The sequence below is a fragment of the Prionailurus viverrinus genome, chromosome B4 (genome assembly GCF_022837055.1).
Source record: "Prionailurus viverrinus isolate Anna chromosome B4, UM_Priviv_1.0, whole genome shotgun sequence".
Classification (NCBI taxonomy): Eukaryota; Metazoa; Chordata; class Mammalia; order Carnivora; family Felidae; genus Prionailurus; species Prionailurus viverrinus.
In genome coordinates, this window is record NC_062567.1 from 112,415,022 (window position 1) to 112,703,379 (window position 288,358).

General features: G+C 41.7%; 1 protein-coding gene and 1 pseudogene across 2 annotated transcripts; one reads left to right on the top strand and one right to left on the bottom strand.

The window, feature by feature from the left end:
* Positions 1–13,264: 13,264 nt before the first annotated feature.
* Positions 13,265–14,738, bottom strand: LOC125170510 (60S ribosomal protein L4-like; annotated as a pseudogene).
* Positions 14,739–58,057: 43,319 nt separating this feature from the next.
* CRADD (CASP2 and RIPK1 domain containing adaptor with death domain) lies at positions 58,058–233,713 on the top strand. 2 transcript variants are annotated; one of them, XM_047868295.1, is made up of 3 exons: positions 58,058–58,189; positions 59,519–59,822; positions 231,512–233,713. In XM_047868295.1, exons 1-3 carry the CDS (start codon positions 58,058–58,060, stop codon positions 231,811–231,813), a joined length of 738 nt encoding a protein of 245 aa, XP_047724251.1. In that variant the 3' UTR covers positions 231,814–233,713. The 2 variants fall into 2 exon arrangements, with proteins under 2 accessions (XP_047724251.1, XP_047724252.1); XM_047868296.1 differs by lacking the exon at positions 58,058–58,189 and adding an exon at positions 59,042–59,416.
* Positions 233,714–288,358: the final 54,645 nt, after the last annotated feature.

Sequence of the window (288,358 nt, forward strand, 5' to 3'; positions counted from 1 at the left end):
AATGTTAAAAAGGTGAAATCTTTGTGTGGTTCAGGACCAGCATCAGGATTAGGGTGAGACAAGCATGGCATTCACTTCTGGCAGCAAAACTCCCTTCTGGCAAGTGTCAAAAAACTTAGTAATCAAGACAAATAATATTTTAATGGAAGTTTTAAATGTAAAAACAAATGAAAAAAATCATGTTGAACACATATCAAAATTTTAAATGAAGATAGGCTGTTGTTCGGGTTACCATGGTGCGTTGTTGTGGGATGGGAACAGTCATTTCCAATTAGCCCCACATTCCTGGCCCCAAAGTCCTCAGGTGCCACCAGGAGGGTTTACGAGGGTTGACAATGTGTGAGAACAGGTTGGGCAATGAATGCGGGGCTTTATACATGGTCATAATTTTTTATTATAGAGCTTTTACTAATTTTTCTCACTAGGCTCAAAATATTTTGGGGATATTTTGATGAGTGTATATAGGAGTGTACATTTTCCCTTTGTCTCAGGTTCCAATATGGCTCCACAGTGCGGTGTTCGGGATTTCTGGGAACCCAACTTTTCATGCTAAGTGAGCTGTTGCTACAGGAGCTCTAAACTCTTGAGAGACCTAACTGGTTCTTTCTCTGAGACCATTTGGCTAAACACACGACTGCTGTCCCTTTAATCATCATGCCACTTAGCCTTTTACATTTACACTGGATGGAAGTCTCTGCTTTGTTTGTCTGTCTAAATATGCGTTAATATCATCTAACCTATGCTGGAAATCCCCCGATCCCTATCTCCTCAATTTTTCCCTTGATAAATTAGGTTCCTCTTTTTTTCTCTCCTGTTTTAATCCTGATTCCCATTTATAAGTGTGTGTGTGTGTGTGTGTGTGTGTGTGTGTGTGTGTCTGTTTATTTCACATCTATCTCTCCTGCTACATTGCAGGCTCCTTGAGGGCAGGGAGCATATCTATTTGGCTAATTACTCAGCCCTCAGGACCTAGCATAGTGTGTACGTATTGTAGGGATTCATACAGAGTTTTTAAAAAATGTTTATTTATTTATTTATTTTTGAGAGAGAGAGAGAGAGAGAGAGAGAGAGAGAGAGCGAGCTGGGAAGGGGCAGAGAGAAAGGGAGAGAGAGAATCCCAAGAAGGCTCTGTACTGTCAGTGCAGAGCCCGAGGCAGGGCTTGAACTCACGAACTGTGAGATCATGACCTGAACCCAAATCAAGAGTCAGACGCTTAATTGATTGAGCCACCCAGGCCCCCCTCATACAGACTTCTTAATAGATAAAAATTGTAAGTAAAGCTTCAGGTGCTTAATAAATGTTATCGGTAATCATGCTACAGGATTATTTTTTTAACTTGGAAAAATTTTTTATTTTTCAAAGTTTATTTATTTTGAGAGAGAGAGTGAGTGAGAGAGGGAGAGAGAAAGAACATAAGTGGGGGAGGGACAGAGAGAGAGGGAGAGAGAGAAGACGCCAAGCAGGCTCCACTCTGTCAGTACAGAGTTCAATGTGGGGCTCAAATTCACGAACCATGAGATCATGACAGCAGCTGAAATAGAGAGTGGGATGCTTAACCGACTGAGCCACCCAGGCGCCCCAGATGCTACAGGATTTTTTAAAAAAATCAAGAATGCCTTTAAATGTCAATGAAATAAATCCCTTTTTCCTGTTTTGAGTTAGGTCTTGAATAAGCCGTGTTTCTCCTACCTGACAACTACTCTTACCTTTCAAGTGATGTTTCGCAATGTCTGGAAGGGCGGTATTGCAAAGGCAGTTTGACCCTGTGGAAAGAGCATTGGGTCGGGAACCAGGAGGCCCGGTAACTCTAAAAGAGAACGGGATGCCTTTGGTATAATGGGCTGGGTTTCACCCCAAAAAGTCTAGCAGGCCTCATCCTTATTCTCGTGTAGGTCCTTGATCATGAGTATGTTCCTGAAACCCAAAGTTCCCCTGGTTTCTTTAGGTCTGCCCTGCCCACTGGTTAAATCTGACCATGAACCCTTATAGCAAAGACCTCTTCACACCAGAGCCCAGCCCCATCCACTACACCATTGTGCAGCCAGCAAAGCCTCCATGCCCCAGTTCACTGTCTTCTCTGAGTGTCTTCTCTTTGGAGCTTCTGAATAGTATCAGAGGAATCTAGAAGCTACCTCCTTGAGGAGGCCAGTGGTTCAAAATGTTTAGCCCACTCAAGTCATGCTTTTGCAGTAGGCACCAGACCAGGCAAGGAGTCCCTGTCTTCTAGGACTGTCTTCTCAGGTTGGAAGAGGAAGGATAGTGAAGGAAAGAGCCCTGGCATTGGCATCTGACAGATTGGGCTCTAGTCCCAGAATGACATTCACTAGCCTGGTAGTTTCAGTTTGAAATTGAGAATGTGGAAAGACAATAATAGTAATACTCTGTCGCTCAGAATTCTTGGATACACATGACAGACACCTAACTCAAATGAACTTAAATAGGTGTAAATAACTTAAATGGCCTAAATGGGAACTGACCAGTGGTGCTTATCTGGTTTATTTCTTATAAGCCCCCAAAAGGTGGGGTATAGCTAGATTTTGGCGACAGATGGAACCAGGATCTGCAACATTGTTAGGACACTCTTTTCTGTCTCTGTTCTCTGCTTGTCCCTACGTGCAAAAATTGCAGTTCCTAGGGAGTGGTGGTTCTTCTAGTGGTGGGAAACATGACCTCCTATTTCACAGCTTCTCTCCCAGAGGGAGATTGGTTTTCTTCCCTGCGATCTCACTTGAAAAATCCTGGGAAGGACCTGATTGGCCTAAGTTGGATCACATGCTGACCATTGGAGCAGTCAGCTTTGGCAAGGGTGGGTGGTTTCCTGTGATTGGCAACCTTCTGTAGAAGCACATGTGGGAGTCGGTGGAGGGGTTTTCCTCAAGGAAGGGAGTTCCTTTTCCCAGCAAATGCAGAGATACCAGGCCGACTGAATAATGTCCACCACACAACCTCTTAGGGTTGTTTATGAGGGTTAGAGATAACGCATAGAAAGCATGAGTAGTAGAAATGATGATGATGATGGTGGTGATGACGGTGAGGAGGATGAGAAGAAGTAGTGTCTCAACATCTCTAGATACTCAGGCTCCACATGGGAGCCATTATATCTCACAGAAGGAAGCACACTTTCTTCTTTGTTATTCTTTTGACCCTCGTACAATCATCATAATAGACTCTTACGTACCCCCTTAGTCACAGGTGAAGAGATAAGACCTAAAAAGGTTATGTCTGCTCAAGGACATAGAGTGAGTGGTACAGCAAGGCCCAGAACCAACCCTCAAGGCTCCCAATCTACTCTACTTTTTGTATACCATGTGGTGATTAAGAGTGCTGGCCCTGAAGCTGGCCTGCCTGGCTTTAAAGCTCAGCCCCTCCTACTGTGTGACATTGAATAAGTTCCTTAACCTACCTCTCGGAGCCTTAGAGAGTCCCCTTTGCAAGGTCATTATGGGGAATTAAGTGCATTAATATGGGCATATTGGCTATGATGATGATTCCATTCTCAGATACTACCACCGGGGTCTCCTGCCCTGGAGCTGGTCACCTCCCCCTAGTGTGTCCGGGGACATGCCAGGCATTGCAGTGGGGCTGCAGTCTGGTTCCAGTGGGCACTGGGATTGGAGGGGGAACAGCCATTCAAACCACCTAAGGCTCTGAATAACAAATGAAGCCATCACCTCTCTCTCTCTCCATCCCAGTGGTTTTCTAAATAAACATTTCCCCAACAGAACAGTGCTTTGTGAACCACTGATGCTGCAAGGCTCTCCCTGATCTCACACGGGATGCTCGGCAAAACACCGAAACTCCCTGTGTCTTTTCCTCCTTTGAAAGAGCGCTGTAGCAGTGCCTGTGATTTCACGAATAGCACAGGCTTTGGAATCAGATAGGCCTGGGTTCGAATCCCTCTGCGGCCACTGGTTAGCTATGGGACTTAGGCAAGGTGCTGGACCCTCTTTCGTGCCTAAAATGAGAACAGTATCAATATCCACCTTGTAGAGCTGTTGAGAGGAGTCTCTGGAGGGCAAGTCAAGTGCTTAATACAGAGTGTGCTTGGTGCATGATGGCTGTCGTCAGAATTAAGTGTCCTATGATACATATGCGTTTGAGAATGCACAAAATCACTGAGTGAATATAAAGCCTTATTTTTTATAAAATAAAGACGTCTGCAAGTGTTTTCTCATAATTATGCTACCTCTTAGTTCTGCAGAAGCCTTAACTGGATAGAACTTTGGGTAAGAGATTTCCACGTGATTTAAAAGACAATAACAGGGGCGCCTGGGTGGCGCAGTCGGTTAAGCGTCCGACTTCAGCCAGGTCACGATCTCGCGGTCCGTGGGTTCGAGCCCCGCGTCGGGCTCTGGGCTGATGGCTCAGAGCCTGGAGCCTGTTTCTGATTCTGTGTCTCCCTCTCTCTCGCCCCTCCCCCGTTCATGCTCTGTCTCTCTCTGTCCCAAAAATAAATAAACGTTGAAAAAAAAAAAGTAAAAAACAATAACAAGGAAATGTACTCTCACAAATGGGAGAAACGTCTTCTTCTTCTTCTTCCTATGTGAAAGGCAGCAGGATTAATTCTGGCAACAGAAACAAAAAGAAACCCTCCCAGAGCAGCAAATGATTCCTGACCCTGGTTTCAGAGGAGGATAAGAATTCCCACATTGATCTACCAGAGTCATGCTGAGCGCTTCTATCAACCACGGACTTGGAGGTGGGCTGGCTCTGGGGGAGGGATGGTTTCTCAGAAATAGAATTGGAAGGATTCTCTCCTTCTGTTTGTGTCCTCCACATCCCTCATCAGCCGCACCCAATCCTGCCAGGGGTCCCATTGCACACTTGCTGAAGTCCTAGGTCCTACAGTTTCAAGTAATCCCTGTTTGTAAAATCCTCTTGAACATTTAAAATTTTTTTTTCAACGTTTTTTATTTATTTTTGGGACAGAGAGAGACAGAGCATGAACGGGGGAGGGGCAGAGAGAGAGGGAGACACAGAATCGGAAACAGGCTCCAGGCTCTGAGCCATCAGCCCAGAGCCTGACGCGGGGCTCGAACCCACGGACCGCGAGATCGTGACCTGGCTGAAGTCGGACGCTTAACCGACTGCGCCACCCAGGCGCCCCCCTCTTGAACATTTTAGATAGTTCCTTTATACTCTCAGTAGTGGAAAGTGCTTTCTAAGGTAATGAACAATATGACCAGATGTACTTGTATTGGTCAGGATAGGCTAGGTTAAGGCAAACCAACCCCGGAAATCTCAGGGGAGCACAAAAAAGCTCTTTTTTTTGCCCTCCGGCTCTGGACCCACTGCAGGCCTGATGGATCTCTAGGGTAGCTTCTGTCTGAGTGGGAGCCCAGGGACAGAATCTACTTGCATCCGGTGACCCCAGCATGGAGTTCCCAGGTCACTGGGACAGAGGAAGGATGCATGGGGAATGCACTCTCCCTTGTAAATGCCACACGGCACTTGCATTCATGAGTCAGTGCGGAACCAGGTCTCGTAGACCCACGTAAGTTTAAGGAGAGGGAGATGCGTGGTTCTTCCAAGTACCCAGAAAAGAGAGACAACGGAGTATGAAGGATCAGAAGTCCCTGCTCCTCCTCTATCTTCCTTTTCAAATGCAGAGATCCTAGTCTTGGATCAGGGCTGCTGGCGAGAAAAATCTGAAGGAGCCTTGAAAGTCTAACAAAAGGAAATGTGGAGAGCCTCCCATGAAAAGGGAAAGTATTTTCTTAAGAATGCTGAGTACTTAAATGCACAGAACAAACTGAGTGAGGGTTGCTTGTGGGAAGGCAGCGGGGATGGGCTAGATGGGGGATGGGCGTTAAGGAGGGCACTTGATGGGATGAGCACTGGGTGTTATATGCAAGTGATGAATCACCAAATTCTACTCCTGAAACCGTTATTACACCATATGTTAACTAACTTGGACTAAAAAAAAAAAAAAAAAAAAAAAAGAATGCTGGGTACCTCCCTTTCCTTGGTTCAGCTTTCCTTAACATAACAAGGGAATTTAGGGAACCAAAACAGCTTGAGGATTGAGACAGTGGGAGCATGTGTGGAAATGCAGGACCTCCCCAAATTCAGCTACCCCAGTCACCCCCCTTACCGCCCTCTTCCCTCATCCTGGGAACACACTACCACGTTCCACCTTCTTAATTCTCTCAGTGTGATTATTACTGACTTAGGTTTTTTTCTTTCAATAACTTACTTTTCCTAAAGGAAAAGGAACTTTGTATTTCTGTCTTAGTGAAAATCCAGTATCATTCACCATAGATAGAAGATATCCATAAGAACACATACAATGTCAATAAAACAGTGAGTTCTGAACCTGAGGTTTGCTCTCCCAGTTACAAAGGGAGACTAACAAATCCCGGAATGGTGAAAAAGACAAGCCAGCTCTAAACCGGAACTACTTTTCATGGAATCAGACAGATTGAAAGAGGAGTGTCAAGGAGGAGGCAAACAGCTCAGATGTGGACGCTGTGTCCCGATGCCTGTGTTCTAATTCCAGGGCCACATCACTTACTAGCCGTGTGACCTTTGTGCCTCCTTCTCCTCATCTGGAGATCTGAGGATAATAATATTACCTACTTCATACACATGAGACTCCTGTAACAGTGCCTGGCAGATAAGAAGGGCTATAAAATAAGCATTACCAATTTATTTTTTATTTTTTATTATTATTTTTAACGTTTATTTATTTTTGAGACAGAGAGAGACAGAGCATGAATGGGGGAGGGTCAGAAAGAGGAAGACACAGAATCCGAAACAGGCTCCAGGCTCTGAGCTGTCAGCACAGAGCCCGACGCAGGGCTCGAACTCATGGACTGCGAAATCATGACCTGAGCTGAAGTCAGCCGCTTAACCGACTGAGCCACCCAGGCACCCCAGCATTACCAATTTTTAGTATTATTTCTTACAGTGTGATGTCTTGTTTAATTCTGTCTCCTCTACCTGCTAAAATCTCCTGTACCTCATTAAATTATCTCTCATTCCTGGTGAGACGCATCCCAATCCTGGAGAAACATCCATCGAATGGAACCAGCAGAGGCTCTGCAAACTGTCAACTCTGAACCACAAGCCCTTTGGCTTCATTGGTGACCCTGTAGCAGATTACAAACTTCTTTAAATCTAAGTTTCCTAGGTAAGGATAAAAATACCTACCTCCTAGAAGATGCGATAAGGTCAAACAGGTAAAACAGAATCTATCCAAATGTCAGACCTAACAAGGAGATTGACTAAATACTGGTTTACCTTAAACCAGTAATTCCTAACTGTCTCCGAGGGATTTGTGGATCGCTCCGGTAGAATCTTCAAACGTGTTGCCCACTATATTATAGTAATTTGAAAATACACCTACGTACGTTAGAGCACTGGGTCTCAGAATCAAGCAGAACTAAGAATCACATGGAGAGAATCATCTCAGATTGCACCGGACTTTCTGATTTTAGCCCCTCATCCTGAGATGCTCCTCAGTCCTGGGCAAACCTGTATGGTTAGGCACTCTACCTGGAGAATCGTTTAAACTTGGATTCCTGGACTCCAGAGATTCTGATGCAGCAGGCCTGGGTGGGATGGGGCCTGAAGATTTGTACTGCTAACCAAGCTCCCAGGTTTTCTGCTGTGAGTGTAAGGACCACACTTAGAGAAGCTGTGGCTTAGAGCCCTTTATCCTATTAATGCCTATACTTGGTGTTCTGTTTCTAAAAGTTGAGAGTTGCTCAACTTTTATAGCTTCCCAGATGTCTTCACAGCTCTCTGAGGTTGGTGTTTCTTCCCCATTTAATAGGCAAGAAACCTAAGGCTTAGCAATGGTTTAGTGATTTGCTTGACGTCATATAACTTGGAAGCCACTCAAACTCAGATCTGACACGGAAACAGGTTTTCTCAATCCTACCCCCTTAAGCCGCAGACGTCTGTGCTCAGCTCCCTTACTTTGGAATGAATTCTCTCTACGAGAGTATGCTAGTGCCCTAGAGAAGTGGGTTTCTGGCCAATCGTTACCAGAGTTCTGCAGTGGACACAGCAGGTAAATATGTACACACACACACACACACACACACACACACACACACACACACACATACTTTTTTAAAAAGTTTATTTATTTTGAGAGAGAGAGAAAGCACAAGCAGGGGAAGGGTAGAGGCAGAGGGAGGGAGAGAGAGAGAGAGAGAGAGACACACAGAGAGAGAATCTCAAGCAGGCTCTGCACGGTCGGCACAGAGCCAAATGCGGTGCTTGAACTCATGAGCTCATGATCATGGATCCATGACCCCGTAGGATCTCAGCATATGTTTGTGGAATGAATGCCAATAACATCATTAATAATTTCTGTTTTATGCTCCGCCGCGTCTCCTTTCTTCAAAGGGAACCTAACTTTTCTTGAGTTGCTATCCAGGGATCTCTTTTGCTCCTTCTCCTTCCTCTTCCTTTCTCTTTCCAGTCCCCTTTCCTCCCACCCCTCCCTTCCTAGTGACGCTCTTAGTTGTCACTGAGGAGGGAGGAGAAAACCTTGGGAAAGCAGCTGAGAGATGGTGATGGGAAAGAGCTAAATCAGTTTAGAGGCCAAGTTAGTAACTCCAGCTTTTCTATCAGGAGCCTGTGCGGAGCCTGGAAAGCCTGGGCAGCGAGGCTTTATTTTCCGCCCCCTGGTCTTTGGTTTCGTTTTCTTTTCGGCTTTTTCCACCCCTCCTGGAAAACCACCCAGCCCTGCTGCGGTGGTCGCTGTGCGGTGGCCGTGGCCTGCGTCCCTTGTCTGCAAGGTGGACGTTTGCTAGGGAGCTCACAGAACTGGGCCTTGAGGAGCCCAGGCGAGACAACGGATACGAACGAGATGTGAAGGTGGGACGACTCTAAGGAGCAACTGTCATTGTCACTGTCATTTAAGCTGGAGGGAACAGAGCTTGTGAGTTGAAGCTAGTACCAAGAACGTGCACTTCACAGCCAAATATACAAGTTTTTAAGGAAGTCTGCTCGCCCCGTGGTTGGCCCACGTGATTCCGAATGGACTGGCCTTACGGTGCATTGAGAGCATCATCCTTCTGTGTAAACCGGCGCTTTTTTCAGTTATTCGTCATTTCATGACAGAATTGGGAAGCCGCCTGTTCTCTAGACCAGGGTTTTGGGTTGGTCAGGTACATGGTATTTTCACAGATCAGTTAGTACTTTTCCTTATTTCTCTCCTGTCCGGGGAGGCGCTGCTGTTCAGGCGTGTCTTTGCTTTTCCTCCAGATACATATGCTCTGAGGATTTATGCCACCAGGAATAATCTCCTACCCTCAAGCCTAGGCAGGCAGGGACCCATGATTACCTTTGTGTAGAGCAACTTTCTGTAGAAAATTGGACCTTCTCCCTTCGACAGAAGGCAGACCAACGAGGTTCTTTGAGCAGCCAGCAGAGGGTCCCAGGTCTGCCCCGTAAATGCTGATGGATTATGAAATCCTTATAATATCTGCGGCTTGCAGAGATCTCGAGGTATTCTGCAATCAGATGTGAGATCTGGGGAGTGGAGTGTGGTCAAATTTTCAGCAGAGATTTGTAGATCACCTATGACCATTTTTGGAATGGGAATGGGAATGGGCTTTTTAAGTCTTTGTTTCAGGTGCAGGAATTTTTCTGAAGGGCTTTATGTTCTATGTGGAAAGGTGAAATGTGAATAAACAGACATACACAACATGGAAATTACGAAGCAAGTGGACAGATACTGCACAGGAAGTCCCTTTACCATCGGAATGGCGTGATCATAGACTTCTTAAAAACTGGAATCTGGCCTTCCGTCTCTCTGATCCACATCATACTGGTAGATCCTTTGTAAATATGATATTGTGTTACATGCAAATATGTACATCATGTGCAAATATGATGTTGTATCCTGCTGACATCTTCAGTGGTTCCCAGGTGCCTCCGTGATAACACTCAGTCTCCTTGGTTTGGTCCTTCATTTCCCCCCCAGTCAGGCCCAGCCTCCCCTCTTGCCATTGCCCGGATTAAACTCCACATGGCAGTCACTGAGAACAAACTGCAGTGCCCCGAGCATGCCTGACTAGGTACATTTGAGGATGCTCTTTCTCTGCTTTTCCCATCACGCCAACTTCTTCTCTCTTTCCAGACCCTGTTCAGGATCCTCATCTTAGGGATGACGTCTCTGACTATCCCCTCATCTTTTAATGCCCTAAACCCTGTCTTCCACTCGTTAGGTGCCCATCTGAGCTGCCTTATCATCCTGCCATAGCCCTTGATGTTCTAGATGATTAATCAGTGGCTTACATGTCTATGCCTAGCTCAAGACTGTTGTCTTAGAGACAGGGGCTGTATCTTGTTCACTGTGCATTCCCAGAGCCTTGTACAGTGCTTGGGGTCTAGGATGCGCGTAATAATTATTGGTCGATTTAATCATTTAATGAGTGGCTAGTTCCGATGCGGTCCCCCTCCCTCTCCAGTGGCACTAGCCTCTTGCTTCCTTCTTTAAGGGTCACTGGGCAGGGATCCTGCAGAGTGGATGGGGAAGACATGCATATATGGTGGGATTTGCCCTTCTTAACAGGCTTATTATATACACAGTTATGTCTTTATTGTTCCCCCTTTTAATTGGATTAAGGGAGTTATTCTCTGAGAGATGAAAACACGATATTGAATTCTTATGAGAAATTAGGTAGAATAATAGAATGTTGAAGTAGAAGGGACCTTAGAGGTTATAGGGATCATCTTTCTCATTTTTCAGGTGAGAAACCAGGCCCAAGGGTAGAAAGATTTGTTAAGCTTTCACGATCAATTAATAGCTAAAGACATCTGTTGCTTTTGCCTAACTCAGTCCCTTTGGGGGAACCAGCCCTTCCCACTCTCAGTCATAGCATTTTGAGTGGTGCTGGGTTTACTCCCAAATCCAGGATGAGCATATGAACTGGGTCTGGCCAATCAGAGCATCAAAACATGTGTTCCCAGGAGGCCAGTCAAAGGTGATGAGACTTGATTCCAGAACATTGGAAAAGAAAAGTTCATATGCCCCATTGGGGTTGCTGAGAAGATAGGACCAACCATTGGCAGCCATCTTGTCACCATGAGTGGAGAGCCAAGGAAAACAGTGCCAAGAGATGAAGAGAGTGAGTCTGTTCTAATGGCATCATTGGAGACCCTGATACAGATGTGTCTGATCCCTGATTCCTGTAGGAACTCATTAATTATTGTGTATGTGTGGCTTTTTTGCTCAAGTTCAATTCTGTCCCTTTCTACCAGTTAATCTAATATAATGTTAGAACTAGAACCAGGCCTCTTTACCCCCAAATGCAGTGCTCTTTCCACTGAACCACACTGGGCATTCCTCCAATTAACCCTATGCCAACCATCATCACATAAGAGAAAGTAGAATTGGGAGGGAATGGGAGACAACAGCGCTACATTTTGATGAGTAGGGGATGTGTCTCCAGTGAGGGACTCTGGGGACTAGTGGGAGGTCACTGGGGTAACAGGAGGCGTTAGAACTGGAGCGAAAAAGAGAGTAGCTAAAAACCAAATTTTGCTTGTTTTCCTGTTTTGACATGCGGTGGAGGTGGGGGGCTACGGGGGGTGGTTAGAGGTGGGGGCATATATGTGACTAGAAGCAGATTCAGCCAGGCTTTTCTTCTAGATTAATGAAAAGACCCTTTGGTCTGGACATGGGAAGTTGCTGGGGTGCAGATTGGAAAGGCAAGGACAAAAGTCACGACATCACTATTTTACCCTTAACATCTCATGACTCCCCTAAGTGTGGGAAACTCTGTGCCACAGACTGGCCGCAGCCACGACAAGTGAACCTTCTCTATGTCCCGGCACCACTGATATGACTGTGCTGGGCCATGCCTGTTGTTGCAGGCAAGATATGCTAATGAGATGGCTTCCCACCTTGGTGATAATTTGGTTTCTAGTCTCTGAGGTCAAATCTTCATCACAATGCCCAGGATGCATGAACTAAAATGGAAGGTCTGTCCCTGGTGGGAACCCCACCCATACTGCCCACACACACCAGGACGGAGTTTTTAGAGGTCGGATTCATCCTGCTAATGTAACTCTCTTCTCTGTATTCATATAAAGTTCAAAAATAGGGGGCGCCTGGGTGGCTCAGTCGGTTAAACGTCCGACTTCGGCTCAGGTCATGATTTCACGGTCCATGAGTTCCAGCCCCGAGTCGGGCTCTGTGCCGACAGCTCAGAGCCCAGAGCCCGTTTCAGATTCTGTGTCTCCCTCTCTCTCTGCCCCTCCCCTGTTCATGCTCTGTCTCTCTCTGTCTCAAAAATAAATAAACGTTAAAAAAATTAAAAAAAAATAAGCAAAAGTAAGTTATGGCGTTAGAAAGCAGGATGATGGCTACCTTTGGGAGGTGGGCCGGGAGGGTCTTGGAGAGGGTGCGAGAGAGTTTTCTGGAGCGTTGTGTTCTTCGACTGTGTGCTGTTTACCCGCAAAAGTTCTGTTTGTGAAAATCTCTTGAGCTATGTACTTATGGGTGATATACTTTTCTCTGTGTGTTGTATTTCAATAAAAACATTACAGTGTGTTAAATGCTGGTCATTGTAGTCAGTCAAATGAGGCCACTGAAATTATGTGATGATACTCTTCTCTTGTAAGGTGGGCACACAAATGATCCAGAATATGTTCGTATTAATTTGAAAGTATATAATAAAAATGAAAATATAAAAGAAAAAATCTCGTAGCATGCTCACTGTCTTCCAGGGGTCCAGGACGCTGGATGGAAAAAACTGGAATATTAAGATACCTCAGAATCAGTGTAAACAAACCTCAGACCCGTTCACCTCTCTCCACGTTGATTGCCGTCACTCTTTTTTTTTCTTTTTTAAGTTTATTTATTTATTTTGAGAGAGAGCAAGAGCAGAGAGGGGCAGAGAGAGAGAGAGAATCCCAAGCAGACTCTGCAATGTGAGCACAGAGCCCACTGCGGGACTCAAACTCAAGAACCGTGAGATCATGATCTGAGCCCAAATCCAGAGTCAGACGCTTAACCGACTGAGCCACCCAGGTGCCCCGATTGCCACCACTCTTGTTCAAAGCACCAACAACTCTAGGCTGGACAGTGGCAATAACCTCTCGCTGATGTATAATCCACTGTCCACACAGGAGAAGACTGTAGACTTAAAAAACAGCTCAAATAACTTCCTTACTGGAAGACCTTCAAAGAATTCCTAAAAGTCTTTTTTTTTTTTCTTCCTGCCTTTGATCAGGTCTTTATTCAAAATTAGCTGTCCGAAATGATTTGATTCTTATGGAATAAACAAATGTAACTTTTTATGCAGCAGCCTTCTTTTCTTCCGAGGTGGGTTTCTCTTGTGCAGGCTTCTTCTCAGTTGCTTGGAAGCTGCAGCCTTCCCCCCTACCCTGCCAAAGTTTCTTCTGCTTTTTCACACCAGCAGGCTTCTTTCCTTTCTTCTCTACCACAGACCTCTTGCCTGGAACCGTCTTCTCTGATTTGGCTTCTAAGGCTGCGGCTGCTCTGTCCATCCAGAGTTTGTGATTCTTGGCCTGGCGATGAACGCTGTTCTGGGGCATAGTCTTGACATACAGGGTTAAGCTTCAAACGTGATTCTTCAGGGCTCTGCGATGAGTCTTCTTCCGTGGTGCTCAGAGGGCTCTTTGGATCCCTGGGATTTTCAAGATTCCGCTAAGGTCTGTGTTAAGCATCTTGTGCACGGGAAGCTTATAGTTACTCTTGAGGGAGGCAGCCTTCTGCCAAGTGCCATACAGATCGTCTAACTTGCGGGGAGCACTTTCAGTCCAAATGCAGAAACGTCCACATACCCACCAGAAGCAAGCTGCGAAATGTTCGCTTGGCTTACATTAAGTGAAGTAAATCCAGGGATGTTTCTGGGGACAACGTTGTCCTCATTAGAGATAACGCAGGGTCCCCTGCACTGGATATGGCAACGGTTTCTCATTTTGCCCCTTGCCAGCTCTCATTTGCTGAGAGGCATAGAACTCTTTGATATCATTCCAGGCTTTAAGTCTCTTAGGAAGCAAAACAGCCACCTTGGACTTCTTGTAACCTTCAACTTTATCTTCAACCATCAAAGGAAGTTCAGGAACTTCCTCAATACGATGACCTTTATTTTTATTTACTTCGTTTTTTTAAAGTTTGTTTATTTTGAGGGAGGGAGAGGGAGAGACAGAATCCCAACCAGGCCCCGGCGCTGTCAGTGCGGAGCCCAAGGGGGGCTCGAACTCATGAACCACCGTGAGATCATGACCTGAGCTGAGATCAAGAGTCAGACACTGAACCGACTGAGCCACCCAGGGGCCCAATACGATGACCTTCAGACATGACCGGCACTGGTAAGGCGGAGGCAGCCAGGCAGAGCAGATGACGCACTGCCTCTGTGTTGTGCTCATTCTGCAGTGCTAACGACGCCAGGTTTCGGCTGGTGCGAACATGCGGCCCCCACAACACACGTTTCCAGAGGCACCTGGCCAGAATGGTGAGTCCCATTGCCTTGAACTCTGGGAATTGGAGCCGCGGCTCTGCCAGCACCCCAAGACTCAGCGCTGCTTCGATGACCTGCTAACTCACTGACAACACGGGACTGTCTGTCGTTCTTGCCGAGTGGGTGTGAACAAAGTTCACAACATCAGGTCGAATTGGAGGCTTGAACACGGCAGGCAAAGTAGCATTTCTGCCAGATGATTCCCCCTTTTCGGAGTATAAGGATATCAATGAATAAATACATGCCATCGTGGGGAGAGGAGACAGCCACCCTCCTCTCATCCCTGTGGCTCCTACAGGAAATGTAAGAATTGCCAATAGTCTTAAAGCCCAGATCCCAGCACGCCCAGCAGTGACTGGTGCCTTCTGTCTCCCTGACCATTGTCCTACCACTCTCTCCCACCTCACCAATTTCCAGCCCCCCTGGCCTCTTGTCATCCTCCCAGCACGCCATGCTTGTTCTAGCCCCAAAACTTTGACATAGACAGGCACGTGTGCCTGAAGAGGGGTCTCCCAGGCCCTGGGGTTGCTGGCTCCCCTTCGGACCTTCTGTCTCAGCTCAGATGTCTCCCCCTCAGGTAGCCTCTCTCGGCCATTCTTCAGTCGCATCACCTTTTATTTTCTTCACGGTACCCGTGGCTATCTCGTTTATGTAGTTGTTACCAGAATGTGCGCGTCAGGAGGGCAAGGACCCATCCACCTTCTTCATCGTTCATATCAGTCAGTGAGTGTCCCGGAGGGCAGCGGATGGCATACTCAAAAGAGTATAACCAAGAAGAATTTAACAAAGGGACCTTGTACAGAAATGTGGCCAGGGCTAAGGGAACCAGCTCCCAGGGAAAGCCACCCCCGCCCCTAGGCCTGAAGGGGCAGGGCGAGGGCGGTCTCTTTTCCTTACTTTCTTTGTCTGTTAAAATATCTCTATGAGGTGCTTGCAAGACGTGGTTACATACGAGGACTGGGTCGGTAAAGCAAGCAGAATAACGCCTGGGCCGTATTAAGTGCTATGTGAGTGTTTGCCATTATTATTACCGATCTTATTTTAAACTCATTTAATTTAGTTCCTACAACTCTCTGAGGTGGAGCAGGGGTTGAAAACTGCCCGCCTATGGGCCGAACTTGGCTTCCAAACGTGTTTTGTTTGGCTTGCACACGTTTCTTTCAAATGAGCCAATATTTAAAAATCTGGACTTTTCTATAAAAATCTGGATTCCTGGCTCTTCTTTAAAAATCCTCATCTGGCAGCAACCAGCAGGGGCTCCATGCTGCCGGCTTCTTCAGAGGAGGCATGCCCTTAGCCCCGCCACCATACAATGGGTTGATTTCAGTGGTGACACAGTTGCTTCAGGCGAGGATTTATAACCTCAGTTAAGCCCGAGATGGGGGTAGTTCCAAGGTTAATACAGTGGCACAAAAACACTGTTAAGGACTGCTCCTCCCCCAGTGCTGAGGTCTTCTGCCTTTCCTCTCTGATATCTTCAAGCATGTCAGCAATGATGTTCCTCCTCATTTCTTCCAACGCTCCAAAGGCTCATAGGACGCATGCAAAAACACACGTGTCCAGAAAAGGAGAGCATGCCCTTGCATTGGTTTCTTTTTCTTATGAAGGAAAGTCTTAAACAACAACAACAACAAAACAGAACCCTAGCTGACTTCCCCCTGAACTCACAGTGGCCAGGACTGGATCATATTACCAATTCCCCGGGGGGGGGGGGGGGGGGGGGGGGAAGGGGGCAAGGGGGCCGGGAAGCATGTCCCACACTTCCTGCTGTTCTAAGTGGGAAGGCAGGATCTGCCTACAGGAAGGAAACAAGGTTGGTGAGTAGGCTCTCAAGAATGCCAGGTACAGCTCACCTGGTAACAGCTCAAGTGCATACATCCAGCTCCCGCTACTTACTTAGCTACCCGGGGGCAGCCGAATTTATGATTCTTGAGGAGGACTGTTTGCCCCATTTTACAGACAAACTGAAGCTCATAGAGAATACAGAATTTGCCCAAAGTGATACAACTAATGCATGCTTTGAAGACTGCTTGCCACGTGATAAGCATTCAACAAGTAATAGCTACTAATTTTCTGGCTTCTGAGAGGTTTGAGGTATGATTACTTTAAGCAAGTTTTTTTGTTTTGTTTTGTTTTAATAATCACTTTGAGTTCTTTAGGAAGAAGGCCTACAGAGGTTGCAAATGCCACGATGACTTTACTTTTCAGAGTTTGAAATTCAATTAAGATACTTACTCCTGCCTGGATAATCAACAGCACCAAGCCATATTTATTGGATCTCCAGGTACACGAATAAGGTGCCACTGAAGATACTATGGGGGAGTGGGTGGCACCTGGGTGTCTCAGTCAGTTAAGTGTCTGACTTTGGCTCAGGTCATGATCTCTCAGTTCGTGAGCTCAAGCCCTATGTCTCATCTCAGAACCTGGAGCCTGCTTCGGATTCTGTGTCTCCCTCTCTCTCTGCCCCTCCCCAACTCACTTCCATGTCTCTCTCCTTCAAAGATGAATAAACGTTAAAAAATTTTTTAAAGAAAGATACTATACAGGGATGTGTGCCCTCCCAAACAACTTTGCGGGGCATTGTTTTATTATTTTAATGAATGAATTAGTTAATTTATTTATTTATTTTGAGAGAGAAAGAGGCAGATGGAAGAGAGAGAGAATCTTAAGCAGGCTCCATGCCCGGTGTGGAGCTCAATGCAGGACTCGATCTCACAACCCATGAGATCATAACCTAAGCTGAAATCAGGAGTCACACACTTAACCAATTCAGCCACCCATGTGCCCCACAGAGGGTGTTATTTTATAAGAGCAGAGCATGTGAATGTTGCAGGCATTGGAGATTGCCTAGATTGTTAGAATTTCTTAATTCTAAGAACTTGCATGCCATTTCATAAACTAAGGGGGAGGGGAAGCTATAGAAGCTTCTGTAGAAGCTATGTAGATAAAGTTGTTTCTGATGCCATGCTAATGATAGAACCCCAAAACAAGACCCGGCAAGATGTTCCTTGGTGGAAAGAATCTTGTTGGGTTAGCAATGAAAGTGACTGATGCAACTTACTGTTCTTTTCCAATTGTATCTTATAAGCTACCATTGAAACAAGCAGATTAGGGCCCAGCCCTTCACTAATCCCTTAAGCTCATCCTTTTAAAATTCTCAGCAGCAAGGGAAGGTCTCACTTCTCCCCACCTCTGATGTTGCTTTCAGATCCCTTCACTGTTGGCATTTGCTCTTACTGGTTATTTGGCATTTGCTCTTACTGGTTATTTCCCATGCTGAATCAGGCACCAGCTTTCCGGCCATCTCCTGGGGGAGCCAAATAGTTTAAAACATCCTCATGTATCCTTACTAGTTCTCTTATTTATTTTTGTTGATGGGTCACACGCACATGCAAAGTAAGACTCTCAAAAAGAGTTTCAGTCATCTAATAACCAAATCTCTGCTTTCTCGGTGCACGTCTTCACTGGTATTGTAGTTTTCTGGTTCATACGGATGAAATAAAAATTTGATTATTTAATCTTTAACCAAGTCCCAGCTTTAGCCAAGAGTATTAAATTCAGGATTCGGCTTCAAGAAGCTTAAGAATTCCTTGATGAAAAAGAAGGGCACATCATCATTCTTTTGCCCATTGGATCCCTTGTTTTGCTACCTTCCACTCTTCTGGCATCCAAACCCCGTGTCTGAAATTATTCAGTAATGAGACTAGCAGAGTCAGTGGTGCAATCCTGTTTTATGATTTTCAAAAAGCCCTGAAAATATAGGATGCTCAGTAACTAAGAGGGAAAGGCCTGATGAAAGTGATAAGAGATGTGAGAGGCACCCAGGGTGGACACTACAGCGAATACTTAGCCCCGCTGTTAAACTGTTCTGCCAGACTTGGCTCTTTACAGCTTGAGATCATCGCTTAAGTCTTCCTAGGGAGTATTTAAAGTAAAATGAGCCTCTTTTTGTTTATCCCACAGCTGCCATTTTGTCTTAACAACGTATTCCTTGAAGGCTTCTTAAAGGCTCGGCTGAGTGCGGACATACCTTTGCAGACTATGCTGAGTCCTGATTCCTTAGCATGGCCCACCTCTCCAGCTTTATGTTGCTAGACTTTTTTCCAAAGGGGTGACACCGGCTTAGATTCCCACCAGCAATGTACCAGGGTTCCAAATTCTCCACATCCTTACCCACACTTATTATTATTTGCCTTTTTGATTATAACTGTCTTGGCAGGTCTTAAGTGGTATCTCATCGTGGGTTTGATTTGCGTTTCCTCCTTGATGGCTCAGGAAGTAGAATATTTTTTTCATGTGTTTACTGACCATTCATATATCTTCTTTGGAGAAATGCCCATTCAGATCCTTAGCCTATTTGTAACTGGTTTATTTATTTATTTTTATTATCTAGTTGTCAAAATTCTTTATATATTTCAAGTCCAATTTCTTTTTTAGATATAGAAATTGCAAACATTTTCTCCCATTCTGTGAGTTGTCTTTCCGCTTTCCTGATAGTGTCCTTTGAAGCATGAAAGTTTTAAATTTTGAAGCCCAATTTATCTAGTTTTCGTTTTGTTGTTGTGTTTTTGGTGTCATATCTAAGAAATCATTGCTTAATCCAGGATACTGAAGATTTTCACCTATAGTTTCTTCCAGGAGGTTGGTAGTTTAAGCTCTTATATTTAAGAGGTTTTTGATCCATTTTTAGTTAATATTTGTAAATGGTGTGAGATAGAGGTCCTACTTTCTTTATGTGAATATCTATTGTTCCAGTACATCTGTTGAGGAAATTATTCTTCCTCTATCCAATTGCTTGGGCAACTTTGTTGAAAATCAACTGACTGTAGATGTAAGGGTTTATTTCTGGAGGCTCCTGGGTGGCTCAGTTGGTTAAACGCCCTGCTGTTGATATTGGCTCAGGTCCTGATCTTGCCGTGGAGATCAGTTGTGAGATGGAGTTCTGCGTTGGGCTTCTGGTGGAGGGTGGAGCCTGCTTGGGATTCTCTCTTTCCCTCTCTCTCTCTCTCTCTCTCTCTCTGCCCCTCCCCCACCTTCTCTCTCTCTCTTAAAATAAATAAATAAACTTTAAAAAGGATTTATGTCTCATTCTCAATTCTATTCTGTTGATCTATATATATGTCCTAGTGCCAATAACCACACTACCTTGCTTACTGTAGCTTGTACTATTTTGTAATTGATAAGTGTGAATTTTACAACTTCATTCTACTATTTCAGGATTATTTTGGCTATTCTGGGTCACTTGAATTTTCATATGAATTTTAGGATCAGCTTGTCAATTTTTGCAAATAGGTCAGCTAGAATCTCAAAAGGGGTTGCATTGGATTTGTGGATCAGTTGGATGAGACTTGCCCTATCCAACAATGTTGTCGTTTGATCAATGAACATGAGATGTCTTTCCATTTAATGGGTCTTCTTTAGTTTCTTTCAGCAGTATTTTATAACTTTCAGGGTATATACTTTGAACTTCCTTTGTTAATTTTTATTTCTAAGTATTTTATTCCTTTTGATGCTATTACAAATGGAATAATTTTCTTTTTTTAAAGTTTATTTATTTTTAGAGAGAGAGAGAGAGCATGTGAGCAGGAAAGGGGCAGAGAGAGGGTGAAAGAGAGAGAGAGAGGGGGAGAGAGGGCTCTGCCCTGTCAGCACAAAGCATGACACAGGGCTCAAATTGAGCTGTGAGATCACGACCTGAGCAGAAACCAAAAGTTGGACGCTTAACTGACTGAGCCACCCAGGCGCCCCGATGGAATCACTTTCTTAATTTCATTTTCGGATTGCTCATTGCAAGTGTATAGAAATACAATTGACTTTTATATAGTGATATTCTATCTTATAACCTTGCTGAACTCATTTTTTAGTTTGAATAGTTTTTTGGCGGATTCCTTAGGATTTTCTATGTATAAGATTGTGTCATCTGCAAATACAGTTTTACTTCTTCCTTTCCTATCTGAATGCCTTTATTTCTTTTCTTGTCTATTTGCCTAATTCACTGCAGTACAATGTTTAATACAAGTGGTGAGAATGGGCATCGTCTTGTTCCTAGTCTTAGGGAGAAAGCATTCAGTCTTTTACCATTAAGTCTGATGTTAGCTGTGGGTTTTTCATAGATGCCCTTTAACAGCTTGAGAAAGTTTCTATTCTTAGTTTGTGGAGTGTTTTTTAATTAATGAAATGGTGTTGGATTTTGTCAAATGCTTTTCTGTATCTTTGCATCTATATTTCTGTTTTTAATTTTTTTTAATTTTGTTTAATGTTTATTTATTTTTGAGAGAGAGACAGACAGACAGAGCATGAGCAGGGGAAGGGCAGAGAAAGAGGGAGACACAGAACCCGAAGCAGGCTCCAGGCTCTGAGTTTTCAGCACAGAGCCCGATGTGGGGCTCAGTCTCACGAACCATGATATCAGGACCTGAGCCAAAATCAAGAGTAGGAGGCTTAACCGACTGAGCCACCCAGGCACCCCTTGATTCTTCTTTTAATTATCTGTAGAATTCACCAGGGAAGCCACCTGTACCTGAGATTTTTCTGTGGATAGTTTCAAAATTACTAATTGTTTTAAAACAATTATTTTTTATTTTATTATCACTCAAGTGTGGTAAAGCTATTAGATGAGGAGATAATTGCTGTTGAGAAGATAGTTTGTTACTCGAAGTTCCCAAGGTCTTACACACATGAGGAAACAACATCGTCAGTGAGGAGGCAAGGAGATCAAGGGGAAGCAACACATTGGCAAGGACTTTTTTTATGGTTTTCATGGAAAACAGTGTCATCAGGTTTAGGATGGTTAATTTAATGGTTTCAGCAGGCTCTAGGGCATAGTGATTTTTCCTGGTTGCCTGGCACTTGGAGCTGGGATGATTAGGGCAGTGGAATAGTGGCCCAGAGTATAAGAGCCCATTAACAGAGATGGTGGGGGCTGGGGTGGAGGGTGGGCTTTGGCTGTGTTAGTTTACATATGAAAGGTATACTCACAGGTGAGTAGGTTACTATCTATGGGAATTGGCTAATCTGGAAGGGGCAGTCTCTCAGGTTCCACAAGACTTCAGATATCAACGCATCAGAAATACAGAAAATAAAAATGCATGATTAATACACAAATTCAATCTCTTTATTCATTATAGGACTCTTTAGATTTTCCATTTCCCATTGAGTCACTTTGGGTAGTTTTTGTTTGTAGAAATGTGTTTGTTTCATCTGTGTTATTTAATTTGTTGGCATTCAGTTGTGCATAGTATTTTCTTACAGTCCTTTTTGTTTCTCTAATGTTGGTAACAATGTCCCTTTTCTCGCTTCTAATTTTAGTAATTCAAGCCTTCTCTCTTTTTTTTCCGTGGTTAGTCTAGCTAAATATTGGTCAATGTGGTTTATCTTTTCAAAGAATCAACTTTTGGTTTTGTTGATTTTTCTCTGCTGTTTTTCTATTCTCTATCTCATTAATTTCCACTATAATTGTAATTATTTCCCTCCTTCTACTTGGTTTGGGTTTAGTTTGCTTTTCTTTTTCCAATGTCTTAAGGTGTAAGTTTGGGTTACAGCTTTGAGATGCTTTCTCCCCTTTCCAGTATGGGTGTTTACAGCTATCAGTTCCCTTGAAAACACTGCTTTAGCTGCATCCCATAAATGTTGGCATGTAAGACTTTCATCTTCATTCTTCTGAAAATATTTTTAAATTTCCCTTGTGATTTCTTCTTTGTTATTTAGAAATATGTTGTTCAAGGGGCGCCTGGGTGGCGCAGTCGGTTAAGCGTCCGACTTCAGCCAGGTCACGATCTCGCGGTCCGTGAGTTCGAGCCCCGCGTCAGGCTCTGGGCTGATGGCTCGGAGCCTGGAGCCTGTTTCCGATTCTGTGTCTCCCTCTCTCTCTGCCCCTCCCCCGTTCATGCTCTGTCTCTCTCTGTCCCAAAAATAAATAAACTTTGAAAAAAAAAAAAAATTAAAAAAAAAAAAAAAGAAATATGTTGTTCAATTTCCACATATTTGTGAATTTTCCTAAAATTCTGTTATTCTTTCTGTTATGGATTTCTATTTTTATCCCACTGTGGTCAGAGAACATATTTTGTATGATTCCAATCCTCTTTACATTTATTTAGACTAATATATACCCTGGAGAATGTTTCATAGTGCACTTGGAAAGAATGTGTGTTCTACTGTTGTTGAATGGAGTGTTCTATAGATGTTAGGTATAGTCGGTTTACAGTCCTGTTCAAGCCTTCCATTTCCTTGTTGATCCTCTGCCTAGTTCTATCAATTATTGAAAGAAGGGTATTGACGTCTCCAGCCATTAGTATTGAATTGTCTATTTCTTCCTTCAATTCTGTCAGTTTTTGTCTCGTGTGTTTTGGGGCTCTGTTGTTAAGCGTACAGATATATTTATAATTATTGTATTTTCCTGCTGAACTGACTTTATAATCATTATAATACATCCATCTTTATCTCTAGTAATACTTATTTTGGTTTTAAAATTGATTTTGTCTGATATTAGTATAGCCACTCCAGCTTTTTTATGGTTGCCATTTGCCTGATGCAACTTTTTTTATCCTTTTACTTTCAGCCTATTTGTATCTTTGAATCTAAATTGTGTCTCTTATATACAGCATGTATTTTGTTCTTATTTTTTTGATTCTGTCTGACAATCTCTTCCTTTTGATTGGATTGTTTGATCTATTCACATTTACCATTATTATTGAAATAGTTGGATTTATGTCTGCCATTTTCCTTCCCCCCACCCCAACTCATGTCTTTTTTGTTCCTTTAGTCTCCTTTGCTGTTTCTTTTGCATTAAGTGGTTATTTTTTAGTATAACATTTTAATTCCTCAAATGATTTTTCTCACTACATTTTTTGCGTTATTTTCTTAGTTGTTGCTCTAGGTCTTACCATATCCTCTTTAGCTTATTGGAATCGACTTAAGATTTATACAAATTTAATTACAATGACATATAGAAAATTTTCTCCTACATAGTTTTATTCCCTCTTCCCCCTTCTTGTGCTGTTATATATATCCTTTCTTCTCACAATTTCTTTAAAAGACATAAAATTATATAAAATAATAGTAATAATGACGGATTGTTGGGTATATACCATATATAGGTATCATATATGTATATACATATGTATAATATATACATATACATATTGTGTAGTATACATTTATACTACAAGTATGTATTAGTTTGTTTATATTTGTTTGTTATATTAGCCTTCTTATTTATTCTGTCTAGTTCTCTCCATTGTTACTGTGTATGTGCATTACCATCTAGTGTCATTTCCTTACTCCAGTACAGCTTTGTTCCTTCTATGTGCTGTTACTCTCAAATATATTATGTTCCTATATGTTGTGGGCCCAAGGATTATATATAAACTGTTTTATATAATTGCTATTAAAATAAGTTAAGAAAAGAAATATACATTTTATGCATTTAGCCTTTCTCTTATAATTACCTACATAATTACCTTCCCGGGTTTTCTATGTGTTTTGTGTCTGGAGTCAAACTACTCTCCAGACTTACTTGCTTTCAGCTTGAACAACTTTCTTTGGTGTTTCCTGAAAGGTGAGTCTGTATCTTTTGCATTGAATCTTTGTTGTTGTCGCTGCTGTTGTTTTCACTTGATAATGTACCATGACATTTCCTGTCAACTCTTCCTCAGAAAACATGACTTATTATGCCTACATGATATTTCATGGCTAACATGTATCTAACTATTCTTCTAAGGGGTTTATTTTCAACTTTTCACTGTTACAAATCATGCTATCATTAACATCTTTGCATGTATGTTAATGTATGTATGTATGCATGTATGTGTCCTAAAGGACACCTTCATTTTTAAAGTAGGCAATTCATCTGAGAATATGCTTATACCTGAAACCATTCAGTAACACGAAGTCCCCTTCATAGGGCATCCACATCTCCTTCTAGACATAAGCACTCTTATCAGCTTAGTGTGTACACTTTTTAATGTATTTGTCTATGCATTTTCACACACACACTCAGACACACACACGCACACACACACACACACACACACATGTTTTTTGTTTATTTTGATGCTGGTTTTAGTTTTACATCGGGGGGATCATCCTGTATGTCCTATTGTTCATCTTGTTTTCTTTACCATGTAACATATGTCTAAGGGATATTTCCATTTAATAATTTGAATTCATTCTTTTTTTTTTTTTTAACTGTCACATAGAATTTCAGAGTCATTTAACAAACATTTGTTGAGTCCCTGCTGTGTGGCAGGCCCTGGGGATTCAGAGACTATGTTCTCATGGAGCTTCACTGTGACAGTATGAATGTACCAAAATTAGTATTCCATTTTGATGAATGTGTAGATATTCTCCTAAAGACAGATGCTTAGAAGAGGAATTACTTAGTCAAAATATATGAAAATTTAAAAGTCTCTTGACATGCAGTGTGAAATTGCTTTCCAGGAAGTGGGACCAGTTTATATTCTCAAGGGGAGTGTATGAGCATAGTAGCTTGCTTATTTAGTAGATGGAAAATTTCTGTTTTAATTTGCATTTTTTATATTGCTACTGAGATAGAATATTTTTCATGTTTATTAACCAATTGTATATTCTTTGTGGATTAAGAATTTTTTTGCCCAACTCTTAGTAAGGCTTATTTTCCTGTTTATATAACCATTTAATACACTGTGGATATTTTTCTTTTGTACTTTTTGTTGCAAATATTCTTTCCCACTTGTTTTTGGTATCTAATTTTTCTTTTCTTTTTCTTTTTCTTATTTATTTTGAGAGAGAGATAGAGAACAAGCAGGGGAAGGGCAGAGAAGGAGGGAGGCAGAATCCCAAGCATGCTCCGCATCATCAGCACACAGCCCAGTGTGGGGCTGGAACCCATGAACTGCGAGATCGTGACCTGATTGGAACTCAGGAGGTGGACGCTTAACTGACTGAGCCACCCAGGCGCCCCAGTACCTAATTTTTCTAATGTCTCTTTGTTGGACAAAATGATTTTATTTTTTAAAGCTTTTATTTTAATGAAGTCAACGCATTCATTTTTTCCTCTTTTGATATTTCTTTTACTGCATTTATACTTACCGTAAATTAAAGATAAGATAGATAGGATAAATGAAGGTAAATAATCAGACATTTATTTAGCTATTTGGTTTCGTTTTTAACATTAAACTTTTTAATCCACCTGAAGAAAATACTGTAGGGAGTGAAGAAGGATTTAACTTTATTATTTATCCCCCAAATTATTCTCCTACAAGTTACCAAATGGCTTTCTTTGCTCATCGTATCCAATGTCACAGAACTCTGTTCGCATTCATCCATGTGAGACCCATCTCTTGATTTATGTTTTTACTTCCATCACTGATCCTACTCTCATTTCTTATGCATCGACATTCACCTTAGTATGGTTGATGTAGGTCTTCAAATAACATACGCACCCTTGTAAGATATGTATTGTTTGTTGTGTGTGCTTAAAATGCATACTCAGTGTAAAATCCCACAGATCGTTCTGCCTATTTTGTTCATCTTTTCAAGTAATCTGTTGTTGGTTATTAGTCTTCTCTATTTTCTTTCTATCCTTACCTTCATCACTTCTTTCCCTCTTATTTCACTGAGCTTATTCATTTTTTTTTCTAAATTCACAGATTAAGAAGAGTTTAGCTCATTTTCTTTCAATTTCTCATTTTCTAATAAATGTATGCAAAGCTCTAAATTCTCTTCTTGGTACTTTCTTGATATTTCTTTCCTGTAGCATTTCTGATGTTTTCAATTCTAAGCATTTTTTAAATTAATTTTTTAAATATTTTAGTTAGTTAACATATAGTACAATATTGGTTTCAGAAGTAGAATTCAGTGATTCATCACTCACATACAAGGCCCAGTGCTCATCACAAGTGCCCTCCTTAATACACATCACCCATATAGCCCATCCCCCAACCACCTCCCCTCCATCAGCCCTCAGTTTGTTCTCTGTCATTAAGAGTCTCTTGTGGCCTATTTCCCTTTCTTCTCTTTTTTGTCTCCCCTTCCCATATGTTCATCTATTTTGTTTCTTAAATTCCACGTATGTGAAATCATATATTTGACTTTCTCTGATTGACTTATTGTTGCTTAGCATAATGCATTCTGTCTCCATCCACATTGTTGCTAATGACAAGATTTCATTCTTTTTGATGGCTGAGTAATATTCCATTATATATACATACAACATCTTCTTCATCCATTCATCAGTTGATGGATATTTGGGCTCTCTCCATAGTTTGGCTGTTGTTGATAATGTTGCTATAAACATTGGGGTACATGTATCCCTTTGAATCTGTAATTTTGTATCTTTTGGGTAAATGCCTAATTGTGCAGTTGCTGGATTGCAAGGTAGTTCTATTTTTAGTTTTTGAGGACACTCCATACTGTTTTCCAGAGTGGCTGCATCAGTTTGCATTCCCACCAACAGCGCAAGAGGGTTTCCCTTTCTCTGCATCCTCACCAACATCTGTTGTTGCCTGAGTTGTTAATTTTAGCCATTCTGACAGGTGTGAAGTGGTATCTCAGTGTGGTTTTGATTTGTACTTCCCAGATGATGAGTGATGTGGAACATCTTTTCATATGTCTGTTAGCCATCTGGATGTCTTCTTTGGAAAAGTGTCTATTCATATCTTCTGCCCTTTTCTTAACTGAGCTGTTTGTTTTTTTGGGTGTTGAGTTTGATAAGTTCTTTATAGATTTTGGATACTAACCCTTTATCTGATATGTCATTTGCAGATATCTTCTCCCATTCCGTAGGCTGCCTTTCAGTTTTGTTGATTGTTTCCTTCACTGTGCAAAACCTTTTTATCTTGATGAGGTCCTAATAGTTCATGTTTGCTTTTGTTTCCCTTGTCTTGTGTCTAGATGTGTCTAGAAAGAAGTTGCTCTGGCCAAGGTCAAAGAAGTTGCTACTTGTTTTCTCCTCTAGGATTTTGATGGCTTCCTGTCTTACATTTAGGTCTTTCATCCATTTTGTATTTATTTTTGTGTACGGTGTAAGAAAGTGGTCCAGGTTCATTCTTCTGCATGTCGCTGTCCAGTTTTCCCAGCACCATTTGTTGAAGAAACTGTCTTTTTTCCATTGGGTATTCTTTCCTGCTTTTTCAAGGATGGGTTGACCATATGGTTGTGGGTCCATTTCTCAGTTTTCTATTCTGTTCCCTTGATCTATTTTTTGTGTCTGTTTTTGTGCCAGCACCATACTGTCTTGATGACTACAGCTTTGTAATATAGCTTGAAATCAAGAATCGTGATGCCTCCAGCTTGGTTTTTCTTTTTCAGGATTGCTTTGGTTATTCAGGTCTTTTGAGGTTCAATACAGAGAGAGAGGTAGAGAGAGAAAATCCCAAGCAGGCTCCATGCTGTGCAGAGCCCAGTGCAGGACTCAAACCCATGAACAATTAGATCATGACTTGAGCCAAAATCAAGAGTTGGATACTTAACCAACTGAGCCACACAGGTGACCCTAAGCATTTTTAAATGCTCCTTACAATTTCTGCTTTAACCTAAGAATTAGTTTAGTAGAATATATTTTAGTTTTCAGACATAAAGAATAACTTTAAATATCCTTTTGTTATTATTTATTAGAACATGATTGGTAAGACATCAACTGTACTTTATTAAGGTGGCCTTTGTGATTACTTTTTGTGAGTGTTCTATGTCTGCTTGGAAAGAATGTATATTCTCTGCTCGGTGCATGTTTGTTTATTAGTTGGTTTTTCAAACAATCCATATATTTGTGTATGTGTGTGCCTGTTGGGTTTTGTGGAGGGAGGTGGTGTTTGCTTGATCACAGAGCTTCTGACAAGCATATATTAAATATACCAACAACATTCATAGCTCTGTTTCTCCCCATAGTTCTGCCAGCTGTTGTTTTATTTAGTGAAGAGAGGTCCACAGTCATCTTGTTGTTGTTCTTTTAACTTTTTTGGGGGGGATGGGGAATGATTGTTTAAAAGATTTTTGGTTTTTAAGTAATCTTTACACCCAGTGGGGGGCTCAAACTCACAACCCCAAGATCAAGAGTTGCATGCTCTACTGACTGAGCCATCCAGTTGCCCCCTTAGCCATTATCTTGTATTGAACTCTGTTCCCTCTCTCATGCATAATGTCCCTCTTTATCCCTTGTGCTTTTGGTCTTGAACTCCATCTTGTTTGGCAATGAATATTTCTAAGTTATTTATTTTCCTTTATCATGGTAGCAGCCTTCTGTATTTCTCTTTCAAGAGTTGTTTTTTGGGGGCGCCTGGGTGGCGCAGTCGTTTGAGCGTCCGACTTCAGCCAGGTCACGATCTCGCGGTCTGTGAGTTCGAGCCCCGCGTCGGGCTCTGGGCTGATGGCTCAGAGCCTGGAGCCTGTTTCTGATTCTGCGTCTCCCTCTCTCTCTGCCCCTCCCCCGTTCATGCTCTGTCTCTCTCTGTCCCAAAAATAAATAAACGTTGAAAAAAAAAAAAGAGTTGTTTTTTGTTTTTGTTTTTGTTTTTGTTTTTCAAAAAGAGCCACAGGATGGTAAACTTTCTGGGTCTTTTTTTCTTTTTTATTGTATGCTCACATAGAAAAGAAACTTTAGCTGGGTTATAAGTTTCAGCATAATACATCCAGGTGTTGTCTTTCCCTTAATTTTGTTTGGCTTTCTGTAAGGTCTTTTGATCTAAAACAGCTTTCCTCTCTCTGGTAAATTCTGTTACCCTTTCAAACACTTCCTCCCCTCTGTTTGTTTTTTCTCCTTCTGGGATTCCCATTATAACACATGTTGACATTTCTATGTCTATTCTCCTATCTCTTAATTTTTCTTATACATTTTTCATCATCCTATCCCTTCTGTGTATCTATATGGTAGAGTTCCTCCAACTTGGTCTCCCAGCTCAGCAACTTGTTCTTTGGGTGTAGTTCTCAAGTTATTAATCTTATTTATTGAGTTATTTCAACAAAGCAAATTAGGTATTCAACCTGGTGCTTTATTCTGTTAGTTCTGATGTCATGTTACCAATATTGTCTCTTATGTGTTTGAAAATTTTGATGCTCATTTAGCATTATTTAACTACTCCATTAATTGTTTCTTCTCTTTTTGTTGTCTTTTTTTTTTTTTAATAGTAATGTTCCTCTCTTTGGGTTTCTGTTCCCCTGGGAAATCAGCTTCAGTATTTGACAATATGCACTTGTACTGGGGAACTGTCAGGTCTTGGGGTGTGGTGGGGTCAGGTCCTGGGAGGCAGAGGGTCTCCTGCCCCAGGATGGAGAGTTCCTTGCCTCCCACTCTCAGCCCCATAGTATGGGCTTGAGCCATCTTTGCTGTCTCCTGTTCATCACACATAGGGCAAGTCACCTGTCCCTTAGGGAACCTCCATCACTTCTGCCCTACATATGAGCTTTTTCCAAGAGTTTTTCTCTCTTAAGGGTGGGCATGAGAGCAGGATGAAGTACCTTGTGCTGGCCAGTCCACCTGCACCTGTTGTTTTCTTCTCACCCACCCAGCTCCAGGGCCGCCTGCCAATGTGTTACCCTGCCTACGCTGGCACTGTGGGGCTGGTGCCACTGTTTTTCTGCTTCTCTAGAGGCAGGTGAAAATCAACCCCACAGTATTGTGAGAGAGGAAGAAAGAACACAGCTCCCAAAGAATCCTCTCTTCTTCCAACTGTCCTCATTCCCCAAAAGTTTCTCGCAGGGTTCACACAGGTCTCATAGAGCTGCATGCTCTCCTCGTGTTCTGGGTGTTCCAAACTCATCTCCTGCTGCTCACCAGACCCTGTTCCCCAGGCCCTTCTGGTTCCTTGAGGCCTCAGACACACTCCCTCCAAGAGTCTTTGTGCTTTTGCATTTTGCTCCTCTGCTTGGAGGAGTCGTCTGCCTTCAGGGCTTTCTTCCTTGCCTCCTTCATTCTCTGCTCGGTGAGAGCATCTCTGGGCATGCCCCACGAACACTGTTCTGGTAGTTTGCCATCTTGCTAGGATCCAGTTAGCTCCAGACAACACAAAGTGTCAACTTGTTAAATTGTCCCCTCCACTAATCCCACTGAGATTTTGATTAGGATGGAGGGACTTAGGTATTGTTTGGAGTTGCAGCAAACATGAATTTGAACAGAATTAGCCATTTTACATTAGACAAGACTCTCACTGATGGAATGTGCTAAGTGTGTTAGTTTTCCAGGGCTGCTGAACCCAAGTACTACAAGTAGGATGACTTAAAACAACAGAATCTTATTCTCTCACAGTTCTGGAGGCCAGACATCTGCAATCAAAGTACTGGCAGGGCCATGGTCCCTCTAAAAGGCTCGAGGGAAGATTGTCTCTTTCCAGCTTCTAGTGGTTGCCTATAATCCTTGGTGTTCCTTGGCTTGTAGCTGTTTTACTCCAAACTCTGTCTCCATCACGGCCATCTTCCCTCTGTATGTGTTTGTGTTTAAATTTCCTTCTTATAATGACCACAGGCATTGGATCAAGGCCCACCTAATCAGGTATGATCTCATTTTATCAAAGACTTATCTTCAAATAAGGTTACATTTACAGGTTTCTGGTGGGCATGCATTTGGGAGTACAGACTAGAGGCACTGTTCAACCCAGCATAACAAGTCTTTCAGTTTTCATGTCTTTGTGCCTGCTGGGAACAGGATACCTGCATATATTTTTTAGCCATTGTAGTTTTGAACTGGTAATTACTACAAAAGGAATGCTTTTTGGATAGTGGAAGTAGAAAACCCCACCAGATTTCTGCTGAGCAATCCTGTTAGTGGACTTGAAATTCCTCCCAGTGGAATCTGTAATCGGTTGCTAATAAAGACAGGTCCAGTATCTCTACCCTGTAGGGGATTTGTTCTTTTGTCCTCCTCTGTTAGATTATTTGTATTATCTGACCAGGTAAATGCTCTTCTAACTTGGTGCACCAAAGTGATTTTCTGTGCTTACCAGAAAGGAAAAGTAAATTAACTTTGATGTGAGCTAATAAGAGGGTTCAGCATTAGGTGGGGCAGACACTGGAGTGTGAAACTGACACTGTGGAGGACAAAGGGGGCAACAGTAGGAGGAGGGATTCTGAGAGAGTAGCTGGATGTGGACAGTAGTGGCGAAAACACGTGCTTGACTCTGACACTTAGCTATTGACCGCTGGGCAAGCATCTCATTGTCACTGAGCCTCAGAGTTCTTGTCTGAAAAGTGGGGCCATGATACCTCAGAATGTTGTTGTTAGAAGTTGATGAGATAACATACATAAAGAGGGTTTCAAGCACCATGCCTGGTCCATAATAGGTGTTTAATAAATGTTAGTTCCTTCCCCAAAACCCTTCTTGATCACTTCTGTTTCCATTGGAAAGTTAAAAACACGGGACAAGGGAATGATTGTTATAATTTTCAGGGAATGTGAATGTCTTGACATTCCATTTACAATTCTTTTCCTACTTATAAAGCACTCAACATTTCTTTAAGTTATTGCAAGCTAGGAACACAACCTTGAATTAAGCTGAGGCATGGGTATCCAAAATTCATGGAAAACCAGTCAAGGAAAAGATACCTTACTCTTTTACCCTGCTCCTCTGCACTGCACCCCAAGCCTTTGCCTTTCCCAACCTGTCTCATTTTGTCATATGCCCTGGTCCTATAATGCAAGCAGGGGGCAGGTAGAGGTAGTCCCCTTCATGTAGAAACACTTGTGGCTTCTATTCCAAGCATTTTCCTCTTGTTCTTTTACCTGTGTTTTGCACGTTTGTAAAACAGCTGCTGTTGTCAGTGCTTCCCAGTCTCCTTGTGAACACTGGGGACTATTTTGCTATCAAAGTCTTTGCAGCTGGCTCCTTGGTAGTATTTTGTAATTCATTCTGCAAAATGGAATAGCCTCTGGTTTTTCATGTGCATAACATTTCTTGTCTTAGAGATAATTATGAGTAATAGTTGAGACTGGTTGGGCCATCTAAACCCTTTTTCACATGTCTTGAAGGGGCACCCAGAATTCTGAAATTTTTTTAAGTTTACTTATTTATTTGGGAGGGAGAGAGGGAGAGAGAGGGAGAGAGAAAGAGAGAATCTCAAGCAGATTCCATGCTGTCAGCGTGGAGCCCAACGTGGAGCTTGTTGTCACGACCGTGGGATCATGACCTGAGCCAAAATCGAGAGTGGGACACTTAAGTGACTGAGCCACCGAGGCACCCCCAGAATTCTGATTTTTGAGGCTGATAGAAGCTAACTATTTAATTCATTTCTGTTTGGAGTTATGACTTTTCTCAAAGGTCTATTATTTATCCTACTTATAAGTACTGATGTACCCTTGAAGTTTGTGTGATTTAACCTTCTGATTCGTAAGGGTGTTTGCCAAGTTTTCTCCTTTTTACAATTTCTTTGTGAATAATGCCTAAAGAGTTTTGGACTTTTGAATGGGTACCAGACTTATCAATTTCATGGACCAACAAAAGAGAAAAAAGTTGAGAACTGAAATCTTCTGCCAACATTTTATTTTGCCGGGAGTACACCTTTTTAAAAATACCATTTTCTATTATTATCACTTCATAAAAGGACATTTTAACATCAAAGCAAGCAAGGGAGTAATCTTGCAATAAAGGACGGTCCTTTAAATGGAATGCATTTAAAAAGAAATACTTGCTACATTGTCCTTTTCCTCTTTTTGCCTGGGACCAGTGAAAATCTCTACAAAGACACATGAGAACGGCTACCTTAAGAGCCCTATCCATTCCCTCTTACCAATTTGCTTTGAGCACTTTCTGTTATCCTTATTTTGTCAAGGTTGTTCCCACCTGGCACTTTCCCCTCTCACTCAGCGGCAGTTCAAACGCCTTTCCCCCTGGCAGAGGCTTCGCTGCCACACCGGAGAGCCTTGATCATCAATTCTGTTAGGCTGGATGTCAAAGGAGCTGGTGGCGGAGAAAGCCCAGCAGAGGCGGCAGCTGTTAGCTCGGAGGAAACCAGGCAGCTGTTCGCTGTCGTTCCAGAGCTATCTCATCATTCATTGTGCACCAAGACGGATTTATAGCTCTCCCGCATCCTTGTTCTTCTCACCCAGGCTGGGGGAACGGATGCCTTTCATCTTGGTGCCACGACTCAAGGACTTTGCATTTGTCTTGCTTTCCTTCAGGGCTTTCTTTAAGTGTTTCTTCAGGGTCATGGTCTGGACTATGTTCCGGCACCGAACGCAAAATGTGGGTCTCCATACGGCAACGGCTCCTACCCTTTCGGCTCTGATCAGATTTTCTTTCTGAATTCCCAGCACAGCCTCTGCAAAATTGGAAAGAAAGTGGAGTGCCTGCTCTTCCTGGACTTTCTACAGGAAAGTCCTTCTGTTTCATCCTTATCTACCCTTCCCCCTGAGATCTGGTGGCTTTGTACCATCTTTCACTCTCCCTCCGGAGTTCTTGTCAGCGTTCTCACTAGTCTCATAAAAACCACTCACAGTAAGGAGTCAGGAGTGTAATTCTCATCCTCCTAGAGGTTCTTCCTCACAATGAAGTGAAGAGAGAGCTCGGCTTTGGAGTCTGAAGGCTTTAATTCCAGTCCTGACGGGACATGTTGGTATGGGACTTGGGCAATTGACACAATTTCTCTGAGACTCTGTTTCTTCGTCAAGAAAATGAGAATGGTAATAATATTTATCCCACAGGCTTGATGTGAGATTTAATTGAGATTGTGAGTGGTTGAACTGCTTTATGATCTGAAAAGTGTTTTGATTATTCGTTAGTGTTTTCCTTGGGTTGTAAATAGTAGAAGTCAACTGAGTGAGCATCAGTAAGATACTGGATTTGACTAATGAAGCCTCGTATATGAGGCAAGATTGAGGGGCTACGGGAAACCAAGAGGTTCTCTTTCTCTCCATATGCAGCAGATCCTTCCAGTGCTGACCAATATCTGGTTCCGCTCTCGTTCATAGACACAAAGTGAAGTTCTATTTCCTTGCCCTCCTCGTGTCTAGATGGAGCTACACGACTGAGTTCTGGCCAATAGATTGTGGGAAGAAGTGATATATGCCTCTTCGAGACCTGCTTACAAAATATCCCGTGTGATTTTTCATGTTCTCTCTCTTCAGTACTGGATGGGAGGGGATGATGCTGGGGGGATCTTGAAACCACCAGATTGTGGAGATGGAATGAAAGAGCCTGAGTCCCTGAATCACCTCTTGGAGAGAGCTGCACCAGAGAACTGCCCAGCCAACAACATTAACATTGGACTTTGTGTGAGCAAGAAATAAACTTGCATTGTGTTAAGCCACGGAGACTTGGGGTTGTTTCTTATAGTGGTCTACCCAAATGCACCATACCTTGAGTCTGCTTCTGCCTGCCCCCTTCATCGTCTGTCTGTCTGCTGCATACCAGCTTCCTCTGCCTTCTTATTCAGCATGAGGGAAAGTGGCCACCAACCATAGCAACCAAGGTGACCTCTCTTCCATTCAAGAGAACAGCTTGATTGCAACTAAAAACATTTATTTCAGGGGTGCCTGTGTGGCTCAGTTGGTTAGGCATCCGACTTCAGCTCAGGTCATGCGTGATCTTGCACTTCATGAATTCAAGCCCTGCGTCAGGCTCTGTGCCGACAGCTCAGAGCCTGGAGCCTGCTTCGGATTCTGTGTCTCCCTCTCTCTCTGCCCCTCCCCTGCTTGCGTGCTCTCTCTCTCAAAAATAAATAAAAACATTTTAAAAAATTAAAAAAAATTGTATTTCTTATTTCACATTCCTTTGAGAGAACTGGGTTAATTCCAGCTCATAATAGGTGTCAGTCTCTGAACCATCACTCTATGACATCTGTGGGATAAGGAAGAGGGGGACATTCCAGAAAGGTGGTGCTGGCCGCCAGCTCAAAACATATTTACCCGGTACCCCATACTCGCTGCTGACGTTTTTTGAAAAGGAACGTGGGCAGAGTGCAGACACGCTTTTCTTTCTTCTATACCTCTGGAGAATGAATCTCTAAGGATGGCTTTGGCTTCTTAGTCATCAGGTAATTATTTACTTCTTGGGTTTGGGTAGCCTTTCCCAACTGCCCTTAAATGGCACGATGCAACAATACTGCCCTTCCAGGGTTGTGAGGCACTGGTGTAGGAGTTGCAGGTTCTGGCCTGTGGGCCACGCTGGACATGGTGATCACACCGACGTCTGCAATAGGTGATGGGTGGGGATTATTATCTTGTGCGTCGGACTTCAAGTGTGATGCAGGAAAGTCCAGAAAGGGACCTCAGAATGGTGCTGCATCGGATGGTAGATAGATAGGAGTTTGACTCCCCCAAAAGCACGGAGGAAATATCACAAAACAAAAAAGTGGCCACGCAAATGTCTGCTTTTCCACGTAAGTAATTTTCTGTGTCTTTGTCACATCCCACTGCCTGAAAGATAAGTTAAGATTCAGAGCATGTTTTGCAAGGGCCTTTGTGAGAGCCACTCCCCAGTGTGATCTGCCACGAGGTCCTATCACACACTCTATCTACCAGCCTCTAACCAGGTTAAAGCCCTTTCCCTGAAAGGGCTATGTTCCCCAAAGGCTCAGTTTTCAAGGTGTACTTTCCCCCCTGCCTGAAATATCCCTTCCTCCTTATGAGCAAATAATCCTGGCTAATTTCAAAACTCAGCTCCAGCACACTTACAGTTAGGGTTAGGCCGTGTCTCCTTTATGCTCTGTCACAACACCTACCCATGATGCTTTGGTTTTGTAAACAGCATTTTTCCCCTCTAATTGCAGTAACCAAAAAATGTGAATGCTACAAACTTTGGAAGTCCAAATAGGCACAAAAAAGAAAATGGGGGCGCCTGGGTGGCTCAGTCGGTTTAGCGTCCTACTCTTGATTTTGGCTCAGGTCATGATCTCATCATTGTGAGATTGAGCCCTGCAGTGGGTTCTGTGCTGAGTGTGGAGCCTGCTTAAGATTCTCTCTCCCTCCCTCTTGCTCTGCCCTCTTCTGCTCCTACTCTCTCTCTCTCTGTCTCAAAACAAACAAACAAAAAAAGAGAGAAAATAAAAATCTCCCATCATCGCACCCTCCAGGAGGTATATATGTACAACATATATACACGTACACATCATGTACATATACAGATAATTTCCCAAAAATTTTCATTTTGTACTTATTCTCTTGACAATATGTCACAAGGAATTTCTTATACATCTACAATACAATTAAAAAATTTTTAATGTTTTATTATTTTTGAAAGAAAGAGAGAGAGAGAGACAGAGTATGAGCGGGGAGGGGCAGAAAGAGAGAGAGAGACACAGAATCCAAATCAGGCTCCAGGCTCTGAGCTGTCATCACAGAGCCCGAGGCAGGGCTCTAACTTGTGAACTGAGAGATCATGACCTGAGCCGAGGTTGGACGCTTAACCAACGGAGCCACCCAGGCACCCCTACCTATAATACAATTTTAATGTTTATTTTATTTTTGAGAGAGACAGAGATGGAATGCAAGTGGGTTAGGGGCAGAGAGAGAGGGAGACAAATAATTGGAAGCAGGCTCCAGGCTCTGAGCTGTCAGCACAGAGCCCGATGCAGGGCTCGAACTCACGAACCATGAGGTCATGACCTGAGCCGAAGTCAGATGCTCAACCGACTGAGCCACCCAGGCGCCCCTATAATACAATTAAAAAAAAATATGTAATACCTTATGGATGGACGTCCCATACTTTATTTAACAAAATGGATTGTCAGATGTTTATGACTATTTCTTCTCCACCCCCCCCCCCAATTTTAAACATTCTTTATTCAGAGCAATGTAATATTAGCAGTTCTTTCCCAACCAATTGACCCTCAATGGGGTAATCCTTGGAGAAAATAGAGCACCATGTATATTATGCCAGTTTTCTACTGTTTATGACCGTTTCTAATTCTCATTGTAGTAAATAATTCTGGGATGAGTGGCCTTGGATGTCAATCATTGCATACTTCTGATTGTTTTTTTTTTTTTTTTAATTTTTTTTTCAACGTTTATTTATTTTTGGGACAGAGAGAGACAGAGCATGAACGGGGGAGGGGCAGAGAGAGAGAGGGAGACACAGAATCGGAAACAGGCTCCAGGCTCTGAGCCATCAGCCCAGAGCCCGACGCGGGGCTCGAACTCCCAGACCGCGAGATCGTGACCTGGCTGAAGTCGGACGCTTAACCGACTGCGCCACCCAGGCGCCCCTCTGATTGTTTCTTAAGGATGAAGACCTAGAAATACAATTGCTGAGTTCAGGGGTGTGCAAACAAGATCCAAAGGAAAGAAAGCAACAAATGTTACTGTCTTGGGTCCCTTTCACAGAAAGAGGAAAACCTTGGGGCGCCTGGATGGCTTAGTCAGTTTAGTGACCAACTCTTGGTTTCAGCTCAGGTCATGATCCCACAGTTCCTGGGATCAAGCCCAGAGTCAGACTCTGTGCTGATAGCATGGAACCTGCTTGGGATTCTCTCTCTCCCTCTCTCTCTGCCCCACGCCCTGCTCATACTTGCTCTTTCTCTCTCTCTCTCTCAAACTAAATGAATAAACTTAAAAAAAAAAAAAAAGAAAGAAAGAAAGGGGAAGAGGAAAACCTTCCCAGGAACCTCCTCTTCCCAGAAAATTTCCCCTTAGGTCTGACAGACAGAATTGCATCATATGCAGATGCAGAAACCAGGTGCTTGTAAGGGCAGCAAGACTCTGTGATTGGCTTAGATGTATCCTATCACATCCAATACCTAAAAAAAAAAAATGTTTTTTTGTTATTAAGGAAGATTTGAGAGTAACTGTTTTATAGGAGCCAAGTTCCTTCCCTACTTGGTACAGGAAATTAAAATGTTTAAAAGCCTTTTCTAATTTGATAGGTGACAAATAGTTCCCTATTGTCATGTAATATTCTTTGATTACCAGTGGGAGTGAACATTTTTTCAAGTATTTATTGGTCATTGTATTTCTATTGTGATTTGCTGAATCACATTATTTCGTACACTGCACATAAGTACATCGTTCCGAGCGAACTGTGTTTTATTTTCTGAATGCTGGAGAGCCTGAGGCTGTGTCTGCATATAGTTGGCCCAAAATAAAGGCTTGTCAGATGAATGAATGCCCACATATACACGCGCCTACGCACAGTTTGGTGTGTGTATTGTAGTAATAAGTAAGAATAGGTGGGAGAATAGTTCTCAGTGCACTTGACCTCCAGAGACTGGAAAGTTATGGGTTAGAGACCTAAGGCAGCCTGGGAACGGAATAAGAGACTTTCCCGGGATAAGTCAGGCAGTCATGTCTGAAGCTCAGCTTACTTCCTGTTAGTTCAGTGTATTTTCCATTGGCTAGCTTTTGAGCCAGTTTTACAATGACCATTACAATGTCATCATTACTTCAGCTGAAAGTACTTTGATGGGCTATGGAGAAAAAATTTCATCACCTGGAGAAAAAAAGCAACCCACATATTAATTATAGAACTGCTCACCTCGATAGTGATTCTTATAATGACTCCTCATAGAATTCTCATCCAGTTTTATGAGAATGAATTTGCAGTTGGGAGAGATTATCATGGTCTCTTAAGGCTAGACATGCAGAACTCAGGAGAGCAATAACAAGAAATCGCAGTCTATTGCTGAGAAACTAATATGGTGAGTCATTGGTTTGAATTCTAGGTTTATAGGAAATGAATAAGAGGGGGTGGGGGGATCTCCTGGAACCTCGTTTTAGCAAAGGGAGGCTTGGAAGTTTATCTTTCAAACCCAGGAGCTTCAAGTTCTAAACGAGGAAAGTGCACAGTTTTTTATTTCATGATTAAAAATAAAGAAAAGAACCTTTTTAATTTTGTGACAAAAATTAACACTTGACTTTTATGGAGCCTTAGATAAATGAACCAGATTTCCTTTTCTGATGCGGTTAATGTTGCCCATCAGCAGAGTGATGAATCAGCATTATCTCCAAGACAATGAATAATTACGCACCCTTTTGTCCATCAATAAACAACTACTTGGTTATGTTAACATAACCAACCTTCATGTAGAAACCATTCTTTAGATTTGTAATTATTGATAATTCTATTAAATTGATTTTTACAATAATTTATCTAAATCTAATGCTAACAATTTATGCTTATGGTAGGTCTTTTTTTTTAAACCACAGGAAATGGATGCATCAAATCATTTTTTCTTTGCTTTCCTTGGATTTTTCAACAATTTAACATTGAGATGACTTTTGCATGAAGGAGATGTGGACCATTCAAGGGCTGTGTAATTGATTATGAAATTCTATAATTGAATGCAAAATTCTATAATCCTCCATCATCTAGACATGAAGGCAATCAATGACAAGCTGATGAGCATTACGAAGCCAATTACGAAGTGTTAAGTGTTAAAATTCATTGGCACTCAGGTGTGGAAGAGATTTTAGAAATGTGTGACCGGGAGAAAAGCCATACAATTCTGCCACCATTCTCCTCTCCCTGCCTCACACAGACATGAGACTCTGAGCATGGGTAGTAGCCCCCAGTGCCCACACCCTGCCTGCTCACTTTGTGATAATGTTCACAGGTGGAGTGTTACATCTGGATGGATGTTATGGACTGAATGTTTGTATCCACCCCCCACCCCCTGCTTATCCCCAGATTTGTATGTTGAAGCCCTAAACTTCATTGTGATGGTATTTGGAGACGCAGGCTTAAGGAGATTATTGGAATGTAAATTCCATAAGTAATTATGTCTTGAATGTTGGCCTTCATGATGAGATTAGTGCTGCTACGGGCAGAACAAGAGACACAAGAACTCTGTCTCTGTCATATGAGGACACAGTGAAAAGGTGGCCAGGAAGAGGGCTCTTACCAGGAATCAAATTGGCCAGCACCTTGACCTTGGACTTCTCAATCTTCAGAAAGGTGAGAAATAAATGTCTGTTGTTCAAGGCACCTAGTGTATGGTACTTTGTTATGGTAGCCTGAGCTAAGACAGAGATTTAGGCTTCTGAGGATTTGATGAATAAATTGGATTTCTCAGGTGTATTGTCTCATGACTATACCTTTTTTTTTGGTATTAACTTCTTTCCTCATTTTTGTAAGCATCCACATCATACTTCATCAGCAATTATGGAATATGTAATTTAACCTCATTATTTTATTGTATGTTTATTAAAAATATGCTAACATAGCCAATTTGGCCTTAAGCTTTGGATAGGATACAAAGGTGAAGAAGTGCCAGTCACTGAAAATGAGAATCTAACAGTTTACCCTTGAGTTTTAAAAAAAATAAGGAACTGACCATAGGGGGCTAAAATAGATGCTGTGAGAGTCCAGAAAGAGAAACTTCCAGAGGATTCTGAGGAGGCTTTCAAGAGGGGTGCTTATGAGTTTTACTGAGTAATGAAAATGCATGTGAAAATTAATATTAACACTCTAATGTTATAGGCTGTAAACTATGAAGCATATTACACATACACAAAACACAGAAAATACTGTAGCAGACTTCTGCATACCCATGACCCAAGTGTAATACAGTGAGCTTTGTTTTAGATATCTCTCCTAACATTTGTTTTAATTTTAGGAAATAAAATGCAATAGTTACAGCGTAAGTTCTATCCTTCATCCGTTGATTTTTTCCTTATCCAGAAGTACTATATAGCATGAGATTGCTGGGTATCACCATACAAATGTTGCGATGCTTCCTGCATAGGTAAGTAAGTATGTATACATAGAATTATTCCATGTATTTTCAAAGTGCACATCACAGTATTCTTCTATAATTTGCCATCTTCAGGTAAGCATATACATTTGAGATTTATTCACACCTAGATAGGTTGATCTGCCACTTTTTCAGGAGGGGCAGTATCAGTAATAGAATAAACTTTCATATACATATCTCATGTGCACTAAAGAGTATCCTCTAGATGCCTAGAAATGGAGCTGAGACTACAGTATGGTCATTTCAAGAAAGTGTTGCTCTAATCTAGGAAATTGTTTCACTATTTGAACACAAATTGCTATATGAACCTTGCCAGTAACAACATAAAATAACAGTCGTTATTTACTGGGACTTGCTGTGTGTCAGGCACTGTAGTGTGTGGTTTACGTGAATTACTTCTTTAAGCATATTTAGTTTCACCTGTTCTATTTGCTATTTTTTTTTTTTTGGTCTTTCCAACTTTATTTGTATAACAAAATCTTCGTCCCTACAGGATTTTTAATTTTAATAAAGTCTAAGGTCCAGTTTGCTTTCATGGATGTTTTTAAAAATGACTATTGTAAAAAATGTATAACATAAAATTGACTATCGTAACCATCTTTAATTGTACAGCACAGAGGTGTTAACTATATTCACCATGTGGTACAACAGATCTCTGGAACTTTTCATCTTGCAAAACTGAAATTCTAGGCGTGTTGAACAACTCCCCATTTCCTCTCTTGGTAACCACATTCTACTTTCTATTTCTATGCATTTGGCTACTTTACACCTCACGTGAGTGGAGTCATACAGAGATCCTATTCCCAATTCTTCTGGATAATCCCAGAAGTGGGATTGCTGGATCATATAGTAATTGTATTTTTAATTTTTTTTTTTCAACGTTTATTTATTTATTTTTGGGACAGAGAGAGACAGAGCATGAATGGGGGAGGGACAGAGAGAGAGGGAGACACAGAATCGGAAACAGGCTCCAGGCCCTGAGCCATCAGCCCAGAGCCCGACGCGGGGCTCGAACTCACGGACCGCGAGATCGTGACCTGGCTGAAGTCGGACGCTTAACCGACTGCGCCACCCAGGCGCCCCATATTTTTAATTTTTAAAAGAACTTCTAAGGGCACCTGGGTGGCTCAGCTGGTTAAACCTCTGACTCTTAGATCATACCATGCATATTTTCAGATCACACAACACTATGAAACTTGAACTCAACCACAAGAAAACATTTGGAGAGCCCCCAAATACATGGAGGTTAAAGAACATCCTATTAAAGAATGAATGAGTCAACCAGGAAATTAAAGAAGAAGTTTAAAAATATATGGAAGCAGGGGCGCCTGGGTGGCACAGTCGGTTAAGCGTCCGACTTCAGCCAGGTCATGATCTCGCGGTCCGTGGGTTCGAGCCCCGCGTCGGGCTCTGGGCTGATGGCTCAGAGCCTGGAGCCTGTTTCCGATTCTGTGTCTCCCTCTCTCTCTGTCCCTCCCCCGTTCATGCTCTGTCTCTCTCTGTCCCAAAAATAAATAAACGTTGAAAAAAAATAAAAATATATGGAAGCAAATGAAAACACGACAGTCCAAACCCTTTGGGATGCAGCAAATGTAGTCCTAAGAGGAAAATACATTGCAATCCAGGCCTATCTCAAGAAGCAAGAAAAATCCCACAGAACCTGATTTCACACCTAAAGGAACTAGAAAGATAGCAACAAAGAAAGCCCAAAACCAGCAGAAGAGAAATAATAAAGATTAGAGCAGAAATAAACAATATAGAATAAAAAAAAAAAAACCCAGAAGAACAGATCAATGAATCTAAGAGTTAGTTTTTTGGAAGAAAAACAAAATTGATAAACCCCTATCCAGACTTCTCATGAAGAAAAAAGAGAGGGCCCAAATAGATAAAGTCACAAATGAAAAAGGAGAGCTCACAACCAACACAACAGAAATACAACAATTATTAATAGTATAAAAAATTGTATGTCAACAAACTGGACAATTGGAAGAGATGGACAAATTCTCAGACACCCACACACTACCAAATTCATAACTATTGGGGCCTCATCAAGATAAAAAGCTTCTATGCAGAGAAGGAGACAATCAGCAAAACTAAAAGGCAGCTGAGGGAATGGGAAAAGATATTTGCAAATGACATATCAGATAAAGGGTTAGTATCCCAAATCTGGAAAGAACTTATCAAACTCAACACCCAGAAAACAAATAATCCACTGAAGAAATGGGCAAAAGACACGAATACACACTTTTCCAAAGAAGATATCCAGATGGTAACAGACCCATGAAAAAATGCTCAACATCACTCATCATCAGGGAAATACAAATCAAAACCACAATGAGATACCACCTCACACCTGTGAGAATAGCAAACATTAACAACTCAGGAAACAACAGATGTTGGTGAGGATATGGAGATAAGGGGAAACCTCTTGCAGTGTTGGTGAGAATGCAAACTGGTGCAGCCACTCTGGAAAACAGTGTGGAGATTCCTCAGAAAAGGAAAAGTAGAATTACCTTATGACCCAGCAATAATACTACCAGGAATCTATCCAATGGATACAGGAGTGCTGATTTGTAGGGGCACACGTACCCCAGTGTTTATAACAGCCCTATCGACTGTAGCCAAAGTATGGAAAGGGCCCAAATGTCCATCGACTAATGAATGGATAAAGAAGATGTGGTATAGATATACAATGGAATGCTATTTGGTGATGAAAAAGAATGAAATCTTGCCATTTGCAACAATGTGGATAAAACTGGAGGGTATTATGCTAAGTGAAATAAGTCAGAGAAAGACAGATATCATATGATTTCACTCATATATAGAATTTGAGAGGCTTAATAGAAGACTATAGGGTAAGGGACTGAAAAATAAGATACAAACAGAGAGGGAGGCAAACCATAAGGGAATCTAGAATACAGAGAGCAAATTGAGGGTTGATGGGGGTGGGAGATGGGGGTGGAGAAAATGGGTGATGGGCATTGAGAAAGGCACTTGTTAGGATGAGCACTGGGTGTTGTATGTAAGTGATGAATCACAGGAATCTACTCCTGAAGCCAAGACTATGCTGTATGTTAGCTAACTACAATAAATTAAAAAAAAAAAAGTGTCCGACTCTTGATTTTGACTCAGGGCATGATTTTGCAGTTCGTGAGATCAAGCCCCACATTGGGGCTGTCAGCACAGAGCCTGCTTGGGATTCTCTCTCTGCCTCACTCTCTGCCCCTTCCCCATGTGCACGTGTGAATTCTCTTCTCTCTCAAAATAAATAAATAAACCTTAAAAAATTACCTCTCTACTGTTTTCTAAGCAGCTGAACTATTTTACATTTTCACTAATAGTGCACAATGGTTCCAATTTCTCCACATCCTTAGTAGTACTAGTTATTTTCTTTCTCTTTCTTTCTTTCTTTCTTCTTTCCTTTCCTTTCCTTTCCTTTTATTACCTTTTCTTTTCTGATGTTTGCTATCCTAATGAGTGTGAGGTTTGATATCTCATTTGGTTTTGATTTGCATTTTCCTCATCATTAGTGACCTTGAGCATTTTTTTGTATGCTTGTTGGCCATTTGTATATATCCTCTTTGGAGAAATGTCTGTTCAAGTCTCTTGCCCATTTTTAAATCGAACTGTTTGTTTATTTTGTTCTTGAGTTTTAGGGGTTCTTTATCTATTCTGGATATTAACTCTTTGTAAAATATATGGCTTGTGAATATTTTCTCCCATTCCATAGGCTGTCTTTTCACCCTGTTGATTGTTTCCTTGTCCATAGAAGAAACTCTTTGGATTATGAGAGTTCTCATTTCTTTGTATCCTAGACAGGGTTGAGTAGTGTCAGATTTTTTTCATTCTTGTCCTTCACGCTTTATAAACTCTGGAAGTCTCAGAACTTGGGCAAAAATAGTTCTGGAACTCAGGATTCTTTATTCTCAACCCAGGGCTCAGTAGTGGTTTAAATATTAACCATTTATGCCCTTGTATCTCTACTTTCTACAAATTTTAAGATAATTGACATAGTTGTGGGCCTGGAATTTGGATTTGCCTTATAACTCCCCTCAACCTGTCTAGCAGTAGGGAAATGCATCCATCCTTACCTTTCATTTCAAAAGCCTCATGGAAAACATGACCACTTACCTTGCTGTGTTTTTCTAAGTGTACATGGGAAATAGGGGCAGAGCATTGGGGATGGTATGATATGCCATCATTTGGAGAGTTGGGGCCCTTTTAAGACACAGCTAGAGATAAAATTCAAGGAATAGTTGAATTGAAAAAGTTCATCAGAATAGGTCTAGGTTATTGTTAATGCAATAAAAAAGAAAGGTCGTTTGGACAGAGATGTCGAACAGTTCAAATCTGGAAGGCTGTTGTAATTCTGCTGTTACAAAAATATGGGGCAGGCATTTATAGGTCAACGTACTTAATTCCATGCAAATCACACATTACTTTATAGAACTCATTGTTCAAAGATAATATAGAAAGAAATCCTTCTTCCTTTACCTTTGTCCCAGAAGACCTTCTATTGGCTGAAAGGTATTCACAGTGGTTTATAGGCATGAATTAGAGCATAGGTCTTTTCCCTGAGGAAGTAGGAATTAGGCCCTGCATTTATGAATAATACAGAGTGATGCCAGGGAAAAGGGCAGTATGATGGGTGAGTCTCTCTCTGTCTAGATACATTCCACCAAGCTCTCCTTTACTTAACCCAGACCTGGGTTTGTTTACTTGCAAGCTAATTAACCTTAGTGTCCTCATCTGAAAATGAGGATAATAATAATTCTGACTTCGCAGGACTGCTGTGACCATTAAAAGAGATAATGCATTTGAAGTGCCTAGCATATAGGAAGCACTGGATAAATGCTAGCTCGTTTATACCCTTTCTGAATCCTTAAAAGGCTTTTGGTGGAGTGCCTCATAATTTAGTAGCTAATTGCGTACTGTCTTATATAGTTTGCTCTATTTCTTCGAAGTTAATCATATCTTTCCTATGCATCATAAATTTCATGAAGGAGACACTGTCTTAATAGTATCTAGACCGGCTCCCTTACATTGTACAGAACGTGTCCACAGGTATTCTTTTGCACATCTTTTGAACCTTGCACTTGCTCAGCTCACAGCTGAACATGGACAAGGCACTCTACAACATATATGAACTGATTGATGGCTCTTTGTCAGAAAGATGAATCCCTCCAGAAGTTACTTCAGTGATTGTGAATCATAAAGCTTCACTTTGAAGAAAGAGCAAAGTGTATTTAAACATCCTAAAAGAAAGCTTCTCAACTTGAGAATTTTTAGTCTGCTAGATTAAATACAAAATGATTATTAATCCTTTTTCATGGGAGCACTCTGGTAAAGTTAAAAAGTTCCTGTGGCACACTGTCCCTTTGTGAAGAGGAAAACACAATACTGTAGCGGTACGTGAAGCCAATTGCTAAGCAACAGAACCAGGTCTGGACTGCCCAGGACTGAAAATTCTTCTTTGTTCAGGATGATGAAGAATTATTAAATGGAAAGTGCTTAATAGAATCTTACCTGCAACAGTAACACCCGTTATTTTTCAGAGCACTAATCAGCAGTTGATAACTAATTTTCACAGGAGACTCTTTGACAGTAGCTTACATTTTCTGTTCTCTGAGTGAAGGAGTTCAACCAGGTTTTGGACATTCATTTTTTGTGGAAGGTATGGATCTGCGGCCTAGGTTTAATCCAGGACTATAAGAATCCATCTCAAGTAATTTCAATTCCAGTTAATCCTGATGCAAAAGTGTTTGTTGGCATAATTTAACAATGGTCTCCAGACAGCATCATGTTGGGAACTCGTTAGAAATGCAAATTCCCCCGCCCCATTCTGGGCCCTCTGAATCAGAAACCCTGGGGTTTCAGCACCCCATTTTCAGTAGCCCACCTGGTGATTCTAATGACCCTTAAAGTTTGATACCAGGGACATAGAGAGTTAGGATCACTGTGTGAGACATGTCAAAGTAGATAGCAAAGGGCTAAGTTCAGTTTCGTACTAGTGGATCATCTTGAATAACTGTGGAACTGTTGAACCATGTTGAACTGGGGAAGAAATTAATTCAGGAAATAACCATAGAGGGAGACAAGCGTATGTAATGAAAGAGATTTTTCAAGGCAGACCACACTTATGCCCTGCTGTAATTGGAGCCGTTTGTAAACACCTTTCACCAGGTACATCTACAGGCAGTCAGTTACCGAAGAGATCATTTACTGAGAATATATAGCAATTTCTTTGTTTTCTCTCCCCAGAGACATTAAGGTGAAACGATGTCCATTGCTTATAACAATGGAGATTGGCAACCTGAAAGGTTTTAAATGAAACAAAATAGAAGTCTAGAAAAAAAAAATATGTGCACATCAATATCATGAAACTCGGCATCATTTTGAAAGTTTGAAATAATGGGTACTAACTCAGGCAGAATGACTGAAAAGGTCATTGCTCAGCTACATATGGAGAATTAAATTTGGTAAATGGTGTAATTTCATTCCATCAGCTACTAGCTCTGCGAAAAGTCACTTCACCTCTCCTGTGCCTCCTGTACTACTTTTGTAACATAAGGGGCCATTTCTCAATTCCTTTCCGTGTCCAGAATTCTGTGAGTGGATGATACTGCACATTCTGTGAAAGATCTCATTTCTTTTCAGAGAGATATCGTATGTACTAGCTCACTTGACTTTTATGAGAACACAATCCTTCTGTACTGGAGACCTGAATCTTAGAAAGCATGTAATAATCATTGTATAAGGTTCAGCAGAAGGTTCACACATTTAATAATCAACTGACTCTGGACATGCTGTTTTGGGTAATGTCTTGCTGAGCTTGCAGGATGTGCATCATAAGAAGCATATTTTTGGGTGGCCATGCCTTGATTTCTATGTGTTCTCAAAGTGAACCACGACATTCCAGGAAAGATCCGTGAGCTCTAAATTGAGGCTAAGCTGCCATGACCATACTCTCTGGGGCTCATATTTCCAGAGAACTTGATTGGTTTTGAAGGGAATAGGGTATCAGGAGGGCAGTAATTAGGATTTAGGATTTTGGGATAAGACTGACTTATATTTGAATCCTAGCTTTGCCACTTAGCTAGTGGTACCTACTTCCTAAGGCTGTACAAGGATTGAAAAGAGTTAAACGACATGATATGTGTAAAGAATGCCCACAGTTCCTGGGAGGAAGTAAGTGTTCAATAATTATTAGCTTAAAAAATTAAGGTTAGAATTGTTGAGGGATATTGGATCATCCAAAGCGGGTCTCAGTAAATATGTTATTTTACATACAAACCTGTGTTGTTTTGCATTCTGCTTATTCTCCATATACAGTTGTGTCTTAGGTTTACTGACTAATTGACTATTTATTTATTTATTTATTTAGTGTGTGAGAGAGAGAGCAGGGGAGGGGCAGAGGAGGAGGAGGAGGAGGAGGAGGAGGAGAGAGAGAGAGAGAGTCCCAAGCAGGTTTTGCACCATCAGCACAGAGCCTGACGTGGGACTTGATCTCATGAACCATGAGATTATGACCTGAGCTGAAATCAATAGTCAGACGCTTAATCAACTGAGCCACCCAGATGCCCTGATTCATTGACTTCTTAATTCAAGAACCATTTAGGGGTGCCTGGCTGGCTCAGTTGGTAAAGCATGTGACTCTTGATCTTAGGGCTTGTGAGTTTGAGCCCCACATTGGGTGTGGAGCCTACTTAAAAAAAAAGAAAAAGAGGGGACACTGGGTGGTTCAGTCAGTTGACTTGACTTCTTGACTTTGGCTCAGGTCAGGATCTTGTGGTTCTTGGGGTTCATGAGTTCAAGCCCCACATTGGGTTCTGCGCTAACAGCATGGAGCCTGCTTGGGATTCTGTCTCCCTCTCTCTCTGCTCCTCCCACACTTGCTCTCTCTCTCTCTCTCTCTCTCTCTCAAAATGAATAGAAATAAACCTGAAAATTTTTTAAAAATACGATAAAAAAAGGAAGAAAATGAACTATTTATTGAGCACCTATTATGTGTCAGACTTTCTTGTAGACATTGGAAACACAGCAGCAAACAAGATAGCAAAGGTCCTTGCTCTTATGGACCCACATGTTAATGGGGAGAGACAGAAAGAAAGAAACAAATAAGTAAGAATAAACAAGCAACAAACAAGAAAATTAACTGATAGTGATAAATGCTGAGAAAAAAATGAAACAAGGTGATGTGATAGAGTCTGGGGAGCAGTTTTAGATCAGGTGTTCAGGGAAGGCCTCTTTGAAGAGGTGACATTTAAAATGTCATGTGAATGACAAGATGGAGCAAAGTTCTAAAGTCTGAGAAAGATAAGATAGCGGTAGTAGTGGTGAGGGTGGAGAGAGACATGACCAAGTTAGGAGATGTGACGATAGAATCAACAGGATTTATTGATGGGTTGGATGGAAGGTGTGAGGGCAAGAGAGGAATCAGAGATGACTCATGGTCTCTGGCTTGATGAGTTAGTGGTACATCTATAGAAGCGAGCAGGTTGGGGAGGAATAGGCTGGGGTAAGAAGAATCAGAAGTCTGGATTTGGAAAGATTGAGTTGCCTGTTGAACTCTGAGTGGAGTTTTCAAGTGGACAACTGGGTACATGAGACCAGAATTAAATGTTTGGGAGTTCTTTTTTTTTTTCTTTTCGCCTTTAGATAATACTTAATGGACTGAGCTGGATGAGAGTACTTAGGGAAATGAGTACAGTTAGAAAAGAGAAGAGGTTGTAGGAGTATTCTTAAAATCTCAGGTACTTATGACTCATAACAAAACTTCAGAGTAATAACACTCTTGTAGAATTAAAATGAATTGAAAGGAATTTTTGACTTTCTTACATTCTTTGATATATTTTGGGGGCCAAAAAGAAGTCTGGTTTTAATACACCTGTCTTATATTTGCATTCATTTGACCCATGTTTTTGAGTGTCTACTGCCAGGTGCCTTGTTAGGGACTATGTACAAAAGGAGATCAAAAGAAACCAATCATGTTATTGGTGAAACATATTTGCTGAACACATGCTGTGTGCATTGTACTAGATGATTTGAGTATAGACCACAAAAATGAAAAATCAATTCTCTGTTCCCAGGAGAAGACAGTCTACCACGGCCACTCAAGAGGAGAACAAACCCCTCAAAAGTCGCAAGGAAAGGGTGTTTCTTTTTTCTTCTACATATGGATGGCCTTTGGTCATTGGCCATTAGGAGGTCTATGTGGGCCAAATGAACTTGGTGAAGTAGGCCACAGTCTAAAACCCATTTTGGTTTCCATGCAACACCCAGTGTTCATCCCAACAGGTGCCCTTTGACAATAAATTTCATATTAGAAATACATAAATAAATAAGTCAATAAATAAATAATAAAATAAACAAAACCCATTTTGTTTTTTCCCCTCCTTTCTACTTCTTGTCTGTGGCAGGGCTTCCATGAGTGGAAAGAAGCTTATTTCAGCCCATCTCATACTTGTGGTTGACTCGTGCTCCAAGCACCCCAGCATTCACATCCTTATTATCTGGGGACAAGAGACATAGAGAATCCATCAGCACTTTTAATGGCTGATTTCTTTTCCCCATTAAATCAAGCACAGTCTCTCTGAAGAACAGTTCTAATGCTTTCAATATTGATATCCACTGTTTGTTCAGAATTCTATACTTCCTCCATTGCTAGTGGATGGATTGGATCTGTGCCCACTTATCAGTGAAAATGGAAAGGAAAGGAAGCACCTCTTCTGGGCTAATGGTTGTATTTGCTTTATGAAGATGCAGCTGAATGTTTTGGTGGATTGTTGTCAGAAAGAACAGCCTAGCATCAATTATGCGGAAACAAAAATCATTATATTTAGTAGTCATTGTCTAATTTTTAAATGGACTTTATTAAATAAACCCAGATAAAAGCTTAGTTCACTCAAATACCTGGTACATTTTCTGATAAATCATCCTGGCAGACCCATTGTGATGATGAAGTTCTGCTTGGAAAGAAAGACTCAGTGAGTTCCATGTGAAGTTTTTTGTGGTCAGTGTGGTCAATTGGTAATGGAAATACTTACATTTTTGGGGGGAGATAGGGTCAAAATAATTTTTTGGTGCCTTATGATGTCAGATTTTGTCATCTCAGCCAAATGCTTGGCCATACGCTTAAACAATTTCACATTTGTGCTGTTGCTGTTCATTGAGAAACGTCTTAACCCTTGTCCCCTGATATCCATATAGTTTGCTTCTTTGTCACTTTCCTTGAACAAGAATAGAAGGTTAGTTACTAAGTTGTTCATCACAAACGTTAATTCCGTTAATTCCTTATGTCTGCTATTGGAAGTGTATGGATTTCTCCTCAAATAATGATACATGATCTGAGCTGAGCCCAGTAGATATTCAGCAGATAATTTAGCTATTAAATTTTGCCATTCAGAACACTTCGGTTTGGTTGTTAGCTAGTACTTGAGAATCTAAATGACACTCATTTACTACTTTTTTTTTCAGTCACTGCATTTAGTTATATCACCAGAAAGTCATTCTGATATTGTATTATTTTGTGCTTTAAGTTGGGTTAATACCGGGAAGGTACATTTGAAGAACATTTTGGTATCTTATACAAAATAACACAGAGAAATCATAGTATTAATTTATCTAGTGTTCTTTACATAAAGAATCACAGGAAAAATTCCTGCTTGAAACCAGCATCAGAGAAATGTTGGTCTTTTTAGATGACTCAGTGTATTTTCTGAGATGGGAACCACAGTACAAATGGTTTTCTCTTTCTATCATGAATGCCAGGAAACTAAGAACTTATTTTAGCATGTCCTAATATCTTTAGGTATCCTAATATCTTAAACTTTTAACTGGCTTCTTATCCATCTTTTAAATGTGTGTAGTACAGGTTTATAATAATTGCAAGTTTTTTGAAGAAAAATAGGAGGCTTTCCCCTCCCCTGGCCCCCTGACCGGGTTTTCTTATCAAAGCACTCTTCCTTCATTGAACTTGTAATATTTTGTAAATATTAATTATTATTTGTCCTTGTTTATGTTTGTCTCCTTCTCTAGACTCTAAGCTCCATAAGACAGAGACCATATCTCTCTTTCAGTATGTTAGCCCTACCTGATCCTAGCACGTAGTAAATGCTCAATAAAAACTTGTAGTCAAATTATGAATGAATTGTAGTAATCCTAGTACTATCAATCACTTAGACTATCAAGTCTTAACATACTTCGAACATCTAGAAATGTTGTTGGGATATTACATAAGTACATGATAATTTGCATGATAATGTATTCAGCTCTTTTAAAAGGTTTGCAATTTAGGTTTTTATAAACTGTCCCAGAATTTTTACAATAAGCAATAATTGACCTAAGATCAAAACAAAATATTAGAGAATTTAAGGAATCATTAGAATCCATAACTTAGTAAAAGAGGTATCAATTAGTACACACGATTCATGTAATATCTACAGCATTTTACCAAGAGTTATACAGAAAAGGGGAGAGCATGGCTGCAGATTCCAAGTATAGTTTTAAGATTTACAGTTAGAGAGATAGATGCTTATATTTCCTTTGACAAATTCTGTTTTTAAATCTTTTTTGGGGGGGATGGGAGGGTATGGGGAAGAGTAGCTACATGAGATTCCTGTTGCGTGTTCAGAAAATAGCAAACATGAAATGAGAAATAAGAATTCAGGTTCAGAAGTCTTCATACTTACCTGATGATGGGAAAACCTTTCACCATCTTCCTTTTCTACTTCTTTCCTCTTCTCTTATGTACTTTGTTCTTCTCTTTCTTTAGTTGTCCTATCTCCTTAGTCTTCTCTGATCTGTGACAGTTTCATGACTGTGACACTCTGACTAGTGATTGTCAGATGTTTTGTGGAAGGTCTCTCAGTCTGGGTTTGCCTGATGTTTCCTCATGAAAAGACTGAGATTTTGAACTTTGGGGAAGGACCGCAGAGGTGGTATGTCCTTCTTGTCACATCATGTTGGGACACGTGATGTCAATGTGATTGGTTTCTCGTGAGGTTTAACCTTGATCATTGGGTTCATGTGGTGCCTGCCAGGTTTCTCTGCTATGAAGTTTTCTTTTTCTATATTGGTTAGAAGTGCTGTTGTACCCAGATTTACTGAGATATAATTGACAAATAAAAATTGTTTACATTTATGGAGCACATGTGATAGTTTGATATATGTATACGTTGTAGTTGTTTACCACAATCAAGCTTATCGATACATCCATCATGTCACATAGTTATTTTTTTTAATGTATGGTGAAAACATATAAGATCTACTCTGATAGCAAATTTCAAGTATGCAATATAGTACTAATGATAGCTACCAAACTCTACGTTAGATCCCCAGAACTTACTCATCCTTCATTATTCAAACTTTGTAGCATTTGACCAACATCTCCTCATTTTCCCCTCTCCCAACCCCTGGCAACCACCATCATACTCTCTGTATGTATGAGTTTGACTTTTTCAGATTTTGCATGTAAGTGAGATCATGCAGCATTTGTCTATGTCTGGCTTATTTCACTTAGCATAATATCCTCCATGTTCATCATGTTGTAGTATCGACAAGATTTCCTTCTCTCTCTCTCTCTCTCTCTCTCTCTCTCTTTCTTTCTGTTAAGGATATTTTTTAGATCAGTTTAAGATTCACAGCAGAACTGAGGAAAAGGTATAGAGATTTGCCATATACCCTGTACCCCATGCATATAGAGACTTCACCATTACCAACATCTTCTTGCAGACTGGTATATTTGTAACAAGTGATGACCCTACATTGACACATCATCATCACCCAAAGTTTATAATTTACCTTTGGGCTCACTATTTATTTTTTTTAATGTTTTTTTTGAGAGAGAGACAGAGACACACAGAGAGAGACAGAGAGAGAAGGAGATACAGAATCCAAAGCAGGCTCCAGGCTCTGAGCAGTCAGCACAGAGCCCAATGTGGGACTTGAACCCACAAACTGTGAGATAATGACCTGAGCTGAAGTCAGATGCTTAACTGACCGAGCCACCCAGGTGCCCCCACTCTTGGTGTTGTACATTCTATGGGTTTGGACAAATGTATAATGACATGGATCCATCATTATGGCATTGCATAGAGTATTTTTGCTGCCCTAAAAATCCTCTGTGATTGCCCTATTCATATTCCCCTCTCAATCTCCTGGCAACCAGTGATCTTTTTACTGTCTCCATAGTGTTGTCTTTCCTAGAATGTCATAGAGTTGGGACGTACAGTAGGTAGCCATTTCTGATTGGCTTCTTTCACTTAGTGATATGCATTTAAGGTTCCTCCATGTCTTTTCGTACTTGATAGCTCATTTCTTTTTTTAGGGATGAATCATATTCCACTGTCCAGAAGTATGATGGTATAATCAGCCATTTACCTGCTGAAGGACATCTTGGTTGCCTCCAAATCTGGCAATTATGAATAAAGTTCCTATAAACATTTGTGTCAGGTTTTTGTGGGAACGTGTTTTCAACTCCTCTGAGTAAACACCAGGGAGGACAATTGCTGGACCATATGATAAGAGTATATTTGGTTTTGTAAAAAACAGCCAAACTGTCTCCCAAAGTAGCTCTACCATTGGGCATTCCCACTAGCCATGAATGAGAGTTCCTGTTGATCAAAATCTTCAGCATTCGGTATTGTCAGCGTTCTGGATTTTGGTCATTCTAACAGGTGTGATTTTCTTCTGCTTTAAGGCAAAATATGTGCATATTTAGAATTATACGTACACACACATACACATAATCTCACATTTTCCGTATCCAGTCATCTGCCAATGGACACTTAGGTTGATTCCGTGATGTGGTTATTGTGTATGATGCTGCAATGAACACGGATCTATACTCAGAAGCAGGATTGCTGGATCATATGATAGTTCTACTTTTGATCTTTTTAAGGAATCTCCATTCTGTTTTCCATCTTGATGTACTAACAGACTTTTTTTTTTTTAAATCAAGAGTTTAAGAGTTATTTTATTTAGTTTCTAAGCTTATGGGATCGATGGAAGCTATCTTGTTGTTAAAATTTCTAATTTTATTGTAAAATGGTAGAGTACATAGTAAGCTATTGATTTTTTTTGGAATTTATTAAAGTTTCTTTGTGACTTAATTCATGATCTATTTTTGTGACTGTTTCAAGTGTGCTTGAAGAGAATCTATTTTTCTCCATGACTTGATTTCCACATCCATTAAACAGTAAGAAGCAAAAGTGTCCAACTCCTTTGATTTTTGTTTTGAAAGTTGCAGAACCAAAGACCAAATTGAAAGACAGAAAAATAATACATTTGTTCTTTTTGACTCTTTGGTTTGCAAACTAACAATGGGTTTGACACAAGTAAACATGGTAGGAGAAAGAGAAAAAAGAAAATATCTGTCCTTCCTGAAAATAGATTTGTTACCACTGAGTAACAGGTGCTTAATCCTCTGTGGGGGCACATTTCCAGCCTACAGAGAGGGAATAAACAGAGTGGAGGAGGAATCATCCGTGATAGAGATTCTGGTCTGTTTGATTTTTTCGGGTCTGCTGGTCTTAGATATTTATATGAGTGAAACTGAATCTTTGGCGTGCTGCTCAGAAGTATCACTGTATGCTGATGTGGGGTGGTGATCCGTCAATAGGCTAACTGATGGCAGTTGGCTAGTAATCAGAAAGCCAGCCTAGTTGCTTAGGGGGCAGCATGAATGCTCATCTAAATTTGCCATAGGAAGAGGAATTTAATGGTCAAGGGGTTCACCTTCGGGATTTAAGTCAAATTCTTAATAGCCAACCTCTTACATTGTTCACCATCTGGACTCCACAGCCCTCATCTCCTGCACTAACTCATCTCATGCTGTCTCTTACTCTCTTTTCTTCTCTTCTGTGAACTCTTCATGGAACTCACTATTGGCTCCCCACCTCCCCTGGACATCATCATCACTGTCTCCTTCTAGATCCCAGAAGATCTCAAGTCTTTCCAAGTAGACCAAGTCATTAGGAAGTGTTTTAAACTAGGTAGTTTTATGTGGGTGTGCTTTGTGCCATGTGTTTCAACTTTACTACATGTTCGAAAATGATCAAAGTTTATAGTTGGAAAAACTACACCCAAAAGTCTGTAACCTCAGCTATTGCTAGTATCACGAGAGGTCTGCACTTTATCTGGCTGAAGGCAGAGGATGTTTCTAATACTTGTCCACATACAAAAGATAAATCTTGCCCAAGAAAGGAAAGCAATTCCAGAGGGGAAAAAAAGGAAAAAAAGAGGAAGAGAGTGAAGAGAGTACTAGGAACTCAGGACTATCAAGAGTAAGAGGTGGCACCAGAATGATCCGCCAAAGTTTTGGCTGTCATTAGAATAACAGACTCTTCACCACGCATACTGTGTACTGAAAGGGCATGAAGTTGGAAGGACCTGGTTAGAATTCAGGTTTTTCTACATATAGCTGTGAAATTTTGGCGAGGACATTCGGGCATTTTGATTCTACAGTATTCACATATGTAAAATGCTAGTAATAATACTTGTCACCTATGTAAAAAAATTGTCACTGCTGGTATAATAAAATGGTATATTAGTATAATAACACTTTAAACTGGTTACAAAAATTAGAAGGTTTTGAGGTGGGAGGTTTAGAATTGCTTTCCGCTGACTTGCTTACAAAGATATTTTCATCTTCATCTTGGTTGAGAAAACCTTTATAGAAATAGTGATATTTGAGGTTTTTTTTCCTGTTACTATCAACGAATTTTTAGCAGGCATATGACTTTCTGCATATATCACCCAACTGATTTAAAAGTGAATCAATGAATGTATTTATTGATTGCCTCATTTCATAAAAGAATTCAGGAAGGACCCTGATATTGATATTCTGCCATCTTTCTATATTTGGATCATGCATTTGTCTTGCCTTCCAAATGAAAAATGTGGTGAACTCAGAAGATCACCCCCCCCAGTATCAGCTGCTGTCTTTTTAGAATGTCTTTGCATTTCAGAAGTTGGAAAACTCCAAACTTCATGCCCCAGACACCTTTGCTGCTAATGTTCTGCATGCAAAGTAGGTTTCACCAATTGCATGCATCAGAATAAGATTTGCAGGTGCTGTTTTGATGCTGTTGGCAATTACGGCTGTGGAGACCTTGGTTTTTCTGCAGCAGTGTTTCAATGTCCAGTTACTTGCTCTGTCAGTGATGAGAAGAGGTGGGGACCGTGGAGTGGTGGCTTCCTGACGACACCTTCCAAATTGTGGCCATGAGTCAGTTAGGCAATGTTGTTGAGGGAGTCATTTTTGGACGGCCAGGACTTTTCCAGCCTTTCTTGTGAATGTCCCCAATTTTCTGTGGCAAATTCCTTACTGTCTAGAGTAGCAGATTGCTACAACTGAATCATGACTGACTGACTTGTAATCTCTTTGCAGGCAGGAACTCTGATATAAAATGATATAAACAGTCCTACATTTTTAGAGGAGGGAAAAAGATGACAATTAAGTGAAAGTTTTAATAAGATAGTAATACGTGCTACAGATAAAAACAAAGTTGGAATAGAGATGGGGAGTGCAGGAGATGAATGTTGCAATTTTAAATGTTTGTTTATTTTGAGAGAAAAGAATGTGAGCCCGGTAGGGGCAGAGAGAGAGGAAGAGAGAATTCCAAGCAGGCTTCGTGTTGTTAATGCAGGCACCCATGAAGGGCTGGATCCTACCAACCCTGAGATCTTGATCTGAGCTCAAATCAACAGTCTGCTGCTTAACCACTAAACCACCCGGGGGGCCCCAATGTTGCAATTTAAAATAGAATGGTCATGGAAGCCATCGCTGACAAGGTACGCGAATTGTGTACAAGGCCCTGGTGGAGTTCTAGGACTAAAATGCAATTATCCAATTACTCCTTTCCTTAGATAACCCGCTAAATGATGCTACTATTTTTCCATCTCAAGAGGCTATGTTGTTTACCCACAGTAAACATGGCGAAAAAGGCTTCACTCTGACGCTTGGGTCCCCCAATAAAAATGCTCACAGCGCTTCCTGTGTTTGCCCTCAACAAAGATGGCGATACCACTTCCTGTTCAGGGCTTTCGCCTGCAACAAAGATGGTGCTTATGGTACAGGTTCCCTAACAGTCTGGATTCCGGTTGCGTTTTTTTTTTTTTTTTTCTTTCAATATACGTGTTTGCAGACGTAAGTAACAGGAAACCAGAAACCCGTATCCATTTTTTTCTCGAAGGCCCCGCACTGTGGTGTCTGCGGCCTGGGCACTGCTTGGCTCCCCCGCCCACGTAACTTGTTGGCGGCGTTTCCGAGCCCGACCGGGTTGGGGTGGCGGTGGGGGGTGCCGGGGCCGCTCCCGCTTCTGTCCGCTGTGAAGTTCATTCCCAGCACCCTCGTTTTAGCTTGTCAGGTTGCCCCGAGAATCTCTCATAGTTCTTCCCGTTCGTAATACAACAGGATTTCAGCTGGCGAGGCAGGGAATAAAAGTTCCAAATAGGCTCTGGCAGCCAAAAGTGCACACCCTCCCCCTCACCTGCCACCTCTCAGACTTCACCGAGGGCTACTCGACGGGGTGGGGTCGGGTCCCCGGGCCGGTGGTACTTTCTGTGGGTGCCTGGAAGCCCCATGTGCCGCGTCCTCCCCTTCCCCATCCCCGCCGCTTCTTTACATCCACGGCTTCCGCACCGGCGCCCTGGAGTTCACGGGCAGTGGCCTTTAAATCGTGCATGGCTACTGACCAGGAGTGGCGTGTGGACATTTTTTTCTTGCAGAGAAAAAGAAGATCCCCATTAAATGTCCCATGCGTGTGTGGTCCTGGCAGTGTAATCATAGGGAGTCGGAATTCTTAGAGGGAAGGGGTGGAGTCTGTGACCATATGTAAGGTTTATCATAGACTGGGCATACACAATATTTTTCTTGAAGGTGATGGTGTATAGGGCTTTTTTTTTTTTTTTTTTTTTTTTTTAGGGGAAAAGAACCTTAGACTCACTGGTACCTACTGGGCTCTGGTGCTCACTCCCATTGTGGTACAAGTTCAGCAAATGCCCATGGTCAGAAGGGCACCTTGCATGCGTATTGGCAGTTAACTCTGGTATTGGGCATCTCTGATGAAGGCAGTGTTAAAATAAAGCCACTGTTTCTTTTTAAGTATGTTAAAATGAAATGCTGCTCTGTAATTCTCCGATCAAAGTTGCTTTTTTTTTTTTTTAAAGCAGGGTCTCTGACCCACGTTTTTCCAAATCTCTTTATCAAGCAAGGAATCGAGCTAGGACCCCACTGTGAGGAAAGTAGAAACAGAAAAGATGATTCATGTTCAGGGTTGTTCGTTATGTTCGGAAACGTTCAAGATTAATTTGCCTTGACTTAACAGCCAGGGACTATACACCGTGGTCTGGCACTCAGCTAAGATTCAAAGAGGTACCTGACCTTAAGGAGTTTGCCTTGCATGCAGGACACTGTCTTTAGGGGTTGGTCAGCGGTCTTGTTTGTAATCTGAGCTGTTATTCTGTCTTTTCCCAGGGAGAGATGGAAGCTAGAGACAAGCAGGTGCTTCGCTCCCTTCGCCTGGAGCTGGGTGCCGAGGTACTGGTGGAGGGACTGGTTCTTCAATATCTTTACCAGGAAGGAGTCTTGACGGAAAACCATGTTCAGGAAATCAAAGCTCAAGCCACAGGCCTCCGGAAAACAATGCTGCTGCTGGATATCCTACCTTCCAGAGGTCCTAAAGCATTTGATGCATTCCTTGAGTCCCTGCAGGAATTTCCCTGGGTTAGGGAGAAGCTGGAGAAGGCAAGGGAAGAAGCCATAACTGAGCTGCCTGCAGGTAGGCCTCAAAAAGATCATTTGATTTCAGTTGCAAAATTGTTGAAACTGCCCTTTGGATGTGAAGTTGGGGTTTTAGGCTGGGAGTGGGTAAGGAGTTTGGACTGAAAGCACATGGTATTGGAGGCACAGGATGAGGAAGTGGAATTAGGAAGTGCAGGGAAGGAAGGAAGAATGAACCATGATTGCGAGGGTGGGAAGGGAGGTCAGAGAATACATTTAGAAATGCTTCCAGGGAAGCTTGGCAAGTCACTTGGGAGGCATGTTCTCATCTGAGAGCCAGGTCATATCTCAGCCCTTGGCATTGGGAGCCATTTGGAAAGTGCAGATGGGAAAGCAGGCATTAGGCCCACTGATAACTGATTCGTGGGGTGCCAGAGCTGCTGGCTGGAAAAGGTCAGCTTCGGGAAGGAGGAGACAGCCTCTAGGAAGGCACGCCTTGCACCTGTTCCCTAAGCTGTCCTACATGGCCAAAGGGGATTATTTGGAAAGCTGGTTAAGTAAGTTTTTAAAGGTTACGATTTAAAGTCGTTCTTTTTTGTTTGGCTTTGTTCAGACACCCGGAGTATTTAATGTTAGAGGGTCAGTAGTTTGGAGAGGGTCTCATTTCGATTTTAGGGTAAGTTGGAAGCTATGGAGAAGAGAAACAGTCCTGGTGCTATTAGCATGGCTTGTAGCAGGAAGATGTGCTATGAAACACTTTCCCTCTAACACTTCCATGACGTTTACTGTTTTACAAAGAAGGAGGAGCAGAGAATTGAACTGGCAAAAAAATAAAAATAAAAAATAAAAATAAAAATAAATCTATACATAAATAAAATAAAAACAAATCAATTAAAAAAGAAAGAAAATAAATAAAAAGTTTCAAGTTGACTTGCAAATTTTTAACAGGAAGTCAACCTTCTCTTTAGTTTTTAAAAGCAGTGATAGAACTCCTCTGAGACGGTAGTCCTCAGACTTTGTTGTTACAGTTTTAAACATACCAACCTAACTGGTTAAAAAACAAATAAGGAATAAAAGACCGATCTTATTATTTTTGCCCCATGGACCTCATATTTTATTTTTGTTTTTTGTTCATGGACCTCATATTTTGAATGATTTTTCAGACCACGCATACTAAGTAATCATGATTAACTCTTCTATTTTTATTAATGGCATATGTCTGAATATCTGCTCTGCATGAGATAACCGCTTAATGTAAGAGGGCTTGGTTAAATCCTAGTGGAAACAGCAAACATATTTTCATTTTCTAGCATGACCAAATTATAGGTAAATGTATGTTTTAGGCATTCTGAAATACTGAAAATAGCTGTCCTTTGAGGACCACAGGAATTCTCAAATTCGACTGTCCTTACAAAATTAAATACTCCAGGTATGTGAACAAATTGAAGCTGAAGTGTCAAAGACGTATCTACCACCTTACTGAAAACAGAATAAATAACATAGAACTGGGGACACGTGAAGAAAAATAGGGTATCCAGTGTCTTTTCCTGGTATTTGACATTGAGATTCCTCTTTGCACTAAACAGTTGGAAACCACAAAAGAGGCAAACTGAGAGCCTGTTGCTACCAAAATATTTAATTTAATTTTATAATCATTTGAGGTGATGTAAGTGATGTGCGGTGATGTAAATTGTCCTGTTGTATGTTGTTCATAGAGGTGTGACCCTATTTTCATTTCTTCAGATTTATTCAGAGAACAAGAGAAAAAACTATGATTTATTTTTACCAAATGGTGAAAGTTACACAGAAGCCGAGAGCAAGATAGTTTTTTTTTTAAAGTAAGCAGAATGAAACAGTTTAACGTGAGAAAAAATTGAATGTGTCTGTGTGAAAAATAATATCGATATGTTAATTCTGTGGAAGTGTTCAAATGAATGATAGGTTGGCTACTGTAGACATTGAATACTCTTAACTGTCCTACTTTTTGTTGAGCAACATAGCTATTGAAAAATGTTTTGAAGGGAGAGCTTGATTTACATGTATTTCTCTATATCTTCTACAATGATAATCACATAAGCTCACTTTTAAAATAACTTTTGTTAATTATTGAGTATTTTAAGCAAGATATAAAATATAAGTAAGGTGTAGAGAAAAACGGCACAGAGAACACCTGCTCAGTTTTTTAAAAAAATATCACAAGGGTGCCCGGGTGGCTCAGTTAAGCGTCCGACTTTGGCTCAGGTCGTGATCTTGCGGTTAGTGAGTTCGAGCCTGTGCGTTGGGCTCTGTGCCGACAGCTTGGAGCCTGGAGCCTGGAGCCTGCTTGGGATTCTGTGTTTCCCGCTCTCTCTGCCCCTCCCCCACTCACGCTGTCTCTCTCTCTCTCTCTCTCTCTCTCTCTCAAAAATAAATAAACATTAAAAAAAAAATAAAAAAAAAATCACCATTGCCTTTGAGGACCCTGGATGCTCCTCCTAGTCCTAGCTCGGCCCCAAAGCCCACTTACTGATAAATCCTAGATTTGGAATTTATCACTCCCTTCTTTACTTTGTAGTTTTCCCTCTCATAAAAATCACTTTTAATATCCACACGTTATGGAAAGTCCACTATACCAAAAGTTTTAGCAAGATATATAAAGACATAAATTTAAAAAATATATAAAATGTGTGTGGGAGGGTAAAAGATGGAAGAGATGATATATTTTAAAGGAGCTGTTAGTTAATAGCCTTCTCTTATTTGGGAGCTTAAACTTTCAGTGTTTAATTAAGTTGATGGCAATATTTTAATTCTATAGTTAATTGGGACTTAATTAATTGAAAACCTATACACACACACACACATACACACATATATATATATATATATATGTATGTATTTTAAATCCTGGAAAGAGTATCAGAGTTGAGATGCCTTCAATTTCATGTTCCTGCAAAAACGCAGATGGACCCAGAGGTCTATTTCCCCCGGACCCTGTGCTTTTCCAGTGTTGTAAGAGAGTAGTTTTAATAAACTTTTAAAGAGTCCATTTCAATCTTGTAAAGGCATTTTTTGAATTTTGAGGGATTAAACTGTCGGAAAATGTGGAGCTTATATATTCTGTGCATACATTAACCTCGTCTGATCATTTACTCACTTTGTTGTTAGTAATTGATTTGTGTAGGTTTGGTGGTCTCCTCTTAGGAGGCCTGAGAACAAATGGGCTGAAATACCTATTTCTCTTTGGCCAAGAGCCTGCAACTTCTCCAAGAAAGAACTGATTTCATTTGATTAAAAAGCATTTTTGTTTTGGTCTTCTCCAGGAATCCTGGTTTTCCCTTTGCTTGTTTAATTTCTGTGTTTCGCTGTAAATTCTGAGCTGCCTCAGAAGGCCTTATTTGGTGATTGATCCTAGTTAGTTGGTTTTTATTTATATTCTGGGTGTAATTTTTTAGAGAAAAATCGAGTTGTATCTTAACCCCCTCTGGTCTCTTAAATCCCACCCTTATCAAATCCAGAAACATGAAGAAATGCCTTAAAGCTTTGATTCCTTCAGTCTGCCTAGATGATAGGTTTTCCTATCTCTGTTAAAAAAAAAAAAAGTCGAAGATGTTAATGGATAATTGATTTTGTGTTTTTCTCACCTTGTAAGGACTCTTAATATTTTAAAAAAGGATTTCTGGCCATAAAATTACTTAATCCAGCTTGGCACCGTGGAAGGGACACTTCATAGTATGTCCCTTGCTAGCCAAGGTCACACAGTAGACAGTAGATCAGCTGGCAGTCCTCCCTGGGCTCCTGTCTGGTCTTTTAGGAGATGAGAACAGGGCTGAATCTGGATGTAGACAGCATGTGCCCGCCTGCCTGGCTTCCTACTGCTCATGGGCCCTGTCTGCTGACAAGCTGTCTCTAGTGCTTGAGCTAATCTGGATCTGGAAAGGAGGTTTATGGGCAGCCCCAGTCTCACCAGCTGGTAGGACTTAGCCTAAGTCACGGTGGGAGGGACTCCTGGGCCCCGGGACTCTCTGTTCCAAGGTGTTGGCCCTGTTTGTGGGACTAGGTCTCTGCTGTGATTCTCACTTAACAGTCAGCCTGGCAACTTTGCCTTTAACTCCAGTCTTCTGTTAGACTTGGGAGTGTTTTTCTCCCCCCTCGTCCGGAGGCTAGATTCCTGCTTTATGTCCTCTTAGCCACTGGCAAGGATGAAGAACAGCAGTCTTGGAACACAGCTCGGTGCCTCATATGTTAGCATCAGCTGCTTCAACTCTCTAGCCTCCTGAGGCTATTTGCTTCAGCTTTGCTTGAGTTTGAGCCGGTCCTCGCCACTGACTCTATGCCCTGACACCGTGGCCGCCCTCACGCCCTGCCCTGCAGGACGCAGGACGGGCCTGTTTCTTCGCTACCCACGGGCTCCAGGGCTCTGTCTGTCCCTTTTGGAATATGACCGTGCAGAGGCACATTGGCTGCCCTCTCAAGATACACTCTGGCTCTCAGATGTATGCTTGGATGCATCTGAAGTTACTGAGCAATAATGGCAAAAATCTCAGGGATTGTAGTAGGTTTGTTGGAACAATTTCTAGCCTGGGATTCTCCGGTCGTTACCATGAATGAGCCCTACTCTACATATGTAAGTTCAGCGTTGATCTCAGTTTTTCCAGCTTGTGGTCTATCCAGGCACTTGTGTGGCTGAGTAGAGTTCACTTTATGGCATCCTGTGTGCTCGAGAGGGAGTGGTGGGTCAGCATCCACGGTAAGACCCTTCGCTGTGGTGAGGGCGGAGTCTACAGAGAGCCCCTTCCTGACCATCGTGTCCTTCCTGAGGGCCAACTAGATACCAGGCGCTAGGAAATAAAGTCATGTGAAGGGCCTCCAGATCAACTGAGGGGATTCACTGTTCATTCAACAAATATTGAGCGTTGACATTAGGTGCTAAGATATTATGGGAAACAAAGCCCGTGTGCTTCTGGAGCTCACTGTATTCTGTATTCTGACGCAGATAGGCAACAAGCAGATGGGGGGATGCTGTGTGTGTGTGTGTGTGTGTGTGTGTGTGTGTGTGTGTGTGTTGGTGAGGGAGGGCTTTGCAGACCGCGCGGGGTGGTCAGAGACAGTCTCTCCGCTGTGATGACACAGAGCAGAGACCTGAATTCTGCCACAGAGTGGGTACCGAGAGGAAGAACGTTTCAGATAAAGGGGCCCACAAAGGCGCAGGAGCTCCAGTGGGAGCCCTCAGTGACAGTGTGGCTAGAGCCCAAGCCTGTCTGGGATAATAACCTCCCTCACGGAGAGATGAGTCAGGCTGTGTGTCAGCAAAGGCCCAGTCTTGGTCATTTGTTGTTGTGCTTCCCCAAATGTGAGATGCGTGCACAGCCATGATGTTGGGTAGTTCTTAAAATGATTTTAGGTGATGTGCAGATATGGGAGTGAATCTCATGGCGAGAGAGTCATTTCCTTTTTCTCTCTGTTTCAATCCTGAGGATATCCAAATGAAAGCCTCCCTTTGCTGTAATATATCTCTTGACACTTGCCAGTTTTTCTTTTTAACAAAGAGAAAGAGGTCCTTATGCCTAAAGCCTTCTGTGGACAACAGTATTTAGCTAGATTTGAGTTGTGTTGCCTTTTTTCCCTTATATTAATCTCATGGTCTCCTTCCATTTATGGCAAGTAAAACTGTTTTCTATCTATGAACTTACTTTTATTTTTTTTTTACATTTTATTTATTTATTTATTTTGAGAGAGAGACAGAGCACAGGTGGGGGAGAGGCAGAGGGAGAGGGAGACACAGAATCCGAAGCAGGCTCCAGGCTCCAAGCTGTCAGCACAGAACCCGAGGCGGGGCCCGAACTCACAAACCGTGAGATCATGATCTGACCTGAAGTCGGAGGCTTAACTGACTGAGCCACCCTGGCGTCCCCTTACTTTTATTTTTTTTAATGTTTATTTATTTATTTTGAGACAAGAGCGAGTGAAAGGAGGAGGGGCAGAGAGAGAGGGAGAGAGAGAACCCCAAGCAGGCTGTGCACTGTCAGTGCAGAGCCCAACATGGGGCTCGAACCCACAAACCGTGAGATCATGACCTGAGCCGAAATCAAGAGTTGGACGTTTAATTGACGAAGCCACCCAGGCGTCCCGTGAAGTTACTTTAAAAAATACATAGCTTTTATTTAGGTAAAAATGAGTCACTTGAAGAAAAATACTATGAAATAATGGTTTGAAGATGTGGCAAAAGATTGTAAAGATTCTTCCCACACATTTTCTTATTTAAAAAGACAGGATTTTGGGGCAGAAACCATCCCCTGGTCGTGTAGTTGGGGAAGGAAGGCTCCAGCTATAGTTCATATAGAAGATAGTACCATATTCAAGGCACTTTATTGTTTTTCTCATTCAGATTATGCAGAGTGGCTGGGAATTGGTTAAATTTATTAGTAGAATTGCCAGAATGACTGAATTTTAATTTTTCTAAGTTCTAAACATGTTCATTTGCTAGTGTACCAGAGTCAGCAAGATGGAGACATATTCTGGTATTCCAGAATTTTAGGCTGGGAGGGACTCATAGATCATCTAATTTTTCTCTGAGAAAGCTGAGGCCTACCTAGGGAGATTAAGTCAGCTTGCCCATGATTACATAGCTAGTTAATGTAATTTATTGTCGAACTAGAATCCAGGCCTCCCAACTCTTGATTTAGGATTTTTTTTGCTATTCTTGGCTCCCCACTGGGTTTCAAGTGGAATCGTATTATGCTGTTGTGTTAATAATTGAAATAAGCTTTTAAAAAATTATAGTAATGCTTTTTGTTTTAAGAGGAAAAATTTCAAGGGCTTTTAGAGGTGTACTGGGATAAGATTTTGCTAAAATATTTTATTTTTATTAATGCTAATTTTAATCATTTAAAAGGAAATTTTGATAGTTTAGTACTGCATTTTATCAGAAGATTTCTCCCCCTGCTTCTGCAAGGCTGACATAAAGGGAGAGTGGAAGACTTTTATCGAGTATTTATGGGACTGATGAAATAATGCATCTGTTGGCAGCTAATTGTAGCTCTTTCTAGGAATAGCAAACCATGTGACAGGCCTCTCCCCAGCAGGATGCTTCCATTTCACTTTAAAAAATGGATTTTATGTTCTTTTCTCTTAGAAATTCTCACCGTGACTTTTTTCTCCCTCCTGTGGATGTATGGGCCACTCAGCTACATCATTCACCCTATTGACCGTCGCGGTTGATTTAGCTTGTTGTTTCTCGGCCCTGGCTTTAAAACATTACTGATCCCTAGACTGTGACGCAAGCCAATTCGTGCCAAAATCTGTGGAGGTGTGATCTGGGCAGTGGTAGTAAGACACACACACACGCGCGCACACGCATTTGCACACCCATGCATGTGTACACAAGCAAGCACAGGGACGTGCGCATCTGCCTCAGTGAGGTCATTGTAGAATGCAGCCAGGGTTGAGAACCTTGAAATCAGACCAGCTGATTAGGCGCGTGGCTCCTTTGTCACTTGTTGTTCCCAAAGTATGAACTTCCCAAAGTTGTGTACTTGCTTGAAGAGTTGTTCTTGTTTTCTGGTGAGGTGAGGTGGAAAGGTGGTAGGAATGGAGATGTAGAAGGATACGTAGTTTTGTTTTGATTAAAACCAAGTGTTTTTAATTCTTTGAATTTCTTGAACTGTGTTGCTCAAGAATGTTCCAGAACCTTAGACCCTACACAGGTGTGACTCTGCTGCCAACATATAAATCCATTAGAAGAACCCTGGGGGGATATACAGGCTTGATGTACTGGGAATGGCTTAGCCAGTGAAATAACTACCATAATATTTATTGGCACCTTTACTTTGTGCCAGGAACTGGTCCAGGTCCTTTGCATTTATTAATTCATTTAATTCTGTCAGTAACGTGGTGAGACAGGTGGTGGTATTATTACTGTTATTGCACGGAGATGTTTAGTCATGTGCTCAGGGTCATACAACCCAGTAGGGCCAAATTTGGAATCCAGGCACTTTAAAGCCTGCTAATTCATGGCCTATAAAAACACATTTTCAAGGTATGCTTTTCTCTCCCCCCTAATTCTGACAACGGTGGCTGCTCTAGAGCCCATCATTTGCCAGCCCCCAGTGTTCTTCCCTCCCCTACTCCAGTCACTCCCAGGCATGCAGCCCGAGGGACTTCTCTGTCTTTCTCTTTACTGCCTATTGTCAGAAGACTAAATTCTGGCTGGTATGTCTCTCTCCCCCGTCTCTTATTTTATTCTTTTTTGGGGGGTGAGGTCTAATGTGAGGCCACATGGGGTCAAGGAACAGAGCCCCTGGGTTGCTCCTGTCCCAGCTTGCTACCTTGAGAGTAAAAAAAGACTAAATCTTCTTGGCTGTGATTAGGAGACGGTGTATTGGCTTTCCTGATACTGGAATCAGGTTCCACTTTTGCAGCTCTTAAATCTTGCTATCGAAAGGCGAAAGCCATCAGTTCTAATAACCAGCTTTTCCGATGGCACAACCTCAGAGTTTAACCGTATGCTTAGCAAGGTAGCTTTCTATTTTTACGGGTGTCGTTCAAACTTGTAGGCCGTTGTTGTAGCTAGCTGCAAGAATGTTTGCCTTTGCTTAATTTTAATAGGCAGCTGTGTTTATACTTGTTGCTCAGTTTGAACAGTAAGGAGTATATGTATATGCTTCTTTGGAGGACTTTTCCCCCAGAGGGGGGAAAAAGGGTACATTGTACTTTTCCAAACAGTAAATTTTAATTGAGAAGGAAATGTGACCTCTAAAAGAAGTTTAGTCCTAGGCTTTATTTTTGTTAATGTTATAAAAGAAATCTTAACTCCTTGTAAGAAGTGCCAAGTTGACAATTCCTGGAAATGTTCATGTTCTATTTATGCTCAGAGAGGGTGGTGACGCTGTTACCAAAATAATACTGCTGAGATGTAGTAAGTGGCAAAGGAGAGCTTTGTGGTTTCATAACCTAAATATAAGACTTTTAAAGCACCTCTCAGTTCCACCATTTGTATATAAGGTGTAAGGTGCTGAGTGATAATGACCAAGTTGTTAAGAGACTTGCAGAGGCAGTAGAGCACGTCTGCTGGAACTTGCCCCATTGTTCGAACTACTGTGGAAGGTTAGCGCCGGAAGGGACCTCAGAGACCCCCACTGTACAGATGAGGAAACTCAAAGATGTAAGTCAGTCTGACAGCATGTATGTGAACTCTTTGGTTCAAGCAGTAGCCCTCTTGCTAACGTAAGCAAAAATAGGAATTTCTCTGACGTATACTGGATTATTCACAACTTTGAAAGAATTGCTAAAATTTCAGGGCCCAGTAAGGTGGGAATGGGGCACCTCTGGGGATCTCTGGCCATTGGTGTTCCTCCTCTGAGTCCCTCCACCTTGCCGTCTCTCAAGATTCAGGGTCTGACTGGCCTAGGTTGAGTCATGAACCCTTCGTTTAGGACACCAGAGTCACCTGGAGTGGGAAAGGGACAGATCCAAAAGGAAGAGGTGAAAGCTGGTGAAGACATGTCCACCATACTATATCATTCCCATTGTTTTTATATTGAACCCATTCTATAGTTGTGGACCTGGAAAAAAATGAAAGCCCTTTAAAGGAAGGAGAATGTTCTACATCTTAGTCTTAGTATAGCAAGGCTGAGGTCGAAGGCCAGAGGTAGTAGGAAAAGTAGAGGAGAACAATTTTGAGAGCAAGGTAGGTCTTCTGAAACCTTTCCAAAATGAGAAGATGTTCGGAAAAAACAGATTTGAGAATGTTGAAGTGGAGAGGTGGTAGAAAGAGAATTTGGATTGGGCTCTGGCCTCAGGGCTTTACGTACATAAACTCACTTTATCCTTTGAGGTCAGCACTATTATTGTTACTTGTATTTTACAAATGAAAGTATTAGATGAATTGCCCAAGGTCACATAACTTGGTCGTAGCAGAGCTGAGATTTGAACACCGGTAGTCTGGCCCTCCTGTCCATGCTGTTAATTGCTAGGCTATTTTGTCCCCAATACCAGTTCTTGGTTCTGGTCCATGTCACGTGTCTCAGAGTACCTTACCTGGGCTTGCGACAGCCTCTTTATTTTCTGACCCTTTCTTCCCTTGAGTCTCACATGTAGCCAACATTTTCATTGTGTTTTTAAAAATAGCTTATCAAATGAGAAGTTAAAAAAATACCAAAGAAGATAAAAAATATTTTCTAAGAAATGTGATTAGACAAAAATAAAGATTTTGAATGAGATTGACACGGCAGTTTTTGTTCCTTGAGTCTTTATCTTTTCCCTTTCAATTTCTTTTTATTCTCAGTCAGCCCTTTGATGGGGCTGTGGGCAGTTGTCCTTTTTTCAGGCCTCCTCGTATTTGAGCCCTTTTATTCCTTTTTGTGCCAGTCTGGATCTATTCAGGAAACAAAACCACACAGTAATTTGAACAAGGAAAATTTAATATAAAGAATAATTAACTAGTAAAAGGTTAACTATGGTTAACTACTGAAGGGGTAAAAGAGGGGTCTAAGGAATATAGGAATAGCAGATGGAAGGAGCTATTATTTCCAGGGCTGAAGGAGAGCACAGGATGAAGGCACCAAGAGCTCGCAAGAGACCCCTCGCCACCCCCAAGGCTGAGTTTCAGTCCCTTTGGAGATGAGTGACTGCCACTTGAATATGAAGCCTACTGGTGGCCAGTGAACTGGCTGGACCGGTCTGTAAGCCCACTTGGCCGAGAATCTTGGGAGAGCATGTGGGTGGGCCAGAGTTGATCCTTAGCAGTCTGCTGAGTGGCAGAGAAATTCCCTGGAGAGTAAGCACCTTTGCGTTTCCCAAATGCCTCTGGCAGTACACTTTGGGGGTGGGAGGGAATAAAGCATCCCAAACCCGAATGAAAAGCCCCTGCCTCTGCCATGGGCTTTCAGTGTCCCTCCAGTGCCCTCTTTTGATGGAAACGAACACTACACCATCTGGCAAAGGCCAAATGTTCCCAGGGTCCAGCCCCAGGGTCATGAAGCAGGGCAGAGAGGGCGAATTTAAAACTAAGAAGTAATACATTGCTAACTGGTGCATCTCATCTATAAAATGATGAGAGTATATAATTCCCAAAGTAGTTCTAAGAACCTGATTTAGTCATTCGTTTATTTAGCCAACATTTATTGACTGTCTACCATTGCTGGCTATTCAGCAGAGGCTGTGTTATGGCTATCATTGTCTATTTTTGTTTGTCTCTGAAGATACAGACTAATCACATCTAAGGCAGAGACTGTTTTTATCTCTGTACCTGCATAACCTGTCTAGCATAGTGCTGGGTACACATTAGTCCTCACATGTTTATCAAATGAACGAAGGAATGACTACGAAGATGGATGTAAAGATGGAATCATACCCTCAAAGAGTTTAAATTATAACTGGGGAAAGGTAGAGGCAAAATATAATATGGTATTCTAGTTATATTTTATTGTGTAACAAGCTGCTTCAAAACATGATGGCTTAAAATAACAGTTGTTTATTTTTTTCCATGATTTTTTTTTTTTAATTTGAGAGAGAGAGAGAGAGAGAGAGAGAGAGAGAGAATATCTTAAGTAGGCTCCACATTCAGAGTGGATCCTGACATGGGGCTTGATCCCACGACCCTGGGATCATGAACAGTTATTTATTTTTACATGCATGTGCAATTTGGGCAGGGCTCAGAAGGGGCAGCTCATTTCTGCTGTAGCTGTTGTCAGTTGGAGTGGCTTAACCCGGGGCAGGAGGAGCCATTTTCCAGATGTGTCACTCATATTTCTGGCAAGTTGGTGCTGCTTGTTGGTTCCTCTCCACAGAGGCCTTTCTGCAGGTGGCTGAGGTTTCCTCACAGTATGGTAGTTGAGTTTCAGGAGACAGGAAGTGAAAACTGCCAGTTTCTTAAGGCCTGGGCCCAGATGCTGGCATAGTGTTAACTCTCACTGTATTCTTTGGTTCAGCTGTCCTAGAGGCCAGATTCAAAGAGTCAAAATAGAAACCTCACATTTTCTTGGGAGGTATGTCAAATCATTTTGGGGCCTTACTGCACTTACCAGATGTAGTGACTTAAAGTATGTATATTTGTTATCGTAAATGGAAATGTAGCTGCCATACGTGAAAGTGACTTGTAAATTAATAACAAATGTTCTTATTAGTTTCACAAAAAAAATGTTTTAAAAAGTGAAAATAGCTCTTCCCCCCCCCCAAATATAAAGGCAATTTGTTGCTTAAAAAGCAAAGGCTCTAGAAAGATACCAAAAAAATGGAAGTCATCCATAATCTTATTGCCCAGAGATAGTCACCGTTTATAACAAATGAGTAGTGAAATGCAGTATTTGGGTTTTTACTCTAGGACATTGTTTTAGAAGCGCTCTCTTTTCTCAACTGCAGTCATTTCCAGAACGTTATTATTTACTTGATACTAACACTTAAATCTGGAATTTCTTGTGATGCCAACTAAAGAATAAAAGTCAGAAGATTATATGTGTGTGTGTGTGTAAAAAAATATATATACTTTTTTTTCTCCAGAGAGTAAAACTTTCGGAATCAATTTGACATAGTCTGTTAAATTATCCTTGAGGCTAGTCACTCGTTGTTTCATTTCAGTTAGCAGAGGGTGGGGGTGGGGTGCGCTGGACTTAAATGACCTTCTCCAGTTACCCTTAAGGAACTATGAGGAATATTCTTCACTCTGTTGTTTCAAGTATTTTTCTGTTTATCTTTCTATGAGTATTCTATTTCAAAGTGTTTCACTAGGATATTATATAACCTGATTTTTTTCTAGGTCTCCTGTTTGTATGTTTTTAAATATTATGTTTCTAAATCTTTTCTCTTCATTGTTTTTCTCAAGCTGCTCCACTATAGGTGATTAAGTTCTTGCCTGTGGCATTTTTAAGATCTATTTATATCCCTCACATTGACTAGATTTGTAAATATGTGAGTGTTCTGGATGGTAGATGAGATTTTTTTTTCCCCCTTTGCACTTGGAAAGGCATTCCTAATGACTGTTTTCACTAAATCACGGAGTATATTTCAAAGAAACTGTTAAAACCTTTGGCGGAATAATCATATCTCATCCCTCTCCTTATTATCAGAGTAAACACTATAAATCATTGTAGGAGGGGCTGTATAAGTCAGAGGAAAGAGCAGATCTGAGCATCTCCAAAACTTTGCTTCCTGCATTACTTCAGTGAGCATTTGTTGAATTTCTACTGTTGGCTGGGAATACGGAAGGTTAGATACGGAAATTAATAAAGTATAATTCCTGCGCTCGGGTTGCTGCAAATAAATGAGATGATAGGTGTAAACTGCTTAGAATAGAGTCTGGCATCTATTTAACATTCAGTGAATGTTAGTTGTCACTATTACCATTAGTGGTAACTGAAGAGTTGTGACGCAGAGAGGTATGTGCAAGGGACGGGATGGCTCCACCTACCCTGTGGTAAGACCGAACTGGGGAAGGCTTCAGAGAGCGTGTATAGTTGAGTGTTGAAGGGTAAGTAGGAGTTCACAAGAAGGCAGAGGGGAAGGGCATTCTAGGCAGAGGTAACAGAAAGTGCCAAGGCACGGAGGCAATGGCTTTACGTTGTATGCACCTAGTGTCTAGGGATGGGATGGGGTGGTGTGACGGCAGCTAAGGCTGGAGGCTCAGGCCCAGTGCTGCTCGACAGGGGCCTTGAGTGCCATGTAAAGGTTCAATCCGTGATGGAGCACAACTTGATGAAATTTGAGACAGGGATTGACACGAACAGACTTGCATTTAGAAAGCCTACTCTGGTGACATATGGATGGGGAGCTGGGCAAAACAGGGGTAAGAAGCCCAGTTAGGAAGCTGTTGGAACAATCTAGATGAAAAATGGTGAGGGCTAGTTACTGGCATTGAGGATAGAGAAGAAGGGGATGGGCTGAGAGAGATTTAGGAGGGAGGATTATTAGATGTGTTCTGCATGGGGTGGGCGGTGGGGGGGGCGGCGGTGGTCCCAAGGGGATCTTTTCCCAAGGTGAAAATTGGTTAGGGGAATGGTGTAAAAAAAAAAAAAAATCCTCAGATATTCAGATTCAAAAGGGCCACAGTACATAGATAAGCAGTTATCCATGCTGTTAGAATTTCATGGGAGCGATGCTATTAGGGACGTCTTCTTAGAGAGGCAGTGACGACACGAAGGCTGAGAAGCACGGGGTTAGAAGGACTCTTTGCCTGGTTGAACTGTGGGCTGAAGGAGAAAGAGGATTCCGGCGTGATTCCTGGATTTCTGGTTTGGACAGCTCTTCCTGCTCACCGAGAATGGACACGTGCTGTGTAAGCTCTGTGTACACGCTCTGCTCCTTGAATGCAAGCTGACAGTGGCTCACATTTATCGAGCACTGACCGTGAGCCAGCCCCTTAGGTGCCTTACATTTATTAATAGTGTGAGGTACAGGCTATTATCGTTCCCATTTAAAAAAATTTTTTTTTTAACGTTTATTCATTTTTGAGACAGAGAGAGACAGAGCATGAACAGGGGAGGGGCAGAGAGAGAGGGAGACACAGAATCCGAAACAGGCTCCAGGCCCTGAGCTGTCAGCACAGAGCCCGACGCGGGGCTCGAACCCACAGACCATGAGATCATGACCTGAGCCGAAGTCGGACGCCTAACCGACCAAGCCACCCAGGCGCCCCAGTCGTTCCCATTTTTCATAGGAGGAAGCTGAGACCCAGCCCAGAGCCATGAGCACTTCGTTCTGTGAAAATGCTGGGTGAGCGTTTGGAGATCCTGGGTCTAGGCTCTGGATGAAGTCCTGCTTCTACCTTTATCTGCTCTGTGAGGTCAGGTAGATGATTTTGTTTTTATTTTTTTCCTCTAAATGTTAATTTCTTCATGTGTAGAACAGAGCTGCCGGTATTCTTCCCTGAGAGTAGTTGTTGAGGTTAAATGAGAGGGTATATGAATGAATCTTTCAAAACAAAAAGTGCTGTGTTCATGGAGGTAGCGTTTTTCATGTCAGCGAGTGCCTCACAGGTAGTCAATAAATGCCATTTTTCTCCTTTGCCTCACTTTCCTTTCCACTCTCTTCAAGCAGCCCCCAGAAGACTGGAAGAACAGAACAAGAGTCCCCTCGGCACCCCCCCACCCCCAGCCTCAACCCCCAGCATTATTGTTGCAACTGCCTCTGTGTCGTCCATCTCCTCCTCTCTTACCAGCCCCAGAAGATGACTCAAGCGGCTTTTATTTCCTTCAGTTTTCATGAATGTCCTCTCATCTGAACACAGTGATTCACTTCTCAAGCTGTGGCCATTGCACTTCTGCTCCTTGTAGCTGTTTTCACAGAGGTCACCAGGGACTTTTGGTTAAGTCCATTGGCATTTTTTAGGTTGCCACTTGCTGTCTTGGCAACATCTGACATGGGGGCCGCCCTCTCTTTCGTTCTTGGTGTTGCCCCTTTCCTCGGTGTTGTTTTTCCTCCTGCCCCTCTATTTATTATTTCTCTGCTTCTCCTTGCTCTACATGCCTCTTAAATGCTTCTCTTCTCTGGAGATGTGTTAAATTCTTATCTTCTCACTGGCTGGAGGCTCAGCTTCCTTTCCCAGCAACCTTCTCCTAGGGCAGAGCCCATCTGCACTCCTGGCTTGATGACCACCTCAAAGTGAACTCTTCCAAATCCCTGTCTCCTGGCCGAATAGCCAGCTGCACTTCAGTCCTCCACCTTAACTCCACATGGCCAAAGGAGGACCTCCCATTGCTCACATCACACTTCCTCTTCCTCAGTGATATTTATTTTCTCCACTTCGAAAATATATTCCTATTCAAACAACCAGAAGAAAGTAGTGTTGTTGTTGTTGTCGTCGTTGTTTGGTTTTTTGAAAGCCCTTAGCCCAGACGTTACCTTGTTCTTGAAGCTTTGTGCACCCCTTTCATGGCTGACTGAGAAACCCCTCTTCTGTGTTTCCAAAGTGTCATGGGAATATTTCTGTTATGGCACATCCATACTATGTTAGAAAATTTTGTCCTCAAGTAGACTGTGAGTTCATCGAAGGCAAGAACTCAGTTTTTCACCCTTGTAGACTCAGAACCTAGCACATTGCAGAAATACTTATTGGGACCAATAAATATTGGTTGAGTGTATGAATCTGGTAGCCTTACTTGCTCCCCTCACCTTCCTCTTAATCTCTAGGTGTCATAACTGTTTATATTAGTTTGTGTTGCCATAATAAAGTATCCAGACTAGGTGGTTTAAACAACCCAAATTTATTTTCTAACAGTCCCAGAGGCTGAAAGTCCCAGGTTAAGTTGTCAGCAGGTTTGGTTTCTTCTGAGGCCCCATTGGCTTGCAGATGGTGGCCCTCCTGCTGCCTCTTCAAATGGTCTCCCCTGTGTGTGTGTGTGTGTGTGTGTGTGTGTGTGTGTCCATGTATCTTAATTTCCTTCTCTTACAAGGATACCACTCATATTGGGTTAGGATCACCCCAATGGCCTCATTCTAACTTAATTACTTTCTTAAAGACTCCAAATACAGTTGCATTCCCAAGCACTGGGTAAGATTAGGGCTTTAACATACGGCTTTTGGGGAGGCACAGTTCAGCCCATGACACTATTATCGCTTTTTTAACTTTATCTTATTTGTCAGTCTTCCTCAGTAGTCAGTAGATAATAACCCTTTGGTTCTTGATCCTCCATGAAATTGACTCATTGGCATTTCTTAAAGGTTGCTATTTAATGTTTGCTGGGTGCCAGCCTTTAACCATTCATTTTATAAAACTTAAAGCATTTTGTTCTGGTCTCTGTGCATTGCAGTTTTTAACCTGTCTGGTTATTAGACCATTTTATCAGCTTTATTTTTAACTGTTGTAACAATGAAATCTCACATATGTGTGTGTTTTTTACCTTCTCACTGGTGAAAATTTGTCTCATAGAGGTACAGATTAGGTATAGGAGTGGGTGCAGCAGTTAGAACCCCTGAAGCCCATCTCTTCCCAGGGCCAAATCATTTTAAAGATGAAGGAAATTCTTGGGTGCCTGGGTGGCTCAGTCGGTTGAGTGTCCAACTCTTGATTTTGGCTCAGGTCATGATCCCAGGGTCATGGGATCAAGCCCCATGTTGGGCTCCATGCTGAATGTGGAGCCTGCTTTAAGATTCTCTCTTTCTCTCTCTCTCTCCCTCTGCCCTTCTCCCCCACTCACTCTCTCTCTCTCTCAAAAAAAAAAAAAAAAAGGATGAGGGAAATTCTAAGACTGAAGACTTGAGGCTTTCACAATTGGCCTTCTTGAACTGATATTCCTAGGAGCAATTGCATAAGATAAGCAAAACGAAAATCACCGTCTCCAACAGACTTGTAAGAATTGTCCTTGCCTGCTAAGAGAATAATTTTGTACACGTAGTAGCCTCAGTTCTTAAATTCTGGGCTGCTCGGTTAATCTGCATTTTTATGATGTTCAGCTTTCTCACAGTTTAATCTACAGCCCCTCCCCTGGGCTACTCATTAGCTGACTTCCCTTTCATCCCTTCATTTCCCACAGATGCCCTAGAAACTTGGCCTCCTGCTTCCTTTTTTCTACCCTCCTCCCACAGCCCCAAGCTTTCACCTCTTTTACTTGGGTTTCTCCTCCCTTAGGCTGCAGTTTCCTGGTTTCTCATGGGCATCCCTTCTTCCTTCTCTGTTCACCTTCTGTTCCTCTTCCTTCCCCAACAACCTTCTTTTAGAAGCAAGCTGAAGTTTCCAAGCTAATTTTGACTTTTTGCTGCCACCTTGCCTTTGGTATAAAGCAGGGGTTGGCAAACTATGGCCATGTCCCTGTGGTCCATATCCAGTCCACTACCTGCTTTTGTGTGTCTTGTGAGCTAAGAGTGGTCTTTACCTTTTGAAAGGGTTGAAACAAAAACAAAACAAAAGAAGAATATTTCATGACATATGAAAATTATAGGAGATTCAAATTTTAGCGTCTATAAATAAAGTTTTATTGGAACACAGCCGTTCTTATTTGTCCATATGTTGTCCGTGTCTGCTTTCACACTATACCGGTTGAGTTCTGTAGTTGCAATAGAGAGTTTTTGGCCTAGAAGGTCCAGAAAATATTTACTATTTGGGCCTTTACAGAGAAGGTCTGCCCCACACTTCGTATAAAGAGTTAGAAGGGACAGAAAATAGCTTTGCATGACAGGAATCAGTTTTGTTTAGCTTTCTTTTCTTTGTGCTTACCAGAGTGCTGGATAAAAGCTAATGCTTGGTTCTAAAATTGTTTTGAGAGTCAAAAGGGGAGAGGCCCTTCTTCAGGACAGAGTTTTTCTGTGAAAGTATGTTATTATCTTTGCCATTTCTTTAGAATTAAATTTTGCCAGAAGCGATTCATCATACCAGGGCCATTGAACCTTTTCTTTCATTTCTAAAATTGTACGTAAGAGAAAAAGAATTAGGTAAACCAAACAGATAAAACTCCTTTGTGCTCTGTACATTCACACGAGGATTTAATTTCAGCTTATCCCATATACTTACTCATGGTTTAGTCTCAAAATGAAGTATTGGGGTGATGAGATAATGTTAGCATTTGGGTACTAACCACAAAAAGAGTTAAGCAAGGTTTGCCGTCATGAGGATTTGGCTTTTGTTCTCATCTGTCACGTATTTAGTGTATTTTTTACAACCCCCTATCTTGTCTCTGTTTTCACCTCCTTTGAAGGAAATCATTTACCACTGAAATTCAAACCTCTTGACAAGTAATGCCAAGCAAGGTTAAGAAATTTCTTCCCATTTCCTGAGATAGCCATTGTGCTATTTCTGTCTGTTATTCAGAAGTGTGGCTGTATGAGGTTTCTCAATCCCCTGAGGCATTTGTTAACAATACATTTTGAGTGTTCACAAAGTGCTGTGGGCTCTAAAAGGCGTCAAAGTGATTACATCAGAAATAGAAGGTCCTTCAAGGAGTTTGTAGTCTTTATGGCAATAGAGGGGTGACACGCATGTGAATTTCTGGACATTTAACAGTGGCCTACAGAGAATAGAGTGGCACCAGAGCATGAAGCATGACTGAGCAATCTCAGTGGGAAGAAGGGTAAAGTACGGAATGCTTCTAGGGCAGCTCTGGGTCGGGGGGAAGGTAGTCATGATTACTAGGGGAGAAGCCAGTCCAGAGTAGATGCTGAGTGCTTTCTCCAAGATACCTTCCCAAGATGTTTTGCTGGAACATTAAACCTATCATGTTGCAAATGGAATGACCTTTCCCCAGCTCCTCCTCTTGCCTTTAGTATTGTCAGTGTCATTTCACTTTCTGAATTATATACCTGCCCTTTTTACAAAGTAGGTCCTTGAATGAGTGGATTCTGTGAGGGGAAGGATAACAAATAGATTGTTTGGCTCAAATGAAGAATTGATGTGTTTCGAAAAAGAAAAAGAGAGAGGCAGGTAAGAGAGAGATGAGCTGACGGATAATCTTAATGTTTGGGCTTGGGGGCGGAGGTCGAGCCTTGAATGTGAGGAAACGGGCCTAGGGAGAGAGAACATCACTCCATCTGCCATCTTCTGGGGCTGACTTATCTGCCCCATACCTTCCAGGTTTCCCTAGATTTTAGCAGAGACAGAGATTTTCATTCCGTTTCTCATTTTAACTTAAGTTGGCTTTAGGTCGGTGCTGTTAGGTCTGGTAGCGATAGGCTTTGGGGGAAAACCGAGAATCCCATGTCCCGGGTGGTAACTGACTGTGGCTCTGCTTGGCATGACGCTCAACCTTGCAGTTTCCCTTGTGAGAGGGAAGTATCTCAACCTGGTTTTCAGGGTCACGCTGTGCCACCACCTGGAGACTGTATCTCCATTTTTTCCATCCTTTCTCTACCCTGTACAAAACGAACAACCAAACCAACCCCTGCAACTTTTTCCAGGAAAATTCACCTTGTAGGTGCTGTGGTGAGCCTGTGAATGGGGGCACAGCTGTTGGTCTTTTGGCACTGTTGATAGCTCTTGAGAGAGCAGTGGCCCTGGAAAAATGGGAGAAAATCACCCACCCGAGGGCACTGGTTTTCCACACTCTGGGCCATTCACGTTTGATAAGCTCCATCCAGATTCGTTTCACCAATGGCTTCCATCGTTTAGGTTATTTTGTTCAGTTCACTTGGGAAATGAAAACAGACACAAAACTGACATTTTAATTGTTTTTAGAATGAGTGTTTCTTTGCACCTACTATAGACCAGCCAAATGTAGATTTTGCCTCCAAGGCTGCTGACTGCATGCTGCCCATGTTCTTTGCAGAAGTGAACACAACCAAAGATTCTTTTTGCCTTCAAAAGGGGCAAAAAGGCAGTTTCTCTTTAGAAAGCAAGAAAACAGATGCCAATCAGGTATTGCTTTTTTTTTTTTTTAATCTTAAGGCTCTTTTAATTCAAAGAAGTTAAAAAAAAATTTTTTTTAACGTTTATTTATTATTGAAGGACAGAGAGAGAGCGTGAGCAGGGGAGGGGCAGAGGGAGAGGGGCATAGAATCTGAAGCAGGTTCCAGGCTCTGAGCGGTCAGCACAGTGAGCCCTACGCGGGGCTCGAACTCAAAAACGGCGAGATCATGACCTGAGCTGAAGTTGGTTTGCTCAACCGACTGAGCCACCCAGGTGCCCCTAATTCAAAGAAGTTTTGAATAAAAAATATGGTACACTCAAAAGAGCGAGAAATCAGGTGATCTAGACTTAGATATTGGCTGTTTCCCACTGCTTCTGTGTCCTTAGACAAGATTTTTTTTTTTTAATGACTTTTTACTTTGAAATAATTTAAGACAAGAGGTTCCAGAAGTAGTGCAGAGAGTTCTCAGGTATCTTTCACTCAGTTCCCACCAACCAAAAATATCTTATATACAACCATAATACATTGTCAAAACCAGGACACTGACATTGGTACTATTAACTTAAATATAGACCGTACTGGGATAGTTTTCACATGTACTTTGTGTGTGTGTGTGTGTGTGTGTGTGTGTGTGTGTGTGTGTGTCTGCGTGTTCGTTCTATGAAATTCTATCACATGTTGATTTGTGTATGTTTTTGATTTTTAATGCACACTTACCTTGAAATTATTCTGAGCCTTTGTGTGAATAATTAGTAATAATAGCAAAATAGAAAAACTGGGTATTATTTAATGTGGAAATCTCAATTTAATACTCTTAATTAAAAGACTTCTGGATTAGGAAGTAGAAGGTCAGGTTCTAATTCCAGCTGTCCAACTGGAGAAGGAATGAGGGACCTAACCCGGACAGTAATATTGATTTCCCATGGTTCCAGCTGAAAACCTGGGAATCATCATCCTTGCTTTCATCTTTTCCCGTACTGACCCTCCTCCCCAACATCTGTTCCATTACCCAACCTTCTAAAATGTTCTTCAGATCTGTCTACTTATCTTCTTCCCTTGCCAGGATAATTACAGTGGCTTCCACATGTACGGGAGTACATCCATTTTCCACACAGCAATGTGCAACTCCTCTGAGCAAACCCTCCTCCGGTGGTTTTCCATTGTACTGAGATGCAGTCCGAACCCGTATGAGAGCCCATGAGGCCCTTGTGGTCGGAAGGCTGCTCCAGTCACATCTGCTCTTGTCCCTCACCGTGCTCCAGCCACACAGGTCAACTAGCAGCTTCTCCTGGTGCCCAGGGCAGTTTCTGCCGAGGCCTTTGTTCTAGCTTGTTCCTTTCTCCCGTGTGCCCTGCTCCTACTTTTCCTGTCATGATTAGCTCCTCTGGTAATTTAGGTGTCGGGCCTCTTCCGCGAGGCCTCCCTGGGCGGTCCAAATTAGAGCCCTCGTCCGTCACCTTCTATCGTGTGATCCTATTTTGTCTCCTCTGTAGCTTTCAACACCATCGGAATCTATCCCTGTACTTGATTGAATTTGTTTTTACTTGACCAGTGAGTTACCCTTCCATAGACTGGAAGCTCCTTGAGAAGTGGGGCTGCTACCCTGTATCCCCAGTGCCCAGGACAGCCCCTGCCCCCTAGGGCAGTGCCTGCCCCATCAGTAATTATTTTTTGAGTAGCCATCATTGGACCATCAGTGGTCCATCAATGGACCAGGTAATCACAGAGATTCATGAAACCAAAAAAATTACTTGATTGAATGAAATAATCTGATGTTTCAAATTATTAAATTTTTCTGTATTTGGGACTCTGAGGAATGCATTATGATTCAATTCCTAGGTACTATACGTTCCCTTTTGTGTACCCGTGTATTAATAACAGGTCTATATCTGAGTTAGGGCCATTTGAGGTGGAAAATGTAAATCCTCTGTACCTTGGTGACAGGCTCTTGTCTGCCTGAACATGTCAGGCCACATTAGTGATTTGAAGAGGTAAATTTGACATATATTCATTTCCCCCATCAGTGGTGCTTTGGCATTAGAGAAGACCATTGAGCAGGTTTTAGCTTTCTTGGTAATAAATAAGGTGCAAGAAACTTAGTATCATGTGGCTTGACATTTAGCCAAACTTGCTTTCATTATTGGCTTAAACGCCTTCCTTTTCTTTTGAATTTCACATATAAGTAATGGCTCCCGAGGCTGGAAGACACAGAGCTGCTAATGTTCTCACTGAAATGAAAAGAGCATGATTTATGTCCTCTGCTACATTTCTTAAATTCCTGTTTAACTTTCATTTTATTGATAGTGAGAGCCACGTAACCAAAACGTCACTGTGTGTGCTCTGATGGTGTTACTAGCTACTTGTGCCTTTTAAGCAGTTTTAGAAATACAATGCAGTGTAGGAATATAAATACATGTGTTTTTAGACATGTGTTTTGCTGACCTAATGATTTACTGCTGCTGAAGGAATGGTTTCTGTGTGAAGGAAATCGTTAGTCTTTCATTAAGTATTTTTATCAGAGGTTAATACATTTTTCTCTAATTAAATTCTGGAGTTCTCTTTTGAAAAATGCATGTACCCACGTAGCTGCTAGTGATATCAATGTCGACATTTGGTTCCTTTTGTTATGATTTTACTGTTGTTATTGATAATGAATTATTTTTCAAGCAAACACACATGCTTATAAATCTGGAAGGTGATGTTTTCTGTTAAAAGCATTTTGCCATTTTCACATTGCTATGCCTCTCGCTTGTGGGGGTTTTCTTGAGAACTTATTTTCTTCTGTTGATTTTTAAAAATGGCATACCAGTGGTGAGTGTGAATTCATATTATGAAAACCGTGGTGGAATATGATTAGACATACTACAAGGTAGTAGTTTATGTGAAAAATTGATGCTCTAAAGCATTTACTACCAAAATTTGTTCTCTTCATCTTACCCCTCCTCCCTGCCCTTGGCACCACATAATGGTTCTGTATTGTGTTGTGTGTGTGTGTTTTGAAGAACCAAACATGACTTGAAGAAGGTAGTGGGGGAAGGAAGAGGAGGAGGCTATAAAATGAGCAGGCTGCTTTCCCAGAAGCCTCTCACGTGCAGGGTCTGAAATGACTATTGTTGGGGAAAAGTGATATTCATACTGATGGGGCTAAAAATGCCTGCCCATTTTGAGGAGCTTTTGTTTTCATAATAGAACTTCTTTGCACAAACAAAAGGATGTTCTAAAAGAGAGGGACCATTTGCAGTTGAGTGTTTTCCATTCTGGTAGCGTCTGAGAATAATTTTCACAAATTCCTAGTATTGCATGTAATCATTGTCTAGCAGTTGGATCTTTTTATTTGCATGATAGAATTGTGCATTTAATTTCTGTTTTAAGTCCCACCCATGTTTTTAAATAGTATAATACAGTTGATCCTTGAACAACATGACGGTTAAGTGGTGCTGACCCTCTGCGCAGTCAAAAATCCGCAAATAACTTTTGACTTCTCCAAATTTACCTACAAATAGCCTATCATCGACCGGAAGCCTTACCAATCACATAAACAGTCAATTAACACATATTTTGTATTTTTATTTACTATACACTGTGTTCTTACAATAAGGTAAGCTAGAGAAAAGAAAGTATTATTAAGAAAATCACAAGGAAGAGAAAATACATTTGCCGTACTGTTCTGTATTTACTGAAAAAAACCCATGTGTAAGTGGATCCACGTAGTTCAAACCCATATTGTTCAAGGGTCAGCTCTAAGTTGTTTTCTTACCTGTTGGGTGACTGAGTGAAAATATGTATAATTTGGTCAATAGCATAATTCTGTGACCTGTATAACCAAATGGATGCTGTGGCTTTTACATTGGATGCATTTCAGGTGACTTTTGTTGGCCTGCAATTTTAGTAGTGAGATTGATTCAGAGTACTCATTCAAAATCACCTCATTTGTCTTCCCTATGTCTATGGGTTAAATCTCTGGGAAGAGCAGTTCATTGGACATAGGACAAATCTTGGACTGTGTGTATCTGTCATTTTTATAAATGATTGGGGGACAGGCACTTTTGTGAGTAGTGATGTTCTATGGTTTTTTTTTTAATTAAAAAAAACCCAACTATTGTATAACAGACTGCCCTCAAACATGGCAGACTCAAAGAACCATTTTACTGTGTGGGTTAAGAACTTAGAAAAGACTTACCTGTGTGGTTTGTCTCTGATCCATAGGATGTCAGTTGAAGTGGCTGGGGCTGGAGGATCCACTTCTAGGATGGCTTCTTTACTCCTGTGTCTGGGCTGGGGTGGTCGACTGTTGATGCTGGCTCTTGGCAGCAGACTTTGCTGTGGCTGTTGGTTTGAGCACTGACATATTGTCTCTCCATTGTGCTTGAGTTACAGCATGGCAGCTGGCTTTCCAGAGGGAGTATCTCCAAAAGGTGTGGGTGGAAACTTTAAGGCTCAAGGCTTTTTGTGACCTAGCCCCATAAGTTCCAGAACACTAATTCGCCTACATTTTATTGGTCAGATAAGTCGCTAAGACCAACCCAGACTCCAGGTGAGGGGAATTATCCTCCACCTTTCATTAGGAGAAGCAGCAAAGAATTCGAGGCCATCTTTAATGGCAGGTGTTGGGATCACATCAGGATAGCATTTACTTAATAGCAATATATGCCTGTCCTGAGGTTCAAATGGCTTAAAGTACAAATACTAATAAGTAGTTCCACTTAAGAGGATCCCATTCCAAGTGGTACAACCTTCATTTAAATAAAAACTCTGATGTGATTCATCTCAGTCATTTAATGGATGACTGTAATCTCAAAATATCTAGAAAGATGTCAGTCCTCTGAGTCATAGCGCAAACTAGTTTGTCAAAAGAGTTCAAAGGAAACATAGATCTTACAGCTGGAAAGGACTTCAAGGGATTACATCATCATTATCACCTTCCAAAAAGATTTATTGAGCGCCATGTAGGTAGGTGCCAAGCCCTGGAAATGCAGAGGAGAATATGATACAATTCTTGTCCTTGAGACATAGTTGAGGAAATAGAATTGATGCATTAGAGATGAATAGAAGTCCATTGAATATAGATGGAGTGGCAAGTAAAAGGACAGGTGATAAATGCACAGGAAGGAGAAGTGATCAGTAGAGGCTTGTTGGGGCGGGGTTAGGGCTGGGAAAGGGCATCAGGAGATAGGCTTCCCATTACACTGAAAACAAAATCCAAAGTGTTGGTCATTACCTATAAGTGCCTCTGTGAACTGGATCCCTGCTTCCTCTATGATCTCCTTTTCCACCTCTCTTTTCCTCACTCACTAGCCTCCTTCCTGGAATATTGCAGACATTTCAGGACCTTTGCATTTTCTCGTTCCTCTGCCTAGAATGCTCTTTCCCCACATGGCCCCATGGCTTGCTTTCTGACTTCGATCACACCTCTGGTCAAATATGCCCTCTTCAAGTTTTCTCTGACCACCTACCGTATCTGCCTCCTATCCTTCATTCCTGTTTATCTTCATGAAGCAGGGCCATTGTCTGCCTTGTTCATTATTGTCTCCTCAGCACCTAGAACAGTGCCTGACAAATAGTTGGTGCCTGATAAAAAACAGTTGAATGAATAAATGGGTAAGCAAATGTAGAACTTGAGACAGGGGAAGGATTTAGCAAAGTGGAGAACAGATGGTGTTGTTGACTGCCTGCAAGGTAGAGTGAAAGAGAATTAGAAATATACACGATAGATTCATAGATAATTTGTTTTAACACCTTGACATCAGGGGTCCTCATTTTATAACTTTGGGTCCTTCAGACCCCTCTCTTCATAGCTTCATGTGGTAAGCACATCACAGGGCTTGCACAGGGAGTGATTCACTTGGACTAGAATAGCTGTGTCATGCTGGGTCTCAGTTGTCAGAGAACTTGCCATTCCTAAAAAATACTCTGTACTACAGTGCTTCTTTGTCTTTGCTCCTGTTCATATTTCCATCTGGAGTATCCTGGTTTTTGCCTTGACCTATTGAAATTCCATGTGAATGACCTCTTTCATCCATTGTACTTATTAGTTATGTGATTTGATTATCAAATAAGCACATTCTGCTTCAATTGGAAATATTTATGTACATGTAGTTCTTCCACTTAAATATAAACTCTTAGAGAGCAGAGCCTGGGTCTAGTTTATCTTTTATTTTCCAGTACAGTACATAAATGATTCTTAACAAAACATGTTAAATTTACTTGAGCATGAGAAATTAGAGTACGTTAGCTTCTAATGTAAAACAAATACATATGCCTAGAAGTCAGAAGAGGCAATGCGAATTTCCCCAGGAAACTAAACAATAATAAAGTAACTTCATTCATGGGCTTTTCTGGTTGGTTTGATCTGTTTAACATCCTTGGATGACTTCATGATTTGCACAGGGCCTTGTGAATCAACAACTCACACATTTTTATATCAGTTAACTATAGCCGCATAACATACTGCCCTAAAATACAGTGGCTTAAAACAATAATAGCTTATTCCTCACAATTTTTTAAGTTGGCTAGGCTCAGCTGAGTGGTTCTTTCGCTCCATGTGGTGTCACTTAGTATCACTAATGCAGTAGATGCTTTCAGTTTCAGAGCTTGGCTGGGGCTGGAATGTCCAAGAGAGCTTCACTCACATGTCTTGTGTTGGTTGTAGATGGGACCTCTTTGTTCTTCTCCATTAAGGCCTCATTTCCTCTGGCATCTAGTCCGGTCTCTTTATAGCATGGTCACTGGATTCCAAGTGGGTAAATATGGAAGGTGCTCTTGAGGTCTATGTCTGGAATTGGCACTACATCACTTCCACCACATTTTATTGGTCAAAGTGAGTCACAAGGCCAGCCCCAGCCCAAATTCGGAGGGAGGGGAAGTAAACTCCACCTCTTGGTGGGTTGGGGAACATGCATGTAATAGGGATGTGAGCAATTATTAGTGGCAATGTTTGCAGACAGTACATGCCAGCATGCTTAGATATTTAGTAGTAGTATCTTTTCAATGCAAAGGGGAGCATTGTTAGTGAAGTCACATGTCTTTGAGTATTATTCGAACCCCTTGTTTTTGCATTGTGAATTGTTTATAGAGAGGAGTGCTGTGCGCATTTTGGGCTGAATTGAGCAGCAGCCGAAGATCATTGAGTGTTGCAGACTATGAGTCTGGAGTTCTCTCTTGTCCAGCGAGAGAGTGCATGCAGAATTGAATATGAGAGAGGTAATGTCTGGGAGGAGACAAGAGCCCCAAACAGGGGTTTTGTCTTTGTATTTATTGAGCTCACAAGGTAGTACCCATGTGGTGAACGTGAAGACAACAAGACCTTACACACATGAATGTGGAGAAAACAATCAGACAGCAATCATTAACTTGTATGTGTAAGAAGCAAAGGGTCTCATGGGGCACCTGGGTGGCTCAGTTGGTAAAGTGTCCGACTTCAGCTCAGGTCATGATCTCATGGTTCGTGAGTTCGAGCCCCTCATCAGGCTCTGTGCTGACTGCTCAGAGCCTGGGGTCTGCTTCGGATTCTGTGTCTCCCTCTCTCTCTGTCCCTCCTCCGCTTGTTCTCTCCCTCTGTCTCTCTCTTTCAAAAATAAATAAACATTAAAAAAAAAGGCAAAAGGTCTGGGGGGCAAGTGGTGTTTGTGATCAGGTACATTGGCACCAGATAGAAAGTAATTTCCTGCAGGTGATATAACAAGTTTCTCATGATCCCATTACAATATCTCGCTAGCTAAACTTGGGCACTTTCACCCTGTGGTGGCGGCTTTCTGCCCTAGCTTTTTTCTAACCCATTTATGTAAGTAGCACCTATTTTTCCATAATTGACTGTGTTGCCCTTGTTTTCTGCTTTACTTGCCATTTATATAGTGTTGTTTGTGTTCCCTTGGTTAGAGTGGAGATTGGAATCAAAAGCCAAAGCATCTGAAAGGTGGTCCTGGGCTCTTCTCTAGTTCTCAGTGTAACCTAGAGCGAGTGACTCCGTCTGCAGGGCAGGGAAGCACAGGCCAAGAAGCAAAAGGAAACAACAAGCCTGTTGCCCTGGGCTGATGCTATAATGTTAACAGATGGCAGAGGAAAATGTCAGCTACTCAACTGCTGTTTGGCTTCTGTCTTCTCTGTCCCAACTGGTTTTTCTGATTCCATCCTTGCCTCCTACAGTTCATTTCCCACAGAGCAACCAGAGCGATCTTTTAAAAATGTAAATCAGATCATGTCCTTCCTCAGTGTAAAATATGCCAAAGGGTTTCCGTTGTGTTTGTAATAAAATACCAACTCCTTATCATAAATTGGCTCCTGCTCCACCTCTTACCCTTCCCCTCCTATGACTCTCCCCTCCCTGTTTATATTCCAAACCACTTTTTGTTTCTTTCTGTTTCTGGAGCCCCTCGGATTTATCCTGCCAGGTTCATCCTATCTTAGGGCCTTTTACTTGTTCCTTCTCTCTGGAATACTCTGCTCCCAGATCTCTGTGTGGCTGGTTCTTCGTTCCAGGCCCTGCCCAGATGACCTCGGAGAGACCTGTCCTGACCTCCCAGACCAGAGCAGTGCACCAGGCACTCTTTCTCTCTGTTTCTCTCTTTTGTTCTTTCTAGCACTGAATCTCTGTTTCTCAGTTCTCTCATAGATAAAATCGGGTTGGTGACAACAGAAAATCCTTCAGAGTTGTTATGAGGATTAAATTAGTATTTACATGATGTGCTCCCAAACGTTAACTGTGTTATTCTATCACTCTCTACTACCTGAAATTGTCATACTTATTTATTTGCTTGTTTACTGACTTCTATCCATTATTAGACTGTTGGCTCTTTGCAAGCAGGGACTGCCTTTGCCTGTCTCGTGCATGTCCCATCTCTGGTCCCATTATGTTGGCATATACAGTAGATCTTCAATAAGTACTTACAGAATGAATAAATGAAAGGCAGGAATGGTCATCCTGAACAAGCCAGAAAAATCCTTGGTAACATGAAATTAAAGCTTGAGAGACTTGAATGGATAGGAAGACATTGTTTAATTGCTCAAAATGAGTTTAAGGTTTTTGATCCAGAAGAATTCTATTCCAGGACACTGAAAGAACTTCAGGATAATATATTATTATTAAGTATTATTTCCTGGAATTTTGAAGAATGGAAAAATGTCAGAATTATGAAGGTAGGTAAATGCAGTCCTGATTTTCAGTAGTGAGGAATATGGCTCAAAAGCTATAGACTGAGAGGGAGTGTTAAACTCCTTGTGGCAGAGTTCTAGAATGGATTATTAACAGATGGTTTGTGGATGTTTGAACAGTGTTGTTGTTTAGTGGGAGAGTGGGGGCACCCTTAGAGAAAGAGGCCTGGAAAAATAGGTTCCTCCAACCCCAGTCACCATGTAGTTTGGTAGTAGAATCAAATAAAAATAAAGACCTCCTGATTCTTTTCCAACAGTGTTTTCAAACTGGGATCATAGAGCTCCTCAATATTTATACAAAATGGAATCTTTTTTTAAATTAAAAACAATTTTTTTTAATTCAAAACAATTTTTTTTTTTTTTTTTTTTTTTTTTTTTTTTTTTTTTAGGGATGCCTGGGTGGCTCAGTTGGTTAAGCATCTGACTTCAGCTCAGGTCATGATCTCCCAGTTTATGAGTTCCAGCCCTGCATCAGGCTCTGCTGACAGCTCAGAGCCTGGAGCCTGTCTTCGGATTCTGTCTCTCCCCTGCTTGCCCTGTCTCTCTCTCTCTCAAAAACAAATAAAAGATTAAAAAAAATTAAAAGAAAAATTTTTTAATGTTTTATTTATTTTTGGAGAGAGAGACAGAACATGAGCAGGGGAGGGACAGAGGGAGAGCGAGAGAGGGAGACACAGAATCCGAAGCAGGCTCCAGGCTCCAGGCTCTGAGCTGTCAGCACAGAGCCCGACGCGGGGCTCCAGCTCACCAAGCGCCAGATCATGACCTGAGTCAGAGTTGGACACTTAACTCACTGAGCCACCCAGGTGCCCCCGAAATAGAATCTTTTCTTTTGTATGTTGTTATTTTGAGGATAAGCTAAAAAAAAAAAAAGCCACTTTTGAAAGCCTTTTGAAGACTCAGTTGGGGAACACTGATCCCTGGAAGTTCAAGGACATATTCTTAGAGATCCATGAGTTCTAATTCCCTTTTCCTCTCCTTTAAAAGAGGTTTGTGTGGTATTCTAGGTCAAGAACCTTGGTACTATGATATTTGGCCAGTTTATTTGATTAACCGAACACTATCTATCTTCCGTCTACAGAAAACTGCATATGTTCTTCGAATACACCTGTGCTGTTCAACATGGCAGCCTCTACCCCATATAACACATATGATTGTTGAATAGGGAAAATGTGATAACTCCAAGTTGATGTGTTCTGAAGTGGAAAATGCATAATGGAGTTCAGTATAAAAAAAGTAATGTGAGATATTTAATCATTATTTATTTTGTTTTGAATATCTGTTGAAGTGATAATATTTTTGATATACAGGGTTACCTAAAATACATTATTAAAATTAATTTCAGCTTGGTTTTCTCTTTAGAAATGTGGCTGCTAAGCCACTTGAAAATTTAAAACTGTGTGGGTGGCTTGCATTATCGTATGTGTGTCATTAGAACTTGTTGCCTCTCTCAGAAGGGAGAGTTGAAGGAATTGGTTTTCCTTGTGGTTGCAAGATGGCTGCCTCCGTAAGGCTGGAAGTTAGCGGGGAAGGGGCCACTCCTGATGCATCTGTCACTTTTATCAGGAAAAGCAGTGGTCTTCCCAGAAATCCCCAGCACATTTCCTGTTTTGTTTCATTGGCTAAAAGTGTCACATGGGCACCCCTTGCTGCGAGAGAGGCTGTAACATGAACGTTTGCTCCTCCAGCCTCTAGAATAGAGATGGTACAGGAGAAAGAGGTTGGCAACGATAGTTACGTTAGCCCAAAGAACGGAGTTTGTCACAGGTAGTCTTAGGTGTGACTGGGGATACTATTTCCAAGTCACATTGGAGTGCTTTGCAGTCAAGAGAGAACATCATCCAATGCCCTTTTTATTGTTAAAAATTCTTTGGAGTGATTTTAGCTGCCACTGATGGGTTGTGCCCTGGGTTGAGTTTTATTAGACAACTCCTATTTAGAGATGAGTTAACTGAGGACCAGAGATGTTCTTGCCTTTGATTCTTACATAAATTACTTGTAGGGTAAAAGTAAGGCTTCTCGTTTTATCTCCTTCTACCTTTCTAACCTCATTAGCAAGAAGAATGTATTCCTGAAAAATGATAAGGCATGTTGGGTATAATTGTCACCATTTTTCATCTTTTTAACATTGGTTTGGACATTTTGTTTTACTACAAAGGAATTTTCAGTAGTCTTATCCGATGAGTAGCAGAGTTACAATTTTTATGTTAACCTCCTCGTTAACTTGCTGTCTTTGCCTATGAGTGTTCTCTGTGCCTCTCTTTTTTCACCACTGGCCCATTACGGGTATCATAATATATGAACAATGTATGTCTAAGAATAAAACAATTTTATTTTATTTATTATTTTTTTTCAACGTTTATTTATTTTTGGGACAGAGAGAGACAGAGCATGAACGGGGGAGGGGCAGAGAGAGAGGGAGACACAGAATCGGAAACAGGCTCCAGGCTCCGAGCCATCAGCCCAGAGCCCGACGCGGGGCTCGAACTCCTGGACCGCGAGATTGTGACCTGGCTGAAGTCGGACGCTTAACCGACTGCGCCACCCAGGCGCCCCAAGAATAAAGCAATTTTAAACCACCATGATTACTGGCAGTGTTCAGCTGAGTTTCTGATTGTCACCACCTGCTGCACATACTCCTTAGATAATCATTTGCATGTTCTCAAATCGTTCTGCTTTGAAGAAAAAAATGTTGATTGATTAAAAAATACAAATTGAACCAAATGCCAGTACTGCCTTTGAAGACTAAAGGCTCCCACCCCACTGTACCCTGCCCCACTCCTCCCAGCAGAATCCCTTGTGAACTACTATGGGAAATGGTGGTGGTACAATGGTATTTGTAAGGACAGGAAAATGAGAGGTTGGAAATATATAAGAAATTCAAGTTTTGCTGAAGAGAATGGACTTGTGGAGTATTGTAATGCAAAATGAGTTTGGTGTGCTTTAACAGAAAGAAGTCAAAACAGCTGGTCCCTGACTTGATTTTTCAGCTTTATAATAGTGTGAAAGCTATACACATTCAGCAGAAACCGCACTTCACATTTTGAGTTGTGATCTTTCCCTGGGCTAGCAATACACGGGACAGCACTCTGGTGACACCGGGCAGCGGCAGGAAGCCACGGCTCCCAGTCAGCCACACAAGATCAGGTGTGAACAACCCCTACCCTCACGACCATCTGAACCCATCCATATACCTATTCTGTTCCCCACTTTCAGGAATCAGTAAATCACATAATATATTCAATACTTTCTTATAAAATCGGTCTTGTGTGAGATGACCTTGTCCAGCTGCAGGCAAGCATAAGTGTTTTGGGCACTGTTTTTATTTTTTTTAATTTTTTTTAAATTTTTCTAATGTTTATTTATTTTTGAGAGAGAGAGAGAGAGAGAGTGAGCTGGTGAGGGGCAGAGAGAGGGGGAGACACAGAATCCGAAGCAAGCTCCAGGCTCCAAGCTGTCAGCACAGAGCCCGACGTGGGGCTCGAACTCGTGAACCGTGAGATCGTGACCTGAGCTGAAGTCGGACACTTAACTAACTGAGCCACCCAGGCACCCCTGGGCACTATTAAGGTAGGCAAGGCTAAGCTATGATGTTCTGTAGGGTAGGTGTATTGAATGCGTTTTCAGTTTATGATGTTTTCAACTTAAAATGGGTTTATCTGAAAGTAACCTAATTGTAAGGCAAGAAAGATCCGTATATTAAATAGTAAGTGTCCATTGTGTGTTGAAAAGCTAGAGACATTTATTTTGACCACTTAGTGGGCTGAGAATTTGAATAGGAAACTAGTGGGGTGAAATGCCTCCTCTGTCTATTCATTGTTGGGCTTTATATATACCTTTCTTCAATCCTCAAAACCTCTCCATATGAAGTAGGTGTTTTTCCCATTTTGCAGAGAAGGAAGCTCAGAGAGATGAATTTTTCCAAGGCCTCAAAGCTACACATCATGGCACTATTATTTAAACTCAGAACTGGTTCCCAAGACCTGTGATTCTCCAACTGAGTTAGTCTGAATGCAAAGTCTGCAGCTGTAATTGCTTTCGTAGTTGATGCTCTTGAACTGGCAACAAGTAGTTTATTTAATGACTCTCTCAACTTGATTGGGCTTATTTATTTGAGACCACATATTATTTATTTGGGTCAATAAATGTATTTTTTACATTTAACTACGCATTTGATTTTTTTCAGATCTTGCTTTTTGTATGAGGGAACCAAAGTTTACTAGTACTCTTCTTGGACAGGAACATCTCTTCTCAGGCAAAAATCTTACTCATAGAAATAAATCTATGCCATGATGATTGAAGCACAAAGAACTGCAAGTTATTGCATTTTCCTTATTCTTTTCTGCTGTGAATGTTACAAGGTTAAAGTTTCGTTTTCAGTGCAGGAAAGAACAAATGGCAACTTTGTGAATTGTGGCATTTGAGATTTGACTGATAGACAGGACTACTCTAGCACACTAGTTAACAGAAACGAATAGAGCTGCTGCCGAAGACGAAGACGGAAGAGGAAGAAGGTCCGGTGTAAGTGAGAGTGATCTTTGGCATTGGGCCATCTCAGTTTCACGATAACATGAGGAAGCAGGAACCTTGGGATTGTTCTTCCGTATATTCCATTCCTGGCTAATTACCAACTATACCAAGATTTTGAAAGGTCCTTTTATTTTGTGATTGCATCTTTCAGCAGCAGCTCTTATTATCCTATTATGCAATTTGTCTCATTTATGCTGCTCAGGTGGGAAAACTTTCAGCCCCAGCAACTGAAAAGATCACTATGATCTAGCATTTTGTGGTGCTTTCACTTGTTTTGTGTTGAGTAAGCAGGGTTCAAGACAGGAGAATTTTTTCCAGATGTGCTTTGGAATAACTGGACAGATCCCTGGGATCTCTTCAGGAAAAACACAAGTGATTGTGTGTTCTCTCCCCTTCCTCTCTGCACATCTTCCTGCAGTCACACTGCAGAGGGCTCTGTAGTTGTGGGATGATTCCACAGTTCATACTGAACCGAGGAGGAGGGGTAGATAGTTCACTCAAGCAGCCAGTCCCTGAGCTTGACTAGGTCTGCTTATTTGGTACCAAAACCTGTCACTGTCCAGGAGACACACGGCAATTTCGCTTTCATTTGATTTGTTACCATTATAGGCCTGAAATGGAGCCATTTTCTCCAGAACATAATGTCCCTGCTTAGAAATAAGTACTTTAGGGATTCTAAGGAGTCGAGAGCCAGGCCCATTAGTAACTGAAACTGTAATGACTCAACTTGACACTGATGGCCTTTTCCTGAGGCTGAAGAGAGGGGCTATGGGAAGTGTGGCTCCTTGACCCACAGTGTTCTTACGGTCCAGCTCAATGACAGGCAGCCAGGGTAGCTGAGCCAGTGGGTGAAGCCAGCAAGTTGAAGGGCTTTGCTGCCATGTTTAGACGTGGAAGACAGGACATACTCAGCTCTGCCTTAATGGCACTCATTAGTTCTGGAGAATTTAATAATGCAGCTTCTAGATGTGCCTACTCATTGCCAGGTCTATTTAAGGGGAGAAACAGGGGCCCACCTCGGGGATCAGGGGTCAGTTCTTTGGGAAGTTTTTTCTAATTATACCCTCTACTTGTGGAGGAAGACTGTGTTGATCTCTTGAGCTCTCCTCTAACATAGAGCTTATGCTGCCGTATTACGCTGATCTGTGTTCTTGTGTATCTCACTGTCTAAACTGTGAACCCTTGAGGACAGGGGTAGTTTGGAAACTGAATGCCTAGGACGCACTGTGTATTCAATAAATGTCAAGCAAGTGAAATGGCGATATTCAGCTCCTTTCTTCCATAAGGTCCTCCATCCCTTCCAAGGACAAATATTATACCAGAAATCCTACCAGTTACCCACAACTGGTAGTCAGAATTAGTTCAGAATAGTAGTATCAGTAGGATCAGTAGTAATCAGAATAGCACCATGGACATGAACAGAGTTGAAAAATAAAGGTGATCATAAAATACATAGCAATTGTGCAGGACATGTATGAAGAACCCTTCCAAACTTGACTGACCCATATAGAGGAACACTTGAATAAATGGAGCAACATATCATGTTCTTTGGTGGGAAGTGTTAATATAGTAAGTATATCAGTATTGCTTTTGTCCACATTAATCTAAAATTTCAAAGAATTCCAAAAAAAATTGCAATAGGATTATTCTATGGAATTTGATAGAATAATTCTAAAGTTTAGAAAAAATATTGTTTGAGACTAGTGAAGAATAAAAATGGAAGATTTTATCCCATCAAATTTGAAAATATTATAAAATATAGTAAATGAAAGTAAAATAGCATATAAACTCAGAACATAGAGGCCAGTATAACCTGGACGCCAAAATGTGACAGAGACATTGTAAGAAAAATTAGACTTCATTAATATAGATGCAAAAATCCTTAACACAATATTCGCAGGTTAAATACAGTAAAACAGAAAAATGATAATGTCATCACCAAATGATTGGCTTATCCCAGAAATTCAAGATTGGTCTCTCGCTCACTCTCCCTCTCTCTCTCTTCTTCTCGAGAAGCATTTGGAAGTCAATGTACTTCATCATAGTAACAGAATAGAAGAATTTAGAATGGCATAGCTATGATGGGACGTCTAAAAGCAGGCTTGAGTATGTATGGAAACCTAGTACAGGTCCACAATCCATTCTTTGAAATGTTTGGGGCCAGCAGTGTTTCAGAATTCAGGGTTTTTAGCAACTTCCCTTAGTCATATATGTGCTTATTTCCATAGCCAAACACATTAATAGTGACATGAAATGGAATAAATAAAGATAGAAATGGCCTCAATGTTGGTTTAGGTCAGACTTTGCTACCAGACAGATTTTGGCACCATTCTTTAAAAAAACAGGTAAAAAGTTCTTTGTTTTCAGAGCTTTATGATTTCAGAATCTCAGATAAGGAATTAGCAACTTTTTGATATCAAGGTAGCATTTCAAATCAGTGATGAAAGGATTTCTGAAATCTTTTCTGAAAGGTGTTGGGATTACAGAGTAGTCATTTAAGAGAGAAAAAAAGATAAAATTAAATCCCTACTTTGTAGCAAGATTACTGATGATTAAATATTTTACTGTTAAAAAATTGAAGTCTATAAAAGCAGTAGAATGAAATATATACCCAATCTTTATTTATAAAGACTTCACTTTCTTGTGATAGTGAAGATCTTCGTAAGCATGACACCAATGGCAGAAACTAGAGAATTAAAAAAAAAAAGACTTCATTATGTGAAGATTAACTTCTAGATAACGAAGAACCCCATAAATAAAGTTAAAAACTCATGCCAACATGGGGAAAATATTGGCAACATATATGGCAGCTAAAGAGTCATTATAACTCATAATTTAGAATGAGCTCTTATAGGTTACTAAACAAAAAAATGAATTCTTTAGCCCAAAAATGGACCAAGAACATGAAAAGGCAGTTAGCAAGAGAAAGACATACAAATGGCTGCTAATCCTCTGCTACTACTCTGACGACCATTATGACGACTAAAACTAGCCCTATGATTTACCAAGTGTTTATTGTATGTCGGACACTGAGCTAAGGGACTTAAGAAAATACCGAGACAGGTGCAATTATTCACATTTTGCCATGAAGAGGGTCCAGTTTAAGGAGTTCGGTCAGGTCACACATTTAGCAGGGCTTCTGTAACCCAGGACCGTTTGTGTCCAATGCTCTTGGTCTTCGGTAGACACTGACTTACCGCCTGTATATATCGATATGCATATGAAAAGAAAATGCAGGTGAAAGCAACGAGAAGTTGCCATTTGTTTTGTCTATCAGATTGGCAATGGTTTAAAAAGAAAACTCATTGGGGCGCCTGGGTGGCTCAGTCGGTTGAGCAGCCGACTTCGGCTCAGGTCACGATCTCGCGGTCTGTGAGTTTGAGCCCCGCGTCGGGCTCTGGGCTGACAGCTCGGAGCCTGGAGCCTGTTTCAGATTCTGTGTCTCCCTCTCTCTGACCCTCCCCCGTTCATGCTCTGTCTCTCTCTGTCTCAAAAATAAATAAACATTAAAAAAAATTAAAAAAAAAAAAAAGAAAGAAAACTCATTGCTAGGGAAGGTCAGGGTGTGGAGAAGCCTGTATTCGCTTCTGTAGTTGGTGAGACTGTCAATTGACATGATCTTTCTGGAAGGCAGTTTGTCAATATGTATCAAGAGCCATATCCTTTGACATAGTATTTCGACTTCCAGGAATTTGTCTGAAAGGATTAATTTGACAAGTGCTACATGTACAAGAATGTTCAATTCAGTATTGTTTATAAAAGCACAAAGGCTGAAAGAAACTTGTCCATTAATGAAAGACTGGCGAAATCAGTTATAGGAGAGTTGAAGATGTACAGCTATATTTATTTTTGAATATTGTTCCTGATTTACCGTTGGATGGAAAAAGAAAACAGCTGGTTGCAAAACAGTGCGTGTGGCGCAACCCTATCTATGTTTGAGAAAACTCAGTGTTTGTTTGTATACCCATGCACGCCAAGAAAAAAGTGGGACACGGTGTTGACAATGGGGTAATTATAAGTGATTTATTTTCCTCTTTATGTTTTTCTGTAGTATTTATTGATTTCTTTTTGCTGTACAAATATACTCTGGTTTTTAAAAAGTATTTAAAAATACTTATTATAATTTTCCCATACTCACGGAACATTCCAACGTGAAGATTAAGCACAAATTTGAGGATTTCATCCAGGTCTGTATATTTACTTTGCTTTTGTTAGGGAGTATTTAGGTACTTCCTGTACTTACATTTTACTCTTTGAGAGTTCACACAGGCATAAGTCCACACATACACATGGTTTCCCACGTTTTTCCAAGAATTGCCAGACTTCTTTTTTACTGATTGTGTTTAAAGTAATGGTTTGCCTGCTGTTTGGTTTATAAATCCAATCAGTGTGAAACTGATGTGAGTAAACTTCTGAATAGATATAAGGGAGTCCTATTCATGTTTGACCAATCAGTAGATCCACAAGGTCAGGTTTCTTTATTGGGCTGACACCGTTTTTTTTTTTTTTGTTTGTTTGTTTCTTTAACCTTTTTTTTTGTTCTTTTTTTTTTTTTTTGTATTAATTAATCTCTACTCCCAACGTGGGGCTTGAACTCAAGAGCCTGAGATCAGAAGGCACATGTGCCACACCAACTGAGCCTGCCAGGTGCTCCAGGCTGACCCCTTCTTAATAACATGGAATTTTTAAACTTAGTCCTAAATATAGCTGAAGGAGTCCTCCCCAGGGAACCTGCTGGTTTAGAAAAAAAGTATTATTTCTGGTAGGGAGGTAGCCATGTTGGGAATATCGTAGGAGGCTTGATACATTACCTAGAGTTGATAACGAAACTCTGAAAGTTGATACTCTGTATGGCATGTGGATAATTTGCATAGTGGCTTTGAACATCTTCCTAACCACTCGACATTGTTTAATGATGACAACTGTAGACTGGGGAACTAGTGTACATTTTGGTGGCATCTCTGAAGATTTGGATGCAGAGGAGGGAGTTGCATTCGATTGGACTGGTAGTTTAAGAAAGAGATTTTTAACTTGCTTATCAAATGAAGAAGGAACACACTTGTAGTGAAAATGCTGGTTGTGGATTGTTCCAGAGGCCATCTGGGGCAACAGAACAAGATGACTAAGGAAGTGGTTAGTAGCAGTTAAGAGGGTGCATTTTGGAGTCAGACAGACCTGAGTTAAAATCCAATCTCTACTACGTAGCAGTGTTTTTACCTTTGGAAAGTTACCCCAGTCTTTGAGGCTTCGGCTTCGTCATCTCAAAAGTACCAGCCTTATAGGATTGTTGAGAGGATTAAATGAGAGAATTTTTGTAGAGAGCTTAATAGCATCTGGTACACGGTAAATGCTCAGGTTGCTCTTCCAATATATAGTTCAATCTCTTTTAGAACATTTTCATAGTAATACGTGGTATAATGGAAAGAATGTTTACTGTATTATCTAAAAGACCCAGATTTGAACCCTGCATGTGCCTCTTAATAACCCTGTAATCCTCGGCTAGTCACTTATGCTCTGAGCCTTAATTTTCTCTTCTGTGAAATGGGATCAGTAATGCTTACCTTTTCACATGTTTTGAGGATTAGAAATAGTAGGTTGGGGCGCCTGGGTGGCTCAGTCGGTTGAGCGTCCGACCGGCCTAGGTCATGATCTTGCTGTTCCCGAGCTCAAGCCCTGCATCAGATTCAGTGCTGACAGCTCTGGAGCCTGGAGCCTGTTTTGGATTCTGTGTGTGTCTCTCTCTCTCTCCCCCCCGCCCCTCTCTCTCTCTCTCTCTCTCTCTCTCTCTCTCTGCCCCTCCCCCACTCATGCTCTGTCTGTCTCTCAAAAATAAATAAACATTAAAAAAAATTAGAAATAACAGGCTAAGTATCAAACTCTCTGTTTGGAATTAAGTAGGTATTCAATGAATGGTTACTATTATCATTGTCATAAAGCTAATAAATATCAAAGAACATCTTATCCCTCTTATCTTTGTTTTTTACCTTTTAGTTATAATTCTTTAAGAAATTGAGTGCACGCGGCCATGACTATGCAAGATAAGAAAAGTTTCAGAAGCTATATAAAAATTCATCATAACACGACATTTGGCAAAGAGAAAGGATAAGAATCTGGAGTGATGGGTTGTATTGGTAGAGAAGACCTGACTTTGGGGTCCCTGTCAGGGACCAGTCTCTCGGGCAGAAGCAGCATGAAGGGCAGTGGTTTCATTTCTCACATCACCTCCGCTTACTACACTGAAGGAGTGGGTGCCACAGGTTTCTGATCCTGTGCGGGCTGGCCTGCTGGCCGGGCCTCTAGGATAGCTGCTGGAAGTGCGTCGGCACCGAGAGGCCTGGCTCGTCCGCAAGTGTCTGTGATGTTGTACTAGCTCGTTCCCCTGTGGAGGCTGCCCTCCTGGGTGGGCTTTGTCCACACGTGGCACCTCTGGCTTCATATGTGTACAGTTCGGTGCTTGATGGGATCCATTTGTCTGCCTGCTCCCTCCCTCTTCTCCCTCCCTCTCTTCTTCCTTCCTTCCATCCACCCTTTAGGTGCTAGTAATAACAGTGGACAAAACAGATAAGGCCCTTGCCTTAAGGAGCTTCCATTTTAGAGATTTAAAGCATTCTCGAGTGTGTTATCTCATTTGCTTGCTTGCTTTATTTACTTATTTATTCACTTATTTATAATTATTGAAGCATAGTTGCAATACGATGTTATATTAGCTTCAGGTGTACAACATAGTGATTTGACAATCCTAAGCACTACTCCATGCTCACCACGGTAAGTGTCATCACCATCTGTCATTATACAATGTTTATTACAATACTACTGACTACATTCTCTAGTACTTTTCATCTCCATGACTTAATTCGTTTTGTACCTGGAAGTTTGTGTCTCTTAATTCCCTTCACCTATTTTGCCTATATCCCCAGCCCCCTTCCTTCTGGCAGCCACCAATTCTCTATATTTATGATCTGTTTCTGGTTTTGTTTGTTTCGTTTTTTAGGTTCCACATATAAGCGAAACCATATGGTATTTGTCTTTCTCTGACTGACTTATTTTACCGTAACATTCTCTAGTGCCATCCCTGTCATTGCAAATGGCAAGAACTCATTCTTTTTTATGGCTGAGTAATATCCATATATATACACACATATATATGTGTATATATATATATATATATATATATATACACATACATATATGGATATATATGGTCTTCTTTATCCATTCATCTATCAGTGGACACGGGTTGCTTCCATAATATGACTATTTATTATGAATAATGCATTTGCTTTTTAAAACACATATGTGAATTTGGATTTTTTTTTTTTTTTTTTTTTTTTAGTATTTTGATAGTTGAGGAAATGGAGATATTTTGACATTAAATAACCTACTCAGGGTAATAATGCTATGAATAGAACCCATTATTTTTCATTCTTAGTTTAGCACTCTTTCTTCCCCGACACTCTGCTTTCTATTCTAAATCTGTTTTTTTATCATTAAAAATGCTTTTTCACACTGTTTGGTTTTTCTTAATACATTGATCTCAGGTAGCCAAGGGAATTTGAAAGAACATTAAGTGAGTTCAGTGGACCTGCTTTAACCTTTCAGTGCGTTCCCGTTGCTCTTAGGGTGAGATTTGAAACCCAAAAGGGAGTCTGCCATGCCCTCCATCAACTGCCTGTGCCACCTTCACAGCTCTAACGTGGGACACCTTCCCTCTGTTACCTGTCTTCTGGATACATTGGCCTTTCTTCCTCACCTCAGAAGCATTGTGTTCTTTCCAGATTCAGGCCTTCGCACATGCTTTTCCCTCTGCTTAGAATGCTCTTCTCTGTTCCCCTTCCTGTCCCTCCACCCCCATCTTCATCAAGCTTCACTCAGTTCATGGGTCTCAGCTTTAATGTCACTTCTTTTTTTTTTTTTTTTTTAACGTTTATTCATTTTTGAGAGACAGCATGAGCGGGGAAGGGGCAGAGAGAGGGAGACACAGAATCTGAAACAGGCTACAGGCTCTGAGCTGTCAGGACAGAGCCCGATGTGGGGCTTGAACTCACGGACTGTGAGATCATGATCTGAGCTGAAGTCGGATGCTCAACTGACTGAGCCACCCAGGTGCCCCTTTAATGTCACTTCTAAAGGCAGGCCCTCCTCATTCCCCAGCCAAGGTCAGATCCCTAGCCCTATATGCTTTCTCACAGCACTCTGTGGTTGGCCCCAAACCATGGCTTTGTTTACTGCTTTCCTCCCCTCTTGGAATGGCTAGAAGATGAGCTCCATGACGGCAGAGACCCCGGTTATCTTAATTCTCACTACTGTCACCTCAGCTAGCCCTGGGCCGTATAGTAGATGCTCTAAAAATATGTGAACAAACGAATGATTACTCAAGCAGCATGGAACTGAGAGTGGCATGAGCAAATTTAAATTGATTGTGGTTTGTTCAGTTTTGGCTCCCTCCAGAATGTCATTCTAGCAATGGAGGGAGTTTATGAAATGGTGGTGGAGGTTTCCCATGTTTTACTAATATTTAAATAAAGAATGGGAAAGCAACTCCTAAGATTTGGAAAGTTAGTAAAGTGGCAGTAAAAAGTGACAAAAGGGGAAAACAAAACCTAATATAGAGCCTGGGGGAAAAGAATAAGCCAAGTCATTTGTTTCAGTGTCTGTTTCCCAATAAATTGAGTAGTTTGAAGTCAAATACTGGAACTAGTTTGTGTTTATATCCTCAAAAAGAGTAAAGTGCCTGGCTCATAGTAGCTGCTGAATCAATGTTGAATGAATGAATGAATGAATGAATGAATGATATACCTCTTACCTTTGAAGCTGACTTCTTGTATTCTCACTGCTGATATTAGAAACAGGAATAGTACGATTTATGGAAAGAATACTGGATTTAGAACTAGAGACACCTGGGTTTAAGACTGCATTGAGAATGAGAATAAGTATGCCTACTAAATGGGCTTGTTGGGAGAATGGTGGATAGATGGTGTATATAAAGTGTTTAGCAAGTACCAGGAAGATATAACAGGTCCTCAAGAGATTTTTAGCTCTCCTGTTCTGCCTCTCTCCCTTTGGTCTAGTGCCAGAAGGTTTTTGAGGAATATGGTATGTACATTGTTAAAATAGAGAAAGAGAATCTGAGAGCATAATAATGGCAACAGAGCTATGACGTGAATCGGTACGTAGCCCTTGTGTCTGTCAAAGCAAGCAAGCCGCTGGGATGCTTAAACAGCAGTGCAGCGCACTGTGTAGGAATTGGGGAATGATGTTCCTATTATTCTTGTCTATGGGCAGCCTATTACTAGAAAAGAGAGACCAAACTGATTTCTAAAGCCCTCACATTCAAAACTTTCTGTTTTGACATTCGTCGTTCTGTTTTTCCCATCTTTTCTTCCAGATACCGCCTCATCCCAGCTCTTCCTTGGATTATTGCTTCTATTTGTTCTCAATGGTAGTTTTATTCTGTTCGCAACAGTAAACTCTCTGTTTTATTTCCATCCATGCCAATTCCAATTGTTATGACGGGTAGCGCGGAGGGTATGTTAAATGTTGATAGATCCACTGGTTTCCTTGAGTTCTACACTGATTTCTTTTAGGATACGACTAGGTATCCAGTTATTCTCCAGTAACCCAGCGCCCCACTGCCCCCCACCAAAGAGCACAGAGAAGTGTGGCCAGGCTTTTTTTCTTTTCCTTTGAGGACAGAGCAAGAACAAATGGTTTCAGACAATAATGTGACAGACTTAAGATCAACCAACATGGTCTCTATGAGCATATGAGGCTCATTATGCTCATTATGGTTAAAAGCTACAAATCACTTTACAGCCACACTAGCTTAGTTCTTTCTCTCTTTTTAATTTTTATTTTATCTTTAAATTTTTCTTAATTTTAATTTTATTTTATTTGGTGCAAAATATGCAAGGCACTAGAGATATAAAAACAATTCGTTCCTTAAGGAATGTGAGTCCAGCAGGGGAGACAGACGTCCTCCCCTGTCCCTCCCCTGGAGGAACAAACGTGCTGCTGTCTGAGAGGGGTAATCTAGGTACCAGTACAAGCAGCAAAGGGGGCCGTGATGACTTAGGTCTGGGACAGGTGAGAGATGGCGACGTGGGCCAGCTGTTGAAGAGTAAATTAGAGTTTGCTATGCAGATAGGGTTGGAGAGGGAATTCTAAGTAGAGGAAACAGTGTATGGAGAGGCAGGGAGACATGGGCTAGCATGGTGTGTGTGCAGGAAACTCCCAAGTAATTAGATTGCTCAACTGTTAAGTATAAAGGCTGTTGTGAAGTCTGGCAATGCAAGGTAGGTAGGTCATGGAATTTCTTTTTTTGGAGTCTTTTTTTTTTTTAATTTTTTTTTTCAACGTTTATTTTATTTTTGGGACAGAGAGAGACAGAGCATGAACGGGGGAGGGTCAGAGAGAGAGAGAGACACAGAATTGGAAACAGGCTCCAGGCTCTGAGCCATCAGCCCAGAGCCCGACGCGGGGCTCGAACTCACGGACCCTGCGAGATCGTGACCTGGCTGAAGTCGGACACTTAACCGACTGCGCCACCCAGGCGCCCCAATTTCGGAGTCTTAAAAATCACACGAAAGTATTCACATCAGCTTAGGATGGTTTGGGTATTATTTTTGCCAGAGGTAGAGGCACATGACCGTAAGTATTAGATATGTCAATGACTATTATGTAAACATTGAAATTATATTAATTAATTTAAAGAATGGCCTCAAAATTTGCACTTTGCTATATTTACCTGTTTTGTATGTACAGTTTTCAAGTCACCTAACTAAGGCAGGCTGTTGTTTGTTTTTTTATTTTTATTTTTTTAAGTTCATTTATTTATTTTGAGAGAGACAGAGACAGCATGAGTCGGGGAGGGGCGGCGAGAGAGGGAGACAGAATCCCAAGCAGGGTCCGTGCTGCCAGGAAAGAGCCCGACGCGGGGCTTGAACCCACAAAACCGTGAGATCATGACCCCAAGCCTAAACCATGAGTCGGACACTTAACCGACCGAGCCACCCCAGAGCCCCACTAAGGCACTCTGTTGTACAGAACTCTGCTCCCTCTCGGTGAAACAAATGCGTATTCATAAAAAACAGTTCAAATTTAGTGTCAACCTTTCTCCACTGGGAGGGTGGTTTCTTTTGGAGCAGAGGTAGTTCCCATGGAATCGATGTAAGAGTCAGAAGAAAAATGGAGGGCGGCCCCTCCTTGTCCACTCTTGGCTGCCTAGGAGTGAAAAGGCCCCTTGGATATTATATGTCTTTACATCGGCCATGTTGCCTCTTTCACGGCCTTCCCGGGCCCGAGGAACTGGGGAGTCGCCTCCTAGTTCTGAGCCCTGGAGCAGGACTGCTGTGCTCGCAGTTGCATGCTTTTTATGGAACAGGGAATGTTGTTTAGGGAATTTAGGCAGCTGGAACCTGCCGCATTAGCAATTTGGACTAAGGAAGAGTTTCAGAGTGAGAAAATAAAGCTCATTATATAATTTCATGTGGGTATTTAGGAGGCTGAGAGGGGAGGGGATGACAGTATTATGAAGGCAAGCAGGAGAGTTTCGTAAACAGCTCCCTCTCTATTCATTTTTACTGTAAGAGCTGGATTTAAACAGGGTGATCACGTGGCCCATTTTGCAAAGGGCAGTCATGTTCCTCTGGTGTTTCTTAGCTGTTTTGTCAGTTGGAGCAAAACAACAGCGCTGCTCATTTTTTGCAGGGTTAGAGGAGAAAGGAAGGGCTGGCTGAAGAATGGGGTGGGAAGCTGGAGGAGAGAGGAGAGGCCAAGAGTGTCAGACTGTGGGGACGAGGACCTGAAGGAGGCCTGTTGGCCTCGGGGATGGAGCCTGGAACTCTGCCTTTTTTGAAGCCTGTTGACGATCTCATCCTAACTTAGCCTTTTGTGGAATCTTCCATGAGATGCAGTTGCCAACTTCAGTCTTCCTAGAGAATAGAGCCTGCTCACTCTGTTATGAAGTCTGCCCGGAAGGGCTGGCAAAGCAGGCCCCCTCCTTAGAACGAGGATAACACCAACACGAAGTGAAAATCCTCTCTCTGCTAAGAAAGCACACTCAATTCTTCACACCTACCCCCCACCCCGCCCTGCCAGAAAACCCCACTGACACCCCAGCAGCCCTCAGCAGAAACTGAAGTTGACGTCACTGTAACCTTTGTCTCTGCCTCTTTGTGCGTAAAGCGTTACCCTCCTATTTCATCTTTATAAGCAACGGAAATCTTGCTTCTTTCCAGAAAATCACCTAAGATAACAGGGACCAGATTCAAACAGAATAAAGATCATCAAGTGAGTCTGACTTAAAAAAAGGAAAAAGGGGACCAAAAAAAGGGAAGAAAAGAATGTGCCTACTTGTTGGCCTTCAAATGTGTCTTAAGGGGAAATCATTTAGGTTATGGGTGGTTTCTTGTTCTTTCATACTAACTTATGGTAGTAAAATTTGATTTTGAAAGGATACAGGGAGTTTGGGAATAGAGAGTTTTATGTTCTTTGCTTTTTCCCTTTTTCTCACAGCAGAACAGACAGATAGCTGGCTGTAGAGACACTTACACTGAGGAGTTCTGACTGACTTTGACGATGATCAGGATGTAGTGGGAAGTGTGGTGCTACGGGGTAGGCAGCTCCCCGCAGGAGAACGAGGCTGGCCGTGCACTCTTTCCGACCTTCTCTTACACCCAACTGGGAAGACTTGGAGCCGCGGTTGACGGAGCCTCTTCTTTAAAAAATGCGTACACTGCCCATTTCTGACAGGTTTGAGGTTGGTGTCACTAATCTTAACAGGACATACATATTGAAAGCATGTATTACTTGAAATCAAATACAATGTCTTATTTAGGTTTTATTAAATTATCCTGTCTTCAGGGTATGCCGACAGGCTAAATTTGCCTGAACTATTGAGATTTTAGATTATCTAACTTTTTCTGGCATTGCAAGATTTTCTTAAGTAAAAGCTATTAAGATTAAGTATCAGTATCCTATAAATCCTTCTAGGAAAATATAACCAGAAGCACCAAGGCTATCTCCTACTGTTGGTGGTTTCTGTTCTCTCGGTTCTCAGAGCTGTGACAATGTCCTTGAATTTCAAGAATTCAGAAGATAAATGAAAATAAAACTTGTAGTTTTAAAATGGAGAAAAGGAAAGATGCTGGCAGTTGTTTTCTGTTTTTAAATTAGTCATTCTCACCTTAAAAATGGAAAAAAAACAAATCTTTTTTTCATATATTAAGAACAAAAATGAGCTTGTCTTTGTGAATTAATGCAAAGACCGGTGTTTTATGGATGAACATTAATAATCATTGTGGAGGCTACTAATTGCAACACTGTTTTTGATTTATTGTAAATATGCCTTCAATTTTCCTCCTCATTACCAACTGCCTTCTTTAATTACAAGAGGGCTTTCATTAAAACACTTGAATCATTTATTTTGAAGCATCTGACTTTAGAAAGAGTTTACTGATTTTTATAGCATAAAATACAAACATTTGTATTTTAGGATACAAAATCATAAACCAAAACTTTATGTGGGGAGTTTGGCCAAAGATACAAAGATATATAGAAGGGAAAGTATATTTAATACTGTGCACATTTGTACAATACAGCATGTGACATTTGGATTCAGAGTTTTAACTATAGCAACCTCAGCTGTTTAGTAATGGTTTTTAAAACAGGGGGAAAAAAATCTACCGAAGCTGACCAGGTATTTACTAGATTTTTAACTTGGTTGAGCTGAAATTAGAGAGCAAAGCAGGATAATTAGAATAACTTTTTAGTGAATATCTAAATATGCATTTTTTTAACATTTCACTTAAATGTGAAGAAATCCCCCAAATTAGAGACCCATTAGCTGTGTGAAAGGAATTCTGAGAGTTATAAGCTGTCCACAGTTTTCTATGTCATGAAGATTTTTTTTTTCTAAAAATAATTTTGCAGGGGGATTTTAAAATCTGTTAATTTTCCCAAATGCATTTACCAAAGGTTTTATTTTAAACAATGAAAAAAATTTTTTAAAGAAGCTGAGTCAGTTCATTTTTGTTTTAGTGTTGCTGTGATTAATACATGAAAATTAGAATGGAATGGATTTCTGTGAAAGCTATAGTCCTAACATCAGTACCTACCTAGGAAATGCAGGAGGCACATTTGATCACTTGTAATCAGTTTGAAATTTTCTGATCTTTTTTTTTTTTTTTTTTTTTTTAAGCCTATATTGGCTAATAGCATTGTGTGGCTAGTTATTTATTCTTGGCACAGCAGTTGAGTGATTTTTGTATACCTATAGCTTTTTCCTAATAGTTAGAAATATGTCTATTTGTGATATAAAAAAAAGGTATGTACATTTGATAATTTTGTTGTGTAGAATACTTAATACCTGTTAAGAGTTGTTTGGATTGACTTTCGGTTTTAAAACTGCTCTGTAGTTTGGTGACTCCTGCAAAGATTTTGGCTTTCTCCGTGACTTGCCAGCTAAATAATTTTTGCAGTATTTTCCTTTGCTTTCTTATAAACATTTAAAAATTTTCCTTGCTTTTCCGTAAGTCCAACCATTAAGCTAGAAAGCACTGAAGTTACTATAAAATTGCCCTTTATTTTTTCATACATCAGGGAGGAAAGATAGATTTTGTGTATCCCCTGTGAGTTGTTAAAACAAAAATACTTCGGGCTGCTCTTCTCGTGGAGCGGTCTACTTGTCTTATTACAGATGAAATGATTTTTGTCTGACTGCCTTGCTTCAAATGAGTTTTGTTGCTTTCCTGCTTAGGCAAAGATATTTAATTTTATATTTGTTGAGAGTTTCCTGTAGTATACTTCTCCCCTATCTCAGGCTCCCAAGTTTGGGATAAGCATAGAATCCTTTTAGGACTACAGGTAACTTTTTACTGAAAAGCAAGACTCATGTAAAATAGTGACTAAGGATTCTGAGTCCTTACTTAAAGGTTATCAAGAAAAAAAGTGAAAATGCCAAAGACAGTGCTGTGACAATAGAAACTTTATTTCCTCCGTCAAACCCTGATACCCCACAGGAGGCCTTGGATCCTGTCCTCAGCTATCACAAATGGTTAAATATGAAAGTAAAGGTGACATGAAAGTGTAAGACATTCTGTGCCGAAGGCCCACTGTTCTCAAGGTGTGCGGTTATTAATCTTGGTTTGAATTTACAAATTATGTAGTCTGAGATTAATTTGCAGATAGGGTAGATGGAAGTTAGTTCGTGGGGTTTAAAATGAGGAGGCTGGCGAAATAATACTCATGAGCCTTTCTGCTTCTGTTTTTGACTCTCTGGAAATGCTGTTAGATAGTTTTACTGTTTTGTATGCCTTTAGCTGTGGTTGAAGTAAACAGGCTTAGAAATCAAACGTATTACTTCTTTGTAAAATAAGGGGCTGGACTGTGCTCTTTCTAGGCTGTTTCCAGAGACGTGAATCTCCGATTCTGAACTCTTGTTAATCATTCTATGCTTCACCTTTCATGCAAGCCATGATTTTTGTTATCTGATTTGCAAGTCAATGTTATGGCAAGTTCTCTATTGTGATGCAGAAAAATCTCCGCCTCAGGTCCTAGCCGATGTCAACAACCCAAAGGCGATATTTCAAACCACCTCAGAAAGAAAAATCTTTTTAAAAGATGGCAAACTTTGCTTTCATGTTAACCCAAAATGAAGTTCTCAAGCGGCCTCTGGCTCTGCAGGGTAATCCAATCTATTTTAATGCAAAGATTTTCCAAGAAGGCAGGAAACAGTGAAGGGGAAAGCTTTCAGGCATCTGCTGTTTTGTTTCCAGATCCCTTGTGTTAATTTAATGTTTCTAGGGAACCGGGCTCCTTCTTTTTTCTCAGAATGCCTTCTCTAGGAACTGGTGAGTGCGGTGGCGGCGCTGTGCGAACTGCAGATAAGCCGAGAGTTTGGCTCGGGGCGCTCGTCGGTCCAGTGCAGCCTTGACCGGGAGGCGGAGAGTCACCCCGTCGCCCCGAGGGCGCCCTGGGTGTGATCTGCGGGTGACTGGGCAGTTTCTCTTCGTTCTCAGCCTATTACGCAAACGCAGCACCCGGCGTGACAGAGGTATACTTGAAAGACGTGTTTATTTGCGTTCGTCCAATTTGGCCTTAGTGAAAGGTAAATATGAAGTGACTGGCTTGTCCTCACTCCACCAAAACCAGGGAATCTCAGCCAATCTCAAGGAAACAAACCAAACCTAACGCGGACCTGAGTGAAATGTGAATCTTGTACGAACACTTGCATTTGTGTCTGGGAAAGAGAATACAGGGAAAATTGGCATTCCTTACAGCAGCCTGCTGCTTCAGTAAATTAGCAATCACAGGTTGCCGGGAAACTTCTTGCTTTTGTGTGATGAGCAGGTTCTGCAGATTTTGTTGTGAAGGGACAAACCGTACTAGTAGTCAGGTGTTTGTGTGACCCAGGGACATTAACACGTTGTGTTCTGGGTCCCTTCTTATCAGGGCAGGTTCTCTGGGTCCCTCTCACCTTCTCATCCTCCACTTCAGAACCAGAAGGAGCGATCCAAACTTCACTTTTGAAAAGGAATTCTACAGAATGAAAAACAAAAGCCTGCCCTCTAAAATAGTTTTGTTTCTGTATACTCATGTATGTTATTCTTATTTAGAAACTTAGAATGGTAAGAATTTATGTTGCTGGGAGAATGACCCTGTGCACCTTAATGTTGGAGTTTAAGTTCATGTGCCTGTCTGTATATAGAATGATAGCACCTTAACCAGGACTCTGAGAATGCCAGAGTTCTTGTAGCAGCCAATATAACTCTGTTACTAAGTGGATGAAATCACAGAATTTGGAGTTGGAGGTGGAGCTCATTCAGGCCTTTTTTTTTTTTTTTTTCCCCTATGGAATTGTAAGCATCCTAGAACATTTCTGACTGACTTTTGAGGTAGTCCATTTTGTGGCTGGAGAGCTCTAATTATTAGAACATTATTCCTTGTATAAAATTGAATTCCCTGTGTAATTAAAATAATTCAGCATAATCTCTTTCAAATCAACTGGTTAGTAACCTTAATTACACAGTGAAGTTCCTTCACAGCACTACCTCACAGGGGATGGGAATATTGGGGGCACATCTTTAGAATTCTGCTTACCACATCCTTCCAGGTACAGCTTTCCTGTGATGGTAATAGTCCTAATCCATCATCTTAAAGAGATTTTAAGCACCTGAAGTCTCAGAATTTTGCAAGGTAAAATTAAAATTTAAAAAGGCCAGATAACATCAAATATTAAGAATTTTTCGAGGTTTAATAAAACATCACCTCTAAGTTGTTTTTTTTTCAACTTAGACTTTTATGTTGCAAAATCTCCACCAGTCTTCTTGTTTCATTTAGTTTTTGGCATCATATGGGGTAGCATCAACTAGATTTCAGTTTATAGTACCAATATCATATGTAATACTAATAATTGCACTTTAGAAAGAATAGTTTTCCTCTGCAGCCTGATTTCAGCCTTGGTGAGTTTTCGATCTATTCAAATAGAATTCGGTCAGCATCCAATCTGGGATGAGAAACTGACCTAGCTACCAGTTACTCATACCTAAGATGTGCTTGACTGTGTGACTTCTGTCGTAGGGCACATATAAACACCTTTTTCACTTCTTATGGAGCTTCTTACAGTTTGGGCCGGGGGCGGGCAGGCTTACATTATGTACCCTAATTTACTATTTATGGATCTCGACCGCCATTTGTTACTTAAATTCTAATTTTTCCTTTCAGAAATGTTAACTAGATAACTTTTCAGAAGTATGGATTCTATAAGGAAAAATTCGAATGCTTTGGAACCACTCAAAAGAAAAGAAAAGGTTGCTCACCAGATGCAGCCATAGAACAGAAAGCATTTGGCTCTTAGGGGTTTTGTGAATACTCTTTGGGATTTCCCCATCTTTCAGTAACTCCATTGTCTTCCAGTAACTCCAGCAAGTAGGGGGTCTGCTGCAAAGAGTGGGAATTTCATAATTTCAGGCTCAGATGTGGTGCTGTGGGAAATAACTGATGGTCTGGGGATATGGAGTAGAGAGATAGCTTGAATGCCGAGACTTGAAACTCGTGTCTCCCCAGCCTTTGGGGTAAAGTGATGGTCAAATCTCAATCACATAGCTCGGGTGACAATATATATATTTGAAACACGCGACATAGCTAAGATGCTTTTTTGCTTTCCCTAATTTATGATCATATAATGAATGATGGCCAGGGGCATTTTGGTATAGAAGGTTTTAATTATGGCTCAGTATTCCTGCAGTTAATCAAGTAGAATGATTTAGAGTTCTGTTACTACTGAAGTCTTTACAGCTGGGAGTAAATGGATCCATGCCAGTACATTATTAAGTATACAATTACTTATTTGTTTATTTATCCAAAGTCCACCTTATTAAAAAAAGATTTGGAGGAAATTTACACACACAAACACATCCACTGCTTCCCCTACTGCCACCACCGCATAAAACAAATAGATGAAGAAATTGGGCCAAAGGAAATTAGGAGAAAAACAACAAGGCTGGTATAACTTTCCAGTGTAAAATTCTATATAGGAGCTAGAGGAAGGCTATAAATTTGGCTCTGGTTTTTCTACCAAACAAAATGGGAGAAAAATAATCAGCTACAGGATTCATCACATTCGTAAGATGATTGGAAGAAGATTGGAATTTTCCTTTGAACGTATCTTGTGTTGAAAAGGGCATTTGATGCTTTCCTTCTGCTAGAAAGGTAAACTTTGGCAATAAAAGTCTTATAAACATAATTTGGCAGAAATATAAATGAACAGAAGGACAGAATGGAAGCAGTTAACGGAATTTCTAGTATTACCTCTCTTTTCTTTGGTCCATGTTCTAATATTCCAACACTCCTCAGTGTATAGAGAAGTGCAAGAAGATTGGCCTTTTTTTTTGAAGCTGAAGACTTCCTTGAAGATTGTGTGGGAATGGGAAGCAGGGTCGGATCTTTTTTTTTTTTTTTTTTTTTTGCAGGATGGAAACCTTTTATCATGAAGAATTTTTCTTTATTGTATACTTTTATATAGTTTCCAACCCATGAATTAGTGGTGTCCCAAAAGTTCATTTTTAAGTTGTTTGTTTGAAATTAAGAATATATTTTCCTAAAGAAATGATGCTGTCTGTGACCTAATTTCAGACTTGCGATGAACCCAAGGTTCAAAGAGGTTAAATCTGAATAAAGACAGGTTTACAGTTCTGTATTCAAAACCTTTGAGGCCAGATTTTGCTGACTCTAGATTTTTTTTTTTTTTTTTTGTAAAGGATAATATTGTGTATATACCAGTTATTACATAGCACTGCAGTGTGGTCTGGAGCAGGATCCTATAATCAGACACATTAATACTTCTGCAGTGAAACTGATGAATATTCACACTCAGTGGGATAAATAAAAACTATAAATAACCACATGTCAGTTCAGGTCCGGTTTTGTCGCCAAATGAATTCAGGCCAAATGAGTTCAGGTCAGGTCAGGTTTTGCTGCCAAATGAGTTATGAAAAAACTTATGGTTTTCAGAGCATTTTGGATTTCAGATTAGTGGATCTCTATTATCTTTCTTTCTTTCTTTCTTTCTTTCTTTTATTCTTTCTTTCTTTCTTTCTTCTTCTTCTTCTTCTTCTTCTTCTTCTTCTTCGTCGTCGTCGTCGTCGTCATCTTCTTCTTCTTCTTCTTCTTCTTCTTCTAATCTTTTAAATAAAAAGGCTGCTGCTATTATAAACCCTAACCGTAATGTAATGTAATTTTATGGAAAAATGTGTTGAATTCCAACTAGGGAAGCTAGTAAGCCATCACACTGTTGTAGCCCTGCAGCAAGAGTGAAGTGTTTCAGTCAGGCCAGAATCAGAGAGGGGAGGCTCTTGTCAGGCAGGTGCTGGTGAAAGTGCGAGACCAAAGTGGGGGGTGGGGGGGGGCTGGTAAGAAGCATCAGGGGAGAGTGGGGAGAGCCGGGGTGGGAGGTTTTCTTTCTTTCTTCTTACTATTCATTACTCTACCTTCTCCCCCCAGATTTCCTTTCCTCCTAATGTTAGGGTGGGGAGCAGGGCAGTGATGTCAGGATGGCATTTCCCCTCCCCTCTACTCCCATCCTTTCCCCACAACTGCCTGTAAAGACATCAGATGGTGCCAGAAATAATGTAGCTTTTAAAAGTAGCTATACCTAAGTCTAGATCCTCCCTCTCCTCCCCTCTAGCAATGTGACCTTAGATGGTTTATTCAGTTTACAAAATGGGAAAAAAAAAATCTGATCTGCTTCCTAGGGTGGTTGAGAAAATTCTAGATTCTGAGGTCAGTGTGATGTTGTTATGTGAAAGTGCCTCACACAGAATGAGTGTTCAATAAATAGTAGTATCTACCAGCATTGTTGTCCCCACACATACCTTCCAGTAATTCTCTCCCGACTTTGGCTGAGGTGCAGGGAACCAGCGCCTGGGTGGAGTTGCAGTGTATCTAGAAACGGGGAGGGAAGACTCTTCTCAACTGATGGAGAAGTGGTCTGCAGAGGCGTGAAGGCCCCACAGTGTGAGCATTTGTATCTGGCCTGACCAGGGTGTCCAATCTCTCTTTAGAGCCTGATCCTGGCTTGGTAACCCTTCAGACTCGGAAGCTTCTGGAAGAAGGAATAATCTGTGTGCCCTTCTGAGAGTTAGGATGGAACCAAATGTCTCTGGGGCTTATCTGAAGCTGTTTGCAGCCATGAGGGCTGATATTGCTTCATGGGCTGGGGCCTAGTAGGAGTAGCAGGAGGACTTCCAAGAAGCGACAAGAAGTTGCATTACCTATTCTAGGGAATAGAATCTACCTATTCTAGGGCTCTGATGTGGGACCTGTTGGGTGGTAATCTAGTTCTTCATATTGACCACATGCATTCTTTCAATAATATTAAGTGCTTAGGTACTGTTCTGGGGATGTAATGGTTAGTGACATAGACAAGATCCCTGCTGTTGTGGAAACAAGTGAGCGTACTAAGTTAGGAAATAGTAAGATGCAGGCAGATGGGGGCTCCTTGAGTTGGGGTGGTTAGGAAAGGTCTCTCTGAGGAAGTGGTATTGAAGTTGGGTTCCAAAGGATGGACAGAGTTAGTTAGCCATGTCAGGAGAATCCTAGATAGAGAGCCAGCAAGTTTGAAAGACCTAAGATGGGGAGGAGCTTGGTTCTTCCTAGGGTCTTCAGAGGCCATGTTGGAGCTTCATGACCAAAGGGGAGAGAGGATCAGGGATGGAGGGAAAGGCAGGTGGGCCAGACCTTGCTGAGCCTTGTAAGCTCTGAACAAGAATATGGATTTCATTTGAAGAACAAGAAGCTCCCGAAGGTTTTTAAGCAAGGAAGGAATATGGTTTGCATAAGTCCACTTTGCCTCAGTGGGACATCATGTAATATTAAAAATTGGCAGGGTTAGGTTCTTTTGGCAATATTCCAGTATTTCCCTTGTTTTTAACTCAAATGTAAATAATTTGATGTCATTTGCCCCTCTTTTATTTTTTATATTTTCTCTTCAAATCCAATTAACAATTGTCATTAAATTGCTTTTTGGTGAAAGAATGCATGAGCAATTACTTCTGTAATATTGAGCAGTTCTCCTATTACCTGTTGTTGCTGTTGTTTTTATTCCTACTGGGGATTCTGTCTGTTGTCCATTTATCGTCCAGCACACCCATCCTTTGCTGCCAGCATTGACATGTTTTCTCTTTTAATCCTTCCTCTTTTCCTCCCTTGGTTTTATACTTATGATAGATTTTTTTGTGTTTGTCCATTTCTTTTGGGACCTTTGGGGCATTCTCTTTTGGCTATGCTGATTTCTTACACAGAATTTGGTTCAGTGTAAAAAAAAAAAAATAACAGACCTGGTACCGTTCCTTGTACATAGTAGGTTCTCAGTAAAGTTTTGTTATGTAAATGAAAAAATAGCAAGATCTGGGCTTTTGTGGTGAACGTGAGCAAGAATATGTCCTATTTATGCCCTTAAATGGGCTGTTGTCTAAGTGGGGCCACTTAAGGACTAAATGTCATTGTTTGGCATAGGACCCTGATAACGGGAGGTAAGTACAATGTGGAAAGGAACTTCCGGGTATAAATTTGACACCCGAACCTCAGATCTAGCCTCTGTTCTGGCTTTTTAATTGGGTGGGTTTTCAGGGAAAAAAGTATAGTTGTTATCATAATGGACAACTGAATCAGGAGTTTGTTCAGTTTAAGGAAAATGTTCTGAAACTTGGTAATAAGTTAATAAGACAAAAGTAACACACAAATAACCTTTTAAAATCATACTAGAGCATTCTATAGTAAGACCTAAGGGTCATCGGAGATTCTCTAGAGAATGTAAATTTGTGGGTCATCTCATTCTCTAGACAATGTAACTTTGTTTTATGTATTAACTGCTATTAATTAGTACCCGGACTCTGTTAAAGTTAGAAGTTAACTTACAGAAAATTGTTGTGATGCAAATGATTTTTGTCAGGTAGAAGAGATAACCTGAGGGTTAAGTTTTATTGACCTATAGAACATTAGCTGGTTTTGTATGTAATTTAGCGATCTTGTTTCAGTTTTTTTTTTAATTCACTATAACTATTTTTTTTCGCTATAACAATTTTTTTTACCACCTTGCTGTTTTCCCCATTAATAAGTTACATAGGTCTTTGACATGTGCTCACTACATATTTATATATCGACTGTATTTTTAGCCTTTTAAAAAATATATTTTTTCAGTAAAGTCCTTAGACCTGAACGTACATGTCATTATCCAAATTACCTAATTATATGTTACCACATAACTTCTGAATAGAAACATTATAGATGTCACAATAAGGGGAATTCTAGTGTGATACATAGTTAAAAATTTTGCTTCCAGAAAAGCTGTACTTTAAGAGGTTCTCTGAGGGCATCTGCCCCTGTTCAAGTTCAATGTAAATAATCTTAATTTTAGCCAGTCTCAGGGAGAGCTCTCATTGAACTGACCCTGGGAATGGGCCTGTATTTACCATACTCTTTCTTATATGGTAGCAAAATAAATAAGTAAGCTTGAGAGTCTTTCCCCAAATATAGTCTTGCTTTTTTTTGCTTAAAAAAAAAAAAAAAGAGCATGAACATAATTATAGGAAAAGTAGATTCTGAATTGTTTACCATAAAGAATTGCTAGACCCAAGGCATAGGAAGTCACTTCCAGTTGCATTTGGAAGTTCAGCATGCTTAGTGTTTATTTCCTCAAGGGTTCTTTACCGACAATGAAGGCAAGCTGTCAGGACCTGATGCTGTTTTCCTGTCCTCTTTGTCGAAACTGGAAGTTCACTTAAAGTCGCTATTAACTGAAACCTACATTAGTATGTGTTCTGCCCCACTAAAAACCTAAGGAAGATTGACTCTTTATTTGAACATATGATACAGTGAGAGAAAAACTAAGGGCATAAAACATTTATTTGGTACCTTTTGGTAAACTCTTAACTTCTCCATCGCTGCTCAAAGGAATCTTAGAACTGATCTCAGTCAAGGCTCTAGCATAATGCTTTATTGACATGCTTGGCTCTAAATTTTTACTTTTGACTGCTCCTCTCAGGATAGCTCTGGAATTTGAATCTCCTTTCCAGAGCTTTATTCTCATCTTCAACAGTTTTTGTTTTATTTCCCACACTGTAGTCACTGAAGGATGTTTACGTACCTGCTTTGTTAGGGACCGTCCTATTTTATGCCAATAACATTCTCAGTAGGGTTCCTTTTCACTCTCAGAGTTGTCCCTGTTTTTATGGCAAACTATATGGTCACCCTCCTTTTCCCTGGTTAGATGTGATTAAGGCTTATTAATCCAAATCTTGTTTGCCTTCTCTGGTCTCTTGGCTCCTTTTTCCCCCTTTCCTATATGTTGCAGAAGCCAAAAAAAGAATCAGCAGCCAAGTGAATGTGTTTTCCCAATTCATCCTACTGTCATTTTTACCCTTTTAAAAAGAATAACTTCATTTACTCGTAATTATAGTAAGTAGCATTTATTGAGCACTTACTACATTCCTGACATAGTTCTTTACTAGTATTACTCACAACAATCTTATGAGATAGGTACTGTTATTATCATCCCCATTTTATAAGACTGGACAGATGAATAACTTGTCTCGGGTCACACAGTGTAGAACATACCTTTGAACCCAATTGGTCTGACTTTTGAGTTCCTGCTGTTGACTACAGGTGTATGTGTATTGTTTATTCAAAGGTATGTAGTAGCTGGATCTGGTATGAATTGATAGTTAACATCGAATGGTTCATTTGTCAGCTGGAAACTTCACAGTATAAAGTTTTATATTAGGTATCTGTTGCTGCATAACAAATTACCCCCAAATTTAGCAGCAGCTAACAGTAAGCGTTTATTATCTCACACATTTTCTTTTAGTCAGGGATTTAGAAGGGCCTTAGCTGAAGCTCTGGCTTGGGATCTCTCATGACATCTCAATATGTCAACTGGGACTTGAGTGATGTGAAGGCTGGCATGCTTCTGGAGAATACACTTCCCAGATGGTCCACTCACATAGCGTAAGTGTCCAGCATTAGGCTTTTTTATTGTAATGTAAGTGCCTGGCATTATCTTTTTCATTGCTGAGGCATTTACTTCAAAGACATCCATCTTGAATAAACGTATTTCTAGCTGTGTAACACAGCTACTAGCAAAACAACTAGATAAGGAACCAGGCTGCCCCCATCCATGAAATTCCCCTTTTAGAAAGCCCCTGGTAACCTGGATAGCTGACCACTTGGGTGACTCTGCTTCTCCCTTCTCATGCCTTAATGCTTTAAATTTGCCAATAAGGAGTGAAGCCATGAACTCCTAGGCACCCAGCCCTTAGACCCGATAAAGGCAGAGCCTCAGGCTCTTCTTCCTTCCTCTCTACCTGCCATCTTGGTGTGTGGCCATTGGGTGTGTCGGATATCCTCCAGGGCTTGTGAGTAAAGAATCTTATTCTTCGAAGTTCCCTGATAGTTTGCTGAAGTGTGTATCCTGCAGTCATGAGAACCACGAGGGCTGGTCCAGCCAGAACGTTGGCTTCGATCAGGGTTCACCACAAGTAATTGGGCCCAGGGGATGCCTTTCTTGCCCATGCTATCACTGTCAATGGGCTTACTGACACACAACTCACATGGGGCTGGGTGTTGGCAGGTCTTTCTTCCTTCCCATTTGAGCTCCTTCCTGAGCTGCTTGAGTATCCTCACAGCCTGGAGGCCAGCTCCCCCAGAGCGAATAGTCTCACAGAGCAAGGTGAAAGCCAGAATGTTTTTTTATGACTTACTCTTGGAAGTCACACTCCTCTGTTGTTTCAGGAATATCTTATTGGTTACACAGTTCACCCTGAGTACGGTGGGGTGGGAGGGTTACAAAGGGGTGTAAATATTAGGAGGCAAGAATTATTGGGTCGTTTTGCAGGCTGGCTATCACAAAAAGACTTCTGTGTTTTAAAACAGTTTTTTAAGGCTTGACGTTTTAAATCCTAAAACTGAGATCCTTTTACCCACAAATTAACAAAAAAGCTTGTTTGTTTTTTTTTTTTTATAAAGTATACCCATATCTAGTTGCTGTTTTCAGTTTCTACTGATAACAGAATCATTTTGTATATTTGTATAAAAACTATGGTTACTATTAATCTCAGAAGTTCTAGCCAAAGAGGTATAGCAACAAAGCAGGAACTTCTGACTGTCTGACAACAGTAGAGTCCGCGTAGGCACCTGACTCTGGAGAAGGTAGTGAAAAAGCAGGAAGTGGAGGATAGTTTTGCCTTCAGAAGGTTGCAGGAGAGGAACAGGCAAGTAACTGCTTGCCCTATGCTGAGGAACTCTTGAAAGCATCTTTACTTGCTAAGTGTGGGCCGTAACTTTTCCTAGGCCCTTATTCCCACTGAACTACAGGGGAGGGTAAGGCAGGGCTTTTGCTGACAGTTTCCAGGTGGCATTCCAAAGTATAGTTAGCATGAAGGACTGGGGATGGCGACTATCTAGTTAAGTCATGATGTAGAGTTCCTTTGGGTTCAAGGTCTTTCTATTTAGACTTGCTAGATAAGGATATCAGCCATGTTGGGGCGCCCGGGTGGCTCAGTTGGTTAAGTGGCCGACTTCGGCTCAGGTCATGATCTCATAGCTCATGAGTTTGAGCCCTGCATCGGGCTCTGTGCTGACAACTCAGAGCCTGGAGCCTGCTTCAGATTCTGTGTCTCCCTCTCTCTCTCTGCCCCTCCCCTGCTCGTGCTCTGTCTGTCTGTCTGTCTCTCTCTCTCAAAAATAAATAAACATTAAAAAAAAAAGGATATCAACCATGTTAACATTAAAGGCAGGGATATTAGATTGTGATAGTGATCACTGAGGAATTTTGATACCTTGTTTTGCCAACTACTAAGACCGTATCTCCTGTTAAGTCTTAAGGAAAAATAGACTGGTCACATTAACTCTGTGAGTTTAGACTGTGAGAGCCAGAGTCCCCTGTGGATTAGTGGGTTAGCAGACATGGAACATTTGGACACAGACATGTACTAAGGTCTGTAGCTTTTCTTATCTTGGGTAAAAGATGTATGCTAACCAGTCAGGACAAAGACTCTATCTGATGGTAAATGGATACAGCTCCTGAATATGGCCTTATCCCTCACAAGAGAGTGGTGGGCTTAGGAGGCCACATTTCAGAGAAGTCCAGCATTTCCTCTGTGCAGGCTTTTATCTCCTTTTGATTTGGAAGGTCCCTCCTCTGTGTCCTAATTTCATCCCGTACCCTACATGACAATGAAGGCCTAGGACAGAGCTGGCATCAGCTACTCATTGTGGGGCCTTCGTGGTTTACTGCTGTATCCCCAGCATCTAAAACAAGGCCTGATCTGTAATAGGTACTTAATAAATATTTTTTGAATGCAGAACGGCTAAGTCTTCCCAGGTAGGAGGCAGCTTCTGTATACAGGATGGAAGAGGGAGGAAAATCCAAAGAGGAAATGAGTCCAATGGGGAAAAGCTGATGAAAACATGCCAGACAGGCATAGAACCTCAACTTCTTAGCTTGTCAGGCATCTGGGGAGCTTGCAAGCTGTTGAGAACTCATAGCCTCCTGGCGTTCATCTGTACCGGAATGCCCCCTCCTCTAGCACACCGGCAGGGGAGAAGCCATGAGTGCCCTCTTGAGATAAGCACACCACTGGCAGGGGAACTCAACTTAAACAAGAGTAATTTCTTTGCCAGTCAATATTTTATTGATGTTATTACCATTGTCACAGAAGAGTGAATTTTTCGTCTAAGGGATGAATGAATTATAACCTTTTAAACAGCATCTCTTAAAACCGTTGCAACCATTTTATTGGAAAATTTACTAAAACATATTGTGCATTTCTTCATTTTCCTAAGAAAATATTTGGAATACCATCTAACGTCTTCCTGTTATTTCAGGATCATTTTGGAAATACTGTGCTGTAAATAGTGATACACTTAGGGTTTACTCCAGGTAGAGTTTTTCCATTACACTGAATACCATATATTATCGTTTGGTTTTTTAAATTCTCATGTTTATTTTTCATAGTTTTGTTATCTCCTCTCTGGCAGGCTATTAGTGTTCACTTTCTGATACTGCCGTGTGCCTGCCTCAAGAGCTCCATCCTCAACAATATATTCTCTCTGGTTATATGTAGGAAAAGAGATGCCTGGGGTTATTAGGTTTGTCTAAAATATAAGGGAACTTTAAAAAAATTTTTTTTTACCTTTTATTTTTGAGAGAGAGAGAGAGAGAGAGAGAGACAGAGACAGAGACAGAGCACAAAGCAGGGGAGGGGCAGAGAGAGAGGGAGACACAGAAACCGAAGCAGACTCCAGGCTCTGAGCTGTCACTACAGAGCCCATCGTGGGGCTCCAGCTTAGGAACCGTGAGATCATGACCTGAGCCGAAGTCAGATGCTCAACAGACTGAGCCATCCAGGCACCCAAATATGAGGGAACTTTGATGTGAGGACTTTGTGATATCTCTGAGTCTTCTTTCCCATTTCTATAATTTCTGGTTCTTCTCCAGTAGTGTTTTAGAAAGTTTGACTCATCAGACATGTGGCTTCTGGGTAAGTGAGGTGTTAATGACTCCAGTAATATCACTACTAAGAATGTGCCAATTTTAGGGGCCAGCTCTCTTAGCCCCATTCTCATCAGAGCCTGAAAAGGAGAAAACAACCATAGGATGTTGTTCACCCAGTCTGTTTCTACGGGAAAAGAAGGATAAGGAGGAAGAAGAAGGGAAGAGAAAATGTGCACGAAGTAGGATTTTTTAAAATGTTTATTTATTTATTTTGAGAGAGTGCGAGAGCATGTGCACATGGACACACATGCAAGCAGGGAAGGGGCAGAGACAGAGAGAGAGAGGGAGAGAGAGAGAGAGAGAGAGAGAGAGAGAGAGAGAGAATCCCAAGTGGGGCCCATGCCCAGCACGGAGCCTGATGTGAGGCTTGATCTCACAACCATGAGATCATGATCTGAAACCAAGAGTCGAACGCATAACCAAGTGAGCCACCCAGGCGCACTGAGTGTCATGTTCTAGTAGATGGTTTTGAAAGGTTCTTCTGGCTTTGGAGTGGAAAAATGGGTTGTTGAGGATCAGGAAGGAGCAAAGAGGCCAGTCAAGAGGCTGTGGCAGTTGTCCAAGTGAGGGAAGATGGTGACTTGGGCAGGTGCAGAAGTGGTACAGGTAGTAAAGGGTGGTTGGACTCAGTATGTAATTGAGGTAGAACAGATTATATGGTCCATCGCTCCTATTATTAGAGTTTAGTAATGTGTGTTCATACCCCACACTGGTGTTTGCTAAGGAGTCAAGTGTATCAGTTAATCCTCATTGCTACTGTTAGGACCATGGTTGGTTTGCTCTGAAAGGTGCATTACCAGTAAGGAATGAAGAATGAAGACCAGTCCCTACCCTGTGGGCAAGCAATCCAGGTGTCTGAGATTAGAAATTAGAATTTGGTTCTAAAGAGTTGTCAGAATGTATGTTTAGCAATAAACATGAGATTTTATTGCCCCTTGCGATTCTTGTTATATAATTTACCAAAGGAAGATAATTTGGAGGCTTTTCTAGAAACGCCACAATTTTTCAGGAAGTGAACACAAATCTTCAACTCAATGACTGAAATATCTCTCACAGGATACTAAGAAATATAATTTACAATTTGATTCATTTCTTCTAGTTAAAATTTTTGTAGTTCTTTTATAGTTCATGACATTTCTAAATAAAATAAGATCACCTCAGTGTTTCAGAGTTTTAGATACAGTTGGGGGTTTTACATTTGGCATTACTCAAATTGTTTGATTTGTTTTTAGTTTGATTTACCTGATTTATCATTAATTTTAGATTTGGCAGATTTTGATGTGATACCACTGTATATCAATTTATATTCAAAAGCTTCATTAAGATCCTGGGAGTACACAGTTTAAGTATCCAATCTTATTATACTATTTTATTATAAGAAAGAAAAGTATGGAACCTTTAGGCTGGGACTGTTCACAGCTCACTCTTATGAAATCAGACAAGTTCTCATAATCGTTTTACAGCCATTATTTGTTGTGCTTTTATAGTTGTTTCTTCTGAGCTATCCTTACAGGTTTCTGGGAATGCAAGGGCTAAGAAACATTATACTAAGAACTTGAAATACCAAGGCATTTAATTTTATGGGAGTGCAGAGTGTTTATTACTTTTTAAGTTTTGAGGACTAGCAAAATGCAGAACTGTATTGTGTTACACAACATGCAGTGTTATAAGTATGTTTACTTTTACTGCACATGATGTAACTAGAATGGAAAAAAACCAAAGAAATAATAATTGTTGATATAATCTTGCCTAGGAGTTGGGGGGGGGCACAGGGAATGGGGAGTATTGCACAAGAAGAGAAAAAAATCTTTTACAGTTAAACAGAATTGCATAGATGAAGGAATAACAATAAAACCTTTACCTAGCTTTTCTGAACACTTACAAACATCTTCCCTATTTCTTTGCTTAGGTACTTGATAAAGGGAAAAATTCCTCTTGGGTTCTTTAGATGAAAAACTAACTCCACTATTTGCTTTCTGAAGCTCTTCATCTTTCATGTTAGTCACCAGAGAATACTGTTTGGCTGTTTTGAAATCATTTCTGTTTCCAGCTTAGCTTGCACTTTGCCCACTGAGAGCCTTTCCTCATCTCGTTCTTCCTTTTCCTCCGCCCCGCTGCTCGCCTCATCACCACCTCTTTTACTATAGCCAAGGAAGGAACTTGTTAACCATGATTTTCTCTTTTATGAACCTACTGAAAAATCCCTTTGGTACGATACATTCACAGGCACCCTCCCTCCGTCTGATCCCAGAAAAACAAACAACAGGAAGTACAGGAAAACACGCAGCTCGACTCCACGCAGATAGAAAGAAGTGGCCAAAGGAAAATGTGAGAACAACGAAGACTGTTCATTTGGTTTCCAGGAATGGAAATTGTTGGTAGTCTACTCTTTTCAAAATAAACTTTGACCTGGAGCAGACTGCCTTGTTAGTTACTCCCCCAGATGCCGGATGCTGGGAGTGGCAGCCACCCTTGTTGGCCTTGCAAAGTCAGTGTGCTGATTGCAGATATAACCAGCTAACGGTCCCCCCCTCGAAAGAAGTGGAGAGTGATAGTCGCTCGTCCATCTAGGCCCCAAGGTGAAAGCAGCACAAGGGTATGGGAGGATGTTCAGTTGAAACGGAAAGAAGGTAGAAAAGAAGCTAGGGAAAAATATAGAAATGTTGGCCAAAAAATTACAGTTAGAAGCAAACCATCACCTTCCTAATCTATGTGTTATATTCGTGTTCCCTATCATCCCTTCCTTCCTTCCTTATCTCTTTCTTATGATTTCTGATTTCCTTCTCTTTCATCCTCTCCTTTGTTTTCTCTCTTCTTCCTCATTTCCTCTCTCCTGATCTTCCTTTTATCCTTTTTTGAGCTTAATATGGATGGTGCTGTGGTGAAAACAAAGACGATTAAGAACAAATCTAGCTTGGTTGATAACAAATTCACACACAAATAACTGTACGAGGTACTCAGTGAGAATAATTCTACTCGAGAGATAGAAAACAAAGTTCTGTGGTGGTTCTGAGAAAAATGACTTCATCTACTTGTGGAGGCTAATAATTAGGCATGATTTTTTTTTGCATTCATGGTTCATTCATTCATTCATTGACACCCCTCCCCCACCCCCCATATACCAGGCATCCTGCCTGCCAGGAACTGAGGGAACAGTGTAATAGTGGTGACAATATATGCATGATCACCATCTCCTAGAAGCTTATATGCTAATGGAGAGACAGGAAACAAGCCCGTAAATAGTAAAGAGTTACAGGTTGTACAAAGGGCTGTGAAGGACACAAATACTCTTTGCAGTGACAGACAGCGAAGGGGGGAAGTTGCCTTCCTAGGGAGGACTGGGCAGGCTCCTTGAGGAGGGCTATTTCAGGAGATGTCTGAAGGATGAGAGGAAGCTGGTCTTGGGGAGAGCCAAGAGGAGTGTCCTGGTCAGAGGGAGAAGTAAATACAAAGGGGAAAGTGCCCTGAGGGGAACAACGGGCCACTCTGCAGAACTGGCAACAGTCAGGATGGCTGGAGTGAGCAAGGTAGGAGTGTCCAAGATGAGATCCAAGAGGGAGGTGGGCCTGGAGTCATAAGGAGTTGGGGTTGTAGGTACACTGGAGAGCCGCCAAAAGAGAGTGCTTGGTGGGAGTTTGTCTTTTAAAGTCCGATCTGTTTGATGTATAGAGAATATATTTTAGGGGGCCAGAGTGGAAGCATGGAAACCACAATATGATCTATACTACAAGGGACAAAACGGAGTATTGAGGACTTAGGTGATTGAGAAATATGTTGTGGACATGATATTTTATATGGACTTGTAAGAATGGTTGGAGTTTGGACAAATGGAGATTTGGAGAGAAGGGAATTTCTAGAGCCAGAGGTAGGATGATGAAGGTATGGAGGGTGAGAGGCGTGAGGTGAGTTTGGAAAAGGACCAACTTAATATGACTGGAGGGGAGAGTGCATGTAAGGGAAGGTCTGCCTTATACTAGAAGGTCTTGGATACCAGGCCACACTTTTAGGAGTTTGGCTAATATATCTAGAAGATTATTTGTTTAGGCATTTTTTATTTGCTGTGAGAAGTCTTCTAGTTCTCACGTTTGTAGAGAAATTAACCTAAGACTAGCAGTTCTTATTGTCTGTTCTTAAAACATGAGATGTCTGAGAGTCTATAGACTTTCCTCTACTCCGTAGTTGCTAGCACTTAATATCTCACCACTCACAGCGGGTCGAACCAGAGCCCAGATGTAGGATGGTGGCTCCTCAGTAGGAACTTACATTTGAGCATCCATGTCTTGGCTGGTTTGTTTGTTTATTCATTAATTCAGCAAGCATCCTCTGAGCACCAGCCCTGTTGCAGGTGCTGTTTATCTGGGGCGAGTGTGAGGGGGCTCCCTACTTTCCATGTGACTTGCTGTTTTCTCCTGGTGTCTTTAGTGAGGATGTGGGGATACCATGCACTGTGATGGGTGGCTTTTGCCAGGGTCGGGAAGCCCCCCCAAGGACAGTTGAGCTGAAAACTAAGTAATGAGCAAGAGGAAGATTGGTCTCAACAGATGGGCCTGCGGTGCAGAGGCCGTAAGGCTGAGCCGGGCGTATGAGAAAGGGAGAGGAGGCTGCTGTGTTTGGGGTTCAGGGAGCGAGGTGAGAAGTGGCGGGAGATGAGATGGGGCAGGTCGGCAGCGTGTTAACCCTGGCTGCCCGGTTGCGGTCCTGCAGCTGGCTCAGAATCTATGTGGTGAGATTCACCTGTCAGCATTTAAAAAAAAAAACTCCCTGGGCAACTCTAATGTGAGTTTGGATTTATTCCGATTGTCCTGGAGAGTGTGTGGAGGAGAGTGGTATCATCAGGTTGTCATTCTTTAAAAGATCACTTTGGGGTTGTGTGTAGTGTGAAGGGAGGAAAGAGATGAAGGGTGTCATCAGGAAGATGACTTAGGGGGTTCTAGTCATGTCCTGGGCAAGAGATGATGGTGGCTTGAACTAAGGCAGCATGGGAGGTGACTGTGAGAAGTGGTTACTTTCAGGAAGTGGGGTGTGGGGCTATGAGAGAGGTCAAGGGGTCACTCCCAGTTTGGGGCCCGAACAGTTGGGTTGGTGGAGTGGCTGTTTATTGAGTCGGGGCAGTGAAGGAAGGGCAGGTTTGGTGGGGCAGGGAGAGGGAAGTTGGCCTGGATTGTGATCCCCTTCCCTTTGTCCTCTGGCAACTCCCATCTGCTCCTGTAGGACATAGCTCGTATGACACGCCTTGACTTGCTACAACTCTTCAGGTTCATGCCTCCATTACCGCACTGTCGGGTTGTACCGCCTAGTGTGGACTTGCATATTTTCAGCAAAATTCACTATGGGACCAAATTGGGCTTAAGAGCACTGGTTCCATTTTGTGACAAATAGGAACAGAGGAAAAATTCTCAGTAATTTCCCCAATTTTAATTCTCTGTTGCTCAGTATGCTTTGGGTCCTGATGTATTTCTTGTTGATTTTCAGAAAAATTCTGTCACATTTTCATATAAAGGAGTGGCAGATGAATACTGTGAACTCAAAAAATTACAGTGTCTTTTTGGAGGATGAGCTTTGCTTTCCTTCCATCTTCTGTGCTGTTTCTTCCTAATATTAAAGGAAGCACTACCCTACTGCAATAAAAATCTAGAACAAAGATCCAACTCAGCAAAAAGTAAAAGACCAATAAGCTTAAGATAAATTTGAAAAGGTTAATAACTTGAAGATTTTTTTTTTTTTTTGTTAGCTCAAGAAAGGACTCATAGTCTTTGAAGTGATAGTCTGCTTCTTCTGGGTTCCATCATGATATATAACTGAATAAAGACATTTGAAGATGGTGTGATCAGTTGTAACTACTACTCTCTGGCTTATGTTAGGCAAGCCATTAACAAATATTTATTGCTGTCATTTCTGGGTTAAGGCTGAGAGCAATAAAGAAGAAGTCTTGTTCCTTGCTTTTAAGGGATTTGCAGTCTATTGGAGAACTTTGCCTGCCTGTGTACTTGCCTGCCTTCTTTCCTTCCTTCCTTCCTTCCTTCCTTCCTTCCTTCCTTCCTTCCCTCCCTCCCTCCCTCCCACACAGGAGCCAGTCAGGTGAGAGTCTGTGGCTCTCCTGTTTTGGGGTTTGCACTCAGTGATTCCAGAATGATGCATCTGGGCATGGGTCAAGACCTATGCACATTTCCATTCAATTATTTTTTTTTCATTTTTTTTCATTTTACTTTATTTTATTTCATCATGGTAAGTCTACTCTTTAATCTTCATCACCTATTTCACCCATCTCCCCTCTGGTAACTATCAGTTTGTTCTCTACACTTAAGAGTCTGTTTCTTGGTTTGTGTTTCGTTTATTTTATTTTTGCTCATTTGTTTCGTTTCTTAAATTCCACATATGAGTGAGATCATATGGTATTTGTCTTTCTCTGACTGACTTAATTTCATTTAACATTATACACTCTAGCTCTATCCATGTTGTTGCAAATGGCAAGATTTTATTCCTTTTTATGGCTGCATAATATTCCATTGTGTGTAGGTGTGTGTGTGTGTGTGTGTGTGTGTGTGTGTGTGTGTGTATACATACATACATTCTTTATCCACTCATCTATTAGTGAGCACTTGGGTTGCTTCCATAGTTTGCCTATTGTAAGTAATGCTGCAGTAAGCCTAGGGGTACATGTGTCCCTTTTAATTAGTGTTTTTGTATTTTTTTGGTAAATACTCAGTAGTGCGATTATTGGATCATAGGGTAGTTCTAGTTTTAATTTTTTGAGGAATGTCCATGCTGTTTTCCATAACGGCTGCACCAGTGTGCATTCCTACTAACAGTGTGATAGAGCTCCTTTTTCTTCACATCCTCACCAACACCTGTTGTTTCTTGTGTTTTTTATTTTAGCCATTCTGACAGGTATGAGATGATATCTCATGTAGTTTTTATTTGCATATCCCAGATGATGAGTGATGTTGAGCATCTTTTCATGTGTCTGTATGTCTTCTTTGGGGAAATAACTATTTGTGTCTTCTGCCCATTTTTACATTGGATTATTTGGTTTTTTGGGGTATTGAGTTGTATCCATTCTTTATACATTTTGGATACTAACCCTTTATTGGATATGTTGTCTGAAAGTATCTTCTCCCATTCAGTAGGTTGCCTTTCAGTTTTGTTGATTGTTTCCTTTGCTGTTAAGAAACTTTTTATGCTGGTGTAGCTCCACTACTGCATTAATGCTTTTATTTCCCTTGCCTCAGGAGACATGTCTAGAAAAATGTTGCTGTGGCTGATGTCAGAAAGATTACTGCCTATCTCTCTTCAAGGATTTTTATGGTTTTGGGTCTCACACTTAGGTATTGAATCCATTTTCAGTTTTTTTTTGTGTGTATGGTGAAAGAAAGTGGTCCAGTTTCATTCTTTTGCATGTACTTGTCCAGTTTTCCCAGCTCCATTTGTTGAAGAGACTGTCTTTTTTCCTTGTGTATTCATTCCTCCTTTGTTAAGGATTAATTGACCATATCATTGTGGGTTTGTTTCTGAGTTTTCTGTTCTATTCTGTTGATCTGTGTGTCTGTTTTTATGCCAGCACCATACTATTTTAATTATTACTGCTTTGTAATATAACTTGAAATTTCGAATTGTGATACCTACCTCCAGTTTTGTTTTGTTCTGTTTGTTTTTTCTTTTTTAATTTTTTTTAACGTTTATTTATTTTTGGGACAGAGAGAGACAGAGCATGAACGGGGGAGGGGCAGAGAGAGAGGGAGACACAGAATCGGAAGCAGGCTCCAGGCTCTGAGCCATCAGCCCAGAGCCCGACGCGGGGCTCGAACTCACAGACCGCGAGATCGTGACCTGAGCTGAAGTCGGACGCCCAACCGACTGAGCCACCCAGGTGCCCCTGTTTTGTTTTTTCAAGATAGCTTTGGCTATTTGTGGCCTTTTGTGCTTCCATATAAATTTTAGGATTGTTTGTTCTAGTTCTGTGAAAAATGCTGTTGGTATTGCGATAGGGGTTGCGTTAAATCTGTAGTTTGTTTTGGGTAGTGTAGACATTTTAACAATATTAGCTCTAACTCATGAGCATGGAATGTCTTTCCATTTCTTTGTGTCATCTTGAATTTCTTTTATCAGTGTTTTATAGTTCTCAGAGTACTTAGCCTATTTGGTTAAGTTTATTCCTAGATATTTTGTTGTTTTCGGTGTAATTTTAAATGGGATTATTTTCTTAATTTTACTTTCTGCTCTTTCATTATTAGCGTATATAAATGCAACAGATTTCTGTACGTTGATTTTGTATCCTGTGACCTTACTGAATTCATTTATCAGTTCTAGCATCCACAACCAGGTGGAATCTTTAGGGTTTTTTATGTATAGTATCATGTCATCCGCAAATAGTGAGAGTTTTACTTCTTGCTTACCAATTTGGATGCCTTTTACTTGTCTGATTTTGTGGGTAGGACTTCCAGTACTATGTTGAATAACAGTGAGTGTGGACATCTTTGTCTGGTTCCTGACCTTAGGGGAGAAGTTCTCAGTTTTACACCCTTTAGTATGAGTTTATGCCTGACTTTCTGGAACCAGATAATAAGTATATGAGATGTAATTGGGAGCTAAATGATGGAGATGAGAAGAATGGACATTCAGAGAAAGGGGAGGCCAGCAGGAAGAGCCACGAGATCAGTAGAGGCCTTCTAGGTCATAGGCTTGGCTCTCAAATGTTTGGTTGAATGAAGGTGGAAGTTGAGCTGGACCTTAAATGATACATAGGACTTTATTCAGTGTTGATTTAATATCTCACATTTTACTTATTTTGAACTGTCAACAGGTACACAGGTTACAAATGCTGAAGGTCTCCTTTGTATTCCTCCTTTGTGTTCCTAGTTCCTCCTCAGTGCCCTAGCCAGAGGCAGTGATATGAGTCATTTCTCAACAGTTCCTTCCAGATACAACGTAATACTTTCAGCCACATATATATATCATTTCTTATTTGAATTGATTAGTTTAATTTTTTAAATGTATCCCTTTCCCAAGTGCTAAAATAGTAAAGAACATGTCATCTAAAAACCCCCAAACCAAAGCAAACCAAACCAAAAGAAACCCAACAAATGGTTTCCTTGTTGGCAGGTCCCAGCTGTGCCGGTCTCATTCATTGGTGGTGAGCAACATGTGAGTGAGATTTGCTTTCCATGTGATGTTTGCTTCCACACCCACTAGAATATCAGTAGCTCGGGGCACCTGGTGGCTCAGTCGGTTAAGCATCTGACTTCAACTCGGGTGATGATCTCGGAGCCCATGGGTTCAAGCCCCGCGTCGGGCTCTGTGCTGACAGCTCAGAGCCTGGAGCCTGCTTTGGATTCTGTGTCTCCCTCTCTCTCTGCCCACCACCCCCACTCATGCTGTCTGTCTCTCAAAAATAAGTAAACATGAAAAAAAAAAAGAATCTCAGTAACTGGAAAGTAAGCAACTATGAACCCTCAACTGCCTGGAGAATGATGATAATGTTGTCTTGAGTGCTATGCTGTGCTTGAACTTCATGATTATCTTTTCTAATTTCCACCACAACTCCACCAAGTGGGCCTTTTCCTTCTTTTACAGATTAGGAAGCTGAGACTCAGGCCACACGGCAAATAGGAGGTGCAGTCAAGGTTGGAGCTGACTTGAGCTGGAGTACTGCTGCCATTCTTTCTTCTGAGGCTTAAGTTCTGAGACATTGATGTGAACTTGTGGTGACCCAAGAGAGGGAAAATGAGCAGAAGCTTTGTTCCTCTCTATTAAAAAAAGTCTGCCAGCAGGAAAACGGCAAATTCACAGCTCTGTTACAGGGGTCTGTGAGTCAAAGCAGTGTGTGTGTGTGTGTGTATTTAATGTGGATAAACCGCCTCTCTCATTTTGACTTTTTGAACTTGAGATGAGAATCTCATGAATAACAAGTACCTTCTCCTAATTAGCATTTTGGATTCAAGTTTAGAAATTTTTTCTTTTTTCGTTTTGTCCAGCATCTCCTTTGACAAAATATTGTCAAAAAAATAAAATAGGGAGGACAGTTGTCTTCTTGCTTGTTTTGCACTTTTTTTTTTATTAGTGTGCTTATGTGTAACTGGTCGCAGGCTTCGTGCACAACGCCAACACTCTGTGGCAGGAGGTGATGCCAGGCTCGTGTGACTGCCGCGTCTCAGCAGTGATTCATGAGTTAGTGTCAGTGTTCAGAGTGGTGGACTTTATAACCCGAGGCTGGAGAGAGAGCTCCCTCATAGCAGATCCTTGACAGGCTAGTTTTGTTTGTTTGGAGGAGGCTGAGTGGGTCTAGTTAAAGGACAGGGACTCTGAGTTTGAGTCCTAGATCTCCCACTTACTAGTCACGGGACCTTGGGCAAATTATACCTGCACAGCGAAGAATAGAATAGAATATCTACCTCAAAGCTTTAAATGAAGTAAATGAGTGTAAATAAAACACTTAGAACAGTGTTTAACCCGAAGTAAACATGCTCTTGGCTACTGTTATTATTTTTCTTAGTCCCACCCCATTTTCTAGTTTCTCTTCCTACTTTCCTTGTGCCTAGAATATGAATGTAGTGCCTGTGGCTTCCGTCTGGGACCTTGAAGGAGAGAGAGGCCTAGAGAATAACGGATTCACTGGCTCTGAAAGCATTGAGATGTTCACCCGTCTCTCGCTTGCTTGTGGCCTTGTTAAGTAAGAGAAATAAGCCTTATTTCTTTTAGTTGCTCTGTTATTTCTACAGCCCAGAGGCAGAGAGAAAAATATGACCTGTGCAGGGAATTTTAAGGAGTTCAGTAAGGTTAGCAGGTTCAGAGTGTGAGGGACCAGCTAGGGTTGAGAGATGACACTGAAGCCATTTGCATGGCTTAGACTTGGAAGGTTTTGTAAACCACATTATGGATTTAGGAGTTTCTTCCTGCTGAGTTATTCTAATTGAAGGATCAGACATGATCAGGTTTCTGGCTTAAGAAAAATCACTGGCTGCTCTGTGAACAGGGAATTGGAAAGGATGGGACTGGAAACAGGGAGACCTGTTAAGGCGATCACAGTAACCCCAGTGAGTAGCGATCATGGCAGTGTGGATGGAGGGAAGTGGCAGAATTCTAGAAATGTTTAGGGATAGAAAAGAAGGAGAAGAAGGACTCGAGTAGCTTGGGAATTTCTGGTTTGTGTAACGGTATTCTTTGATGACAAAGAGCATATAGAAGGGGTGCTTCGTAGTCTTTCTTTTATCAATGGATTTTAATAAAGTCATCTCAGACTTTTGAATTATCATGTTTCTTCATGCTCGTTCTGTGTCTCTGTCTCCTTTTTTTCTTTCTTTTTAATTTTTTTTGGGAAGAGGGTTTGAGTTTCAGTTGCTCAAGAAATCACCTTCATGCTAGGAAAGAGTCTGTGGTATAGAACAATTTTCTTCCTAATTGTAGACTTCTTTGTGATATTTGGTAATTGTTACTGGGTTTTTTTTTTTTTTTTTTTTTTGACTACAGGGATTGGAATGGAGATCATTGGTATATAAAAGTTCATTTTATCTCTTAAGTTTTTGATGTAATTTTATGTGCAAGGAAAGTATCTTCATGGAATTCTTTCTATGAATGTGGAAAAGGGGATAAGTACCTCATATAAATGAAAGGCACTCATCCAGTTTTGAATTATTTGGGAAAGAAACCCCCATGGACAAATGAACATAAGGGATCAGTAAAATTCTCTAATTCAGAATTTCAGATACTGAGATATGACTCAATGGACATTTTAAATCATGAGTGTGGTTATAGATTAGAAATGTAAGATTTAGTCTAGGTCCAATCTAGAGACTGAGAAAGACTGAGCATCTTTGCAAATATTAATGATTAGATTGTGAGCTTGATATGCTTGAAGAGAAACATCATTTTAGTGCTAACTGCCAGCCTATCAGGGAGTAAAGGGCTTTTTGGACAGCTATTCAGAAAGAGGTCGAGAGAATTACTGGTTTTCTGGTTTGTTTTTAATGAAGTTTTAAATTAATAATAATAGTATTAATGATGTCTTATCTTTGTGTAGCCCTTCCCAGTTTACACTGCTCTTTAAAATGCATGGTCCTTTTGGCCTTCTGTGAAGTAGGCAAGACAAATATCCTCTCCACTTTAGAGATGAGGAAACTGAGATCCAAGGTTTACCTCCGGTTATTTGATTCCCAGAGCGGTACTTTTCCCAGTAAACACCAGTATTCTCTGTGCCTTACCATGGTGTCCATAGTGCATCAGTGTGGAGAAGGGGAGCCCCTTTAGGGAGGGTGAGGTAGTGTATGGTCTCCTAGCTGTGCTCTTCGGATTGCTTTAAAAATTTGCAATATAAAACACACAACTCCAATCGCCCACGTGAATGGAAACAAAAAAGATGCTGGACTAAGCGTGATGGGCTGGTCCTTATTTTTTTCCCAATAAAATTTGTTTTCGGTTCCCTTATCTTTCTCTAGGATTCTCTAGGAAGAGCATTAAGTAGTGCCATAAATTTAAGGGAAAAAAATACGTGCAAATTCCTTTACATTGAGAATGTTTTATTTATTGACTTATTTTCTGTGAATTAGTAAAAGACTGCTATGTATGATATTAGCAGAATGAATGAATGTCTTGGTCCCGATTGAGAAACTCTAACCAGTAATCCTTGGGGGCATAGTTTAAGAACCACATAAACACTTTAAAAATGATTAAAATGGACATGACTTGAAAAGGTAGACATGCCTTCTGAGGAACATTTGTATAGATTTTTAAATCATTCATATTTGAAATAATAGCATTATAAAGAAATATAATTTTTGAGAGACAGTTAGTAAATATCTAATGGAAAACTCTGAATGCCTGCCTGTTGCCCCTGACATCCTTTATCTTTTGACAGCTTAAACTAGCTAAGTTACTAATCTCTGGTTATTTTTGAGACTTACTATAAGCCTTCGTTAGCGAATCTAAAGATTCTAGGGCCAAGCTTAGTGGATAGATTGCACCCATGCTGTGTCTTCCCACCCGCATCCCACCCCCCCCTTCCCTTCCCTTCCCTTCCCTTCCCTATTACAGTGCCTTTTGCTGCACACAATTTAGCCAAGAATGTCGTCTTTTAATGGGGGTGTAATAAGGCAATGCTCAGTATAATTACAGATACTGCTTTTTCTGATTAAAACAAAAGCTAAAAGACTCCCAATTGTCACCTGTAACAAGATACTTTTATTGGAGTTGTCCATTGGGCTGTATCATCTGATTTGAATGGTCACCTCCCTGTGGCCACTCTGGGACTTTTTTCTGGCTACTGTCCTCCAGTCCCTTTATTGAACTGGCAAGGATCCTAATGCTTTTTTCTAGTCCTCTTCTACCTTTGGCCAAGGTTAAAACTAACTCCAAAATGAAGCTGATCCTGGTGAAGGTGGTCATGTTTCATTCTTTCTTGGGTATTCCCCATTCTCAGAAAATGGATATTTTAAGTGTAAATGCCATCAACTATCCTTTGCTGGGTAGTAGAGAATCAAACCTAGAATATAAGCTCCACGAGGGCAGTGAACTTGTTTTATCCATCTCTCTTCCAGGGGCCCAGGACAGTGCCTGGAACATTATAGACGAAGACTGGCCAGTTGAAGGAGGGGAACTTTCCTGTGGGGACTCCCTAGAGACAGCTGGCTCAATTGAGAGATGTGTGCATCAGGTCTTGTGATTGCAAGTGAAGGATATAGAATGAGCTTGGTCCATTTCCATGATTCTCTTCCTCTCACTTGTACCCAACCAGAGACAAAGTCCGTGTCCTTTCTGTGGTTCTAGGCAGAAAGCCCATTGCCTTGCTCTCCAAGATACTAAGTCTCACACTCACAAAGAATAAAAAAAAATTTCTTCTGGTTTATCTATATGTTCCAAGCTTCAAACATATGTAAAGGGTCTCAACAAATTTATTTGTGATTTCTTTATATCCTTCCCCTTCTAGAGATAGGTGAAGTGTTAAACTCTTGGTTTTTATTCTTCACTTCCTTTAAGCCTTAACTGGAGCCCCTTCTTACCTAAGAAGCCTTCCCTCATTAACCTCATCTCCCTTACGTCCCTCATACCTCACCTTGTGTTTCCTCAGCGTGTTGCCAGTAGGTTGTGCTGTGTTGCCTTTCATCTGTTTTGTTACATTATGTATACATTTGTTCTGTTTCTCTCTACCCCCCCCCCCACCTTTCATTAAAAAAAAAATCGTTTACTTTATTCTACAACATACATACAATAGTCTTAATGTAACAACACTGATACTACCACCAACAAAATGATTACTAAGAACAATTTGAGATTTTATTATTTTTTTTAATCTGTTTTCTTTCCTTTTTCTTTTATGGAAACACTTAAGTTTTACCCTCTTAGCAAATCAAATTTCAATTACACGATACGGTATTATCAACTATAGTCACCATGTTATACGTTAGATCCGCAGATCACATTCGTCTCATAACTGAAAGTTTCTACCCTTTTGCCTCCCTCTCCCCTTTCCCCTCATTCTCCAGCCCTTGGCAACCACCATTCTACTTTTTTACTTGAATTTTACTTTTTTTTCTTAAATTTTGCATGTAAGTGATATCATCCAGTGGTGTCTTTCTCTGACTTATTTCTATAGCATAAGCGTCCTTCAGGTTCATCCATGTTTCACATGGCAGGATTTTCATCTTTTTTAAGGCTGCACAATATTCCCTTTATATATAAATTTACCATTTATTCATTCATGTGTCAACAGACATTTGGGTTGTTTCCATACCTTCACTGTTGTGAATATCACTGCAATGAACATGGGAGTGAGATATCTCTTCAAGATAGTGATTTCATTTTCTTTAGGTATATACCCAGAAGTAGGATTACTGGATCATGTGTTCCTTCTCTTTTCAGTGTCTTGAGGAACTACCATACTGCTTTCCATGTTGTCCAGTTTACCTTTTCCCCAGCAGTGCACAAGTGATCCCTTTCTCCACATCCTCACAGGCATTTGTTATCTCTTGTCTTTTTGATAATAGCCATCCTATCAGGTGTGAAGTGATATCTCATTGTGGTTTTGATTTGCATTTTACTGATGATTAGTGATGCTTGAGCACCTTTTAATGTACCCGTTGGCCATTTGTACGCCTTCTTTGGAAAAGTGTTTACTTTAGGTCTTTTGCCAATTTTTAAAATTGGGTTGTTTAGGTTGTTTTGCTATTGAGTTGAGTTTCTTATATATTTTAGATATTAACTCCTTATTGTATATATGGTTTACAAATACAGTAAAACCTTGGTTTGCAAGCACAATTTGTTCCAGAAACATGCCTGTAATCCAAAGCACTTGAATATCAAAGCGAATTTCCCTATAAGAAATAATGGGAACTCAGATAATTCATTCTACAACAAAAATATTCATATAAAAATGATTACGATACTGTAATATATAAAATAATAAAGAAAATACAAAATATAAAGAAACATAAACAAGTTAACCTGTACTTACTTTTGAAAACCTTTGTGGCCGGTGTGAGGGAGACAAGAGAGAGGAGGGTTATTGTGTAGGACAACTTTCACCATCACTAATGGAATCACTCCTGTCTACTGACTCAATGAAATCGTTTCCTTTTCGTGCAACTTTAACAAGGAACCTATCCAAAGACATTTACTTTTGCCTTCTTTTGAGGATTTTGTGGAAATGGCGACATTACATTGTCCTTAAACAGATTCATCGCTCGCACTGCTACAGTCTTATTCATGTGGTACTTTTCTACAAAATTTTGCACTGTTTCCCGCATTTTACACATCTCCCTATCTCATTTGAAGTGAGGGATTCCTCTGCCTTTTTCTCCCCCTCCTCTGCAGACGAGATCTCCTCCACACCTCTTGCTGTTGCTCACAATGCAGATCCGTCAGTTTGTCGGTGGTCAGCTTCTGGCCATGCTCCTCCACCAGCTCTAGAATACCCTCCTCATTCACCTCCCGTTCTGTGGTCTTCTCCAAGGACACAATTTCATCAACAATTGGCAGCACCTGTTCATGAGCAAGCCCCTCTAAGTCATGTCCAAGAATGCAATCAGGCTACAGTTTTCTCCAAGCAGAATTGAGGGTTCTCTTGATGATCCCATCCCAGGCTTTGTTGATGTTCATGATGTGGAAATTACTTTTCCAAAATTCTTGGAGGGTAAGGTTTGTTCCTTCAGTCACCTTGAAGCATTGCTGAAATAGTGCTTTGGTGTAAAGCTTTTTAAAGTTCAAAATGACCTGCTGATTCATGGGCTGGAGGATTGGAGTGGTGTTGGGAGGAAGGAATTTGACCTTAATGAACTTGAATTCCTGCAGTAAATCGTCCTCAAAGCCTGGAGGATGAGAAGGAGCATGATCTATAACCAGCAAGGCTTTGAGTGGCAGATTCTTTTCTAAAAGGTATTTCTTCACTGCAGGACGGAAGACCTCTTTGATCCACTCAAAGAACAAGATACAAGTGACCCAAGCCTTGCTATTGGACCTCTACATAATGTTGAACTGGCTGTTCTGCACCTTGTATTTCTTGAAGGCTTGTGGATTCTTGGAATGAGACACGAGCTGGGGCTTCACTTTGAAATCCTCACTTACATTCGCACAAAACAAGAGGGTGAGAGGTCTTTCATGGGCTTGCAATCGGGCATTGCATTCTCTTCTTCTGTAATGTAGGTCCTCTTTGGCATCTTTTTCCAAAAAAGCCCTGTCTTATCGCAGTCAAAAACTTGCTCCAGCAGGTAACACTGAGAAACCGTGAGCTTCTAGAACTTGGTAGCAATTGCTTCAGCTGCCGTAACATCCAAACTCACAGCCTTTCTGTGCCTCAGAATGCTTCTTCTCTTAAAATTATCAAACCATCCCCTGTTTTCCTTGAAGCCTTCTTCATTTTCTGTTGATGTACCTGGCCGTTTGCCTACGAGGTCAGTGTACAAGGCCTTTGCCTTCTCACAGATAAAGTTTTCAGTCACAGTATCACCTGCTAGTTGCTTCTCATTTATCCAAACCAGAAGCAACTTTTCTACACCTTCCAGAACACATGGCCGTTGCTTTGATATTCTCGTGACTCTTTTTGCTGCATCTAGTGCCCTTACTTCTTCTTTTTTCTTTAATATTGTGCAAAAGGTCAACGTAGACTTCTTCTAAAATCTTGCAATTTCAGCCACTCACATATCTTGTTCATACTTCTTGATGGTTTCCTTCTTAGCTTCCACTGTAATCATCTTCTTCTTACCACCTTTCTTTTCAACTTTTTTCTGCACGGGGGCCGCTGTATATGCTCACATGGATTGACTACAGTACAGTATTAATAAACTCTTGTCATGTACTGTATTTAATGTAACTGGTGATAAGGCAGCAGAGGAAGGGTCTATATCTGCAGGCAGCCTAACCTAGAATGAAGCAAAGCATTCCCAAGCGTACCCTTGTATGGAAAAGCAAAGGACATCCATAGGTGCTTTGAAGTGACAAGAAATACACTAGTGCCAGTTGTGGGCACCTTCCAGCGTTGTGAAACACCACTGATTTCTGCCAAACACCGTAGCCTGAGCATGGGAGATGATCACCCACAATCCTGCAGTGAGAGAGAGAGAGAGAGAACCATTGGCTCAGTTGTGATCATGTGACATTTGGCATCATGTACTACTTACATTGCAAGACATCTCTTGTTTACCAAGTTAAAGTTTATTAGGAATGTTTGCTTGTTTTGCAGAACACTCACAGAACAAGTTGCTGACAGTCCAAGGTTTTAGTGTATTTTCTCCCGTTTGGTAGGTTGCCTTTTTTCATTTTGTTCGTGGTTTCTTTGCTGTGCCTTTTGGTTTGATGGAGTTCACCTATGTATTTTTGCTTTTATTGCCTTTGCTTTTGGTTTCAAATCCAAAAATTTATTCCCAAGACTAACATTAAGGAGCTTACCCATGTTTTCTTCTAGGAGTTTCAGACCTTATGTTCAAGTCTTTAATCCATCTGGAATTGATTTTTGTATATTGTTAAGACAGTAGTCCAGTTTCATTCTTTTGCTGGTGGCTGTCCAGTTTTTCAACCATCGTTTATTGAAGAAACTACCAGCATTTTATATTCTAGGCCCTTGCTCAAAAATAAATTGACCATATATGTATGGATTTGTTTCTGGGTTTTCTGTGTCAATGACCACACTGTTTTGATTATTGTATCTTATAGCTTATTGTAAGATAGTTTGAAATCAGGAAATGTGATGTTTTCACTTTTGTTCTTTCTGAAGATTGCTTTGGTTATTTGGAGTCTTTTGTGATTCTATACACTTTTTGGATTTTTTTGGTATTTCTGTGAAAAATGCCATTGGAATTTTAATAGGGATTTCATTGAGTCTGTAGATTACTTTGGGTGGTATTAGCATGTCAACGATATTAATTCTTCCAATCTGTGAACACATAATATCTTTCTATTTGCATCTTCTTCAGTTTCTTTCATCAAAATCTTATAGTTTTCAGTGTATGGGTCTTTCACTTACTTGGTTAAATTTGTTCCTGTGTGTGTGTGTGTGTGTGTGTGTGTGTGTGTGTGTGTGTGTTGTATGCTATTGTAAATGGGATTGTTTTCTTATTTTCTCTTTCTGATAATTTGTTGTTGGCATATAGACATGCAACTGATTTTTGTATATTCATTTTTCATTCTGTACCTTTACTGAATTTATTTATTCTAACAATGTTTTTGGTGGAGGCATTCATGTTTTCTATATATAATATGTCACCTGTAAACACAGGCAGTTTTACTTCTTCTTTTTTATTTTGGATGCTTTTTATTTCTTTTCCTTTCTAATTATGCTGGCTAGGACTTCCAGTTCTATGTTGAATAAATGTGGTGAGAGTGGGCATTGTTGCTTGTTTCCCATGATAGAGGAAGAGTTTTCAACTTTTCACCTTTAAGTATGTTATTGGCTGTGGGCTTGTCATATATGGCCTTTATTATGTTGAGGTACATCTCTTCTGTACCCAGTTTGTTGAGAATGTTTATCACAAAACGATGTTGGGTTTTGTCAGATGCTTTTTCTGCATCTATTGAAATGAAAATATAACTTTTATCCTTCATTTTATAGGATAAAATGTGTATATCACATTTATTGATTTGCGTATATTGAACCATCCTTGCATCTCCGGAATAAATCCCACTAGATCATGTTGTATGAGCCTTTAAATGTATTGTTGACTTCAGTTTGTTAATGTTTTGTTGAGTTTTTGTTTGTTTGTTTTGTTGTTGTCTTGTTGTTTTTTTTTTTGTTTTTTTTTTAATATATCTGTATTGATCAGGGATATTGGCCTGTAATTGTCTTTTCTTATAGTGTTCTCGTTTGTCTTTGGTATCAGGGTACTACTCGCCTCAGAAAATGAGTTTGGAAGTGTTCCCTCCTTTTCTATTTTTTGGAAGAGTTTGAGAAGGGCTGGAATTAATGTGTTTTTTTTTTTTTTTTTCAATGTTTGGTAGAATACACTAGTGAAACCATCTGCTCCTGGACTTTTCTTTGCTGGGAGATTTTTTGATTACTGATTCAGTCTCCTTGCTAGTAATTGGTCTGTTTAGTTCTCTTTTTTCATGATTCAGTCTTGGTAGGTTGTATGTTTCTAGGAATTTTTTCATTTCTTTTAGGTAATCTAATTTGTTGACACTATAATTGTTCATAGTAGTTTCTTATGATCCTTAGTGCTTTTATGTTATCAGTTGTAATATCTCCTCTCCCATTCTGGTTTTATTCATTTGAGTCATTGTCTTTTTTTTTTCCTTAATCTAGCTAAAGGTTTGTCAGTTTTATTTATTTTGTCAAACATCAGCCCTTAGTTTCATTGATTTTTTTCTGTTGTCTCTTTCGTCTCTAATTTCATTGATTTATGCTCTGATCTTTGTTGTTTTTTGACTTCTTCAACCCATTGGATGTTCAGGAGCATGTTGTTTAGTCTTCACATATTCATGAATTTTCTAGTTTTCTTCTTATAATTCATTTCTAATTTTATTCCATTGTGGTCAGAAAAAATGGTTGATATGATTTCAACCTCATTAAATTTATTAAGACTTGTTTGTGACCTAACATACAATCTATCCTGGAGAATGTTCCATGTGCACTTGAGAAGAATGAGTATTCTATCATCTGGAACTTTCTCTATGTCTGTCAGGTCCATCTGGTCTAACATGTAATTTTAAGGTCAGTGTTTCTGCATTGCTTATTTGTTTGTTTGTTTGTGTCTGGAATATTTTATACATTGTTGAAAGTGGGGTACTGAAGACTTCTGCTGTTTTTGTGTTGCTGCCTATTTCTCTTGTCAGGTATGTTAATATTTGCTTTATTTAGGTTCTCCTATGTTAAATGAATAAATATTTACAATTGTCATATTCTATTTTTTTAATTAAAAAAAAATTTAATACTTCTTTTTGAGAGACAGAAAGACAGAGTATGGGCAGGAGAGGGGCAGAGAGAGAGAGAGACAGAGACAGAGACAGAACCCAAGGCAGGTTCCAGGCTCCGAACTGTCCGCAAAGAGCCTGATGTGGGGCCTGAACCCATGAACTGAGAGATCATGACCTTAGCCTAAGTCAGAAGCCAAACTGAGGCACCGAGGCACACCACAACTGTTATATTCTCTTGATGAATTGACCCTTTTATCATTATATGGTGGTCGTTTTTGTCTCTTGTTACACATTTGTTTTTTAAAGATTTTTTTTTTTTTTTTAAGTAACGTCTGCATCTAACATGAGGCTCAAACTTGCAATCTGAAGATCAAGAGGTATGTGCTGTACCTATTGAGCTAGCCAGGCACCCCTCTTGTTACAATTTTTAACTTAAAGTCTATTTTATCTGATATGATTATAGCTACCCCTACTTTCTTTTGGATTTCATTTTAATGGAATATCTTTTCCTATCCTTTCACATTTAGTCTATGTGTGTCCTTAAAGCTAAGGTAGATTTCTTAATAGGCAGCATATGATTGAATCTTGATTTTTAACCCATTCAGCCACTCTGTGTCTTTCAATTGGGCAATTTAGTCATACATTTATTTTTGAGAGAGAGAGCACAAGCAGGGGAGGGGCAGAGAAGGAGACATAGAATCCGAAGCAGACTCCAGGCTCTGAGCTGTCAGCACAGAGCCTGACGTGTGGGTTGAACCCACAAACCACAAGATCATGGCCTGAGCCCAAATCGGACACTTTACTGACTGAGCCACCCAGGTGCCCCTAATTTAGTCATACATTTAAAGGAGTTATTGATAGGTATAGACTTATTATTGCCATTTTGTTTATTGTTTTCTGGCTGTTTTGTAGTTTCTTTCCTTTTCTCTTGGTTTCTTCCCTTGTGATGTGTTGATTTTCTGTAGCAGTATGCTTAGATTCCTTTCTCTTTCTCTTTTGTGTATCTGGAATAGGCTTTTGCTTTTTGGTTTACCATGAGCCTTACATAAAACATATTTATAACAGTCTAATTTAAGTTGATAGCAACTTAACTTTGAATGCATATGGAAGCTCTACAGTTTTACATTCCCTTTCCCCCCACATTATATGTTTTGGATGTCACATTTTACATCTTTTTGTATTGTGTATCCATTAACAAATTATTGTACTTACAATTACTTTTGTCTTTTAACCTTTATACTAGAGCTGTGATTTACCTACCACCGTCACACCATTAGAGTATTCTCAATTTAACTATGTATTTACCTTTACCAAGGAGTTTTGTACTTTTATTTTCCTGTTAATAATTAGCATCCTTTCTTTTCAGAATACTCTTTAACATTTCTCGTAAGGCCATTCTAGTGGTCATGAACTCCTTCCACTTTTGTTTGTTTAAAAAACTCTTTTATCTCCCCTTAAATTCTGAAGGATAACTTTGCTGGATAGAGTATTCTTAGTTGGTAGTTTTTTTTCTTTCAGCTCTGAATATATCATTTTATTTATTTGTGGCCTGCAAGAAAAATCTGCTAACAGTTTTATGGGGGCCTCTCTTGTATATAATGAGTTGCTTTTTTCTTGCTGCTTTGAAGTGTCTTTCTCTTTGTCTTTAACTTTTGACAATTTAAATATAATATTTGTGGATCTTTCGATTCATCTTACTTGGTACTTTTTGGGCTTCCTGCCTCTGGATGTCTGTTTCTTTCCCCAGGTTAGGGAAGTTATTAGCCATTATTTTTTTGAATAAGCTTTTTGCCCCTTTCTCTTTCTCTTCTCCTGGGACTCCTATCATGCAAATACTGGCCCACTTGGTGGTGTCCATAAGTCCCTTATGCTATCTTCATTCTTTTTTCCTTTTGCCCCTCTGGATGAATTCCACTGCCCTGTCAAGTTTGCTGATCCTTTCTTCTGCTTGATTTAGTCTGCTGTTGAACTTTGCTATGGAATTTTTCAGTTCAGTTATTATATTCTTCAGCTCTATGATTTCTTTTTGGTACTTTTTTATATTTTCTATCTGTGTTGAAATCCTCACTTTGTTCTTTCATTGTTTTTTTGACCCCAATGAGCATCTTAATGACCGTTATTGTGAACTCTCTATCAGATAAATCACTTACTTCCATTTTATTAAGATTAGTTTCTGGAGATTTATCTTGTTCTTTTTTTTTTTTTTTTTTTTTTTTTTTTAACATATTGCCCTGTTTTTTCGTTATCCTTGACTCTTTATGTTGGTGTTTGCACATTAGGTAAAACTACCTCTCCCCTTCTTGACAGACTGGTTTCATGTAGAAGATGAACCTTGTTAATCAGCCTAGCCCGAGCTCCTGGTTGTCTTTCAAACTTTTGTGATCGTCCAAGTTGCCATCTTTGTTCTTAGTGGTTCCCAGTAGCTGAGTATGTGTAAAGACCCATCAGTGTCTTAAAGGGGGGAAGGATTGCAGTCAGCACCTGGATGCAGGCTTATCTCAGGCAGCAGGTGGGAAAGTATATATACTCTGAGTACGTGTACCTTAAGCCCCTTCCAGGGAGATACTGGGAGATGGGTACTTTTGCCTGCTCCCTCTGCACTGATTCTGGGTATAGCTGTGGGGGGTGGGTACTCCTGCTCCTGTTTAAAAACTACTTCTCTATTTACATAGTCTTATAGGACTCGTGAATGCATGTCCCTTTGACTGTCAGAGCTCTGTGATCTGGGGGCTCATTCCTCCAGTCAGCCATAAAATTAGGGCACAAGATAGTGTAGAGAAGCTCCTTCCAGGGAAATACTAGTGACTTAGTTTTATTGTTGGAGTGAGCCAGAGGGAGGAGGAAGAAGTGCCCACTGGCACTTTTGGGCTCCAGGGAGGATCGAAGTCAGCCCCTATAAGCATGCTAATTAGAAGCTGATCCTCAGGCAGTAGCTCATGGAATGTGTACTCAAACCCCTTCCAGTGAAAACTAGGAGATGGGCATTTTTGCCTGTTCTCTCTGTGTTGAGCCCTGGGGGTATAGCTACAGCGAGTGCTCATGGGTGCCTGTTAAGAACTGCTTCTTTGCTTCCTTGTTTGCTATAGTCCTGCGGGACTCAGGAATGTAAGCCCTGAACTGGGCAGTCTGGGGGCTTGTGTCAGGTGGCAGTCCCAGAAGCTGAGTTGCCAGACCTGTATTCAAGCTCCTTCCAGAGAGATGCAGGTGACCTGGTTTTATCACAGTAGTAGGCCAGAGGGGGAAGGTGGGGGAGGTGGCTTCCAGCTAGCTCCCCAGGCTCTAGGCGGATTGCAGCCAGCCCCTGGATGCATTCCAAATTAAAGTTGGACCCTCAGGCAGCAGCTTGTAAAGTATGCACTCAGATCCTTTCTAGGTAAAGACTGAGTGATGGATGTTTTTGCCTGATTTCTCTGCACTGAACCCTTGGGGGATAGCCTTGGTGAGTGCTTCTGTGCCCATTAAGAACTACTTCTTTGTTTGCTATAATATTACTTAGGAGTCTCATGGATACAAGCCCTATTGGCTTCCAGAGCAGAGTGTTTCGGAAGGCTGTCCCTTGGGTGAGAGTCTTAAAAGTTGGGGCACTAGGTGTATAGTCCAAATCCTTCACTGCTTGGGGAGAAGCTGGGAGTTGGAAGTTCCTTCCTGTTCATATGGCACAGATGTTGGGGGTGGGATTATGGCAAGATGTGTCTCCGCCTTCTCTACCAGTTTTAATGTGGGAATTTTCTCATTTGCTTGATGTTTAGGTGTCACTCAGCTAGTTTCTGGATTTATCTCAAAGGGAATTGCTCTGTATAGCTGTACAGCTGATGTGTCTGGGGAAGGAGGGAAGTTCAGGAGCCTTCTATGTTGCCATCTTGGTCCCTCCCTCCTGGTTTTGTTTTGTAAGGTAACTTTTATTGAGGCTTACTATGTGTGAAGCACTGTGATTTCACTGTAGGTCTTACACTATCATGTTAATTCCCACAGCAGCTGTTTGCAGTAGGTGGGATGATCCCCATTTTACAGAAAAGAAGTCTGAATCTTAGAGGGGGAGCATGTGCAAGGATGTACAGCTAGCACATGACAGAACTGGGGTTTCAACTGATCTGTTTGATTCAATGGCCGTAATCATCACATGTCGCACTCGCTTAGAGGAGGGCAGGGTTCATGTCATCTAGTTCCCCCAACCCCCACCAACTTTCTTAAACCGCTCTCATAACAAGCTTCTTATAACTTGGAAAAAAATGTATGAATACAAGTTCTGTGAAGAAATACACAAGCAAATTAAACATTACCAGAAGCCCTTCCAATGAAGGTAAACCAGTATTAACATTTTGGAATATATACTCTATATTTCTTATGCAAAGACTTAAGTATATATATAAGAAGCACTCCCCCCCCCCCCCCGCCCCCGAGAGAGGGAGAGAGAGAGAGAGAGAGAGAGAGAGAGAGAGAGAGAGAGCATGAGCTGGGGAGGGGCAGTGGGAGAGGGGGAGAGAATCTTAAGCAGGCTACACGCCTAGCATGGAGCCTGACACAGGGCTCAATCTCACACCTGTGAGCCCGAGAGATCAAGACCTGAGCTGAAACCAAGAGCCAGATGCTTAACCAACTAAGCCACCCAGGGGCTCCCCCCTTTTTTGGGGGGAGCGAGTGAGAGAGAGAGCAAGTGAAGTACTCTCAAGGCTAAGTGCGTTCTGCTAACAAATGTGTCTTTAGTGTACCCAAAATGGTGTGCTTGCTAAGAGCCTTTTGTGCTTTTTCTTAGCCCTGTTCATGCCAGTTGAAGTTACTGTTGCAGTTACGTAATCTAAATATTACATAAACCAATGAAATATGAGTATAAAAATAGAACAGTTTTCTCCACTAAAATTAGGTTGAATGCTTTAGCAAATTGCGATCTCTAAAACAATTGCTCTGGAATTCACAGTGGGTGAAATAGCTATAAAAGATTTGAGAAGAAATGTTAGAAGTCGTGAAGGAGTCCACATTCGTATTGCTTCACAAGTGTATTTACGTTTTTGTTTGATGTTAACAGAACTAAAGCTGAAATGGAGAAGATGGGGTAGGATATGACTTATGCAGGAAAGATGGCGTGGAGTTCTAGTAAGCAAATACTCAGGTCCTTAGTGTTAAGTGAAAATACGAGATGTTGTGGGCAGCAGGTGTTTTTATTTTTATTTTATTTTATTGTTGGTGAATCCTCACTTTCACTACCTTTTGAAATCAAGCGATTAACTTCTGCTCCCAGATGTGTTAGAGAAGCATGCTTCTGTTCTATATATCTCAAAAGGAGAATCATGTAATCTGTCGAGCTACTTTTTTTTTTCACTTAATACATCGTAGACACATTTCCAAGCCAATAAATACAGATTAAAATATTTTATGACAGTATAACATATGTTCAGAAAAGTGCACAGATCCTTGAATGATCACAAAGCAGACACATCCGTGGAGCCCCCACCCAGGTCAAGAAACATTGCCAGTCCCCTGGGAGCCCCCCATAGCCTCCACTTCCCAGCCAGAGATAACTGCTATTGCCACTTCTCACTGTTTTCAAACTTTGTATAAAAGAAGCATCTGTACCTTTTTTTTTTTTTTTTTTTTACTTTTTCACTCCACACTTTTTGTGAGCTTCATCCGTGTTTTTAATGTGTATCATGTATTCATTCATTGTCGCTTTTGAACATTTTTTCATTGAAATGAAATGCCAGAATACGTACTTAGTCTGTTGTTGATAGCCGTCGGGGTTGTTTTCAGTTTGGGGCCGTTGGGAAAAATGTTTCTACGATCATTCTTGTAGTACATGGCTTTTGGGATAGCCAGGAAGGTTCTAGTTCTTGTTGTTTGCGTATCTAGGAATTGAATTAGTGGGTCACAGGATATGTTTGTGTTCAACTTTAGGGGGTACCGCTCTGGTGGCTGCACCAGTTTATACTCCCACCCATTTATACCCCCTCACACCAACTCATATGTGAGTTTCTATTGCTCCGTATCTTTGGCAACACTTGGTATTGTCAGTTGTGTTGATTTTATCCAATCTGATAGGCGTATGGTAGTATTTTGTGATTTTAATTTGCATTTTCCTGATGTCTAATGAGGTTGAACACTTTCTGACGTGCTTATTCACCATTTGGGTGTCTTTGGTGGGGGAGGAAGAGGTTTGAAGTACTTACTTGAGTGTCTTGCCCATTTTTTCTGTAGGATTGCCAGACATTTTCTGATTTATCAGCACTTCATATATTTTAGATATTAAGTTCCTTTGTTAGTTACATGCGTTAAAAATACCTCAAAGGAAAAAATATCACTTCCCACTCTGTGGTTTGTTTTTCTTATTCTTCTGATAGAGGTTAGTGAAAGTTCCTAATTTTAGTGTAATCCAATTTACGAATTGCCCCTTTGTTATTAGTGTTTTTTGAGTCCTAGTTAAGAAATCTTTGCTTTGTCTCAACCCCAAGGCCCTCAAGATATCCTCCTGGGTTATCTTACATCAGCTCTATTGTTTTACTTTTCGTAGTTAGATCTACAGCTTACCTGGACTTAATTTATGTGTATGGTGAGAAGTTAGGCTCAAGTTTCATTTTATAGCACATTGATATCCAGTTGATGAAGCAGCATTTGTCGAAAAGACCATCCATTCTGTGTTGCTGTGCAGTGCAATCTTTTCTGTAAATAAAGTAGGAATCTATGTACAGATCCAGTTTTGGACTTTCTCTTCTCTTTCACTGGTGCATTTCTTTTGCGCTAATGCAAGTTTTGATTGCTGTAGTTTAATAAACTGCAGACAAGTCTTCTTTGTACCAATTCCTGATGATACTCTTTAGTTCTTTCCGTTCCCAAATAAAGCTTAGAACCAGCTTGTCAGTTTCCACAAACATACTCAGAGACATACTAAAACTTCAGGGATTTTGATCAAGATTGCTTTGGATTAAGAAAGGTAATGTAAGAATAAAAAAGACTGCTTTGGACTGGTAGATCCATTGCTTTGACAGTCACATCTATAGGAGAGTTGACACCTTAGCAGTATTGAGCGTCTCAGTTTGTATGCGTGGGATATCTTTTCATTTGGTCTTCTTTACTCAGTGTTTCATATGTTAATTATTTGGTTTTCTAATTCTTTTCAATGGCTTTAGAATTTTGTGGTTAACATCAAAATTTAATCAGTAACTTTATGTTACAACATAGTTTATTTCTATTCTTTTACTGTTATAAACGGTATGAGCATTCATGTATATACATTTAAAAACTTTTTTTTTAAGTTTATTTATTTATTTTGAGAGAAAGAGAGCGAGAACTCGCAGGGAAGGGGCAGGAAGAGAGCTGGCTGCCACGCAGCCTCTGTGCTGGACTCTGAGCAGAGTCCAGTGTGGGGCTCGAACTCAGCAAACCACGAGACCATGGCCTGAGCTGAAATCGAGTCAGATGCTTAACTGACTGAGCCACCCAGGTGTCCCCATGTATATCCATTTTCAATACCTTTTTACTTGTAATTAACTCCTGAAACTGGAAAACTGGAAAACTGGAATTTATCTTCCCCTGTGAATTGTATCATTTTAAACTCTCACCCACTGTTATAATAGGTTCCATTCTTGTCAACCTAGGGAAGTTGTGATTTTTTAAAAAAAATAGTTTTTAGTTTGATGGGAAAAAATAATAACTCATTGTTCTTTCAATTTGCATTTTTTAGTACTAATGGAATTGAGCAAGCCATTTGTAGTTCTTTTGTGAATAGCCTGTTCATAGCTTTTGCATATTTTCTATTTTTTTTTATACCTTAGGTAAAAACCCTTTGTCACATATATTTACAAAATATACATCTGTACAACACATGAGTTAACCAGAATCCTTTTGTTACTAGAATGGGCCTTTGTTGAAGAGCAAAAAGAAAACCCTGTTTCAAATTGTGATGATTCCCCAAATCTTTATGTCCTTCACATATTTAGTAATATCATAGCAATAATGTGCTTGACAGGAGGGACTAGTAGCAACTAGATAGAAGAAAGATAATGTAATAGAGCGGTAAGATCATTGAAATTAGAGTCAGAAGCCTGAGTACTAGACCTGGCCTGACCAATCTCTACCTCTGAGATCTTGGTTAGTCCATAGACTCTCCCTGGGCCTTCATTTATCTGTTTTTTTTTTTAATTTTTTTTTTCAACGTTTATTTATTTTTGGGACAGAGAGAGACAGAGCATGAACGGGGGAGGGGCAGAGAGAGAGGGAGACACAGAATCGGAAACAGGCTCCAGGCTCTGAGCCATCAGCCCAGAGCCTGACGCGGGGCTCGAACTCACGGACCGCGAGATGGTGACCTGGCTGAAGTCGGACGCTTAACTGACTGCGCCACCCAGGCGCCCCGGGCCTTCATTTATCTGTACAGAGAACAATGTATATCATATATCTCGCAGGGCTAAGATGAGATCCATACATTGTAAACAGTAAAAGTTAACACAATACAAATTATAATATGCTAATAAGTATGGTATAATTTTAGCAAGTTGAATGTATGCTTTGTTAAAATTATCTTTTAGGAGCACCTGGCTGGCTTAGTCAGTGAAATGTGTGATTCTTGATCTCGGGGTTGTGGGTTCAAGCCCCACGCTGTGTATACAGATTACTTAAAAATAAAATCTTAAAAAAAATTTACCTTTTGAGGTAACCTAACATAAAATATTCAACCTAACATCTTTCTCAGTGTGTGGTTTGTGGCTATTGTACTTATTTACATGATTCCTCTAAAAAGAAATGTTAAAAAATTGAAGCTGATATTCTTTATGACAATTAAGTGTGTCTGTGGTATATTGGCTTCTAGGGCACTAGGCTTCTCTCTCCAGTATTGACATTCTCTGTGAGCTCATTAGCTACTGTTCTGGTAAAAGTTTTGATCTGTGATAAGGGTACTACATTAAAAGGGCATTGATGTTGGAAATCTGTACTTTGGTCCATTCTTTAAAATGCAGTCCTCACAAAAGAGCAATATGAATTTGCATTGCAAAGGATAACATTTCTTTTTAAAGCTCTTGAAACCAGGTAATTTAATTATGTCTTTGCCATAGCCTTTTATCTTCCTCCCCAAAGGAGCTCGGTCTCCTTTGACACCTCATATTGGAAGCTGGTCTTCTTATCCTCAGAATTAATTAACATGCAAGTGCTTGTCTAGAGAAACACTCTGCTTTTCGATTAGCATTTAAATGTCATTCTTAATGATGTCAAATTGACTCTTTGAAGGGAAAATCAAAATGGTATAGTTATCTCTTGATTATTTCCTAGAGCATGTTACTGGTAATTCTGGTTATCTGGTCTTACTGGATGCTTTAATCTTATGTTTGAAGGCCAAATTGAGTCAGATACAAGACTTACTTCCATACTTGATTACAGCAAAGCCAGATTCTGGCCTTCCGTTGCCTACAGTTTCTAGATAGGTCTACTTGGCATATTCTGCACTACTTCTCAGTAACAAGTTTATTTGTGTTGGAATAGCACCTGTGAACTATTAGCAACAAGTCTGAGGTACCCAGGAGCAAGGAGGAGGGTACAGAGGGGCTTTGGTAGCAACTGTGTGATACAGAATAAAGAAGATGGGGGCGCCTGGGTGGCTCAGTTGGTTAAGCATCTGACTTCAGCTCAGGTCATTATCTCACTGTTTGTGGGTTCAGGCCCTGCTTGGGCACTCTACTGTCAGCGAGGAGCCAGTTTTGGATCCTCTGCGCACCCCCCCCCCCCCTGCCGCCCCTCCTCTGCTCTCTCTCTCTCTCTCAAAAATAAGTAAAAAATTAAAAAAAAAATAAGAAGGTGAACTTTGGAGTTAGAGATTCATTGGTTCAAATCTTGCCAGTGCCACTCTGAAGCTATGTGACCTTGACATATTACTTCCCTTCTCTGAGAATTTCCTCATCAGTAAAATGTAAATAGTAATATCTACCATTCGGGTTGTTGGGAGGGTTAAAGGTGATCATGTATGTAAGGTACTACTTAGAGCAGGCTATCTGCTATAACAAAGAACCCCCAAATCTCACTGGTTCATTTCCTGCTGTGGGGAGGGAGGGCCCTGCTCCATGCAGACATTCAGTGACCCAGACTTCTGGCATTCCCCAAGACCTTGGAACCTTCATTGGGTCATCTTTCTCTGGCTGGGAGGTGACGAAGATTGTGAGCATGTGGATCGCACAGGAGGCTTTGTGGGACAGGCTGGGGTTGGTGTATATCACTTTCACTCATTTCGTACTGGCCAGAACTCAATTCCATAGACATACCTACTTTCAAGTTAGCCCTCCAAATGTCTGTCTTAGGAGGAAAACAAAATCGGTTTGTTTGGTGAGCACATAGTCCTCCACTACAAGCATCCAGTAACATTTGTTATGTAAATGAAAGAAAGAAAGAATGGATTCTCTGTTCATTTTCTTTTTCATGGACTCCTAGAGTGTTAGAGCTGATAGAGGGCTTTAGCAGTAATCAAATTTTACTCTCTTTAGATGAAGAGTCTGAAGACCTGGAGAATTTAGTCCAGCTATTAGTGACAGGACTAGAACTTAAACCCACTTTTCCCAAATCCTGCTATTTATTCTGCGTTTAATTATTTAAACATTATTCTTTGTTTTTTGCCATAGGGTTGCCCTTGCCTTTTGGCATATGAAGATGGAGACTTAAAAACATGTTATTCTGATCATTATTGGACTTCAGTTTTCCTTGGAAGGAGGATTTGGTATTTTAGGGTGGTAGGATAGACACTGCAGGGGCTGGAGTCTCCACAGCCAGTGGGTGTTTTATACTGAGGGTGAGAATTAATCTTCACTCACCCACTCCTGTGTTTGAGCAATCTTTCTTTCTTCCCCGTGTATGTGTATTGAAGTATGCGAGGCAGTGTGGATGGAGCAGTGATTAAGACAGGAACATTCACAACCTAAGGAAGGGGTCAAATATTTTACCCCTAATTACTACATAAAATGAGAGTGCCCTGGAGGCAATAAGGTGGAAGTGACCAGCTGCTGGGGTGGGAGGGAGAAGGGAGTAAAGAAAGCTTCCTGGAGGAGGTGGGTACTTGAATTGGATCTTAAAGAATGGGTTCATTTATTGGGAGTTTGATTTGCTCTGAAACAGACACATCTGTATTTCTGTAATCTGTGTGGATAACTTTGGCCGGTGATGACTATACACTGGGAAAAATGGGGAGAAAAATGCAAACAAACAGATCAAAATCCTGATCAAGTCTCCTGTATAAGATGAGCATTGAGCACTTATATTTACCATTCATTTATCATTTTGTCGAGTTTTTACAAGTAAACAATTGCATAAGACAACCTTTGGATACAGATCAATCATCAAAAACAAATACTCTGTTGTGAGCCAACAAGTTCTTGATACCATCCTTCTAGGCCCAATGGGCCTTGCATAATTTTTGGTTAGGTACAGACCCTTAGAAGAGTTTATAGAGGCCAGAAATACCAGAAGACTGAATCAGTGTGAAAGGGGAGCACATGCACCCACTGCAGAGGATGTGCAAACACGTATATAGGTCTGAATTTGGGAGTTGATCTTCAAAAGTTTTCTCTGACAGGTACTATTTGGAGCCTAAATTTGTAGGACTGATGGGAATGCCTGGGAGTTGGCATTACTGTTACATCATAGTGAAAGAGCATGGGTTATTCTGTGGTCTGGCCAAGAGGATTTGGGGGAGGACAGGTGTAGTGAAAGTTCCACTGTTAGTAAGTGGCAGCATATATGGCTTGAGACCCAGTCTTGTCTGATGTCTGTCCTTCTCCCTTAGTGCCATACTGTCTCTCTGGGAATGCAGGTAGGAGTCAGAATCTAAGCGGCTTTCGATGGTTAGATTGAGGGTTACCTGGAATCAGTCAGCAAGCAAGAGATGTCTGTTTTCAGCACCCCGCTCCTCTTTGGTGCGTCTCTTCTCTTTTTGGTGAGCATTTTCTCACACTCTCCCTAACATTCTCATAGTAGAGTATCAGAGGACTCCTGGAAAGAGAATTTGTGTTGTTTTAAAACATACACCTTAAGGGGCGCCTGGGTGGCGCAGTCGGTTAAGCGTCCGGCTTCAGCCAGGTCACGATCTTGCGGTCCGTGAGTTCGAGCCCCGCGTCAGGCTCTGGGCTGATGGCTCAGAGCCTGGAGCCTGTTTCCGATTCTGTGTCTCCCTCTCTCTCTGCCCCTCCCCCATTCATGCTCTGTCTCTCTCTGTCCCAAAAATAAATAAACGTTAAAAAAAAAAAATTAAAAAAAAAAATAAAACATACACCTTAAATTCTGAAAGCAGTCTTATAGAAAGAATTCAAGTTGTACAAAAAGGATATGAAATGCAAAGTCATTGTCCCTCTTCCCAAAACCTCTTGATTCTAATGAAAATAAATGTATCTTTCTAGACATGTGGACAAAGAAGCACACGCAGATGTATCCTTTTTAACATACGTGGACTCATTTAATATATGCATTTTTCTATAAGTCTCTTAGTTATGTAAGACAGCTTTTCATACTGCTACATAGTTCTATCTTGTTATTATTATTATTATTATTTTAACCCATGGCATTGTCATCCACTGTAGGACTTTTCCATGACTCTTAATGAACAGTCTTTAAGGTTTTTTTCCTAATCCTTTGCTATTTATTGCACACTCTGCTTCAGAGAACATTTTTGTAGCCATCCACAAACTTCTTATGGAGAGATTTTTTGGTAGGGTACTTGCAGTGGAGTTCCTAGACCAAAGAGTACATGTATTTAAAAATTTGATAGATATTGGTAAACTGTCCTCCAGAAAGGCTGCACTTATTTTCATCCTATCCACAGTGTACGTGGATTCCTTTTTTCCCCCCAATATTTTTCATTTTAAAGAGGATCCTGGACTTTGGGTCAGATAAGAACAGGCAAAGAGGAGAGAGCCTACCAAAAATAAGTGATGACTTAGAGAATTGAAAACGTGTTCACACAAAGACTTGTATGTAGCCACATTATACATAACAGCCAAAAAGTGGAAACAACCCAAATGTTCATTGGCTGTTGAATGGATGACCCAGATGTCATATGTACACACAATGGAATGTTATTCAGCAGTGAAAGGAATAAGGTACTGATATATGCTATAATGTGGATGAACCTTGAAAGCGTTATGCTGAGTGAAGGAAGCCAGTCACAAACACCATACATGTTTATGTAAAATGTCCAGAATGGGCAAATCAATAGAGGCAGAGTGTATATAAGTGGTTGCTCAGGGCGGGGATGTGGGGGCAGGGGAGATTTGGGAAGTGACTGCTAATAGATACAGGATTTCTTTTTAGGCGGTGATGAAAATATTTTACAGTTAGATTATTGTGGCTCTAACTAACTATTCTACAGTTAGTTAGAATTGTGGCTGCACAATTCTGTGAGTAACCACTGAATTGCATATTTTAAATGGTGGAATTTTATGGTATGTGAATTATTTGTCAGTGAAGCCGTTGAAAAAAATGAGTGGTGGCGGAATTCATGGAATGGGATGGAAAGGATGAGGAGGTGGCCATTACCATGGGCTTATGGGACAGGCAGGAAGACAATGTTACAGCGGTGTGGCAGGGAATTTGATGGGGAAGGTATTTCTCTATGCAAAGCTGAGCTGTGTTCAGGTGGTTGATGATAGCCAGCTACAGAGTTGGTTGGTGGGGTTTCTCCCCTAGCAGAATGGAGACAAGGGGCAGGTAATGCCATGCCCTAGTTAGGGTGAGAATGGGGGTTAGTACACTGAATTACTGACTCCTTGTCCTTGTTCAGTCCTTTGAATACACAGAAGATACTGTTCTCCTGGAAGGCAGTAATACTTTCCTTTGCTGACCTAGAAATGCCTGCTGTGCTCCAGCATTTGGAAAAGGAAGGTCAGGGAGAGGAAGCTGAGCTCAGCTGCTGAGTCAAGGAGAAGGGGAGGAAGGCCTAGGGTCACAAAGGACAGTGAGGCCCTCCTTTGTGAATAAGAGCAACTTGTCCATTTTAAATTCAGCAATTAAGCTTTTTCTACATAGTGGAAGTGACTGTTCTTTTGGAATGTGTTTGCCAGCAACTATCATGATTAGAATGTTTAAAAGGAAGTTATGATTTTAAGTGGCCTCTGAGTTGTACTGATTGATAAAATTTAGCTTAAGGGAAAGAAATTTAAACTTAACAGCAAACACTGAAAGTTGCGGGCAAATCAACATATCTTTCCGTGAAGGCCCAGTTTTCCTTATAATTGGGGCTTTTTTAACACTCTTTACCCTTTCGTGTCCTCATTACCCATCACTGTGGCTCTGTAGCACAGAGTAGGTTAAACTGTAACATCCAAAACTTTCTTGTTATTCTCAGGTCTCAGGTTAGCCTCAGAAAGAGCCTCAGGTAGGTCTCCATGGTTACGTTTTGGAGGTTAATCTTTTTTTAGGTGGCTACTCCTTGCTTACCAGCGGTTTGCTTTAGAAGCCCAGGATGGCACATGTGTGGGTCCGTATTGACATAATGGCGAAATTATTTTGTGTCAGGCAGAAGTGTGGGGTCTCCTGAATGGGTGGAGGCTGGTGGCATGGGTGGTAAAAGAATTCATTTAAGGCAGAACAAAGGAGGTAGAAATTTACTGAATCCAGCACAAAGGAGCAGCAGACAGGACTGCAAAGCAGAGGCTGTCTGCCAGGAGACGGTGGTGGGGGGCTGTAGTTAAAGGGGGAAGGTGAGGAGCTCTAGGAACATATGGAATTTTCGTTTTTTGGCACCTGTATCCGGTGTAAGTAACTCAGTGGTCATCTAGGGCCTATGGATATTTTGAGGCGGGTTGCCAAATGGGCCTGTTTATATTCAGCCAGGGGGGTGGGGGGGGGTCACTGTGGGCCCTTCTACCTTCCTCAGGTTTCCATTGTTCAAGTTGGTTGCCTAAAAGCAGCCTCTACAAGAAATCTTTTTCTTCGTCACTGTATTTTATTTACTACCTGGAAGACACTTTATTCTCTAAAACTTCATTTAAGAATCTACCATGGATAAGAAACCACAAGCCTTTGTGCTCGATTAGGATGTAAATAGGAACTTTACTCACTTTTAAACCTTTATAAGAAATAAATTTTCTTCTGATTTTATTTTGACTTGCTAAAGAAACTTTAGCAGTGAGAGACACTTTGGTTGGTGATTCAGAGCACGAGGGAAGGGAAGGGAGCTGTTCTGGCCCATGCGTACTAGTTGAATAACTGGCAGATATTTTTATATGCATTTCTATTCTTAGTCTCCAGCCTGCAGTTAACTGGGAAGTAACTAAGCTCAGTTACACTTATCAGGCTTGGTGATCTTAATTTGGATATGTCAATATCTAGACCTCTGGGGGAACTTAAGTATGTTTAGCTGATTGTTGAAAGGCAAACCCTCTCTTAGGGAATTCCCTCTCGTTCAATAAATGAAGAATAAAACTTCCGATTAATAAGACAGATTAAACTGCAAGGTAATTAAAATTGCTCTTTATTTCTGGCTATTAGCTAAATCTTAACCATTAACGTAGCCACACAGAGTTTTTGCTTGGTTTGGGTTTGTTTGATTTGGGGGTTGTTTCTCTTAAATACATTTTAAGGGTGGTCAGTTATGGCCTGTATTAGAATTCCTTCTTGTATTAGGATTCTGGAAGTTGTAATGAATTCATAGAAGAACTCAAAAATGTAAGAAATTATGGGCCAATCATATCTAAATTTAAAAAAATAGCAAAAACACACAAAATGAACAAAGAATGTGAGAGCAAGGTTTCTACCACATACAGAGTTGGGGGTACGAACTTTCATCTGTTTCCAACCCCATTCACATTGTGACCGTGAACTGTCATGACTGAACTTCAAAGCACAGCTTGTTCTCTTGGCAGTGGCACCAAAACATTTTGATTATGCCTGAATAACTATTATAGGTCAGTGTAGACAACTGAGTGAGAGTCTTACTTGGCTGGTTGGTGATACTGCACATGCTTAGATTTAGCAAAATGTCAAAATTGCCACAAGCCAAGATACAGTCATTGATGAGGACTTGAAATTTCTCCATGTCTGATAAATGTTTCAGTCCATGGAGAGCAGAAGTCCTTCTGCCATTTTCTTTTTTTAAACCACAGATCGAGGAAGCAAGGAGATGGAAATATTACTGTGAACTTAGTTCTAACCAACTGTAACTGAAGTAGAAATGACTAAAACCTTGGGAGGGAATGGCTGTGATCATAATGTTTTGCAACTGCCAAAGAAAGGAAAGTTGGACATAACCAAATAGTAATGGTGACTTCAGGAAAATATAGAGAAAGGATAGGTATTTTTCAGTGTCCAGAGACTTGAAAAGAGGGCACTACAAAAAGAGAAAGGGAGGGAGGAAGGAAAGAAGGAAGGAAGGAAGGAAGGAAGGAAGGAAGGAAGGAGGGAAGGGGAATTCTGAGGGCAAAAATCACAATTTTGGGGGGTGAAGGAGAAAAGGGAGGGAACCACTCTAAGAACAAGGAAGTTTTTAGTGAGTTGGGTATTAAGAGAACATGTATCCAAGATTGAAAGCGGAGCACATGCTCAAGGACCAATTCGGAAGAGTGGCATAAAACTCGGAAGAAAATACCTGCAACGCTCAAGTTCAGACCGAGGTGAGGCTGGAGAGAGCGCTAAAGACGGCAGAAAAGGCTCTTGAAAAGCTATGCGCAAAACAAGAACAATTGAGGGCTAAGCTCTCGCTTGGGGCGGATGGACTAATGTTAGCATGACGAAAAGCAGACCCACTCAACTATTTGGCTTCTTTCTTTCTCTATCAAAGAGAGTGATCTTCAAACTGGAATGTAGAACATAAACATGGTTCAGAATAAATTGAAGCACACAAGATTGGTGATGATAATAATAGTCACAACTACAATTTGTTGAGTTTCCACTCAGGACTGAGTACGAGGAAGGAGAATTTAGTTACTTTTTTTTTTCTACTGCTTATGACCACTGTGGGTGGCACGTATTATCATCAACCCTATTTTATAGGCAAGGACACTGAGGCTCAGGAAGATTTAATAACAAGCCTGAAGCTACGCAACCGTTAAGTGATTAGCTAGGATTCAGATCCACGCCTGACAAGGTTCAAAGTCTGGCTCTTTTGACTGGACACCCTGACTCCCATGCCTATCAATACCTAGTGGTTTTAAACAGGATTGTGTTTGCAGCTTAAATTATATTGTAAGACACATAAACAAGCAAACAGTACCCTGTAGATGTTAGCCAAGAGCCACAGTGTGTAATTTCAGGGAAAACAAGGAAAATGGAACATCAAAATGATAAAACACAGACAAGGCCTGCCTTGATTTCTTTTTTAAAGGTTCACTTTGGACTGTCTAGAACAAATTGCTTGATACTGACCCTCAGCACACTTGCGACTGTGCTACGCAAGCAGATGGTTGTGAATGAAAGTAAGGATTCTCAAAAAGTGGCCTAGCTTTGCAAAGCACGCCCAATTAGAATCGTCCCTTCTTCCTTCTTTTTCTTCCTGTCATTCGATAGAGGACTCCGGAAAGCCAGTAAACAAGTTGAATTAATGTAGACTCAGTAGGCAGATTCATATTTAATTGAACCACTTTATACAGATTATTGACTTTAGATAGATGAGCTTTACTGAAATCACAATACCATGTTTGTGGCAGTCCCCCTATCTGTCTGGATAGCGACTCTATCAAAAAAGGAAATGAAGTTTTTTGACTTAAGTTGTTCATGGTAAACCCCTGATGGTTCCTGGTATTTTTTGCCTTCTAAGTGAGTATGAACATTCTGTTTCAGCTTTCCTCAGGCTGTTTTGTGAAGAACTCTAAAGATGCTTTAAAAGTTAATAGAATAGGTGTCATCTCATGAGAGCACTGCTTCAGAAATGCTGATCTGTATAATAATTTGTTGTTAAATTTTGCTAGGGATAGGCATTAAGTTCATTAATCTATGACTTAGGGAATCAGATTCATCCATCCTTTTCAAAATCTGGATAGTTTGCTTTCTCTTTAATTTTTCAGAGTATTCCACATCTTAATACATCTGTCAGTTAATTCAGTATCCTAAATAGAATTCATCTTGGCTTGGTAATTTGGACTCCTTTAAAGGAATTAGGCATATTTTTTCTTGTTTTAGGCTTTAATCTCTATTTATACCTTACTTTTTGAGATTTAAGGAGGAATTAGACATAGTGTGTATAGTGGCCAGTAGCTTAAGGTAGGAGCAGTACTTGAAGTTACAAATAAAGAGATTTCATATCAATATAACGAGGTGCTTTCTAATAATTTGGAAGGTTCAATAAGAGACTATATTATATCTGTTAGAGATGTAAAGAGGAGATTCAGACGTTGGATAGATGATGGAGAAGATGACCTTCTGACTCTAATATTCTATGATTATAGACATTTCTGTCTCGTACGCAATCAAAAATAGGATAGCCTTTGGGTACTGTCAAAATCTTAAAAATCAAAGACTGTTTTGTTGTGGTTCCATTATTATCCAAGAAAAGCATGTGCAGTCTCCAGTTCTGAAAAGTAATTGCTGCCTTGGTTGTTCAAAAGGAATGGGTGGTTGGGCAGTGGATCTATTTTATGGTCCCTTCAGTTTATTCCAGTGAAATGATTGGTTGTCACCACTGCCTGAACTTCCAATAGCACTATTCTACGTGGTTTTTATTGATCTTGAAAGAAGAGAAGTCAAATTTTGGTTAGGAAACTGTTTGCGTATAACCTGATTATGCTGAGATTAAAATCTTTGGAAGTTTGAAATAAAATGAACTTTATCTTGCCCTACAGGTAGATTGGAAGCAACGCTTCTGAAATTTTTGCCAGGGCAAAGAGCTGTATGTTCACTTTTTCAAAGCAAGCAGTGGTTCTTTGAAAATAGCTCATTTCTCCACAGTAATGAATAACTTAGTAATGGGATTAACTGTGTTTTATTGTTGAAATGAAACATTGCTGGAAGTTATAGCTGGTATTCGGGACCAGACTTTGAGTGAATTTAGTGGTAACATCAGCGTTTTAAGACTATAACAGTTCCACCCCCCCCCCCCCAAACAAACAAACAACCATTTTTTTCTTGGTCAAGTGCGTGTAAAATATTTTCCAGCCCCCCCCTCCCCAAAGAATATAACAGAGAATAGTTTTATGATGTTCAGTGCACACTTGTGCTTAACAATATGAAATGAACAAGGGACTGATAACGTATGAGTGTTGAATAAATTGCATAGAGAGTCATGTTGGAGTAACCATTATATGGTCTTGTCTGACTGTAAGAGTTATGGGACCCTGATATGAAAGTATTGACAGTCATGAAATCTTTTATAAGATTTTGTCACTGTTGCCTCCCCGTTCCAAATTACTTCATAGCAGTGATCATATGAGTGTTGTCAAAATGTATTCGTGTGTCTCTTTCCTAGTAGATCGTAAGTGAATTGGGGGCAATTATAGATTATGTCTTGGTCGTCACTGTGTTGTGCCTGGATCCCTCTGCTGTATGTAGCCACTAGGTGGATGATCACAGAGCTGCAGGGGGACCACTACATCATGATGGTCCTTCTCTCGCATCTCCTCAATTGTGCATTCTTCCTAGCCAAGCTCTGTGGCTATAACAAATGTTGAATGAGCAAAGGGAGGAATAAATGAACAGGCAAACCATTTTTGTTATGTGCTGGCAGACCCTTCTGGAAATAGGACTGGCCAATACAGGCATTGGTATCCTATGTGGCAAGTGTGGCATGCAGGCACTGTTTCATAGGACTTGTGATATGGCTGCAGTCTTGCTTCCCTTTCTGGCTACTTTTGAGGCCTTTCCTGCCAATTTCCTCATTGTAAGATGTAGCAGCTGGTGGGTGGTCTCCCTTTCTTTCCTCCTCCCTCCCCTATCTCTCGCTCTCTCTCTCTTTCTTTCCTTCCTTCCTTCCTCCCTCCCTCCCTCCCTCCCTCCCTCCCTCCCTCCCTCTCTTCTTCCCTTCCCTTCCCTTCCCTTCCCTTCCCTTCCCTTCCAATATTTTTGGAATGCCTCACACATATCAAACACTATGCTAATACTTTTGCATATAGCGTGTATCTAATCCTATATAATGCTCTCAGTTAACAACAACAACAACAACAACAACAACAACTCCTACTTTGCTGGTACAGAAACAAAGACACAGAGAGCTAACTTACATGCACTCACATAGAAATAAAGAGAAAGTGCCAGGTTTCAACCCAGTCGTCCCTGGGTCCAAATCTCCCGTTCCTGCTGTTATACTAGGCAGCCTCCCTGGACTGCACGCATCTTTGCTCTTTCATTTCTCTCTGACATCCCTGCCCTTTCTCACCTGCTGTTCCCTCACCCAAAACACAGACACAGACTGAGGTGGATCCTTGGCATCCCACTTTTCAAAGGATACTGAAACTGTGATCCTCTTACATGATATCCTCAGCGTTCGGCCCGGTTTAACTCTTTGGTCGGTGCTAGGCCATTTCCCACTTTGCCTATCAGACCTTAGTCTTTGTGTCTTCTGTTACTTCCCACAACAGGTCTGAACACCATGGAAGAATTCATCTTTCTACCAGGCTAACTGTGCCATTCTTCTCCAATATATCCTATGGGAACTCTCCCTGTTTTCTTCTAGAGAGGCAGCATTGAGGGGTGGTTGAGATCATGGGCTCTGGAGTCAGAATGCCAGGCCTCAAATCTTGGCTTTGGCTTCTTCCTGGCCGTGTCATGTTGGATAAATTATCCCTGTGTCTCAGTTTCCTCACCTGAAAAGGGCAGATGAGAAAGTACCACCATCACAGGATTGCTGATTATGGATTTCACCCAGATAAAAGTTCTTAAAGTAAAAAGCCCATAGTCAAATCCTCAATAAATGTCAAGTGTTCTTTTGAATAAAGGCCAAGAGCGTCACTCATAGTTTCAGGCTCATCCACAGACTGTTTGGGTTTTCCCGATGTTTTCATTTCTAATCACTCTGGTGTGTGTCCTGCCTGTCCCTCTGGTCTGGGTTGATCTGTGACGCAGGCTTTGTCACCACTGTCCACCGGTAAGTCTGGATCCTCTCCACCCGTATCCCACTGTCTGGGCTGGGCTGATCTTCCCTGTCCGGTTCTGTCAGCTGGTCTCACTTACAGAGCTTTAAGGGCCTTCTGAAGTCCCCTTCCCTTCGTGAAACCTTTCTCACCAAGAGGGAGAAAAGTGAATAATTCCCCTGCTTATACCTTTTCTAAACATAGCACTTCACCTCACCAAAATACAGTACCACTGTGAAGTGTGTTTCTGAAAAGAAAATAATTTGATTTCACTGTTTGCTCTGTACCTGAACGTGTGCTCGGAAGATCAACATTCATATAGAAAAGGATACTTGTTTCTGAGGCCACAGCTCATAGAGAAGAGGGGCTCTGGTTTGACACACCCCTGTCCCAGTAGCACCTCCATCTGTGATTAGTAAATTCCTGATTCGGAGAGTACGCCATTTAAAATCAATTATCCACCAAAAACCTAACCCCTAACGTGCGTTCTGAAAATGGATGCTTTACTCGGATCCAACAGTTGAAAAGTCGTCTAAAGCTTTCTCGTCTTGCATCAGGGGTGTTTTTTTATTTCTTTGACTCATCAATAGGTGTTAACTAAAGTTTTTTTTTCCCTCAGGGTAGATGTAAAAAACACCAGTGCTTCTTCCCAGCCACCCCCCCTCTTCTTTTGAAAGCTTTCATATTTACCCCTGTACATTGTTTGACCATACCTTGTACTTCAAGCCCTGTACTGGAGGAATGACTTTCACAGTCACATGGTAGGAACTGTTCCGGATCCTTAAGAAAAAACTACTACTGAACAGTGCATAGTCTTCTCCTTTGGAAAGAAGACAAAAATTATAGTGGTTTTGCCTGTCATTTAAAAATAAACAGACTCTGAACCTGTCTGGATTTATTGGCTTCATAGAACCAGACTGAAAGTACACCATGCACCAAATTATGGCAGAACAAATTCTTCTTTAGGACACTGATGGTAGGTTGGGCTTTTCTTTCTTTCTTTGTGTGTCTCATTATTGGCAATGATTTCTGAAGCATCAGGTGTTTTCCACCTTTGTATAAAATTAATCAAAGGCAGACCCGTGGTGGCCTTGAGTTACTTTTCCTCTCCGTGTTGGATCAAGGTTTTGTCATGACTGCCTTGTGGTATCCTAGACAGAGGTGAGTGGGTATTCCTGAAGAGTAGTGTGTCTTGTATAAAGAATGCATTTTGGATGCCAACTGGCTAAGTTATTTTATGTGAACTTTCAAAAATGAATCAAGGAAGGAATGTGGGCATTTAGGGAAAATTATGGGTCTTTAACATTAAATGCTACATAAATAAGTAGGATATTTGTTGAGGGAGAAGATGGGGATATTGCTTGAGCAAAAGCCTTTCCTATTGCTAGATGTTAACATTTTAATTTTACTTTAGTTTTCAAACTGATTTCTCACACATAATTGCATTTGAACTACACGGAAATCCCGTGAAGTTGGTAGGGAAGGTATTTATTATCTCCAGCACATGAAGAATCATTCCTAAAGAACCCAGGGCTGGTCTTGTTGGCTCAGATCTCACGACTGAACCCAGAGGGCAGTCTTTCCATTCTGAGTATAGCAGTTTCCCCACTATATCAGGGAATCTCACACCCGACTGTTCAGAAGGCCTGGAGGTGGGCTTAGAAATTCACATTTTTGTCACATACTCCAGGAGACTGATTGTGATGCAGGTGTATAATGGACTGCACTTTAAAAAACTCTCTGGGGCGCCTGGGTGGCTCAGTTGGTTAAGCGTCCCACTCTTGATTTTGGTCAGGCGTGACGATCTCATGGTTTGTGGGACTGAGCTGCATGCTGCATATCGGGCTCTGCACTGCCAGTGTGGAGCCTGCGTGGGATTATCTCTCTCTCTCTCTCTCCCTCTCTCTCTCTCTCTCTCTCTCTCTCTTTTTCTCTGCCCCTCCCCCATATGCCTGCACACATCCTCTCTTTCTCAAAATAAAGAAAGAAACATTTAAAAATAAGGAAACAAAAAATAAAAAGCTTTTCTCTCTGCCATATTGTATCTTGGGTTTCAGCCTCTTTTTGTTAAATGTAATGCACTGAAAATACCATTTTTAAGATGGCATGTTTAACTTGAGAGGATCGAACAGTTCATTTACATGTTGTGCCCCAAATCTACAATGGTACAGACACAAGTTAATACAATATTGTTTGTAATAGTCCAATATTAGAAACCTTCCAAATATCCATCAATAGAGGAGTGGTTGAAATAACCAAATGGTATGTTCATAAAGAGGCATAATATGCAGTTAGAAGAAGGAACCAGGAAAACGTCCACATCTTGCCATGACGTCGTCTTCGGGATCCATTGTTAACTATACAAGTAAAATGGTGAGGTGTTTACAGAGTATGGTCCTTGCGGTATAAGGAAGAAAGGAAGATACGAGTGTTCACACACACGCACACACAGCCAGTACTTCAGGGTGAGTTCTTTTTTCTTGGTTTTCCCAGGGAATTTGGGCAGACCTGGGGACAAGGAGGCTCTGCATCTGAAAAAAAGCGTTGGACCTCTTGGTGGGGAAGTGGGGCTTGTGATGGCACGGTGGGACCCGGTGTGGCAGCCAGAAGTTGATCTCAGAGTCGTGGAACTGCTTGACTGCCTGTTGGCAGCACTTGCTGGCCACAGTCTCCTCCACCTTCATGATCTGGATGGAGTGGGCCCAGGTGCGGTGCGGGGCGCCCATGCCTCGCTGGCACTGGGTGACAGCACCTGCAGTGGTCAGGTTCCAGTGCTCCCCTGGCGTGGGTGCCCCTGCGAGAGCCATAGCACAGCCAGGTACCAGAGTTCTTCACCCGTAAGGGGGTTTCTCGAATACCTGTCCACAGTAGACGGTTTCCCCTGAAGACGTCATCTTCTTCGGCTGAAACACAAAGTACCAGAAACGGGACTTGGCGACAACATGATTAGGTGCAAAGATTCATGTGCCATAGAGGGGCAGAGTGCAGCATTCGGGGTTGGGCAGGCAGCACCCCACCACCTTGTACGCCCGTGGTGTGCCTGACGCCTCAGGGCGCACCCTCCATTTTCATCAGCCCCCCCCACAAAAGGAAGTGCCAGGGCAGGTAAGTTCTTTATAGAGAATGACAGCTAATAAATGCAGAAGGGAGCTAGAAATAGAAAACCACCGTCTTGCAGCATCTAATGAAATAATGGAGCTAGGCAACAGTCATTAATGGCTGCTAAAATCTTAAGTGAAATTGGTGCTTTGTAATTGAGAATCAGCTTGACAACATTTGAACCCACTGATCAGTCTCAGCATCACTAAAAGTAGAATAGCCAAACATCATACTCCTCCTGACGTGATCTGATTGAAAAGAAACAATACCACTTGTGCAGTATTCTGCCCACATCCCTTTGGCACATATTAGAACCAGAATCTTACCAAGTTTCCATATCTACCTGCTAGTTTACAGGAAATACAGGAGACAGAGGGACATGTTAAATACCACCACAAGGCTACAGATCAGCCCAGTCCTGAGTGTGGGAAGTTCTACAAAACAAATGACCCAATTTCTTCAGCAAATAAATGTTATGAGAAAAAAGTAGGGTGTAGGAAAGGGGAATGGTTATATGTTACGAAACTTAGAGACCTATAAACGAAATGCGAGGTGTGAACCTTGTTTGGAACTTGATTTGAAGAAAAATAATATAAAAATACCTTTCTTTTTTTTAAACAATAGGAGAAAATGAAACACAACTCTATTATGTGTTATTTAAGAAATTATTGATAGTTTTATTGATCTGATAGTGGTATTATGACTTTTTTTTTTTTTTAAGTATGCTTCACACCCAGCATGGAGCCCAATGCAGGGCCTGAACTCCCTACCCTGAGATCAAGAACTGAGCTGAGATCAAGAGTCGACTCTTAACCGACCGAGCTGCCCAGGTGCCCCTGTGATTATTTTTTTAAAAGTCTTTACCTCCAGGAGCACTTACTGTTGAGTTGATATTATGCCTTGAGATTTTCTTTAAAACTATGCCATCAAAAGAAAACAAAAAAGTGTGTTTTGGGAAGTAGATGAAATCAGAATGGTAGGAAGTAACAGTTGTTGAAGTTTGGTGGTATGTCAAGGGGGTTCTTTACACTTTTCTCTCCCCTTTATTGAATATGGAAAATCTACCTAATAAAGAAAATCAAGTTGTGCTATTTTAGAGGCCAAATCCTGGCAAAAAGCCTGGATTTTTGCCAGTATTTGTGTAATTCGGGGAGTCCTGGCTAACTCCCTTTTCTCCTGCTTCCCTGCCTTTTTCCATTTCTTCCATTCCTTCTGCTTCACTTGTCTTTTACTCAGCCACATTTTGCACCAGGCATCACTCTGGTGCTGCCAGCCTTACAAAACTTAGGCACTACTGTTGTCCCCATACAGGTGAGGAAACTGAAATACAGAGGGGTGAAGTTTCTTGTCCACAAACCCACATCTGTCTGTCACTGAAATCTGAATTCTTAGGCATTATTTTATGCTGCTTCTCAGAAATAGGCCTTTGATTTTATAATTTTTCTATTTTATTTTTAATTTTGTTTATTAATAAATTTTAAACACTGAGTAAATCAAATGGAGTAGCATCTGTGTATGAGAAAGACACAAAGTGTCTTCCTTATTGGAATAATTACAAAGACCTGATCAAAGGCAAAGCAGTGATGAGCCTGAAATGTAGCAACTTTCTTCATACTCATAAAAAAGTAAGACTCTATAAATTGTAACTTTAAGCCCCCAAATAAGGTTAATTTATGCTTGCTCTTCAACAGCAATGTTGAATCATCTTTTTACTAGAAATGGAGGCCAGAGAAAAATGGCTGATTTCCTTTCTCTTGTGTTTGTAAAATACGTTTAGGACTATCGCAATAAGGAAACCCTCAAAAACTAACAAACAAGTAAAATCCTGAACCTCCCCCAAGCCATGGTTTGCTTTACTTTCTTGCAAAAGTATTTTGGCATTTGTAAAACCCAGGCGTGCCCATGGGCACGTGCAGCCATGTCACTGTCATCTGTCACGTGCGACGCTCTGGATGTGAGCAATAGCAGTCATCAGTCAGGGCATGATAGCAAGCCACATCACTGAATTCCTGCTGCAGGGCGTGCGGGAATCATAACCTCTGCTTTGTAAGATTTAGTGTGACTTTCCAAAGCACCTGCAGTGTGGTTCTTCGTGGCTGGTCCCACACGGTGATTTATGCCCTAGAGATGTCTGACTGAGAGCCTAGAAAATTATATTAATGGGTTTGACATTGTTGTTTCCTTCAAGAATCAAGGCACTAAATGTAGTCAGGCTAACTGACAAAATTTTGCTCATATCCAGGGCATGCCTGTGAAGGCACCAAAAATGGATAAATAATAAATATTGAATCTTGCTGTATGCCAGGAACTGTGCTAAGTCCTTTAAATACCTACTAATGTTTAACCCTCTTAGCAGTTTTGTTTTAGAGCTGAGGTGGCTAAAGCGCAGAGAGGTTAAGTGACTTTCCCAAGGTTGCACACTTAGAGAATGCAGAATGGCAGAGCTCTGGAGTCAGGCTTTCTGAGTCCCCAGACTTTGCTGTCAACCCCTGTACAGTCTCAGAGCATCAGCAGGAAGTAATCCCACTCAGTAATCCACACTGCCATGGCTTGTCCCTTGGTGGACATGAGGGCACCTTCAAAACCTGGGTTATGTGCCAGAGTGCCATTTTGTAGTTCTGCAGACACGTGAAGCCAAACAGAAGGAGATGAAGAGATTGACAAAGCACCTGTAGCAGATCTCTGGTATTTGATGTCAGATACGCAGTTGTTGCTAGAACACAGGGTTCCAGAGTGATTTGCAGTCCAGTGGGAAAGCCAGTTGGCCTGGCTACCTTGCAAGACAGTTAAGGACATAAGAATGGATATTCATTCAAGACGACCAGAAAGAAATCAGGTCGGGAATGAAGACAGATGGCAAAGAAATAGCATTTTGGTAGAAATCTAAAATTTTCTCCTGCTTAGTAAAGTGAGTATCTATTCTCTCTTGATTTATTAGAGAAGCATGGAAACTGCTTACTTTGAAATCCTAAAATCTTTTCGGGCCCAACTCATTATTAATGTGGTGTACCTCCCTCAAGAGTGGTATTTTCACAAATGCTGCTTCTGGCTTCAGTCACATATAGAAACATTGGAATGAGTCCAACGTGACGTTTCGCTTTTAAAAAAAAATAGGAACTATGTTTGCTAATGCATATGTTACAAACACCTCTAAAAATAACTTGCAGTTTGACAAGCTGTCTCTTTAGTATCTTCTCCTGGTCCAGGAGACAAGGTTTTAAAACTTAAATTTGATCAACTCAGTACCTTTGCAAGTAAGGACAAGAAGCTTTGCCAGCTTATATGATTGGAATATGCTTTAGCATTTATATCATAATTGAGAATGACTCAAACTGATTTTCTCTCATAAAGCTGTAAAAACTTCAGAATTAAAACGGTGTCTTCTCCGGAGGGTAGTAGGCTTGAGTTACCCACTGGTATCATCTTCCAGTCCTCGACCTGTGAGTGAGAAGTGAAGGGTGCTCTTTGGAGCTTCCTTCACACCTTCTTTTACCCTGCGATATTCAACCACAAGTGCTGCTGGCAGCTTCTGGCAGAACAGGAAGGGAGGCCAAGGAGCGGATCCGTCAAAGCAGAGCGATTTGTGCATAGGAGCGCTTTGGCGAATAAAAGAAAATAGATGTGAAGTTTTGGCAGTACGAGCTCTGATTATTAGAAACGCAAGCTCATGCTAATAGTATCAAACAGAATTTCGGAGGAATAGTGATACCCCACTTCGCAGGTCATTAACTCAGACATATGTTTGGCTATCAGAGAGGAGCTGGGTAGCAGAGCAGTCAAGATTAAGAACATTCAAGATCTAGTCCTATTTCTTGTGACGATGAACTGGTCACTTAACTCTTTGGCCTTCAATTCTGTATGAAAGGCTTGCACTCGACCTCAGTAGTTATGGTCTACTTCATCACAGTGGTATGATTCTAAGTTCCTGTGAGATACCCAGGTAAGATATGGGTGGAATATTAGTTTTGGTTTTTGCCTTGAAAGAAAGTGTTGGGGAGGCAACAGAGAATGGCAGGGGTCACAGACCTAAAGGCATTATCTGCCTGGCCTGTGTAGGCAGATGAGTGAAGTGAGTTTGATATACGAGAAGTACAAATCCATAATTTACGTAAAACCACTTACTTTAATTTTTTTTTAAGTTTATTTATTTTGAGTGGGGGGGAGGGTCAGAGAGAGAAGGAGAGAGAGGATCCCAAGCAGGCTGTGCATTGCCAGTGCAGAGCCCGACCCAGGGCTCGATCTCACACACCCTGAGATCATGACCTGAGCTGAAACTGAGAGTCGGTTAACCAACTGAGCCACCAAAGTGCCCCGTAAAACCCCTTATTTTTGAACATTGGCAAGTCCTTTCTGTTTGTTTTTTTTTAATACCCAGAAGTGGAATTGTTAGATCATGTGGTTCTATTTTATCTATTTGTTCACTTATTTAGTTAGTTAGTTTAGCTTTTTAGTTTTTATTTAAATTCCAGTTAGTTAACGTGCAGTGTAATGTTAGTTGCAGGTGTGCAATATGGTGATTCAGCACTTCCTGCAACACCCAGTGCTCATCACAACTAGTGCCCTTCTTAATCCCCATCCCCTGTTTCACCCATCCCCCCACCCCAACATTGTCAAGTTTTTTCATTTTTATCAAATCACCGTTCTTGGTGACACACAGCTGGCCAATGGGCCTTCTGCTTTAGACTTCTGGGATGGACTTCAAACTTAAGGGGTAAAGGACAAGGTTTTGGATTCTGACAAGCCTGAGTTTGAACCTTAGCTCTGCCTTCTAATGTGTTCGCTTGTATATCTGTATTTAACTTCTTAGAGTTTCAAGCTGCTGTATCTGTAGAAGTGAGAATGGCTGTACCTCTTTTGTTGGGTTTCCTGAAGATTACATGTTCCACGGTACTTAACACACCGTAGCCACATTCTAAATGTTAATTCCATTACCTTTGTCATGGTGGAAGGTCTCCTGTAATTTTTTCATTCTTATCTTGATGGTGAGTTGCTCAAAATTTACAAAAGAATGCTGTCGGTGCCAGTGCTTTTTTGTAGATTTTGAAATCTCTTCAACCTACATTTCAGTGGTTTAAAAATAAAAATTTCTTCTTTAAAAGACACCATTTTGGAAGGACACTTTTCCTATTTGCCAGTGGATATAGGAGGCAGTATAGGATGGTCTGTTACTCTTAAAAACTACTTTTGACAATGATGAAATATAACACTGCATTTCCTCCTTAGAAAAAAAATGTCTGGTGGTTGGAGACCCTGCTGTTACTGGTGGTAATTTCATAGTTTGATTATTCCCAAGGGAAATCTATTTTGAAAAGAATTTGCTACATGTCCTACTATGTACAGGGCACTATTCCAAGGGAATAACATAAAGATGGCTAAGACCTAATGCAGTTGTTACGTACAAGGCTGTCTTGACTCTTTAGATTCAAGTTTGGACAGAATTGTGTATGAGTTCGCCTCGAGAGGCTACACAGGCCATCCCGTGATGTTGTTCAAGGTATCTTTGAAGTCTCCCTTTGGAATTTGTCTTTAGAGCCCTTGGTGCATTTTGCTGAAGATTTTCATGCTGATGGCATTCATTCTTAGAAGGTGGGTTTGATTTGATTCTGGCCAAGAACACTTCATGACTAAGTCTGCCACACAGGTGGTAATCAAACTGGCTAGAGTCATTTTTGGTTAAAACATGGCCAGGACCGTAAAGCAATATGACAAGTTTTTCTTTTTTTTTAATGTCACTAAACTGATCACAGAGGTAAGGGTAGTTCCAAAAGAGGCATTCTGCAGGCGTGTTGCTCAAAACCAGTATCACTGGAATATATTTATAGCTTCCCAACAGGGCTGCTTTGAAAGAAGCAGGGTTCATCTGTCCCTGTGTGTAGTATGTCTGCTTAAAGATCCTCGTACTTAACCTTGTAGCAGACTGAATTTTGTTTTGTTTTTCCCTTTAAAATCGTATAGCATTCTCTCAAGCTCAGGGGCAGATTTCCTCCAAGAAAATAAAACAAATTAGATCCATTCTCAGAAGACTTTAATAGAAAGAAATACATGTTTATAACAAGTTCTTTAAAGCTGTCTGTTTTGGAAAGGATTGCCTCATTGTTGACCGTGATTATTCTACCATGATTTGGGGACAAATAAATTTCCTGTCAGAATGTTTAACAGTAGAAATAAAGAATTCTGTGGGGTGGCCTGTTGACCTCATTCATTCATTCCACCGATATCTTTTGAGGCTGACTGCATGCCAGGCATTATCAGGCACTTATCATGATGATGGTGATGATAGATACGTTTCACCCCAGGGAAGCCTTATATGTAAGAATGTAAACTTACTCGATAAGTAACCTGAATATAATTAATAGTAGTATTATCAATTGTCCTACTCTTTTCTTAAAGGATAATTTGGAGTTTCATGAAGTGGTGAGCATCTCTGGTACATTTGAAATATTGTTCACCTTTGGACCATTGGAGTATGTCTATACTCTGCCGTGGCACCTGGTCACCACGTGTGTGGTCCCCCAGGTCCAAGGATCGATCTCAGGGCACCTCTTACCCAAATGTGTCATTGAGCCCTTGTTAGAATGATGTTTTTGGTTCTGCGGGGGAGGCTCCGAGGTTGTTGCCATGTTCCATCACCTCTTGAGGATGCTGTCTGGGGAAGGAGAAAGAGCAATGGCCCTGGAATCAGAAGACAACACTTTCCGGTCCCCGCTCTGCTCTCCTCAGGGTCATTTGACCTACCTAAACCTCAATTTCCTCACCTTCCGAGGGAGATCAGTAACCCTGTTTCTTCACAGCACTGTTGTGGGGCACTGCGGGGGCCTGGGTGTGTGAAAGCATTAGGGGGATGTTAGGCCTTGTTGCTGTTATTGTCCTTCTGGTGATGACGACTCAGCGGCACCGAGACAGAGAGACAGACGTAGCTCTCCCTGGGAGCTCCTGAGACTTTGTTTCGGAGCCCTTAGCTCTTATCTCTTCTTCCTCCTGTGGGCTATTTGCCTGTCTTAACTTTAGTAGCCAAGTTTCTCAAGGTCAGAGACTGTGCTGGTGGACGCCCCCAGCCCGCCCCCATTCCTTCTATTTTCACACATCCTACATTGACAGAATCTCCTGATTTCTCAGAGTGGCCAAAGTTCTTGTCTGAGAGTCTGGGTTCATGTTTCTCTCCAAACAGAGGCTAAGAAGTACCCGGTGCAGTCACTTGTTTTCAGAATGTGGCTATTTTATCTCCAGAAAATTGCCCCGGAAGGTGAAGCCTCCAGGGTGGTCACTCCATCTTTCTCGAGTGAACTCCGCATGCCACCTTGATACAGCCTCCTCTGCGAGAACGAACCGGAAGTCATGGTATTCGACTTCCTATGGTGTATAATTTTAGAGAGAACATAAGGTGATGGGTTGGTCTGGAAGATCCAGGGCATGACTATGGAACACATGCAAAACAATAGTGTTAAGTATAGATTTTAGTTTTTGGTTAAAAAACAGGTGGGGTTTTTTTTTTGTGTGTGTGTGTGTGTGTTTTGCTTTTTTAAATCACGTAGCATTAAAAATTGAAAGCACGTGAGTGGCTAGCTGGGGTGAGGGGTTTAGGCATGGTGGGAGGAAGGGATGGCAAAGGGGCAGGCAAAGACTTCAGGTAAAGATGGATATGTATATTATCTCGGTCGTGGTGATGGTTTTACGTGTGTGTGTGTGTGTGTGTGTGTGTGTGTGTGTGTGTATCGAATTGTACCAAATTCCATACTTAAAATACGTACAGTTTATTTTATGTCAGGCGTACATGAAAAAAGTGGTTAAAAATTGTATAGCTTTATCATCTGGAAGGAGGGAAATTTTGGAAGAGATGTTTGCTATAGAGAATAGCCTTCTAGAAAGAAAAACCAAACATAGTTTTTCAGGTTCTTCGTGGGGTGGTCGTTGTCTCCTCCTCTTCCTCCTCCTCCTCCTCCTCCTCCCCCCCTTCCTCCTACTCCTCCTCTTCCTCCTCCTCCCCCTCTTCCTCCTCTTCCTCCTCCTTTTCCTCCTCCTCCTCCTTCTCTTCCTCCTCCTCCTCCCCCTCTTCCTCCTCCTCCTCTTCCTCCTCCTCCTCCTCCTCTTCTTCCTCCTCCTCCTCCTCTTCTTCCTCCTCCTCCTCCTCTTCTTCCTCCTCCTCCTCCTCCCTTTCCTCCTCCTCCTCCTCCCTTTCTTCCTCCTCCTCCTCCTTCTCTTCCTCCTCCTCTTCCCCCTCTTCCTCCTCCTCCATTTCCTCTTCCTCCTTCTCTTCCTCCTCCTCCTCCCCCTCTTCCTCCTCCTCTTCCTCCTCCTCCTCTTCCTTCTCCTCCTCTTCCTCCTCCTCCTCCTCTTCCTCCTCCTCCTCCTCCTCTTCCTCCTCTTCCTCCTCTTCCTCATCCTCCCCCTCTTCTTCCTCCTTCCCCTTTTCCTCTTCCTCCCCTTCCTTTCCCCCCTCTTCCTCTTCCTCCTCCTCTTCCTCCTCCTTTTCCTCTTCCTCCTCCTCCTCCTCCTCCTCCTCTTCTTCCTCCTCCTCCTTTTCCTCCTCCTCCTCTTCCTCCTCCTTTTCCTCCTCCTCTCCTTCCTCCCCCTCCCCCTCCCACAAATTCTCTGTTTTGGGCCTTTAATTGGATTTCTTTCAATATGTAAAAGTAGTCTGAACTCTTTAAAGTTCATTTGAATTTGTCATCTAGGTAGCAGATGTGGGTTTAGAAAGTCATGTTCATGTGTTGCTTTTGTAAATTGTAAATTTACAATTTACAAAATTTTGTGTAAATTTTGTAAATTGAATATAAGCCCACCCGGGGAACTTGTGATCTGATGGAATTTTGCAGAAACTCCCAAGCATTGTGGGCCCTGGCCTGAGGTCCTGGAGCCAAGGATCCTGTCCACTCTGTTACTCAAGGCCACAAAGTCCACTTCAAAAATTTCTTATGGAGCCCAGCTGCAGGAAGAGCTTTGCTTCTCTGGGTGAAAATAGTATCTATTATCCTTTCTGATAACTGTAGCAGATGCTGTTCCTTTCTTCTCTTTGGCTCCCAAGCAACTCAGAGATAGACCTAAAGCTTAGCCATAACAATCATGGTCTGTGTAACTGTGTTTATATTTTCATGGGTCGTGAATTTCTATTTTATTTATATTCTCCTGACTTAGACACTATAATTTTTGAATATTGATAATTTTATGACCTTGATAGAAATCCCCTAAAATTCTTCTTATAATGAGTCAGGAGATGAAATCTGTGGTTTAATCCAGTAACTTTTCTTTGGGCAAGGGATATTTGTGCTAGAAAAATCAAAGATTATGGTAAATTTGAAATACTAACAGGGTTCTTCAGGTTTAAGCATGCTCAGTCCTCAGGTTTGCCCTGGACTTTAGGAATGGTCTCTCTAGGTCTCAAATTTTGACTAGGTATGAATTCATTATGAATAATAATCATATTTTATACCCCCCCCCCCCCAAGAAAAGGCAGTCATTTAATTAACAGTGATTATTGAGTATCAGCATCTCCTCCAAAGTAAAATGTTATGCACACACATACTCTCTCTTTCTGGGCAGACAGAGCTAATTTCTGCCTCTCCCCTCCTTTTCTTTCCTCCTTTCACTCAAACATTGGGGTCTCTGCTACCACAGGAGCTGTTGTAGAGAAAAGTTAGGTCAAACAAAACTGCATTGTTTCAAAACAGAACAAACTATGAAAATAGTGCTAATGGATTTTTTTTTTTCTTAAGGCCATTTTCCAAAATAAGCGCTATGGTGTTCTAGACTGCTTAATTTTTTTTTTTACTTAGTTTTCTTACTCTGCCTAAATTTCCAGTAATTAGAACTTTTGATAAAAACTTTCTTTTGAGAATAGAAATACTTCTGAGACTCTTAAGATGTTAATAGCTATATACAAGTAATTGTAAATTGTAAAAGAAATAAAATTGTAAATTTTTTCTTCTTACACATAGCTAGGGGTAGAAGGTCCTAGAGAAAGAATTCATGGGTGACTATCATGGTAAATACTGGTGAGTATTACGGTAAAGGACTTAGGACAAAATAAGGGTACTTGGGGGCTTGGAGAGCACGTAGTTCAGAAGTAGGGGAGGCTTGCAGAAAGATGTGATAGGATGTTGAAGACCCTCCATCTGCTTTCTGCTGTGCTCCAAGGCTGGTCCAGTATTCATGAAGGGAATGATACTAGGACTCTTAGTGAGTAGTTTGGTTATATTGTGGGTGAAATCGGTTTGGTAATAAAACCTGACACTATTTACACTATTATGTCTATCACTTATATAGATTTCAAGTTAGGTTTTACTGATTTTCAGTGTCCTCTCGTGGAACGCTGGTGTCGTAAACTATAATACTGGTACCACTTGTGGTAGCAGGTGTAGTAGCAAAATATGTATGTTAAAATACAGAACGTAGTGTGTGCCTGGTACTGTTCCAGTTATGGACATCCCACTCATTTAAAGATACAAGTTGTCACTGTCATTACAAGTTACACTGTTTGAGTACTCTGTGTTGTACTGTTATGCCCATTTTTCAGATAATGAAACTAAGGAACAGAAAAGTTATGTGACTTAACTTGCCAAGGTCACACAGCTACTAAGTAGCAAAGCCTTGATTTGAACCTAGAGTCTGTGAGTTCTAGTTTGTGATCTTAACTGCTATACGTCTCAACAGGATTAAGGTTTTCCACAACTGAAATAAAATGATCAAGTCCCCCTCGATCCACAGAGGTTAAGAGTATATAGAATTTTCTGTTTTAAGTTCTGCCTCAAATATTTGTAGCCAGTACTGCAGATAACCAATGAATGAACAAGTGGCAAATTAATATCAATGATATAAATATGCATCCCTATATACTGAGGGTTTACCCAAACAACCCACAATACACTAAATTGTTGCTGATGGGGCTAAGTAATTTGTAGCCAAAAAGCAAGAATAGAAGAATTGCAAACAGTAAGCAGCTCAAGACATGCATGGGTGATTAGGGTGAAATTCCTTCAATTTATAGAAATTCCAATCATACGTATATATTCTGCAACAGTACTAGGCATTGTGTGGCAATCAGACTTCTTAGCATAATTTTGAATGAGAGTCATCTGCAAATTCTAGGGATGTCCTAATTTTAGTAATCCTAGACAACTTACTCACTAAGTTATACTACTTATTCATGCACAAAACGAAAACCAAAAATAGAAAAAGCAAACAAAAGACCATGATCCTGGACTTCCTTTTCCACCATTACAACCGTTGGAAGGGCTTAGGTCTTCCCATCAGTTTGCTGTTCACCCGTAAGCCCCTCATGGCCGCATGGTTGGCTGTGGGCCATAGTTTGAGACTTCTTGCTTTAAAGGAAAAATACAGTTCATACCTTTTATTGAAGTCAGTCTGTTAAAGGAGTAGAGCTGGAATTTTCTCCATGAAACAATTGTTTAATGGGGTTTTCTGTGTTTCAGAACAAAGTCTTCCTCACTTAAACCCAAAACAACCTTTCCTTGAAGTAACGTCTGGGGTTTGCTTCAAAATAACCCTGTGGGTGGAGAGTGGGGAATGAGTGGGGGACCAGGTGAAAGAAGTGTGATGAGGAGTTGAGATCGTGACCCTAGGGCTTCATTCTACTCTCTGCTCTGCATCTTTGATAATAAAGTTAACAACAACAGCAATAGCAAAACACCTTCCCTGACCCCTGTCCTACCTACTTCGTTTCTCTGCCTCTCCTTCACTACAGAGCTTCTAGAAAGAACCCTCTGTATCTCTGCTTCTGTTTCCTCATACTGTGCTCAGGCCACCTCATGAGGCTTCCAGCCCCCTGGCTGCACCTCTGTCAAGGGCACTGCTGACCTCCATCTTGTCATATGTGATGATTTATGACAGTCCGTGCCTTTTTCTCATGTTACTTGACTTTTAGCAACATTTGATATTATAGGTCACTTTTTTTATGGAATATTTTCTTTTCTTGGCTGATGTCAACCCACATTTTCTTGTTATTTTCTATACCTCACTGATGTTCCTCCTCCTCCTGGCCTCTATTAGGAAGCTTCTAACGTCCAGTCTTTGGACTTCTTTTTCTCCTTTTCTGGATAATCTCAGTGGGTCCTATTGCTTTATGTATCTTCCGTTTGCCAGCTGACGTCTTTAACCCTGACTGCCAGACTGGAATGTCTGAGAGGCAGTTTGAATTTAATGCACCCAAATTACAACTCTTACTCTCACTCTGCTTTCTCTGTGAGGCCGGCCCGTCCTCGTTAGCCCCGTCTCAACAAGGAACCCCATTATATACACCTAACTGAGCCTCAAACCTGAGCATCATCCTTGCTTGCTTTTTTCCTCTCATCTCCCACATCCAATCTATCAGTATCACCTGCTGAAAGACCTCCGCATGTACCCACATCCATCTATCTGTTTCTCTCATCTCTTAAACTACCACTCCGGTCCAAACCTCTGACATCTGCCTCTGGACTTCCAGATTGCCTCCTGACCTGTCGTTCTGCTTCTGTGCTCGCCCCTGCCATCAACCACAGGTAGCAGCCAGAGCAGTCTTTTAAAACATAAATGTCACTCCCCTGATTAAAATCCTCCATTGGCTTCTCATTGCTCTTAGAAGAAAATACAAACTCCCTCATGATGTGGCTCCTGCCTATACCTGTCCCTTGTCTCCCACCCCTCTCCCATGGCTCACTACTGCAGTCACACTGGCCCCTGTTTTATTCTGCAGATACACCATGTGGGTGACCAACCTCAAGGTCTTTGCAGTTCTCTTCTCTCTTGCTGGTATGTAGATCACTTTAGAAGGCTGGCTTCCTTTCGTGAGTTAGGTCTCAGCTCAGTAAGAGCTGAGAGAGACTTTTCCCTAACTACCCTAGCCAAAGTGCCCACGTGATCCCAGGTTATACTCCTGCCACAGCTTGTTTTCTTTTAATTTATACAAAAGCATGTGTGTGCTTGTGTGTTTGTGTATTTATTATTTGCTCCTAGCCTGTAAACTCCAGAAAAGCAGATTCCCTGTCTGTCTTGTGTGTGCTGTCTCCCCAATACCTAGAATAATATCTTGGACATATAGGAGGTTAGTACTTCTTGCGTGAAGGAACAAAAGACTTGTGTTTCTGATTCAGGATCAAAGAACTTCGCTCCCAAGGACCAATATGTGCCGTCTTCCCCCATACTTCTTCCCCATCCTCTGTCCCCTGCTCACTTGGACTCTGTTCTTGCGTACTGGGTAAAAACCTTGTTCGAAATTTTCAAACAGGTTAAGGACATATTGTGCTTTGGTTTCTTTGTCATTTCCAGCTGTCAGATTCTGTCGGGGGTCCCATCCACAGGGGGCTTGTCTAGTTTCCCGGTTTCTCCGAAAGACAGTAATATTTCATAGTTGCTCGCCACGTCTTCTTCTCCAGTAGTATTTGAGCTTCAGACCATTCATCTGCAGAGCTAGGTCTGAGCAAAGAGCAACAGAGATTCACCAGCTCCATTTGCTCTTTGATCTAAGACACTCTTGTTTCTTATCTTTCTTTGTCTTTAGTTGTCAATTTGCTCCTTCCTTTCTTTCCCCTTTATTTTTCTTTTCATGTAGCAAACAGCTCATAAATTTCTAGTTTAGTGAGATCAACTGCTGGAAAGGTCCTTCCCCAGTTTTATTTATATAACTAAAAACTATGCTCAAGTCTTAATTTTAATATGATAATTGAACAGGCTTGTATAAAATAACCGGGCAAGTGTGTTGTTACCAGTTTGACTGTTAGACTGGGACAGGCCAGGGCTGACCCAGGGATCTGAACAAATTTTAGTCTTCTCTGAGGAGGACGTCAGGAAATTTCTGACAAAAGTGAAATCCGTTGTCATGTCTCAGAGTAGGTTAGCAAGTACTTCAGGAATCTCCTAGACAGGGGATGAGTTGGAATCACCAATTTTTATCTATTTTTCTAATGGGTGTAATAATAGCTATGTGTGTTTATTTGATAGAGAGCATAGGAGGGTACGTTCTGTTTTCAAGGACTTTTGGGTTCTTTCTCAAAGAATTCTATCTTAAGGGAAAACTTGAGGTAAAATTAAGCTGTTGGGATTTTCTCTTCTGCCATAGCTAACAGTTTTGTTATTGACATTCTTTTGCAATATAGATATGTCTGTTCTTTTGCCAAGATCATTCTTTATGAACTCCCATATAAGTCATCTGAATAATACTTATACCTTATAAATATTAAGTATTTACTTGTAGACCAATGAAACCATTTCTGGGGCTATTCCGTGTCAAGGTTACAATTTTTCGTAGGAGTTTTTCCTTGCAGCCCGTTTCCTGAGGTCTTAGGGTTAATGGGTCTCTTTGACGTTAATAATTTTCAGTTTCCGGTTCTTAGCACTTCTGCTCTAACAGGGCTCCAGCCCTTTGCAAATCTCTTTTTCCCCTTCGGCGTGTGTCCCATGCTCATGAGCAGCTTAGGCCTGAGGTCACGTGACATGTCCTGATGCCACCTCCGCTGTCTGCACTGGCCACAGCCGAATCTGCTTGGCACTGATGCTGCTTCTGCCGGGCTCCACCCCTCCTCTTCCATAGAAATGTTAGGGGGAAATGGATACACTATTATCTGAACATCTGGCATCGGAATTTGTTTTATGAAGGAAATAATCTTGGGAAAAACTCCTTGATGAATGCTGGAGGAAGAATACGAGGCCCCAAAGGTCTGGATGTCGGCAGAACTACTCTGCACGAAGTCAAGGGAAAGTGTTTGTTGTTCAGAGAGCAAGAGGGACATGTGCAAGAACAGGAGAGGGGAGGGCGGAGGAGGGACGGGGTCCCAGCTAAGTGCAGAAGACTGTGGGGAGGACCCCGAGGGCACTGTTCCGGGTGGCCCCCTGACTTTTCTGTGCAGTGTGCTGAGCTGGTGCACGTCCAGCGCCGAGTGGATCTCGAGATGCAGACGCTCACATCTCAGTCGGTGCGGGGCAGCGGGGAGATGGCATCCATGCCATCGGGGGCCCAGGAAGTAAAGGAGGCCCTGAGAACATAATCTTGCCTCAATGTTGAGAAGGCCTTTCGGTTTCCAGAGGCTGCAGACCTGGTGGAGGGTTGAGCCAATTTTCCCTACATCTTGAAGGACAGTGAGAGCTCCAGCTAACACACGAGCCCAGCTACTTCGGTAGCTCGGCTGCTGATGTTGTATTTTATGTGTGCTCTGTCCGTAATTCTGTTACAAATGTTTTCATTGCACAAAGGATATTACATAACTGTGTACCAGGAACAACCTTAAAAACCAAGACAAAGGGACGCGTTCAGCCAAACGTGTCTAGAATGTGTGGCAGACAGGTGGTCAGGGTGGAGCTGCATGAAGAGAAAGTCCAAGAGGAGGCAACTGCTGTTTTTAAGCAGCTTTCCCGATTGAGCTCACAGTTTCTGCATCCTGTGAATCAGCTGTTTTTGGTTTCTCAGCCCAGTAGCGTCTTCCAGGCTTTGCGGAATTGATTACGGGGAACCAGTGAAGTTTTGTTCAAGACCGGACAGAGTCTCTTTCCACATCGCTGAGGCCTCATTGGGAGCATCACCCCCTGGCCTCTGGCTTTAAGCTTCGCCGAGGCTCCCCCCACCCCACCCCTGTAACCTCTGTTGCTGTCTCCTCCTTGGTCCTACAGCGCTTTGTATGCTTTTCGGTTTTTACACTTGGCACAGTATTTGCAACCGGTCGTATGAATTTTTCTTCGTTTCCCAGGAGATTATACCTTTCTTGAAGGCAGGAAAGTGTGTCTTGTCTGTGTTTGGTGACTTCCCACAGATATTTGCTGAATGAATGCCTTTGGGGCATGAGTAAAGATATACTTTTACTATCTTTGTCTTTTTGCTGGTATGAAGCACAAGTGAAGAGGCAGAGGGAGAAATAATATTGGCGATGCTAATAATAGCTATGTCAGTCACTGTTCTAAGCACTGCAGGGATTAACTCATTGAACCCTTATAACAACCCTGTGAGATAGCAGTTGTTATTATTAGGTCCTCCCCTCAATTGATGGGGGAAGAAACAGAGACCCAGAGAGGTCAAGTGACTTGCTCAACATCACACAGCTAGTAATCTTGACAGCTGGGATTTGAACGCCACAGGCTGGGCTTTTAGCCATTATCCTTCCTCTCTAAGGTTGGAAGACACTGAGAGAGCTCAGATCCTGGACATGTGAGATCTGCGTGGTCGCAGATTTACCGTACTATTACTTTCCTGTTGCTGTATTATTGTAATTACTGTCAGTGTGATAGTAATAGTAATTTGGGTACTACTGTAATATTATTAAAGTGCTACGCTGAACGTGTGGCTGACTCCTTTCGCAAGCCCACCCCCTCCAGATGCACCCCTGCTGAGCTCTCAGATAGCTGGGACAGGTGAGCCCTAGAAAGGCTGGGCAAGGAATGCTGAGGAATTTCTCGCTGTGGTCCTGGGAAAACCTGTCCACGTCAGCTGCCAGCTCACGGCAAGTCTGGTAACCTGGCCCTGCAGGCCTGGGGGCCCATCCCTCCTACAGCCTGTGGAAGAGAGAGAGATCCCAGACAGAATTCTGAGCAAACAGAGTGAGGGACAGGGAGAGGTGGCACGTATTCCTACCTGTCTGAGTTTGGTATCCTAACCTTAATATGAGGGACTTGAACTACATTATTCTTTCTCCAAATGGGTCTCAGGACTCAGGGGATCTATGAGTCCCATGAGTACTAGGTAATTTTATTTAAACATTCAAACAAAAATTAATATTGCCTTATTTGGGATCATTTCTCATGGACCCCCTGCCTCTTGATTTCAGTTTCTGAAGTTGTGTCGGTCACCGTGACGTCAGTGAGAACAAGTGTCAGTCATCTGAAGCGTCAGCCTTTTTGAAATTTACATTATGTTATAACCCAGCACACACATCCATGTAAATCTGTGTGCAACCAGACGCTTCCTGGAGTGTCACGTGCTCTTTCTACCCGGGAAGTGCCCTGTCGCTCCCGACCCTCCCCGGCTAGTCACGACCGCGACTTCAGTTAGAGGGTCACAGCACTGAGCAGTGAGCGTGTCCAGGCTGCTAAGTTCTCTTGCAGTGGAAAGTTGCCCCTGAAAGACATGTTTATGGAATACGTCTTCAGTTTCTTCAGTTACTTAATGAATTAGGTCCTTCACTTTGAGATCATGAGAATAAACTAAAGGTATGAAGTAATGACTCTTTTGTTCTGGATCACTGAGAGTACTACCCAGGTGGTTTAGTCTGTGGATTAGAATGACCACACCAAGAAAAGGCCAACTCAGAGTCTCTGTGCCACGGGAACAGAGGTTGTGTGACAGGGCCATAGGCAGCTGCAGCATGATAGCCTCTGCCACGGCCTCCCGGGCCGTTTTGTTAACTTTGCCATCAGGTGTGTATATGGGTCCTCTCTCTGAATATACCAGCTTACAGCAATTCATTAGCAGAAAATGCGGCAACAAGTAGATGGTGCTTTCTTCATTAAACTTAAAGTCTGTATTTTATTTATTTTGGGACACACTGTTAAAGTGGATGTATCATTTAACTTGTACAGTTTCACACATTGTAGATTCGGGTGATTTTATTCTTGCGGTGGTGTTTGGTGTGTTTTTCCTTCCCCTGTATTTCCCGTAAGCGGAGTAGTTAGATCTAGGGGCTTGATTAAACTCAGGCTAAATATTTCAGGCAAGAATACTTCATAGATGATAGTGTAAGCTCACAAATGTATCACACCAAGAGGTGCAGAAATCTTGGCAGTCCCATTTGTAATGCGTAGGAGCCAGCTCTCCAACCTGTCTGCCCACCCAGTACTGTTTGTGAGCAAGAAAAGAGATATCTGCTGTATTTAAAAGAACTTAACGAATATAGTTTCTCTCTTAAAGCCATTCGACATCCACCTTTTGGCACTAAGCATCTAAAACCATCCAAAAAACTGTAAGTGCCTTGCCTTGCCAATAAGCTGTTAACAAGTCTTAACTCAGGAGATCTGTCTCTCCTGGCGTTCTGAGAAGCAGAGGTCTCAAATTACTTCCAGCTGAAATGGAAAATAAACAAAACAAAAACTCATCTGTGGTTGGCAGAATAATGCCCCCCCCAAAATGTACACATCTTAACCTGCAGGACCTGGGAATGAGTACCTTATGTGGCACAAGGGACTGATTTTGGGATGCAGGTATTATCTTGGATTATCTAGATGGACCCAGTCGAATCACATGAAAGACAGTGGCAAAGGGAGGCAGAAGAGTGGGTTGGAAAGATGCGACCGCAAGGATTTGACCCACTGTTGCAGTCTTTGAAGACGGAGGAAGGGGCCATGAACCCAGGAATGTGGGCCATCTCCAGAAGCTGCAAGAAGCAAAGGAATGGACTTTCTCCCAGAGCCTCCAAAGAGAAACACAGGCTTGCTGATGCCTTGATTTTTAGTTTAGCGAGACTTATGTTGGTCTTCTGACCTACATAACAGTAAGATAATAAACCATAAGATAAATAAATGTTGTTTAAAGTCATTAAGTTTGTGGTCATTGGCTATGGCAGCAATAGAAAACTCATACCAAAAAGCCCTTACATTTTTATCTCTTTCTCTCCCTGTCTAGTGTATCTCTGTACAATAGATACACTTAGAGGTCCTTAATGCCTGGCATTTATCTCTAGAAGCATAGATGCTTAATTAGTGCATTTTGACAGGCATGATGTCAATGAGGATGTTCCTCAGTAGCCGAAATATATTTAGGCTGGGGAAATGATGCCAGACGTTCCAGAGAGAATGTAAACATTTAGTTAGTCAATATGTATGATTCCAAATATGTGGATATTGGAACCGTAGAGCCAGGTGTAGACCAGCTTACTGCCGTGGGGATCTTTTTAGTTTTCGTTTGGACATCTGGCAAGCATTGACATATCCAGATTGTGTGAGATCCGGCTGGAACTAATGTCGTTCCCGTGTGGTGGGAGAACAATGAAATGTGGCCCTGGATGTCCGCTGGACTCATGGTGCTTTCATCAGGACAAGCCACTGAGTGTTGTGGTCAGGCCCTTGGGCAAGCGACACCACTGAGCTTTTCTTTCCTTCTAAATTGCCACCCCTCCTGTACTGTTGAAATGTGGCTAGCTGCTTCATCTCTCAGGGTGTCACCCTTCTACGTCACACCAAGCAAGACAGGAGGAAAATAAAACCTCATGGCTGGGCTGAGGGGAGAGGAGAGAGGGAGGAAAGGGAGGAAACACACAACTAGGAACCCAAAGCTAAATGAAAGTCTCATAGATTTGGGTCACGTCTTTGTTTGGCCATGGAGTCCGTTTTGACCTTGCATCGACCTCCTTGACCCCTAACTTCCCGGAACTCTAAAAAGTGATTAATAACGCTTGCCACATGAGGGTGGGGAGACCTAATAAATGGTAGTTAAGGATGGTGAGTCAGCCAACATAACAGCTCCTGCTTTTAAGATTTCTCAGAATATATTCATGTTGCTTTTTTAAGGACTGTGATGAGTTCAAGAAGTCATCTCGGGGGCGCCTGGGTGGCTCAGTTGGGTAAGGTTGGACTCTTGATTTCCGCTCAGGTCATGATCTCACAGTTAGTGAGTTCGAGCCCCACGTGGGGCTCTGTGCTGACAGTGTGGAGCCTGCTTGGGATTCTGTCTCCTTCTCTCTCTGCCCCTCCCCCACTTGCTGTCTGTATCTTTCTCAAAATAAATAAAAATAAACTTAAAAAAATAAAAAGAAGTCACCTCTGAGCTGGGCACTGGTTATCTTTCTGTGGTAAAGATTCTTAAAGCCGCAGGAATTCCCTTGCTAGAGCTGTAAAGCAATTCTGAAGATCAAATCATGCCATCCTCGTGCTTAGGAATTCTGAGGTGTGCCTCTCTTGCCATATGTGGAATCCTGCAATACAGGTATCAGCCTTACACTGAAGTTGATTGGGTCCGAAAGAGCTTTCTAAGTCATTCTTTTCTTCACAAATATGTGATATAACTAACAAGAAATGGGAAATTATTAAAGCATAGAAATTCCTTTGGAGGGGTTACATAGGGTCAAAATAATTTATTTTATTAAAAGTTTTAGGGGCGCCTGGGTGGCTCAGTCGGTTAAGTGGCCGACTTCGGCTCAGGTCATGATATCACGGTCTGTGAGTTCGAGCCCCGCGTCGGGCTCTGTGCTGACAGCTCAGAGCCTGGAGCCTGTTTCAGATTCTGTGTCTCCCTCTCTCTGACCCTCCCCCATTCATGCTCTGTCTGTCTCAAAAATAAATAAATGTTAAAAACAAGTTTTAATAAATTATTTTAATAATTTATATTTATTACAGAGATTTTACATCACTTGATAGTCCATTCCCTCCCCCCGCTTTTTTCTTTTGAGCTAGTCCTCAGAGCGGAACATGCTTTTCTCCTTTTCTCTTGCCCAGTACATTCGTTCACTGAAAAGGAACAACAACAGTATTTTGTATACATGCAAAAAAAAAAAAAAAAAAAAAAAAAAAAAAAAAAGACCAACAGCTAGTTAATATAGGAAAACCCCTCACAAATTCCCTGAAGAAATATATATTAGTAAGATGGCCAGAAACCCACCTTGATTTGTTATGTGAAATTAGGACATTACAGCCATATCTAGCTGCTTACTGCCCATACAGCAGCCTGCTTCTTGGCTCTGGGACAGAGTGTAACAAGTGTCTTTATGATGGTATGCCTGCCAGAGGGAAAGAGGAGAACACGGATCATACTAATGCTGCATAGTACTCGGCTCCTTCAGAAATTACCCAGAAATGCTTGGCTGGGCAAAGTAGCGTACGTCCCTGAAGGATGCTGTGGTTTCTCTGGCCTGATAAAGGAAAGTACACCGTGTGCATGAGTTGCTGTCTTCTTAGACATTGGCAAGGGCGGCATGCTTGGTAATGAGCTGATTGGGTATTTCAGCATATTTTCTTGCCTTGGGAAATTTTCCGGGTACACCTCTGTTTTCTTTCAGCTGCCAAAAATGTCAGTTACCATCAGACAGGTGTAGCTGGCCTTCTTTACAAAAACAAAGGAGGTGGACTGACACACTGTCATTCTTTGTCCTCTGGTGGCTTGAACGCTAACAAAGTGTCTCCTACCCACTGGATGAGCCACTTCTGCCTCTCTTCTGCTCCCCCACTCCACGCCTTGCCTCTCCTTGTTGAGAAGTGCTGTGAAGGCAAAGCGTAGTAGTTGCTTTATCCCAGAGTATGACATGTGATGTTTGTAAAAGATCAAGGTCAGACTTTTGGGCTGCTGACAGTTTCACCATGCAGGCCAGATTAGTTTTTAAATAGTAGTTAGTGCCTGAATATAGTCATCTGACACTCTCTCCTATCCTAAATTATATGTAAAATAAGAAATATTTTGCTGAGTGCTGGAAGTCAGAGGAGGTGCTGTCCGTGTGTCAGAAACTGGAAGGAGTTTCTAATAGGTTCAGTAAGCTGATTCCAGAGAACTCATTTCCAAGTCATCTTCACAAAACGGAAGCATCGCCGTGAGAGAAGTAAGTGTAGATCAGTGGTCTTCTAACTTCTTTGCTGGATAGCCCCTACAAAGATTTTTTTTTTTTTTTAATGTTCATTTTTGAGAGAGAGCGTGAGCAGGGGAGGGGCAGAGAGAGACGGAGACACAGAATCTAAAGCAGACTCCAGGCCCTGAGCTGTCAGCACAGAGCCCAACGTAGGGCTCAAACTCAGGAGCCGTGACATCATGACCCGAGCCGAAGTCAGATGCTTAACCGAGCCACCCAGGTGTCCTAGGATTTTTTAAAACATCATATTTTCTTGAGTTTTTATCTTGACATCTAAATGTCTTCATCATTTGTAAAAATAGAAGGTAGAAAACATTACACATTTCATTAGTTGAAAGAAGGTAAAGATTGATCATGCATGGAATAAATTATTTCATGACCTGATTTGATAAAATAGGTTTTAATGACCTCACCGAATAACATATTAAGTCTGAAAGGAATCAATAAAAAACATATGCAGACTATATCCAGCACATCTGGTGGTTCCAGATTTCTTTTTTTTTTTTTAACATTACAGTTACTTTAAAATAATCCACATCACTATTTTGTTACTTTATTCTGAATTCAGAACTTCTCAACACTGGCCAGGCTCATCTCAACAGACCTGTTGAGCACAGAGAGAAACAGAAAAGCCCGAGGTTTTCCCAAACCAATATTTGGAATCATTTAGGGTGGTGCACCATGGTGAGATTTGAGATCTGTAAATAGTAGGACTTGTAGGGTGGGAGAAAAAAATGTTGTTACTGCTGAAAAGCTGTCAGGCAGTTTTAGAAAAGGGTACATATGGAAGCTGAGGATATAGGAGCTCATTTCCATAAAACTATCCCTTTGGAAAGTCCATTTGAGGAGTGCTGGAATAAAGGCTGCTGGGATTCACCGTGGACCTGATGAAGGCTGTGTAGTAAGAGGAATATGGAAGAGACAGATAAGACAGACTGAGGGAAAGAATAGGGATGCTCCATTTAGATCAGTTTAGATGCCATGGGTCAGTCCATTTGAAGGTGCACTAAGCTCATTCTGGGTGCAGGCAGTTCTCTCCAACAAAAGGTGACAGAAGAGACTGGAGGGCTTCCCCCAAAGGGGCAGCCTCAGATCACTCATGACCTCAGCCCCCTAAGTTCGTTCAGGCTGCTATGCTAGATGAAGAAACAGGTAACTAGTCCTCCAACTTACGATCTGAGGCATTTGAGTGTCTGCTATGTGCTAAGCATTGTCTTAAGTACCAGAGATACTCTGGTAATGAAGGCGGATAAAGTGGTACCTCTGTGAAGTTGGGGAGCAGGGAGATGGAGAGACAGGGAACACAAATGTGTGAGAACATGTGAGACAGGATAATGCCATGACAAAAATCACCTGTGTGTTATGACTGGCATGGCAACTCTAGCTTGGCTGATCAGAAATGGCTTCTCAGAGGAAGTGGTGTTCATGTTGAGACCTAAAGTCATCTACAGAAAAATCTATCAGTACATCCAGAATCAGCAAATATTTATTAGGTGCCTACTGTGTGCCAGGCACTGTTTAGGTACCTGGTTTATACTGGAAAACAGGCAAAGATCTTTGAGCATCTTACATTCTACCTTGGACAGCAGGGGAGACACATCATAAATAGTAAGTAGTATAAATAAGTACATTATATGGTATATTAGAAGGTGCTGAGTGTTATGCAGAAAGACAAGGTGTATAACAGGCTAGGGAAAATGGGTAGGATGGGAACAAAATGTAACCATTTTTTTTTTCATTTTATTTTTTAAAATTTACATCCAAATTAGCATATAGTGCAACAATGATTTCAGGAGTAGATTCCTTGATGCCCCTTACCCATTTAGCCCATCCCCCCCCACAACCCCTCCAGCAACCCTTAGTTTGTTCTCCATATTTGTGAGTCTCTTCTGTTTTGTCCCCCTCTCTGTTTTTATATTATTTTTGCTTCCCTTCCCTTATGTTCATCTGTTTTGTCTCTCAGAGTCCTCATATGAGTGAAATCATCTGATTTTTGTCTTTCCCTGACTAATTTCACTTAGCGTAATACCCTCCAGTTCCATCCATGTAGTTGCAAATGCCAAGATTGCATTCTTTTTGATTGCCAAGTAATACTCCATTGTATATGTATACCACATCTTGTTTATCCATTCATCCATCGATGGACAGTTGGGCTCTTTCCATACTTTGGCTCTTGTTGATACAAAACGTAACTTTCCTTAGGGTGGTTGGGGTAGGCGACACTGAGCCAGTCACCTAGGAGCGAAGAAATTAGCTGTGTGTAAGGGACCACATAAAGGAGAGCTAGAGCAAAGGCCCCAGGTGGAAATCATGGCTGATACGTGTGGAAAACAGCAAGAGGACGGCTAGAGCAGAGTGAATGAAAGACTTAGTGTTCGGACAGGAGATCAGAGGTGTCACCAGAGGCCAGGCCCTCTAGGCTTTATAGGCCCCTGGGAGGAGTCTTTGTGTTCACTCTGAGCAAAATGGAGATGCGTTGCAGAGTTTTGAGCCAACTGAGATCTCGACAGGTCACCGTGGCTGCTGTGTAAAGAGTAGATACTCAGGATTAAGAGGAAGAGGGCCCGGTGCAGTGGGTCGAGTAATCCAGGTATGAGGTGAAGATGGTCTGGAGCAGGTGTGTCAGAGCAGAGGTGGTGGATGTGGTGGGACTAGCTGTGTACTGAAGGGAGAGGCGGCACCATCTCCTTCCGGATTGGACCAGGATGTGGCACGAAGAGAAGACACAGGACGGTTCCGAGGTTGTGTGGCCTGAGTGAGTGGGAGATGGCATCAGGAAAGCTGTCGTGGAGCAGGTTTGGATCGAAGATTCGAGGAAAGCACAGAGGCAGAAGGAGAATTTTTTATTCTTCCACTTGTACGTTAAAAAACTGTTACTGAATTTTATGCGCTTAAAAATCACCTGGGGCTGAAACTGTATGATTTTTAAAATGAGGGAGTGGCAGAAACGGGGGAAAGAGAGGCCAAGGAGATAGAGGGGGGTGGAAGGTATTCCACAGGTACTGTTTTGTTCAGGAGAGTATGTAAATATACTGTAGCTGTGTGCTAAAAGTTTTAATTTAAATATGTATGTTTAAAATTTATCAGTAGACTGTATACTTTTAAGAGGTGGCAGTGGGAAAAGTAACAAAAACTTAATTAGTTCACTGAAAGTCAGGAAGGACAAGAAAATATGGTCTGTAAAAAACTGAACAAAGTGAGGAACCAAAGAAGTCTTAGTCTGAGAAATGGGTAGGAGGTACTACCATTTGCTGACACGAGGAAGGTTGGCCAGCAGGGTTTGTGTCAAGAACTGGATTTGGGGTAGAGAGGAGAGAGGGAGAAATACATCTGATTAGGTCATGTCAAATTTAAGATTCCTCTTTGACATCACAGGGGGAATGTCACATACACAGGTAAATACGCTATAATTAAGTACATAGTTAAATAGTTAAATATCTTCTTGACTCTCTTTGCTATTTTAAGCTTGTTTTAACTTAGGGGTACTAAGTATACTAACTATATTAAATGTTTTAGGGTTTTTGTGTGTTTTCAAGGCTGTTTAGCAATGCATTTGAAAACTGTGGACACTGCATTGTAGTGACCAGATATAAAGGCAGGTGGCAGAAATACTATCTATTATGGAATTTGATTCAGATTGTATAGTAATTTTGTTTGTAGAACTCCAGGAAGAAATGGTAGGAGATGTATCTCTTTATTTCCTAGATTCGATTAAGTACAGTGAAATTCTGTTTTCTTAGCTCTGGCAACATGAGTAGAATTGAAGCTCAAGTTATACCAAGGAATCCTGACCAAACACAGGAAACCATGAGATTAAGGGATGGTGTAACAAGTGGATGCCCTGGAAAATGCTTTTGCTCTTGGGAGAGTATTTCAACTACTCATAGTGGTCAAGCTTGTTTTTCCCATACAAGTTTGATATATTCCAGGAAGCCAGTAGTTAAAGGAGAGTAGTATTGTTTGTCCTCACTGATTTTAGTGATTTTACTGTTGAGAATTCAGTGTTTAGAATTTTAGAAACTTTAATGTTTCTCCGAAATATTTGTGTGGAAGTCATTAAAGTTGGGTTTTGCAGCTTCACTTTTTCCTATACGACCTTTTGGTATAAACTTGATGCTTCCCATCAATGTGGGAAAATACGATTACTAGCCGTTGGTTAAGACAATAAAAATTATTTAATGAGTATCTTTGGTTTGTGTCAGTATAGAAGAGATGTAATTTCTGAGGCCTGTATTCTACTTTGAGAGAAGCTGGAATATAAGGAGTGTTGGTCGGGTTTTAGATAACCCATCCAGCGCAGCTCGAGAGCCACAGGGTTGAACACAGCCGTGGTCTTTTAGAGGGCACAGGGGATCAAGATGGGGAAACCAAGATTATTCAAAAACACTGAGAGCGGAAACACAGAGTTTGGATGTGGTAGAACCTGGAATGGAAGAGGCAAATCCAGAACGAAGGAAAGAAAGGGCAGGCGTGCTCTGAAAACCAGAGTGACTCTTGCTTTTAGTGACTTCCGGGCACAGATGTACCAGCTGGTCATCTGCGCTTAATAGTACAGGTGCGTTGTGTAAAAAGTGAGGAATTAAGACATATACACATGAACTGTTTATTCCATTCTATATGAATAGAACATTCTGCCTAGGTAACTTCAGTTTTAATAACAGAATAGGACCCAGAAACTTTTGTAGTATACTATTGTCTTTCAAGAAAATGGAGAGGAAATAAAGTATATATTCACTATCTAAAAATGTTCTCTGAATTTGGTACAATGTAGTGTGGAGTCTTTAGGGTTAAATGCGTCACCCCCTTCAGTATCTAGGTTCTAAACAGGCTATAGCCCCATAATTTGGAAATCAAGTTTTTAAAAACCTTCGAGAAAACTTCTCAAAAGTCATGGTGTTAACCATGACAACTGGCTATTTTCCAAATTCCATCATGGAACTAGGTTGGTTCACAAAACTCAGAAAGGAATTTGAAATAATATACTCTGTCTAATATTATATCTAGTGTAGTTAAAGTTATTTTATTTATAAATTTATTGGTTAAAGTCGCCATTTTATTTTTTATTTTTTTTAAATTTTCTTTTTTTGAACGTTTATTTATTTTTGGGACAGAGAGAGACAGAGCATGAACAGGGGAGGGGCAGAGAGAGAGGGAGACACAGAATCGGAAACAGGCTCCAGGCTCTGAGCCATCAGCCCAGAGCCTGATGTGGGGCTCGAACTCACGGACCGCGAGATCGTGACCTGGCTGAAGTCGGATGCTTAACCGACTGCGCCACCCAGGCGCCCCTAAAGTCGCCATTTTAAATCAATTATTCATTTATTTCTGTGACACATTCATGAAGGAGGAATGGAAAAACTAGGAAAGGCAGTAGTCCCTCCTCCACGGGGAATACATTCTAAGACCCCCAGTGGATGCCTAAAACCACAGATAGTCCTGGACCCTATATATACCATGTTTTTTTTTCTGCACATGATAAAGTTTAATTTATAAATTAGCCACAGTAAGAGATTAACAACTAATAGTAAAAAAGAACAATTAGAACAGTATGCTGTAATAAAAATTGTGTGAATGTGGGTCTCTCTCTCAAAATATCTTACTGTACTTCAGTTACCCTTCTTGAGATGTGAGAGGATGAAATGCCTACATGAGGGATAAAGCAAGGCGAGTGACATAGGCATTGTGACCTAGCGTTAGGCGACTCTTGACCCTCTGACAGTGTGTGACCACAGTTGACCAGGGGTAACTGAAACCATGGAATGCAAAACCATGGTTAAGGGGGGCTACCGTAGCTGATTTAGACAAATTATTCAAGAAGTTTTGTCACAAAGGGAAGGGACAGGGTATCCTGACTGGCCAGTGTAACCATGAAGTTCCGTGGAGGAAATGATGTCATGCCATTTGTAGATTTGTCTGATTTTATTGTATCTTGAAATTATTCTTCTCCCCTTTATTCCAACACTGTTGCTACCCAGTTTCTCAAGGAGGCCAGTGAGACAAGAAGGTTCTGGCAAGTGACAGTATTTCGGACTGCTTTGCAATTGTATCCTTTTAGTTCAGCTCTTTGTGATTTTAGTTAATACAGGTCCAGTCCCTGTTCATCTCGGAGTGAACCAATGTTATCGAATAGCTAAACACCATGAATGCATACTCTAAAATGGGTTCTCCCAAGTTTCTCTGAAGAACCTCTGCCTCAGACTAGGAGCGTCTGGGAAGGTAGACTGTAGTAGGTCACCTCAAGCACAAAATCTTTGTGAAACCTTTTTATCTTAAACATTTTTTAAAGTTTCTATTCCAGAATATATTCATATTTGTTTTGACATATAAATGTTTATCATTTAATAAAATCGACCCTCCAGGAAAATATGCCATGTTTATCTTGTTGCTTGCCCACTGATTGTACCCCAGGGAATGGTTCTGCCTCAGTTTTAGGAACTGGATATATGGGAAAGAACACTGGCTGGGCTGGGGATGGAAGTATTTGGGTAGCCCCATCTTTGCCATAAATTAGCTGTATGACCTTGGGAAAATCGTTTGAAGCTATTGGTTTCCATTTCCTTTATATGAATGGGGAGAGTTGAGTGGCCAGACTGGAAAATCATAAATCCCCTTCCTCCTGTCATTCTATAATGACATAGACTCTGGCATGCTGGACCCATGACCTCAGGCCCAGGTGGTTGCACATTATAGACACAAGATCCAATTTGTACAACTTTTTGCCCTTCTTTACTACTTCATGATTACAATTCAGTTTTGATTATTGAATGAATAAAGATGAGTGGGCATCTTGGCATAAGTGGTTTATACATTTTTCTTTCCCTTTCCTACCCAGATGGAAATATGAATTAAGTCCAGAGCCCTTATCTGGCAAATAAAGAAATGGACATACGGTTTTCATGAATTTAGTCTGCTTTCATATTCAACAGTCTCATCCCTTCCCCTCAACCTGTATCCTCCCTGATAGAAACCTAGCCACTAATACAAGTACCAGCCAACGAAATATTCCCCTGTAACCTCTACCAATAGCCAAAACGTTACATAAACTTTTTAAATAAAGACCGCCATCAAAGGGCAGTACTTCTAGGCTCATCCAAATTGCTATGTAAAGCACATTCTCTAAACTAACCAAACTGTACTATCCATGAGAGCAAGCATCCCTCTTCTTAAGCTTCTAAGCTATTTCTTCAGGCTTTACCAAATTGTGCTTTCTCTTAAAGTAGGACATTCTGTGCCCCTTTGCAAGCTGGTGTGACTAACATTGCTAGAATTGCCAAAAAGAGGAGAGAAAGAGAGATAACTGAGGTGCTTTAAGAATAGGGAATTTCACCGGGCTCTTTGCAGAATACAGTGTGGCTGATATGTGTATTATTATGTGGAAATACTATCCCCTACTTCTATGTGGTAGAATGGTCTCCACCTCAAGGTCATACTAAGTAAGTGACGGCTAGACCTCAAACCTAACAGTGAACATAGGCTGGCCGTAGCCCCTGCTTCCCTCAACCATCACTGCCTGTCACTCCTTCCCCACACCTACCTGCATGTTATGGTGATCAGTTACCTGATGTACAAGTGTGTCTGGATTTCTGCCCTGCTTGAGAATGAGGAATATCTCAGATCACACTTCAAGAATGCAATGTAAAACTCCCTTGTCTTGAGCTAAAAATATAGAAACATTTTTAAGTGACTAAATCTCTTAGCTTATACGTCTTAATTTTTTTTTTCTGACAAAACAACTTACAAATGGCAGCCAGTGACATTTTCCCCCAGTCTTGCATCTTAGAATAGCCAGATGCTGGTTTTCTAGATCTTTGAAAGATGCCTTGAATTCAAAGATGCCAGAAATCTGATGTGGGGAGTGGGGGGTGGTTGGTTAGTATTTGCATTACTGAAAGTACTTTTATGGAGTGATAATGCAAAGGTTAATGATAGCAAACTGTCTTTGTCCACAGCTGGAATTGTGCTCAGGTGTATCTACCTCTAACACTTGCCCTTTGCCCTGTTCACATGGCCTTGTAGCCCCTCTTTGGGGCTGTGGCCAAGGAGGAAAGGGAGAGTGACTCCATGGCTCAGCAGAGGAGGAAAGTTATAAGACTTGTGCAATCAGACAGTTCCCTGATGTTTGGCTTTAGGCTCAGGACAGGGACATTAATATTTCCAGTAGAAACTGGCTACACACACAAGCACCACTGAAGGACCCTGCCCTGGCTGAATGTGAGTTTTGCTTGGAGATGCAGCATAGTTTGGTAGAAGGGTCACCAGCTCGAAAGCCAGACCAACCCAAATGTGAATCCCAACATTAGCCCTTACTCTGCTGTGTGACTTTGGGCAAATTATTTAACTTCTTGGAATCTCCATTTTCTCATCTGAGTAACAGATGTAAAATACATACATTGAAGGATTGCTAAAAGATTAAGTAATGAGAAAGCAAAAGAGGATAGCCACTTTGGGAAGCAGTTCTGCAGTTTGTTAAGAAGCTAAACATAGGGCATCTGGGTGACTTGGTTAAGCATCTGACTCTTGGTTTCAGCTCAGGTCAACTCAGGTTTGTGAGTTTCAGCCCCGCATCAGACTGTGCACAGGCAGTGCAGAGCCTGCTTGGGATTCCTTCGATCTCTCCCCCTCTCTCTCTGTCCTTCCCCTGCTCCCTCTCTCACTCTCTCAAAATAAATAAATAAGCTTTAAACAAAAAAGCTAAACATAGTCTTACCACATGATCCAGAAGCCCTCCTCTTAGGTATTTAGCCAAGGAAGTTGAATGCTTATGTCCATACAAAAAACCTGCACACTAGTGTTTATAACAGCTTTATTCATAATTTGCCAAAAAACTGGAAGCAACCAAGATGCCTTTCAGTAATTGAATAGATAAACTGTGGTACATCCACGTGATGGAATATTTTTCAGCAGTAAAAAGAAACGAGCTATCAAGTCATGAAAAGACATGGAAGAAACATATGCATATAGCTAAGTGAAGAAAGCCAGTCTGGAAAGGCTACATACTGTAGGATTCCAACTGTATGGCATACTGGAAAAGACAAAACTGTAGAGACCTCAGTGGTTTCCAGGGGTTTGGGGTAAAGGGCTAAGCAATGATGAGGTGAAGCACTGAGGATTTTTAGGGCAGTGAAACTATTTTGTATGATACTGTAATGGTAGATCCATGGCATTAAGCACCTATCAAAACCCATAGAACGTACAGTGCCAAGAGTGAACCCTAATGTAAACTGTGGACTTCAATAAACACGCAAAGAAAGTTTCCTCAAAAGATCAAACAAAAGGATGTATCTAAACGACCTAACCTACTAACTAGTATATGCTAGGCTCTAATAAATGATAGATATTGTTATCATTTCTATTCTTATTCTAAGTTCCAATAGTGTCATTTAGACATAGTTTCTGTCTGGGTTAGATGTATCAGTTTTAATTAAAAGTGATAATATTACTTAAAAATCTAGCTGGTTACCAAATGAGAATTAGCTGTCTTTTATAATCATGGATGGGTTCAAAGAAGTGTCTGTTTTCTCCCCCTGCCACCCATCCTCTGCTAAGTTAATAATTTGTTGCCAAACCCAAGCAAAGCAAACTCTGGCTCAGGCACAAGTTTCATTGAGTTTTATTTCAGTCCGTGAATTATGGTTGGTGTAAACTCTGGGTCTGGATTTGCTTAGTTATATAATGCGATTGCAATATAAGGTCTTGAGTTGATTTTGCCATATATCCTGTATTGTTATGTAAAATTCTGCCTTTAATCAAGAACTGCCCCGATACAATATCCTTATTTGTCTTGCATGAAGTTTCTCCTCTTTGTAAGTTTTTTTTGTATGGTTCAAATTAGTGTGGGAAGAATAGGCAGGAAATATAAATTTAAGTGACACATGTTAAGCATAAAAGAATTATATGACAAAGCATTAAAATGGTGCACATTTTAAATTTGCCGACACCTGAGGGGTTGCATAATTAAATAAGAACTGACACCTATTCTGTGACTGAAAATCGAATGTGTCCGAGTCTCTTTCCTTTTTTCAGCCCATGCTAAGAATCTAGCCATGCAAAAATGTCCAAAGTGGCCAAATCCCACAGAATCCAGTACAACAATGCAGAGAAGTTGTCAAGAACATGCACTAAATAGTCTTTGGGTTTTTACTGAGCGCTGCAACTAAATGTTACATTTATGTCCTTGTCCTCTACCTCTCGCTTGGCAGCTTTTTCTTGGCTCATTTTAGAGAGACATGGAACTGCAAGCAGTCAGGGGAAGTTGGGACAGAAACTTGCTCTCTCTCTTTTCCTTTTCTTTTTCCTGCACATATGTGTGCCTTTATACCTTCTCTCACATTTACGTTATCCATGCCTGTTGGAAAAGTCTTAATGACCAGTCTAGTTGGTTTCTATTTTTTTTTAATGTTTATTTATTTTTGAGAGAGAGAGTGTGAGTGGAGGAGGAGTAGAGAGAGAGGGAGACACAGAATCTGAAGCAGGCTCCAGGCTCTGAGCTGTCAGCACAGAGCCCCACGCGGGGCTCGAACTCACGGACCGTGAGATCATGACCTGAGCCGAAGTCGGACGCTTACCGACCGAGCCACCCAGGTGCCCCTAGTTGGTTTCTTTTGTCCCACCTCTGTAACTATTTTAGATTGAGGTCTCTAGCTCATGTACCAGAGTCTGTATAACAGATCATCTCAAAGCCAAAGGGACCTCAGTGGTCCAAGCGTCAGCAACAGGGGCACTTGCCGGCAGAACTAGGGCTTGCCCTGGGTTCTGTGGATATTGGGGAACCACTGGACTGTGGAAGGGTATGGAGCTGAGCAGGGTGGGAGGCAGGGTGAGCTCAGAACTATCCAGGAAAGGGAAAGAGTATGTGTTTGAAGAAGAGGTATTTCTGGGGAATCTGAGAGCAGATTGTAGTTCAGGGCAAGCCAGAACCACCCTCTCCCCCACCTGCTGAGGGGGTCACAGAAAAGAAGCTGACTTGAAGCCACAGAATATTGCCTGCAGATAAATGCTCAAATCAAAGGGTTGGACAGGTAGGGGAAAGCAAAGTCAGTAGTCGGAGCCTGGCGGTCATATGAGGTTTCTCAGCTGCCTGGCGACTCTCTGGTGGGTCAGTGCCAGCCACCAAGTACAAGCCATACTTTGGTGCTGGCTGTAGACATACTGTTTTCTCATAACTACTGTCATTCAAACAGGATCTGGTTTCCTGGCATGAGCAGATTGTTCCCACTGAGCACACGCACTGTGCTGTGAGCAAGGCAGGGCAAATCCTCAGAGGAACTGGATGGATTTCTCATTCTGAGATAAGGAAGGGGGTGGAGAGGAGCTGACTTCACCTTCTGTTTATGCAGGTTCTGAATAAAATGAGTAGAGCCCACACTCCACCCCCCAGCCCCCAGAATAAATAAGGCTCAAGTGGGATTACCCAGTAGAAATCTAGTGCAAGTGCATTTCGACTTGTTTGAGGGATCTAAATATTTAATCTCCCTTCGTCATGAATCCTAGAGTCATGTGTAAGTGCTAATGACCAAGGCCCTGAAAGCAAACACTGGAACTGGAGTCAGAAGTGTTGCAACTAGTACAACTTCTGCTGTGACGTCCTAGAAACTTTGGAGTATGCCAGAGGAAACAAGCCTGAAAACGTGGAACTGGCAGTCAGGAGGCCTGGGTTCTCCAGCTCAGCCTGAACCCCAGGGCCTCTTCTGTCAAGTAAGGACATGGGCAAAACATCTCAGAGGACAAGTCGTTTTTCTAACTTGCAACATGATAGAACCCACAGGGGTGCGTGAAATCAGCCACACAAATTGTGAAACCTAAGTTCATGGTTCCGTTCATTCTCTGATAGTGGATCAATGCAACTGTGTCTTCAAAATAGAAAATGAACTAGATGACGATCTGGTATCTGTGACCCCCACATTTGTTCAAGTTATGCCAGTGATCAAAAGTTTGGCTTGTCACGGCTTCCCCACAGAGATTGGAATCACCCCCCTGGGGGCTTTTAGCAATCTGCAGGGGTGTTTTTTAGATGTCACAGTGATTAGGGGCAGGGAGGTGTGGGTGATATTTGATGGGCAGGAGCCCAGCTGTTGAACAGTACTCTGGACAATCCTGCAGAGCAAAGAATTATCCCACAACTTGCACGGCTTTCATATCTGCTGCCAGATATTAAATGTAACTTTGTTTTCCGTATAGATGTGTATTTTTCACGTTCGAAAATATACACTGAATTTTCCAGGAATATGTACAAGTAGAGGTAAGATTGTACTTTGTTTTCTTCAAAACTTTACCAAGAATTATTCATCATTTCAGAAAAATCAGATCACCAATAGCAAACACTAATGATGTTTGAGTCACCAACACAGCAATAACACAGAATAGTCTGTGTTATCGATGTCACATTCATGGTGATTCCACAGGTGTATGAATCTGAGGCAAAATTGCTTTTTAGAAGAGTCATGCAGAGTATTTATATATTGACATATGTATCATTTTATAGAAGTTATTTTCTTTTCATTGCTCCTTTGTATTATAATTTGCATATTGTTTAAAAATATTGGTAGGTTTTTTATCAGTCAGTAAATACACTATGATAAAAAGTTTTTAACAAGGCATTGTATCTGACTGAATTGAAAACCACTGGGCCAGAGGATCCTAAGCTCCCTTTTAGTTTTAAAATTCTCTCAGCGTATGTGATTATTTAATCTGATGCCTTCATTTTTACTGGTGAGTAAACTGAAGGCCATTAAGTCTTTCGTGCATTGCATTCGACAGAGATTTACCGATGGTCTCCTAGGGAGATGGGCATGTAGTTGTGTGCTATGCACAAAAAATGTGATCCTTGTCTACAAGGAGCCTTGGGTCTGGTAGCCAAGATGAGATAGATATATGCCAAGAAATAGGAAAAAAAGAGAGAGAGAGAGAGAGAGAGAAGAAAAGAAAAAAGAAAAGAAAAAAGTAAAGAAAAGAAAAGAGAAAGAGAAAGAGGAAGAGGAAGAGAAAGAAAGAAAACCCAGTAATTGGTTAGTAGCTCAGCTGCATCTAGAACCCACCATTGCTGTGAGGGCTGGTTCTCTCTCCCTGCCCGGCCTGAAGCGGGGGCCTGACATGATAAGGCCAGAAATGTTTCTGGCTCTGATCGTTGGGTAGGTAGGCAATATCCCACCAACTAACAGAACGTGATTTTAGTTTACTTTCTTTTTCCGAGTAACAAAGGCCCAGGAGTAGCTATTTAGCTCACCACCCGTACCGCTGCTCATGCATGAGGGTAAGAATTGACATGAGGACGTCAATGGTGAGAGGGGAGGGGGCACAGAAAGCAGGTTCTAGAGCGCCGTCCTCTAGTAGAAATATAATGCAAGCTGCAACGTAAGTCACAAACGCGATTTTAGATTTTCTAGTAGCTCCATTTAAAAAAGTAAAAAGAAATGTAAAATCAGTCCGAATAATATAGTTTGTTTCACCAAATATACCCAGCATATTAGCATTTCAACAGGAAAGGAATGGCAAACAAGTATTAATGAGATACTTTACCCTCTATTTCTCACTGGGACTTCAAAATCTTGGTGTATACTTCACACAGCCCTCAATTCGTGCAAGGCTCATTTCACACATGGCTGGTGGCTCCTGTACTGGACAATGCAGCTCCAGGGAAGTGGCTCTCAGCGCCTCTTCTGCCTCTACCTAGTTCAGCCATGTAGGCACCCCATCCATGATTTCCCATCCCGCGCAGTGACTCCCATCTAGAGGATGCGCTCCCGTGAGATGACAACGGCTGGGGACGGGGGTGCCGCAGTGGCATTTACCACCACCCACCTCCTCCCTGTGCTAGCGTCAAAGGCGCTGAAAGTACGGAGGGTTTCTGCGAAGTCTTGCTCACATAGGTCAGTGTGCTAAAGAGCCAGCCCAGGAAGGGAGGGCTGATGACCTGGAAGCCGGGGTTGGGATTTGGAGAAGTGGTTGAGTGCCAGACGCTCAAGGGCTCAGTATACAGAACTTGACTACAGAATGTCACAGGTTTACTACTTTTTAAGTAATTTATTTTTTCTTCTCATCTTCATCTACTCATTTGGTTCATTTATGCAATGCACGTACAAAAGGAATCAGACCAGGTGATCGTCGAAGGCCCTTCCCTGTCCAGGTTACTGCCCCCTCATTTGTAAAGGGGCCCATCAGAGCCTCTGACCTGGTGTTTCAAAGGACTGTTCCTGGCCAGGCCTTGCCTGGCCCTGAGGTATTTGAAATGTGTTTTCATAATTCCTAAGAGTTATGTTCAGGGCTGTGTGTGTATAGGGATGGAGGGGATGGGGGGCAGAGAACGTGGAGCCTGGCTGGGCAAAGTGCTTTACTTACATCGTCCTACTGAATCAATAGAACAGCCACTTGAGGTAGACAGTCTAGTTATCCTCATTTTCCACAAAAGGAAGTATGGCCAAAGAGGTTAAGTAACCTCCTCCAGGTCCCAGTAGCTGTCATCTTTGTATTTATGGTTGCCAGGCAGAATTTTCTTTCTTGGCAGTAACCTGCCTGCCTCTGCGTGCTCATCTTTCTTTTCCATGCCACGTTCTTTCCCCACCCCTCACCCTCCACCACAAATGTGCTTCAGGTGGGAGTCCCTCATCGTAAAACATGTTGAGGGCTTCTACTCTACTATATGTGGCCCTCAGACTTCTAAACTGGTTTTCCATTTGATGGCTCAGATTCCTCTTTCAGGAAGCTCAAGCTGGGAATGTGGGACATCCAACTTCTGTCAGGTCACCATTCAGCCAATGGGGGATCCCATTCGCCTGTCATCTCCCAGGGATCCAGACATGAGAGCAGCCTTAGGGATCCAGAGGAAGAAAAGCTGCTTCCCAAGACCAGAAGGGGGCTGCCTGGCCACTTAGGCAGGGCCTTGCCGATGAGCAGAGCCTTGCCAGAACTCCCCACTCCAGGTCTGTTCCTCAGCTTTGCACGTCAAGGGTAATCTCAGACTGAGGGCAGAACAGGCTGGGAGATGGCGTGGGAGAAGCTGATTCATGACACCCAGTCTTAGGAGAGACTAATGTATAAATCAGAACACCTGTTCATTAATGTGCTGGAAGGCACAGATATTTATGTCTGCAGGCAGGCCAGCATATTTTTATTTCCACAGAAAAACCTTGCATTAGGAGCCAGATTTTTATCAGGAAGTTGTGTATCACACCTGGAATCAGAACTAGGAGAGTTATTGTTGAAACATTTAAGTATTTATAGTTGAAGAGGATGTGATACAAAATGGCATTTCGTGAAAAAGGTCAGCCTCTCTTCCAGGCCTTGCCTCTCCGTCCTTAGCCCCTTCCTCAGAGGCAACCCATATGCCCAATTTCTTCCACAAGTTAGGTTGTCTGAGGCTGTATTTCCTGAATAGGGATGTGCCCACTGCACAGACCTTTCTTGCAACGTTACTTACGTTGCAGGTAACTTGCGTCTTCTGGGTGGTCTCCCTCCCTGGACCAGTTTTTTCTTGACACATCAGAGGGTCAGGAGGTGGGAAGTGTGGAGATGATAGAGGCCAGCTGGGGAGAGGGGCACGCAGGGCTTGTGGAGTGGGAAGAGCTCTACTGTCCCGGGGAGGGTGTGGGGGTGAGTGAGAAGAGAGCTATCTGGTGACAGTGCAAAGGAGTGTACCCAGGCCCCTGGCAGGAAGTAGACGGGTAGTGGGTATTTCTCTAACCACTCCCAGCCTCTGGGGAACAGGGCAGGAAAGAAAACCCCAGAGTGGGAGAGACAAAGGGGGGCTCTGCCCCTTCACTGTCTTGAAGGGGGCAGCAACCCTGCCCCAGGAAAACACCCCAAAGGGACAGGGCAGGGACCAAAAACATTGTGAGAGACAACCTGGCCCCAGAGCAGCCAAGTAAGGTGCCTTTCAGCTCCAGCATCCTGACCTAGAGACAGCACCGGAGGAGGTCTGCAGAAGGAACAATTAGCCAATTCATTATGTTGACATTTCTAGCCACAAGATAAGGCCTTTTCCCTTAATTAGGGCCGTGACAGATAAAAATATATTCCCAGCCAACCCCTGTTATCCACATGGGCAGACCTATCATCCCTACTTGGTCTGGCCCTGTCCTTATTAGAGGGCTTGCTCTGTGTGCCTACACTTGGCAGCTCTGTAAAGGCTTCGGAAGGAATAAACACAGGGCCTGCTTCCTGCCCTTCGTCTAGAAGAGAAGACTCATTCATACACATGGTCCGTGGCAGCAGACTTCGGTGGTTCAAGAACAGGAAAATAAAACTAATGGGGGGGGTGTCTGGAAACCAGCTCATGTGAGGCAAATAAAGCTAGTGAGGGATTCTGGTCGCCAGTTCAGGTGAGGAAGCAGGGAGGGGTATGTAGTGCGGAAGGAGGGGGGGGGGCGGTAACTAAAAGAAGCCGTGAACACCATCTCGGATGTTGGAGAGGCAGTGGGACGTAATGTGTGGTAGGTAAAAGCCAACCTCTGAAGGCACTTACCCCCTGTGTGACTTCAGACAAGCCATTTCACCTCCCTGTGCTTCTCTTTCTCCGTTTTAAGAAAGCGAGGACAATATGGTACCTATCTCATTGGGCTGACGGGAGAACTGAGCAGGTTGATAACACAGTAAGCACTTGTGACAGGGTGAGAGAGCACCATTCGAGCATTTGCTGCTATGCCTAAGAAGGCAGGGAGCAGACAGTGGGTTGCACCTGGTACGCAGAGGAGACAAAGTGATGGAAAATCTGCCTCAGTGTATGGATTACCTTATTTTAAATTAGAGTTACCCAACAGGGGACCTTGAAAAATAAAGAGCAAAGAAAACTTGAGAGTTTGAAGGGGTTTCTTCTCTAACCCAGACCCTTTTGAGTTCTGCATATCTATCTAGTCGTCTGTTTGGCGTTTCCACTAGGATGTCCCCCAGGCGTCTTATGCTTAACATGTTCAAAAAGCTGATCTCTGGATCCTGCGTCTACCTGCTTCTCCTGCATCTTTCTCCATTTCGATGCCAGCAGTGGCAATACCAGCACCCCCGGTCTTGTTGTTGATGCCTCTATCTTGGTCCTTATAGTTAATCAGTCAACAACAGATACCCACTCTACTCTTCAATATGGAGTCCATCTACTTTTCTCCATGGTCACTGCCTGGTGACTGGTTTCTCGTTCAAACAATCATCTCTCCCCTGCAGTAACTTTCCAACTGGCCTTATTGTTTTACCTCTGCCTTAAGGCCAGCAAGCCTACAGGGCAGCTTGGGGTAGAAAAAAATATATACTGACCACATAAGAAGTTGCAGCTGGGACCAGGTATTTATAAGCAGACAGAGGCCGGATTTCCCCCATCATGTGCTCGTGTGGCTGGTGTCCTTGTGCCTCACCACCTGCTCAGCCATGTGCACTGGCCCTTCTTTCCAGTTCATTCTTCCAACAGAGTGATTTTATTAAAATGTAAATTGGATCTCACCATACTTCTTTCTAATATCACCCAGACCCCCAGTCTTTCATGGCTTCCTGTTGCCCTTGAGCTCTAAATCAAATCTGGGTTCCATCTACAATGGTACAGTAATTGGCATTAATAGCCACTAATAAGAGATTTTACTGCAAAAACTAGCTCTGGGTAGATCCGGAACTTTAGCTCCAAGATAGAGCTGAGAGGCACTCTGCCTAGTACAGAGGCGATAGGCTGGACACCTAAGGTCTGGAGCCAGCCTGCAGACAGGCTATCACAGCATGTAAAACCAATGTTTAGTTGACCCTAATTAAAATCGAGATTTCACCTGAAACCTGGATTCTTGGCTTCCCAAAGTTTTCAAGATGTGGAGACATTGTCTCCTCCTCCTCCTAGGGCTTTGGTTGGTGCTGAGTGGCACTGTCTCCCTCGCCACCACTGCTCCACGTTTTATACTCACTTGTGACCCCTACTAGGCCCTGGCAGATATTTGAATTTGCATCCCCTAAGCTCATTTGACAGGAGGGAAGCTGAGGCTAGAAAGGTGGCACATCAGTCTCCAGGTCTTGTGCTGGGTCTTGAACCATCTCATGTCTTCTGCTGTCTCTACTGAATCACAGAGGCCTCTCAGTTGAAGACTGAAAGGAGACACAATATGCAACTGGGTTAATTATTCTTTCTGCTGTGATTGCTAACCAACGCGTCCTTTAGTTTTGCTTATATCTGTAGCAACGTGAAAATTAGAACATACAGTCTGGAGGACCAGGATGGTGTTCTATGAATATCACCTACACTGCTTGAGACTCTAGGCCAAATAAGTAAAGTGGAGAGATAGGGAGGACTGAAAAGGACAGGGAAAATAAAATCCGGACAGCTTTTGAGACAGGAACGGCCTCTTCCTTGCGGAGTTGTGGAAAGCCAGCTGGGCTCTGCTGCCTTTCCCGGGGTGTGGAGATCGAGGTGTAGACAGCAGTGAGTCTGTTACACAGACAGGAGTGAGTGGCAGGAAAAGGACCAGAGAGCAGATCTGTGGGCTCAGTGCCCCATGCCATGCTGTCACACCCTGAAAATTACCGTGGACAAATCAATGATTGCAAAAAGGGAAATTTGCAGTTGACTTGGCAAACAATAGCCGTGACCAATCAGGAGGAACTTGGATGAAACATAGCCCCAGAGTCTCGAATCAGATAAAGTCGTCCTGTGTTCTTTAAGGAAAGAGGCCACATCACGCATCGGGAAATTAGCCACGACAGCTACCAGATCCTCCTGGATACTGCATTCTCTTTGTCCCCTAGTGAATCATGGTCAGGAAACTGCCATGAAGCTGTTCTGAGTCCTGAGTGACTCAAGACCTCATCCTCATTGCAACCCTGGGCTCCTTTCTCCTAAGCTAATAAAGAGGCAGGCTGTGTATAAGGGGGAAAATGGAGTGACAGGACCTGTCTCCAAAGGCAAGCCATGGGCGGGGGGCAGGGGGGTACAATGTGACATGCTTTCACCTTCTGGGCTTTGTCTCTCTTGTATTATTCTCTTTTTTGTTTCTCATTAGGGTCTAAAAATGTTTAATGGTACTTAATTATACTTCTTTTATCTGTATTCAAGTGTATCTTGGAACTCATGCATACATTAACACTCTCTCATAATTAAGCCCAGGCAATTAGAATATTTTATCAGTAAGAGAAATATTTTCCTCTAGACCTAGATGTAGAAATCAAATCCTCTCTTTCAGATCTCTGAGCCATTGCTCAACAATGGAAGTCAGATTTATGATTTCATAGTCCTCTCCTTTTGATGGCCGACTAATGGACATAGTGAGTTACACAAACAAAATGTGCTCATAGAAGAATAGGCTCACATTGTTGATTTTATTTCTAGAATCCCTGGGGCCTCTGTTTTTCCCCATAGAGACTATACTTAAAAGAGTGAGTAATGCATCAATAAGTAACACTGGGGTGGGGTGGGGGATGGGTGCAATAGGTGATGGATATTAAGAGTACACTTATTTTTTTATTTATTTTTTTTAGAGAGAGAGAGAGAGCACACAAGTGGGAGAGAGGCACAGAGGGAGAACGGGAGGGAGAATCTTAAACAGGCTCCTTGCTCACTGCAGAGCCCAACACGGGGCTTGATCCCACAACCCTGGGATCATGACCTGAGCTGAAATCAAGAGTCAGATGCTCAACTGACTGAGCCATCCAGGTGCCCCAAGGGTACACTTAGCTTGATGAGCACTGGGTGATGTGCAGAATTGCTGAATCACTATATTATACACCTGAAACTGATATATCACTAAATTAACTACACTGGAATTAAAATTAAACAATAACTAATAGTCTTCCACTCCCTGCTCTTAGACAAAAGTAATTTTCGAAATTCAGACTAAATTACTTCCACTAATGATATATTTCCATTAGTTGGTTGGATCAACAGGAGTAAGAAACTTTTTTCTTTTTCCACGAAGACTTCTCTGCCACCAAGTTCTTTCAGCTTAAGAATGTTTGTTAGTTTGTCACAATACTTCTTCAGTTCAGGAGGCATTGACTTTATTCATTCGAAGTGTAAAATCTGTTGCTATTCTCATCTTTGTCTAAGCTTGTCTTTTTAAAACTGAGGCCTTTTTCCTTGCCTGGGGTTCAGGCAGAAGTAGAGAGAAGGATCTAGTTAAGAGGAGGGGTGCAAGGGGGAGAGCATAGAACCAGGTAATTAGCGAGAGTGGGATATGAAGGGGGGATTGTCACAGGAGAAGGAAGCAGGGCTGTTGGAACGGAGTGGTCCAAAGAGACCCTACTTTAAAGGGCTGCCGTCATAAAAACCCAGCTGCACAAATCTGGGAAATTACCAAATAGCAAAGAGTCCGCCATCCAAGCAGTTCGGGGGCAACTGCTCTCGGCAGTAAAAATACCGAGTTGTGGAGAACACAGTGACCCACTCTGACAACATAATGAAATGGATGGCGATTCCCCAGTGGATGGAAATTTGCTTTTTACCATATCCCAAAACACTGGCTCCAGGGGGTGAGTTGTGTTTTTGTTTGTAATAGCCTGCACTGATGGTTCCTGGAAACTCGACTGCTAGTCTCTGCCTTCTGGTGCAGGCTCTGAGGCGGCATCACCCTCACCTCTAGGTCGCTCTTATGACACACCCTGGGTCTCATTTTCAGTGTCTCGGCATACTTTCCAATGCTTCCAGTAATTGATTGTGCAAAACACAAAACCAAAAGCAGATGGGACATATGTAGATAAGCTGTTTTATTTTTCATCCCTATAATTTGCTAGGTTTGATAGCACTTCAATTTTCTAACCATAAAAGCTGCTTCTATGCTCTTTGGAACACACACACACACACACACACACACACACACACACACACACAATGCTGCCAGTAAGTAAGCTAAAAGAATATTACATGTGGTTTTCTGTTGTTGTTTTGGGTTTTTTCTCCTTTCTTTTTTTAAGGAAATACCTTGCTGCTAGGGAAAGAGAGTCAAAAAAATTACTTTGAGTGTATTTCCCAGGGCTCAGATTACTTCTGGAACTATTGTGTTAACACCCAAGAATACTTCGGAATGTCCTATCATAGCTGAAGTTAAAACCTAGCTTTCTGCTGAGTGGTATTCCTGAAGGCACTCCCTCTGGGAAGTCACTGTATTCATTTATTAAAGTTTTAGATGCTGGTTTTGGCATCTGTGTCTCCTGCATCGGTGAGAGGGCGCTGCTCTGTCCAAGAAACGTGACTGACCAGCGGGAGGTGAAGGCTGCCCCTGACACAAATGGGACATGTTGGTGGGGACACTTTACAGGAAGTTCCTTTGGGCCCATTCGTCTACTTGTCAGCTAAATACTCACATTATCTTCTCAGTCAGATGGACATTGCCAATGTGGATTTATAAGGGGCTTGTTTTAAATCAATCATGTATTATTTATTAAATAAATATGTATTATTATTTGTATTATAGTATCTATTAGGGTACACCTGCCCCTGAAACTCAGGCTGTGAAATGAATAATTTCTTCTCTGTAGGCGACCTCCTCGTTGGCTCCAGGCTCAACCATTTAGTAGGTGTCTCTGGGCATCTGAACAGTTTGGGAACCATATTTGAACCAGCACGAAATTACTGCCCAGTAATCCTCTTTCGCAAGGGATCTGTGGACACACATCTAATCCGACAGAGACAGCAGAGCACAGAGCCTCATCGGAAGAGCAGACTCCAGAGCCAGACAGACCCGGCTTTGAAACCAGACTGTCACTTCTTAGGCTGAGTGCTTTGGAGAGACTTATTCAGCTTCTCCTAATATTAACACCCTCTTTATAAAAAGAGAATGATGATAACACCTATCTCCTGATGGCGGCCTCAAGAGTAAAAGTGTTGCCATTGCCATCCCTTCTCCTTGTTTTAAAATGATACAAGGGGGAACACACTTATATAGGAAAACTCTCTGAAACCGCCCAGGACCGTGTTCGAAACCGTTTATAAGCTGGGAGCAGGGCATTTGTCATATTAGTCACAGTGGAGAATGAAAGGGCTTCTCTTGCTTCTCCTCTCTGTCATCCACTCAGTAGCTGGAGGGGAGATTTGGGTTAAGGCGAGGATGAACAGCAGCAGGAGGCCACGAGAACCTCTTTGGTGCAGCCCTTTCTCAACCCCTCCCTGGAAAAGAGCCACTACAGCAAGGAGGAGTGGATAAGATGCCAGGTGCATCACTCCCCACCTCTCCGACCCTTCACGGCTCCGGGGCCCTGAACACAGGAGAGGGGGCCTGTCAGTGGCCCCACACCTCCCCTCTCTCCCTCCTCCTCCGGTCTGCCTGATGGTATTGTTTTTCCCATCAGTAAAAGTACAGTGCCTTATAAATGAACAAATAGCGAGGCAAATACATCCCTAGAATTTGACACGTGTTTATAGAGCTGTGTGTTTTTACATTCTGTTCTGCCTACAGAATGCATAAATGGAAGGGCTACATCGTCTTCAGGAAAATCTGAAAGCCAGGAACTTATTAACAGGCTTCACACCTGCCTCTGTGAGGAATTTCTGAAGCCAGAGATATTCTTTGTAACTGAGGTCCATCTGTTGCACAGATTTTTAATTCAGATATTTTTCCTTCTCAAGCCAAGGCTGAGAGAGCAGCCAATTTTGTGGAAAGATCTCTTTAATATGAAACGAATAAAACTATCAATGCTAAATAAAATAGACCACTGTGAAACTTAGGTTAAATCCCATAGGGGAGAGGATGTGCGATTAACTGCATTATATAACAAGACCGCCTGTGATGGCTGGTGCGGTTCTCTTTGTTGTTCCAAGGGAGAAGCAGCCAAGGCTGGGGCCAAAGCACATGATATTATTTTAAAATACTGCAGCCTCTGGAATTTTTCCTCAGAGAGATGTCTGGAATCAGAGTTTTCCTTTGATTTATGGTTGCTTTAAATGTTTAACACTTTTTACATTTTCAAAGCTACATCCTCTGCTTCCAGCACCTAGGGGTGTGTTTCTGTTGCTTTGAAAGATCGTTTTCAAATGGGAAGCTTTAAAATTATGCAAAAAGGAGGTTTCACAGTACAGAGTGTTCGAGTGATTTTAAATGGATAAAAGGGATGAGGATTAAAGGCAGCCCCCCTCCCCCAGGGCCCCTTTTCTCAGCTGCTTGTGATGACCCAACAGAGAGGGGCGGGCTGGAGAGCAAAGGATTTCCAAAGTGGCGGTGCATTCACTTAGCAAACATCCTTGGGCCAGACTGTCCTCGGACCTCAGAGAATTCACCATCAGGTATGGGGGACAGCAAGCACTTAGGTTGAACCGGGTGAAGCTGCCGTTTTTTAGACCAGAAATGGTAGAATATTGGCAGTTTCATATGGCTCAATCCAGTAGTTAGATGATAGCTATCCACAGTGATGAAGATGGCCGTGGGGCCAGCGTGCAGTGTTATGGGGCAGCCTAGGAAGGAGGACCTCACACCATGATGTGGGGCCAGGGGACAAGAAGGGTTGTTGTTTTGTCTTGTTCTGTTGTCTTTTTTTTTTTTTTTAAACAAACCACTGTATTGAGGGATAATTGGCATGCAGTAAACTGCACATATTCTTAGTGTACAATCTGATAAGTTTTGACACACGTATACATCCACGAAACCATCGCTACAATCAAATAATGAATATATCACGCCAAAAGCTTCCTCATTCCCCTTTGTAATTCCTTCTTCTTCCTGTCTACCCCATCCCCAGGCAGACATGCTTTCTGGTATTGGTTTCGTTTTGTAGAATTTCATAGAAATGGATTTATACAGTGTTCTTGTTTGCCTGGCTTCTTTCAGCATAATCATTTTTAGATTCATTCATGTTGATGTGCATATCAATATTTCATGACCTTTTATTACAGAATAGTATTTCATTGTATAGATATACCAGAGTTTGTTTTTCCATTCACCTGTTGATGGACACTCGTATCGTTAGCTCTTACAAATAAGGCTGCTGTGAACGTCCACATACACATCTTTGTATGGACACAGGCTTTCTTTTTTCTTTGGTAAACGCCTAGCAGTGGAATGGCTGGATTATGTGGTAGGTATATGTTTAACTTTTTAAGAGACTGCCATACTATTTTCCAAAGTGGCTGTCCCCACTATACATTCCCACCAGCAGTGCCTATAAGTTTGAGTTCTTCCACATCCTGGCCAACATCGGATATGTCTTCTTAATTTTTATCATTTTAATAGGTATATAATGGCATCACACTGTGGTTTTAATTTGCATATTTCTTTTTTTTTTATGAAATTTATTGACAAATTGGTTTCCATACAACCCCCAGTGCTCATCCCAAAAGGTGCCCTCCTCAATACCCATCACCCACCCTCTCCTCCCTCCCACCCCCCATCAACCCTCAGTTTGTTCTCAGTTTTTAACAGTCTCTTATGCTTTGGCTCTCTCCCATTCTAACCTCTTTTTTTTTTTTTTTTCCTTCCCCTCCCCCATGGGTTCCTGTTAAGTTTCTCAGGATCCACATAAGAGTGAAACCATATGGTATCTGTCTTTCTCTGTATGGCTTATTTCACTTAGCATCACACTCTCCAGTTCCATCCACGTTGCTACAAAAGGCCATATTTCATTTTTTCTCATTGCCACGTAATATTCCATTGTGTATATAAACCACAATTTCTTTATCCATTCATCAGTTGATGGACATTTAGGCTCTTTCCATAATTTGGCTATTGTTGAGAGTGCTGCTATGAACATTGGGGTACAAGTGGCCCTATGCATCAGTACTCCTGTATCCCTTGGATAAATTCCTAGCAGTGCTATTGCTGGGTCATAGGGTAGGTCTATTTTTAATTTTTTGAGGAACCTCCACACTGCTTTCCAGAGCGGCTGCACCAATTTGCATTCCCACCAACAGTGCAAGAGGGTTCCCGTTTCTCCACATCCTCTCCAGCATCTATAGTCTCCTGATTTGTTCATTTTGGCCACTCTGACTGGCGTGAGGTGATACCTGAGTGTGGTTTTGATTTGTATTTCCCTGATAAGGAGCGACGCTGAACATCTTTTCATGTGCCTGTTGGCCATCCGGATGTCTTCTTTAGAGAAGTGTCTATTCATGTTTTCTGCCCATTTCTTCACTGGGTTATTTGTTTTTCGGGTGTGGAGTTTGGTGAGCTCTTTATAGATTTTGGATACTAGCCCTTTGTCCGATATGTCATTTGCGAATATCTTTTCCCATTCCGTTGGTTGCCTTTTAGTTTTGTTGGTTGTTTCCTTTGCTGTGCAGAAGCTTTTTATCTTCATAAGGTCCCAGTAATTCACTTTTGCTTTTAATTCCCTTGCCTTCGGGGATGTGTCGAGTAAGAGATTGCTACGGCTGAGGTCAGAGAGGTCTTTTCCTGCTTTCTCCTCTAAGGTTTTGATGGTTTCCTGTCTCACATTTAGGTTCTTTATCCATTTTGAGTTTATTTTTGTGAATGGTGTGAGAAAGTGGTCTAGTTTCAACCTTCTGCATGTTGCTGTCCAGTTCTCCCAGCACCATTTGTTAAAGAGGCTGTCTTTTTTCCATTGGATGTTCTTTCCTGCTTTGTCAAAGATGAGTTGGCCATACGTTTGTGGGTCTAGTTCTGGGGTTTCTGTTCTATTCCATTGGTCTATGTGTCTGTTTTTGTGCCATTAATTTGCATATTTCTAATGACTAATGATGTGTTGTGCATCTTTTCATGTATTCATTTGCCATCTATATATCTTCTTAGCTGAAGAGTCTATTCAAGTCTTTGTCATCTTTAAATTGGGTTGTTTCCTTATTAAGTGTAGAGAATTCTTTGTATGTACTGTAGATAAGGCCTTTATAAGACATATGATTTGTAAACATTTTCTCCCAGTCTGTAGTTTGTCTCTTCATTCTTCGAGTTGTGTCTTTCAAAGAGAAGTGTTACATTTTGATGACAATCTTCTTCTATTATGGATCATGCTTTTGGTGTCATTTCTAAGAAATCTTTGCCTAAGCTAAAGTTGCAGGTATTTCCCACCTCATGTTTCTTGCAGAAGGTATCTAGTTACGGGTTTTTCATTCGGAACTCTGATCCATTCTGAGTTCAAGTTTGTAATTGGCAGGCTGAAGTCCTCCCCTTTCTGTGTGTGCACACAGATACCCAGGTGTTTCAGCATCATTTGAAAAGACTCTCCTTTCTCTGCCGAATTGCCTATACACCATTGTTGAAAATCCATGGCTCACGTAGCTGTAGATCTATTTCTGGACTTCAGGCTGTTGCGGTGATCTATTTCTCTGTCTTTTCGCGAACATATTCCACTGTCTTCATTTCTTTAGAACGAGTCTTAAAATCAAGCAGTGTAATTCTGCAACTTTGTCCTTTTTCTAAATTATTTTGGTTGTTCGGGGTGCCTGGGTGGCTCAGTCGTTAAGCATCTGACTCTGGCTCAGGTCATGATCTCACAGTTTGTGTGTTCGAGTCCCGCATTGGGCTATATGCTGTCAGCTCAGAGCCTGGAGCCTGCTTCGGATTCTGTGCCCCCCTCTCTCTCTGCCCCTCTCTTGCTCATGCTCTGTCTCTCTGTGTCTCTCAAAAATAAATAAACGGTAAAAAAAATTTTTTTTTAAATTATTTTGGCTGTTCTAGTTCCTTCACATCTCCTTGTAAGTTTTAGAATTACCTTCTCAATTCCTATTTAAAAATATGCTGGGATTTTGATGGAGCATGATTTCAAATGGGAGTTGTTGGACTTTCATGAGGCTGTGTCCATGGGAGGAAGGTATTCAAACATCACTTTTATAATCTGAACAACTGGAATTTTGAGACCAGTACAGCATTTAAAAAATTTTCCACAGCCTCACTTCCAAGTTTATTGAAAACCCACCTGTGCAAAATGGTGTTATTCAGTGCCAAAGGATACAAGGAAAAATAAAATGTTCTAATTCTGGTCCCTATTTCCTATAAATTCACCCTTTTAAAAAATCTCCTCCCAGAGGCAGAGAAGACGACAATTATCTCGGGCAGATTTCCCCCACTGGGAAAAGACCATACATAATTGGGAGGATCTATGCTTTCTTGGGTGAGAAGGGTCCCTTTTGCTATGCTCTTCTTTCCCCAGATGGCTGCAGGCTCATTCGCCAAGCAGTAGACTGTTGTGGACTATGGCTTAGTATAGGAGTCACAGATTAAACACCTGTAGAGCCTGAGCGATCCAGGACAAGGGAAAGCAGCCCAGGAACTGGACTTTCACGTGCATTGTGGGAGAGAGTGGCTGTTGGGGGGTATCCAGCATGAGGATGACTCTGGTGAGCTGACCAGCAAAGCCACAAATCTGGAATTTTGCTAAAGCTCCCAATTTTCAAATGCTGTCTCTGTATTTTTTGAACAGCATAGGCCAAACGAAACATGTTTGCGGGCCAAATGAAGTCCATTGGCTACCAGTGTGCAGCCTCTGATGGATGGGCTTTTTTATTTGCTTTCGGGGTCAGCCCTTTCATCAGCTCCCTAAAGGACTTATTCCAACAATTGCTTATTGAGTACTCGTCATGTGCCAGGAAGTGCTCAGGTGGCCAGGAAATCGATCAGCGATGGGAGGCACCCTTTCCGTCCCTGTGCTCGAGGGGCTCCCGTTCCAGTGTGGGGCTTAGGCGTGGCCTAGACATTCATTCCAGTGTCACCTCCCATTCTCTCCTGAACCCTGCCTCTTGCCTGTATTCTAACTGTCACTCATTTCAGGCTTCGAAGAAGGGCGTGGTTGGTTATACTTGGAAGAGTCCTGGGAGGCTTCTCTGAGGTGGTGACATACAAGCTAATGATTGAATGTAGAGTTAGAAATTAGCCAGCTGGATATATTGTAGAACAGCGTTCAGCAGATTTCCTGTTGCTACCTGTTTGTGGAACATGAAATCATTTTAATGGTTGAATCAGGGCTAAAATAAAATAGGATATCATATAGTAAAAGGTAAGTATTTTTTGTTTTGTTAAACTTTTCACTCAGTTTTACACACACATACATGCACGTGCTTCTAATACATATTTTTTTAAAAGAAATTTTTGCTTAAAGGAGCACCTGGGTGGCTCTGTCAGTTAAGTGGCTGACTCTTGATTTCACCTCAGGTCATGGCATGGCATGGTCTCATGGCTCGTGTGTTCAAGTCCTGCATCGGGCTCTGTGCTCACAGTGTAGATCCTGCTTGGGATTCGCTCTCTCTCCCTCTCTCTCTCTCTCTCTCTCTCTCTGCCCCTCCCTCCCTCTCTCTCTCTCTTTCCCTCTCTCTCTCTCTCTCTCTCTCTCTCTCTCTGCCCCTCCCTCCCTCTCTCTCTCTCTCTCCCTCTCTCAAATAAGCTTAACAATTTTTTTAAATACAATAATAAAAAAATTTTTAGGTTAAAAAACAGAAAAGCATAGTCTGGAAAAATATTCTTTTTCTTTTTTTTTTTTGAGAAGAACAAGGAGATTAAAAGAATAGTTATTCATAATTACCCCATGTTATTTCTGAGATCCTGTCATAAATTGTTAACTTCAGCTGCTGATTGTGACTGTTAAGTAGACACTGAATACCTGCTAGGAGAGGTATCTGTGGATGGCTCTGACTGAGCTCTGTCACCTATTAATTGTGAGAATGAACAAGTGACTTTAATTCTTCTGATTTTAGTTCCTGCATTATTTTCCTGGTGAGATAAATGAATTCATCCAGATAGGTCGTTTTCACTCCCAAAGTTCCACAGAGGTGTGTTAGGCACACTGCAAACTATTTGCATAAATAGCTAAATTTGCCCCCTGCTGCATTATTAGCACTAAGAGGTGACCAGGAACATTGTAGGCCGCAGCTAATATTTGCTGAATTAACGCATCTATTTTCAGAGTACCGTTCCATCTTATGTGAAATTAGACATATTTGAAATCATCGATAAGTAGTACTTTAGGCACAAAATTTGAAGTCCTGCAAATCCTAGAAAATTCCAATTTTGTGAAGAATCACAAAGTTCTGAAGCCAAATGGAATTCTCTACTGTGCTTAGCTCTTGCTCCATGGCAGTACCCCTGTGCTTACGTTGTGTGAGATGTTTGGAATGCATCCCCTCCATAAAATGCGCTTCCTCCATACTTTTTTTTTTTTTTTAACTAAAGACTTAAAAGAAATTTTTTGGGAGCTGTTAGTACCAGACATGTGCGAGGTCCTCACTGTGAATAAGACTGATACACAGTTTCTGTCTTGCTAAAACTTGTGGTTCACTGTGGTGGGTGCCGAGTGCTTTCACACTGACTTCCTGTGTGTTTGCAGGTTACTGGCTTTGGGCAGACCCGGTGTTCAAGGTCTGTATAATCTCTGAGATTCAGGGTCCCGCATCTCTGTCCATATAGTGTGCAGCCAGATCATTGACCTTGGAAGTGGTCCGTGTGACTGACTCGTGTTAATTCTGTGAGACTATCGTCTTCTCGTTTCTGATTCCAAACTGAGGTGTTTTGTTGTTTGTATGCGAGGGTGTTGTGCGTGTGCTGGGTTCCTATTCCCTTTGCCAGCAATGAAAACATCAGAACCTTTTCCCTTGAACTGCATTTAAGACAGGCTGAAAACATTCTGTACTTTTGTGATTGATTTTCTAAGCTTGGTAGGATGTCACATTTATCCCAACACAAATTAAATCTTGTTAGTATCATTCCATCGATCTATCCAAGTGATTTTGATTCTTGATTATGTCACTCACCACACGAATAGTCTCTTACAATTGCGGGAAAGCAGCAACTTAAAAAACCTGACTTCGTGCCCCTCCTCCAGTTGCTGGTATGAGGACTGAAATTTTCACTTTTAAGGTTATTGTGTCATAACTTTGAAAGATGTCGCTTGGCAAATTTACACGGTCTCCATCCCCTTTTATTTCTTTGGTCTTATCGCCAAGCCGCTCAGCCCCGTGGAACTGTCAACGGAATGTACTTTCGATGCCTGGAGTCAGCTGCCTGTAAGCACTCATCAGTGATCTTACGCTTCTTCCAGGCAGGTTTAGTACTGATAAGGAACACATAGCTACCAGAGTTATTTTATAATTTATAATATGCAGTTGAGGCTTCTTAAACTAACTCCCGTTACCCCTTCCTGCCTGGGAATCAGCCACAAAGATAATATCAAGGGACCATGGGGGCAGCTTGCTTCTTGTAGTTTGGGTATCAGTTTAAACATTGATGTTTCCATCTTGAGGACTAAAATAGACTTACAAACATTTTTAAACGATTTTGAAAATTTTGAAGAACAATCATCTGTGGAAAATAATGTGATTAAGGAGCTCATTTTGCCTATTTAGAAAAAGGCGACAACCCAAAACTTTATATCCATATAGTGGAACTTCCATCCTTTAATGTCATTTGCTTATTACCTATGAAAAAGCAGTGTTGTCATTAACATTGAGAATTTGCAATAGTCACTTGCGCACTCTGGGTAATCTACAAGGCACTCTGGAATTTTGTCTCTCAACAATCACACTCTGTTTTTAATTTCCAAAGGTAGTTTTTAAGCATGTTTCAATAAACCAAGTAATTTTTTGCCACCTGCCAATGAACTTGTAACTTAGAGATGTTAGAAGCAGGGCTGCATTATGACTTGAATGGGCTGGAGGCACTCTTGCCTTTGTGGCCCATTCCTCCATAAAAAAATATTAAAAGTTACATTTTATGACTCTTGTTATAAAGATGTATATATTAATATTATACATTCAAACATTTTCTTTGACCTAAAGTTCCTTTTTTCTTCTCATTTTAAAAGAAATTAAAAGGGGCGCCTGGGTGGCGCAGTCGGTTGAGCGTCCGACTTCAGCCAGGTCACGATCTCGCGGTCCGTGGGTTCGAGCCCCGCGTCAGGCTCTGGGCTGATGGCTCAGAGCCTGGAGCCTGTTTCCGATTCTGTGTCTCCCTCTCTCTCTGCCCCTCCCCCGTTCATGCTCTGTCTCTCTCTGTCCCACAAATAAATAAATGTTGAAAAAAAAAATTAAAAAAAAAATAAAAGAAATTAAAACATTTCTATGGGCTTCCAGAAGTATTATGGGCTCTCATGGGCTCTCATCCCCGTCCCCACTGTGTGTAATGGGTAAATAGGCTCTTGTTAGAAGTTATGATTTTCCCTTTTCAGTTTATTAATCGTTCTTTTGTGTTTAATGTCCCTTATTTTTTAAATGGGAAAAACCAACTCCATTTCCAAAGAACATCTCTTTTAAACTCAATAAGCAACTAACTGCATATTTAGTGGGAATGACATGTATCAGCCTTGAATATATATCAACAACTATTCTGAATAAAATATAAAGGGCTTTTCAAGAAATTGATAAAACAGAGAAATGTATGTCCTTTACATAATCGATTCAAACCAGCTACATGGCCTGAAGCTATCAGCATTTACCCATTTTGTAGTTTCAAACGAGATACAATGATCATGAAATACCACATTTTCTGCTCCTATAATCCCCTGTCCTTTCCTACAGCAATGTAAAGCTATGTTCATCTCTTTCTCACTCTCTAGTGGTTTTAAGGCTTAGTGATAGAAGGTCCGGTGTTTCCTCTCATTCATTCATATTCTAATAATGACTCTTGCTATGTTTATAAAAATGGTACATGCTCACTTTATATAAAGAATCCCAGGAATTCAGAAAAGTAAAAAGAAAAGATCACAAATTCTATCACTTAGAAGTAAGCCTCAACAATAAGTGAACATCCTGTTGGACATCTCTTTAAGCATGTTTATAGATGGGAAAATGGATGGATGGATGGGTGGATAAGAGAAAGAGAGGGGAAAGAAAGAAAGAAAGAAGGAGGAAGGGAGGAAGGAGAAATACTTTCAGAAAAGTATGGTTATATGATACATGCTGATTTTTAAATTTAAGAACCACTACACTTAATTTTATTTGAATTTAACTAGAGTAAAAGAAATGAAGTGAGAATTAAGAAATTACTGAACTTTGAATAAACATTTTTTTTTCATAGTAAGAAATGTTATTTTTTTTCGTCTGTGGCTAAGAGATGATGAAGAACTTGATGTTTTTGTATTTTCTTTCTCCCCAATTATGTTTCTCGGGAGACATTAATGCTGTTCACCCAGGTCTCTCCCCATCCTGGGACATAGGAGAATTCCTATAGGAATTCCTCAGGGATATAGGAGTACTCCCTCAATCCCTTCAAGTTAGGTATGACCTTGTGACTTGCTTTAGCTACAAAATGTGAGCAGAAGTGAGCAGAAGGTCACTTATGGAGTGATGTATTTAATTGCCAGATCTCCTATCTCTTAGCCTTTCTTTTCCGTCTTGGTGAGCACGGACGCTTCTGTGAATGTGGAGGAGCATAATATCAATGCAGCATAGAGTGCGCACCCAGGTCGTGCAGGTGATGCCCTGAAGAGCCATGTGAGCCTCACTGAGATTCAGGGCTTCTCTCCTACCATAGATAATAGTCTATCCTGACTGCCGTCCTCTCCATTTTAGGAAGTGTTGATTTCCTTCCTACTGTGATAAATGAGATCATCGGTGCTCTCACAGTCTGTCCTTCTTCCCTTCTGGATTTTTGTTAGTGACGTTGTTATCATCACAAAGTCAAGATACAATGTTTATCTTCTGTTCTAGAATCTAGCTTTAATTCTGATCACTTGTATTGTTTTGATATAGTCGGGGTATATAACATTAGATTCTGTTCAGTTATTTAAAATTAGTTTTATATTTAAATGAATTCAGTGTTCTGTACTAATCTTTTTACTGTGGCGTTCCTGTTACTGATATCAAGAAATGGGTCAAGGGGATCAGGGCAGACTACCCGGCAGGGAAGCATTCCACCCCAGAGAAAAGAGATATTTGTCATTTGCATTGTTTAGAATTTTTGGCACATGTTGATATGAAAAACAGATTTTTAGTGGTTTTATTATTGTTTTTCAATTCTCTAGAAACAGTGCATCGTTTTTTTGCTTGCATCTGAAGCAGACGGTTCCATGTATTCACCCTTGGTATCGCACTGCTGGTATCTTTATTTTATTCATTATACCAACTAGGTAGATTGCCAAGACTTTTAAAGAAAGGCTCAGAACAAGTTCTTGAATTGTTTCTATGTTCAAGAATAAGATATCTACCGATTTACCTATATATTTGACAATCATCTTAGCTAAGAATAATATAATATAATAATAATAATATAATAATATAATCTAAGTGAGGCTTTGGCAATCATCTGGTTTTACCTTTTGCAAATGAGAAAACATTCTGAGAGAGGCTAAGTGTCTTACCCCATGTTATGTGGCCAGTTGATGGCAGATTCAAATTTAGATAGGACCTACACCTGCTAATTCTTAGCCAGAGCTGTGGCCACCGTCCCTTCCCTCTTTTATTTCAGTGAGAACTCAGTTATTGCTAGTAGTTTTGTTGTTGACCTTCCGGACTATAGTCAAATCAAGTTTTCCATTGCAGTAAGTCTGATTTACTTGTATTTTGCAACACAGCCTTGTTATTGGAGTAGGCGGTCACTTCGTTATCCAGGAATCAGTTTTAGAAAGACCAGTTTATTTCTCCACCTCTCTGTGAGGACCACATTGTTCTCTGTGATTATCTATCGGAACAAGTGGTTCTAATTAGTTTTCTTTTTAAAGTGCTTTTCTTTCATTTCCAGGCAGCCGGCGCCTCAGCCAAAGGGACGTCTCTGCAGAAACGCTATACTCAGGGACCCAGGTTAACGCAGGCCCTGGGAGGTGCCCAGTCAGGTTGGCTTTCTCAGTCTGGCATCCCCAGCCTCTCCATTCCCTTCCCTCCCACGACAAACCATTTTTTTCTGTCTCGGATATGTTCTTTCATTTGTGTGTGTTTTCACCAGTGGTGGTGTTTTACGACATACATTTTAAATATTCCATTGTTACAGGTCTCCTTCTTTTTTCTTATATTTTTGCTTTATCCTAACTGTCCAGCACTCCCTTTGTACTCCCTCATGTTTGCCTCTTCCCCTAGTAGTGAGCTCTGACATTGCTTCGAGCTCCTTTCCTCCCACAGCGTTACCTGATCTAAACAGCCTCGTACATGACTCCTCACGAGTCTGTACGAGAATTTTTCTGGGATCTATAAACCCCCAAACAGGAGAACCGGGTTGGAAGGCATATGTGTACTTGCTAGCACAAATAATGCAACTTTGTATAAACAACCTTGTACATGTCCCTGAGGGGTGGTTTTCAGAGTTTTTCGTGGGTACACGTGTGTGAGAACGAGATTGTGTACTGTGTTGCCCACCTGCTGCTGGCTTTTAGAATGGCTGGCTGCCCAGTGCCCAGTCAAGTCCCGGCGTCTCCACATCTCGGCCAGAGCTTGGCATTGTCTAGATTTCCAGGCACATAAAGTGATCTGTCATGGTTATTTCTGTTGTTATTTCTTAAATTTCTGTGTTTGAGCATCTCTCTCTCTTTTGAGTTCCCTTTTATTTGAATCGCCTTGTCCCACCTTCATCCTTTTCCCCGTGGAGGTGCTTGTCTTTCTTCTCTTGGTTTCGGAACTACCGTCTACCGTCCGGGTAGTCTTCCCTCTTGGGGTGTAGACCCATTCTGCTCCGTCATCTTGGATGAGGGTCTCCTTCATTGCACAGAAATCTTTAATTTTGATGTAAAAAAAATTTTATCTTTTGAAAAGGATCTTCCCACTGCCGGTCATAGAGACACTCGCCGTTATTTTTATTAACTTAGCAGTTTTACCTTTTATGTTTGGACCTTTATCCGCAAGGAATCCATCACTGTTTATGGTGTGATACAAAAGTGCAGTTTTATTTTTTTCTGTATAATTAGCTCTCCCCAGTTTGGAGAAAGCCTCTCCTTTCCCCATTATAAAATTTCAATTGTCATTACGAGACTTGTCATGTTTATATGCCTTCCCACCCAGAACACGAATGACTCCCCATTTATTCAGATCTTGCTTTATGTCTTTTAATAAATGCTTAAGATTTACCCCATTGAGGTCTTGTGTGATCTTTGTTAATTGAATCTCTAGATACTTTACAATTTTATTGTTTAATTTTATTGTTTATTATTATATTTTGTGTTTGATTATTGCTAGAATGCAGAAATACTGGTTTGTTGGCTTTTATTTTTGTTTTCTGGCAATTTTACTCAACCCTCTCACTTGTTCTGATGGATTATCTGTTGATCTTGGCCTTTTCTTACATATTAGATCAACTAGCCTGAAAACAGTGATCGTTTTACCTCTTCCCTTCAAATGTTTGTACCTAATTTCTTTTTCTTTATACCAAGTTAAGGAGGTTCCTCACATTCCTAATTAAAGATATCTTTTTAAGGAATCATAATTTTATCAAATTTTATCAAATACTTCTTTGCATCTATTAAGATAATAGTGACTTACCACTTTGGACGATTGCTATGTTGGATTAATTGATAGACCTTGTAATATGGAAATTATTGTAATCCCAGGATAAATTCTACTTGCTCACAATATATTATTTTAATAGATTTTTTTTTTTTATTCAGTGAATATTTAGGATTTTTACATCTAAAATAATAATTGCAAAGAACCTGTAATCTTTCTTTTCTTGTATTCTCCTTATTCTGTGTGGAACAAAAAATAAAGCAGCCTAATTAAAATAGGCTACATAACTTTTGTTATTTTCCTATTTCCTAGAATCGCTTATAGAAGCTAGGAAGTGAAACGTTTCATGAACATTTGATAGAGCTCACCAGAACACTGTCTGGGCCTAGGGCTCTTTAGCAGGGAAGTGCTTTGATTGCCATTTCAACGTATTTCATTAATACTTTGACCTATTTGAGTTTTCTATTTTTTCCGGCACTAATTTTCGTATTTTATATATCCCAGTATCAGTTCATCTAGATTTTAAAAAAATGTATTTGTACACTTGTGGATTTTTTTCATTTTTTTAATTAAAAAATTATTTATTTAAACTCACATTAGTTAACATACAGTGTAGTATTGGCTTCAGGAGTAGAACCCAGCGATTCATCACTTACATACAACACCCAGGGTTCATTCCAGCAACTTCCCTCTTTAATGCCCATCACCATTTAGCCCATCCCCCCACCCTCCTCCTCTCCAGCAACCCTCAGTTTGTTCTCTGTGTTTAAGAGTGTCTTATGGTTTTCCTCCCTCTCTATTTTTATATTATTTTGCTTCCTTTCCCCTGTGTTCCTCTGTTTTGTTTCTTAAATTCCACATATGAATGAAACCATATGATATTTGTCCTTCTCTGACTCATTTCGCTTAGCATAATACCTTCTAGTTCATCCACGTTGTTGCAAATGGCAAGATCTCATTCTTCTTGATCACTGAGTAATATTCCATTGTATCTATATGTGTGTGTGTGTATATATATATATATATATATATATATATATATATATACACACACGTATATACACACCACATGTTCTTTATCCATTCATCAGTTGATAGACATTTGGGCTCTTTCCCTAATTTGGTTGTTGTTGATAGTGCTGCTATAAACATTGGGTGCATGTGCCCCTTAAAATCAGCATTTTTATATCCTTTAGAGAAATAACTAGTAGTGCAATTGCTGGGTCAGTGTTTATAGATTATTGCTTGGCAAAATTTTACTCCTCCCACCCTATGAAAAGACTTAATTCCCTATCACACTGGTCCTGGCCACATGCCTTGCGTTGGTCAGTGGAACATCAGTGGACTCAACCTGAGTAGAGGCCTTACATGTCCTTGAGGCAGGGATTAGCCTTTTACTCCAACAGTGGCCACATTAGAAGGGGGAAGTCTCATAGCTCAACTTTTTTTCTGGTCCAGCAAACCTGAAGCATAATGATAGTCGCAGCAGTGATAGCGGCTGACTACAGCAGTGAGTTGGCAAGAGGGATATGTTACCAAATTCTGCAAAGGAACATACATAGTTTCTAAAACTGCAACCCTATGTCCAGCTGAGTCACTCTTATAAGGGACTCATATGTACTTACATCTCTGGTTATATTACAGAAGTTTATAGTTAAAAGAATTTATCCTTGAAATCCTTCCCGTTATTGTAGATTCCTGAGCATAGATGTGTCTGAGTCTCCCAGCAGCTGCTTACATGTCTTCTGTGACCTTCCATAGTCTTCATTCTCTGAACTGTGCTTTGGAATCCTGTATAGTTCCTCCTTGCAGGTCACCATTAAGGTGGCCGCATATTATAGAATACAGCTCAAAAAAGAGAGGTCTACCAGGGAGGATGGGCTTGTGGGCTTTCCTTCACTCAGAGATTACATACTCAGCCAGGATAGACCACAGGGTGTTGCCTGCACAGAGATTTGTTGGAAGAGATGACTTCTTTTTCTGTAACGAATGAAAAAGTCAGAAGCACCCAGCTGGTGTAGATGATGAGTTGGAAACTTGACTTGGAGCAACTTTTTAAGAATGTGATTAGTTATTGTACACTGAGCTCCATTTTCTGCTTAGCAAGGGGCTAAAGATTGGAGAAGGAGGGCAAGAAGTAGAAGACATGATGTCTCCCATAATGAGCTTGGGAGACAAGTGACCTATAAGAAACAAAAAAGTGAAGTGTGAATCTTTATACTTGACTCTAAATGCAATAAGAATTGGGAAGGAGACTTTTGGTTTGAGGCCAGAACAGCTGTTGATTGGTATGAGTGAGGGAGGAGGAGATAGAGAAAGAGAGGGGAACATTATGCTGTTTTTATTCATGTCATGACCACAAAGATGGGGGGGGGGGGGGGTGGAAGGATGGGAGGGGACGGGGGTGGGGGTGGGGAGCAGACCTGGGGAGGGGGGCATTTATCCCTTCAAATGCATGGCTTCATTGTGATAGACCCGTTTGTCAGGGAATGTTGTTTCTTCTGAAACATGGGAGTTTGAACTTCACCAGGAATGGGATTGAAGAGTTGCAGGAAGGATTTAGGATCTGTATAAGAGAGAACATTCTGTCAGTATAGAGGGAGAGAATCCCTGCTTTAGGGTATTTAAAACTAGTGGATACCTATGCCACGGTATCTGGTGGTTCTCAACCAGGAACAGTATTGCCTCAGCCCAGGATATGTGGACTTGTGTGCTCAGGCTAGGGTGTTACTCGCACTTAGTAAGTGCATGCTGAAGGCCTTGTTGTGCACTGGGACAGCCCTGCCGAGCGGATCTCCCTGCCTCAAGTGCCAATAGCACCCTTTGTAGAAACACTCGACGTCCCCCACACTTCTGTCATTGGGGTTCTGCTTGTACAATTTTTGTTGTATCTTTGTACCACAGGTGCCGCTAAGTTCGTCCTTTAATTTAAATTTACTGTTGATTTAAACATTTATTTTTCTTTTTTGATCACTTGCTTTGTCATCCTATATCCACTTTGTAATGTACTTTCATTTACTTGTCTTGCAAGTCATGAGTTTGAAATGGTATTTATACTTTTCTAATTGTATTTAAGTAGGTACCTGACAATTCAAATACAGAATGTTCACCCATGTACCACCTGATATCATCTTGTACACCCCCAGTGGTACGCACAGCAAGCTTTGAGGAGCAGTGTCCAGATGGTCACGGTGGATTCATTTATAGCTTGACCTGATTTTATGCAGTAAATCCTTGGATGTTGACACTCCAGCCTTAGGATTCTCATTTTTAAATAACTTCATATTCAGCAGAACTCACGAGTTGGAAGGGCCTCGTGAGGATTCTTTTCCTGATAGAGGTCAGACAGCACAAACAGCTGTTATTCTCTCTTTCTGTGTGTAAGGTCTCCTTGGAAGGGCTTGAGTTGCCCTTGGCTGTGTCGTGCTCGTGTGCCAGTTATCTTTGCTCCAGACTGTGTCCACAGATTGCTGGCCCTCTCCCAGTTATGTGGCAGTATTCACAAGGCATATGTGACCCTGAAGTGTAGAGGAATGAGAGCAAATACCGCCCTCGCTCCCAAATAATTGGCCCAAAGCGTATGTTGCATTAATAGTTGGCCAGGAGTCAGAATGATGACCGAGTGCAGCAGTCACAGGCTCCTCCCCGACACCCGATAAACTGAACCAAAAAAGTTAAAAGCAGAAACATTCGCCAGCGGCAGCCAAACAACAACAACAACAAAACCCAATCACGGCTTTTATGCCATGTGCTTTGAAAAGGGGCAGGCAGGGAAAGAAACACCAGACCCTGACCCTTCAGAAGCAATCCTGGGAAAAGAAGGGAAGTGTACAAAATCCTAAGGACTCCTGTTAATTCAGATCAGTATGAAAAGAAGCTGGTGGAGGAGGTGAGTGGATGGCCTTGGTAAATGTCAAGAAGCACCCTCAGCAGAGGCAGGAAGGCAAGCAAACACAGGCCATCTCCCAGTCTCCACGCTGAGCTACGGGAAAGAGACCACAGGAGTAAGTGCACCCTGGCTAGGCAAAGCAGGCTCGGTACAAGACATTTAACTGGCTTCCAAAAGAGAGAGCGGGGCACCGCACTCCCAGCAAGGGCAGGCTAGTGAGTCCTATCTCTCCTCCGTGGCAGAACACTGCATAGAAGGCAACAGCCAACCCCAAGTTGTAGCTCAGAGGGAGAAAGTGTCAAGGGTACCTTGGCTTACCATAAGAGAGCAAACAGAAGCCCTGGATAAAGATGCTCGTGTTAAGTGGGAGCAAGATGAAGATAAGTGTCGTGACAACTGTGCAAAAATGCTACAGGAGAAAAAAGAAAGGAGCACGGCTTGCAGAAAGTAAACATACACCAGTGTGGCCTGAGTGGAAACCCAACCCAAGAAAACTCAACCTCACGAATATTTCATGCTATAGGAGAGCTCAGTATGGATTCAGTGGAAATAAAAACTCAGTGTAGTTACGATAAAACAACGAGATTTTTAAACTTCATTATTTATTTATTTTTATAAGATTAGTCCCTCCTTTTATTTATTTTTTATTTTTTAAATTTATATTTAGAGAGAGAAAGAGAGGGTGCATGCATGCGTGCACACGTAGGGAAGGGGCAAAAAGAGACAGAGAGAGAGAGAGAGAATCCCAAGCAAGCTGTCTGACAGCACAGAGCCCAATGTAGGGCTCGATCCCATGAACTGTGAGATCATGACCTGAGCCATGACCTGTGAGATCATGACCTGAGATCATGACCTGTGAGATCATGACCTGGATGCTCAACCGACTGAGCCACACAGGTGCCCCTAATTTTTATTTTTAATTGTGGTAAAATATGCATAACATAAAATTTGCCATCTTTTCCATTTTTAGGTGTACAATTCCATTGTGTTAAGTACATTCATATTGTGCAGCTAACCTCCAGAACTCTTTTTGTCTTGCAGAACCTGCTACCCGTTGAACAGTTCCCCATTCCCTTCTCCCCTCCCCTGGTGACCTTCATTCTTTCCATCTCAGTGGGATTGACTACTATAGGTAGCTCATATGACTGGGATCACAGAGTGCTTGTCCTTTCGTGCCTGGCTTACTTCTCTTAGCATAATGTCTTCCAATTTCACACACATAGAACGAGTCAGGCTTTTTTCCTTTTTTAAGACTCAATAATGTTCTAATGTATAATCTACCACATTTTGTTTATCCCTTCATCCCTTGATAGACACTTGGTTTGCTTCTACTGTTCGGCTATTGGGAACAGTGCTGCTGTGAAGATGGGTGTATAAATATCTCTTTGAGTCACTGCTTCGATCCTTTCAGGACTATGACCCAGAAGTAAAATTGCTAGGTTGTATGGTAATTCCATTTTTAATTGTTTAAGGAACCACCATACTCTTTGCCATAACAGCCGTACCATTTTATATCCTCACCAACACTTGTTATTTTCTGGAGTTGGTTTTTTTTTTTTTTTTTTTGACAATAACCATCCTAATGGATATGAAGTGGAATGGGATTTTTAAAAGCTAGATTGAAGAGCCAAGAAAAGAAATTGAGAAATAAAAACACAATATAAGATTTGAACCCAACAACAACAACAAAAAAAACCCAAAGCAAAATAAAACAGCATAAAAATAACCAAACATCAAATGAATGGCATGGGGCAGAGGCATGAGATAATCACAGGAAGGGAGTTAAGGTAATAAGACAGAAAGTGATAGCCATGGCGGATTGGCAAAGCCATCCGGCATCTGGAACAGAAAAAGAATGCAGAGATACAACACAGGCAGATTTTTCTGAAAGGGAAGAAGGGCTAAATCTTCAGTCAGAAGATCATGCTACATATCTAGAAAAGAAGATAGAGAATGGCCAAGATGTACTCTGGTCTAAAGCTTCAGGATCATAAGCTTCGGACAGAAAAAACAAGTTCTACAAAATGGGGGACGGTCAAGTTGGTGTCCAAATTCCCCATACCAACATTCCCCACCATAAAATATGAGCACAACCTACAAACTTAGGAGAGGAATAAAATTATTTAAATAATATAGAATTATATTTATAATGTAAAAGTATAATAGTGGGGCGCCTGGGGTAGCTCAGTCGGTTGGGCGTCCAACTTCGGCTCAGGTCATGATCTCGCAGTTCGTGGGTTCGAGCCCCGCATCGGGCTCTGTGCTGACAGCTCAGAGCCTGGAGCCTGCTTCGGATTCTGTGTCTCCCTCTCTCTCTCTGCTCCTCCCCTGCTTGCGCTCTCTCTCTCTCTCTCTCTCTCTCTCAAAAATAAATAAACATTAAAAAAAACTTTAAAAGTATAATAGTAAAACAATATATAAATTTGTTTGCATATTATTCAACAGTGAAAGCAGAAAGCAGACAGTCCTGATCTGAAGGAACTCAAAGAATATGGTGACCATGAGCATTTCTTGAAAAACATCACCCTGTGATGAAATTGACCCAACTGACTCAAATCAAAAGAACAGATTCAGAAGTAGAAAAGTCATGGTTTAAAACAAACAACAACAAAAAAGCCTCGGTGAACATTCAAACCATTATAATGTAGTTTTAAGACTAAACAACTTGGGTGGGGGGCGAGGGGGTGGCAGATTGTTGTTACCGAAGCATAAAAATGTTATGCACCCAACACAATAAAAATGATATAAGCAAGAAAAATCATGAGGGAATGAACAGGACATATCAAGTGTTAATTATAGAGTGTTAATGTGAAAATATATAGTTTACCACTTATATGTGAAAATATATAAATTATGTTATACTTTTTTTTCTCAGCATTATATCTTTTGGGTGTACATGTTGTCATTGTTGTTTAAATATTTGACTGTAGGTCAGAAAGCCATTTAGTTTCATCTCTGTTTCTTTTTTTTGTGTTATATTCAAGCAAAAATCAGTAACTCTTATGAGACAAAAGCTATTATATTACCCTTTTAGCAGTATGTGTGCATAAAGAAATGCCCAGAATGATGTATGGCAACTGTAAGTCTAGTGGTGGGATACTGGATGCTTTGTTTTCTTTCTTGTACTTTTTTTATTTTCCTTGAATAATAAGGAATAAGGGCTTTTTCAATGAGCCCACATTTTTATAAAAGTGCCCATATTTTTATAAAAGCTATAAAATCATTACTGTTAATATAAAATATTGTCAGTAGTATCATCATTATTCTAATTGCTTCTTAATCATTTCCAAAAAAAAAAAAAAAAAAAATTATAGTCTCGACACCACCAGAGTCCTTAACCGTATTTTTGCAACTCAGCAACTTGCAACTTGCCTAAGATACTGGCAAGTGCCTCGGGACCAAAGGCACATGTGGTGGAAAACATTAGCTGTTCTAATAGGATGCTTTGTGCCTTCTTCTTGAATTCATAAATCTAAACAATGAGCTGGTGAGTGTCAAGTAGGATTGACTCCAGATCCCTGTAATACTGGTGACAAAGTGTAGTACAAGTAGAGTACTGTCGTGCACACATTTGAGCCAGGGATAGGAAAACCTCACTTCTAGTCCCGGCCTAACCAATAAGCAGCCCCAGAATTTGGGATGTTTGGAGTCCTTCTGACTCTCTGCGCTTAGCTACTCCGAACTGCTTTCTTTTCTTCGATTTACCATGGTTTTCTGCCTCAGGGCCTCTGCACAGGCAATCCCCTCTGTGCGGGACACACTTCTTTACCTTTCCATTCACTGGGCTCTTTCCCTCGTGTTCAGGGCCTAGCTTTAAGCCCCTTCCTCTGGAAGGCCTTCTACATCATAACTGATGGTACTTCTTACTGGATATGCCTGGCCCGTCTGTAGTCACTCACTCAGTGTCAGAGTTCCTTAGCAGACTGGCCTCGGGGAGACGGGGATCCAGGAGGTGCAAGGTCAGGTTCTCTCACTGCCCCTCCACAGCACATGCTTTCTCTTCCTCCACTGGGCTCTGCCAGGGTGGTAACTCTCCTCCTGCTACCTCGTGGCCCCTAAGTTTTATTTTTCCTGAGCAGGCCTCTTTGCTTCTGCTTCTGTTAGAAACCGCAACTTTTCTGGGTAGTGTTCACGTTTATCAGGAGAGAGTAGGTATTCCATGTAGCCCGTTACCCTCCAGCACTAGCCATTCCTGCAGGAGAGAGTGTCACCCCTGGGGCCCAGGCTGGCATTCTTAATTCCCCACAGAAACCCCTGCTTGGCCTCTCTGATAAAAGATATGGAAGTGAAAAAAATCATGGGATAAAGCACTATGTGCCAGGTAATCCTAAATGTATGTTTTATATACAAAAAAAACTGAAAAGAAATATCAGTAAAACTTTGGATTGTGAGTAACTTGTTCTGCGAGTGTTCGGCAAGATGAGCAAACATTTCTAGTAAATTTTGACTTGATGAACGACGTCTTGCAATACGAGTAGTATGTGATGCCGGATGTCACATGGTCACAACTGAGCCAATGGTTCTTGAAATTCACTTTGATATATGCATGCTTTGGATTACAAGCTTGTTTCTGGAACGTGCTTGCAAACCAAGGTTTTACTGTAGATCAAATCATTGTCAGCGGGTTTCTCTGATGGGATTTCTAGTATTGTCATTTTCTTATTTTCACATTTTCTGCAATAAACATTTTCATAGATGCTAAATGGTGTTTTGTAAACTCCTGTTTATGGCCTTTTACTGAGCAGCCCCCAGGAAGACTAGGAAAAGTTGGCCCTTCCATATGGAAGTGTTGGGCTGTCCTCCCACAGTTTTCATGTCTGCCCCCATCTGATGTGTTTGCTCTTTTCACCTTTATGTCTTTCTTTTCCCCAGATGACCAGATGACCGGTATCCCCCCACACATCCTCAACAGCTCCCCATCCGACCAGCAGATTAACCAGCTGGCGCAAAGGCTGGGCCCTGAGTGGGAGCCCGTGGTGCTGTCTCTGGGACTGTCCCAGACGGATATCTACCGCTGTAAGGCCAACCATCCCCACAACGTGCAGTCACAGATGGTGGAGGCCTTCGTCCGCTGGCGGCAGCGCTACGGGAAGCAGGCCACCTTCCGGAGCTTGCAGAGAGGCCTTCAGGCCGTGGAGGTGGACCCCTCGGTGCTCCAGCACATGTTGGAATAATGGTGTCTCCCTCCATCCACCCATGGGGAGCATGTCCCCAAGTTGCATGTGCAGAATCCTGACTTTCTCCCAGGGCAGGTAGTTTTCGGGGGTTTTGTTGTTGTTGTTGTTCTTGTTGTTGTTGTTTTCTTTTTAAGATTCTTAGATAAAAGGAGAAAATAGGATTTCCAGTTGATATTACTTGAAAGGCCAGATTACTCAGTGGCTCTACCACATTGACAATTGGTTGTTTTTAATTGCTTGAAGATTGCATTGTTTTAATTGTGCAGGTTTTAATTGTGTGGTTGCCTTTCAGTAAACTGGTAAATCATACTGGCTCAAACACACACACACACACACACACACACACACACAAACCTACTGTGTTATCACATTACATGCAGGTGTCCTATATATAAAGCATCCACTTTTATATTTCCTGGAAACTGACCTGTACACTTTGCTATTAATGATGATGATAATAAAAAGTGAATTACTATATATAATGTGACCCTTTCATGAGAGAGTATTGTTTGTTTGTTTTTCTCATTCCTGTAGTGCATAGATTAAAAGTGCGTAATTACAGAAGTCATTTTTGTTTTGAAACAGAATTACAAGTAATAACGAAATTCTTACTTTCTCCAGTCAAGGTAAATAGGCAGGGTGTCTGCATTAAATTTAAGACACTGAAGCTCCCCTGCAAGACCACTTCAGGTACCAGCATGCACACCTGAGCCCTTGATCTTTAAAAGGTTGCTTAAGAAAATAACTGTGCCACTTGTTCAAAGGCTTTAGTTGGGGGACAAAAGAGGGTGTGGTCTTTCCGTTGAAATTGTAGGGATTTAAGTGTTGTGCTCTAAAGGAGTATGATTTAGTCTTCTGTCTTTTTATTAATGACACATGATATTTGTCAAATGGTTCACTGTTTTCAAGAGTTTTCATGTATGTGATCTCATTTGGACCTCACAAAAATCCTATGAAGCAGTTGGGCAGGAGAGGTGAGCCTCCTTCTGTAGTGAAATTGCATGATTTTCCGGGGCCGAATGAGCTAGAATAGGGGTCTTTGGAGCCCTGCTCCTTTCCTGTTGCTCCATGCTGCTTCTCCTCTTTCTCACGTGCCCCTCGAAGAAGCTTGAGTCCTGCTGTCCTCCTGCTAGCAGCATCACCTTGGACAAATCACTCCACTTCTCTAACCTAAGCCTCTACAGATGAGGAAATGATTGTCCCCTCTTCCAAGATTTTTGTGATGGTTAAAGAGATAATGTCTGCCAAGGGCTCGTCTAGTGCCTTGCCTTTTGTCAGCTCTCAGCAAATGGGAGCTGTTAATTTGCTGCTGTGGCTGCACATGGACAAAGTTCACAGGCAAAGCCGAATAGTGGCTACAGGTGAGGGCACTGCAGGAGGAAGTGCTATTACCATGCTTCCTGCCAAGCTTTAACCTGTGATGTAACGTACTAATTCTACCGTGGGTCCAATCAAGAGAAGGACAGGTGAACAGTCCCAATCTGTGATCTGTTCTTCTGAATAATCGGGGAATCTATTTCCTAATCCTAACTTAACCGAGGATTGTTTTCAAAGGGAAAAAATTAGACTTTTTACCTCGCTGTGTTCCGGGATGAGAATATAGAATGGAAGAATTGAACGTGAAATGAGTGCTCACCAAGGTGACCGTGGCACATCGATAACATCCTCTCAGATGTCTGGCAACCATATTCCCTTTACTAAAAAAGATCAGTTATTTCACAGTTCAACAAGCAGTTCAAAAGGATGGTCGCCTGGCCCCATCAGCTTTAATTTTCCATTTTGTAGCCCAGCCATTAATTCACTGTCTTGTAAAATTCTCAGACTTCTGGCCCCATCACTGTGCTAGTGATAGACTGAACTTCTATGGCATCTTCAATAAACTGCCTGTCATTTTGAACCTTGGACTTGTTACGTTGCTGTTTGTCCCCTGGGTTTGCTAATAGAGAATTGCTTTGGCTTTTGTTCTCACCGCATTTATGGCCAAGGGAGTATGGCCGGGCTCTGCTGCCTCTGACTAGATGGCATTTTAGAAATGGGTCTGATGATAAGCTAGCTCATCTTCCCACCATTTGCTTGGAGTCTACCATGCACAAAGATACCTTGGTGCTCTGACAGCAGTGAAGGACAATTTGTGATGAACTTGCCCATCATGGGCTGCCAGGGCCATCAGAGAGCTCTGACTTGTTGCCCTTAACGAGCAGGGTGCCTCCGCCATCAAATAGCAGTCGCGCCTGCTAGGCCTGCTCACGTTCTTGCAGAAGATTAGCAGAATGGAAGAACAGAGCATCTAAATCACTACCTCATTTCTGCCTGTGGCTGTGAAAAGTGATACTGAATGCCTCTGCCCGCCTCCCAAGAGAATTGAGTAGGCGATGCGCCTGCAAGGAGTCCGTGTGTTTTTGCATGGTGGAAGATTCTACAGTTCCAGAGGCTGCCTACCCCCAATAGAATTCTGAAGGAGTACAGTGAAGAGGCAGAGCATTGGCAAGCACTGCCCGAAAAAAGATAAAGTCTTGCTCCACTTTGGTTTGGGATACACAGGCATGTGCGTTCATGAGTATGCCCTCTTACTTTTTAAAAACTATAACTTTTATTAATTTTTCTCTGTATAAAAATAGTGCATGCTCATTATAGCAGTTTGAAAAATACCACTGGGCAAGAATAAAAACAAAATAAACATTACCCCTACTCTTGTCTTTCAAAGATAACCAGTATGACACCCGAGTTTTAGTCTCTACCCCCAGTTACTTTCCTATGGCTGCATATTTTTATAATGAAAATGGGATTGTGTCAAATCAACTATAACTATAATAAGTAGTTAAAGGACGCACAAAATTAAAAGATGTAGGTATCATGTAGGTACCTCAGTTTTCAAAGTATACTACAAAGCTATAATAATCAAAATTATGGTACTGGCACCAAAATAGATACGTAGCTCAATGGAACCAAACTGAAAGCCCAGAAACAAACCCACACATACATGGTGAATTAATCTACAATAGAGAGGGGAAGAATATATAAATGGGGAAAAGATCATCTCATCAGCAAATGATGGAGAACTGGATAGTTACATACAAAAAAAAAAAAATGAAACTAGAACACTCTCTCACACCATTCACAAAGATATTCTCAAAATGGATTAAAGACCTAAATGTGAGGCCTGAAACCATAACATTCCTAAAAGAAGACACAGGCAGTAATCTCTTAGACATCAACCTTAGCAACATATGTATGGATATGTTTCCCTAGGCAAGAGAAGCAAACACAAAAATAGAGTATTGGAACTACACAAAACTAAAAAGCTTCTGCACAGCAAAAGAAGCCATCGACAAGACAAAAAGGCAACCTACTGAATGGGAGAATATATTTGCAAAATCTCTATCTGATAAGGAGTTAATATCCCAAATATATAAAGAACTCATATAATTCAACACCAGAAAAATAATTCAAGTAGAAAATGGGCAGAAGACCTGAATAGACATTTTTCCAGAGAAGACAGACAGAAGGCCAACAGACACGTGAAAATCACATCACCCATCATCAGGGAAATGCAAATCAAAACCACAGTGAGATAAGTGTCACCTCATACCTATCAAAATGGCTAGTATCAAAAAAGACAAGAAATAACAACTATTGGTGAGGATGTGGAGAAAAGGAAACTCCCACTATTGGTGGGAATGCAAACTGGTGCAGCCACTGTGGAAAACAGTATGGAGATTCCTCAAAAAACTAAATATAGAGGTACCATACAATCCAGTAATTCTTCTTCTAGGAATTTACCCAGAAAAAAATGAAAACACTAGTTGGAAAAGCTGCACCCCTCTGTTTATGGCAGCATTGTTTACAATAGTGAAGATATGGAAGCAACCTAAGTGTCCATCGATAGATAAATGGATAAAGAAGATGGGGCGTATATATAGAATGGAATATTCCTCAGTCATAAAAAATAAGGAAATCTTGCCATTCATGACAACATAGATGAAATTTGAGAGTATTATGCTAAGTGAAATAAATAAGACAGAAAAAGACAAATACCATATGATTTCACTTATATGTGGAATCTAAAAAATAAAAGAAATGAACAAACAAAACAAAACATAAACAGACTCATAGGTACAGAAAATAAAATGTTGGTTATGGAGGATGGAGAGGGGATGGGTTGGGAGGGCAGAAAAAATAGATTAAGGGGATTAAGAGGTACAAACTTTCAGCTATAAAATAAATAACTCATGGGGATACAATGTATAGCATAGGGAACATAGTAGTACTGTAATAACTTTGTATGATGTTAACTAGATTTATCGTGGGTATCACTTCATAATGTGTAAAAATATCAATTCGCTATGATGTGTACCTGAAAATAATAGGATATTATATGTCAATTATACTTCAATAAAAAATAGGATTGTATTGTACATGCTGTTTTACACTTGGCTTCTTTTATTTAACATATAGCTATCTTTCCATGTCATTAAAGATTTTTCTATACCAGTGATTTTCAGCATCCTTTGTGTTTGGAGCACACTTCCAAGTCCTATAATTTTTGGCAGCATGCCTGGAGAAATTAAAAGACTCTAGCTACGTAAGACTGTCTTTCGCTGTCAAAACATCCACCATTATCCCAGTGTTTGATCCTCTTTTAGGGCCATGTCATTGCTTGAGTAGAGCTTTTTGCTCCTCCCCCCTAACACTTATGTCCTGAAAAAGCAAAGTTGAGCACTTTCCTGTAAACATTCTGGGCTTTATTCTGAGCTTTTTATTTCTTCCTCTAGTCAGAAGCCCTCTCCACTGCACTGTGCAATCCACTCAGCTCAGTGTTCATTTCTACACGAGTAGAATGTGTTCCGGTGAGCGGTAATATTGTGCTGGTCCAAATTTGGTGGCACACCAAATATGATAGACCCGTGTGTGACTGCTGTTCTACACCTTTGTGTTTAGTGGTAGCATACTATTCCAGCATAGGTATGTGCCATCATTTGTTAACCAATTTCCCATTATACAAGATGGATCTTTGGGTAGTTTCTGCTTTTTGACTGTTGTAAGCAGCGATGTGACGCAAGGAAGTTCCTTGTTGCTAAATCTTTACATTCACCGGAAGTTACAATGAATTGGATCCCTCCTTTGTTTAGCGCCAGATAAGTTAGTTTTATTATATAGCAAAGCACCCCAAGGTGTGTTGGCTTACAACTTGGCTCACAATTCTTGGAGCCAGCTGGACTGTTCTGACCTGGGTCGCCTCAGCTAATCTCTGTGGGCCCTCCTGCATCTGTGGTCGGCTGGGGGGATGGCTGAGGCTGGCTGATCTGGGACAGCTCACTTGCACGCCTGGAAAGTGACATGCTGCTGCCTGCAGCAACAGAGGCGTCTGGGTCATTCATCTCTACATAAAGGTTTCCCTGCCTTCTTCACTTGGCAGTGGTGGCGGGGGTCCCCATGGGCAGCAAGGAGGCAAACCCTAGTGTGCAAGCACTTGTCAAGCCTCTGTTTGCATCCCTTTTGCTAATCTGTTGGCTAAAGTGAGTCCTAAAGCCAGCCCAGAGTCTACATTGGAAGGCTTTCCCAAAGGGCGTTGGGAGAGGGAGGGGAATAACGTGGGTACATGTTTTGCAGTCTACTATAGCCAGTATTTTAAAATTGAGATCTCTGGGCCCTGTTGAAAAACAAAGTTTGGTTACCCTGGATCTCCTCTGTCCCATTGCACTAATGGGCAGACCTGTTGCAGAGTGTCACCATCCTCACCTTCGACAGAATGCACACTTGTTACCCAGCTCCTCTGCCTGCTGCATTATCTGCTCAGCCCCCACAGACATTTACATTTATGGGCGTACAGCCAGGAAGGTTCCTAGGATTAACTCCTAGAAGAGGAATTGCCCAGCTTAACGTTGCATGTTTTTTTTTTTTTTCCAACGTTTATTTATTTTTGGGACAGAGAGAGACAGAGCATGAACGGGGGAGGGGCAGAGAGAGAGGGAGACACAGAATCGGAAACAGGCTCCAGGCTCTGAGCCATCAGCCCAGAGCCTGACGCGGGGCTCGAACTCCCGGACCGCGAGATCGTGACCTGGCTGAAGTCGGACGCTTAACCGACTGCGCCACCCAGGCGCCCCAACGTTGCACGTTTTTAAAAGGTACTTACACTTTCTAAAACTTTTAAAAAGTTATTGAAAAACTACTTGCGTGAGCAAAGTATAATGGGTTGGTTTGAAATATTATGCCAGTTAATTCCCCCAAACATCAGTGGTCACTGCGGAAGTTCCTGCTGGGGCACGTGCACATGCACACACACACACACACGCAACTGAGGCAGTAGAATGAGTCTGTCTTCATCCCTTTCTCTGGAGAATTCCCCAGAAGTGGTAGTTTTGGAGAGAGACTCCCCTCATTCAGTTACTCAGCAGACATGTATTGAGAAGCTACTATAAGCCTGTCTCTGTGCTGGGTGGGGAAGCAAAAAGATGACCAATAAGTCCACAGTCCGACAGGAACTCACTGTTTGGCCAGTGAGAAACATGGATCTCTAATCACAGCACGATTCAATAAGGTCCATGCCTGAGTACCAAGTCTTTGGGAATGCAGAGGGGAAGCAATTCATTCTGCCTTGATTCAGAGGTGAGAGGCATGGGGAATACCCTCCAGAGGCTCCCTCTCTTGGACACGTTTCTGTGCCGGAGTCCTCGTATGTAAAATAGGTACAGTAACAGTACCCACCTGTGGTCACAGTGAGGCTCCCACAAGATAAAAGCTTATAACAGTGTCCGGTAGAGAAAAAATGTTTCGCTAAATCATTGTGCTGAATTATTTTAGCTATCAGGGTTTTTCTAACATTCTTCACCCTGCTGGGGCCCTGAGAAGTGCGAGGGTCAGAATCACCTTCTCCTGCTGTGATTTGCAATATGGAAACAAAGTGCATGGTTTCTCAGTACTTTTAGCAGGACTTTAAAAATAAGAAACAGGAACTAGTAGGCACACTTCAGAGCATATTCAGAATTGGGGTGGGATTCTGATCTAACACTTGACCGTCATTAAATGAATCCCTACAAACAGTGAGCTACTGATTTGCTTAAGCTACCAGAGATACAAAGATAAATTAGACCTAGTTCCCGCCCTATAGGATCTCAGCCTGCTGAGGACACCAGTGTAACAGCTAGCAATTCTGATATTCTTTGGCCAGCACCGAGGAAGGAGCAATTAAGTTGGCCACAGAGGAGGTGGCACCTCAACTGAGGTTTTGTAAGTTCTGCCCAAGTTGGCATGTTGGTTCCTTTGGGACATTAATGTGTATGGACACCAGAATTCCACTTAATTTATTTCATGCCCAATTTGACAAATAGCACTTCCTGCCATGGGTCTACAGGATACCTCCCTGGTGCTGCCTCGAAGTGATTTAGAAATAAAGAGAACCTTATTTATAGAGTAAGTTGGCCAATGTTATCCCATTCCATACATCAAGACAGCAAGACATTGAGAAACATGTGGTTTATTTATCCACAGGAGAATGGGATCAGGCTTCAGATTTTAGATATCAGGCGCATTTGGGGGTTCTCTGTGCCATTTCTAGCCCTTAGTTCGTCCTCTGAAAGACCCACAGATTAAAATTAGATGTTGCTGGCTTACAGGGAATGTTTTTAATGTAATAACTGCCTGTTTACTTCTTAGAATCATAAACAGGGCTTAGAAGAACAGGGATGTCTATCTTGTTGGCATTTACTGTTTTTGTAGGAAAAATTAAAGTCTCACAAAGACATAGTTCAGTGAGCCAACTAAGCCTTGTTTGTTAAAATTATGCAAAATATATGGCAATGGTTCTGAAAGCTATTATTAATTCAAAACATAGGCCGTGAAATCCAGGTTTGAGTACTTAGAAAAAACATAGACCCAATGTGTTGATAATATTTACATGTCTCCATTTCATATTCACATTCTGTCTTTAGCTAGTGCTGATTGCAGTGTCAAATGACATTCTTCATGGAGAATATTCGTGGAAAATATCTGGTATGGTCTGAATGCTTGTGTTCCTCCTCCCCTAATTTATATGTTGAAATTCTAACCCCTACAGTTGAGGGTCTTAGGAGGTGGAGCCTTTGGGAGGTGATGAGGTCACAAGCGTGAAGCCCTCTTGAAGAGACCCCACAGAGCTTCCTGGCTTCTTCTGCTTAGCAAGGATACAGTGAGAAAGCCCCAGCTCTGAACCAGGAGGACCTTCACTAGAACGTGACCATGCTCGTGGTGCCTTGGTCTTGAACTTCCCAGCTATCAGAATTGTGAGCAGTAAGTTTTTGTTTATAAGCTATCCAGTCAGTGGTATATTTTTTTTTATAGCAGCACAAATAGAGTGAGACAGTATCAAATGGATTAGATCAACTAATTATTATTCTTTCTTTTGGTGGCATAAAACCTCCCTCATCAGCTTCTAGGAGATGTATTGATTTAATCAGGACTTTGCTGGTACCACAGTCTTTGGCATGACTTATTGGCTCATTGCTGATCCCAGGAAGAGACCAAGTGTTCACAAATGAAGTGAGTAAGTCCATTCACAGATGAGTGGTGAACTTAGTGCCTCTGGCTGTCATGGCCGTTGATGGGGGACTGGGGGAGCTGTGTAGGGAATATTTCTTGAAGGCTCAGAATATTTGTGATAGGTGGTGGTTCTTACCCATTTAGGGGGCATAGATCCCTTTAAGGGTGTGAAAAGGCTGTGAGATCTGCAAGAAGAATGCAGGCTTCTTTGAGGAATCATTCTTTTAAAAAATGCACGTGTACACACACACAACAGTTGGCATTTAATTTTTAGGAGATTCCCACCACCCCTGCATCTAGTTCATTCATCCCAAGAACCCTAAATCTTTAGGTTGTCAAAAGGTCCCTGGCATCAGACTTCGTTAGCATCTAGGCCTGACTGGTAATTTTCTGGTTTTGTAGAGTATTTGGAAGCCTTGTGTCCAACAGAATGAAGCTAAATGTTTCTGTTGGATTTTGCTAGCATGTAATTCCTGGTATGAAGGGCTAACCACAGTATGGGAATAATGGTGAAACCATTTGTCTGAGCTCTGATCTTTACACAGCTGGTCGTAGACCGTCTGCCCTATGGGAAGGCAGGCAGGTGGTCCTCCTAGACTCACCTCTTGGAAAGGTAAGAGCTTGCAGACATGCAGTGCATGACAATCTCTGGCTTCTAGGAGCTTTCTGCCTCAGCCCCAACTCTTTACAACCAGAGATCTTACACAGGAGAGGACTGAGACTTTTGTGCCCAGCACATTGGGGATCATTGATTTTCAGGGGCAAATTATATACAGTCTCATCTACTTTATATACTGGGAAATTATTTCCAACAGTATCTTTTTGTCCAGCCATCTGCTTGAATCAAGTTTCTGTCAACCTCTGGAAAAAGTAATTATTCCCAGCTCTGAAACTGGGCTCCATGCTGGCTTTCTGCTGACAGCGTGGACCCTTTGGCTTGTCTCTATTCTATTGTCAGGAGTTCTTTTGTCACTTACTATTTGTCAGCTGCTGATTTTCCAACCAACACTATCTTTGAGGCTAAAAATAAACCCTCTCAACACAAGTCCTCTCTTTATGATAGTGTGGAAGACAATAGACCAGTCACTTGTGGATATAATTTTATTCAGGCTATTGCAATAGGAGGAACACTTATTAATGAGAAATGTCTCAAAGAAAAGGAAGGAGGCCTGAATTTCATAGAGGCAAGTAAACAAGGGAGTCATCCACAAGTCTTGTGGGAATAATGAGGAAGAATGGAGGTGGGTCTTAGAATATGGGAAGGCTGAGTTGTCCATTGTGGTGGTTAGCCATTTCCTAGAATAAAAAAGCGTGGGGGGATTTCTCAACGATCACTGCTGTCAGGGAGCCCAGGGTTTAGACAAAGTTCAACACTGTCAAAAGTCGTATCTTCTTTAGCTTTTAAGAGCCTAACAAAATTTGGAAGAAAAAATTGTTTTTATAAGAGTTGGATATGAGGTAAAATCAGAATTCTGGCATCTTGACTGCTTGTTCTATAAAAGATACTTAAGCTGTCGCCTCATTTAATTTGGGTAGAGAAAAATGAATGGCCTACACGATCAAAGCTCAACAAAAGGAAAGGAAACAAAGCTATTATGACTTTCCTAGAGACACAGAGAACACATGGAACGATTTTCAACTTGCACCAGTTATGGGAAGGCTGTGACTTACAAAAATTCAGTCAACATGTACTTTTTGAGCACCCACTGAATGCCAGGCATGGGTACAGGTGCTGGGGCTACAGCAGTCGATGCTCCAGTCTAAAACTCGTGCCCTCGTGGAGCTCTCCTCTATGGAGAAAAAGAACACACAAAGGGACGGTGAGAGCCAGAGGAAGGAGTGATGCCGTCTTTTAAAAAGTTGGTCAGAGAAGGTTTCAGTAAGAAGGTAACAGGAGTAAAGTCTGCTAGGTGAGGGAGGGAGCCATGCTGAGGCCTGGGGGAATCTTCTGGGTAGAGGGAAGAAAAAAACTGTGAGGGCCTGAGATGGGAACTTGCCAGACGTTTTCAGGGAATCACAAGGAGGTCAGAGCAGCTAGAGTGCAGTGGGCAAGAGGGCAAGTACTAGGGGCTGAGGCCGAGAATCTGACGGGCCCCTGTAATGACTTTGCTTTCATTCAGGGTAAGACGGGAAGCTACTGGATGGCATTCAGCAGAGTCATGACATCATCTAACTTACATTTGCAAAGGATTGAGCTAGCTAACATTTTAAGAGGGCTGAATGAAACAGTAGAGAGGCTATTGCACCATTCTCGAGAAGATGGGGGCTCGGATCAAGATGGTCATGGCAAAGTGTAGTGAATGTCAGATACGCTGTTCAGCTCTTCTTCGGGCATGGTAGATTGATTTCTCCAGCAGCTGGGAGGTCTCCAGCTAATGGCCTTTGGCTGGCAGCCGTCTTCAAGGATTGTCTCCTCTGAAGAGAGCGCTCTTGCCCAGTGGCATCCCCCCTTCCCAGGGCAGTCTGCATCCTGTGACCAGTAAGGGGTACAAAGGCATGGCCCCTCACCCCACTTCAAGACAACTCCTAAGGGCTGTCCCAGCTCAGGGCTCCTCGTGGAGTCAGCACAGGCCTTTGGGGTGACCAAATCACAGCCCAACTTTTCCTTCTGCCCAAGCCTGTTTGCATCCCTTCCCCAGGCATTAATCCCAGGAGAACTCCTTGATAACCTTCCTGTCCACTTAACTCCATCTCAGAGTCAGCTTCCAGGAGACACAACCTGTCACATGGAGAGTGGGAGCAGTGGTCAGATTCTGAATGTTTTGAAGGTAGAGCCAAATGGATTTGTTGATGGATTGGGTGTGATGTTAAAAGAAAAAAAAATCAGGGGCACCTGGGTGGCTCAGTTGGTTAAGCATCTGACTCTTGATTTCGGTTCAGGTCATGATCTCACAACTCATGTGTTTGAGCTCCGCATAGGGCTCCACACTGAGCATGAAGCCTGCTTCATATTCTCTCTCTCCCTCTCCCTCTGCCCCTTCCCCCAAATCTGTAAAAGAAAAAGAAAAAAGAAAAGTAAAAAAAAATCAATGATGAAATGACAAGATTTTTTTCCTAAACAAATAGAAGGATGAAATCACTATTTACCATTAAGAGAAAGGCCATGGGAAAGGCAGGGGTTTTAAGCGGGGGGTGGGGGGGGGTGAGGAAGGTAGGGAATATACTAAAAATAAAAATAAACTCTTAAGATTCATGTGGGTAAAAGGCCAAATTCCATTTCCAGGAGGACATTCTTAACTTTGGCTTTGAATACTCCCCAACATTATACAGTTTTAGATAAAATCTGTTGTAGTAGACATTTCATTTAATTTGAGGAATGTGAGAGTAATTAAACATACAAAATGTGAATACATATTTTCAACCATTATGCAATGGCTGCTAATTCATAGAGACAGAAAGAGTCTAAGTGGTTTTATAAGGAAACAAAGCCAGCCATTGGCACATCCACCAGGATGTGTATCAAGAAGTGTTTTTTTTTAATAAGGCCCTTATAATTCATAGTACAATAACAGACTCCCTTGAGAAGTTGAAAAGAAGCAAAGCTGCTTACAAACTCTCTATATCACACACCCAGAAAATAATCCCAAGGCAACATGACATGACACCGCCCTGCGCAGATATAGCTCTAAGAAAGTTCATAGTAAAAAAAAAAGTCCATTGTAGGGTACAATAAATAGAACATGAATCTTTGAGCTGGGGCCTGACAGACCATAGATAAGTAGAAAGGCTGGGGAAGGGTGTTTCTAGAGGGAGGAGGAATGTGACAGGAGGCCCAGAGGTGAGGATGGATAAGACAGAGACTAGGGACAGTGGTGATGAGCTTGCTTCCCAAGAAGATTACATCAGTTGGGTTCAGTGGGACAAGTTCACTAACTTTTAAAACCAGAAGGGTTTGAATTTCACCTTTTTTGATTACCAAGGGAATAGAAGAAATTTTCTCAAAACCTTTAAGGTGCTAATATGCATTGTGAATCTCCAAGATGGAAATGGGCAGTATTTCCCAAACCTATTTTGACATTGAAAACTTTTCTCCATGAGACCACCTGTTGCCATCTTTGGAAAGATTTATTCTATAGGCACACTGAGGCAGAGGACACTCAAACATAGAGCGTGCTCGGAAGACTAGTGGCTCAAAGGTGCCAAAAATTATCAAGATTTTTAAAGGGCATGAATAGTATCCTGGGTGGCATACGAATAGCATTAATTTATTCTCCTCTCATGATTCCTCCTCACTGTAAGCAGCACATTGTGGGTCACTTGGAAACAGATTTGTGGTCTTCCAGGACCTTCTTTTCTTGCTTTAATGATTGATGAGTCTGTCACATTGTTTTATCATATGATCCTTGTATTCTTGCAAAACACCCTCCTGGCTTGCTGTCATTGCATTTGGTTCAGGCAATAGGTTGTATTGCCTGTTCTTCAGCAGGCAGTGGGCACTTTCTCTGGTCATTGTCAGATGCCAGGTGGCACCTGTAAGACAAGCAGGAAGGAACTGCTCTTGCCCCATAATAGCAGCCCCAAGCCAGTAGGCTCTGTCGACAGCCCCAGGCCTTCTCTGTCTGTCCCCACTCTTGCCAGGAGTTTCTGTATATTTGCTGTCTTCCCATTTGGGTTCTCAATTTGCTTACTCTGGTACCTCTTGCCACTTGGAAATTGAACTTGGCTTTTTCTTCTCTTCCTTCTATATTTCAAAAATATCTGAAAATAGCTTTTTTTTTCTAAAGGGGCCTCCAGAAAATCTTTAGGAGTAGTTCCTAACCGGGGTGGCACTACATCCCCCCAGCCCTTCACCATGTGGCATTTGGAAATGTTTGGAGGCATTTTTTGGAGGGGGTTGTCCCCATGCGTGGGGGGTACCATAGTAAGCATTTGACACTATGGGAGGTCGCCCTACCCAGTGAAGAGCTGCCTTGCCTGAAATGCCAGTCATCCCCCAATGGGAGCTGCTGTATGCTTCCCAAACTCTGGTCAGCTGAGTGCCACTTTGTTAATTTTCAGTATCAAATATACCACCTGTGCCATTATTAATTTAACATTTTTTTTGAATTAACTCACTTTAAAAAATCTTTAAGCAATAGTATGTTTGAAATATGAGTCACTGTTGTCGTGTATATGTTTTACAGGACACACAGAAATAAATACCTAACACCTCATACAAAATATTCTTCATTAGTGATACACATAGGAAGTTTGGGAACACTGGGTCCTTCTTATACTCTGTTGGGTTTCTGATGGGTGCATTAGCCTTACATGCACTATCTCTTCTAAACTATGAAGTTTAAACAAGCAAAATTGATGGACTCCTTAGTATGGGCCTTATAAGGGCAAAGGCCACATGTTTAATGTCCCAGAAAAGTCGTTTATTTTATATAAAGAAGTCTGTTCGACTGGAAATGACAGCATCCTTGACCCAAGTCAGCATTCTTGGCCCAACTTTGCTGGTTGCAAAGTCATAGGATACAAGTGAGGCTCACTTGGCATTTGCTCCTTGGATTGTCAGCTCCATGAGGGCAGACCTGTACCTTGTGACCCTGCCTTTCCTAATATGGCACAAGCTTCATGATTAATGAGTCTCAGTGAATGAAAATGTGAACAAATGAATGTATGCTTACCCATCCCTGCTAGACAAACAATGAAGTACTATAAATGTTAACTGTCACTGAGTAAAAATCAGTCTTATGCACATGTTTCTTGGACTAGTTCTGGAACTTCTCTGTGCTTCACTTTCGTTACCTGTGAAATAGAGATAATAGTGTCACCCTCACAGCACTGATCTGAGGAGTCATTGAGATAGTATTTGTAAAGTGCTTAGAACAGTGTCAGGCATAGAATAAATGTTATAGAAATATTTGATGAATGAGTGAATGAATGAATGGTGTCTGTCTTGTATTTAGGTTTTCAATATTTGTGGAAAGAGGGAGTCAACGGACGCTGGGTCTAAATGTTCCTACACTCCACATCCTTGATGCTGAGCAGTTCCCGGGGGCAGCTGCAGCTGCTGAAGCACAGCGTCCCAGGCTCCACTGAGGGGACCTGCTGTAGTCATCAGCACAGGAAGAACTCTCCAGTACAGGTGACCCAGGATAAGCTTCCTTTCCCCCTACCTCATTACAGGCTGCATAGAGACTGTGTCCTGGTACTTATTTAAGGCAATGCTAGAACACGTCCCCTTAGCTAAATTCCTGCTCCATCTCAATGGACTCAGTCTGCCAGAGCACCACATTCACATACCCTGAGCAGAGGGTGGGAGGAGAGAAAAGGAGAGGAAGCGGCACTGATGGAGCATATGACCCAGGCACATGGAAGGTGATCTCAACTAAGTTTCGTGTCATTTCATCCTCTGACAGCCTTAGGAGCTAGGATTTTAGCCTCACTTCTCTTATTTTACAGGTCAGGAACCTGATGCTCCAGGAAGTTAACTAACCTGGCTGAGGTCATTCACTAAGATATATAGCAATGCCAAAATCTGAACTCAGGTCTGCCTGAGTTTTTGTTTTATTTTTGTTGTTGTTGTTGTTGTTGTTTATAACCTCCTGAGGTACAGCCAAGGGCCCAGAATGGCCCCGTCAGCTTTATATTAAACATGTCTCCAGTCCACCTGCTGGATTTTTGGTGTCAGTGCCTTTCTCCTGTCATTATTATAGAAATTAAGTGAGTGATGTTCATAAAATAGATGTTCTTTAATATCTCCTGCTGCGCCAACCATAAAGTCATGTGATGTGGCACAGCAAAGTGAGGTTGTGGTTATTGCCCTGTGGGATTTCATCAAAAGCCAAGATAATCCTGGCTGAGACAGTCTGCAGGCAGGGCACAGCTTGGGTTTGAATAGAGCATTTGTCTCATTGGCTGAAGGAAAAGGACTCTATTCATAACCTTCTCCTGATAGCCTTTGCACGAGAAAGTGTAGGAGAAGCCAGATTCTCAGCAAGAAGGGGCCTGTTCCCTTTCTCTGAGCATGAGGATTCCACATTCCATTCCTGGCAACCATGATTTAGATAAATGGTTTAAATTTTCTTTTTCCCACAATTATGGGGGCAGTACTAAGAAGTTATCATCATATCTGAGTGTTCTGGGGAGTAAGTATTCTTACTTGATCTAGATAAAGGAAATCTGAGCTCCTCCTTGACATCACTAAAGAATCTCATTGCTCTCTGTCCTCACCCTAAAGCTTTCCTTCTGTCTCCAAGGAGTAGACGCCAAAACTGTTTCCAAAGTGAAATGTCATTAGCCCACTCCGCCCTCTGAGGAACAATCGCCCTGCCCTTTATAGCTGACTGTGACTGCCATTCAGCCTTCCAAACAGCTTATCTTTTTAAATCACTCACAGGATTGGGACATGACCTGCCATCTGAACTTGTTAATTCCAGCAAAGATTATGTGAAGTCAATATTGGTCAACCTGAAGTTTGTAACATGTAACAATCTGAGGAATTCCCTTCCTGGTCCCACCGACTGTGACCTAAACAGATCTCCAAACATGGTGGCCTCCCTTGCAGTACAGGGCTTGCTCAGGCAGTAATGGCCCCAGTATTTAAGATTCATAGTGAGTGCTTCAGGCACAAACTCATGTGTGTGCATCTTTACTGCTCCAGTCTCCAGGTACAGTTGGCACTTCTGTGAACCTCTTCCTTCCCATGTCCAGGCTGTTGGCGTCCCACATCAAGCCACTATGGTTTCCTCTTCTTTCCCCAGGCTCTACATCTCACATGCAACCTCAGACTTTTCTGCTCTTCCTTGATTCATTCATTCATTCATTCATTCAACAAATAAGTTTTTGTAGTACCTACAATGTACCAAGCACTGGTGAGGGATATCACAGTGAACTAAACAAGCATATATCCTGTCCTCATGGAGCTTACAATCCAGTGAAGAGTTATAAGCTACAACAAATGATAAGAAGAAAAAGTACAGTGAGCTATGAGAGCATACTGAAAGGAGGCCCACTCTCACTTGGGGGTCAGAAGGTTCCTATGAGGATGCTCTGGTCCTCTACTCTCTGCTTCATTACCTCAGGCTTGGTCCTTGAGCTCTGTCATCGGTTAGCCTTCCATTTTGGTGGCTCTGTCGGACCATTTATTTTGCTTTTTGAGTTTTCCTCTCCAAGATGTCACCTTTCAGTAATGCTCCTTTATTCAATGAACCACAGTCAAAGATAACAGGGCGAAAGCTATCAACGATTATTTTACAAATTCTAGTCAATGACTATGGAAACAGTGAGAAAGAGGTTGGCATGAGACACAATAGCTCGTAACCTGAAAATATTACTGTAAATTCTATGTGCCGGTTCTACAGCACTGGTAATGAGATGCCATTTCTTGTGACCTGGCCCTTCACCACACTCGGACAGCATATACTGTCCAGGCCCTATATGTAGGACCCCAATATTCTAAGACCTCAATATTATTTCATTTGCCTCTAGTTTGCCTAGAACTTGTTTCATTTTTCCACTAATTCAAAAAAATATTTAAGCCAATGTGTCAGGTGCTGGGGCAGTGAGGGGGCTATGGTGACAAGACATAAACAGCACCTTGTTCAATGTAGCTTGTGTCCATTGTTGCCAAGTTAAACGAACATATCAGGACGTCAGTGGAGATGCTGTCCATTGTTGGTGAAGGGGCAACAGTCATACTCAAGGCAACTCACGTGGTCCAGACTTTACAAAGCCACAGTCCGTGCTGCCAGCTTAGGGGATTGGCAAGAACTTCCAGATCTTTCCACTTGCTCTTTAGTCACTGATTATGTCATTTTTACTTCCATTGAAGTAATGCAACCCTATAAAGAGTCAGATAGTCTTGCATGACTGATTACAAAGAACATCCTTTGACCATCCACTTCCCTCATTTAAATTTAGTCCACTAGGGAACCCACTTCAATTTATTTAGCTGTTTCATTTCAGATCCACTATATCTCCTAATAGCTGCTACCCCTTGATTTTTTATGACAATTATATTGAGATATAATTCATATACCCTTTTAAATAATTGTACAATTCATTGGTTTTTAAAAATATATTCATGGAGTTATGCAACCATCACCACTATGTAATTTTAGAACATTTTCAATATCCTAAAAAAAAAACAAAACACCAAACACACTAACAGCCACTCTCCATGTCCTCTGTCTCCAGCCTTGGAAACCACTAATCTACTTACCATCTCATGGATTTGCTTTTTACGGACATTTCATTAATGGGATCATGCAGTATATGGCCTTTTGTGTCTGGCTTCTTTCACTTAGAGTAATGTTTTCAGAGTTCATCCATGTTGCAGCATGTGTCAGTAATTTATTCCTTTCTGTAAGCTGAGTGATGCTCCATTGAAAGGATATACCACTTTTTTGTTTATCCATTCAACAGTTGATGGACACTGTGGTTGTTTCTACTTTCTGGCTATTATGAAGGAAGCTGCTACGAACATCCATGTACAAGTTTTTGTGTGGATATATGTTGTCAATTCTCTTGGGTACAGACCTAGGAGTGGAATTGCTGAGTCACTGATTTTTCAAGCTTTGGGCATTATTTACTGGCTTCTCACATGGAGTCACTATGGAGACATCTTACCTTCCATTGCTACCTCTCTTCACATACACACTTCCCATCCTTCATTCTTCCAATGTTTATATCATAATTTTGATTGCATCAGAATTAATATGATAATATAAATATTGAACTACGACTACTTTTCCTTAAGGAACTTTTGATTTTACCTGGAGTTAATTTGTCTTAATTATTTTCTATGTATCTATCACTAATTCCTCCTTATTTCATCTCCTCTCAAAATGTTCATATGCATTAGGCATTCTATCAGTTTTGTCCTCCCAGGTTTTTCTCAGAGTCTTCTGATTTGCTCCAATCTAGACTAGTTGTTCTTTAGACCTGCAGTATGGTTGTTATCACGAGATTTCCCTTCACCAACACGCAGGGGGTTTCTTTCACCTCTCTCTTGTTGGGTTCCTTTTGTCCTAGATCCCATGTCTTTCTCGTGTTTCATTCCCCTATTTTTGTGGAATAGCTCCTCCAGTTGCATCCTGAGAACACTGCATAGTGGGTATGTTGTTTGAGAACTTACCTATCTGAAAAGGCTTTACATTATTTAATTATTGCTTTTTTTAATATTAATTTTTGCTAGTTTCATTTGACATAAGATTCTATAAAATTCACTTACTTGCAGATTTTTTTCTAGTTTCCTTAGTTGCTGTTGAAAAGATTGAAGCCATTCTGATTTTTTTTTTTAATTTAACCAGTTTTTTACTCTCTCAAAGCTTTTAGGGTTTTCTCTTTAACTCCAATATTCTTAAATATGATATCGTTTGACTAATATATTTTATTCATTTTGCTGGACACGTGATAGGCCCCTTTTATCTGACAATAGCCTTCAATACTAAGAATTTTTCTTGAATTATTTATTTAGTGATTTTACTTCCTCCATTTTTTAATTTTTTCCTCTTTCCATGACTCATATTATTTGGATATTGAACTTCCTGATTTGGTCCTCAGATGTTCTGATCTCTTCTGTCCTGTTTTCTGTCATTTTGTCATCCTTTGTAATGTTTTGTCAAATTTTTCTTCCAACCTTTTAATTGGATTTTTAGTTTATACCATTTTTTAAATTTCTAAGACTTTTTTGTTTTATGAATTCACCTTTTAAAACATCATCCTACTGCTTCACATTTATAGCATACCCTTGTAGCTCTCTGATAGTTTTCACCTTATTATTTAATTTCTGTTTTCTCCAAATTAATTCTTTGTTTTTAATCTCTTTCATGTTTAAGTCTTTCTTCAAATATCTGGTGATCTATGGTTGTTCAATTACATTTACATCACAGGGGCAGGGCACCAGGCTGGCTCAGTTGGTTAAGCATTAGACTCTTGATTTCGGCTCAGGTCATGATCTCATGGTTTTTGGGATCGAGCCTCAAACTGGGTTCCATGCTGGCTATGCAGAGCCTGCTTGGGATTCTCTCTCTCTCTCTCTCTCTCTCTCTGCCCCTCCCCTGCTTGCATTCTCTCTCTCTTTCTCTCAAAATAAATGGATAAACATCTTTTTTTTTAAAAAAAATGGGGACACTGAAAAACTTAATGACAGCTCAGTATGGTCGATGAGACTGAAAGACCACCAGATCAGGCTGTGCTGTTTAATTGGATAACTCTAGTGTCAGTGTCTTTAGATCTTTCCTTTGGCTTGTCAGATGTTTTTCAGAGAAGAATTGCCTTATATCCTGCACAGTATTATGGGAACCAAGTGATGGAAGAGAGCGAGGAGCTATAGGGGAGTGTCTTAATATTTATTATTTAATCCTTCTATTTCCAAAATTGTTGCTTCTCTCAACTATGCCATGTGTCTCCCATCTCAGAGACCTGTTTATACTTTCTCCAGGGTATAAACCTCATTTTCTGCTGACGTAGAAAGAGAGTGAGTCACCTGATTGCACAAAGTAGGGAAGAGGGTTTTTGCTGGGAAAGAGGGTTGTATCTAGCTTCCCCTTAGATTTCTGTCCTCCCTTCATTCCCAAATTACAGACTCCTATTGCTTCTAATTCTTGATGCTTTGGGTTTTATACAAGCTTATAAGCTTGCTCACTTAGGACTTAGATTTCCTGGGTCTGCTAGGTAGGTTATCTTTCCTTCTGTTTTTTAACTTGCAATGTTTTCTAGCTATCCTTTCCCCTCCAATTCTCTTTTTATCTTGACTTTATATCTTTTTTAAGAATATCTTTCTGTCAGTTAGGGGGAATCCAGAGAAAGTACAGGAAAAATGTGTCTAGTTTTCTAACTTTAAAGTGACTTTGACTCTTCCTTTACATATATTTTACTGAGAAAATGTCCCAATATGTAATTTGCTCTCTTAATGGTTACTTTTTAAAGGTAAGAAAGACAAGGAAGTTACAGCAATAATTTTGGAGGCATGTTAAAGCATTTCTTACTGACAAAGTTGGCAAAATTGTTGTAGGTTAAAATGAAATTGCAGTGACCTTAATTCACAAAGACAAAATTGTCTATTTAAAATTTTGAGAAATGAAGTAAATTGTGAAAGTAAATGAGGGAATGTGAAAGGATTGCGGTCAATTGTGAATATTCATAGTAGAGCAGCACTGGAGGATAAAGCTCTGGGCTAGGTTGGACCAGGAATGAGGTTTTGCAGGTATAGTCAGAGGAAGCATGGCTGGAAGAATCTAAATTGTTTTTGATGGGGAGCCCAGAAGACAGCACTGATTGTTTCCTTCAAAGGAAAGGCAAGACTGAGACACGATGTCAGAAAATTGGATGGGGCAATAGCTCAAAATCAAGATTGAGAACAGCAAAAAGGGCTGGATACTCCCCATCTTATGAGTGTCATATGCATAGTTAATCTTATGGGAAAGATTTAGAAGATTAATAATATCCAATGTTGAACAACATTCTCATATACTGTTGGAGAGGATATATTGAGATAGCTTTTATTGGAGAGTAATTTGTAATTGTATGTTAAAATTTTAAATATGAATTTACTTTGATTTATCAATTCCATTCCTAGCATAATGATTCTGTAGGAAAGACAAAAAAATTAATGTATAAGGATGTTTATTACATCATTGCTTGGAATAGGAAAAACTGGAAACCACCAAAATGCACATTAATAGAGGATTGTTTAAATTCATGATGTTGTAGATCTGCAAAGAGCTCTTACAGTCCAGTCTTCATAAGGAGTTGTACTCAAAAGAAAGTAATTTAGTATCTTTCAAGGAACACTGAAAGAGGTCTAACTCATAACTCATAGTTCCATTTAAGCTTATTCTTGTTGTATGGCCTTAGAATTGAATACTTGAAGCACCATGTATCAGGAAAAATAAGGTCAATCACTATATATTGACCCATAGCAATATCTAAAATATGTTATTCAATTTAAAAAGTGTTATCAAATAGAATATATAACATGATCTCCTTTATATTTAAAAAAAATATAAAGGCTTCTGGCTTCAAGTAATGGCAGAGTGGTTTGGATTAGACTAAATCTCACATTGATAATAATTATAAACTTTGCTTATAGACCTACTTCAAGCCCCTAGAGAAGGACCACAAACAGACACAAACTGGAGGACATATAATCCACATTTCTCTGGCTTTTCCCCTGCAGATATTGAGCAATCTGTAGAACTTAGACTTATTGGACTAAAGAGTTAGAGGCCAGAGTACAGGGCTGCCAGAGCAACTGCAAGTTGAAGGGGGAAGGGAAGTCCCAGAAGGTTCGGAGTAACAGTGGGGGAGCCCCCAGATCTATGTACAAAATCTTCTCAGAACCTTGGCTGACTCTTCCCAACTGCAAATGCCCAGGGCAAGACTCCAAGGAGCAATAGTAGAAAACAACAGCTGGACGGTTGAAAGAGCTGAGCAGAGACCTCATCAGCTGCCTGGTTCTAGGGAGATAGAGTTTGAAGTTAAAGCCTACCAAATTAGATGGACTTGAGAAACATCTCTTGCATTCCTGTGGTACACCAAAAGTATCATGCTTTACATGTAAGGACCACATCCCAGGACTATGAGCTGTATCCTAGGACTAAGGGCAAAAAGTAAAGTATAATTCATTTAATAAAACCAAGAAACAAGCCTGCAAAGGACTAGAGTTATCCACAAGAAATTTAGCTGCTTTCTGGAACAAAAGCCAATACTCACCAGAGGAAGATAACAGAATTTGGAGTTTCCATGATATATCATTTACAATGCCCAGTATACAATAAAAATTACCAGACATACAAAGAAGCAGAAAAATATGACCCCTAATAAAACAAGAGGAACCCCCCAAAACCCAGAAAACAAAAGGAGACCCACAGACAACACAGATATTGGAATTAACATACAAGGATTTTGTTTATTTTTTAAAAGTTTATTTATTTTGAGGGAGAGAGGGTGTGCACACATGTGTGTGCAAGCTGGGGAGAGGAAAGAGAGAGAGAGAGAGAGAGAGAATCCCAAACAGGCTCTGCACTGTCAGCACAGATCCCGATGCAGGGGCTCTGTCTCACTAACCCTGAGATCATGACCTGAGCCCAAACCAAGTGTCAGATGCTCAACGGACTGAGCCACCCAGCTGCCCCCTATATAAGGATTTTAAAATTACCATTACAAATATGTTAAAGAATTTAGGGGAAAAAATGTGAACACCTGGGGATTTAAGGAAAGATATGAAAATGCTAAAAAAAAAATGTGTAAATCATAAAACTGGAAAGTATAATATCTGAAATAAAAATACAATACCTGAAAAAATATTGCATGGAGTTAACACCATGAATATGACAGAAGAAGAGATCAGAGAACTTGAAGAAAAGTCAACAAAAATCACCAAACTGAAGGGGGAAAAAAAGGCAAAAAAAAAAAAAAAAAACCCAAAAAAAATCACCCACCAGGGCCTCAATTATCTATAGAAAAATAAGCATCTAACATATGTATTATTCAGAAGGAGAGGAGAGAATTAATGGGGCAAAGAATATTTAAGGAAGTTTTGGCTGAAATATTTCTAAGAAGCCCATTAAACCCCAAGAAGGAAGGAAGAAAAGAAAAGAAAAGAAAAGAAAAGAAAAGAAACCGCTATCAAGGCACTTCATTGTCAAATGGCTAAAAATTGAGCATAAAGAAAAACATCTTTAAAAGAGCCAGATAAAAGACACGTCATATATATGAGAATAAAGACAAGAACGTCTGAAAATTGTTCACCAGCGATGACGAATGGGGTCGCAGGGGTGGAGCCAGGCCTTCCTAGACCCTCTCTGCCAGGAAAATAACAATTTAACTCATGAAAAATACCTTTTTAAATAAATCATGCCAAGTCTCTGGAAATTGTCCCAAGGGCAAAAAGCATACAGCAAATAGAGAAATATTTATTCAAGAAAATCTACTAAATCTTGGCAAGAACGGGAGCTCCACCCCGGGTGTGTGAGCTAAGAACCTGGGAGGGCGCCCTCTTCTCTGGGCTTCCCGTCTGGGGCTATGGTTTCAGGCCCGGAGGGGCAGACGGCTGGCTTTTTAAAACTCGTCCCCAGCCCCATGTTGCTGGAGTTCTATTCCAGGCAGGCACGGCAGAGAGAACCAGGTCTGGCCTCCTCTACCCAGACCCCCGCTGATAGGATGAAGCCCTGCCCAGGGGCACTGGGTCGTGACAGGCCTGTTGTTTTTACTGCTGTATGCACTTGTCCGGATTCATTAAGCTGTAATGGTTAAGATCTGTGTATTACTAGATCAGGTCTTACCTCAGGTTTTTAAATTAAAAGGGAAAACAGGCATTGGCATTGCACTGACTTTATAGATGTGCCTGAAGAAATTTGAATTTTACAAGACTGAATCTTTCTAGTCAACAAAGTGGTATTCTGTCCAGATACTGCTTAGTGGCCTCCCAGTCTCTGCTCTCGCCTTCCTCCTTTGAAACACAGCGTGGATTTTCAGCTCAGCGCACGTTGCCATACAGAATAAAAGACTAAATTTCCAGCTTCTCTTGCCCTAAGTATGAGTGTGTGACAAAGTTCTGGCTAATGAGATGTAAGTAGAAGTGTTGAAGGGATCCAAGAAGTGTCTTTAAAAGATGTTACCTCAGGGGGTGTGGCTCAGTCAGCTGAGCGTCTGACTCTTGATTTCTGCTCAGGTCATGATCTTGCAGTGGAATCGAGTGCTGCATTGGGCTCCATGCTGACAGGGTGGAGCCTGCTTGGGATTCTCTCCTCTCTCTCTCTCTCTCTCTCTCTCTCTCTCTCTCTCCCCCGCCCTCCCTACCTTGCTCCTGTGTTCTCTTTCTCAAAATAAATAAACATTAAAAAAATAATAAAAGATGTTCTCTCAGTTGTGAATGCCCATTTGCCCTTGCTGCTATCTGGAATGTGGAAATAATGGGTAGAACTCCAGCAGCCCTTTTGGGCCATCAGATGACTTGAAGAAGGTCATTTAGGCCTGAAGATGACAGAACAGAAAGTTAGGGGGTGACAGAATAGAACACTCTTCCTTTTATACCAGGCCTGAACTACCTATTAGGCTTATTTTATGTGAGAAACAACTTTTGTTCAAGCCACTGTTGCTTTGAGTCATCCTATTAAATACAAACAAACCTGATACAGACCTTCCTGTTTATTTTTAAGTCTTCTTATGGGAAATACTTATTTATCTGTTTGTTTGTTTGTTTGTTTGTTTTTCTGGAAGTCATTTTTGTTCAGGAAACATGTCAGTAAAGCGTCTGACTCCCACGCAGGTCATGATCTCACAGTCTGTGAGTTCGAGCCCCACGTCGGGCTCTGTGCTAACAGCTCAGAGCCTGGAGCCTGCTTCGGATTCTGTGTGTGTGTCTCTCTCTCTGCCCCTCCCCCACTCGAGCTCTCACTCTCTCTCTCTCTCTCTCTCTCTCTCTCAAAAAGTAAATATTAAAAAAAAATTTTTTTAAACTTCACCTAAGTTTAAATTACACCACTGCTAGCCTGTCTTGTTCTTTCGGTCACATACGTACTATAAAATTTTCTGAGTGGAGGGAAAGTAATTCCATGTATCTAGTAGCTAATGGTTTTTCAACTGAAGAAATGACTTTTACTTAGTTGTAAGTGAAATGCTTCAGAAAACCTTGTCCTTCTATCGTATGTATTCTGAATCCTTGTACATGGAAAATGCCTTTATTTTCCTCACTCACTTAAAAGCTAGTATAGCTGGTTGATTTGAGATCCTATTTCTTTAAAGTATGTAGACATTCCATTGTTGTCCATCATTCAGTAGTAAAAATGAAATGTTTATTACCAGTCTAACCCAGGGTATCTCTTTATAAGAAACTATTTCCATCCTACCCCACCACTGAATGCTTAGGATTTTCTCTTTAATTTTTGAATTCAGAAACATCAGTGGAAGATATCTGTGTACCTCTCCTTTCAGTATTCTTGCTTGGGACATAGCAGGCCCAGAATTGTTGGTTTTTTCTTTTTCTTTTCTTTAATGTTTTTATTTATTTTGAGAGACAGAGAGAGAATGGGAGCAGGGGAGGGGCAGACACAGAAGGACACAGGGGATCCAAAGTGGACTCTACAGTGACAGCAGCAAGCCTGATGTGGGGCTCGAACTCACAAACTGTGAGATTATGACCTGAGTTGAAGTTGGATGCTCAACCAACTGACCCATGCAGGTGCCTCATGGTTTTTTAAATTTAACCTAGACTTGAGTCCTTATTTAGCCTGAGAGAGTAGTTTTCTATTAATGACTTCCTGTTATCCTATCTATAATGTCTTAAATTCCTATTAAACATATTTTTTTCCTTGGGAAAATCTGTATTTTTTTCCCTCATAATTTCTTTCTCTGACTTTTTGCTTTATGCTCTTGGAAAAATACCTTGATTGGGTCTTCCAAATCACTAGTTCTCTTTTCGGTTGTATTTATTCTGTAATTCGTTCTTGGCATTGAGTTTTATGATTTATTAATCAAATTTTTAATTTTTAAGATGCCTCTATTTTTCTCTGATTCTGCTTTTTCTATGGCAGCTTACTCTTGTTGTGTGATACAATATCCAGAGTATTCAGATACTAAATAAAACATTTTCATCATTCTCTTTGGCTTCCTACATTTGCTCTTTCCTCCAAGATCCATTTTCTACTGATTCAGTTTTTAGGACTTGAGTTTGGTCCAAAAGTCTGGTGATTCTGGGTGTTTGTTTCATACATAAATGGATCAGTATTGATAACTGGCATCATTTCCTGAGTAATCCCTTGCTAGGCTTGCCCTCCAAATGTGACGACCAACTGTGGCAGGTGTGTTGTGCTCTAAGGTTAATGGGCAGGGGGAATAGGCCAGCAGGTTGGTGGCACTTTCCAAATAAGCAAGTAGGGAAAGTTACCAGCCTTGGAACACCTCAGGAGATTTCACACCTGTTCCAAGTTGCCTTTCCTTAATTAACAATTCAATAATATGTACGCCATGCCCTTCTGTTCTCTCTGGCCCTGATCCTTATTCTGTGAGTCCCCATGACTGATCCTTTACTTTCCTCAGAGAGCCTGGGCAAACACCAAACAGCCTGTGTGCAACTTGGGGGGCACTGGCCTGTCAGTGCTTCAACTCCCCAGTCAAGCATCCCACAATACACTTCTATCCTCTCCTCCTGGCCTGAAACTTACTTTTCTCCTAGGAAAACCACATAATCATATTTAACAGTCACTACTGAATACCTGCTCTGGGCCAGGAGCTCTCCAAAGCAGAGGGGACACAGTCATGAATAAGACCGATGATCATTTGTCCTGAGGAAGCTTACAGGCTATAGAATTATTCACCCAGCAGCCCCCTTCTGCAGTTGTGTTTCCTAACTCTCTGGTAGTTTTGCTAGTCTGCTACCACCCAGGAATTCTTCTGTTTCCACTCAGCTGGCATTTTCTAGGGAAGGCCTGGGATTTCGTCTTATTTTATGTATCCTGTTTCACTGGGAGGAAGGGGAAGTAGCTATGTGGGCTCAGTCCGCCATCCTAAACTACTCTCCTTTCTCTTCTTCAAGTGGAAGAGGGATGGCCGGTAGAGTTCAGATCTCTGTGGCCTCAGAGCCAAATAGATAGTTTGCACACTCCAGAGCAATGCTTTGAACAGAGTTATTCTTTCATTGGCTCTGGCTCCAGCTTTGTGGTCTCTGGAGATTGGGGGAAGATATTAGAGTTCTCATCACATTCTAATGTTAGGGGGCAAGCTTAGGGTTGAGACTGTGCAACTTGACATCCTGCTTTTCATTCTGCTTCTTCTAACATCCTTCACGATCATCTTAACAACTGTGACTTTACAAATATGGTTGAGAACATGCCACTTTCAGAGCATAAGAACAGAGCATCTGACCCCTACAAAATCCCCCATACATCCCTGCCCACCCTTTTCCCAAGCTATGCTTCTAAAGAGGAAGCTTTTACAACCACTCTACAAGTTTTGATTCACTCTCTGATATCTGGAGACCAACCAGACAGGTGGAGTCTTTGGGTCTCCTTTGGAACCCAGAAGATTTCTTTGTGCCTTTCAGTTGTTCTGTGGCTTTTCTAGAAAACCCTATTTTCAGAGTCAGTATTGATTCCAGTTGACCTTTGTTGACAAGTCCTCTCTCCCTTACTAGTTTCAGTAGACTTGTTTTTGTTAGAACCAAACTGAGTAACAGGCTGCCTTCTCAGAAGTAAGGACAAGCACCACACTGGGTGACTGGTTTAGCCACTCTTAGGCAAACACAAAATTAAATATTTAGCAATTTCTTTTTTGAAGCTGGGGTGGGGGAAGGGCTGAGGGAAGCTACCCCCAGTTCCAAGAAAGTATAAATACTATTCATATACTTTTTGAGATGATTATCATTTTTAGCCAATTGCTACATGGTCAACATCTGATACCTCTTACCACATTGAGGTGGCAAAGTTAATCCGTTGGCTTGTCTGTCCCAAAGCAACAGAGATCTTGTCTTCTGGTGATGATTTAATGAAGCCCAAGTCATCCTTGCAAAGAGGAAGTGCAAAGGATTCAAACAGCGCTTTTTTTTTTTTTGGCAGCAACAATAGTTCTGTGTCTGTTCTCTCTTAACAGAGAAAGCATCGTGGCTGATAAATATGTCAGAGCTGTTTAGAGATGTGTTCTGTCTTATGTGTGTTCTGCAAAGCTCAAAAAAAAAGAGAAATTGGTCTTTTGTGGTTTCCAGGAAAAAGTGTTTTTCTCCTCTTATTTCTGTTGTTTTGTTTGTTGCACATCTAAATCCCAGAATCATCTAGGAAGAGGAAGGGAGTGAAGACTTTCAAAAGAGCTGAATTTCTCACTACTAAAGTAGTATTTCACCCCACATATGCAGACACAGCATGTGCAGAAGAGAAGGTACTGTTTGTCTTACTGTTTGTCTTACTTTGGATGTTTGATTTAAGTAGAGAAGCCTTGTATTATCACCAATATGTATTACATCTGTTACCCCTGAGACTAGTCCTCAGAAACCGGATAAATGGAACTCTGCTCTGAGTAAAATGGCTTTCTAGGAGATTATCACAGGAAGATAAGAGAACCCTGCACTGTATACCAAAGAAGGGGTTTTATACACACACACACACACACACACACACACTCACCTAACTTTGCATATAGACATTTGACTGTTTTTCAGAACTTTCTTAGATTCATCATGAATATAATGTCCTCCTCCTGACAATTTTTCTTCATAATCCATCTTTAAAATAAATTTGGCATTTTTCGGAGTTAAAGATTTTGAACTTTGAGCACCCACATATAATCAACTGATCAACTTGTGAAGACTGCTTTGTCTCTGAGGGAAGGAGAAGGAGTGCACAGAAAGATGAAAGCAGATTTCCTGGGGCCTTTGGCTCAATGTTAGCCCGATTCTCAGAATCTAGATTTAGGAGACAAACAAAATGTCAGCCTGGCCTCTGTGGTTTCCTCTCCATCCTCTCTCTTCTTAGAGGTCCACTCAGTCCTTGGAATTAACATCTGCCAATCTCAGGAGACTGTATAATTGAGTAAAAACAGACCCAAAGTGGCAACAGTAAGAAACTTGGAATTAATACATCTTTTGGGCCAAAATATTCAGCTTAGTAAATATAATTTGATAAACACTGGATATAATTTAATTAGGCATAAGGACAAAGAAGGGAAAAAATAAAGTTCTCCATTGTGAAGAGGGGCTTAACTCTGTGGTACACACTGGAACTAAAAGTATGAGGCCAGATTTGGAGACAGAGTCGAAACCCCTATGTAAGTTCAAGAGATTTCTTAGACTTGTCTTTTACTTCTACACACAGACTTATTTAGTGATCTTAAATGTCTGTGAAATCTAGTATAGATGGCTACACTTGGCTTCTATTGGAAAACATTCAAACCCTACACTTTTGACATGTAAAATATGAATGTTATTCAACCTAAATAGAGAAGGATATTCTTCCCTTTGCGTCAATGTGGATAGACCTAGAGGCCATGATGCCGAGCAAAATAAGCCCAACACGGAAGGACAAATACTGCATGATTCTACTTACATAAGGTTTCTAAACTAGTCAAATTCATAGAAGCAGAGAATATAATAGGTGGTTGCCAGGGGCCAGAAGGAGGGGGAAATGAAGAGTTGTTATTCAGTGGATACCAACTTTCAGTTATAATAGATGAATACATTCTAGAAATCTGCTGTACAACATAGCGCCTACAGTTATTATGGTATTGTGCACTTCAAAATCTGCTCAGAGGGTAGATCTCATGGTATGTGTTCTTACCATATAAACAAACAAAGCCACAACAACTACAACAACAACAACAACAACAAAGAGACAGAAGGAGACTTTGGGAGATGCTGTGTTGGATGTGTCTATGACCTTGACTGTGGTGATGGTATCCTGTATTTGCATAGGTTGAAATTCACCAAAATGTACACATTAAATATGTGCACTTCTTTATATATCAATTATATTTCAATAAACCTGTTAAAAATTGATACTTGAACAAAAGGGAAAAAATAAATATGAGGTATGACTATAAGCTAAATGTAAAACTAAATTTCCTTCCACTCTTTATTCAAAAAGCATTTATTGAGAGTCTACTATGTTCCAGGTACTGTGCTAGGCACTGAGGATTCAGAGACAAGTAAGAAATGTCCATACCTGGTCTCAAGGAGCTGGGGAAATTCAGAGAAGCACTCATATAGGGATAATGAGATATAATGGGTGGTACTGGCCATGGGGGATGGGAGCAGAAAGAGAGGGGTAAGTTCTAGGAAGGAATCACAGAAGTCTCTCCATGAGTTTCTCAAGACATGGTAGCTGCTTTCCCCAACGCAAATGATCCAAGAGAAACAGAGCAACCAAGACAGAAGCCAGAGGGTTCTTTATAACTAGTTGAGGAGTTATGTATCGTCATTTATGCCATATTCTATTGGTCACACAGATCAACCCTGGTGCAGTGTGGGACGGAACTACAAAAAGTTATGAATACCAGGAGTAGGAGTTCACTGGGGATGGTCATGGAGACTGGCTACCACAGTTCTCTAGAAAGAGGTAGGCAGAGGACATGAGTCAAATAACTGAGCCAACAGCTAATAACACCCATTATAGGTTTTGATTTAAAATGAATGGAAGCACATGGCTTAGGCTTTGGGGCCTAAACAGAACCTCTCACTACTTCCTGAATCTAAATTTTGACATCTTAGTACCCTCTAGAAGGATGGAGGGGGGAAAGATTACAAAATAACTAGTGATTTGATTTATCTCCCTGGGCCCTTGCATAGAGGAGTCAGAGAGTAAGAGAGCTGAACCCACATGCCCACACAACTGCATGAAACAGAGAAGAGAGAGAACCATGCCTAGGGACCACAACCTTGCCCTGGTCACAGGCTCTGACCACTCAGACTAGTGAGTCCTCTTCCCTTGGGTTGGGGGTAGGAGTCTAGGAAGAGGCAAGATGGCAAGAAGGAAGGAATTGAAAAATTCTTGTTTCCTGTGCTGAAGGCAATGTCATTGGGTAATGTCTGTCATTCATATAAGGGAATTGAAGTGTAGAAAGATTAACTAAAGTTAATGAAGCCTATTTCCAAGAAGCCATGAGTGAAAATCCCAACTTTCAAAATCAGCCATAGTGGTCATATTGGGTCAAAGAGACCATAATTTCTGTTGATCTTGTCATGTACTCTTTTTTTGGGGGGGGGGGCATTTTTACTGTGTCACAAGTATTTATAGGTTATACATTAAAATAAGTGAAGATGCACTTTCGAGAAATAGAAACATGGGAGAGAACCTGGAATCATTTATTGCTACCTGTTCTTTGCAGAAGTAAGGAAATTGCCATCCCAAGACTTAATGTTTGGCAATGAGGCTTAGGTCTTTTTCACCCCAAGTCTGGTGTTTTCTCCTCTTTCTGCACTATGAAGGGGTTCCTGAATGTATGCTTCCTCCAAGACTGGTTCCTTTTCCCCAGCTGTGTGAGAGGAGTGCAGAGTATGGTAGAAAGAGCTCTGGTCTTTGATCAGAAGCCCCATGTGAAGTATCAGCTCCATTCTGCATAAGTGTATATGATCTAGGCATGCTCTCCTCAGTTTCTTCTTCTAAAAAATGGGTATAGTAATATTTGCCAACCTCTCAGGATGGTTGTAGGGACGAAACGAGGTACTATTTGTGAAAGATCTCTGTAGGGTGTAGGTACTAGGCAAAGGTAGGGAATCAATGTTTGGAAATCTAAATCTGTAAGGTGTCCAGCTGCCAAGCTAAAATGGCCATGCCCTGGCTTCTTACATTTCACTACCTCCAGAATTTTTTTGACTCTCCATTCTTAGGCATTGTATCCCCCCGCTCCTTGTTTCCACTGATGGTGGTCCAGCTGAATTCTGGACCCCGAGTTCAAATACTGAGAGGTCAGTGATTCTGTTTTCTGTGTGGGATGAGGTTTTCCCTTCCCCACAACCACAAGAATGAGCAGAGCATGTGAGTACTACTTTGGAGGGAAAAAAAGCAAACAATTGTATCATTTAATAGGAATCTAAAAAGTTTTAGCTTCTTGAGTATGGATATTGAGACTGACTGGCAACTGCTCCTGCCCACAGTTAAGATTTATTATCATAGAAAATTATTTCAGTCCACAGAGATTCCACAGGGACCAGCGTATGGTCATGGGTATAATTAATAGCAGAACTGTTTGGGAAGGACATTAGCATTTATGCGGTGCTTCCCACACTCAAGGCAGAGAGTAAGGAGTGAGATTGGTGTCATTCTTGCTTTCCAGAGGAGGAAGATGAAGTTCGGAGAGGTTAGATAGTTGTTCCAAGGTCACGAGCTTATAAATGGTGGAGTTAAGACTTGAATCCAGGTCTTTGCACTTCCTATAGTCTCACACCAGGGAAGGTCCAAAGCATTTTGAATCTATTATTTACTTGTGTTTGAAAATGAGAGGGGCGCTTGGGTGGCTCAGTCGGTTAAGCATCTGACTTCGCCTCAGGTCATGATTTCATGGTTCCTAAGCTGGAGCCCCACATTGGGCTCTGTGCTGACAGCTCAGAGCCTGGAGTCTGCTTGGGATTCTGTGTCTCCCTCTCTCTCTCTGCCCCTCACCCACTCACACTCTGTCTCTCCCTCTCAAAAATAAATAAATATTAAAATTTTTGAAAAGAAAAAGGAAAAGAAAATGAGAGATGTGTGGAGAAACACAGTAACTGAAATAGCTTAACCAATTGCCCAGAGTTTGGAAATGTCAGGTAAAAGCAAGGTCAAAACATTGATGAAAAATTTTTTTAAAAAAGCCTCACACTTCTGCCTCTTGATACAAGGCACAGATACACTTTTAATGACAGCTCCTTTTCTGACATTGTCCTCAGGGGAGATTTCAATTTAGGGCCATCAATGAGTGGAGGGTATAGAAAGTCATAACAAAATACAGAGGACGTAAAACAAGGATTTGAAGCCATGTCTGGCAAGAAGAAATTGAGCTCAGGAAGTTCTCAAATACATAGGCAGAGATTTATTTTGTTTCACAGCTTTTACCAAAAAAAATCCCAAAATATGTGGACTTCTAGGAAGCAGAGAAGTTAGCAAATTGCCAAGGCATTAATAGTCAGTTCTTGGTACTATTAGAGCACAGTCTGACTTGCACATCTGACTGAAATATTTTCCTTAGCAAGCATACTCTTTCCTGGTAGTATTCTTAATGTTTCTGTTAAAAGGTGACTCATTCTTTTGGTAGTCTGATCACTCTAGTCAGAAAAATAAGAATTTATTGAGCATATACTGTGTGTCTGTCTCTGACCTAGATTCAAGGGATACAAATGCAAACAGAATAGAATATATGCTAACTTTCATGGGGTTTGCTTCCTGGTGGGAAAAGAGGTTAAGTCAACAACATGGAATTATAACATGTGCATTACAATAGGACTTAAACTGAGAACAAACTGAGGGTTGATGGGGGGTGGGAGGGAGGGGAAAGTGGGTGATGGGTATTGAGGAGGGCACCTTTTGGGATGAGCACTGGGTATTGTATGGAAGCCAATTTGACAATAAATTTCAAAAAATAAAAATAAAAATAAAAAAAACCAATAGGACTTAAAATGAAAGTAGGACAAGGTGCTGTGGAAATGCAAGAGAGAGGTATCCCACTCAGTCTTGGAAAGTCAGTGAAAGCTCCCTGGATAAAATGCCATCTAAGCTGAGGCCCAAAGGATGAATAGGAATTAATGGGGTTATATTAGGGTTCACAAGAGAAACAGAATAAATATATGTGTGTGTGTATATATATATATATATATATATATTTGTATATATATACATATATACACACATTAATACATGAATATACATATATGAGCATGTATATATGACTATATATGTATATATATGTATACATATACATATTCATATATATATTCATATATGAATATATTACCAAAGGAATTGGCTCATATAGTTATGGAGGCCAAGAATGAAGTTATGGACGAGGACAACTGGGGGTATAACTCAGTCTGAGTTCAATAGGCCTGAGAACCAGGGTAAGTGTAAGTCCTGGTTGAAAGATGGATGTCTCAGCTCAAGCAGAGAGCAAATTCATCCTTCCTCTACCTTTTTGTTCTATTCAGACCCTCAGTGGATTGGAAGATGCCCACCTGCATTGGGTCAGTCTACTGATTCAAATGACAATTTCTTCTAGAAACATCTCACAGACATGCCGAAAAATAATGTTTCACCAGCTCTCTGGGCATCCCTTAGCCCAGTCAAGTTGACACATAAAACTGACCATCACAGGGGCTATATATTCAGCAGATGGAGGAACACATACAAAGGGATGAGGTGAAGAGTGGAGTGTGTTTGGGGAACTGAAAGAGATGTGGTTTGGGTGGAGTACTGAGAGTAGACGTGGCTGGAAAGATGAATGGGGGCTAATGTTGCATACCATGGTCAAGAGTTAGGACTTTATCCTAAGAAAAATGGGAAACCATCAAAGGGATTTAAGCATGATAAAAGACAATCAGACTTATGTTCTAGCAAGATCATCATTCTGTGTGTATGTATTTCAGAAAGACCTATTTGGTGATTTGGAGCATGAGACACAGGTTGGAGGACAAGATCAGAAGCAGGATAACTAATAGGCAGCAATTGTCATCATCTAAGTCAGAGATGGGGTGGTCTAGTCCAGGGTCACACCATTCGACCTGGAAAGAAGTAGATTCAAGAGCTCCTTAAAGGGTGGATTGAGTCTTGACATGGATTAACCATAAGAAATGAGGTAGGGACGCAGTCCAAGATGGCTCCCAGATTTCTGGGATGGATGGATGGGGATGCCATCTCCTGAACTGTATGCTGCTGAGGGAGCAGGTTTCAGAGAGATGGGGAGGAATGCCATCTAGGGAATTGCTGGAGGAGTGTATGGGACACCCAGGTGGAGCTGTTCAATACAAAGTAAGAACTATGGGTTGGAATCTGAGGAGAGAAATCAGAACAGATTCGGGGTTTTTTGAGACATTAGCAAATGGATGGCAGTTGAAGTCAAGACTAACATCACATTGGCAAGGCTACCTTCAGCAGTCTTGTCATCAGAGAAGGTCTAGAAGCTCCCACTTTTTTCTTGGTTTGCACTTGTCAGACCACATGCATGTCATTAAGACAGACAGTCATTCTCAAGTCACTTTCTGTTTTTTAAAGTAGTCTCCCTGTGTCCCTAGAACTATTGGTTAAGGTATGTAGAGAGAGGCAACGCACACTTTATATATATATGTCCAAGGTCCTGAAGTGCCAAGCTGTGACAGAGTTCAGCTCTGGCTCCTCCCTGAGCTCTTTCCACTGCACTCAACTGCCTTGAGGTCACCCTTCCTGACACTTTATAAAGAATACACTCAATTCCCAGACAGCCATGATGGACTGCAGTTCATAATTACTGCTAAAAGATTTCACCCAAGAGAAGTGCAGGGACAGCCTCTGCCAGGCTCAGTGGCTCTTGGCTCCTGCCGTCCTTACCCCACACCCTTGTCCTCAATGCAGCATTTCCCAGCCTGTGTTGGCCTCAGCACAGATTCACATGGCCCCTCTCTACCCTCAGCACGTCTTGGAGAGAGGTCTTGGCCCCGTGGCTCCCAGGCTCTGGACACATGGTCATTCACTGGTTGTTAAGAGGTGGCCTGACCAGCACCCAAATGCTCAAAAGGTGGGAAGAGAAAGTTTTCCTGTTGGTCCAGGAAAGCATGGTAAATGGAGAAGAGATTTAAAAAGATCACTTGGGCTTAGGGCTTTGTTTTCTTTTTGTTTCTGAGCAGTGGAATTCTTTTTCCCAAGGAATTCTTGAATGGGACTCCAATTTATAAAATGGTTTTTAAAAAGGGAGGGGGGAGCTGCTCTGATAGAAGCAGGAGCCCTGGGGGCGGAGCCAGATACACACTCACCAGGGTCCTCTGCCCAGCGGCTTCCAGGCTTCTTGGAACACTTTGTGTTCCAGTCATTTAGTCCACGCCCTCAGGATAGTGGATGATACAGGAGCATGGGAGCATGGACTTTAGAGTCAAACTCCTCTGATTTGAGTCCGGTCAACCTGCTTATTAGGTGTGTGATTCAGGACAGGTTATTTCAATTTTCTGAGCCGCAGTCATCATCTATAAAATGGGGATTGTAAGTACAGAATTACAGTGAGGGTTAAAACAGAAAAAATATCTCAGGTACTGAGTACTGTGCTCAGCATTTAGCACATTCTCAACAAACAGGTATTACTGTTGTTAGTTGTCAAACATTTGGATTTTTAAAGACAGGCAAGAAATTTGGATTTTTATTTATTTAAAAAAAACATTTTTTTAACGTTTATTTATTTTTGAGACAGAGACAGAGCATGAACAGGGGAGGGTCAGAGAGAGAGGGAGACACAGAATCTGAAACAGGCTCCAGGCTGTGAGCTGTCAGCACAGAGCCCGACGCGGGGCTCGAACTCACGGACCGCGAGATCATGACCTGAGCCGAAGTTGGACGCTTAACCGACTGAGCCACCCAGGTGCCCCAAGAAATTTGGATTTTTAGAAACAGGCAAGAAATTTGGATTTTTTTGTGAGACTCTCCTAATTTTTTAATGTAGGCAAGTAATTAATTTTTTAAAAAAAAGTTTTATGAGCTAAATAAGATGCCCTCTAGCAGTCAGTTTGGGGCCACTGGAGTAAATAGTTAATACACCATTATACATGGTACGTACTGTGTGGGATTAAGCACGTGTGAGGATGGGGCTCAGATGAGGCTGAATTGTCCTAGAGGGGGAGGGGCAGGAGGCTGAGCAGCCAGGAGGGAGGAAGTGGCCCAGAGCTGTGAGTGGGTCTATGGGCAGGGGATCGTGGGTTGCGGTGGTTGGTAGAGGTTGGACCCTGTTGTCCTGCTGTGGGGTAGATGGGTGTTTCCGGGGGTGGTGGGAACATTCTCTTCCCTGGCCTGCCGAGATGGGACCAGGATTCACAAAGGAAAGGCTGACCCCAGCACTTCCGGGCTGCACTCAACTCAGGAGTTTCCACATGGACCCAGCCTCTATTTGAAATATTGATGCTTTGGTCATCATGGAATTTTTTTTTTTTTTTGCATTAACTCTGAGCTTTTAAAATATCGCGTTAAAATATACGTATGTCAGTTACTGAGTTTCTGGGTGTCCCCTCACATTTTGTGCCCAAGTCTAGCACGTCACTCCCTTCACCCTAGTCCTTGCCCGAAATCCCAGACCAGTCGTGGATTAGGGGATTGTCCATGCGGCAGGCTGGCTGTCTGAGGCCAGTGCTTGGAGCAGGTGGACTCTGGGGAATGCAGACTGATTCTGATTGTAGCCAAAGCAAACAGTCTCTAGGAAACAAAGCTACTGGAGGAGAGGAGAGGAGGAGCGACACATTCCACAGGCAAACAGGAACTGTGTCCAGAAGATTTATTCTTTTGGATTCTTGGCACTTCTTTCTCCAGTTCTTTGGTAAGGAAATGCACGGACTGATTTCCAGGGGATCAACTGTGACTCTCGCCTCCCCGAACTTGCAAACAGCCTTCCCCTTTGTTCCATTATGAAAGGTACAGAGATTCCATTCAGAGGAGCTCAGATGTTCAAGGAGAAAACTATTTCCCCTGAAGCATCTCTCCTCGGAGACTTCCATGAAATCCCAGCTCTGGGTCTGGAACTGCCTGTAAGCCCAGCCCTGCGGCTTCCAGGTCAGGGCCAGATCTCAGGTCACTGAGTCTGTCTGGGAAGCCACAGGTCTGTGAGCTGTGGCTTAGTGCAGGCGGAGCCACTAGGGGAGCTGTCTCTTCTGTGGGGCAGGTGGCGGCTGGAACCTGCATCCATTCCCAGAAATCCCACCTGCCTTTGAACTGAAGGACAAGGCCTGGAAGTTTGGCGGAATCAGTAGGAGTTCTAGATGAGTTCAGCTGTTTCAGACATAGGAAAAAAAGAGACCATGAGATTGAACTTCATATCTTCCACCCAAATTAAGAAATCAAACTTTCCAGATAGGATCAAAGCCCCCTTAAACAACTTAAATGTCCACCTTTGGGAGAATGGATATTATAAATGCAGGCATGTTCTAGAATATTCTACAGCAGGTAAAACAAATGAATCAGAGCTATGTGTGCCATCTCAGATAAATCTTAAGTACATCGTTGAGCTTGATTCTTTCTCCAGATGTTTCCTGGGAAACTGGAACTGACTTGCTCTGTGAGGGCTCTCAGCTCAGAATGGGACCTGATTGTCCCCACCTGCTTCTCTTCCTTCTTCCTTTCTGTATTCCACCCTCCCCACCCCCAGATTCTCTTCTCTTGCCTCCTCCAATCTTGGGTTATATTCTTCCTGCCTCTCCTGTTTCTCTCCTCCTTTCCTCTTATTTTTTTAAGTTGTTATTTATTTATTTATTTTGAGAGAGACAGAGCATGAGCGGGGGAGGGGCAGAGAGAGGGGAGAGAGAGAATCCCAAGCAGGCTGCAAGAGGCTGGGGACACACACACACACACAGCCTGACTCAGGGCTCCAAGTCATGAAACGGTGAGATCGTGACCTGAGCCAGAATCGAGAGTCTGACACTTAACCGACTGAGTAGCCTAGGCACCCCTCCTTTTCTTTGATCTTAATGGGAGAGGCCTGGGGTAGGGGTGTGAGAATGCAGGGAGATGGATGTGTGTGTGTGTGTGTGTGTGTGGAAGTGGTTAACATGTAGCTCGTACCAGACTATATTAGGTGCCATGCACACATTACTTCATGGTCATTCCATTATTATCCCCATTTTAAGACTGAGAAGACTGAGACACAGAGAAGTTGGAAAATGGGCCAGAGCTCTGCAAGCGTGACCAGCTGAACTGAGACTTGACTTCGGGTCAGAATCTAGACTCTAGCTCCTCCCACCTCCCACCACACAGCCAAGGGGCACAGCCTTTGCCTCCCTCCTGCTTTTTCTCTCCTTCCCTCGCCAAAAACGTCCCATATTGCCTACTACTACAAGTATCAGTATTATTGTTATACTTTGTGTTACACATTTCAAGAATACCATAGGTTAGGGTTTATCAAATGCTTTCATGAACAAGATTTCATTTGGTCCTAACAATCCCTGTGAGGAAAGTGTGGCCGATATTAAGACCACTTTGTAAGTGAGAACCAGAACTCTGAGAGACTGGGGACACACTGCAGGCCATGTAGCCATGGGCTGATATTCTGTCCCTGACTCTGAGTCCCAGCTTCTGGTTACTCTGCTTCACCGAGACCCTCTAAAGCTGAGACCACTTGAAGTCAAGTGCTGTTCACTGGAGACACATGATGCTTGTGAAACCAAATCCTGTCTTTAAATTTTGATGTGTTGTCCATCATGGATTTTTTTGGCATTCATCTTGGGGTTTTTAAATATTGCATCAAAATCCTATTTCTATTATTTATGTGATTGCTGGGGTTATTTGGTGCCCTTAAATTTAGCCCTGGGGGTGATACCTTACTGTCCTCACCCTAGTCCCAGCCCTGTCTTTACCTCCTTCCAGAATTACCCTGTGTTTTTAATGAAGCAAGCATGTGCCAGCTGGTTTTATAACAGTGCCACATGGCTGCCTTTTCTGACCCGTCTCCCCAGGTCCCCTTCTGGGAAGCCTGTCTGATCAGAATGATTCCATAGAAGTCAGCGAGTACCTTTGGTTGGTGCAGGGACAATGATGCCTCAGAAAGAGGAGGCCTGCTTTCTTCCACGGGGCCCTTGCTGTTAGTGGATGCTCAGTGCTTTGAGCTAGTTAGAATAATAAAGTCGTTTTCTGGGAAGGGACTATTTGGGAATAAACTTCCATGGGTTCCTCCTCCTGTACCCACCAGCCCCCACTCCCGGCTGTCAGCCTTTAGGGAAACAGAAGGAACAGCTTGATCAGGGTTTTTCCTAGAAAAGCCCTTCGATGGGCCCATTATGGAAAACCGAGCTGTTTTTTGTTTTCTTTGATTAATCACGCTGTCCTATTTCCCAAAGCGAATGTGGCCTTGAGTCTTCCAATGAGCACAGCCGCAAAGGAAGGGCCCAGGCTCCCTGGAGCTTGATAAGGACACCAAGACAGGGGGAGGTGGGGCGGGACACGTGTAGTCCTGTCCTTAAGGACTCAGCTCTTTGAGGAAGCTCAGGTTACCCATTTCCTTTGTGTTTTTTCTGCCAGTGCAAAAGGAGAAACATTAGCCTTTAAAGATTTCTTTATAGTTCCTTGAAAGCTGGTGGGATGAAGTCAGCCAGAGAATTATATAACAGCAAAACTCATTTAAAGCAACAGTATCTTTCTATAGGGCGGTGGCATTTCATTGATCAGTCTTGGTCACTAATTATGAAGAAAAAGATGCTAATTTTGTGAAAAAAAAAATAGAGGGGCACCTGGTCACACACTCCCACTTCCTTACCTTCTATTCTCTCACTGGAGGGATGCAATTCCTAGGGTGTTGATTAAAAAAAAAAAAAAATCCTCTTCCAAGGAGGACAAAGGAAATCATGTTCATTAACCTCAGGCAGCCACAGCATACCTAATCTTGTTTGAATTCGGAAGAAAAATAAGGAAAGAAAAAAGCTTTCTAAAGCACTCGTTTGTTGTAATTTAAGAGTCTTGGGAACTTTATAAATATTCAGCTATTTTTCTCCTTGCAGAGGAAGCCAGGCCCTTTGAGGTAGGAAAGACTCAAGCATCAGATATTCTGCTGCTACGCTCATTTATGTGACACCTTTTACCTCAAAGTGCAATACCAGACGTTACCTCAACTGATCTCCACACTCCTCGCGTTTGTCCTTCTCTCTCTACCCATTTTAGAGACAAGGAAACTGAGGCCCAAGCATTCTGTGACTTGCCAGGCATCACACAGCTCAGCTGGAGACCGAATTGTGAGATCTCGTCTCTGTCTTCACCGGCATCACCCGGCAGAGAGTCCCCATCTCTTTTCCCCTACACCTGCCTTCCAGGGGACATGGAACAATGTCTGGAGGTATTTTTGGTTGTCACAACTGGGGGAGGGGCGGCACAGGAGGAAGTGCTCCTGGCAGCTGGTGGATGGAGGCCAAGCGCGCTGCTAAACATCCTAGGATGCACGGAAGGCTCCAGTAAATCAGTATCCGGCCCCAAATGTCGCTAGTGCCGAGGCCGAGAAGCCCCGGTCCGCTCCCTGCTCCGCATCAGAGGGAAATTCCAACCCCTGCGAGTTGCCTAGGTCTCCTCTGCCCAGCAACGAGCTTGGCCTCTCCCCTGCGACTGCTACAAGAGTTAAAGGCGCTGTCGAGCGTGCCCTTTGGCGGTGGCCAAGTGTCCCCTGCAGGGTTTACTGCGGGACACGCAGTGCATCAGCCGGAGCTGATGTGTTTTATAATTTATAGTCACAGGGCGTCTGTCTTCATTTAGCAGCAAGCCCGCTGGCAGCCGCCCTGCCCTGCCAGGGAGGAGGCGAGCTCCGCGGAGGCCCGCCCCCCCCCGCCAGCCACCAGCCCGTGGTATTTGGGGACGGCAGTGGCTCAGGGGCACCTGGGAATAGGCCGGCGGAGATGGCGCTGAGCACGCGGTCTCCCCTTCCGACCCATCCGTCAGCGGCAGCCCCTGCCAGAAGATGGCCTATTGAACATTTCCAGGAATAGCGCTGCCAAGCCTGTCAACTGCTTTCTTGGAAATTCACTCAGTAAGGATGGCGGGCCTCCAGCAGGGAGAGCAGAAAGCCCGGCCTGGAGCGCGGCGCTCAGAAATGGCAGCGCCTGGCTGCAGGCCTGGTCCTCGCCCCGGGGCAGGGGAGCTGCCCGCGCTCGCTGGGCCGCGGGGCCCAGCAGCTTCCGCAGTCATCTGGAAACGTTCTCAGCGCTCAGCGGAGGTGGTCACGCCTTGCGGAAGGCCCGGGGCCCTGCCAACCTCCTGCAAGTCCGTGACCTTCCCATGCCTGCTGTGTTTGTTCAGACAGCGGCAGGCGGCGAGGCCATCGGGCTGGGAGGTGAGGCAGTCCTTGTCCGAAGCGACCGCCCTCCGCTTCATCTGGGGAGTCTCGGCCAGCGCTCCTCCGGTCAGCTTCGCTCCCAAAATAGGGCCAAAGGAGCATCGGGAAGGGGCAGGATTTTCTGCCCGCCCCTCCCAGCACTGTCTCCCGGGCACTCTGAAGATGTGGTAAATAAGAGGCAAATATGTGACATTGAAAAAAAAATCTTGTAATTCACTCTCCTTCCCTTCCCCCGCTGCAGAAGTGACCTTTTCCCTTACAGAGGCCAGAAGTTCCTGTTGAAGTTTCACCACTGCCATTGAGCCAGGCCTCACAGGGGAGCCCCTCGTGGTGGTTGTGGTGATAGGAAGGAGGGGGACCCCGCCTAGGGGCTCTCCATCACCTGCATGCGAGGAATTGCTAAGGGGCTGCCTCTGGTTACCTGGTCTGCTCTATTAGATGTGTAACATCCGGACAGGGGAATAGGTCTTTCCATTATCTCCAGTGGGGACAGGAAGAGAGCGACCAAATGTTCTACTTTTCTGTGACTATTCAGACACACACACGCTCGGGCTGTGTCCCTGTGGGACGTTAATGGTTACAACAATAGCTAACATTTACTGAGTGTCTACTCTGGGCCAGGTGGATGGGAGTGGGGGTACCTTATATACATTATCCCAACTGACGCACTATGTTGTATGTGTATGTGTGTGTGTGTGTGTTTATTGTATGTGTATATATATAGATAATATATGTGTGTATATATATAAAATGTGTGTGTATATATATATACATTTTTTTTTTACTATTTCCCTTATTTACGAGAAATCATGACCCCAAAAAGTTAAGTTGTCATCTCAAAGTCAATCGATTAGTCAGTGCTGGGCAGAGATTTGCCTCAAGTGTGCCTGACTCCCAGCTCACCATTCATCCCTGCAGTTGGACTGCAGGGTCCAAATCCCAGCTCCATTACTCACTAGCTGTGTGGCCTGGGGCAAGTTACTTAATCTCTCTGTGCATCTGTTTCACTGTCTGTAAAATAGGGATAAAATAGGACCTATCTCCCTGAGTTGCTGTGAGGGTTTAAGGAGTTGGTACATGTCAAGCACTTCGAACCCAGTACTTCACTTCCCTGACTGCACCCGATCCTTCAAGAATTCTCTGAAGTAGCTAATGTTATCACCCTTACTTACAAATGAGGAAACTGAGGCCCGGGGGGCTAATTAACCTGTTCAAGGCAAGTGGGAGAGCTGAGATTCAAATTCTGACGGGCTAATTTCCTAGACTACCGTGGCAGAGTCTACCCCCAATCTGTATACTTCTATGCATTCATTCTGCTGTTTCTGTGTTTTGCAACTGGGGCATTGTGCGGGCACCATTTTTGCATACTTATACTCGTGAACGAGGTACAGGATCTTTCTTACAGCCACGAAATACTTATCCTTCATAATAGAAGACTCGTTTTTTTTTTTCTGAATTTGCTCTCTGTCACTGTTGATAGTGACACTGGTAGTGAGGCTCAGCAGGCTGGGCGAGGCTATGCTGCAGTAACAATAAGCCCAGAAATCTCCATGATAAAGCAGCAAAGGCTTATTTCTCCCATACAGAAAGTCGAGGGATATTTTCCTCCAGGCATTGACTTTGGGGTGCCACACAAAGCTTCCGTGGTCACAGCCAACTGAGAAGGAAGGAGTGGAGGAAGCACCCCCATTGACTACCATGGTCTGGCGTTGACACACGCCTCTTGTATTCACAGTCCACTGGGCGGAAGAGTCACGTGGCCTCAACCACGGCAAGCGAAGAAGTGAGGGGGAGCACATGGATTCCCCCTGCCCCCTGCCAGAGCCCTAGTGGTCTAGGACCAAACCCAGCTTGTGGCCCCAAGTTAAGGACTACTGTTAGCAACTTTGTTAAACAGGTCATGAGAACCCTTTTCTTATTAATTATAGTTGTGTGTTTATTTGAATTGAAACCTCTTTATTTGTTCATGCAGTAAATGTTTACTGAGTGTTCCCTTTCTGCCAGGCACTTTTAGGCTCTGGGAATACATCAGTAAATGAAACAGAACAAAACCATTACCTTCATGGAATTAGCATTCCAGTAGGAAATGGGGGAAGGTAGATAATTAAGCCGGAGACTAAGAAAGCAATATAATAAGTATTGGTATGTGTGATGGAGAAAGATGAAACAGGGAAGAGGTATCAGGGTGTGAGTGTGTGTGTATTGAGGGGGAACTTTTATTTTTATTTATTTTTTTAAGTTTCTTTTGAGAGAGAGTGAGCAGGAGAGGGGCAGGGAGAGAGAGGGAGAGAGAGAGAACCCCAAGCAGACTCCGTGCTGTCAGTACAGAGCCAGACACAGGACTCGAACTCTCAGTCTGTGAGATCATGACCTGAGCTGAAGTCAAGAGCCAGATGCTCAACCAACTGAGCCGCCCAGGCACCAAGGGGGGCATTTTTAAATAGGATGGTAGGGAGGACCTTCCTGAGAAGGTGATCTTCGAGCAGATATCCGAAGAATGCAAGACAGCTCTGGGGTAAAAGCATTCTGGGAAGAGGACGTAACTGGTGCAAAGGCCCTGAGGCAGGACAGTACCTGGCACACCAGAGGATGTCAGTGTGGCTGAGGCAGAGAGTGGTAGAAGACAAGATCAGGAAGGGGATGGGGGTGGGACCTACAGAGCCTTGAGGGCCTTGTAACCTGTGTAAGGACTTGGCTTTAAAACCTCCATCACCTCCTTATTGCCTTCAGGACCGGGTCCTGCCTCCTCCCACACCTCCCAATGCCCACGCTGTACTCTTCTCAGTGGTTCTAAAACTGGGGTGGTATCAGGATCCCCTGGGAGTTAAAACCAGAGTGCTGTGGTTCACCCTCAGAGTTTCTGTGCGGGGGCTTGCGAGTCTGCAATGCTAACAGGATCCCAGATGACAGTGATCCTGATGGTACAGGGGCCACACTCTGAGAACTGCACCTGCTTTGGGACAAGCAGCTCCCTCTCACTTCTGGGCCTTCCCACTTCCTCAGGAAAGCTTGCCCACGTTCCTGGACAGCGCCGACTGCATGATCCGTAAGGCCCAGTGCAAAATGAAAATACAGGCCCCTTGTTCCCAAAGTAGGTAAGAAAGAAGAGTTAAAGGCAAGTTATAAAGTTTTCCTTTGAAAATATTTTATTATTTATAAAACGTAGTAAGAATGGTAATGACATATGAATAACAATATAAATTTTTTAATGGCCCAAACATGTTTTGATGTCATCATTTTATTTTATATAAGAAAATAAATAGTATGGATTAATATGATATCAAGATTTTTCTGGCTTACTTTCATACATATTCATTCATTAGGTCATAAGCATTTTTACTTTTACCAACTTCAATTTCAATTCACGCAATTGGAAATTACATTAAGTAGCCATCAGTAAATGCAAGGTTACAAAAACATTTTGATAAATTTAATTTTGACTGTTGAAATCTACTATGACTGGGGAAGGTAAGCATATTTTATAGTCTGTGACAACACTGGGATACATTTTCCATAAATTTTTTTGAACTATGAATTTTAGTACATCAGAGGTAATGATTCCTATGGAACTTTTTTTCCAAAAAGAGTTAACTCTTCATACAAATCACTTGTATGTTCTGAGTTGAATATGTGAATTTATATTATTTATAAGCAAAAAATAAATACAACTTACATAGTATTTATCTTATGGAAATCATGTTAATTCTATGATTTTTTAAACAATTTTAATGTTTATTTATTTTTGAGAGAGAGAGACAGGGTGCAAGCAGGGGAGAGGCAGAGAGAGAGAGGGGACACAGAATCTGAAGCAGGCTCCAGGCTCTGAGCTGTCAGCACAGAGCCCCACATGGGGCTCAAACTCACCAACCACGAGATCATGACCTGAGCCAAAGTTGGACACTTAACCAACTGAGCCAGCCAGATGCCCCTAATTCTATGGTTTTTTGATATACAAATTTAATATTTTAATGTTAATATTTCCTCTGACAATTCCTGCAATTTTTGGAGGTCATACAAGAACCAAAAGCAGCTTCATGATTTTTATATAAATTCAAAATGCCTCCTTGTGCATTTGATCACTGTATCCTCAAATACAAGGAAAATTAATTTTTAAATTATCTTCCTTGTTATTGTTGGTTTATCTAAAACTGTGTGAAGATACTGTTCTATTCTGTTAATTAGAACAGTCTGTAAGAGTTTTTTTAAAAAATCCGCATCTAAGCCCATGGGTATTTGGTTTGCAATGTCGTACCAATTTTGAAACCTAGAAATTCTAAAATCTTTGAAGAATTTTAACAACTCCTTGATATCCTTTATTGCAATGTCAGTGCAAACATCTGTTTTGTAATAGTTTGTTGACAGACTTTACTAGCTGAGCCCCAGCAGTTCCCGTCCTGGTACTCGGAGTAGACAGTTAATATTTGCAGGTGCTCTGGGGACGGGCTCTGGCGACAGACAGGCAAGCTGGTCTTCTAGGGTGCATCGCAGCGCTGCCCTTCAAGGGAACCCCTCTTCTCTCCCACGGCTTCCACTGCTGCCCCGTACCCCCACCCACTGCACCTGCTGCTGCTGAAGTTGACATCGGTCTAAGGCCCAGGTCCCAGGCGGGGCCGCCCCTCAGAACGCCACGGGCCTCCGACAGCCCCAAGTGTGCGCATGCTCACCAGACGGCCAGGTCAGCTTCTCGCTCTGCACCGGGCCATGCGTGTGGGCTTGAGCCTGCCGCTGCGTTCACCAGCACCTGGCACAGCGACTCTTTGTGCATGCATGCTCCATTGTCCCTGCTGACTTCCCAAATTCAAAAATAACGTTATCAAGAATTTCAAGACTGCTGCGACAGAGCATTAAACCAAGGACGGGGTCCCTTCTGAGTGGGCCCTGTGTGACTGCACAGGCCGCACACCCTTGGAGCTGGTCCTGCTCTGGGACCAAGTGACCTACACTAGTTTTGCCCACGGAGCGTATAGTACTATATTCTTTAACAACGTAGCATCTGAAATGATTTAACGTCTGTCTTCCCCCACTAGCCCGGGGTCAGCAAACTCCGGCCCGCTGGCCAAATCCAGCCGCTGCCTGTTTTTGAAATGCACTTTTACTGCAGCAGGAGGGCACTCATTTGTTTACCTATTGTCCATGGCTGCTTTCCTATGCTGGAGTAATGCCACGAGGGGTGTTTGGCCCACAAAGCCTAAAACATTTGCTCTCCGGTCCGCTATAGAATTTTGTTGATACAGGATTTGTAAAATTCCTGAAGCCAGGAATCATGTCTGCCTAGAGTGCTGTATAGAGAATGATCAGCCAACATTTGTTGAAGAGAAAATACTAAAGAAAATGAATACACGAAGAGCCCCCTACTTTCCAAACGTAGCTTATCCTTAAAATATCGCGTAAATTTGACGATACATTTTTTTTTGTTTTTATATAAAAATTGTGTTTAAAATTTCTTCCCATACGGTGAGCGTGGCTCTCCAGGGAAATGTCAGGTGTTTGTTTTGTGGCTTGGCATACCCCTTGATCCACCGCCACGTACCTCAGCCTGGAGAAACACAGGCACTGAATATCATTCATCATTTAATAAATATTTATTGAGCAAAGCACAGGGTAAGGTGTCACGACAAGAGTGACACTAATTCACACTTGAGTCTTCCCGGTAAACCTATAGAGCCTATGGACCAAAAGAGAAAAGACTTGCAAATGTGTGTTATACACAAATGCAAATATGTAACTACATGGTAAAAAGTGTTAAGGGCAGATGGAAATTTCTAGATCAAATGCTTTGGGCTCTCAGAGTCAGGACACATTCCTTTTTTGCTGTGAAATCAGGAGCGGCTACTTGCCAGTCAATTTGTTTGGTTTCAGATCCAACCCCTGTCCTGTGCTTTGCTCTGCGGCACAAGGAGCTGACTCCTGCAAACTCCATTTCCCTGGCTGCCCTGCCGACTGGCTGCAGCTAGAGTCAGCAAGTGGGAGGCCACAGAGAAGGACCAGAGGGCTGGGGGAAGGGAGAAGCCAGGCTACTTCGAAGCCAGGCTACTTCTCACCTCCCTCTGAGCCTCTTTTCTACCTGTACAATGGAAAAACCAATAGTATGTTTTCACAGGGTTTTTTTTTTAAATTTTTTATGAGAATTAAATGAGATAAGGCATGCAAAATGTTTATCCCAGTACCTGGTGTGTATAACAAGCCTTTGAAGAACAGAGCTGTTATTGCTTTTAGCCTTGCTTAGGTAAGTGGGCAAGAGTGCAGTGATCAGTTAGTGACGCCTACTAAGAGTGAGGTGGGGGAAGTGGTGCCATGTGAGAGGAGGGGTTACCATCCCTGAGGTTTAGGAGCCGTATTGTGGAGATAGACTTGATAGGGGCTGGCAAACGGATGGATAGACTCTTGTAAGGTGTTAGGAGAAACCTGAGAATTGGGACCATGATACCAAAAGTAGGCATAGACGACGCATGGGAAAGAATAGGTCTGGGGGACAAGATTATGGATCCGTTTTTAGACCAGAGTGTTGAGCTCTTTCCACTTGGAAACATGCGCGCGTGCACACACACACACACACACACGAACCAAAAACCAATGATAAACTTGAGGATACCTCAGGAAACGTGGCTTTTTGACAGAGATAGGCTTAACTTGAAGTGAGTTAGCGAAGAAAACCATCTCAGCAGCTACACATTCGGGCCTCATGGAGAATTGGAAAACGATTCAGGAAACCATAGCAACTCCAGCTACTGGAGTGCGGTCTCCTCTGAAGAAGAGAAACCACTGTTCTGTACGTAGCAATTCTCCCTTGCTCAAGACACCCTCTGTTTCTGCTTCTCTTTCTTCCCAGCTTCCCTCTCCCTGCCTGTCTCTGTGGCTATATTCACTGTGTGTTGCATTCAGGCTTTTAACGGGGCTGTGTGCTGACCCCGGGCCACCTCACGGTTTCCTCTTCAGGTCTGGTCCTTATCAGATGCCTTTGACTCAGCACGGAAGTTGTGGCAGGCACGGCGGCCTCCCAGTGCCTCCCAGTGTGAAGAGCCACGTTTCTCAGAAGGAGCTGTGTAACTGGCTTCACGGCCAGTCTGGTGTGGACCCGGGTGAGTGACTTGGAGATGGCCCTGAGATCTTGGTGAGGCTGAAAAGTAAGATTGGGTCATGGTGGAGGGAGCCCTGAGGATACTTAGTTGCTTCTGATGTTCTACGTCTCCTAGGAAGTTGATCATTCCAGATCAAAATCTGTCCAAGGTTTAGGACAAAGATGTCAGAAATTATTTAAGAAAAAGACAGTCATTTTAACGGAACCCAGGGAGTTAGACAACATATATCGAAGGGATCTTCTTGCTGCCCTATAGTCACTTGACTGATTTCTCAGAGGAAAAACTTAGAAATTGGTTTGGAAGGGTGGGTGTGGTGAGGTTAGGGTTTTCTTACTGCCTTGAGAGCTCAGGAAAATAAACAAAACAACCCAACCCTCTGTGATTCTTCCCAGAACTCTTCACATCCAAGACATCCATCTTCACGTTGGAACATGAGGGACCCAGAGCTTACAGCACGCATATTCCAAGTTGACACAAGCTCACTTACATGAGTGGCTTTAAAAACAAAGTGAGGAAGGAAAAAAAAGAGCAGAGAAAGAGAAGGCACAAAAACTAAGAGGAAAAAAAACCCTGAGTGTTTTGAAAATCTATCCTTGTTGGAGACAGATGGAGCTGTGAGGGGCCGGGTGGCTGCCTGCTCTTAAAATCCCAGGTGTGGACGAACAGGATAACTCTGCAGACATCCCCGAGAGGCGGTATATGTGGTTTTCTTTTAATCCTTAAGAGAGAAGTGCCCCAACATGCACCGTCTTTTCCTAAAACAACTTAAATTAGAAAGAATAAATGCCACAGACTATTGAAGAAGTGGAAAATTTTACGTGAAAGAAAAATTAGCCGGTATCCTTGCCTCTAACCATACCCCCTTATTATATAAGTACTTTTACCATCCTTATTCACAAGCATATGTAATTTTTATGTAATTGTCATCAGAAGCGTTGGGGCTCACCTAACAGAACTTCTGGGTCTGGAGCTGACGCTAGCATTTGGCATCTATGTGATGCCAGCTACTTAAACTCTCTGGGCCTCAGTTTTCTCATCTGAGCAGTAGGGATGATAATCCTACTTGAGGATTAGATGAGACTTTCCAGAGGGCCTGGTTCAATGCCTGGCACAGTCCCAGTCCATTGTAACTGCTGTGACTGTTTGTCATTAAAATACGGCAGCTCTGTAATCCCAGGTTAGCTGGGGCAGGGCGGTTAGCAGGTTGTGAAGTCTGTGTTTGCCACCCCATTTTTTCTCTTTTTCCCGCAAGGCTGTGATCCCCAGTCTCCTTCCTCAAGCTGCCCCGGCCTCTGCCCAATCCAAGATGAAAGAAGTAACACACGTCGGTAGGTGAGCACCCAATATGTGCTGGAAGGACCCGTGCTAAGACTTGGGACAACAAAGGAATAAAGCTAGGTGATCCCACAGAGAAGTTGCTGGGCTCGGGTGCTATGCCAAGTGCTCCATGGGCATCAGCTGAACCAGCACCCTACAAGGTGGCCACCATGGTTTTCATCTAGTTGAAGAATCAGTTTCTCAGCAAGGTTACTGTTAGGGGCTGAGGTGTGTGTCCCCAGAATTCATATGCTGAGGCCCTAACCCCCAACACCTCAGCCTTTGACTATATTTGTAGATAGGGCTTTTAGAGAGGTGATTATGTTGAAATGAGGCTATTAGGGTGGGCCCTGATCCAATCTGGCTGGTGAACTGATAAGAGGAAATTTGGCTCAGGGATGTGCACACATGAGGAAAGGCCATGTGAAGACACAGTAAGGAGGTGGCCACCTGCAAGCTAAGGAGAGAGGCCTCAGAGGAAACCAAACCTGCTGACAGCTTGATCTTGGACTTCCAGCCTCCAGAACTGTGAGAAAAACCAGTATCTGTTGCTTAAGACACCCAATCTGTAATATTTTGATATGACAGCTCTAACAGACTAATATAGTTACATAACTTCTAAAAGCTTAGGGGGTATTCAGCCTTAAAAAGGAAGGAAATTCCACCACGTGCTACAACACAGATGTACCTTGAGGACATTACGCTCAGTGAAATAAGCCAGTCGTAAAAGGACAAAACCCTGTTTCCACTCAGATGTGGTCCCTAGAGTAATCAAATTCATAGAGACAGAAAAGAAAAAAAAGGTAGTTGTCAGGGGCTGGGGGAGGGAAGAATGGGGAGTTATTGTTTAATGGGTATAGAGTTTCAGTTTTGCAAGATGAAAAAGTTCTGGAGATTGGCAGTGGTGATGGCCGCCAGCAATGTGAATGTACTCAATGCCAGTGAATTATACCCTGAAAACTGGTTAAAATGGTAAATTTTATGACACGTATATTTTACCCAATAAAAACTTAATTTAAAAAAAGCTTGGTGGGGGGCTTCCACCCTGCCTAAAGTTCAGTCTCCCTGAGATCTTGGCTAATTGCTGTTGGAGGGATGAAGGAAGGGAGTTGGAGGAAGAGGGGGGGTGGGGTAGGGGAGACAGGACTCTGGGATGCAGAAGGCTGGCTTACTTTGGCTGCCCTCTCAGAAATGTGCCGGCATGCCCAGATGAAAACTGTCCTGGCCCCACCTGCTCTCAAATGCCAGAATCATAACGCATGCCCAGCACCTTTGCCTTTGTCAATAATGATGGTAGAGGAGAACATGATTTCCAAATGTGAGGCTGAATTCCCTGAGGTTTTTTTTTTCTTTTTACCTCTTTTTGTTTCCCAACGTCTCCTGGGCCTGCTCTTGGTCACACACAGAAAGAGAACACATGCTCAGTAGTGGTCAAAGCATTTTTCACATTCTTCCACAGCAACAACAAATCAGAACAGCCTTTCCTTATAGTGTGGGTTTCCCACCAAACCTAAGACCTGAGGAGTTGGGGCCCCTGGTATCTGCCCACTGGTTTGGATTGGCTGGATCAATATGGCCCTAACTAGGGAACCCATTGGCCTTGCACCTATGGACTCTGAGAAAGGCATATGATCTAGGTTCTCTCTCTCTGTCTCTCTCTGTACTCTACCTTGACCCCGCAGTGTGGACCCTCAAGGTTTGCCGTGTACTTCGTGCAGGACCTGTGAGTAATAAACCTCTATTCCAATTTCTCTTGTGGCTTACCATCTGGCACCCTGTGCTACACTTAACATATGTTCATTTAACAAAGTCATAGCACACGGACAGACCCAAACTGAGGGACACCCTATAAGTGACCTTGACATCTTCAGAAAATTTCAGGGGTCATGAAGGACCAAGAAAGGACTAAGAAACTATTCCAGACTGAAGGAGACAAGACACAACCAACTGTAACTTGGTTCTGGACTGGTTTGTTTTGCCATAAAGGACATGACTGGGACACTTGGTGCAACTCAAATCCCCATTTGAGGATCAGATTGTAGTGGTATATCAATATTTATTTCCTAACTTTGATGGTTGAACTGGGTTACACAGGACAATGTCCTTGATTGAAGGAATTACATACTCATTCAGGGGCGATGTGCCATCAGATTGGCAATTTTCTACCAAATTTTTAGGAGAAAGATAATTCTTTGTACTGCTGTCCAAAACTTCTACGAGTTTGTTTCAGAAGGAAAAGAGAAAGGAAGTAGTGTCGAGTTTGGTTGGGAGGGAGGTCAGGGTCACTGAACTTGTTTTTCAGGTGGTTTTAAGCACAAGCCTGAGAATTTCAAGTTCAAAAAAGCTGGAACTTGAATCATCGCTTTGAGAGCTCCTATAGGGATCTTGGTGGAAATGGGATGGAGGGATATCAGATGAACAAGTTTGTACAAAATCTTGCTACTCAGGTAAAAGGACTGGCAGTGATTCAGTATATAAGCTTTTAGGTGTTTGTGTGTGTGTGTGTGTGTGTGTGTGTGTGTGTGTAGAAGCTTCTTTTGTATGCAAATCCCATTGTACAAACTGGTTATGACATCACCAACTTAACAACATCCTTCTACAACATCATTTTTAAAGGTTAACTAGTATATATCCCATTGCATGTGAACTTTAATTTAGTTTACTAATTGCTACTGGGGTTGGATTTGACATTTCTTGCTCCGTGCCTTAGATTTTTGGCTCATACTGTGCCTTAATGTGAAAGGGGAAAAAAAGAAACAACTTGCCAGGTTCTTTCTGGGAGGACTTGTGTTGTTTCCCACTTTCCCACAAACAGAATCGGGCTGTGAGGAGGAAGTTTCCAAGAGTGTTTAAGATCCTACCCCTAAACAGATGAGCTGGGTTCAAATACTGACTCTCCTCTCACCACCTGTGTGAGGTTCGCTGGCTCGCCATTAACCATTAGCTAACATCTCTGTGCTTCAGTTTCCTCATCTGCAAGATGGGGGTGAAGTGAATAGTATCCATCTCACAGGGTTATTGACGCATTCATAAGCTGTGAGTAGCTGGTACATGGTAAGCGCCCATTGGCGTTGGCCATTGTTAATACTATGAATAGACTTAAGCGACAACTTCTGAGGTCTGCAGAAAGCTAGAAAGACATCAAGTTGGGCAATCTCCTCCCCAGAAAAGGAAATAGTCCTGTGTTGGTGGCAAGAAGTAATTATGATGGAAAAAACATTTTCCAAGGTCTGGAGCTGACGTGTACTCCTTGTGACATTTTAATCTCTGAGTAATACATTCCATTGCCTGCAGAGCTGTGATTTTTCAGTTTATTGCTTTTTCCTCTTCTCTCCTCAAACCTGGATTCCTCTTCCTCTCGGCTCCAGCCTGTCTCCAGCAACCATGGACTGTTTCTGGACAGTCCCCATTCTGGAGCCAGCTTCTTTACTCAACACAGGCAAGGAAGCCTGAAGCCCCAGAGTGGCACACTGCCCTCCTTGGGGAAAGAGGCCCAACTGTGCACTCCATCTGTCACGTCACCTTTCATGCTGGTGACAACTGTGCAGGGCAGATATATCACTGAGACAATCTCCATTCTAGGGTTGTGCAGAGGGGATTCACGCGTAGGGCTTTGGAGTTAGTGAGCCCCGCTCTGGTTTTGTCACTCACTGTGACACCTTGAGCAAGTTCCTTAACTTCTCTGAGGCTTAGTTTCTTTATCTCTAAAACAAAGGGATAAAAAGGATGCTGGGCTTAGAGGTTCGGGGGAAGATTGAATTAAATTACATATATAAAACAAGTATACGGCATAGCACCTAGAGCATAGAACGTACTCACTAAATGGATTACTACTGTTGTTTTATTTAGAATTGAAAACACGGAGCCTCAGGGTAGTCATATTTATTATTGTATTTTGCAAATGAGGAAGCCCCTCTACACCTTAGTGCTTTTCCCCTGCACATAGTGGCTCACCCCTCTGGCCAAGACTACCATTCCCCTGCCTTTTATGGTAGTAGAAATTTTAGATGGGCATAAGGGCTCCATTTCCCAGCATTCCATGTGGCCAGATGTGGTCACGTGACTAGTTTGGCAAGTAAAATGTGTCTGGAAGTGACATGAAGCTTCCTGGTTAGGTGAATACAAGGGAGGGGTTTGCTTTTCCTCACCTCTTTCTCTCTTGAAATGACTACATGAACTTTTACATAAGGAGGATATAACCTGTGTTGTTTAAGCCATTGTATTTTGGATCTTTTTGTTACAGCAGCCAAATCTGCATAGAGAGGGAGCAGCAGAGTTAAGAGTAATAGGACTTTGGCTAGGAGTCCAGAGACCTAGGTGTCCTAGCCATACTTCTCATTTGTCACATGACCAAAATATTCATTCACTTCCTCATCTTACAACCTTTAGGTGGCAACTGCACTTGACAACAGCAATACAGAGATAAATAGGACATAGACCAGAAACAACCAAATCCACCTGCAGCCTTGATGATGTTATGCATGTCAATCCTTGAGGGGAACATATTCTCCTATAGAGGATACAGATTCAGTTCCAGAGGCAGCCCAGGGCTCTCAGGTAATTTCTCCATGGGTCCCAAACCTTCTCAGGGTTCTCAAGTGGGTTCCAAATCTGTTAACATAGTTATAAAAATGCTCAAAACTTTCATAGGTATTTAGACACTTAATAGTTGCAAGTCCTTGGCAAGATATTGAACCTCAGCTCCAGTGGTTCAATGTCAAATGAAAGTAATGGTACATAAAGGATTAAATGAGAAAACACGGGTAAAATACTTACCACAACATCTGACATTTGGGAGACAATAAGTGATGATGAAGGTGGAGGCTTGATTCTTGGCTGCTCTGGAAAGCGGGCTGTGGTATGAGCTGGCCAAGGAAGGCCCTCTGAAGAGTGGTCATTGCCATTGCTCTGCCCACCATAGACGCCATGAGGGCTTAAATGAAGTTGTGTTTGTTGAAACACTTTTCCAAAAGGGTGATGTGGTAAGTGGGGCAAAGTCTTTGTCAACGTTCAAACCTACAGCATTTCATGCTACCTGCCTTGGTCCTCCAACTGTTTTCCTTGTCCTTGCCAAGATCCCATCTGATGATGCCTGCTGCACTGCAATACTTTGGTGTTACTTCTGAGAATTTATGTTATTGACTGATTATCATCTTGTCCCTACATTCATGGGGATCTGTCTATATACATATACAATTAATCAGAATTCAGGAAAAGGAAAAGTTTCAATCTAATCATGACAATATATGGCCTCTCTACATTTGGATATTCATAACAAGTGACCAATTTTTGAGTTCTAGAATGCCGACTTTCAATACAAGATATCTTGTACCATATATATATATATATATATATATGTATATATATATATATATATATCCTATGAAGTAATGATTATTATCCTGATTTTATAGGTGATGATACTGTGATTCAGAATGATCAGATAACTTTTCCCAGAGGCAAGGTCTACATAGAGGCAGGTCTACCGTGACCTAAAGCTAATAAAGCTTAAGCTCAAGCCTCTCACTTACATAAGCCTCTTACAAGACCTGCTATTGATTTTGAATTCATGCATTTGTATTATTTTTCTTTTGTTTTTTTTTTTCTTTTTTTAAAAAAAATTTTTTTTCAATGTTTATTTTTGGGACAGAGAGAGACAGAGCATGAACGGGGGAGGGGCAGAGAGAGAGGGAGACACAGAATCGGAAACAGGCTCCAGGCTCTGAGCCATCAGCCCAGAGCCTGACGTGGGGCTCGAACTCATGGACCGCGAGATCGTGACCTGGCTGAAGTCGGACGCTTAACTGACTGCACCACCCAGGCACCCCTGTATTATTTTTCTTAAAGAGCTCCCCAGATTATACAAACTTTAGGCCCTACAAAATCTAGACCTATCCCTACAGAGTTACACAGATGGTAAATATTGGAGCCAGAATTTGAACAGAAATCATTTCAACTGAGTTTATAGTCACTGTAATAGTTCATTATAGCTTGTTAAATAGTGCCATTGACATATAAGTTTGTACCAATAGGCCAATATTGGTCTATAAGGTTGGGATTGGAATGTCCCAGTGATATGCCCAAATGATATGCTGGGTAGATTTTATAAGGTCAATTTATTGGTATCAGCACTTCCTAGTACTGTCCAAGACACTACACTGTGATAATGACCATAATATCTTGGTTTTACAGGGCATATTCCTTCTGACATGCAGTGATTACATCCATTTTTCTTATGGGGCAGAATCATCATTTCCATCTTCTAATTCCTAGTT

What these genes read in the sequence shown, in the direction of transcription:
- CRADD (XM_047868295.1), top strand. Translation starts at nt 58,058, where the DNA reads ATGGCGATACCACTTCCTGTTCAGGGCTTTCGCCTGCAACAAAGATGG. An exon ending in CAATATACGTGTTTGCAGAC is followed by an intron (nt 58,190 to 59,518) that starts GTAAGTAACAGG and finishes GTCTTTTCCCAG; the next exon opens with GGAGAGATGGAAGCTAGAGA. An exon ending in CATAACTGAGCTGCCTGCAG is followed by an intron (nt 59,823 to 231,511) that starts GTAGGCCTCAAA and finishes TCTTTTCCCCAG; the next exon opens with ATGACCAGATGACCGGTATC.